The sequence below is a fragment of the Nipponia nippon genome, unplaced genomic scaffold (genome assembly GCF_047370975.1).
Source record: "Nipponia nippon isolate SJK-2023a ecotype South Korea unplaced genomic scaffold, ASM4737097v1 scaffold_6, whole genome shotgun sequence".
Lineage (NCBI taxonomy): Eukaryota > Metazoa > Chordata > Aves > Pelecaniformes > Threskiornithidae > Nipponia > Nipponia nippon.
The window spans coordinates 39742651-40020421 of NW_028262380.1; the positions used below are offsets into that span (position 1 = coordinate 39742651).

General features: G+C 37.2%; 3 protein-coding genes and 1 long non-coding RNA gene across 26 annotated transcripts; 1 reads left to right on the top strand and 3 right to left on the bottom strand.

Moving 5' to 3' along the window:
* Positions 1-81346: 81346 nt before the first annotated feature.
* On the bottom strand, positions 81347-88190 carry LOC148051417 (uncharacterized). Its single transcript, XR_015699708.1, has 3 exons — positions 88141-88190; positions 83960-84092; positions 81347-81674 (listed from the first exon to the last, which is right to left on the bottom strand). It is a non-coding gene; the product is annotated as an uncharacterized LOC148051417 (long non-coding RNA).
* A 5482-nt stretch (positions 88191-93672) lies between these two features.
* On the bottom strand, positions 93673-101781 carry SPCS3 (signal peptidase complex subunit 3). Its single transcript, XM_087735618.1, has 5 exons — positions 101494-101781; positions 98927-99002; positions 96171-96245; positions 94617-94732; positions 93673-94121 (listed from the first exon to the last, which is right to left on the bottom strand). Exons 1-5 carry the CDS (start codon positions 101634-101636, stop codon positions 93989-93991), a joined length of 543 nt encoding a protein of 180 aa, XP_087591744.1. The 5' UTR covers positions 101637-101781; the 3' UTR covers positions 93673-93988.
* On the top strand, positions 101113-143658 carry ASB5 (ankyrin repeat and SOCS box containing 5). 20 transcript variants are annotated; one of them, XM_087735606.1, is made up of 11 exons: positions 101902-102177; positions 102981-103024; positions 104406-104516; positions 104990-105095; positions 114676-114968; positions 136140-136219; positions 137346-137453; positions 139030-139180; positions 139314-139448; positions 141426-141617; positions 143049-143658. In XM_087735606.1, exons 5-11 carry the CDS (start codon positions 114773-114775, stop codon positions 143174-143176), a joined length of 990 nt encoding a protein of 329 aa, XP_087591732.1. In that variant the 5' UTR covers positions 101902-102177; positions 102981-103024; positions 104406-104516; positions 104990-105095; positions 114676-114772; the 3' UTR covers positions 143177-143658. The 20 variants fall into 20 exon arrangements, with proteins under 20 accessions (XP_087591742.1, XP_087591740.1, XP_087591737.1 ...); XM_087735600.1 differs by having other exon boundaries at positions 101902-102172; positions 102841-103024; positions 104386-104516; XM_087735607.1 differs by having other exon boundaries at positions 101902-102172; positions 102841-103024; positions 104990-105099.
* Positions 143659-146400: 2742 nt separating this feature from the next.
* On the bottom strand, positions 146401-213574 carry WDR17 (WD repeat domain 17). Of its 4 annotated transcripts, none has more exons than XM_087735598.1 (30): positions 213529-213574; positions 191668-191796; positions 190416-190599; positions 188422-188652; positions 183659-183910; positions 182839-182961; positions 182310-182497; positions 180870-181038; positions 178114-178205; positions 176855-176937; positions 175835-175921; positions 174910-175074; positions 171467-171669; positions 171178-171327; positions 170933-171063; positions 169101-169226; positions 167157-167312; positions 166808-166872; positions 166272-166404; positions 164675-164766; positions 163659-163758; positions 162365-162504; positions 159875-159895; positions 158826-158937; positions 157970-158111; positions 157782-157884; positions 156800-156901; positions 154280-154375; positions 153911-154094; positions 146401-152194 (listed from the first exon to the last, which is right to left on the bottom strand). In XM_087735598.1, the coding sequence occupies exons 2-30, from the start codon at positions 191788-191790 to the stop codon at positions 152075-152077; spliced, it is 3873 nt and encodes a 1290-aa protein (XP_087591724.1). In that variant the 5' UTR covers positions 191791-191796; positions 213529-213574; the 3' UTR covers positions 146401-152074. The 4 variants fall into 4 exon arrangements, with proteins under 4 accessions (XP_087591724.1, XP_087591722.1, XP_087591721.1 ...); XM_087735596.1 differs by lacking the exon at positions 213529-213574 and adding an exon at positions 208589-208636; XM_087735595.1 differs by lacking the exon at positions 213529-213574 and adding an exon at positions 200983-201176 and having other exon boundaries at positions 178114-178202.
* Positions 213575-277771: the final 64197 nt, after the last annotated feature.

Genomic DNA, 277771 nt, shown 5'->3' on the forward strand with positions numbered 1-277771 from the left:
ACTAGTTGCACATTAGTCACAACTGAAGACTAAAAGTTATGCCATTGGGCATAAAATTCTTATTAAAATGGCTGAATTATCTTGATTATATAGGACATAGATACACTGACAAATTAATAAGTAGTTTCAGTTCTTTTCAGCAAATGGCAGTCTGTACAAATATTTCTGAGCTCATTTACTTCCCAAGTACAAACTTGCATAGTAGTTGCTTATACAGGATATACAGGATATATAATTCCAGCCATCTTTCCACACAACATGGTAAAACTCTACAACTTGTAGATGAAAACAAGAAACATGATTACTTTGGATCAAAGCCCTCGATGTTTTTTTCTGTGGTAGGAACGTAGGAACATTACGTGATGTTATACTCCGTTCATTAGTATAACATTTGCACAGCAGTCAAGTAATCACCTATTCTCAAGTAAATGACTGTGCCAACAGCAATTTTTTTAACATTTGAGCAAAGGAAGTCTACATCATAATTTTTCAAATGCAACGCATTAATCCATGAGTCACATACCCAAATCTTCACATCACCAAGAGCATTAAGTTGCCAGGTTCCCAAAGGAGCTGAGAGAAGCCAGAGCCCTGAAAGTGGTGCAGAGGCTGGAAGGGACAACTGTTCCTCTGGGCAGCAGGTCCAGACCTGGCACCAAGGCCCCAGGGACAGAGGGTGACCTCAGCCTTGTGCAGCTTCTGCCACCAGCTTCTGCTAGTGACGTTCATATGCTCTGTTAAGGACAGGGGAGCTTACCTTAAAAACACAAGACTCCCAATGGTCACATATAGACCACTCCAACAATAATTTAGTCAAATATAAATTAGGAATTAATAAGCAGAGATTACAGGCTTATTTTGTTACTGTTTCTAACAGGAATTACAATGCTTGGCATGGAATGCCATGGCTTGGCAGTATGCATTCTATACCTGTAGAATGACCACTTAGCTTCTAATCCATGTAGAATATATAACGTAATGATAATAATCCTTCTATTTAAGACTAAAAACCAGTCTTTTAAATATTGTGTGTTTATTATAAAGAAAAAAAAGCTCTTGTAAGTATAAATTGAATGCATATTTGACACTTACTTCTGCATCACTTAAAATGCTTTCCAGAAATATTTTTAATAGTAAGTCTAGGAATGCTAATTATGCATCATTCACCATTACAAAACATATTTTCCAACAATTACTGTGTTTAAGTATTTAATCCAGTTTTACCCTGTATTTGGAATAGGAAATAACTGTGCAATCTCATTTTCTGCTTCATAGTGTTGGCGAACATTGACTTCTTAAAAAAATCTGCCAATAAGGTATGATAGGGCAATAACAGTCCAACCCAGATACGTGCCAGGTTGGCTCCAGAGAAGTCTTCTAATTGGTTAAAGCATTTAAAAAATTGATAGGAAATCCAGATCAGACATCCAAAAACTTAGTTACGTGATATTACAGAATTTATTCATTTTCATTGTTCCAGTGTAGAATACTCAATCTACTAACTCTACAGACAATTTTTGGTATTATCAGGTAAAATCAGCTTGTCTTTTTATGCTTTATGAATAATGATATTTTTCCCTGTCCTACATTGTCCTAACAGGACAACAGGAAGAAAGGCCAATCTATCAGACTCAAGCACAAAACTTCTTCCCATGTAGTCTGAAAATAAAAACTCGTTATGAACCACACACAAGTCCATGCTTCTCAGGTGACCTGAATGGCTTTACCAAAGGCAAAGTGCACCTGACTAACCAAATTTTGTTCTATCATCAGATGACTGGCTCTGGGGACAATGGGAGAGCAGTGGGTGTCATTTACCTTTATTTTAACAAGACTTTTAACACAGTGTCCCATAGCATCCTTGTAGCTGAACCAGGTGAAAAAACTAGGCTTGCCAGCTCAACTGCCAGGTTTGAAGGCTAGTTGTTAATAGTTTGAAGTCTGCGTGCATGACAATTACCAGTGGCATTCCTCAGGGGTCAACAGTTCTCAGGCAAATATTATTGAACACTTTCACCAACAGCTTGGATGATGGAACAGAACAGAACAGAACATTATCAATAAAATTCAGGAATGACACCAGACTGGGGGCAGCAGTCAATGTAGTGTAGGGTAGAGCTGTCATTCAGAGGCATCTTGACAAGCTGAAGGACAAGGTTTGACTGAAGCCTCATGAAGTACAAATACAAAACCCCATACCTTGGACGGAATAAGCCCATCCAACACTACAGCCTCAGGGCAGACAGTCTAAAAAGCAGCTTTGTACAAAAGGATCTGAAGGTCCAGGCAGGCAAGAAGTTGAACATGATCCAGAAAAGTGCCCTTGCAGCAACGAAGCAGGGCTGCGTGAAGAGATATAACCAGAAGAAAAAGGCAAGAAATTATTTCTCTCTGGCAAACACCTGCAGGAGCATATTTGACATGTTGTGCCCAGTTTTGGGCACAATTTTTTCTATGATTCTATGAAAAGTGAGCGCAGCGCTTGAGCACAGAGCTTTATAAGGACAACTTGTACCTCATTCTTTATTTGTACTATCTCTAACAAATACAATGATCTAGGGCAGGAAAGAAGTGAATGCTAGGCAGGTGAACTGTGTGAAGACAGACACCCAGGGAAAAATACACAAGGCTACTTTGTCACTTCCCTTCCTAGTAAATTTAATGAAATAACTCATTTTCATAACTGGTAGCATCCTACTTCCCTTGTGCTTGAATGTTTTGGGGAAATGAGCCTACCAGGGGTACATCTGCTAAAAGCACCCAGCACCTCAGTGTATTTTATGGTCATAGCTGATGTCTGTAACAAGCATGAATGGTAAGGCAAGGACTCAAAACAACACCCCTCACCTAAGAGACCTCCCTTGGTCCAAAAGCCGAAGGGAACAGTTTTTGAGCACCTAATCACTGGTATTTCACAAAAAATCAGCTGCTAGTGAGACAATTTAAAATTTAATGTTCAATACCAACTCAGTATCTAACTTAGGCTAAGTAGAAAATTGCTTCAGAGTTAGGAAAGTATTTGTCCCATTGTTATATCTATCTAGGGCTCCTCCAGGGTGGAAGGTTTTATTTTGTACATAAATAGCAGCAACACTCAAAGCAGTATTTTACTATTAAAAACTTCCTTTTTTCAGTTACCCCTACAATTCCCATCAGAAAAAATCCTGTACTTAATGTGTAAGCATTTTAAAGAGTCACATAAGAAATATTTATACATAAAACATCTTAATATTGCTGCATTTTATTAGTGTATAGTTTCCATTCTATTCTCCTATTTCTTACTCTTCTTTTTTTCCCCAGTAATGATCATCCTTTAATTGTCACATCTTTTCTCCAAATAAGATGTTTTAAAAATCACTTGATCCCCAATTCATTTACATTTTCAAAGAACAATGTACCCTGTATTTTTTATTTATACCTTGAAGAATATTCTCATTTAAAACTTAAACCTGTTTGTAGACAAAGCACCAGAATCATAGCTCAAATCTATATTTCTGAAGAAACTATCTCACCAGCAGAGACAGATGATGAGCTAATAGTTTAACAGAACGTGCAATTTGAACTTCTTTAAGTATTTTTTGCTAGAAAATCTATTAAGCTTAGCGATCGTCACTTTTTTCCCTTCAAAGTTTCTTCACTGGACACAGACACCTTCCCATATATTTTACAATTTGGCACAGAAGAGAAATTATACCCAGCTGTAGCCAAAAGTACTTAAGAAAGAAGGACATATTAAATCTCAGATCGTTAACAATTCTGTTGAACTATCAAGAAGAACTGATTTTATTCATCCTGTTTAATTGAATGAGACAATATTTTATTACTGACCAGGTAAATACATCTATGATATATGTATACACTAATACTATTGAATAGTTGGTAGAATATAAGAAGGTGATTTCTGAGACTAAACATAGGTATTTCTTACCATTTTAGACACCAAGCATATCTGACACATCAGGGCTGGCAGGTATAAATGCAAGGCCTACAGGAGACCAGGATTCACTTGAACATCTGAAATGCCACTGGACAGCCACCTGAATTGAACCCTGAACTTTTGATTTCTCAATTAACCATTTTTAATGCTTTAGTTTCTTTTCTTTTTTTTTCTGTTTAATTCTTCAGCTACATTATTTAGCTAATTTAGATTTATGACTAAAATTTTACTGTTCTTACCCTAAACTGGTTTCAGTAAGTAGTTTTAATATTGTTTTGTCTCCATAGTACTTGCTAAGCTTCCAAATTGTAGTCTAAGCAACCACATTAGTATTTTTATGCATATGTAAAGACAACCCTTGTGAGAAATCCCTATTCTAAGAGTATTATCTTATACAACTTTTCATATTAACAACCGTCCCTGCAACTGACTCTAATCCCATGACTAACAATATTTTGAGTCAATTCCATCATTGTTTGTATCTCCTGTTACACCTGAGAAGGCATTTGATCTCATACAATATGCAGCAGTTGCTATTGTTCTAAAAATTGCCTCTATTGGCTTTTCTGTGTGAACGGTTTCTGAAAATTATGATGGTTGAATTTGTGGTCAAGTCAGTCATTCTGAGAAAGCTCATAAAATCCCGAGAGACTTGCAAAGAACAATCAATCCCTACATCAGGAAGCAAAAAGGAAGTGCCAACCCAGTGGAAATTTATTTATTACACGTTTGAAGTCTGCTGAAATAACAAAACGTGGGACTTAACAGTCAAACGGGGCATATACAAAGGCAATGGAATAAAATCTTATTTCCAACGAGGGAATGGTATTCAAGTAACTATTAAAAATGGATATTTTTTTAAAGTCACTCCTATAAAAGTTAAAAGAAGAAGTAAATGTGATCATATAAATTACATTAGGCATTGGTGAGAAACTTTCCTTGAACTATATCCTTGCAGGAAATTGGCTAAAAGTAGCCCCTTGGCGCCAAGAAGGTCATGAGCTCTGCGTCAGTGCTAATTCATTTTTCGTGACCGCATTGTGTTGGGAAATCCCGATTCCCAGTGCTGAAGTGTAAAACAAGACTTTGAACTCTATGGGATTATGCGTATGACATGCCAAACATGAATGAATTTCATTTCCTTAAACCTGTAAGGAGTGTACGAACACAGAAAGCGTTCCATATATCAGTAATCATTTTGTTTTGCAAAAGTTTCAGACAATTTTCTCTTCTGAAATGAAAATTACATTTGGAATAAAAATACCTAGTACAATGCCATTTTCTCTTTTTTTCTTTCTGAAGATATCACCCAAACTAAAACTTTCTTAAAGCAAAAATAACCTATAACCACCTTTCAAGAATCTGTCAATGCCAAAGAGGTATTCACAGGAAAAAAAAAAAATTACAAGAAGACTACTAAAATAATCTAATCGAAGTGTGAGCGCAATAGAGACCAAAATCACCCAACGAATAGGCTTTGCCTCAAAGTCAAAACTTCCATCTAAGCCATAACTTCTCCTAAATAAAAGACAATCTTGAATGTAAGTCCTCAGATGTTGAAAAATATCTAGATGAAGATATCCCAGCAATTAAACATCACTGTTAAAAAAATCTGCAAATTGTGTTCTCCAGATAAATCGAAAGAAGAGTGACAAAGAAATGTGACAAAGACAGACTATGGTAAAATATTCTCAAAGGTAAAGGTCCATCATGCTTTCAGCACGCATCCCTGAAACTGCAGCACTCCCCACTAGCACTGACTTTTGAATGTGTCAAGCTTTAGGTTTTGTAGCATATGTTGCAGCTGTGTTTAATAAAATCAGGGATAATTTTGGAGAGTTTCATTTCAGAGAGAAAAGTTAGAACTCTTTTCACCCAATGCATAGACAGAAACTACCAGATGCATAGACAGAAACTAGACAGAAACTAGAAACATAGACAGAAACTAGAATTCAAGGCATTGTAAACCTGCTTTACAGATTTTCAAATCTTTACAGACTCTCCTTGAAAAGTCCTGGCAGCTCTTCCACTGCTTTACGTGCTCCATGCATCGGTGTTACTTGTTTGTCTAGCCAGAGCTGTGCTGAACTACTTCTAATCTAATCTTCCTCTATAAAAGGAACTAGGAAGGGCATACCACAAGAAGCCACTAAAAAGTCATGAGAGTCAGTTTCTCTGTGTGTAGGCACTGCAGGTGGAGACCTTTGGAGAGTCACAGCTGAAATGGCATACTAGGCATACTCCTTGTGCATCCACTGCCATCCACAAAACAGCCTCCTAAAGTGACACTTGCAGAATCTGGAAAAAAAGTTGGCTTAAGCAGCAGAGCACAGAGAGGGTTAGAGAAGGTATAAGATCTTTTCCTGGTACTGAAATGCTGTGGCAGGGAGCGCGTTAGGGGATACAGGAGTTCTTAGGGTTAGGACATATGAATCATCAGCAATGGGGAGGGTTAATCCCCCCCAAAAAACATATTTACCGTCCAAGTTACTTGAGGGGGACAAAGTACATCTCTCTGCTATGGCAAGAGATAAAATTTTGGGTGATGTTAGGGAAGAAGGTAACTACTAATCACATACAGGAAGTGATCTCCCTTTCTCTCCTTTATGTGGTGGTTCCATATTGACATGCAAGTAATATCTGGACTGCCACAATTTCAGGACAGACTGAACAGTAGCTCCTGCATCCCCAGGGCTTTCCCTGTATGAAATCACTGGAGTCAGCTCAAATTTTTGTTTGAATGCAAACAAACCAAACTCCTCTACTGAAAACTTGACAGCAATTACGTGTTTAACGCAAACCTCTTTCTACCCAAAAACGTCAAAAAGCGGTTAGATTTACAACAGGTTTTAAGAGAATATCTTTCAGAGAGAAGATTATGGTGTAGCCTGCGTGGCAGTGAAAACAACAATTCAGACAACGTCTGCAAAGAAGAATCTGACTACCAGCACATTTAGCATGATTACGGTGTCAATACAGATCCCTTTTAAAAATGGAAATAGGCCAAATTATCATCCATAGGTTGCTTTTACTTATCAAAATGATGCAAGATGTTTGCAGTAACAATGATATATCCATAAGGCTTTCAAGCCTTTCATCGATACTGAATGCACTTTAAAGATGTATGAGTAAGGAAAGCATCCGAGTTTACAGAATTATGCACTCTAGTGATTTTAAAATCCATCTATTTTCTATTTAATACTGCAAGGCAAGTAATTTTATAACTATCTGGTAGCATAGCCAACAGATTTTCTAGAAAAAGCATTGAGGCAAACAAGGGATTGTTTTGTTGCTGACTGGCCAGCTTCAGTCTACCTGAAAATAGCAAAAAGGTACTTTTGGAGAAGGCAGGTTTTTCAGAAGACTTACAATATGAATCGTCCTAAGCAAGGAAGAGGAAAAAGGAGAGAAAAAAAGAAAAAAAAAAAAAAAAGAGATGGGAGGCATCCCAGCCCTTAGTTAAAATGTTGTGAAAGCTTTTGTTGGCCAGTCCTCTATCCTCTCTTTTCTCTGAATACAGTTGGTCAACACTAGCTAACCTCTCTTGGGAAAAAAATTCTAATAAAATTTGTCTCCAGTTGCTTGTAAAAAAGAAACAGTGGTTCAGAGCTGTTGGGTTTTTTCCACAATGCCACTTGAAACAGGAGGTAAATTCTGCCTTTGGAAAGCAGATTTTCTCCAAGCTCTCTGGAGAACAAGAGTTTCTCACTGTAGTCAGTGCAGTAACTTCCATTAATAACCAGTGTTTATAATGCATTCATAACACAGCCTTTAATCCCTCTCCAGGCCTCATCGATTAGTTCCTGCTTTAAAAGCAGTAGCAGTGCAGCTCCTATATTTTGAGGGCCAGAGATCTGCTTTCAATTCTACAAATGAGAACACTGGAAGGCAGGTTGGTTCAGCAGGCAAGCAAGCAGCCATTTACTATTATTTTGCATCCCATTTGTGGTCCAAGAATCACATTCAGGAGGCATTGGATTAAAGTGGCAAAGGCAAGGCCAGCTGTTTATAAATCTTTACATAGAACATGTCTTTTGATGAGAAACAAACCAAGGAGTTTACGTAGCACCCTGTATAAGGGAAGGGAGCTTCCCTGGAGGGGAACTCTCTCTGGGCATCAGGTTTCATCCCCAAAATCAAAGTGACACAGCAAAAAGAAGTTTGGGAGTCCATGGAACAACAATTCTTGCTCTCCCAAAACAAGCCATAAAACACTCCAGTACTCCACAGTATGTAGTGTTTAATACAAAACACAAACCACAATGACCACAGTCACCACAGGAGACATATGCCTTATGCCTGAACAGCGTTAATTAGGGAGATTAGAAACCACCTAATCACATTACCAGAATTAGAACCTATCTTACCAAAGGTTACATTAGTTTAGGAAGATATATCTTTGATGAACTTAAATTGTACTTTATTCTGTTTCTCTTTTTTTTTTTCTTCTTGTCCTTTACTTCTCATCCCATTTTCTTAATACTTGCTACCAGACCTGAAATGTCAAAACTCTTGAAAGCACTTATCATCCAATTCCCACTCATAATCCATTTGGAGTACGTTACACTCTGAGCTTTGTTACCATCGTTAAGGAGGTGATTTCCATTGTCAGACGTTCATAACCATTAGCCACCTGGCTTTTTCAGATCTTTTGCATCACTATTTAAAAGTGAATCAAAATACTACTCTTATTTGGAGACAATACAGGTTACCTCATGCAAACAGATCTTGTTCTCTTCTTATTTATATATCTAAAGAATCTTTTTGTTTATTTGTTTTAATTTCCTTTCAAAGGTCGCTTCAGCTTGACTTCTGGCAATTCTAACGTCTTCCTACTTTCTCTGACTTACAAGATACGGCTCTCTTTCATGCTGTCTTTAGGGTGGGAGGGAAGAGATTCTTTCTCAGGTCACAATTCATGAGATAAGCCTGGAGATTGTATTGGGTTTGCATGGCAAGGTTTTGGTAGTGGGGAGGATACAGGGGTGGCTTCTGTGAGAAGCTGCTAGAAGATTCCCCTATGTCCAATAGAGCCAATGCCAGACGGCTCCAAGATGGACCCACCAATGGCCAAGGCCGAGCCCATCAGCAACGGTGGTAGTGCCTCTGGCATAACATACTTAAGAAGAGGAAAAAGTTGCTGCACAACTGCAACTGCAGCCAGGGAAGAGAAGAGTGAGAATACATGAGAGAAACAGCCCTACAGACACCAAGGTCAGTGAAGAAGGAGGAGGAGGAGGTGCTCCAGTCACCAGAGCAGAGATTCCCCTGCAGCCCCTGGTGAAGACCATGGTGAGGCAGGCTGTCCCCCTGCAGTCCATGGAGGTTAACAGTGGAGCAGATATCCACCTGCAGCCCTTGGAGGATCCCATGCCAGAGCAGGTGAATGCCTGAAGGAGGATATGACCCCTGTGCTGGGGAGGCCTGTGCTGGAGCAGGCTCCTGGCAGGACCTGTGGGCCCATGGACAGGGGAGCCCACACTGGAGCAGGTTTGCTGGAAGGACTTGTGACCCCGCAGGGGACCCAGGCTGGAGCAGTCTGTTCCTGAAGGACTGCACCCTGTGGAAGGGACCCACACTGGAGAAGTTCATGAAGAGCTGCAGCCTGTAGGCAGGACTCACATTGGAGAAGTTCATGGAGGACTGTCTCCCGTGGGAGGGACCCCCTGCTGGAGCAGGGGAAGAATGTGAGGAGTCCTCCCCTGAGGAGGAAGGAGCGGCAGAGGCAACGTGTGATGAACTGACTGCAACCCCCATTCCCCATCCCCCTTCACCATTGGGGGGCAAGGAGGTAGAGAAAATCAGGAGTAAAGTTAATCCTGGGAAGAAGGGAGGGGTGGGGAAAAGTTGTTTTAAGATTTAGTTTTTATTTCTCATTACCCTACTCTGATTTGATTGGTAATAAATTAAATTCATTTTCCCCAAGTTGAGTCTGTTTTGCACATGACAGTAATTGCCGAGTACTCTCTCCCTGTCCTTATATTGGCCCACGAGCCTTTCATTATATTTTCTCTCCCCTGTCCAGCTGAGGGGGAGGAGTGACAGAGCAGCTTTGGTGGGCACCTGGCATCCAGCCAGGGTCAACCCACCACAGATACCTTCCCTACAAGGGTGGGGTTTTTTTTCTTTTGCATTTTGACTTGCAATCCTTTTCTACATTCAAGTCCTTGACCTATTTAGTTCAAGGTAATTAAACCAGTACTTTAGAAACAAAATTCTCTTAAAACACCATTTTGTTTTTTTTCATGCTTATATTTTCTACCAATATTTTTATTGTTTGTTTTAGCATCTGGAAATATTTTCAAAGAACACATACTTCTAATTCTTACCATTTCTTGCTGTACATTGACTATATATGTATATATGTATTGGCTCTTGTCACTCATAGACCCAATAAATAGTTTATAAACATGAGCATTATTAGACATACACACATTCACACACTGAAGAAATAACAAACGCACAGACATTTTGTAAGGGGCATTTAAGCATGTGTCAGTACTGCAATGCAGCTCTCCACAAATTCAGATTATGTTTTGATCCCCCAGACGTACAGTAAAATGTTTATTCTCCTTTAAGTAGTATATACAATCTGAAACCTAAGCAGAACGTCCCTCTTCAAGTTAATTGCTATACTCAAGGGCTGCCACACACGCATATAGTAGGTCAGACAAAACGCACATTAGGTGCTGTCCCACATCCTTGGGATGTTATCTGATGTGTCAACATTACAGTTTTTCTTTTTATTAGTCCCTGGAGTTGCACTAATTTTGACAGCTGCTAAACTCGTCTTCCTGCATTTTAACTGCTCTAAGACAATCATCATAAAGGGACAAATCCTGCTTGGCTTCATAAGGGAGAAAGTCTTTCCAAAAGCCTTTTAAAATATGATGAAAGCAAAGTGATTGTTAAGACTTTATGGTTTGTTTGGGTTTTTCTTTCAATTCAAAGCAAGGCAAACTACCAAAGCACTGATCTTTGTCCCTCCTTTTTCCCCCCCTCAGTATTTAGAAGACAGCTACCTAAGTGATGACCTTTAAAATTACATATTATGACAGCTGCTAAACTGTGAGGATAATAAGCATTTGTAATAAGCATTTGTTTAATTAAATGTCTTCTGAAGACAACTACAGAATCAAATCACTAATGTAAGTATTTAAACAAATCTCTTCTGAGGTAATCTCTTACCCTTAAAATTTAGTTTATATTTAACGTGAAATTTATTTTAAAAGGGAAATAGGAGCTATGTTTTATGCTGCTGCTTCTCCAAAATGTGTGTCGTCTTGGCTTTTCCATACACCTCATATGTACTATGTGATAGATGTTGGAAAAGCCCCAAGAAGAACATAAAAATCCCAGCAGTAGACCTTTTGTTTTTGAAAGTAAATAAAATGAGAAGAGCAGGGAGGAAGAATTACCTCAAAGGATGCTGTCATTGCAAGAAAAGGAGCAGTACATTTAGCCAAGAAGACATGCCATATGCATTTCAAAGGAGGAACTGAGAAGGCATTCATCCTTCCGGAGGAACCACCATCCTTTCAGATAAAGCAGCAAGTAGGGAAAGTGGTCTAAAATGTGGTTAATGAAATCAAGCATCTGAACTACTATTGTAAGCAAAGCTGTACAATGTTTGACATTCATTTCTTTCAGGTAAAGGATTCTTTTGAATTATTATCTAGAAGCAAGTCTAGAAGAGCATTTCATAGGCCAGAATCTGAAGATGTTGCGTATGCCATCAGAGATCTTATTTCCCCTCCCATTTTCACCCCATGGAGCTATTAAGAATACTGATATTCACATGTGAACTCATCCAACAGGCTGGTTTCACAGAAATTACAATCCTACTTCTGACCAATCTCCTCATGAAATGCACCTTATAAAGCTTGCAGACTTTCTGAAAACAGTTTCTACTACTGAGCTGCCTTCTTCCAGCCTCTTAGTATCTAGGAATGCAATTATTATCCTTGCAGGATTGGCCAAAAAGGACACAATTCCATGTACCATATTTATTTGCAGTAAGTGAAATTTCATATGCTTCCTAAATTGTAACGAATACGTTAAATTCCCTTCCTTGGCTTGTAGTAATCTGCTCTTTGAGGAGCCAAGAAAGTATCTCAAAAAGCTAGTCAGAAGGGAGAAATTAAACAGGAAGACTCTCCCAGATCTTTGCTTGTACATATTCTACTGAGTAAAAACGGTGAGACCTTCATCAGCCCTGTATGTTAAAGACAGCAAGTGAGATTATTAGTTAAAGCTTCCCTCCCTCTCTCCTGCTTTTCTTGGAAGCCATATCAAACAAGGCTTCCATATATTTCAGTCTGCATCAGAAAAGGAAAAATCATGTATGCCCAATGTGGAGTTTAGGGATAAAGTGCTCTACCTGGTGAACAGTGGAGCATTTACTCATGTATTGTAGAAAGCTTTTTGTTGGGGAGAGGTTCTTTTGCAGATATTGTTTGTGGGATTCCTTATTTCCCAGTAGGGGGGAAGAAGGAATTACAAAAAATATGGTCAAAAGGTTGTACGTGGCAATACTGATTACAGGCAGACTGATGAGAAATGCTGTTCAATTCTGATAAAAGCTGGTTCATTTTGTATTTTTATTTAATCAAAGATACTTTTCAAAGCTTATGTAAATTATCATTTCACCTACAAATTAAATTATGTTGTCAGTTACATACTGAAACACTGTGAAGGCATCAAGATTGTGTCACTAAAGAGCAGTGTAGAGAAATTATCTGTAGGTGACATAGCCTCATGCCAACAGCATAATAGGGTTAGCAGGAGCAGATACTCACTACCTCTGTTGCTCTGTCCAAGCATATTTCTCACCCCATAGCTGACTTTCATTGACACTAAGCCTCAAGGCAAATATGTGATTTTATTTTACTCTCAATGAGATTCATAGGAAAATGGACTAGAATTGCCCTTTTCGCCCCTATGACTTCATGAAGAAGTAATTCTGCATGCTTCCTTGCAAAATACTGTTATTCTTAGTTCACACCTTTCATCTAATGTTACAGCACAGCTTTACTGAACATTCACGTACAAACCCCCTCAACAACACCATAACAGTCACGTCCTGAAATACTGTCATCTTGTGGCAGAATTGAAGGCAGAGTCAAAAGAGACTTAGTGGCTATTTTACAAGGCTTTTCTTTAACAGCTCCCTTAAAGGCATTTCCTTCTATTGTATTCTGAAAGCTCTGTCAACCCTCCATTGTTCTTTGGGGACTAGGCTGACAGCATAATTTTTAAACATGCCAAAATTCGAGTGTTACCTTCCATTTTCAATGACATTTAGGTTCCTAAGCATTCAAATACATAACTTTCAAAACTGGGATATAAGCTTTTGTATGACTTTGAAATTGTTTTCACAGAGTGTTACATGGCTACGAAGCATAAGCCAGTGTTGAAGACAAACGACCTGTTTTTCAAGGGTCAGCAACATAGTGCAGCATTTTACTAAGTTTGGGTCATTTTTCCCAGCTCCATAGTACAGCTCCATGCACATGTATTTGTCACAACAAATCCTTCACTTCCTTCAGTATTTATATTGAGCTAGACTAGCATCTTTGTAAATTTGGATTATTTCCCCATACTTTCTAATTAAGAAAATATATTTCAGCTCCAATGCATGTACTGGAGGATCATGTTTGCATTAAAAATTTTATAAAGGACATCAAGTTATTCAAAAGAATCAAAGAGTCACTTAAACAAGTCACTAACTGTATCTAGGTTGTTTGGGCTCCTGGGGACTGCAAGATTGGTTTTAATGAATCAAGGATGCTTTCTCTTTAATCAATAAGTGAGGTTAGTGAGGAATTAAATACACCACCAATTGTTCATATAATCAAAATTTCTCAAGCAACATGTCCACATTTTTCTGTGACTTGGACTGAAACTATCTTAATTATTATAAACCAAAGAAATGCATGAAACACACAACGCACACCAGTCAGGAAAATTTGAAAAGTCAGCCAAAGCTCCTATATTATTTCTTTTTCCCGGTCTTACAGAGTTGTTCTCCTCTTTCACTCTCCCCTCCTCTTTCTGCTTAGAGGAACATGTACCTGCTAGTTTATAACGACTGTTTTGTATCACTGGGGATGAAGTTGAATTTAGCTATTTTCAGCTAGGAACCTAAAAGTAGATGCATGTTGCTTCTTTAAATAACAAGTTTTCCTATTGTTTAGTTCTAAAACATACTAGTTTAATATCCAATTATAGAATTACTCTGCATACATCACCCACAATGCTATTCTGCATGAAACTGCTTGTACATCTGAAGTGGTGTATACCATCATATTCTAGACATGAAGGTTGATCCACAACATAAGGATATCTTTTTGCTTTGTCACAATTTGCCTTGCTCTTTTTTAAACAGACTACATGTTTTCTTATATACAGTGCCAGTATGCCAATATGAAGTTTTGCATTCCACCTACTTCATTGCACCAGTCTCATGATTTAGGTATACAACTTTTTATTCTATCATGTATTTCTGAAATATCTTCCTCCATTTTTAAAAACCATTCTAATCTCTCATCCTGTGAGCTTTATGGCTTCCTTCTAGGTTGTTGTTATCTGCAAATATGCTATATGTTCTTTTTATTCCATTATTCAAACCATTAATTAATATTAAGTAGTACCAGATTTGAGGCAGATTATTTATGAATTCTGTTCAATACATCCCCGTAGCAGCAGTGAACTATTTTGTCTCATAATGTTAGGAAATCCAGGTGCTGATTTTTTTATTATTTTTATGTGCTACTCACTGCATATTTTTGATTAAATAATACTTATGATTCTAAGTAATTACAAGTGGTAAATCTAAGACAACCTACACTGATTCGGAAAACAAATACTAAAATTGCATATGTCTGCCATTAAACGTGAATTTATTCCTTCTTTGTATTTTAAGATTTAATTTCTGTTATGTACCCTGTAAGAAGAAGAGGCTATGAAAATTTGAAGAATCACCACAGAAACATAGTCTGAAACAGAAAACACAATGAAAGAATAAGTATGATCCTTATGGGTCCCTTCCAACTCGAGATATTCTATGATAATGAGTTTGTATCTTGTAAAAACAATTTGCTTTTATTTCTCAGATCCATGGTATAAGGCTAATAAAGGCTAAGATTTTTAAACGAGATTACGAATTTGTCACATTTTGTCACGCATTTAAAGGTGTTTCAAAATAGCTATCCAAGAACAGAGATGTTCCAAAATCTCTTCACACATACAGAAGTAATTTTTAAATTTTTAAACAGAATATTAAAAGACCAGAATCATCTAAACCACTCTGCTCACAACAAAAAAAGTTGCATACATTTATTTTACAGTTTTGACCTAATATGACTGCTAGTTTTTTTTAAAATAAATTTTTTATGGATTCCAGCCTATTGTCTGCACCTCAAAGAGCCTAGTTTCCTTGGCAGGAAATCAAATAAGAGATGGAATAAGCCTACAAGTAATGCAGGTGTACTTTGATTTTCACTTTATTATTTCCTTAATTAATATAAAGAATAACTTTCAGTTCAGTGAAAACAAGGAAAAAAATTCATAGTATGGAGTACTTCCTACAATGCAATGTAGTCATTCAAAATATTTGTTTTGGAAAAAGAGTTCTTTTCCTCACAATTCAGGTTTCTTCTATTTGATCCTGCAGGAGAAGGTACAGACCTTTTGTTTATGATCAAATCTGTGAGTGGAAAGGACTATCATAAATTTATCATTGGGGTTGACCATTTCCCTGCAGCAATGTACAAAACAACATAAGAGGAGAAATCAGCTTTGGTATCAAGCAACAGAGTGGTGAACTGATAAATAAACTCAAGAGGAAAAAAAAAAAGTACAGTCAAGTGAAGAACTGTTTTTAAGAATCAAAATGTATCATTAAACATGTACAATTATACATCAAAACAATTTAAGAAAAAGACATAAACAACTCTGGTTGATTCTTATGGGTGATGGGGTGAAAGTAGTCAAGAATTGTGTGCTACTGTCATCCTCTGTTCACTGAGGACCTTCTAACAGTACTAAATCCCACTAAAAGCAAGTAGTAAAACATAAAAAGTAAATCTAAAACACTCCCATTCAAGTCTTCTTTGGGATCCAAAATTGAGGTAGGTACCAACAAATCTAAAACCTTTAGATCTGCCCAGAAGAGAATTCCTCTAGAAACAGTTCCCACTGAAGGGCACAATGCTTTCTACTGAATTAAGCTCTAAAGCCAGCTCAAAAGTGAAATGTAGGCCTAAATAAACTCAAACTGTTCCCCCTTTTCATGGAAGTCCAAAAAAAAAAAAAAAATCAGTCAGAAATAGTGTGTACAACTTTGTTGAAAGCAGACCACTGCTAAGTAAACCTTCAGAACTGCTTTGTAAACAGCCAGAAACATCCAGTCAGTTTTCTGTAAACAGCCAAGTCACGCACCAGCTGAAGACGGCAGCCTTCTGCAGAAGCCTTTGGTTGATATTTAACAGGGTTACATTTTAAACCAGCAAACAGTCACAGCTATTATCAGTGCAGTTTGATTGCACAAATGAGAAAACTCTTCAAAAAATGAGCCACAGCCTGTTCTGATTTGGTGATGCTGTTTGAGAGCTTGACAGGACAGAATAAATCAGAGAGAAAAATCAGTAGATCTCCTCCTAAAATACGACAGGCCATGCAAGGTCCATCTTTAATACTCATGAATAAGCAGAAAAATTTTAATTCACCTTGAGTTTGCAAGTTTCAACTCAGTGAGACAGACAAATACAAATATTTATGCCTTCCTTGTTTGCTTCTTTCTACTTTACACTTACCCCATTAACATACTTTGAGAAGGAATTAAATTGATCATGTGAGTAATTTCCTTGACCTTCAGAGCTTGAAAGATTTAAGACTTGTATTTACTCAAAGCAATGTTACATGTTTTATCCAAATAAATTGTCCTCTTACTTTTGATGAGCCTTCTTATTTTTCTTTATAAAGTGAATGCATCACCATCACCCCCACAGGAATGTAATTCAGTTTAACAACTTAGTCTTTTAATCCTGCCTCTCTGATTGCACCTTAAAAATAAACTAAATTACTGTAAAACACTCAAAGTGCCACAAAAATAAAGATTTGGCAAATTGACCACAATTCAGATCTAAGCTGCTCTTACAAATTGCTCCGTGAAACTTTTAAAACCTCCAAGCTCTTTTAGGTTGAAAGGCAATGTAAAAGTGAAAATTGTTAACAGAATGAGTACGTTTGCATGTTTCCTGTAGAAATAAATTCCTTAGAGCCCCTTCTCGGTTTCACTGATGTAAACCAAAAGTGACATTGTAGAACTTCTATACTAAGGGCTTTTGAATGTTCATTTTTAGTTTTTACAGATGTAAGATCAATAAATATCACATAGCCTGACTGTCATTTGTTATTTTGTAGTAACGATGACTATTTTTGACATTGTACAGAGCCTAGCCCAATGCTGAGTTTAAATAGTCCCCCACATTCTCCTCTTTTTTAAAGAATTCAAGATGGTTCTAGTTTTCCAAAACCTGCGAACTGCTAAAGAAAAATTAAGAGATTTAAACAGAAAAGCTAAAACTTAACACAGTCCTGCATTACTAATGCAAGTTTCTCAGTAACTTCAATAAAGTACAGACCTAAAGGGAGGAAGCTAGAACTTTCAAATACCTGCAAGCTAGAGGCTAAGGCTGGCTAGTGTATTTAGGGCACCTTGATATCTGTGATTAGCATGTAAAAAACGTTAGGAATTTTGTTATGGCATGGATTCTGAACACAGTTTCCCAAACCTAAATTCAACAGATTTCTATAAAACTACAGATTTGTTCTCAGAGTTAAAGCTATAATTCATTTTTTTTATCTTACCGTTGTCTTATATTAATTAATTAATATAAACTTCTACTTACCTAAGCATTTGCAAAACATTTTATATCTTAAGAGTCACAAAAGTCATCTTTGTTTTTATCTTATTAATCCTTGGGGGGAGGGGAGGAGGCAGGCTGGAGAGATGGAAAACAGGCTGCACCTAGTTTCTCTGGTTTTGCTTGCTTGCACCCTGGCAGGTTTTTTTCCATGTATGCCAAGGAAATAATCAAAAGCACATTTGGTAGTTTTTACTGAAGGCTGGAAATTGCTGAACATCATCATCTTTGGCTGGAAGAATTCTATAGTTTTGGTCAAAATCCTATAAAATTTAGGTCTTCCCAAACCTTACTGTATTAACTGACAGCTATTTTTTTTCCAGCAGAATGTTAGTATCATGAGAGATATCAAAGGGAGATGCACTGGAAGGGATGAAGTCTGAGGGACCCTACAGGTTTAGCCTTTGAACTGAAGTGATATCTGCTTATGACAATCTGTATTCAGCCTTTGTTTTGAAGAAAAAAAATGTAAGAGAAAAACCCTATAGTGGCCTAACTCTTGTCCTGTCTTTGGATATCAAAGGAACATAAGTATGGATGTGTTTTACTTCTTAAGCAAACATAAAGAACTCTCACCTTGTATCAACTGAGAGAAAAGTACATAGAGGATGTGAAACTAAAGCTAAAAAGGTTTTGGCAAAAATCACATTTTGAAGGGAACATTTATGGAACAAGGAAGGATGCGATATGAACTTTTCCAAATTGCTTATGGAGATTTTTTGAACATTGCTTCATTAAGCTGCTAGCAGTGTACCAGTAGAAAGTACTATCTACAAGACCCTTTTCCATCTTTAATTATATTTATTGTGTAATCATAAAATTATGAGATATGATGACCTTTTGTCTACATAAACTGATAGCATCTTTCTCATCTCAAAATAAGTGTTCATTGTTTTAATTTCCTATGGGGAAATGGCATTTCCTTACCCTGGCATGCTATATTACATGATGTAACAATCCAGCTCATTCAAATTATTACAAGTTATCTAATTTTCCTCATCTGCTGAAATTAGCTTGAAGATGTGATAAAAAAAATAACTTTTATAGTTACTGGATACTACTCAGAACTGTAAAGGAATTCTTTCAGAAGCCATAGAGTCAGAAGACAAGAGGTCTCTGTTCCTGCTATTGAAATAAGAGGCAATTTGAAATTTTGGACTTTTTTTTTCCTGGAATCCTATATAAATTCTACTTTACAGAAAGGGGGGGAGGGGAGGGGAAGAATGCACAAGGATTTTATACAGTCTTGTAACTAACAGTGCTCAAGAAGTTCACCTAACAGACTCCAGCTCTTGGTGCCACTGCAATTGTCCCTTAGCCTGAGTCACTATAATAAAGCATCTTCACCATGATCTTGGTGAGCCACAGAATACATAGTCTAGAGGGGGAGCCTGGCAAAGAGATATAATGAAAGAATGAGATACATGACCTCAACTCTCATGAAGCACCACAATATCTTAAGGAAGCAGATTTTAGACTGATTCAAAAGAAAGACATTAGGTTTTTGTGGTACACTGAAAATAAACGTTTTGTTTCAGAGATGCTGATGTAAAGATTTTACAGTTTCAAGCAGAAGCAGCTTTTCAGGTAGGAGAGCATGCTGGGAAAAATGTTTTCTTTCTATTTATTTATGAATACAGAATTTTATTTATTCCCCTCCCGCCCCCACAGTGTGGAATGGAAAAAAATAAGCCTTGACATATTGCTGGAACTCTCACAAAAATAGGGGAACTCAGGACACTTAGATTCTTATGGTTAGGGGTCTCCTGGTTAGATGCTCAGGTATCTAGTGAGTTGAGGCTTTTCCCACAGATGGTTCAACTCAAAAGCCCACAGGATGTCTCTGGCTAACCTCATACCACAGCACTTCGCTCAGGTATCATCACCCACACACGAGATTCAGATTCATTTTCATGAACCTGTATGAACTTAATAGTCTTGAGACTTCTATAACTCTTTCAAAATCAGTTGAAGTAGGCCAACTGATTCAAAATTTGTCAGAAAAAGAGAGCACGTTTGACTGGATTTTTTTTTTTTCTTAATATGGCATTTGAAGTAACAGAAAAGCTGATGGTACGTGATTAATTTCTGATTAGAATGGAAAAAAATGAATAAAATGGAATTCATGTCTCCATTTTGGTTCAATTTTGAGGGCACATACCTATTTTGAGTTAACTGCTTATAGTTTTGCAGTTAAAATATAAAACAAAATTAAGTTAAATTTTTTTAGAAATTAAAGAAATTATAAGGTGAAAATACCATAAGAAAGGTGAATAAAAATGTACCCTAATAAATAAGGGTAATAGATAAAACACTGGAAAAAACCCAAGTTTTCAGATAAAGAACTGAAAAGCAAAAGTAGGAGTAAAGATTTTCCTGATATGGAGGCTGGCAGGTTTTGCGTTAAAACCAACTTAGAGAATTCCGAAATAATCAGTGCTGACATCATGCTAAGTACTTTAAAAAGTGCTCTATTAATTCTTCAATATTTTTAGATTTAATTAAGCTGAGTTGATTTCTGCAATATTTGCCTACCCAAAGCAAAGTCCTTCTGACGTGATAGTAAACATCTGATGAAACCTTTCCTTCTCAATGGATGTCAACATCTAACTATAGTTTAATACAGGACACTTGACAAGACAACTCGATTTAAACAACCTAAACAAAATCTGATATAGTAAAGTAATATATGACTTGTGTAGAACTAATAAAAATATATAGTTCTTTTGATTTACTTCTAGGCTATGGATTCAAACTGTCTAAAAACATTAATCTAAACGTTGAACTGGAGTGCTCTTACATCTCCCCACACCATTCCCAATTCACATCATGACTAGAGAGTACTTCCAGCTGTTACTCATATGTTAATAAGACCACTGTGAATGCATACTATTTTTTTAAGCCATGCATATAAAAAGGAGTACAGGTAATATTTCCAAGATAATTTCATTCAGCCCTGCAATTCCTTTTTTTCTTTGAAAGTTGTACTCAATTTTCATTCTTACTAACAACGAACAGAGAAGTTGCCACATTAGGTATGCCGATGGTACCCTACTAATGTTTGCTTAAATACACACACTTGGATTACAGAAGAGTGAGAAAGTGCTATGGAAGAGTTATTAAACATTACATCATCTGAAAACATACATAGCATATATGAAGTCCCATTCTCTCATCCTGCCACTTCCAAATATTTTCTTTATCTTCTTTCCTCTGCTCATGCAATGATTCCCAAGAGGGGGGAGTAAAACACAGTGCTGCCAAAATGCTGGAGATGTTGCATCCAGATTACAATCTGAGATGCCCATCAGTTTGTTGAGCTACAATTTGTGCCGCTGACATAGGCTAAAGAACACCTTACAGGTTAAAAAATTACAACTAGTTTCTGTAAATCTCAGATCATAACAGTCTAATCAAGGAATTATTATTAGCCCATATCTGCTTATTACAGGGGAAAAAAAAGATAGAAAAATCAAAGAAAGAATATTATTATAGAAAAAGCTTCTAAAATACTAGTTAAAGTTGAGTCCACACATTTCCTAGCACCTACACCTTATTTTTGGTGTTATCTCACCCTTCTTTTGGGAGGTGACAAAGGCTTACAATGGAAGCTGATGACTGCTTTCTTCTCTTCTCTAGGAGGAGTGTGATGTTGAAAGTTTTCTTCCTCCCCTCTAAGGTCTGTTTAGCACTATTTTGATGTGCTTTCTAACATGCTCTACACATTGCTCCTATCACTGGTTTACAATTCCACACTACAATCAAATTTGCTATATATAGCATGTTTTAATATACTGGATACTTCTCCTCTGTTCTCTTTGCAATCCCTAGCACTGGTTTTGATGAGTCCCAAGGCTGCATTTCTGTGGTGACCAGTGACCAACCACATGGAGTGGTTTATAGTATAATTTAAAAGGCTTCCATTGTCAACCCCTGTCCCCTCTACTCTGCATTTTATTTCAGGGTCACACACAGTTCATTCTACATAGAATAACTTTATGATATTATTACCTATTATTAAAATATATACATAACAGTAAGCACCATACCACAAAATTGCACAAAGCTAAGCAAAAGATAGAACAAATAATTCGTGGTTATCTTGTCATTAGGTAATTGCCGTAACAGCTAAACAAGCTAAAACAAACTTCCAGGAAGACCGAGACAAGGTCCAGACAGAGCCTGATAAACCTGAGGCTCACACCATTAGCTTAACACAAAGACCCGTGGCATTTTTCTAGCAATGGCAACACCTTATATATGGGGCTACAAGGCTACATGATTATAACATGGATGGTAGTGGGAAGCTAAATCTGCCATGTTCTCCTGCACTTCTGATATGCCTATTCCAGACTGTGTGCAGTGTGATTCACTGTCACTGATGTTGGTGAAGTGGCGGTACAGATGCAGGCACAGATTATAATGTTCACGGTTAGAAGTTTTTTGGCATGACATCCAGAATTTTCCCGAAAACATATAACAGAATGAAAACCCATGTTCAAAAACTGGGTCCTAAGTACAGTGAGAATCAAAATCTATTGGACTTTATTTCACTAGACCAAAAATCTCAACACAAAAAATAAAAGCATGCAATGTTGTTCCTACCAAATAAAAGATCAGTGACAGCATCTTAAAATACACAGGAAATATTTAAGATTTCAAAAGTATTAGGAAATTATAAAAAGCTAACTGTAACAAGTTATACCTTGACAGTAAGAAAGCACAAGTAAAGCATATTCAGCAATTGCTGTTGGGATTACAGCACCACCTAGCGTGTTCTGGACCTGCTCCTAAGAGCAGCTGTTTTATTTTTTACCCATGTTTGCCTTTGGAATGGAAATCAAGTCACTATCTTTTTGTTTTCCATAATTCTTGTAATTTGTATTATAAATTGCAGTCTGAGTTCCATTAAATTCATGGATTTTGACTCCACAAGAACATCACCAGAGGAAGTGTTACATATTATCACACTAATTCCTGCTCCAGTGCCAAGACAGGACTTATTCCATAACCTAATGAAAGGATCTACAAGACCTTCTTTTCCTCTGATGCTCTTTTTAAGGAAATGAAAATAATTTTCTTCAGGCTTGGAAGGAGGAACCTGCCTGCAGGAACTAAGATAGCCCAGCGTTAGGACTAGCTACCCTCATAAGCACCCAAACATAGGCTCCAGGTTTTCAGACTTCTCAAGAAGTGAAAAGGACACCCTCTTCTTTCTGTTTATCCTGAGCATTCTGAGAGACTATGGAATAAACCCCATACTGACCAATTAGGTTTTTTTCCCCTGCAGCACAGGATAATCCTAGATAACCCTGGGTACAATTTGATAATGAGACTTGATAATGATAAATTACCTTTCATATCTTTTTCTCTGATTGCAATGCATATACAAGGGAGGACAGTGGAAGGTCTGGATAGGGAAGGTAGGTTATTTATTTACATACTTATCAAGAAGGAAAAACAGTGCTAGACTTAAAAAGGAAGAACAGACACAGTGATTGAGCAAGCCTCTGAATTTTCACATATTTGTGAGGTGACAGTTCAGTTGTACCACCCGACTACTTCCAGATTTGAAATGGATGTATTGGTGAGGTTTTTTTGTTTGCTTTCCATAAGAGAGAATGATCAGAAGGACTGGAAAAGTGCAACATTTTCAAGCATTCCACAGTATATTTGTATATGTACTATTTAAATATATTTAAAAATTTGGAAGTTGAACAGATCCATTGAAATCTGGAATGTAAATGCTAATTTGAAGTCATCTAGGCTAATCCATGCCATTGCAAAAGGGAACTATGCATATGATTGCACGAGACTTTCTCTTCATTGCACTCATCTCATACAGCGAGCTTATTTCTGAACACAAATGCTGCTCAAAACAATGACTCTCTCCTTACAGTCTTTATGTAGAGCTTTGCTCATTTACTGTACATTGTTCAAACGCAATGCTGAAGACAAAGGTAGCCAGGTTTCTAGATCAGGGGTTTTGCCTTGAAGAAGGGCAAAACCAGTTGCAAATGGTAGGAACTACCTATCTTTGTACAATCACCTTCTGATTAGAGCACCTTTCCAGGAAATAACATATCCTCCGAATCGATAACCTATGAGTGGGCTATAATGGGACTGGTCTCCTTCCCCTCTGTGGTAAATGGGTCTCTGTGCTGAAAAGATTCAAATATTTAATGCACAAAAGACAGCCTGATTGTGTGACCTAACAAGACAGACGTTTCCCATGGGAAGCTCTGAGGTCTTGTTTTTGTTCACTGTGTCCCTCGTGCACTTATTTTCAATGCCTCGAAGCAAATAGCTCCAAGGATGGCTTATGAAGCAATCAAGAGATGTGGTTTCCTCTGTCCAATGGAATTTACTTCATCACAAAGCTACAAAGTTGAAGTTCTTCAACTTTCTCAAGAATAAACATGTCATTTACTAAATCTTAAATAAATAAAGACCAAAGACAGCCCAAATATGTAAGGAAAAAATTGCAAACCTGACTGTAATTGCATTCATCACAATCAGCTTCACCTGCATTACTTATTTTTCATCACTGATCATAAATTTCTGGACCAACAGTATTCCACCAAGCTGTTAGGTGCTTTAATGTAAATTTTTTTTTATACATTTCCAAAGTTTATATTAGCAAGCTAAAACAAGCCTGAACTTCATAATCTAGCAGGAACACAGAATGAGAACTATGATACTAGTACTTGTAATTCAGATTTTAAGAAAGGATTTTAAGAAGTTCATGAAGAGTTGCCCTTGTTTGTTTTTTATTGGACAAGAAGCCTGGCAGGTCAAGAAAATATAATAAAATATATATATATATTAAAAAATTTAATTATATTTTACTCTTAGCAGCAAAATAGAACCCTGTATTATTTATGAAGAGTAGTATATACTCACATCTGGCTTCAATTATACACTGTGCATATGGGTAGCTGAATGGTGATCCCTCCCAACTCTGTAGACAGTAACACAACAGCTTTGTTATACCTGAGCTAGTTACCTCTGTGTCCCTTCGTAGACAATGGAGAGCACTGAAAGGGTGTATTTTATCTTACCAATTTTAGAATAAGATTAGTCATGCCATAGAAATGCCTGTTTCTTTCTGTGCCTATAAATGAACCCATATGACTAGCTCTGGTAACAGTATCTGTATTATGGACGTCAATATTTGGTCAGATAAATCCCAAACCAACTGTCTTTCCTCCTTGTGCCACTCTTACACCAGGCATAGCAATTTTTCTGGCTTGAAAACATACATGACTTAACATCTGTGATTTGGGAGCAAGATATCTTAACCATAACTTTTAGCTTACACATTATTAGTGTCCCTTAGAAACATCAGTTTGAATCTGGCAGTTGTCAATAAAAGTATTTTTTCTGTGGGCTTTTTTTTAAGTATGAATCTCTGGAAACTTTATATACACCATGTTTCACTGGCAATATTATTGACATGTTACTTTGTGCATTTAAATGATCACAGGATGAAATAAACAGCAGTATCTGGTTCTCAGTAAGAGATAACTAGATTCCCTAGTTTTGTTTCAATATATATATACAAAAGCTAAGAGATCAATTGACTTCAACAGTCCATCAGTATTGAATCGTTGAGTGTCCAAACATTTTTTAAACTAATATATTCAAACATGAGGAAACATTCTCCCAAGAAAAAAAAAAAAAAAAAAACACACACACAAAAAAACCCAACCCCCAACAACAAAAAGTGAACACATTTTGGGAAATGGGATGAAAATCATTCTTAAGTTTTAAAGCTGATAAATACAGGGGTTCAGAACAGCAATGTTGTTTCAAATATGGCAATGTTTAGAAAAAATAGCTCAGGGGATATAAATTATATTAAATATTTAAAGACATAGTTTTTCTTTCATCGACATTGCTATCCTAATTCTAATTAAATTAAGGATTTGGAGAAAAAGAATTGTCTGAAGTGAATACCAAGTAGGTTAAGAAGGCCAGATGCTCAGAAGTTGATAGGCAATAATTTATAAATCATAGGCAATAATTTATAAATCATCAGACAATATCGTTCATTGAATATGTGAGGTAGGAGTTGTTGAGGTGTAGGAGGGAGTGATAAGAAAAGATACAGTTATACCCACTTGGAAATTCTTATTTAAATTAACATGTCTGTAGACTAGGTGATGATATAAAAGGGTGGAACAAGACCATATCCTAATCATATATTAGCACTTTTTTTTATATGGGTTACAGAAATATCTGGCTGGTGGCAAGGCACCAAATAAAGAAAAGCAATGAATCAAAGGAAACTGAAATAAAGACTGAAAACAGCTGTACAACCAAAATTAAATCTAGCAGCAATTTTTATCACGCATAAATGAGATGCATTCGTACAACAAGCCCTGGAGAACATATTCATCAAGAAGGACAGACGACAAAAACAAAGAAACAGACATGAAGTGCAAGATAACATTTAGAGTTATTTGTGATGTTTTGATGATAAAATATTCTCTCAAGTTAAAAGAAAATTATATCCTCCAAGGAAACAGGCCTTCCTATTTATATGTCATCTTATGGCATGAAATCAATTTTTTTTCCATGGAGCCATGAGTACAAAGACCACTTGGCGGCTCAGAAACTTGGCAATATTCAGCAGTAGTGTATTACAGTGGCATATTTTAAGAACAGCTAAGGCCACAATTTTTCTTCAATTGTATTCATTAAAGATAAATTAACCATGAAATGTAATAAAAAAACCTTTCTGTGAGCCTTCTTCCATCAGAAGATGTGTCTAGTCTTGGAATTTCAACTAAACTTTTCAAGGGAAACAAATAAAGAGAGACTGTCTTTCCTTGTATACTGTTAAAAATATTGGAATAAAAGATGAACTTCGCTGCTTAAACTGTTCTTCAGTTCCTCACAGATATGAGATTCAGGGACAGTAACCTTCTGGAACAGAAAGAGGATAGACTGCATTGCACTGAAATACAATTATCACATTGCAGCAGCTTTCACTGTGAATATGCAAAACCTGCTTTATTTGTCCAGTAATCATTCAATGATTTTTCTAATCATTGCTATAATTATTAACAGGATTTTCTCCGTTCCAATGGGAAATTCATATACAAAATTCATAGAGTTGTTTAATAGAGAAGTTTAATAACATATTTCACTGATGGCACTCCTTTCTCCAGGAAAGTTGCATCAAGACAACCTCACGTAGTCTATAAATTTACCATCCTTCAATTTACCATCATCCAGCATCTTAGAAACTAGTAAAGTTTTTTGAAGATGACATGAATAAAATAAAAACTCCAAACACTAGCATAGGTAAAAACCTGAAGCCCTTCCCCCTAATTTTCTCTTAAAACAAAAAATGCTGGAGAAGTTGCCTGATGTAAATGCTTACTACAAGTGCCCTAAGCCTTACTTTCTTTTCATGTATGAGATAAAGCAAAGTCAGCAAAATAAAACTACGAGTAAAAAGTAAAGTAAAATTCTAAATAAAATCATATACATTTATTTACTTAAAATAAATTGACCATTCCTCCAAGAGGCCTTAAAACGACAATATGCTACTTGTTCATCTAAAGTCTTTTCCATTTTAGCACCAGGGTCTTGCTGATGCCTTTGAACTTTCAGATTTTTCCAATGTAACACCATTACATTTTTCCTAGGTAGTACTTGCTCTGTCTTGATTCAATCTCTTAGTGACCTCCATCAAATTCTGAGAGCTTTAAGTTCCCTGGCATAGAGTATTTGAAATGCCTACTCAATTTCACCTTCCATCCCTTGCATACCTTTCTATTAAATCATTTGATAAAGTCTTCACTGATATGACTAGTATATTCATCTGAGTCAGAGCTACAAGAATGGACTCTATGTAAAAGCAAGGAAAATCAGATAGTTGGATAGGAATGAAAAGTCTGTGGGTAGCATTTAAATTCCTTACAGATGTCTCTTTTTCTAGCTTATCCATATGTATGTCTTATGATTTTTCCCTCTTAGAAGTTAAAAAGCAAGCCTGGTTGCCTTAGACACAGGTTAGGTACAGTATCAACTAAAATATAACATGCTACAGGGAATTTACAGGAAAAATGCACTTAATAAAAGAGTTCAGGATTACTTGTGCCAATAGCCCACCCAGTATAAACATACGCTGGCAACTGAAGATGTTATTGTTTCTCTGCCTTTACTATATAACCTATTTTTGCCCTGAGGTAATTTTTTTTAAACTGTTTGGCTGCACTGCTAAAAGATGGATCATCAGTAAAAACTTGCTAAGTACTGGCTAAAACATGTTTTTGCATGCACATCATGATCATTATTGTGTAAAGAAGCGAAGTATTAATTTGGAAATAAAGCCTGAAAATATATCAGTGGGAAGCATATTTGACCTTCTGGGAATGCGAGCATTGCTGTGAAAAGTTTCTTTATGAGAGTTTCACAGAAAACAAGAAAATTAAAGAATTCAAAAACTAAAAACTACTATTGCAATCAAGTACTACATGAATAACACTTAAATCAAGCTTGCTAAAAACTAAATCGATCAAGAAACAGCAACAAACGATTAAAACAAAATAGCAATACAAACAGGAGTCAATACTGGGCTGATTCTTATGAAATGCTAACCTCATGAATATAAGGAGCACAGATTTCTTCCCAAGACCTTGAGTTAATTCCCTCAAGGATTCTATTTACTGAATGATTTATTCAGTTATTTCTTATTTTACCTATATGTCACACATATTTTGCAATGCCCAAGTTCTCTTTGAAGGCCCATTAGGCTTCTGCTGAAGTCACTTACAATCTTCTCAAGTTGTAAAAGTATTCGCAAAGTCTTAGATATAGAAACACCGCGTTGTTTTAACATATAGAAATAGGTTTATTTTTATAAATGCAAAACAATAATGGAAAATTGATTAGTCAACTAAGTCTTTAGGCCATCAAAGTGAGATTGTGCAGTGCAGAGATCAGATGAAGTCGTTGCTCGTCTTTGTCTTTATTCCAACTGCATAAGGATAGGTTTTCTTTGGTTAATTTTTTTATTCAGATGATGCAGCCTGTGGATTTTTCAGGGTTGTGTTAGTGAAGCCAGCTTGGAGACAGCTACCATCACTAAATATTAGGCTAGGGATTAACATCAGATCGGGTTGATATAACACCAGAATTCAACACTAGGACAGTTAGTAAAGGAGTAACTTGCCTACTGCCTTGCCACTACCCATATAGACTACCACGATCCTTCTTCTCACATGAGTAAAGATAAAAAGAACAGGGTACTTATCCTATTTTTTTCATATTTGGAAGCCAAGATTAGGTAAGAGTGTTACAACCATACCTAGGTGATCCACCACCTCCCACTCTTCTATGCAGGCATGTGCCAAGCCCTTTCAGGAAACCTACAATTCAAACACACCATTTTAGGTAAGCAGAACTTGGTCTCATGTATGTAGATGGAAAATAAAAGCTCGTATTTTGTCCTTTAAGGCATTGCACAATAATGCTGGATATCAAAGTCCAGGACAGTTATAGCTCTCTCTTCTCAAGAGAGGAGACTCCAGTTTTATTTCACACTTGTCATTTGGCTTTCTTTGTAACTCCCCCAGAAAATATCTCTTCTTTCCCCTATTCTGACCTTGTGATTTATTCCTTAAAGCCTTTGCACTCCTCTGTGCATAAAGATACTTTCATAAACGAGCATAACTCTGTTGTCATCATTTTTAAGCTGACAAATAAGAGATCTGCCTCTCTGCTCCAACTTCATCTTCTTCTGTCTAAAGTAAAATAAGTTCAGTCTTTTTCTAGTATTTGATTGCCCGCAAAGAGCTGTCAGAGAACTGACCTAAGGCTTAAATCTGTCTTTCAGTCACTTATTAATCAGGAGTTAAAAATCACTGTAAGACAAAAAAAAAAAAAAAAAAAAAAAAAGCTGTATCTCAAGTAAGGAGAAAAGAAGAAAATAATGAAAGGGTTTAAACTACTGTAAGCCAGTTTGACCAGCTTGCAGGCAGACACTCTCAACTGAGGGAGCAGCTACAGATTTTGACATTTGCTCAAAAGATTCTTCCTTGCCAACCTTATCTGGGTTGCAACTAAGCCAGATGGCCTTAGTCCAGGGCTTGTAATCAGCCAAATGTAAAGGAAGGCAACAGTTCTAGCTGAAGAGGAAATAAAACAAAACAAAACAAACTTTAGAAATACTAATGACAACCCATGGTAATGACAACCCATGGTAATGACAACCCATATCCACCCATAGATCTGCTGTAGTAATTGAAAAGAAAAGATTTTAAAAACCCCAACAAAACAAATTATATCTGTTGTTCTGAACATTTCTGAGGTTGTGGCTTTTGGAAGTAGAAAAGTAACTGCCTATAAACCATCCTCTGTGATGTCTCGAAGAATGAATGGAACTATATTATAGTCTTACCTTCTGTACCTAAACTCTCAAAATCAAAGCAACAGCAGTTCCTGGATGGTAGGGTTGACGTTAATGAAAAATATCTTTCAGCTCTAAAAAGGATATGTCTAAACAAGGGCAATGAGAAGTGTAGAAGTGTGTTTTAGTCTACCTGAAATATTTAGCTTAATACAAAATGTAATATTTCATTGCAATTTTTGTTTTGATTAATTTAAAATTTTTCCCCTTTTCTTCCTTTATTTTCCCCTTTTCTTCCTTTATTTTTTAACTTAAGTTGCCTTCTAAAGTGGAAATAGTCCTTTCAAAGTGAAAAAAGACTACTGATTTATCCCCAGAATAAATTAAATGAAACATTCGCATTTTGTATTTTTCTCCCCATCTTTGAAACAGTCACCAAATTTTCTTCAAATTCGCCCTACTAAATGTTAAAGAGCAACCCTCTTTAGATAATACTACATGCTACAGAGTCTAGTTACTCTGTCCGATGCCATAAGGAGACCGGAAACTGACCACTACAAAATCCAATTGCAGGTTTAAATAAATTTAATTCTGTTCTAAAGATTTAATTCTTTTTTACATTACATAAAGTCTACTTATTAAGTAATATCTGATATCTATCAGTAATTGACTGGATGTATTTAAGGAGGCTTGCTTTTTAATTTTCCCCTCAAGAAACCATACATAAACTTGATGGAAAGTAGGTCCAGAGTAGGTCCAGCTATTTTTCACCATTTGTCATCAGCCACATAAGGGATGGAACTGATCAGTATTTGGTAACATCTATTTTTACAAAGAGGATCTAGAACATTCAACAATCAAGGAAGTTTTCAGCTGTTTCCTTCTACCCTGATAAACTACCGCAGGTTTCATTTCAGATGATACCTACATACTTATCTGTCAAGTAGACTGAGACACACTGTCATTTTTAAAAGTTATCTTAAAAAAAAAAAAGCTGCAAAAGCAGAAATACATCTTTGGTTCATACTCATACTGCTGAAAATGTAGGAAGAATACTTCTGAAAGTCTTGCAGAGCACTTTTCATTAGTTCCAATCCCACAAAATCAATGGATCAAATGTTTTCCACAAACTTCAATTTCTTGCTGAATACTACTATTCTGCAAGCTCAGACTTGCATTTATATATGTTTCTGACATTTCAGCTACAATGAAAAAAATATGAGCAGCACAGCAGGCTGTTAATCTCAGACAAGTTTTCGTAAGTCAATACATGTTTTTTAAATGGTTTCTGTGACTCAGAAGGAAGTAACATGCCGAAAAAATTCCCTTGTCTTCGAATAGGTTTTTGTCTTTACAGCACAAAAATGAGAAAAGATTCACCCTGGCATTGACCACCAGAAAGACAATTTCAATATCTTCTGTTTCAACAGACTTATTAAGAAAAAAATCCTGTTACAAGATATATTCTGCTTCTATTTTAAACAATAGACTAAACCCTATATCCTTAACTAAGCTAAAATATTACTTGTCGAAGTCAAATAAACTATGAACAAGTAAGGAAGTCAATGCTTAAAATGTTCTACAATTTATATATAGGCAAAAATGTTTTATGTTCAATAAAAACTTTATTTTCCATGACAATTTTTCTCACTTTTAGGCTTAGAGCTTATTTCTGATCTGTGCCTAACCACCCAGCTTCTCCCTGACTGCCTTGCCTTTTTACCTCCTGGGCCATGATTTGCATCCTCTCTTCTCTTCAGAAGAGTTTCAGCAACAGACTCCCCAACAAGCCAAACAGAGTCTCTCCATTTCACATGAAGATACCAATAACATAGACATTCCAGGATAGAGCTGGGTAGAATGTCTTTGTTGCTGTAATAAGCATCAATAATGGAAAGCATCACTTTGCAGCAAGTAACCCTTTAGTTTCTTGATTTGTGTACTTTTCCAAGATGTAAATGTGTGGTCATCATGGGCGTGCCGTGAAAAAGTTAACAGAAGTTCACCTCTTTCTACTTCTGTTACACACAGATTTTTTTTATGACGGACTCTCCCAAATATTACCACCACTGATACGCATCTATTTAAGTAGAAGGCACATTACACCTTGGAAGATCAATATCTTTGGGGAAAATTTCCAGTCAAAAATTAAGTATTTAGCATTTCCCCATAACTATACTCAGCCAGTCAATCCATTACAAAAGTCCAAGGTATAAAAGTCTCAGCTTACCAACTTGGGCTTGGAATTGATCAAGGAACAACACACCCTTTCCCTTTCTTATTTATTTATTTTTGAAGCACTAAACACCCCACCCTCTAATTCCCAGAAAAAGAACTTGACAATAGACTTTCAAACACTGTAGAAGTTTTACAGATATATAGAGCCAACTGTGTGCATTTATAATTACCTATAATTTCTCGATTTATTTATGGATAAAGTTAGTTAACACCCTAGTGGGGATTGAGCTGCTCAATTCAAGCGTCACAATAGCCAGAGAGAGCTGCCAAGTTCCAGTACAATATTCCAGAGCCAAGATTATTTTAAAATTATTTTCTACTACAGTGCAAGCTAGTTAAACAGATATTGTACTAAATATATCTAATTTCAAAGTCAAAACTGATACAGCATTTTCTGAATCTGAAGCTTTTAAATTACTTGAGGATTTGAATCAAGTCAATATATACAAAAGTATCTTTTTTTCCCATTATTCAGTTGCCTCTATAATTAATGACAGGTTTTGTCTATTAAATCATTTCTGAATCTTCTGTGTTGACAAAATCTTCTGAAGCAACACACCAAATTTCAGCATTATATTATTATCAAGGAGAAAAACCTAGTAGAATTGACTAGGTAGTGCTCAGTTTACTTTTCTTACTCAGCCATGAGGATGTGCATAAGAATAGCAAGGAGAAATTTTTAAGTAACAAAATATTCTAAGGCAGTAGCTTTCTTGCTTTTGTCACTCAGAATTACTTTTATTGCCTCTGATTATATGCTTCATAAACAATAAGAGGACATTATTAGTACTTTCTGTTAAGACTCTAGAAAGGACAAGAAACTCTGACTGAAAATGCGTATGAAAACAAGCTTGTATTTCTGGCTTTTGGAGTTTTGCTTTCACACTGCTGATATTGAGATGTGCGTGTATGTGTGTTTAAGATATGACGAAGGAGAAAACCAGCCCTTCAGCCTTAGACTGACAGCCCCTCAAACCCTGAGAGACATCCAAGCAAAGACTTTTATCAGTACATCTGGAAGTGAGCAGGAAGTACCAGCCCACTGGACCTCCACCTATTACTTGTTTGACAGCTGTGAGTTAATGTATGAGCAAGCAGACAATGGGCAAACATGATGGGGTCATCCTTCACGCAGACAAATGAAATCTGATAAAACACAGGATTTTACAAGGCTGCTAATGAAGGCACTCAGGAAGTAATGGAAGGAAGACGCGCACTACACAGGGTTGGTTTTTTTTTCCCCCCACTTTCAGATGTCTTGCAACAGGACTTAAAATTTTAGACCAAACAATTTGCAGGTGAACTCCCTTCAGGCCTTGAGGACAAGAGAATACGACATCCCGTTTCCTTCTACTCTTACAAGTAAAACCCACAGCTCAGTTCCTGAGGGTAGAGGTCTACAGGAATACAAAGGAAATGAAATGAGATCTCGGCCAATTTAGTTACTAAGCCTTAGTTTTCCTAACAATTATGCTTAGTACAGTCAGTTAACCAGTGCAATATTCTTTGGGACTCTCTTGTTCAGAAACACAGCCTTGAAAAAAACAACCAAACCACCCCACAGAACTCTTACGATTTCACTCTTTCAGCTGCCATAAAGTGACCAGACTGGTTTATCCATCTTCAGTGACAATGACTGACCCTGAGAAGCTGCTCCAATATTGCCCAGTGGGAAAAAGACAACAAAAAATCTTCAGGAAAAATATTTATCCTTCAATAAATTGCTTCTAAAAACCCAGGAAAGCAAAAAAGGGCTCTTGGTTATCTGCACACATACTAATCAAAGAATATTTTCTAAGGCTGGCATGTGAATTAGACTGCACTTCAAGAAAAGGTCATAAGCCAGTGAAATGTAATCAGTGGTTTCCAATGATACAAAAATATTCTACAGCAACAGTGATTAGGCAATACTAACAGAAAAAGTAGAAATTTGTCAGTTATAACACTATATAAATATACATACCCACAGAAGTATACAATACTATTTGCATTGTACACATAATACATTGTATAAAGTGTATATATAACATAATAACAATTTCAGAAAGAGTGCACAAACAAGGTAGAGAGAAAGCATGGATAAAGGCACACTAAATAATAAAACCCCCTACTTTTTTAGAGTTTCTAATAAAATTAAATTAGGAAGACTTTAAAACACATCCAAATGCATCAATCTGAACTCACTTATTTGTTCAACAGAAATCAAGTGGTAAGTGAAGTCTAAACCAACACTACATCAACAATACATATTAGTATTTCTGTCATATGTAATTTCCAGCTTATTTTTTTTCCCAAATTCATCTCCTCCCTCGTAATCTGCCATTTCTAAAATGTTTTATTGATATGCTTTGCTTTTATTTTCATTTATATACAATTGACCTACTGTTCTTTGTTGACCTAGAAAAGCAACTAATTACATGCCACTTTGGAGCTGTAACTGATTAAATGCTATTTTTCTCTGGAAAAATCTTGAAGTCTGAGTTTTATTGTAATCTGACATTTACTTGCAAACAGGCGTGCACTCTAAAAGAGTATTTGATTTTTCTATACATTTGCATTTGATTATATTCAAGTTCTAGCTTTCATCTATTAGTCTCTGGCTGATCAGGCATTAGAAGACACAGCTGGTTTTGATTAAATAATTATTTAAAAAGTAAACCTGATTTATACTGAATCTCTATGGAAACTTATTGCTTTCATATTTTTATGTAATAAATTCAGCCTTGATAAATGCCAACTCACAGCTGGTTGTAAAACAGGATCATCCAGTCAGAAAATATTTATGTTTTATAAAAAATACAGGGGGTGGGAGGTGTTTTTCTTTTAAATGAATGTGTAATATTTCTGTGAAAGTGACTCATTTTTGTTAACAAATATTGTTCTGAAAAAAAAAAAATCTCAATTTCTATAAAAATAAACCTGAGTGAAAAAAGTCATAAAGTTAAAAATATTTTTATATTATTAATATATGAAAACATATTCAAGGATACATCTGACATTCAAACACAATTTATGTTTCGGCTGTTGAGCCAACCCTATATTTTTGCTGCTTCTTGACCAAAGGAAGTGACCAAACAAGAAAGTCTCTCTCCTGTAGAAATCTACAGGATCAACTCATAGTAACTGGCTCAGCCAACTGAGAAGTACCTATGTTCTTCTCAAATAAAATGAGGTTTCTATATTAAAAAGACAAGCCACAAAATTATTCAAACCATTGCTGTAACCTTTCTAGAACAGGCTTATGAATATCCCCTGTTCTCCCTTCCAGCCTCACCAACCAGTACTTTTCTACCAATGACATGACAGTTTCTAAAACTCAGTGCACTTTTAAGTAGTAATTCTTTAGTAATTTCCACTTTATACATAACCTCAGCAACAATGCTAGAGATAAGCTGGAGAAAGAAACAACATGGAAAAAAATAACCAAAATAAATGAAGAAAAAAAAAATTCCACAAAGAAAAAGACTGCAGTCTGCAAAGGAGAATGTGAAGGAACACCAATGGTAACACACCAAGGCAAAACATTTCCAGAAAATAAAACTCAGGCCAGGCCCTTTCACAAATTCAGTTATGTATCTTCTATCAGTTTCATACATTCTTCTTAAGCACTGGTAAGGATCTCAGTATTGAGGCCAAATAAAATAAAAGCTAGATACCTAAATAGATAGCTAAGCTACCAAATAAGTATACTTTGATTGCTGTTATAGATGACAAGTATTTGTCAGGTACATATGAAGAACTTGCATAAAAATTTTAAGTTTAAAATTGTCTTCACAATTTTAACTTAAAAGGTGTATCTGACAAATGTGTTTACTTCACTGCTGTTGAAAAGAAAAATTCTTTCTGCATTCTGAGAATGCAGTGTATTAACAATTATCTCCATGCACCTTTTCAGGGTTACTTAGTCTAAGCTAATTTAGCTAATTATCTCAGCTAATTTACCCTCTTACTTTGAAAGGCCACGAGGCCAAGTGAGTAAATTGTATTATTACTGTTCATTCATTCTACTAGCACCACAGATTTTATTTTTTCTTTTTTTCCCCCCAGTTTGGAAACAGTTCCACTTCTTCCCCCAAAAATTTATCAGTTCTGGGGCTCCTTCATTCAGCTTAGCTCCGTCTTTGTGTGTGAGCTATTCTCTACTCTGCTCTGGTCCACTCACAATTTAGGCTGCTCTCTTCAAATGCAGGCACTAGATTCAGCTGGGCAACAGAAGACAATACCAATCAATACAATACACCACCATCTCTCAGATATTACTAATGTCTGTATAAACAATAGCTAGAGCAACAAGTAAAGTATTCACTCAGGCAGGCATCAGTCTCTATTGGATCAAGTCTCTACTTTACGGATGAGGTGCTGCCCAACCACATGGTGTCCAGGAAACATGAGAGAGACCCCCAGAGTGACACTCCATGCTAATCTGGAGAGTGGTGAGATCTTAATAAACTCCATAGCTATTTCTGAGCATTTTGCCGTTCCATGCACTTCACAAATGAGAGGAAGCTCCAGTTAATGTCAGCCAGCTTTCTCTTCTGTGACCACAGAAACCCAGGAGGACTTCAGGACCCTGTATCCCATAAATAGGGGTTTAGTGTCATGGGCAGTCACCAAGTATGCTGGAAGTTTACTCGAGTCGAGGTCACAAAAGCAGTAGTATAGCTATAATGTATGTTTCAGAGCAGATAGCCAAGACATCCAGATTTCCGTACGCAGATAGAGCTAATTAGAACAGCACTTGGAGAAAAACAGAAAAAGCCCTTTTCATTTCATTCAAATGAATAAATTTAATAAAACTGTCTATGCACATGAATTCTGACACTCCTCTTCAAGCTAGCTAGGCCTTTGCAACACATACAAAGATAACAGTGTTAGCACTAACCACTATAGGATTTTAGACTGCATAAAGAGTACTATCTAGCTGGGTATTTGCACAAGGGAAAAGAAAAGTGCACACAAAATGCTGATTAGGGCTCATAATTATAGGGAAAAATTTATGATGACTAGGATATCCTGCCTCCACCCTATCACGTAACTCTGCCTGCCTGCCTGCCTACCTAAACAAATAAAGTGTTGTATGATTTACACTCCTTAATGTTAATTAACCTTTTCATGTTTCCTTTCAAACTCAAATAAGTGTTTTAAAACAATTAAATAGTAATTTTTTGTTTGCTTTTTTAGAAATACTAAGTGAAACAACTCTTTGTAAAATAAACTTTGGCATTAGGAACATGTATCAAGGACCTAAAATGCTATAGTAGCCAGAGTATTGTTGAATATTCAAATAGTGTTTTAAGGGTACGGAGTACTGCTTTTTATAAACTGTGCTGCAATATCCACAAGTGACATCTTATCCAATAAATATAATGAAAAGCATGTGTGTGGGTGTGTGTGAGAAAGAGATAGGGAGTTAGTTATAAAAAAATGCAGTTCTTAAATAAAATATATGTTAATTGATGTGAATTTGGTAATACTTAACATGATTATGTCAGTCTAAAAAATATTAATTGGCCCGAGTTAAGATCAGAGATTCCCATACCAGCTGAGTTGTGAAGAGTCCCCCTAGAGGAGAAAAACAATTACTTTCAGATGAAACTTTGGGGGTGAGTGTTGATAAAGAAGTTTCCTTGCATTATATTCATTGTGTTTCTGGCTTCATTACCGACTGCCTCAAAAGCCAGAAAATACGTGGTGATTTTAAGAAGCAGGCTGAAGAGCCAGATTCTTTGCAACATGATACGATGCTTCAAAAGTTTCTCAAAATTGTTTCCTTGGTAACTATTGATGACATGGGCCTGGGACATGTGTCCACTGAAATATCATACACCTTCTCATTGATAATGGTGAGTTGGTAGTAATTTTTTGTAAAATAGCAGTTAGTTGCTTCCCAGCATGAATAAGATACCACCTATTCCTACATAATAGAGAATGAAATTCCTCAGAAACCTCATGAATTTTCATTTAATAAACATATTTGTGTCTCTTATGGAAAGTAGTCATTTGAAAAGGTTATGGTCAGAAGCAAATAAATGAATTGAAACAACCTAACCCTGGCTAGAGATTTTACTGTTCTCTTCACAATTATTTTGGTGACTTGTTATACAGGCTGTAAGCAAGTAGAGAAGACTTATCAGGTTCAACTCTCCCCACCATCAAATTTAGACTTTACAGTATCATGGTCTCCCAATTACTGTTTGGATGCAAAAGAAAGGAAGGTATTTTCAACATCTATTCAAGTGCAAGATATTGACACATTTCACGAGGTAGAGGAATATCACATGATACTCAACAGGAGTATCCTGATGTCCTGACAAAAAGACCATCTTTCACCCAGCACTTTGTAGCCTGAACAACAGCTTATTTTGATAAACATTTTGAACATAAGTGATGGTAGTTCTTAGATACAGCAGATAAAGATTTATATCTTTACAAGCTCCAGTTCAATTTCAGGCTGTCAAAAACAACCCAGCTGTAACTGTTATAATGATTTCACATTATATTATTCTTGAATTCCAGTAAGAAACTCTAGCTAGCCTACAAATGATTGTTTCAGGACTAGAGAAAGGTCCTGCGAACCCAAACACTTTTAATCCAGTAATGTACTGGCTTCATTTTTATACTTGGAAACAGTTTAAGCTGCTGATCAGAGGCTCCTAAATTTAGATCCAGTTTATGAAGTTAAAATTTCAAATTAAAACCTTATATTTATCACCTAATGGAAACTTTACTTTGACTATTCCAGTCCTTTTTCTCATTTGAAAAAACGAATTGTCCTAGAAATCCATTCAGCTTCATCAGTGCAAAATGAGAGAAAATTAATCTTTCTATATCTCAGGAAGCAGTTGCCTTTATTGTATTTCAGAACAGGACAGCAGTGACTTTCTGGATACAATGTAAGAATCAATCTTCTTACACTTTCCATGCACTAACTTACACTTTCCATCTCTAACATTGTTATATATTTTTGTGAAATATCCAAAGAGCAATACGGCATCATGTGATATTTTTTACTATTACACTAATAAGTTTTTGGTTTGCCAACTAACCGAGAAAGAGATAACTAGCTGAATATCAAAACATAGCTACTACTTCATAACCTGCAAAGATGGCTGATTACAATCGTCTTGTGCACACACCAAAACTAATTACTGGATTGAACATTTAAGGAAAGAATTACTGTACCGTGTTCAAGTAGAAGTAAGACTTAGCAGTTCCTGTGTTTTGATCTTTATTGGTATCCAAGTTGTCATTTAATCAGAACACTGCCAAAGCATTTAATACTGCCAGTACAGACTAATCAAAGGCATAGTGTGAATAAAACATTAAAACAGATTAAAATTAATTAATCAGTGAAATTAAAGCTTCTTTCCCATAGAGGAATGTAGTTGTTTAAGGTCTGGTGGTGTGATTATCTTGATTGTCTTTCTGGCCTCATTTCAACAATTTATTATCTCAGTTTCAGATGAAATAAATCTGAAGGGAAATAGATATCCGCTTTAACTTAGTTTGTTTTGGCATAGCATTCAATAAAAGACTTTCATTTACGTACCACATGATTTGATAAAACAGGTTGCAATTACTGCACAAAATATGCCATCGCTTTCACTCATTAAATCCAGGCAATAATTTTTGCTTTTCATAAATCCACAGATTCTTTTCCTCCCCTGTGAATTTACTTCCTAGTCATTCATTCATTAATGAAAATACAATTACTATAGAAATCACAGTTTCTGAAAAGCTCTAATTTGGCACATATTAGGCATTTTATTTTACAAAAAATGGGAAGAAGATTTTAACTCAGATTGTTTTTAGAGGTTAAAAATAAAACTAGTTACAGAACAATTGCTTTTTACAGGACTGTAACATAGTCAGATAATCATTAGAAAAAAATACCTATTTCAAACAACAGCATGAAAACATTTAATTTAGATATAAGCTTGGAGATCTAGTCACGTAAATGTTGTTTTAAGATCAAGATGCTGAACATGACTATGACACTTAGATAATATTTGGAACAATCCACAAAAGCAAGTGTCTGAGTGGCATGGTTTTCTGAAACTTTACTAATAAAACAACTGCAAAATGAGGTTATGGAAAGTCTTACTATAAAGTACACAAGAAATACCTTCTCATCTACCTGTCTGTTGATGCAAAAGAAGAATCCAGGGAAAAGAATGCTTTATTTTTATTATTCTATCCAAACAATTAATTTTGACCACTTTCCCTCTTTGGAAAACAGATTCTTAGCTAAGAAAGCTAAGACCTTTAAAGGATCTCATCCTTAAGAAAAGTGACCTAATAGATAGTATGTTTCCTATTTTCATAACAATCCTTATTGCTTATATCCAGAGACATTATTCTGTCTCAAGCCATACTAGTCTTAGCAAGCGTTGCTATCATGGCTACATAAATAACATAATGCCAGTACACAGCAAACCACTTTTCTGTTTCCAACACTGCTGATATCAACAAGTGTTTGTTTGAAAAAGATAATTTTCTTCTAGACTCTCTGCATTAATAAGTGTTTTTCAAATATTTCACTTGAGTTGAACAACAAACAGCAACAACAAATCTTTGTAGATTTTCCAGAAAGGCATTATTTTAGCCTGTGTTCTGCTCGAATATATAAAAGCAACTGCCTTTGAGATGTCTTATAAAATTTGGATGATCCTAGGGTGATCAAATAAATTGTAATATCATTTTACAGAAGGGTGTAAAGAAGAGATTAGTCAACAAGACTTTTCACAAAGATGGTTTCTAGATGCAAGAACAGCAAAGCACTGGCACAAATTGTCTAGGGATGCTGAAGTTCTGTGCCCAGATAGATCTTAAATATTCATTAGGGAAGAAAAATATATACTATAATATATACTGTTTTGGGCTAAGAGCATAATCTAGACAAATGGTTGACATGCTTTGAAGGCCTACTTTCTATGTCTTTCTATGATTTCTGTTATAGAATAAATTCCTTAAAAAAAGAAAAAAAATTAAAAGTGCTTCTGACTTAGTTGCAAGAAGCAGAAAAAACATAAGGTGTACTGGTCACCAAAGCAATGAATCAACTTTATTTCTGTAGAGTTTACTTGGGTTCACCCCTGGATGTCTCTTTCTCAGATTCTTTTTCTAGTTTTGTGTATCATGCCCATTTGCACCCTTTCTAACACATAAACTCCAAAGAGCAATCCAGTTTCCTGAGAGGAGCTCTAAGTCTCTGGCAACATTTAGATATATCTTCTGTTACTTTCTAGAGAATATTATCAGGCATTGGAACAGGCTGCCCAGGGAAGTGGTTGAGTCTCCATCTCTGGAGGTATTTAAAAGATGGGTAGATGTGGTGCTTGAGGACATGGTTTAGTGGTGGACTTGGCAGTGCTAGGTTAATGGTTGGACTCGATGGTCTTAAGGGTCTTTTCCAACCTTAATGATTCTATGATTATTAAAAAAAAAGTATCAAAGTATCTGCTCTCTATATATAGACTCCTGTTGCTAATAGACGACCTCCCCTCCCCTCAGTGGTCGGCCAAGTTTGAGACATTACTCTTGTTCCACATCCATTTACTTCAATGAATTCAATCAAACAGATTTTCACTGACTAAAATTGCAAAATTCAAACCAAATGTTTTATTTTACTTCTATGAATTGCTGACTGCAAATTTAAACAGCATTAAAAGCTATACAACAAAACCCCCTATTATTTCTAAATTCTGACATAGATTCTTTTCTGGAAGAAACAGAGTGCATTGGCAACTGCAAGAGAAAAAACATTATATGGATGTGAAACTGCTGCAAAATCTGATATTACAAATCAAGAAAATTCAAAGTAAAATTTACACTGAAAAGAATTTAAATACATAAAGGAAAGAAATACAGTAAAGCACTAAAATAACTTCTGGATCATAATCACACAGCTATTCTATACTGCACTTCCATTACAGTGTTCTTTTAGTTCAGTTTCTATTTTCTATAGGTATTTTCTTCTTCTTGTTTTACTTTGATCAAGTGAAAGATCCTAATTGTCCCTACATTTAACAAAATACATTATAAACCAATTTAACAAAGTAAAATATAAATTGAAAACAGCATTTGAATTGTATACAAAACTATATCCAATAGTAGTGCCAATATATTAATCTTTATAAAACCATATGTTGTTGAAAGAATAAGTGCCTTCATATTCCGGAATGAGAACAAGAGGCATACACAAGCTAATTGACTTGTCAGTGGCAGAACACAGAAAACATCAAAACAGAACTAGGAATGGAGTTGCTTACATGTAGTTTACTTTCTTGTACAATTTACATGGATCAACCAATTTTGATAATGATTATCCCCTTTCATTTATAAGAAGTACATCAGTTAAGCATCTTTATTATCAGTAACTCATTAAAATTAATCTAACTGAAAAGATTATATGTATTATAAAAAACTATCCAAGTATTTCCACAGGTTTATATGGGATCAGAAATTCAGATTTAAAAAAAAATCGTTACCTGTCATCTACAAGAGTAGGGTTCCGTGTTGACTCCTGTTTGACATATCATTCAATATCATGTTTCATAAGAAAATATTAATATAAAAATATATTAAGTATTGAGATTAAGAAGTGTTACATCTCTGAATTTTCCTTAAACTACCATAGTTAACTAAGCATGTGTTTGGATGCACTGACTGGAGACTCAAGGTTTCATTCAAGGCTTATTAAACTCAGTGGCAAACTGGTTTTGGATCACCAATATAGATATCAGGACTAGTTCCAAGATCCTCTTCCAAAATTTAAAATGAAGGCTTTAATTTTCTGTCACTATCCTCAGCCTTTACAACATCACAGATGGCTTTAAAGTATCACATACAAGATGAAACATAGAACATCTGTTGAAACCACTTTGGGGGCATGAAAGAAAACGATTTCTTCAAGTTTTTTGTTTTTTAATATAGAACAGGTTCCTTAAAAAAACCAGGGATTTTCATAGGACTAAACTATACATTTTTCCCATGTTCAATACATGTTTTTTCCATTAAATCTGTGTTTGGTATTGTAATTTGTCTTTAAACAGTGCTTACAGAGATAACATTAAAAGTTGCCATGTAACAAATGAGATTTCCTCTTATTGTGAAGAAGAAAACACTCCCTCTTAGTCACAGTTGGTGGAGAAGAGGGGGGAACACAGTTACAAGACTGTTTCTTTATTTAGTTATGGTTGCCAAATTGGACCACATTCACATTCATCAAGTATTTCAAGCAAGTTCCTTTCTTAAACTGTTTCAAGTGTTTCATTTTTTGAGTATAGTTTAATTACAAGAGAGGCAGATAAATGCCGAGTTAATTGCAGCACTGAGTTGAAAGCTCTGCTTTAACAGAATACTGACTTCATAAAAATTAACACAACTTTTTTACTATGAAAATTAAAATATAGAACAATCTGACAATAAAACATATTTATTTAGAAATAAACTTTTAAGACTGTGTACAATCCTAAAATTTCACCTAGAAAAGGTACCATTTTAATAACTTGCACTGTATTTAGATATTCCAAACAGAAGCCCCCACCATAGTCTATGTTACAAACATCAGCACTGGAATGTTTCACTGGTTGAAGGCAATTTACAACATAATATTGATTGAACTCACAAAAAGCAACTTCAATTTCTTCTCTGTTCCTTTCACCATACAAGTCCAAATTTTCATAGGGATAAAAGAAGAACCTAAAGCTCATAGGACAAATGACATTTAGCTATAACCATCCACTTAAAAATACAGTATTTGACAGAACTATACAAGCTTTGGGGGGAAATAAAGTTCAGTATTGTCTTTATGCACTTGCTGAAACTCCTAATATCAAGTTCAATTCTAATTCAAGTAAGAAATAATGATCTCTCAGTTCCGAGTATTCTCATTACCATACACAATCGCCAGGGATTGTACAGGTAAAATACATAGTGTGAAATACAAATTTCCTCATATATCACCACTCATTATTTCCTCACCTACCTAAGCATTAAGCTACCTGCACCTGATTTCAGAGGTAAATGACCTGTGCCCCCTTCCTCTTAAGAAGACTCACATGTACTCAATACTATTTTCTCTCAGCTTCTTTGCCTGACTACCATAACTCACATCAGAGCAACTGCTTCCAGCCTGCTCTTAAACTGAAATCTGAAAACTCATCTTGGATTACGAATAAAGACTTTTGTGCCAAAAAGTTGGGAGACAAAAATGGTAATTTTTATCAGTTGGACTCATAAAACCAGCAGCTTCTCTAAGCTCCTGTAACTCACATGGCTATGAAGTTTTACAATTTCCTCATATCCCTTTCTAAAACAGTCTACCAATATTTTCTTGGCATGTTTCAGAAGGAAAGCAATTTTTTTAATCAAACCAACTGTCTTTACATTCCTGTGATCAATTCACTTTTTGGCTCTCATTTGGAAATTGTTTATGCTGCCTATTTTGGCCAGCAAGGGGCTGAAAGGCAGTACATAAATATATAATGGGCTACCAAAAGATAGAAAAAAAAAAATCACTTGTCTGATGGCCCAGCAAAGAAATAAAAAGGATCACATGCTACTTCTATTTGACTCTGAGATAAGACAATACTTTCAAAGCTTCTTGGTCCCTGACTCCTGCCAGGACTCCACTTTGAAGGGTCAGCTTTGACTTCTGGAGTACCATTAAGGAAAAGCCAAACCCTGGGTAAGGGCAAGGAGGGCTATAAACCTTATGGAGGGCAGACCACACTGGGAAGCAGCCACCTTTGGTCATGTTGTACCACCAGGACACCAGATACCAAGCAAGAAAATATCACTGTGAGTCATTTTTACATCTCCTCTTCACTGTCCTATAATTTCTGCTGGAGCAACAACGGCAGCACAGAGAAGTCCAGATATCAAATAGAATAAGGCAGGAATATGTTGTTATGCCCATATAACTCCTACCTAGCTATAAGCTTAACCTAAAGTCTCTTCAATTTGATTAAGAGAATTTTATTTACTCTTCTGTAAGCCCCATGACTGGAATTATGGAGATAACACCAATTCTTTGGGGTCATTTTTTAAAAGTTAATAAAATACACACACAGAAGAAACAAATAGTTCAGAGTGGAAGAGCCTCATAACATTAATAAAATTATTATAAGTACGCTCATTAATAAATGCCAACTTATTTGGAGATTTTTAAATAATATGTTACACAGGTATCTTATTTTGCACTGCTGGACCACTTTTGAGTTTTCCCAACATGCTTTCTCATTGGGATCTCTCCTACAGCCTATAGAATACTATGCACTCTTCTTGTGAGTAGTTAAACTTGAATGTGTTCCAAACTATAAATAATGTTTTTTCCTCTTATAGAAAAGCTAGAACGCTGTTAATACCTCCAACAGTCAGAGTCAAACCAGGCTGCTACAATCTGTTTAAATACTTTCATAGCAAATTATTATAGCTAATTAAAATGGAATCCTTTCTAAATGGCAGTGTCTACCACATTAGCCAAACAAATTATTACATGCTAACATGAATTACAAATTATTACATTACAACATGAAACCACAAAACTTTTTGGAATATGCTTGGATACCAGAATGTCATATTAGGTTATGAACTCAACAGCTAGTTTGCATTCAGCTTCTCATTTGGAGGTTGTTTATTGTCATTATATGACAAAATCAAAATGATGCCTCAAGCTTTCCCAACAATATCATGAATAGTCTGACACCTTTATCACAATATCGTTTTAACCAAATCAGAAAACTGTATGTCGATTGGCTTTGGTTTATGATAGATAACTAGTATTTGAAGGACCTAGTATTTATCAAGAATATGAAATGACTGAACAGGGAAGTAGACATGTCATGTGAAGACTGAAAATATCTGAAGCAAAGTTTCTAATTTATCTGTACTTCTTGTTACCATCTGTACCTGAACAATGAATTTGATCTAAGAAGTCCAGTTGTTAAATACAATGCACTGAATACAAAGATCCAAAATATAACCCATGAAAACTTTATCACTTTTGAAACACATACAGATAAACTGCATTTCTGCACGTGCAGCAGTACAAGTTTCAGTGATATTTTTGTGATACGTCTGCTTTAGTTCACTACAGAAGAACAAGATTACATCTGATCTAAATCTGTCATTTCTAAACCAGCTAAAGGAAATATTTTTCTTACAGAATGCTGGTAAAATTGTGTGAATGAGACTCAGTGACACTAAGGTAAAACTTGACAGAGTAAGAGACAGTGTATATTTTTATGGGTACAAGCATCCAGTTCATTAGACATCACAGTTTTCCAGCTTTTGTAGTGTTTTGCCCTTCTTACTTCACTTACTTGAGAGAATTCAACTATGTGTTGAGGTAATTGCCCTCAATATACACACCACAGCACTTTTCAGCATAGGGTAAAGAAACTGATTATCTTTAAATGAGTTTGCCTGGCTATCAGAAATAGTTAGAACAGCAGATATCAGAAATTGCATAGGGTTCATGTGAGTCTAAGCCTTTCTCTACTAATCTTTCCTTAACACCCCTTCAGTCCACCAATACTACCAACTTCTTTAGTTCTTTCTTTACTTTTTCGAGCTCTTGTGTTCATTCTTTTTTCCATGCACAGGAGTGAGTCCAGAATGACCAAAACTAAAGACTTCAGGATTAAAAGGTCAGCCTAACAGTTCTAATGTAATTCCCATTAGAGAGGCTGTAACTTCTAACCTACATATTGATGGCGCAAACAAGCTGTAAATGCAATGCGGCCCTACTTGTATGACAAACAAAAACCCACAAAAACAGCTTTCATAGCTGTTTCCTTCAAACAGGTCTGAAAAATACATTCCACCTCAAGTACCATATTGCAGAGATGTTTTTCAGAAGATTCATTTAATGTGGTTAGAGAAAATTTTTCTAAACAAATCAAGAGGTCATATTAAGCTATTGCATATGCTCCACCCAATATACAAACTACACCAAACACAGCAGTGAGTATATTTTTAGGTGCCTGAGTTTTTAAGTCATCTATTATTTCTAACAACCAGAAAGAACCCCTTCAAGCTTTCATCGATTGGAAAGCCTGTTGTTTTCTTTGGAATCAGATTCAAAAGACATCACTTGGCACATAACCCATGACAAGCACTGGCTAATCCGTCAATGTGACAACACAAATGAAATTGAAACCCCACTGTCCTCACCATTGCACTATGAAACCTGCAGGTTAGAGCCAGATGATGTTCTATTACACTTTCTGTGTATTCAGTGAGGCTGCATCCGACTTAAAAAAGATTAAAGGGGTGGGCAGAAATCAAAGCACATTTCTACACCTTGGGAAGTAACAATTTTCCTTTAATTAGATCACATGGTTGTATGGGTACACCATAATAAAGTTTTATATGGTCAAGCTTTTGATTACTTAGAGCAAACCTTATTATGCTGGAGTCTAGTAGAAAAAAATGCAAAGGGGATGTATGGCATTAAATCACACATGACTGCCAGGGAACCTTGTTCTGAAATTTGTGGAAGTGATTAGCATTATGTCACTTTCAAATATGCTTCATGGTATAGGTTTTTGCACACTTCTAAGTTCTGGTATAGGAAGATCTAGGAAAAAAAATGTAATTGGGAAAAATCCAGCTATTTTTTTTAGTCCGGCAACCAAGTCACTATACAGTTAAGAAAACAACCCTCACGGAAAGAAAGGAACAATACAATCAACAAAAAATACATCAGTGTACAAACAAAAACATAAGAACAAACAGATGAGAAATTTTTCAGATTTTAATTAATTTTATGTACTCCCTCAAGTATTACTTGAAGTAACGTAGGAGTGTCACTCCTACATTACTTATCTTTTCACCAGCTGAAAACTAAAAGGCAATTTTTTTCTGCATTACACAAATTCACCAACTGTGCCTAGTGTTCCAACTGCTAAACTGTAAAAATCCCTCTGTGTTCCAAAGTGTGTGCCCTAAACTGAAAAAAATTAACAAGATGACGGAGACCTTTTTTTATAACACATAAAAATCCATTTTACTATAATCCTGATCATCGTATTTTAATAACCATTTATATACCAACATTGAATACATTCAAATATTTTTGCCTGCATACAAATAACTGTGAACAATGCAGAAAGAACTTACAACTTTTTTTAACCTACCATTAGTCTGGGTCTTCTGGCACATTAGAGGTTCTATATCTACAATGCACATATATATATGCACTTATGTAACATAGGAAAGAATGCATTTGTTCTATTAGTACCTCAAACCTGCAAACTTCGCAAATCTAAAGATTATTCTAAAAGCTATTGTGAAATTTTCTAAGTCCTTGAGCTAAACGATAGCAAAGTGCATCTTTCCTTTCTTTAGAATATAGAAATCTACGACATAGAAACATAGGATGGTTTGGGTTGGAAGGGACCTCAAAGATCATTTAGTTCCAACCCCCCTGCTATGAGTAGGGACACCTTCCACTAGACCACATTGCTCAAAGCCCCATCCCACCTGGCCTTGAACACTTCCAGGGATGGGGGGGCATCCACAACTTCTCTGGGCAACCTGTTCCAGTGTCCCGCCACCCTCACAGTAAAGGATTTCTTCCTTATATCTAATCTAAATCTATCCTCTTTCACTTTAAAGCCATCACCCCTTGTCCTATCACTATGCTCCCTTGCAAAAAGTTCCTCTCCAGGTGGGGCCTCACAAGAGCAGAGCAGAGGGGCAGAATCCCCTCCCTCGACCTGCTGGTCACACTTCTTTCGATGCAGCCCAGGATGCAGTTGGCTTTCTGGGCTGCAAGCGCACATTGCTATGTCAAGTTGAGTTTCTCATCAGCCAACACCCCCAAGCCCTTCTCCTCAGAGCTACTCTCTATCCATTCTCCACCCAGCCTGTATTTGTGCTTGGGATTGCCCCAACCCATGTGCAGGACCTTGCACCTAGTCTTGTTGAACTTCATGAGGTTCACACAGGCTCACCTCTCAAGCCTGTCAAGGTCCCTCTGGATGCCACCCTGCCCTCCAACATGTCAACCACACCACACAGCTTGGAGTCATCGGCAAACTTGCTGAGGGTGCGCTCAATCCCACTGTCCATGATGCCAACAAAGATGTTAAACTGTGCCAGTCCCAATACCGACCCCTGAGCAATGCCACTCATCACTGATGTCAACTTGGACATTGAGCCATTGACCGCAACTCTTTGAGTGTGACCATCCAGCCAATTCCTTATCCACTGAGTACCACCATCCATCAAATCTGTCTCTCTCCAATTTAGAGAAAAGGATGTTGTGCAGGACAGTGACAAGTGCTTTGCACAAGTCCAGGTAGATGACATCAGTTGCTCTTCCCTTATCCACCAATGCTGTAACCCCATCATAGAAGGCCACCAAATTTGTCAGGCGGAATTTGCCCCTAGTGAAGCCATGTTGGCTGTCACCAATCACCTCCTTATTCTCCATATGCCTTAGCATAGTTTCCAGGAGGATCTGCTCCATGATCTTGCCGGGCAAAGAGGTGAGGCTGACTGGCCTGTAGTTCCCTGGGTCTTCCTTTTTTCCCTTTTTAAAAATGGGAGTTATGTTTCCCCTTTTCCAGTCAGTGGGAACTTCACCAGCCTGCCACAACTTCTCAAATATGATGGATAGTAGCTTTGCAAACCACGCCAACATTTTTCTGAGTATATCTCATTTCTATTTACAAATGGTTTGGATTTCCCTCACCAATTCCTTCGCCTTTGTTAAATAGATTTTCTTTACAATAATTTTCTCACATTGTATTTCTTTCTCGTGCTGATGATTAAACAAGTTATTTTAGTGGCAAGGTATCTGGCTAAGTTATCAGACTTGACAAGTTCTCACCCATTCACTTCTGTTCTGCCAATTCGCAGCTTTACCATCATAACTATTTGTGTGACTGCTCTAACACATAACCATTAAGTGATCTGGTTAAAAAGACCTACAATAAAGCAAGTAGGGGTTGAACACAGCCAAGAGCAAGCAGAGATGGGGAAAAAAGCTGAAACTGGAGACAACCTATGCAAATTCGTCCTTTGGTAGGAAAAGCAATTAAATCTCAGAATTACTAAGGATTATAAACATAATTCTAAATCAGATAATATCTATTAAACACTGAAACTGCAAACATTATTTATATTTTCACAATAACCAAAGCCATGCACAGGAAAATTGTCTTCTGGGGGAGGATATAAGCATTTGCAGTCAAATATTTTTCTTTCACATTTATTGTATTGAATAAGAAAAATCTTAAAGACAATAATTCATAACATTTTGCTTAAAGAAGTGACCAAAAGAATGCCATAAAGAAAGAGTGACCAAATCACAGTCTCAGAGAACAGCTAACATGCTCAGATTATCATCAAAATTATCAACATTAGAAGCAGACAAAACAGAAGCAAGAGAACAGAAGCAGCATATTGGTATACTTATTAAGCCAGTGAAATTCAAATACTTTGTATCCTGATGCTTAACATTTTCTAATTTTTGCCAAACTACAGAGCCCTCTTTTTATCATATCAGAGTTACAGCTGTTGATCACAACAGAGAGAAAATTAAAAAGTATATGGGTTTTAGTAGATGCCCTGTAGCTCTTTGGTCTTTAGGAGAATGCTACACATTTTAAAGTGAAAAAAAAACTACCTGGAAACTTCCTCCTCCCAGTCACTGAAAAGGAAAGGCATTTTATAGCTCATTCTTTATATAATTCAGGTGTCTGATCCTAGCTGAACAGAGTGTGTCTACAGACAAGTTTGCACAATGAATAACCTGAAGTGTACCAGCTAAATGCACTACCTGATGATCTGAAAAGCCTGAGTGAAGCTTTGTCTGATGCAAATTTGTCACAGGTGAAATTATTCCATTGATGAAATCAATTTTTTTGTAAACAGTAGAAGTTTGATAGAGAGAGAATAAGTATATCACCTCTGCCTCTGTTTTTGGTACACTGTCATTATAACAGATATTTTTCATCTTTCATTGTTACAAGTTTACTTTTTCTAAGAACCCCTGTAGTTTACAGAAATATAGCCCAAGCCCCACTAATTAGTTTTAAGTTTCTGGAATGTTGGTTTTTGTTTGTTTGTTTTTAATGCCTCTCATTCCCACAGATCTATATGCCATTTAATTTACCCAGCAGTCTTTATTGAATATATTTTGTAATCTTATTTTCCCATTCAGGAGTTGACAAAACTCTTCCAGTGGTAGCAGTAGCAGCTACATTTGCAACAATGACCAACATTAGTAGCTGACTCTCTTAGCTCTGTACATTGCCACATTTCACTTCAGAACATTCAGGGATACACATACCACAGTTTAGAAGGTCCTGCTCTAACCTGAATTCTTTGTAGTTTCCCCCAAAGTTACTATTTTTGCTTACCTCTACAATGGCCCATTTTTCTTATTAAATTACATTTTCCTCTGAGCCCTGCAGCAGAGAGATCAGGAACCAAGAATTAATTTGGATTAGTATTTCAAACACCTCTCATTTAAGATTACATTGTTTTAAAGTTTGAAAGTGTTTGACTGACTTAATATAATGTGAAAGCACAGGCACTATGACTAGTTTCTGTGCCTGTGTTTGTTTTACACTAAATCCAAACCAACTGACTAGTAGAATTAATCTTGTCTTACATGTATGTATATTCATTAATGAAGAAATAAAGTATACCCAATGTATATTTCAGTTGGCAAATAACAATTTTCACCTAAACATAAGCGAAGTTTCTGGGGAGGTCCCCAGTTTGTTCAAAAGCTTTCATTGTTTTTGCAGCTGACACTACTTCTGTCTACCCATATAAAGAAATTTCCCGTATCAAGGGATTTCAGATTTGGCACAAGAAAAGAGAGTTTGCACTAGTTTCTATACTTGGGCTCTGTACTCCCTCTGTACAAAGTTCATAAATCTATAAATTTTGAGCTACAATGTAATGTCAAAATTCTAACAACCTTACAAAAACGGAATGCACAGGCTTTTAATTGACATATAATACTATGGTGGGTTGACCCCAGGTGGCAGCTAAACCCACACCCAGTTTCTTGCTTACTCCCTCCCAGTGAGACGGGGGCAGAAGTGAGAAAAACTCATGGATCAAGGTAAAGACAGTATAAGTGGTGAAGAAAACCCAAAACAAACAAAAAACCAAGTGATGCAAAAGCAGTCACTCACCACCTCCCACCAGCAGACTGATGCCCAGCCAATCCCCAAGCAAAGGCTACCTTGGAAGAAACTCTCCACTGCCAGTTTTATTGCTGAGCATGACGTTATATGGCATGGAATATCTCTTTGGTCAGTTCAGATCAGCTGTCCCAGTGCTGTCCCCTCCCAGCCTCTTGCCCACCCACAACCTACTCCCTGGGGGAACAGAGTGAGAAACAGAGAAGGCCTTGACGCAGTGCAGGTGACAAGCAATAGCAAAAATACCGGTGTTATCAACACTGTTTTGGTCACAAACCTAAAACATAGCAGCATATGTGCTGCTATGAAGAAAATTAACTCTATCCCATGAGACCCAGTACAGATAGTAAAAATGAACAAAAGGTATGTTTAATCACAAGAAATAACAAAGTATGAATTTAGAAAATAGACTGACAGTATGTTTGTCTTAATGTTCAAAATTACATTACAAGTCTCTTTGAAAAGTATTTCATTATTGATACACCTAGAAGAATAAGGTTCTGTAGACAGCCACTTAAGAAATACAGCCCTGCTAAAGTTAACATATTTAGCAGACTCACCTCGGGCCTTTATACAGGCTAGCCTGGGAGCTATCATTCGGGTTTTGTTAATAAGAAAAAGCTGTTAAAATGGCAGTTACACCTGGGATGCAAATGAATCAAGTCCTAACATAAAGCAACTCCAGTGGAATGTTTAATCTAAATCAGTCATAGAATTAGTTCACCTTGTTTCAAAGGACATTTGTACACTTCATCAAAGGAAGTGCTTATAATGTACAATCATTTTTATTTTAACATTTAATGCCTATAAAAAGTAAATGACTGGCAGCAGGAAAAGACGACACAATACAAACCTCCTGTCCCACCAGTGACCTCTATCATGAGTTACAGCTACTGCTTTCTGCAGATGTCAGAGAGAGTTTATTATTCGTGCTCTTTCATCCCAAAGCAGTGCCCAAATGGAGAACGAAGGGGGAAAACATGAGTAGCAGTACTTCAGGCACTGAAGTCTGTAAACCCCTGAGCCAGCTGAAACCACCTACAATCCCATTCCATTAAGATCTAAACTATTCTTCACTTCAACTTAAAACAAAGCTGGGGCAAGAACCTTGCCTTTTGATAAACAAGCAAAGCATAGATGCAGCACAATCAATAAAATTTAACACAAGGTTTTCTTGAAGGAAAAAGAATTTGTCCATATAACTCACATTTTCTCGGGGGGGGGGGGGGGGCGGGGGGGGGGGGGAATCTTGAAAGTGAACTGCTTTTGGCTACTAATGTCCTTCACATTACAAGCAACCACTTCTGATCGGCAGTGGGTCAGGTTTTTTCCCATTTCCTAAATATAACAGAGGACATGTGCAAGCACAGCTAGCTCCTAACAGAAAAACTGAGCAGGTTCCTTGTCAAAGTGGGAAGGTAGACACCATCTGGAAGAACACAGTAACCTAGCCACAGCTAACGAAAAGGACCGATGTACATGCCACCATTGAATGTATCAGTGCTATCATCACAACCAGAAAATTATTATTCAGAAATCTCGAATCCATAACAGCTAGAGAAACACTGCAACACTATGCTTTTTTTTGTTTGTTTTTTCTTAGAAGTGAAAACTTTTAGAAAGCACATAACTTTATATCAGCCTTGAAAATTCTGAGTAATGAATACAGAACTGTGTAATATCTAGATGTTGATGCTCTTCCTTTAAGTAGACCTGTTGTTTTCCTTCATGAGAAGGTTTTGAATTAGATACATTTGATACATCTAAAGATGTCAAATAAAACTGTAAATTTGAAAGGTGGTACAACATAACCTAAATGATTTTATGATCCTATGAACATAACACAACCCTCAAAAAACTGAGAACTCCTTCAGTGGCCAGTTGGTTGACCTGAGAATAAAAATAATCTTGAAATTAAAATTGTAGGCAATCTGTTTTAACACTTTATCCTTGCTAGCAAAGTTAACTACTGAAGCACACACTAGAAGAAACTTATAAATATTTCTCTTCAGGCTTCTAACAATACTGAGCTGCAACAATTAAAATACTGAGCTAGAGGTGCAAACAGGCCTCCTTTCTCAGATCAACACAAAGGCTTTAATTGTTCTTAAGCTTTTTCTGTCCTTAAGCTACTGCAGCTAGCTCCAGGGCCTCTCACGTAATTCACAAATACCAAAAATATTAAGTTATAGAAACCTTTCTAGTAAACGGCTTCAGCTTGCCTCCTATCACAGAGTGCAAGCCACAGGAAACGGGAGTGAGCAAGACTCCACTGAGGTCAGTAGCAGGACCCCAGCAAGCTGAAACAAAACCAGAATTCCATCATTTCATCCACATTTTTTCCAGAAGTCAGGCATGAGAATGTAATTCATTGCTTTCCTGTAGTTTTTTCACGCAATTATCAAGAAACAAATAAAGCAGAGGTTTTTACGATATTCAAGCATTTCCTATAAATTTTTCAAGTACCTGTTCAGGAGATTAGACTGTACCATTCTTGTTTAGGACTGGAAGCCTCAGCCTGCTTAAAACATACAAATGGACACTTTTTCACAGGAGTGTGTTGAAGTACATAATAAATGAGAGAGTATTTGTAGTGTAAGAATATAGCTAATGTATAGTAACAATTTATCCATTTTATGTAAAATTACTGACCAAAACAGTAGTTTAACTACTGTTAATCATTTAACTACTTTATTTAATCATTCCTCTAGTTAGGGGCAAAAAAAGAAAGTCAACCTTGCCATATTTAGCTAAAGCTAAATCCACAATTAAAAAAAAAATTATTTTTTTTTCCTACGAGCAGGAATTGAGAAGCCAGAATTACATCCAAATAGACACCAATAATATTAGGGACAGAGATAGGTATACTGTATAACCAATGCAGTTTATTTTCAAAGTGGACTGTTTATTACATTTGGACAGGAAAATATAAATCTCAACAGTTCTTATGGCACACTTTTATATGGAGTCCTCTAAATAAACAAACCAACAAACTAAAAGATACTGTGGCAGCAGAACGCGTGTTTCATTAATCTTCAGCCAGAGGTGACTGAGCCTCTTCTCCCTCTCTATTCTCTTCTTGCTGGAAAGGAGGAAGCGAACATCTCAGCCTCCTATTCCTTTACATTAGTTTTATTCCATGATTCTTTCATCTAGATCTACTTAATTATCAGTTAACCTCATATCAGAAACAGCTCAGTCATTCCTATGCAAGGAACGATTATTTTGCATTTCTTTGCACAGGTATCTTCAGTGTTCATCATGTTAGTCCTGTCTAGTTTGTACTGTATTTTTTGCTTTTTAGAGAAAAATTTGACCTAACAGGTAAAAAAAGGAAGGAAAAAAGCAGACATACATACATATTCTGAACAAATATCTTTGGGAAAGGATTTTAGAATACCATTACTGTAACGTAACTGATATAGTAGGCTTTTATTTCATGCTTCCAGTAGGTCTAGTAGCGTTGGTCCTTGTCTTACCCAGCTTCCACAATTGCTTGCAAACTACCTTACCTTCCCACTTTCAGAAGGCAGACACTTGCACCTAAAGCCATGCCATTCAAACCCTTAATTATATAAATTATAACTTCCTGTAGTTATCAGGGTCAATATGGAGCAGCGAGTCACACAAATGAATGGTCTTAGGTCTTAGTAGTGCTATCTCTTTGAAATATAGCAGATACATGAATGAATCCTAAGTAGGCAGGCACTTTCAGAAAGAGGTTATTATCAGACAGGAATAACAGCTATGAAGAACAATAGCTGATAATTTTCACATAATAATAGTTCTTCTGCCCCCAGCATGTCTTGGCTGGCATCTATGGGAAAAGGAAAATATTCTTTAACACCAGGATATCCCAGTGCAACATGGTAATACAAAACGCAGTTGCTGCGAACACATCTGTTGCCAAAAAGTGAAAAAGCTTTCAAAGGGTTGCTGTGAAAAACCACAGTAGGACTATTTTTAAAATGGGGAAACAAACTGTTCTGGTTTTCTATAGGAATGATGTTGTAATTTTTTTTAGTTTTTCACTTTTTGTCTGTGTCACTGTGATCAAGTAACCCCACAACAGTGTTCCCATTCTCCTGGATAAAAAAATTTTTAAAACGGGTTTTGTGAGAAAAAGAGAAGGGAAAAAAAGACAGACATCTTTACTCCAAAAAAGGTGAAAACCAGTCTATGCTAGCTGACATCCAGCTGCTCTAATTTAGAATTATGCATCACTCCCAGCACTGATTTATTAAGGCTAGATTTGTTGCAAGCAACTATTCAAGACTGTGCTATGTTTTCCGCCTACTTCAAATATAGCCGCAAACATTTACAAGAACTCACAGACTATACCAATGTTTCTTCATCCACTTTTTACAACATGCCATAATAAAAGTGTTCTACTGCGGTTTCCAGAGTTGTAACATTTTCTGTTAGGCTTGCAAAAGCAGACAAATTCAGATTGTAGCCTAAAAAAACAGAACAACTACTTCTTGTTGATTTACGTGACTTTTCTATCCACGTTCTTGAGACAAAAGGACACAAGCTCAGGCCAAAAGATCATCTGGACAAGCACCCTCTTTTTCAGAATGAACAAAATGACTGGGAAGAGTAAATAAATAAAGCAAGCATATGATGATATTTCCCCTGAATACTCTCCCAATCCTCAGCTAAATTAGCAACTTGGTGACTTCCTGAACCAGGGGTGTCATCTTTGCCTTTGACAGATTTTTTTCTTGAGTGAACTTAGTCAGCCTACCCTTCAGCCTATACAGATTTTTATCATTTAAAAAAGTTTGCATATAGCTCAAAAGGTGGGGCATAACCAGTCACAATTTCCTACTGTTTATTTTTTGAGTTTTTTTTTTCCCTGAACCTTGATGCAGACACAATACAAGAATTACTATTTTTAGATCTCACATTATTTGTTATTACAAAAATGTAGCTTAATAAAAAACATAGTATAGCATTTGCAGATATATTATCATCTTTAAAAAAGTTACTGGAATTAAGATGTTGGGTTTATTTCAGTACCTTCAACTCTTACTCATCAAGCTACCTTTGGCAAGAGTTCTCATATGTCTTACTTTATCCCCTTGCAAAATTTTGGATGAAAACCCCTCTACTTTGAGACAAAGGTAGCAGTACTGGAGCATGTCCAAAGAAGGGCAACAAAGCTCATGAAGGGTCTAGAGTGCAAGTCTTATGAGGAGCAGCTGAGGGAGCTGGGGTTGTTTAGTTTGGAGAAGAGGAGGCTGAGGGGAGACCTTATTGCTCTCTACAACTACCTGAAATTCAGAGGTTGTAGCGAGGCGGGGGGTGTTCTCTTCTCCCTAGTAACAAGTGATAGGACGAGAGGAAATAGTGTCAGGTTGTGCCTTGTTAGATATTAGGAAAAATTTCTTCATGGAGAGAGTGGTTAGGCATTGGAACAGACTGCCCAGGGAAGTGGTGTAATCACGTTCCCTGGAAGTGTTCAAAAAACATGTGGATGTGGTGCTTAGGGACATGGTTTAGAGGTGGACCAGGCAGTTAGGTTAGCGGTTGGACTCGATCTCAGAGGTCTTTTCCAACCTCAATAATTCTATAATAAAGTAATAATCCAAATAATTCAGCAGTAAAATACATGTGTATGCACACGCACACACACATGAGAGTTTTGATACAGGACACAACACACTATAAATATTTTACTCTTTTTTTCTGTATTGCCTGTTTTCTAAAATTATTGACTGGCGTATACAACTTGCAAGTATATTCAATGCATGGAAAACATCATTAATAAATGCAAAGTATATTATTTTAAAGTGTGCCATATTGCACAAGTGAAAGAGACTGTGTGAGCTGAAATCTGTAGGCTTGCTTATAGGGCTTTTATCAGTAAGATGGCAAAGCACTTCTGTTGATGACAAAGCAATCCCTCTTGAATGCCTTCCCCTTTCTAGCCCCCCTCTCTCCCCAGCAGAGGAGAGCTACAACAAGACACCATTCCACACTTCCAGCAATGGAAGAGCTTTTGAAGACGGAACTATTGGCATCACTGAACCAGGCCTCACAGCTAGTCTCTGGGAAAAAAAAAAAAAAAAACTCTTATTCTGTAAACTGGACAACATTTATTTCTAAGAACAAAGCACACCCAGTGTGAGTAAGAGAAAGAAAGCGGTTGCTTTCACAGTCAAAACTTTTGAAAGGAAAACACAGCTGCACCTGCAAGCTTTCTTTACTGCAGCACAAGCATTGCCCTATCTTCTCTTAAGGACTGCCTAGAAGCCAAAGGTGCAAAAATAAGCTGAAACCTTGTGCATGAGGAAGTGCAATGTTGTCATGACTCTGAGTAAAATTTATTTTGCCTAGGGGTTTTTTTTTGTTTGTTTGTTTTTTTTAAGGACAAAACTGACGTAGAGAATTCTGGGTGCTGTTGCTATCCCAATTTGTTTTGCTTACAGTCAGGAAAAAAAACCACAGGCCACTTACATAACACACAGGCAATAGAAAAGGATCCGGATTAAAGTGAGCTGTTTAGAAATTATTATAATGAAGGTACTATTGCAGGAGCATAAGAGGCTGAGTACAATATAGGCATGACCCTCTGTGCTTATACTGTAGTCATGCCCCCTCCAGCCTGTGGCTAAATCCTGTACTTTGCCTAGAAGTTTCTTGGAAAACCATTTGAAGTTGGTTTAGATTACTGTGGTCTCTGCAGCCACAAAGGTGTTATGATTTAAAGGGCTCAAAACTCTGCGTAGAGAAGAACTTTAGAAAGTCAAGCTAGAACTAAGAAAAAAAAAAAAAAATCACACCAGAAGTTGCCAGCATCCGTGTAAAGTGTCTGGGGCTCCATGTTCAAGCAGCAGGCCAATTCAGAAAATACTTGGTATATTCATAGATGATTCCTGGGCAATCTCAGCTATAATGAAATTCCATTCTTTCCTGGCAGAATCCTTAAGGAAAGAAATAATGCAGCTACCACCTGCCCTCCTGAAATGCAACAGGATCATGCAAGTCTGAGCTCTCCTACATCAGCAAAGATTAACCAAGTCCAATAAATGTCATGTGTTCTAGATCAACATATATAAACACAGCTGACAGGATGCATTTGAAGTCTGGATAGCATTCAGTTTATACCTGCACTTCAGGCTGGTTAATACTTTTTCTGCAGCTGCTTTGTAGGATGCTGCATTTCAAAGGCAGCCGGAATTTTAAGAAAAGGTTAGGCTCACTTGTCCTCCCCATGGGTGGTCCTCTTCCTCTTCAGGCTGACACACAGAGCTAACATTCAGTAGGTTGTGTGATTTCATTCTCCCTCCTCTCCCCCTCCCTGGACTTTTTCCTTTTTTTCCTTCTCCTCCTCCTTTTCCCTCCATTCTCTCCTGCCCCAAAATCAGCTGTATCCGGCTATAAACATTAATTCTTACAAACAGTGTACATTTGGTTGTAAGCTCTCTGTGTTCTTACTGGCTGCTATTCCAAATGCTAGCCAAATAGCTTAATTTAAGAATTACAACATCTGCATTTGTATACTGAAGGACTTTCTAAAAAGATAAAGCAGGAGGCCAAATTCTGATCTCACTTATGTCACTGAATAATTTCACTGACGCTAAAAAGAGCTGCTACAGGCTTTCCTCCAGGATCGCCGAGAGCAGGATTTGACCATTTGCTTTAGTTATGTGTTGATATTTGCTTCAAACAGATCATGAGAAAAGGAAAATAATTGATGCTGGCATTCCAAATATTTGCTCCCTGTGAACGCTCAGAGTGTGAATTCCATCTATAGTGTGCCTTAATTTCTATGAAAAACTGCATTTTATTGTTTTACCATTCTCAAATCTACATCTTTAATAGATGGGAAATTGCATGAATATCTCCCTACACTGGTCTTTTCAATTTACAAGAATAGTATTTACAATTCAAAAGAATAGCAGGAAATGTCTAATAGACTTAGCACTTGGTCTCTAGGAAACGAGAAATACCATGCTAATCACTGAAGGCTGCACCTTAACTATATTAAAAGTGTTTAAGCAAGCATGAGAAAGTTTGTACTTTTCTGTGGGCTGTGGTACTCTGAACAGAAAAAATACAGATATTAAAAGAGATCTGAAATCATTAACCTTATCAGTTGTAAACATACGAGCAAATTGTATTCTTCTGTTGTGGACTTAAAAAGAAAGATCAGTAAGCTTAATTTGCACAAAAATTCTGAAAATCATCTTGGACATCTTGAAGATGTTTATGATCTTTAAAAAAAAAAAAAAGTTTTCCATATCAAATATGTAGTTTACAGGTAAAATACCAGAAAATGTTAAACTTCAGCCCTGCAAATCCTAGTAAAATGAATCTTATGCATTATAAGTATTCAGACAAATTGTACTCCACTGTTGTATTTTTTTTTAAAAAGCAGTCATCTTGATTTGCAGCACGCATATTCTGAAAATGATTTTACAAATCCTAAAACTAAGATCTTTTTAAAAAAGTTTTTCGTATCAAATATATAGTTTACAAGTAAAATAGCAAAAAACATTAAACTTCAGCCCCACAAATCCAAGTAAAAATTAAAAGCCAGATCAGATGCTGTCTTATCCATGCACTTTTACGAATACTAACATGTGTTTGACCAACTTAATCCCAGAAATGTATCTCTGAAGTCTTATTTTCTTCTGCTTGCCCTTAATGGCACATACATAACAGCATTAGATGTCCACAGACGTAATGGATTAGTATAAGCAGAAAATATAATCGTCAGTCTGAATGAGAAATAAAAACATTCTTCATTTACTTGCTTTGGCAAACAAGAACAAAAAAAAATATTTTATTACCAAGACAAAAAAAAATTCACTGTTGAACATGTGCATAGAGAAGACCCACTGAACAACACAGACATGCCATCTTTACAGGATCAGGCTACTTGATCAGCAACCTTCCAGCTAAAATTATGCACGGAATTGGAAAATAATGCAAAATTACACAGAAAACATGTTATAAAAGTAAAACATTTAACACTCAGGATAGCAAAAGGGACAACTACAATCATCATTATCTCTTTTGAAAGTTTTCCAGAAAAAAAAATTCCAAAGCATGGACAGTGCAATTGATATGAGTATCACAGACACTGATAATGCAGGTATCATCAGTACATTTGATGGTTCTACAGACCCAAACTACATCTTCCACCCTGCACAGACTCATGGCTGTATGAAGTAAAATATGTGGAAGAAGAGTACTTTAGATTACTTTCACAAGAATCTGCTGATGTTGATATGTTCTCATACTCTCTAAGTCTCTAAAAGTGAAACAGACCACATGGCTTCTTTCATCGGTCTCTGGCTGACACTGTAGGAAGTTTCAAGCTTCTTCATAGCTCTCCCTTAAAGTGTACTAGGTACGCAAGGGGAAAAAGTTGATGGAATTGGCAGTTTCAAGAAATAGCCCCTGCGTAAGGATTGCAGTTCTGCCCCTTTGTAGTCATCTCGCCTTGCTCTGATTGCAAATCACTGTTAAGAAACCCTTCAGGTTGTCTGACAACTTGACATATTCTCTTCATTTCCAACACATGCGCAAAAGATTTAAAAAATTTTTGTGGGTTAAATTTTTGTTTGATTTTGGCATTGCCACATCGGCCTCCTTCCTTCATGGTGAGTTACGACGACTCACCAGCATAATTAATCATAGCGACCCGCGGGAGCAGCAAAAGGGGAAAGGACTTCTAATAAGAACATATAGGACTGACGCGGGCTACAAAATAGCCAAATAAGTGGAAGAACGGTTCTCTTGCACACAGTTCACATCACAAGTCCTCCCCCATCTCTTCAGGTGTGACAAAGTGGCAGATGGCAGACATTTCTGAAGAACGGCCACTCAAAGTAAGCCAATGACATGTAGATGGATAAAGAATAAGTAAGACTGTGGGATAGACGTAGCCACTGATGAAATTGCTAAACCCAACTTCAAATTAAAATTCACAATATGTACTCCAACACAAGCAGGAAACAAAAATCTCTTGGAGTAACTATACAATTTTCACTTCAGCCACAAGAACCTGATGCACTACAAAGGAGTCTGTATCCATTATAATAAAATCTTAAAGAGTATTGCAGTCCAAACTAAAGACAGCTCAACCAGCCAGGGACAAAAGATATCGTGCATGTAACCACTATTACTGTAATTTTAGCTTAAACAGCTGGTTTCAGTTTTTATTTCAAGAAAATCACCCCAAATAGAAACAAGCTTGAAACATAAAATTTTGTAGCGGGAAGACTCCTGAATTTGAGATCGGGTACTATCAGCTGAGTCATAAGCCCTATTTAATGGTTCACAGCATCATGTTAAATAGCATCTTTGGTGTAGACAGCTAACATATTTACAACTTGGCAATATCTTGCAGCCTGACCGTCTTCTTTTAAAAGAAGACATTTCTGAAGAATGGCCACTTAAAATAAGCCAATGACATGTAGCTGCAGATAAGGAGTACCACCAAGGCTGTAGAGCCTCCTTGAGAGCACCAAAACATGGGTAAGCTGAGCAAGACCCTTGCTGGGGCCCTGAGCACTTCACTCTGGCCGCTGACACAGGGTGGACCAGCAAGCGTAGCCAAGGCAAAGCTGCAGCAGGGCCAGCCCCAGCCCTCATCAGCCACTTTGGGCCAGGACCTGCACAAATGACCAGTGCCACTGAACCGTGTGGGACTGTGGGCCTTGACCCAGTGGTCCAACGTCCTGTCCCCATGGCCCTGCCCCACCATCATGGGGCTGTGTCTGACACTGGTTCCCCTCATGGGGCCTGATCCTGACCCCACCCACGGGCTGACATCCTCCCTTGTTCCTGGGGAGGTGCCTGGGGCAGGGGCTGCCCCTGGTTGACCTGTTCATGGCTAGGGCAGTGGGATGTCTCTACCCTGCAGGAGGACACCCTGAACTACCTGACCTAACATCAGAGGTGGATCTAGTTTGAGAGGAGGCTTGGGCCTCCTGAGGTCTCCATCTCCTTGAATTATTCAGGGATTCCATGACTTAAAGGTGACATATTTTATTATTGCACCAACATCAAGTTCCTAAGGTACAGGAATGACAAAGTCATTTAGGTTGGAAGGGACCTCTTGAGATCATCTAGTCCAGCCCCCAAGAAACATTATTATCTGGAGCTATTATCTGCAGATATTTTAGCATTTATAGAAAGCTTTAAAAATCAAAGTACTTCAATAGGAATGCACTTTTGTCCACCTTTCTTATAAGTACATGGACTATTTTTAAAGCAAAGTCAGTGCATTTCTGGTCTTAATAGGTGTATTTAAGAAAAGATTCTTCACAGCTACAATACATGACTAAATTCTCCTAATTACACTGTAAGCTACATACTCTTCAAGGGCTTATTCTATTAGTAAACGAGATTCAAATTTGCACTCAGAAGATTAGTCCTGATTAATACATGTTACAGTAATTATGCAAACATATTTACATGTTAAAGTAATTATAAAAACAATTATTTCTTAAATAAATCTATAAATTCTGAGCTGGTTATCTGCTTTATTTCTAGCTGCCTCAAAAAAGAAGGAAATGGAATCAGGCAACAAACCTTCCCTTCAAAAAATAATGTATTACAGCATTACTAAATTTTGTAAAATTCTGCTAGCTATGAAATATCACATGCATTCTGGAAATAAATTCAACTCACACTAGACCACAACTGAAATAGCCTTTTAAATTATGGCATTTACCATTTTGGCTCTTGGTAGAAAATTATAGTTAACCCATGGCCTTGGGATTATTTCATTACAAAGAGAAAGGTCTGAACAATTACTTGTAACAAAAATCTGATATTTTGGGGGTTTTCCATCTTGTTTACCCTCTGCAATGAGAGTTTGAAGCTAATAAAACTTAAGCAAATTACATTATATTTCTTTATAAGAGAGCAGTAACAAGCAACACTACTATTTTGTTCTTATACATAATTTTTCACCAAGAGATCTCAAAATACTTTAAAAAAAGGAAGGAAGTGTCATTAACCCATTTTACAGGTAGATAAATTTCACAGATTTCAGTTTTTCTATGCCTATTTCACATCCTCCTATGCAAGGAGAAACAATGGATACTATATTTAGCAGCAGCTTCCAAACTGTGGTCTGTGAGAATTCAGTAATTCACAGCACCATATTCAAGAGTGCTTTTAGGGTGCCCTTTAAAAAGTACATATTGATCCGGAAGTTCTGAAATTTGATAGCTGTTAATTGGGCCCCAAAATTTTGCAAGCCACTGACCATTTATATGTATTGCCATATACTGTAAAATGCCGAGATACAGAAAATGAGATCCCTGGTTCTGATACGCTAATATTTTAGGCCTATCCATTAATAATTGTTACCCAATTTATACTGAAGTTAAACTGAAATTTTTCTGCCTAGGGAAATATTTCCTATCTCTAAAAGTGTTTTCCTTTCACGAATTAAAGAAAAAAATCAAAGTCATAAAAATTCATGGAAAGAAGCATTCCAATGTAATTGAATACTTTGGTTTTATTCTAACGAAAACTTTGATTAAAAAGTGGTCTTGAATTGAAAATCAGAGCTTTTAAATTGAAATTTTCAAGGAAGAACTCTGTCATTTTAATTTTTTTTCTTTCACTAAATGACAAATTTATCATCCTTTATCGGAGGGGAAAATAAATCTGAAAAATCTGCATTTTTGCATTGGATGGGGAGGAGATAAATTTTATTACCAAACATCTTTAGAACTGCCTAGTACAGTAATGCTGAGCATCTCCATTTTTTGATGATGGACTCTCAGTATTTATGATCAGAAAGAATGCGATGGGGTTTCATATTCACAAAACCCATTCCCAGAGTCTAGTATGCCTTATTAGCTGCCTCAGGTTATATGAAAGTCTGTAGATTTAGCAATAATTTCAGCAACAAACAAATATCTATGTATACAAAACCCAAACTTCATTCAAGTTTCCAAACTATCTTAAATGTAGGACTAGAAGACTAACTTTACAAATCTTAGAAAAGAAGAAGAAAAGAAAAAAAAAGTATCTTGAATCTGTGGTCATCTTTTTTCCTGATCTCCATCCATTCATTTGTCATGCTAAATAGAGTCAGCAGCAAATTATACCGACTTCAGATTCTGGCCGCTTCTGTTTTCTTTATTCATCAGAACATGTGACCGATAGTTACGTCATGTTTGTGTAACCAGTTTCATACCTAAAAGCTCAGTGCTGTGTCAAGGGAAATCTTTGTACACCCAACCATCTCCTAAACACTTCCTGGCAATAGTTGAGCAGGTTCCCACCAAAAGATTGAGGTCACCTCAGGAAACAAAGTGGAATTAAATGTTTCCACATTAAGATTTGCACAAGTTTAGATGGTCATACAGATAGTTTTCATGACTATTTCAAAAGCCTGTAATACACATCTTCCATAGAAATGTAACAGAACCAGTATCCTTCCTGCACTCAACAGTCAATCCCTCTGTGTACAACTTAATATACTGAAGCACTGAAATTATTCACCTGTATCATTCCACCAAAATCCTCAGATATGGAAGACTGTTCCCAGTCTGCTACAGGGCTTTGTTCCCTCAAGCTATATAGCAGAGAGGAAAACCATGCCTCACAGATGTAGGTGTGGAGAGCTGAATGTTGGCTGCTGTGCTGCAAATTCCTCTGGATGTCAGCTCACTTCTTATACCACAAACCAAAGAGGAAAAAGTTCTTAGATTCACAAACAGCTTACAGTTCTCAACTGTCTCTGCCTGCGAAGTTGCCATAATTCAGTTGTAAATTTTCTTGCTGGGAGACTGTGGATATTCCTAGTCACCATACCTGCATCCCTGCACAGCCAGCTGTGCCTAGGTCTGCCCTGCGGGGCTTGTTGGGTGAGGTAAGAGATAGCAGGAACGCAGTCAAGAGTTGGAAGTGGAAGAGCTTAGTACTGCTTCTGCAAGTCCTCAGACCAGCAATGTAACTAAAGGTTCCTGGCAGCAGTTTTAGACTGTCAGGTCTGATAAAATGAAACCTGTTGTCCCTCACCATTAGGGCAATTTAGTTTTCAGTTATACAGCTTTATTGTTGATACAAATGTTGGATAACAAATGTTGAAACTCTAGCTTATGAAGTTTTCTGCTTGTCATGGTTTATCCCCAGCTGGCGACTGAGTACCACACAACCACTCACTCACTCCACCTCCTGTGGGATGGGGGAGAGAATCAGAAGAGTAAAAGTGAGAAAACTCACGGGTTGAGATAAAGACAGTTTAATAATTGAAATAAAATAAAATAATAATAGAATATACAAAGCAAATGATGCCCGATGCAATTGCTCACCACCCACTGACCAATGCCCAGCCAGTCCCCATGCAGCAGCCCCGCAGCCAGCTTTCCCCTAGTTTATATGCTGAGCATGTTGTTATATGGTATGGCATAGCCCTTTGGCCAGTTTGGGTCAGCTGTCCTGGCTGCGCCCGCTCCCAGCTTCTTGTACATCTCCAGCCTTCTTAGTTGGCAGAGCATGAGAAGCTGAAAAGTCTTTGATTTAGTTTAAGCGCTACTTAGCAACAATTAAAACATCTGTGTGTTATCAACGTTATTCTCATACTAAATCCAAAATACAGCACAATACCAGCTACTAGGAAGAAAATTAACTTTATCCCAGCTGAAACCAGGACACTGCTCAATTGCAAACTTTTGAATATTTCAAGAATAAATATAACATAGAAAAATTGGATTTATTATGAAATACAGCCCTTTTAAATGATGAAGCTCAAGAGTTACAAAAGAGATAAGGGAATCCAGCCACACAATTTGTAACAAAAAAATATGTGCAAGGTTAAATCCCTAGCTAAAATATCCGCAAGGTTAAATCCCTAGCTACAGTTGAAAAAAAAAGATACCACAGGAAACATATAACAGGAAACAAGTAATCACGCAAGTACTAGCCAGTATTCTGTTCATCTACGTCAATCTTAAATATTAATACTTTTATTCAGAGGCTATTTACACAGACGGAACCAGGGCCAGCAGAAAGACAATTTTGTTTCGAGCAAATCTTTGATATAATCTTTTCAGGATGCAAAGGTCTTCAGGGGTCCCCTCAGCATTGAAACCCAACCTGCCTTAGAATTCAAAAGAGAAAAGGAAGAACAGAAAAAAAAATCCCTCTTCTACTGATCTGAGAAAAGCTTTGGGCTATGAAGAAGGTGCTATACAATTCCTAACATTATGGTTACTTCTGTAACCATGGTTTGCATTTTAAAATCTAAATCTAAACTTTGGCTGTTATATCAAAGACAGAACTATTTCTTCTATAATAAGCACGTAGAGGGTGACTGTACATATTTTTATCCCAGGATGTAATGCACAGACATAAAAATTAAACAGATTTTAACTGTTTCATCCACTATGATCTTCATTATTTCATACGGAAGTGAACCTCAACACATCTAATACAGAAAAAGGACATGGTCAATGTAAATAACAAAAAATAAGTCCTAACCACTTACTTCCTGAAAATCCTACCAGATACCAAACCCAATGCCAGCAAATATCTTACCCACAGAAGCCTTTAAAAGTACTTTCTAATGATTAAGAAAAGGAGGTATTTTACTAATATATTCTCCAATACTGAATGCTGCTACTTTGCATTGTTGAAGTGCTTTCCAGGGCTCAGCTTATAAATCATAACAGATAAGGAACTTGCAGGAAGTAAATCTGAAATAAATCTAAGTCCTACTGACCTAACTCACTTGATGACAAAAACAAATAAATAGAAAAAAAAAAAAAAAGGATGTTAAGATGTAAGTATGCTACATACCTAACACTTGACTTGAAATCCAGATGATTTTATATGTAGTTTCTCACTCAATTGAATAAATTTGAATTAAAAAAGAGAATTTCTGAGAAAATCCCAATAGCAACAACGTCCAAACTGCATTTCACACACAGTCGCTTCACATGCAATAGGAGAAGCGTGCTCATTTCTGATTATTATCATAAAACATAGTTGACTGCACATATTTTTAAAATAACACCTTCATGTGGAAGAACTGGAAGTTTTTTAAAGTAATAAAATCCTTTTTCAAATTTTAATGAAAAAGGTGGATCACAATTCAAATTTCATAATGCAATTGAGACTCTTGCAAAATATTTTCTAAGTATAAAAGCATGGGGTTTATCTCAATATTCAATATACTTACAGAACTGACCCATTAATAATGTTATATGTATAGCATGTGACAACATAAGTGCTTTAACTGAAAACTTCGCATGCTTTTTTGTGTACCTACATGTTGCATGTGTGCTAAATATACTGCAATACCTATTTTTAACAAAATACATCTTGTAAGGAAAGCAACAGTGAAGGAGTGTTATTAAAAAGCCATGCATCCCCACAGTTAGGATGGAAACACACTTAGTAAACTAGTTGGGGAAGGTTCAGCAACCAAGCCACAAAGCAGAGGAGACGTGTAGACTCAAGGGACACTTGCAGGGCACCCAGCACCCACTCACTGGGGAGGCGGTAGGAAGGATGAAGAGCAAATACCACACAAAGGGCTGAATCCCTCCTCCAACACTGCATGGCAAGAAAATGGACAGAGAGCACATGGGGCAGTGGGGAAGCAGGGGCCACCTTTTTGTTACCCTTGTCACTCCCTGTGGCAGCAGGGGGTGTGGCAGGTCAGGGGGCCTTGTACCCTGCCAAGGTGAGACGGAGGGCAAGACCCAGCATCCGGGGTGGCGATCGCTTGGAAGCATGCTGCTCAGCTGTGGCTGGCAGCAAAAGTGGCTTTCTGTGGGGCTGCACCCAGCGGCCACCACCAGCTGCCTTTCTAGGGCAGCCCCAAGGAAAGCAATCCCAGTGGCTGCTGCCCTGGCACCATAAGGAAAACGGATGCTCATATGCGGAGGAAGGAGAGGGGCAATACTGTTGCAAAAGAGAAACAAAGCCATGAGTGCAAGCAAGTAGTATTTTAGCAGATTTAATTTAGGAGATTAAGCAGATTAAGGATTTAATGCTACAGAGAGAAAGAGTGTGCCAGTCATCTCAGGTGTCAAACAGTAGACGCTGAATTTCAGAAGTAAAGCATTTTGTCTCCAGGATTATGTATTGCAAACTGATCGGTAGGCTAGAGCTTGAGAAAAGAAATACAAGAAAGCACAGACAGTAATCTTTCATTAGATCCTCTAGGAAAAAAAAAAAAAAAAAAAATCAATTTTTGCATGTTTCCCACCAATCAGAAGGTGATGCATATATACATACAGCTATGGGAGGATTGAATTTTAAATAGTAGAATATGCATTTATGTGAAAAATCTGTAGCCACAGATTTTGCCATAGCTTCCAGGATTTTTCTGGTTTTATCGACTTGTTAAATTCTTAATTAATCACACAAATAAACATAAATGAAAAGGTGGGTAAGAACATAGATGGCAAACCATAAGAGCAATATTAGCTGAGACCGAGAGTCCATATAGGCAAGCACCTTGATCACCAACAGTGGAAAAAGCAAGAACTGGGCAAGTATATACGAGCTCGTGCAAGTAAGAACCCCCTCAATTATTTTAATCTCAAAGGTTATCCCAAGGCTGATGTATTTTTTGTTTAGTAACCAGGCATATATCTCTCTAGTACTTAGCCCTCCCTGATCTCCAGCAAATATTTTTCATGTCATTCACGAACATAGTCCTTGTTCTACAAATAGTTCTGGAAGCAGCTTCCAGCTGAAACATCTCTAAAACATCATTGACTCTGAACTTACACACAGAGAATTCATCACTGCATAAGCAAAAAAAAAAGTGACAGAATTATTTCTAAAAGTCAGAATATTAGGGGAAAATAACTTTATAATATGTTTATAAGAAGGCTAAAAGAATAACACTTGCATACACAGAGGAAAAAAAGCTAAAATTTGGTTTTAGAGAGGAGAGGACTAATTATGAATGTCTTACAGTTAAAACACAGTTACCATTTGCCTCTTAACCTGAAGATTTTTCATTATTTCAAATATGCGTGTTGTCACTACAGACTCTTCTGTTATTTTCATACAGAGTAAATTGCAGATAATATCCTATAGTCTGTTCCATACAGAATTAGCAGCCAGAACCTTGTCATTTAAAAACTGTATAAAATTGGATGCCGTACAAAAACATTGTCAGTAGAAAGCCTAGGATCTTATTAGGATATTATTTTTCAAGTTGCTTTTCCTAAATCATGATTTGTGTATTTTTTACCTGTTTTTCTTGCTACTGCTATCATGAATATACAAATACATTCAAAATACTTCAGAGGTGAAAAAACACATGGAAGATTCAGGTCCAGAGTGACAGAGCTGACCTTGAGGCACGCTTCTGCTCTCCCATTTTGGAAGTAATGCTAAGACCTTAAAACCCACAGGGAAAGAAGGGTGGGGGAGGATGGGACCTTACATCACATTACCTAGGCAATTGGGTTAAAGATTACAGAAGAATAAGAGAACATTTGTTTTTAGCTTTTGTATGAAAAGCTGAAGCAGTCTCGATTGCAAAAATTTGCAACACTAATTCACATCTTTCTCATGTCTGGAAGAACTTAAGGGCTGTTTAAATCGAATAGGAGAATTAAATTAAAACATTACCCTTTGTATACAAACATTTCAGCAGCTTTTAGCTTGTTTGTAATCACAACTATTTCATTAAATAATCTCTATGGGACAGCCAAGTATCTGGTCCATTACATCAGCAATAAGTAGCAATTTCTCTTATTTATCTCAAATCAGCTTCACTTTGATACCACAATTTAATCAATACTGTATGTATCATAATTTATTGCTTACTATGAGAATTGATTTTTCCATATACAGGTGTATCTAATTCCTTGAGGCATCTTTTGTCAATTTACTGGCAAAACTAAATATGTTTAGTTAAAAAAATAGCTTTTGGCATTGCTAACTTGTGTGTAGCAGGACAAATATCCATCAGTGGTTATTTTCTTGTTTATAGCCTGAAGTCCTGTTTGTAAAAAGAAAAAAAAAACAACCCTTACCAAAAATGCACAAAGCCTTACTTTATTTCGGATCTTGTATAACTCTGTATATTTTGAGATACAATACATGTCCATTATTTGAAAAGCAAAGGCAATTTTAATTTAGTAGCCTCAAAGTTTTTTTGGTAATCTCCAACAAGCCAGAAGCACTCTTTTGTAAGGCATCAACATAACTTATACATCCTACCTGCAAAAACTTCATTTCCGAGTGTCCAGTTTGCTAACACAACACACCTTATATTTTCATTTACACAGGCAGAGATCTAGCCCTTTTTGTGATTTCTCTGTTCACTTTTGTCAGAAAGCAATGCATTATTTTTATTCTAACTTCATCACCCCACTGTCCACCTTCTTTCTACCATTGCTGGTAGTTGTCCCCTCCCAGCAAGCAGATCAAACTTCCGTGTTTTTCTTACAAAACCTGAATCATAGGTTTCCTGAAAACCCCAGTTCTTTAACAGTTTAAAAAGTCATTTGGACACAGGACTGCCTTCCTCTAATGATCACAAGTCTACGTACCTGTTTTGTTTAGCTAGTTAGGTTTTGGGGAACTCATAAAAGACACCATGAAACAGGTTCCAGGGGGAAAAAAATGTATATAAATATAAAAATATGGGGCAGGCATGGGGAAAAAAAGACAGGACATCTTGAAGCTAGCCTTAGATTCCCAGCCAGAGAAGTGGAGACAGCTGTTTAGGCAAAGATCAGCATAACTGAACTGCTAGGTCCTGGCCACTGGAAATTTGAGTGTGTGTATGCTGGTCTGCTTCAGCTGTCATGAAGCTCTTCGAAAATAAACTAATGAACCATTAAAACTTCCAGTGAGGCAAATAATTATCATCCTTCTTTCACAGATGAGTAAATAAAGATAGTAAATAAAAAGCTGGTCTGAAGCCACAGAGAGAATTCAGTAGTTCCAGAAACAGAATACCAGTTGCCATGTTTATATCGTAGAATCATAGAATCATTAAGGTTGGAAAAGACCCTTAAGATCATTGCGTCCAACCATTAACCTAGCACTGCCAAGTCCACCACTAAACCATGTCCTCAAGCACCACGTCTACCCATCTTTTAAATACCTCCAGGGATGGAGGCTCAACCACTTCCCTGGGCAGCCTGGTCCAATGCCTGACCACCCTTTCCGTGAAGAAATTTTTCCTAATAGCCAACCTAAACCTCCCCTGGTGCCGCTTGAGGCCGTTTTCTCTCATCCTATTGCTTGTTACTAGGGAGAAGAGACCGACCCTCACCTCACTACAACCTCCTTTCAGGGAGTTGTAGAGAGCAATAAGGTCTCCCCTCAGCCTCCTCTTCTCCAGACTAAACAACCCCAGCTCCCTCAGCCGCTCCTCATAAGACTTGTTCTCTAGACCCTTCACCAACTTCGTTGCCCTTCTTTGGACATGCTCCAGCACCTCGATGTCCTTCTTCTAGTGAGGCGCCCAAAAATGAACACAGGACTCGAGGTGCAGCCTCACCAGTGCTGAGTACAGGGGCACTGTCACCTCCCTGGCCCTGCTGGCCACACTATTCCTCATACAAGCCAGGATGCCATTGGCCCTCTTGGCCACCTGAGCACACTGCTGGCTCACGTGCAGCCAGCTGTCAACCAACACCCCCAGGTCCTTTTCCACCAGACAGCTCTCCAGCCACTCCTCCCCCAGCCTGTAGCATTGCATGGGGTTGTTGTGACCCAAGTGCAGGACCTGGCACTTAGCCTTGTTGAATCTCATGCAGTTGGCCCCGGCCCAACGATCCAGCCTGTCCAGGTCCCTCTGTGGGGCCTTCCTACCCTCCAGCAGATCGACACTTCCACCCAACTTGGTGTCATCTGCAAACTTACTGAGGGTGCACTCGATCCCCTCATCCAGATCATCAATGAAGATGTTGAACAGGACCGGCCCCAACACTGAGCCCTGGGGAGCACCACTCGTGACCAGCCACCAACTGGATTTGGCTCCATTCACCACCACTCTCTGGGCTTGGCCGTCCAGCCAATTTTTAACCCAGCATAGAGTGCACCCATCCAAGCCGTGTGCAGCCAGCTTCTCCAGAAGAATGCTGTGGGAGACAGTGTCAAAGGCCTTACTAAAGTCCAGGTAGACAACATCCACAGCCTTCCCCTCATCCACTAAGCGGGTCACCTTGTCATAGAAGGAGACCAGGTTAGTGAAGCAGGACCTCCCTTTCATAAACCCATGCTGGCTGGGCCTGATCCCCCAGTTGTCCCACACATGCCACATAATGACACTCAAGATGATCTGCTCCCTGACCTTTCCCGGCACCGAGGTCAGGCTGACAGGCCTGTACTTCCCCGGATCCTCCTTCTGACCCTTCTTGTAGATAGGTCTCACATTTGCTAACTTCCAGTCAGCTGGGACCTCCACGGTTGACCAGGACTGCTGATCAATGACGGAGAGTGGCTTGGCAAGCTCCTCTGCCAGCTCCCTCAGTATCCTCGGGTGGATCCCGTCTGGCCCCATGGACTTGTGAGCATTCAGGTGGAGGAGCAGGTCGGTGACTGCCACCTCTTTGACAAGTGGGGCTTCATTCTGCACCCTATCTCCATCTCCCAGCTCAGGGGCCTGAAAACCCCAAGGATGACCAGTCTGACTACTAAAGACTGAGGCAAAGAAGGCATTAAGTACCTCAGCCTTCTCCTCATCCTTTGTGGCAATGTTTCCCTCAGCATTCAACAAAGGATGGAGATTCTCCCTGACCCTCCTTTTGTCACCGATATATTTGTAAAAACATTTTTTGTTATCTTTAACGGTGGTGGCCAGTTTAAGTTCTAGCTGGGCCTTCGCCTTTCTAATCTTCTCCCTGCATAACCTCCCAACATCCTTGTAGTCCTCCTCAGTCACCTGCCCCTTCTTCCAAAGGTGGTAGGCTCTCCTTTTATTCCTGAGTTCCAGCCAAAGCTCTCTGTTCAGCCAGGCCGGTCTTCTCCCCCGCCTGCTCGACTCACGGCACATGGGGACGGCCTGCTCCTGCGCCTTTAAGACTTCCCTCTTGAATAACATCCAGCCTTCCTGGACTCCTTTGCCTTTCAGGACTGCGTGTTCCCTTTTAAGAGCTATCCCACTCTACTTTTTGGTACAGATTACAGATTAGTCTGTAACTGCTTCCAGCTAGCACACTTAGCTTGGATTCACAGAAAATCCTCGCAAGGGAACAGAATAATGTATATATTGTACAGTGTAATACAGCATAGAGATCCCTGAGCTGGATGCAGAACAAGCAGCAGGACAAGCACATCAGCACAAAGTAATTTATTAGTAGAGGGAAGACTCAAGAAATTGTTCCTGCAGAGGTCAGGTTTTAGGCCATGACAGCATCAACTATCTCATTTGCAGTACAAGCATCTCCCCACTATGCTCTGCTACCTGCTACAGACGATAAGTAACTTACGTCATTAGGAGCTTGACACCTATCTCTATAATGAAATTCCACCCCAAGTTATTTAAACTATAGCAGTACATTGCCTGACAGATCAGCTTTCATGCTACTTAATGACGCCCACATGAACCAGAAGCTCAGCAGAGGCACTGATTAATCTTTTTGAAAAGAGAAGCACGGTTAGGAGCATGGAAGAGTCACTAAATGAGCTGCTGTAACAGGGGGCTGGGTTTACACTCTGGACTACTATGTAGGAACTGAAACCTTACTGCTACTTCCATAGAGGTAAAATGGAAAGCTTTGTATTTCAGGTTATTAAAGAACAGCAGCACAAAAGAAGGTAGCATAGAAACGATACATTTGAGAAAGAGCGCAACTCTCAGTAGCAAATCACAGCCAAGCAGAAAGGAAAATAGTCTGATTTATTTAAACTATTTATCAGTAAAATATAACCAGTCAAAAAAGCTTAATGGGACCACAAGAAGCTGCTTTATAAGGATGCCTACACAATATCATGTGTTGTATATAGAAATGGAAATGAAGGTACATCATCTTTAAAAATAAAAACTGGGTAACACTTGAGGGCACTGTACTTAAGAATGCAGAGCAGTTCAATCTTTTATTTCACGGGGAGGCAGAAAGTTAGCTTATTTCTTACTTCATTTGTGTAATGCAGAATTAAGAAAAATCACACTTGTCCTCTCCTTCCACATTCCATGCGTCTCTCATAATGAAAATTTAAAATGAAAATTTGTAACATATAAAAGCAGGAAAGTATAATTTCTGTATTCAAAAATGTAATGTTTTAAAGCATTAGAATTTGAATTTTTTTTACAGTAGATGCATTTTAAGACTTCTACTTGCTAAAAGATTTCATTAAAATTGGCATTTTTACAGGAAGCGTTTTGTGTTTGCTACTTCATTTCTCTACTAGAAAAACGTTTAGGAATTTAAGAATGATGTAGCACCTCAATCCATTTATAGGTATCCATTTTAAAGTCTGTATACATTTCATTTGTACAAAACAAATTTTTTAAGACTGAACTGACAGTTCAAAGCAATGAGGTTTTGAATTTTTTTTTTTTTTTTTTAAATAAACTTGGTTCTGCAATGGACAAAATTTCCAAGAATCCAGATGTGGTCATAGGCATATCAAGGGAAGATGAGAAGACACTGATGTCCCTCTTTGGAGGTTGTTGTACCACCTTTGCCAAATTGCACTAGTCCACTGAACTGACTTTAGGTGTTTGATCAAAGAGCTTGGCATATAGGAATAGCTGTCAGGGGCAGGGTAAAGAAATTGTAAAGAAACAGACATAGCAGAGTGATTAAAGCAAAAGCTAAAAACCCCCAAAAGCGTACTGACATGCAGAAATGAAACGTTCACAGAAGTCAACCACATAGCCACTCTCTCAAACATTATCTCATTTTAGTGATCCACTGCACACCTAATAAATATCATGGTATAGCTATATTTTTAGGCAATATTGCTCTGTTAATTTGCATACATTGCCTTTCATATTTCACTACATCTATGCATGGTTTGAGGTTGCGTTTTTATTAAATTGCTCACTCTATAACATATTCCAAGACCTTGAAAAGATTTTTGGTAGACAACCACCTAAATATCTGGTAACATTAATATACCCATTAAAAAAAAAAAAAAAAAAAAAAAAAAAAAGGCTTAGTATGTTTTTCTACTATAAAAAGTCAGAACACATACACATTTAGGAGCAACTCTTCCAGATGACAGTTTAAAGAGTTTGCCAGACATAGTTAAGGAACACTGATAAATTAACATGAAAATGACTGTATATGACACAGTATGTTTTCTGTTTAGTGGATTAACAGACAACTTTAGCCTGTTAGTGTTCCCAGTGCTATATACACATCAAATCACTACTAAAAATACAACTTCTGTAATTTTAACTTCAACTCCCAGATAAACAAGACTCCTTTAACACGACAGCTAGAAGCACTCATGAGAAAATAAGTCTTTAAGTAGTCATGTAACAGAAGCCATATGCAGTGACACATACCAGCAGCAGATAAAAATCTTACCACACTGAACTCTATTTCCCCAAGATATGATTCTGTTCCATTTTCCAACACAGAAGAACCACTATTCATAGGAGCATGTTTCTCTTGTGGTAAAATCAGGTACGTAACTTACTTTGATTCCAAGTGTAGTCACAAAGAGGAGCATTTGGGAAACTCCAGTGGGGCTGTACACACTAGCTAGGAAAAAGACATTTACAGAAGAACTTGGAGGGAGAGGGAGTTGTGTTTGAAAACATGACTCCCTCATCACAAATGTGTAAAGTACATAAAAATTTAAACATAAAAAATCCATCACAGTCTCTAGCTTATCATGTTACAATGCACATTCTTCTTTTGGTCACTTTTGTGTTCCTGTTTTAGTGCTAGTTTTTAAAATTGTGAAGACCTAAACCTTTGAAGTATTAAACATATTCTGCTAAACACTTCAAAAGAGAGCTCCAAAGAGTGGAGAAACTTAACGCCAGAGAAAGCAGTCAGCTCTTTGCAGAATTCAGCTCCTGCAAGTCTTCAAAGAAAGGGCAGTCTCTGAAGACAATGGATTGGGCAAGCAATTTTTAGCATGCCATTAATCCAAAAAAAGTTCAAAACAAAAGTACAAGCAGATTGGGTTGTGTCTCTGAAAACAATACTTTGCATACCGTATTATTTCTTCAATATAATTTTGATATGGCTAGAAGATTACTTTGAGTTTTCTTTAGCAGACCTGCTTTGAAAGGTGGGAATTTCTAAAGCACAGGCTTCAGTTGTGAGTCATTACTATTGTTTCCTTTAAATTTTCTCACCAGCTCATCCTGCATCACTTCCCTTGTTCTCATGAATGAACAACGGTAATGGAAACATGTCCATTGGTAAGAAAGACTTGAGAAAACTATTGTGACAGGTTTTCAAATGCCCTGTCAACAAAAAGTTAACATTTAATTCTAGTTGCTAACTTTTAGGATTGTAGGTAGGAATTAAGAAATTTGTTTCCTTGTTCAATACGAACTCATTTAAACTTTGCAGCCATGTTACTTAACAGCAAATAAAATGCACCCAGCTTGTGCAACATTGTTTTATGATCCATTACAGTAAAAAGGAAAGGGAATATGATTTTAATCTTAAAATAATATGCCATTTGTACAAAGTCAATGCATCATCAAGGTTTCATTTCCCCATAGCATCGCTGTATTTCAGCACGAGGGGAAAAAAAAAACCAAACGTCCTTACATACCATGAAATCTTACCTCCATTCAAGATTAATGGGCACTAGTCTGTACATACATTAAGAGGTCACTCGACCCCATCTGTTGTGCAATAGCCAGGCACCCTGGGATAAGCGAAGGAGACTGAAAAGCTTAGTTTCCCATCTATAATTCATTGCATGCAATCTTTACGTTGTGGGCCCTTCGTGCATTATGCCTGCGGAACTCCCTTTGATACCAGTGGAATTTCTGAGCACGACACAAGTGCAGTACCACCACATCAGGCTCTGTCAAGTGCTGTTTTCCTGCAGCCAGTTCCCTCAGTTATTGGGTCCCTCTTAATATCGGGTCTGGAGGTTAAAAAACAAACAACCCCCCACCAAACAAACAGAAAAAAAAAACCATGAAAATAAGGGGAATGGTCTAGTTTTACTAAACATGTGCAAGCTTTAACAGATTCCAGTCTAGACACAGTGTTACTCAGCTACCAGAAAGGACAGCAGATCTTCCAAGTTGCCCTTTCATGAAGGAGCACTATGACACAAACTCTGACTAGATAGATAGGTAGTGCAATTTCTGTTTCGCTCTAACTACTGATGGTCCTCAAACACAACTGACCACAAACATTGCTAACAATTCTCTCCTTTCACGATTATAAATATACTGTTTTTAGGGAACAGCTTTGTGACAACATTATCTCGTCTCGTTTGCTGCGCTTTTATCCATGAAAACTTTCTCAAATTTGCTTTCTCTTGATCTTAAAAATCTTGCTTGTACAGTTAAGACAAAAGCCCCTAGTGCTATACGTAACATTGCCATCTAGTGACATCCTGCAAGGGTGTTTTCTGCTGATAAACTATTCTCAATCACTTTTTTCCCTAATGAAATCTAGTTCAGTGTATTAGTTTAGTGTTAATAAAAGGTTATTCGAACCATTAATGTAGTTTAATAAGAAAGGAAATTTTATTATTTGATTGATTTTTTAGAATATTTCTCACTGTGTGTTTGCATTTCAATGATTAACTCTTCAGAAGTCTGGTTGGTACCTTTTAATATTGCTAACGAAAAATACCTTTATATCAGTAGGAAGTGGAAGTTAGTATTTTCTCCTTCGGAAAGAGATCGTGCAGGACTATTTGCATGGTTGCAGACCTTGCTGCTAGTGCTCTGAACAGTCATATGCATTTTTACTTCTTTTACATTTAAAATTGAACCTTCCCCAATGCATGTCTTACATGCCACCACCTTAATCAATACCAGGTACTTTCTAAACTATAAACATAAGACCCAAGAGCCTAAGTGGAAAAGCCAGACTTAAGCCAAAAATGAACGGGTTTGTGCTGTGGGTCAGCGACATACACCCACTGCTGGCTTACAGCCTTCTCTTGGGCAGAAGTTAGTCCCAGCAGGTCAGGTGAGCCACAGTGCCACAGGCTCACCTCACTGAGACACTGCAAATCCTCTGGAACAGGGCTGAGCAGCAGAAGCTGCTCTAGCACCATCTTGTTAAAGCAATGAAAGCTCTAGGGAGTCACAGCCAAACCCCAACCCGACAGTAACCCTGGCATGCTCCCTCCCTTCAGCTTTACAAGCCCTGTGTTGTGCACCCCAGCCTTCCCAGCCCTGGGGGCTGCACTGCCTCTGGCCACTCTCATGACAGGTTTATAGCTAACAGTCCCACAAATAGATGAGAGACCCTTTGGAAATATCCTAGTTTACACAAATTAATTGGTTGACAGGGTTACCATTACTTGTCTCTTAATGTATTGTTTGTTCCAAGCAATGTTTGAAATACCGCTACTTGACAGAAGTTATTTTGTGCACGTGCTGGCAGGGTGGGATACCCTGTCCAAGTTAGTTTTAGGCTTTGGACCCAGCCACTGAAGGTGACCATTTGGTTGAACTTCTTGCAGTTCAGACATGAATGAATGAGACAGAAGTTATTTTGTGCACGTGCTGGCAGGGTGGGATACCCTGTCCAAGTTAGTTTTAGGCTTTGGACCCAGCCACTGAAGGTGACCATTTGGTTGAACTTCTTGCAGTTCAGACATGAATGAATGAGGTTCAAATGAGAGAAATGAGAACCTAACCATTCTAGCCTTGCAAGAAAGTAATACTGAGCGCCACAAAGTGCTAAGTGCAGTGTTAAGCAGATACTACTTGATTCTCTATGCATGACTAAAGGAGTAGTTATACTTTATTCATTCAGAGAAAAACTGTGTTTTATCAGTAAACTCTTTACTTCCCCACCACTTACTTGGTGCTACAGAGGCATCAGATCTGGAGCCAGCATGTAAGAGGTGGAAGAAGTATGTAAGATTTTCTTCCAAGTCTGTTACTTTTACAAAGTCATCTTCTGTCATTTCTTACCTAGCACTTTCAACATGCAGCACTTGCAAAGTGGTTTACGAACACTACGGATGCCTACTTGTAGCAGATCTAGTCTTTGTCTTTCCATTTTGTTTTTGATCAAAAAGACTTTCCTAGTGCTTGTGCATGAGGGGAAAAAACCACAACATTCTGGAACAGGTACAAAAAACGCCCAATAGATGTAGTCCACCCTCTTTCTTTCACATATATGCAGAATATAATATTTTATTACACCAATCATTTTGGTCTTTTTTATTTGTAGCAGCTAAAGTTGGGTAGGGAGAGGATAAAAATAGTGGTTTGCTTCTAATACAGTGGGAACTGCCAAGGCAGCAGTTCTCATTTCATGCTCAATCCTTTCTGTTGTTTTTAACCAAGACTGCTTTGAGACTCATGTTGCTGCAGCAATAGCAACTGACTTGTATCTTGTCTCCTTGGGAAGCAGCTGTTCCCACTTAGCAGGGGTAGATGCTCAGAAAACAGGCGTTTACCTTAAAGAACGGGGTCAATGCGGTTATCTGTATAGAAATACCACCCCACTTCAAAGGACAGCTATTTGTGCTCCACTGCCCAAATATTTAGGGAAAATATTTTTATTTTGTTTCCTACAGGAAACTTTGAACAGGCAGTTAATAAATGCACTGAAAATTGCCTTAAATATATTCACAACAGCAGAGCATCAGAAAGAAGGTGATGTTGTCCAGTCTTGTCATTCTCTACAGCAACCACTACCCATACAATTCAAAGTTGAAAAGTTCGACTTATATTCACAATTAATTAGGTTTCAAAGTCCTTGTGAGACAACCAACCATTGCTCCTATACATTTTAAAACTCTACCATAGTTCTGTCATCTGCAGCTTCTTCTTTGGTCCATGAAAGATCTGTAGAGGAGCCAAGAATAATATTCCAGAGTCCTGACTCCATCATGGACTTTCACTGTAAGGATTCTTTCATTTGCAACAGATGACTGGTCAAATCCCAGGGATAAACTAAACAGTACTATCTTAAATGTCACCAGACATTTAGTGTCTAGGGAAAACAAATGCAAGGATGTCACTTATGTACACATATACATCATTCTGACTCATTTTTTTACCATATTAGATATGGCATTCATAAATATGTCAAATATTCAAAAAGATGTCAACATTAAGATTAAGCCCACCACTGTCTAACACAAAACACCCTGAAGAGTCATTCATTAAATTAAAATCTCTCAAGTCTAATGGGTAACAAGCTGCACAATAGCATTATATGCACCAAAATTTAAAATCAAAGCTTCTTATGTCCTACTGTGAAAATGGACACTTTTCAAGCTTAGTTGTTTTGTAAAGTGAATGCCTGACATCTGCTGGTAATTATACAAACTGTATATTGTTGAACCAAACTGTCTTTAATTTAGTTTTTAGACTAAGGAAGATGCTTTAGAATATACGAATTATTCAAATAAAAAAGATTTAAATTATTACAATAATGATGTAATGAGATTTCAAAACCTAACTGCATCAATATTGCTTTTACTTGTCAGATGCAAGATACGGAGTGACTTAGAATTTCCTACAAAATTTTCCTGCAGGAGTGATCAAATCCAGTCCTCAGAAAAAGTTTTCCCCAACATTATTTTTGTGCACATTATTTTTAATAAATTAACAGAAACACTTCTAATGCTATTGTACTTCACATTCCCTTTTGTTTAGATTGAACATTTTTTAGAAAGCTATTTCTACACTACTCTGTAATATTTCAGTCATGCTACCAAAAAATGCAATTGCTAACTGAAACAACAGGGCTGCAGGAAGGCCCATTAAAATACTGACTTACAAAAGTCCCATCTGTGATGAAGGCTACAAAACAAGTCTTTAAGATGACTTCTTAGGAGCCAGCAAAGACATGGGAGAAAATAAAAGGTATTGCACTAGAAAAAGCAGTAAAAGGGGACTGCCCCCAAATTGATAAACTGAGGGCTTTCAGTTTTGCACCATTTCATGAGTTGCACAGTTCTTTTTTCAAAAATTTGGGGACTTACCAGTATAAATAAGTAGAACTCAGTTTTACAATGTATAAGCACCTGTGATTTTATGAAGCAACTGTGTAACATGACATCTTGGTAAAACATAATTCAGAAACTAATTTTGTACATGAAGGGGTCAGCACATCAGAATGAAAATAATCCTGCTGGATCACAACAGAAAATAGGAGAGAAAGAAAGAATGTACACAGGAAAGTGGGAAATTATAAAACATTTTATGAATTCTTTAATATGGAAGTAGCAAATAAAATGCTCTGTTTGACAAAGTTCAGGGGGGGAAGGTTGGAACAACAACCCAAAACTTCCAAAGTTAACAACAGACCTTTACTGAAAGCCTACATGGATATCAAATAGCAGAACTCCTTCAGCCACAGAAACTGATCCTTCATTCCAAACAAAAATAAAATTTTGTTTGACAACATTTTCCCTTGCTCTGTAGAAGCCTTACCATGAACCCAATGAAATGAAGAAGAAAAAAAAGTAAAAGCTATTGCCTCCATCCATTATTATTTTCTCATTTTTCCTCTGTTCCAACAAAAACGATAAAATAAAATTAAAATCTGGTAGAACATCTGTTGAATCCCTATATCATAATGTGCAGTTCTTCTGGTGTGCAACATAAAAGCTATAGTTTGCTACAGTACTGCCAAAAAGAGAGCATAAAAGAGTTACCTTGAATTTAATGACAAACACATATCGGTTTTCTGAATGCAAACTATCTGCAGTTCTCTTTGACAGAAGGAAAACCACCAAAACAGAAAAAAAAAAAGGGGGGGGGGGGGGGGAGACAAAAAGACTTTAAAATCAGAGCCAGCAAAAACCTTTACTTGGTGGCTCCAGGAAAACAAGTCATTTACACCTCCTGTAGCTCCTGAGGAGCAAAAGTGTTAAATTGGTGTTACACCAAGCAGAACTGGGCAGACAAGTCTCAGTGTTTGACACTGGTTCCCCAGACATATAAGCAGCACTGAAAACAAATTGCTAAAATGCCCTGGTATTGACCAGTTCTTGAAAGATTACACTGAACTATAGATACAGATATATATACACCATACATAGTTATCGGGTCTCCTTGAAAGGATAACAGTATGTTATGTAAAATACAATGGAAGTTCCACATTTTTTGTTTTCTTTGATATTAAAAAATCAGAAATTTTCTAGTACAATTAGAAATTTTATAGTACAATTCCTCCTCCCGATGGGATAGGGAGAGCATTAAAAGAGACATGACTTAACTCACAGCATTATTACTATGCCAAGTATCCAGGAAAAAAAACAGACATACCTTGTCTGAAGACACCCACTGACTTTGATGAATATTGATGGGTTCCTACATGGAATTATGTGCCTTTGAGGAGTGGCCTACTGTCCATTTTCAGGAAGTCAGCAGCTGCTTTTCAAATTTCTGATAAATAAAACTGGGGGACAGAGGAAAATAATAGTGCTGACTATTCACCACATCAAAGACAACACCTATACACTCTTATGTCACAAAATATTTCATTAGCTTTTTATATCAATATCCTTTTGGAAGACAAATCTTTGCAAGAACAAATCCCATCCATTTTAAGAAAATTAAAAATGTTAAATCTGCAAACCCTTTTACCTTAGGGACTTCAGACATAGTATAGCCTAACATTATTCTGGAATAGCGTGGTAGGGAGTTGGCTTGTCAGTGTTTCTACTTATTTGTTATGCTTTTTTAAACAGTAAAAAAGATAGGGTTGGTTGGTTGTTTATATAGCAAGGAAGTGCATTAAAAATAAGCTTTTTGAGATGCAAAAAACATTAAAACCCACAAACATATATCCTATATCTGGGTCAAAGATGTTATTTTGAATTCTAAAACTAAGTGGCAGCACATTCTTGAAGCAGCACAGACTTCTGCTTTCAGACTTTCCAATCAAGCTTAAGAGAGACACACTTCACTTTCTTGCAAAATTAACTTTATACCCTGTCTTAGAGCTGTTCTCCAAATACAGAATACGAATGATTATAAACTTTGTCACAGAGTCAAGGGTTTAAGTTACTTTCTAGATATGAGGATTTTTTCTTTTTTTTTTTTCCCCCTTCTCCTTCTGACAGAAGGATGGCAACTCTAGATGCCAGAGAATCAAAGAACCATTGACTACTTGTGCTTTTTCCAAAATACAGCACTACTTCACTTGGAGCCGTTCAGAAGTTTTATTTCTTCTGTCTTCTTGGATTTCTAGCAATTATAAGCAACACATTTCTTAGACTCAAACCCAAGGGGGAAAATCCGTGACTACAAGAAGTATAAAATATTTATTAACCTTATTTATGTGAATTGCTGCCTGTACTGAACCAATGTTTTCAGTGACATATGCTAAATTGCATGTAACAAATCCTCCAACCACTTTCAGCTTGAGAGCAGAAAGTTCCTTTTAAATATAATTATTGGCAAAAAGCACTTGAACATCATTAGGAAGCAGCATTTGTAACACTTCCTACTCAGTCCAGGACTATTACAGCATCAATTTGTTCAGTTGAAATCCAGTTTCAGAGCTGTACTTAAGATTATGCAGATACAATTGCTCATGTTCTTATATTGCGTGGTTTTACGCAATGGGATACCTACAGGGAACAAGACTAAATTAAATACAATACAGGAAACTTGCATTAACTGTGAAGAATATAAATATCACATAATCCTACTGATTGTTAAATCAACATCTTGCCATTAAGAATCACAAAGGCTATAAAAATAACCAGAGTCATCTTTAAGTCCTTCATTTAATCAGTTGTTTGAGACATTGGTACCCAGATTTCTAATAAAGATTAATTGGATGGGGTGGCAGGAAATTAGAAATAAGTGTTCAATTACAAGTACTTCATAAAACAACTTATTTTTGTTATCCAATAACAAAACATTCTAGTTTTACACGTGTACGCAGTTTAAAAAAATCTTGACAGCAATAAAACCAAGAACATTAAAAGCATCTTGGTGATCATCCCTTCATCTATTCTTCTCCCCTCATTACCCCAAAATAAAAAAATAAAAATACTTTGATTAGGGATTTATTTTAACTTTACTCAGTGTCTAGAGCTGTTGCTACCAGCTCTATGCTCCTAAGACTATATTTAGCAAATAACACTCTATCCCTAAAGCATATTACAAGGTCATATCCACTACATACATCTGAGGAGTTAATGGATCTGTTGCCTAAGTTCTGGTAACTAAGCCACTAAAATTTTGAGACCCTGCTTCAGTTTTGGGAACTGCTTTCTCACCCTTTGCTATGGCCTGTAATTTTAAAACAGAGTTATCTGGAACATGAATTTACCACTTAGTGGATCAACTCATACACTCAGGTCAACTGGGATAGTTCCACTTACATTAATATGTTTGCATAAATGCCAGCCTGCAACCACAAAATCTTTCCCACCTCAGCCCCTAGGCACTTAACCTAGCTGTTGTCCCATCATCATGATGAGGAGAACACTGCTTCAACCCACCTCCCATTGCTGCGCTCCCCATCCCAGGGTGGAAAGGGGCCACTGACAATTGCATCAACGGCTTACACAGCGCAGCACAGGTAGGGAATGCTGTCTTCATCAAAACCCACAGGAGAAATACAAGACTTGGGTACACTCTCTAACAGGCCAACCCAATCTATATCATCACCTTTCCCAGTGGTAAGATCTATCAGATAAAAATCAACCCAGACAGACATTGGTGTAAACTGTTATTTCCAGCAGGAGTTCTGTATCTTCCTAGAAAATCTGTGTTAATCTTAGAAAGTTTTTCTTGGTGGACAAGGGGGAAGATTCAGACTAAATATTCAAACACAAATACTTTATGAAAACAGATTCTACGCCCACCCCCAGTAGATGTAACACTTATTTTTCTTCCCATGTGCAGTAAAGTAATATGCATTTCAAGACCTAGAAGTCAAGTACTCTTAAAGGCACGCATATGTTGTAAAAAACCCACTGATTTCCTGTTCTGGACTTGAAGGTGTGGAGCGTATGTACAGCCCTCACTGTCAAAAAACACTTACAGAGTATGCCAGATCTGACTTGTCTAGAGCGAGATACATAGGAAGAATAATTTAATATGATTTACTGACTACCTTTGCTTGAATCTCCAAACAATTACAACTTTCTGCACTGAGCATAATCTCTAAATGTCATGAAGTGTACTTCCTATTCTATCACCTATGCTATTAATGAGAGTAGTGAATAGCATGAGGGTCAAGAAAAAGTAAAAGGGGGGGGGGGGACACACGACACGGGACACAACAACAACACAAAACCATGTCTAAAACATGAAGCCCAACACAGTCTTCCAGTCTGATATTGACAAACTTACAGCTACTAACCACATATAATCTTCCTAATAGTTTTACGCCTATGTTCAAGTATTTTCCCCGTTATGGATCTTTTCCCCGTAGCTCATTAATAGCACAGAAGGCAGTGTCAAAAGCTTTATTTCAATCAAGATATCTTGATACAGTCTTCACTGTTTCTAGGGATGCTCCTTTGACTAATTCTTCAAAGCAATTTCGCTTTTAAATGCCTTTGAAAAGGTGAGTCCTAATGAGGTACTCCATTTAGGACTGCAACTTGACAATACAGAGAGGTGACAATGAGGCAAAGTTCATTGCTTGTGTGGAAGTGGAGCAGAGCTTGTGAAATGAGATAGTCCTTACAGTAAGCTCAGATAATATATCTGATGAGATATATAAATTGAAATAATTTTATTACAGCTTGAAATTGTACAAATCACTTTTTAATCTTAACATTTGTAAAAGTAAAAAACCTCAATCCTTAAAAAGAATGCTAGTGTTGGCTGTTGCCACATATGCAGCTAGACTGCAGATGCCAGTGCCCCTCACTGTTTCTTACTATGCTGATTCCTAAAGCAAAAAATAAATGAACAAGTAGTATTTAATGAGAGACAGGGGCTGGAAGGGCAGGGAAGAAAAAGAAACTCTGACCCTCTCTTTCAGAATTGGGAGAGAGAGGAAGAAATAAAACAGGAAGAAAATTACCTTTTAGAAATAAAAGTAGAATAAAAAGAAAAAAAGACTTAAGCAGCCACAAGCAATCACTGTTACTTCCCAATCACAGTTAAATTGGTTTTATCTTAATCTTCAATTACTACCTTACACAAAAAAACAGCTCTTTTGTCTGCCTGTCTCGTCAGCCACTCACAACTACATCTAAAACAAGTCATTCTTAAAAGCAAATATTTTCTACATTTACCTCAAACACTCATTTCTGAACTGATCTTCCATAGCCACATCCAAACCCCTTCTTTGTCTCATAACGGCTCCTATCACCGCATTATGAAACCTCTCCTGTGTACCAAACCCAGCTCATTCATCTCAGCACGAGCACCAAGGACCGTAGCAATCACTTAACTTGGGAAAAAAAAAACAAATCCTGATAAAGCAAGAAGAAACACAAGCGAAGAGGCAGACTAAATTAATAGTACTGTACCTGTTGCCCTGTTGCACCACAGAAGCAAAACCCTGCGTGTGAAGTCCAAAGCCTGGTTCTGCAAAGGCAGTCCCTAATTAGGAGTCCCTAATTACCCCTTCTGCCTGCCAACCACCTGTGCAGCCAGGTGGTACAAAGCCCGCAGCAGGTCAGTCGCACACAGCCCCAAGCAATTCTAGCTACCGCCAGATAATATTTTTGAGATGGTCTCTTGCAAAAGCACTTCCAGTATAGCTTAAGAATACCAGCCTCTTTCTGGAAATAAATACAGATTTTTCTCGTAAAGCACTTGGAAGTCATTGGATTACAACTGCAAAATAAATGACAATTGCTGTTAACAAAGTTATGGATATAATATAAACGTCTCCAAATTACAAAAACGTTTACTCACTGTCATGGTCCTCTGGTACTGGAAATACGTATATTCTCTCTAATCCATTACTGCCAATTTTTTATTTTTTTTTTTAAATCAGAAGAGTGCCAGCTATTTCTTCAGAATTTATGGCCTGGAGCACTGCTAATGAGCACATGGGGATACAGCTGGAAAGCAGAGGATAGTTCCAGGTGACTTTGCTGTGTGTCATTAGCACTGAGCTGGGGGAGGGAAGGGGTCAGGAGGTCAGGTAGCACTTTTGACCATATCTGAGTTTTGCAATATTCTCTTAATGATATATTTGGCTCCATGATTTTTATTCTGAAGCAATAGCTTGTAAGTCTAGATAATGTATCCATATTGATTCAGAGGGGGTTTTTTGTTTGCTTTGTTTTCTCAATAGCTTATGCATAGAGGATTTAGAATTTCATTATTAGATCATTTATGTTTGGAAAAAGAAATCACAAATGCAACTCTCTTGGAGTTTGGAGTAAGCAGAAAAGAGAGACAGAGAAAAAATTCTGACTATCTTTCCACATAAAACAAAAGCAAATTAAGAATTGCTAATTAAAAATGATTATTACTGGATAAACTAAATAATAACTTGCACAAAAGGAATTATTACTGTGATACAATATTAAGGGAAAAAGAAACGTTAACAATGGAATGCTTACTTTGTCTTTACCTATGCCTCATCTCTTCAAGAACATGCAGATTCACAAAAATGGTCCCAGGTAAGTGGTGGAGGGTGCTAGAAAAACATCCAGCAGCAGTTTGGCTTGTTCAAGCCAAGTTTTAGATTTTTTTTGTTTAATAACAATATGCCTGATGTGAATACTGTAATATGAGCATTTACCTGTATGCTTAGAATGAGACTCTTCACGCTAAAGAGTATATGCCTGTTTGTAAACAGTTTAAAATGTTTTAAAAAGTTTCAAACTGTTTTAGTGGAGAAAATCTCAATTGTATTCCAAAATGAAGAAGCCAAATAAACCAGAACATTCTTTTATTGTGTTTGTGTGGCAAGGTTTTGGTAGCAGGGGGCTACAGGGATGGCTTCTGTGAGAAGCTGCTAGAAGATTCCCCTATGTCCAATACAGCCAATGCCAGACGGCTCCAAGATGGACCCAATGCTGGCCAATGGGTCAGCAATGGTGGTAGTGCCTCTGGGATAACATATTTTGGGGGGGGGGGGGAATGTGCAATTGCAGCCAGAGAGAGGAGTGGGAATATGTGGTGGAAACAACTCTGCAGACACCCAGGCCAGTGAAGAAGGAAGGGGAGGAGGTGCTCCAGGCACCAGAGCAGAGATTCCCCTGCAGCCCCTGGTGAAGACCATGGTGAGGCAGGCTGTCCTCCTGCAGCCCATGCAGGTTAACAGTGGAGCAGATATCCACCTGCAGCCCACAGAGGACCCCATGCTGGAACACGTGGATGCCTGAAGGAGGATATGACCCCATGGGAGGCCTGTGCTGGAGCAGGCTCCTGGCAGGACCTGTAGGCCCGTGGAGAGGGGGGCCCACACTGGAGCAGGTTTGCTGACAGGACTTGTTGACCCCGCAGGGCACCCAGGCTGGAGCAGTCTGCTCCTGAAGGACTGCACCCTGTGGAAGGGACCCACACTGGAGAAGTTCATGAAGAACTGCAGCCCATGGGAAGGACTCACATTGGAGAAGTTCATGGAGGACTGTCTCCCGTGGGACGGACTCCACGCCTGAGCAAGGGAAGAGCGTGAGGAGTCCTGCCCTAAGGAGGAAGGAGCGGCAGAGGCAACGTGTGATGAACTGACCGCAACCCCCATTCCCCATCCACCTGCACCGCTCAGGGGGAGGAGGTAGAGAAAACTGGAAGTAAAGTTAAGCCCGGGAAGAAGGGAGGGGTGGAGAAAAGGTGTTTTAAGATTTAGTTTTTATTTCTCATTAATCTGATTTGATTGGTAATAAATTAAATTAATTTTTTTCTTAAGTCGAGCCTGTTTTGCCGGTGATGGTAATTGCCGAGTACTCTCTCCCTGTCCTTATCTCAACCCACAAGCCTTTCATTATGATATTTTCTCTCCCCTGTCCAGCTGAGGGGGAGGAGTGACAGGGCAGCTTTGGTGGGCACCTGGTGTCCAGCCAGGATCAACTCACCACAATTCCTTAAATACCAAAGACTTGCAAATAGTTATTTTCTATGTATATTCTGACACAAATTTGGAGTAAGATTGCGCCTCCACTACCTGAATTTTCAGTCTAAATAGCTTTCATTTTACAGAACTGTTCCTGCAAAACCTCTCTCAAAATAATTCTCAGAAGAATAACATTTTCAAAATTTGTAATCCAAAAATAATGCAGGAACTCTACTTGAATCTGGCTGTTAAGCAATATAATAGCTAGCTTTAATTTTGTTTTTCGGAAGAAACTTATTAAAAGAATAAACAACCAACAGTTAGAAGTAATTTATTTTCTCACTGTCTTTCTATTTTCGTTATCTATAGTGCCAATCCATAAATAAGACTGTATGCGCAGGGGAGCAGAGCTGTAAATACCGATTTTTAAAAGTTATTTTCCTTTCCTGCATAGGGCTTTCCGTGTCATGCTGCAAGCTCTCAACAGTAAATGGAAACCCAGGCTACTTTAGAAGTTTGCATTTTTCAGTCCTTAGAAAAGAACTTCTGTCTCCAGAACTTCAATAAATTGCTATCTGAAATGCATCAGAAGTGCTTTCAGTTCAAATTTCCTACAAAAGGGTTTCAAGCCTTTTCCTAAGTAAACCAGTTGCTTGGGAATACATCTTTTGTACACATCACTACATAAAACATCATTATTTAGTTAGTAGCACATCTAAGAGAACAATCAGCTGTCGGCAATAATATTACCTTTTTCTATAAGATGTATCAGAAGAGACAAGAGGAAGTAAATGCCATTTGTTTCCATAAGAGCGTTCTTTTTATAAATGGTTTGAGAATTGTCACAACACGGTCATTTTACTTTTTGAAAGGCTTTAAAGAGACCAATTGAGGAATTTATCTCCTTGCTCCCTGAACCAAGAGAAGAGAGCATCCTGTTCCGCTGGGTGGCTGAGAAGGGAAGAGCAAGCTGTTACAGTATCATTTCAGTGCTCATCTATGCTGGCCTTTCCCTCGGGATAAAACCAAGTTCTTCTCCCTAAGGACTTGAGCATAAACTCAGTGATGGTTTCTTCTTCATGCTAAAATGCTTAATTCAAACATCATTTCTCTTCACTGGGAAAGCCTAGAAAAGCTTCAAGCATGGTGTTTGAAGCTACAATTTTAGCATCTTAAAATTCTGCTACTATCTGCTGGGAGGAATTTTGGAGGAAAGAAGGTAGATTTATCTCTGATTTTTTTGACAGCAGATCCTTGTCTTTGTAGTTAAAGCATCTCTTTCATAGACAGCCTTCATACTCATTGGAAGAGTACTGCCAAAGGAATACAGGGAAGTGGTTGAATGCCAAGCCACAAGAAGTAAGTTTCAGTAAACATTTCAGGAATATAATTTATGAATAAACCAAACCACTTACTTGGCAATTAACAAAACAACTCCACAACTTTTCTCAATTATCTCTCAAAAAATATTTTTTTGTTTTCCTTCTGTATGACAGTATTAAGTTCTCCAGAACAGTTAAGTTTTTAGAGCAATGTATGCATTTGATATCAAAGCACAGAAAAAATAGGATGTATTTCAGTGTGCTGATTATGCTAATCTGTAGAAAACAGCACAAATTCAGAGAACTGAAAATCATGTAAAGATGCTGCACACAAATGAAAAGATGTCCTAAAATATTCCTGTGAAAATAGTATTTTAGTTTTCACTCTTAATTTTGTTTGTAAAAAGACAAAGCACTTTTTGGAAATTTTTTCAACACCTCTTTGACTGATATACCAACATGGAGACTGTACTAAACAGTCACTTAGGGATAATTCACAAATATTAAAGATCCCTTTTTAAAAGCAAGTTGGCTTCCTCATAATCCAGCTGCCCCCGCAGCAAAGCGGGAGGCTCTGCTCCAATCTTTTGCATCTCTTCCTCTGAAAAGTTTGTCACACTGCAATTCTCATCATTTTTCCTATTATTTCTTCTGATTTGCAGCATTAAAAAAAATCATAGTTTTAGTTTCAGACTATGTTTGCTCTTTTTGAAAGTCCCCAGCACATTCAGAACATTCCATGCCTGGCAATAAATTAACTTCTACCGTACTTGATTTGAATATATATGTGCACATTAAGAACTACGTCAGGAAGGTGATAGTGGCAAGTGCTCCTCCTTCTGGATATATGATGAGCAAAAACCACTAGTCGATCAGTATAAACCGTCATTATTGCCAAGAGGCAATCGTGATACCCTGTTTCTTCCTTCTGTCCTCCCAAGTACAACAAGCATTTGCAGCTGCAGCTGAGTGGAGGAGGACACAAAGAGCAGGATGTGCAGCCATGGACAAGCCGCTTCTTCTGCAGAGATGCTGACTGAAACTGCTACACACTGCTTGCTACCTTTCCTGGCTGATGCAAATCAGGAAGACTTGCAGGTAGACTCCTATCCATATTCAAGCCAGTAAATATGTCTAAATTTCTGTGTTCCCATGGGAAATCCTCTTATTTCTTAAATGTTTTCCCAGACTGTTTTGGAGAACGTGTCCCATTCCTTGCTATGGAAGGGCCCCTCTAATATTAGTTGTCCCAGCCCCCCCCCAGAACAAGTGTGTTCATTCTTCCTGCTGAGCAGATCCCAATAAAAATCACGTGGTTGCTTTGTAGACAGTCTTTCTTTAGATAAAGCTTTTACTTTTCTTCCTGACTTATGCTTAACACACTGAAAAAATTTCTTTTTATTCTTCCAGTGAGCTGCATTATAAGCAGTTATTAAAATGTTTTATAATACAGAATTGCATGTGGGCTACATCAATGGCACTCAAAACAAGATCTGTAGGCTGACTGGCAGATAATGAACTATCGGTTTTCAGAGTAGCTGTTGGCAGTCCTAGAAAGGACCAAGCTTACCTACTGTAACACGCTAAGCATGCATTTAGCAAAACGCTGTAAAACAGAATAGCCATTTCCTTCAGGCACTCAGAAACTGACTCCAGAAGGTGTATTTGAGTTCTACACAGATTAAATAACTATCACAGTACCTCAAAAAAACCACAGTAAGACTATCTTCCGGTTTAAAAATGTTTATTTAAAAGAAAAGGAGATCTATAACCAGATGGTCAGGAGAAAGAAAAAAAAAAAATTCCTCAGTTCCCCCCCCAAACCATTACTCTGCAATTTACCTTTCACTTAAGTTTCAGCTTCAATGTTTTATTTTAAAGAAAAACCCTGAACTTTCATTTCCTTTTCCTATGCTGTTAGACCTGAGGAAATTTAAGTACCTTTCACAGAAGGGTTGCATGGGATCTGAGAAGAAACCGCGATAAAATTTATTCACAATATACAAGTATAAAAATATCTTGCTTAGGATTCGGTATCATAATTTAATAACTTTTTGTTGTTTCATAGGTATCTGGGAAAGGTACAGACACATGTCCTGATCCTGTTACAAGAGGTAGAATGCCAGCATTTGGTACAACATTCCAGGAGAGAGTCAAAGTGACGTTCCTGTTTCCCCTGCAAAAGCAACAAAGACTATCAGCACAAACACTCAAGTTAACTGATTTTATTAATAATTACTAATATTAAATAAATTAGGATAAAAACTGTTTTCCAAATCCAGATACAAGGGGCTTTTTAATTTTATCAAGTTACTTCATGAAGTATTACCTATTTTCCAGGTAAGACTTTTTTTTTTTTTACTGTTACCTAACTCCTTTGGAGTTGAGTGCATCACAGAACCAATTCTACACAGACAAGAATATTGAAAGCAGAAACCCAGAAGCCTAGTGCTCATATTAGCAGTGCATCTTCTAGTCTACAGAAGAAAGAGGATACCTTGTATCCCAAGGTCATCATCTAACAATCAAACTACAAAGATGCAACAGAATGACACAGTATCAGATAGAATATAGGTATCTTACCACAGCAATAAAACCACATATAAAATGCAGAGTATGCAGGTAAATCAAGACACCATGAATAATAATAATAAAAAAAGGATTTACTTACTTGAGACCATTTCCATCATCAAAGAAAAAGTACTTTGACTTCATGTCTTTTAAGAACAGCCTTGGGTTATCTCCTCTCAACATGATCTTGTCCCAAAGGACCACTTGGTTTAGAGCCTAAAAATACAATTATAATTAAGTCAGCAGGGTACCTTACAAGATCATATTCAGTCACTGGAATTTCATAGCATGATTAATCTAAAAACCCTTAAGTTGAAGTACATGTTTGCAATCCATAACTAATTTGACAAAACAAGGCTTGGTGTGTGTGGGCCACCGAAGTGTGGTACAGAATACATGGAAACAACAAAGAACGGCTCAATAAAACATGAGAAAGCCATTTAAATAAGTCACAAGCTTTCAAAGATTTACAAAGTATGATGGGTTTTCCTTTTGAATTGCAAAGGTAAGTCACTTTAAAAGCAGTATTTAGACTTCATTTCAAATAAAGGACTTAAATTGAGCTATCATGACACTGCCTAGGTATTTAACATTTTTCCAATTTTAACGGAAAAAATCTCTACTTGAATTGCAAGCATAACCCCAAGAATTTTATGAACAATTCAAAAGATGGATCCCAAATTCTTAAAAGAACAGTATAAAGTTTCAAACACTTAAGCAGTTAGGTGCTGAACAGTCTTTAGTACCTTATAGAAAAACTTAGGAAAAAATATTTCTCAATATTTGTGAGAACAAGTGATTTATGTGAAAAAAAATCCAAAAGATGAAATGAGACAATAAAGCCCCAGACCCTAATAAAGAACCCTAAAAAGTATTTTAGTACAAACACAATATCCACCAGCATGTATAAAATAACTAAGGTACTGTAAAAAACAAAAGAAAGAAAAGTAGGGAGATAGTTTTGTGCAGCAAGTTCATAAAGAAACCTGAGCCTTCACTATGTCCTTGCAATGTGACCACAGTAGTTTAAACTAGAATTCAGTGGTACCATGGCAGCATGGTGTTTTGTTAAAATAATTTTTCCATAGGCTGTTCCACACAGCTCCTATCAGATCACTGAAAAAAGCCTTCAGCTATCCAAAGTGAAATATCAATAGCAACCAATTTAAAGGATGCAGCAAAGCCAATTATTTTGAGAAGTATGACAAGATAACATAAATGTATTATGGGGCTACAGTAACTGGTACGGGCAAACACTTCTGTGAACTATGAACAAAAGACCCACCACACCTGGCCAGACCAAAGGCCACTATATCTTGTTTCTAACAGCAGTCAACTGCAGAACGTTAGGGAAAAGTAAAATGGGCAGAGCAAATAAGTGAAAAAACTCATTGACAGTCCACTCTCAGAAGTGAACAAGGCATGTGTTACTTTTCTCCTACTCCGCTGGGCACATATCAAGTTAGGTTTCATGAGGGAACTTCCCACCCTGAAGTTAAACTGTCAAGAAAATAACAATCACGAAGGCCAGTAAAAACAGTCCAAGCTAGTAGGAAATGCTCGTGCCTTAACTCTTCCCAGCAGAACTTCAGAATGTTAAAAATAGCTGCAGTACAAAATGGTTAATTGCTTCAACTTTCTTTTTGATACTTACATTGTTTTTTGTTGAATATTCTGCAGACAAATATAGAAACAATTGTTTAACATTCCAGTCAAATATACTCTGCAGATGTATGTGAGTTAAGAAAAATACCATATTGTACTTACATAACCTTGTTTTATTTTTACTAGATCTAAATAGACTATGAGAATTACAGTGGGTTCTTACCTTTCAACATACCTCATCTTATTTATATATCAGAGCACTTCCAGGAGTTCTAACACATATTTTAATCATATTAAAGCAACAGGGTTTTGGTTGGGCTTTTTTTACTATTTATGAAATCTAACAGCTATTTCCTCCAATGATTTAAGAGTTCTATATTTGACGCTGCAAGCTAGTAACCATAATCCACTGCTAGACAATCTATTACAAAACCTTAAACATAAAAGGCAAGATAGAATTCTTCAGTAAACATCTTCAAAGTGATTATTTATACTATCAAAGAACCCTGGTATCCAACTGTGGATTGAGATACAATAGCATTAAACAATATATAAACACAAAATTGGTGGAGTGTAGAGAGTTCAAAGAGCCTGTAATACCCACATTAGAGAAGTTAGTAGATGGGAAGTATTTCATATTGGAAGGGACACCAGGAATTAGCAAATTTAATTACCTACTTACCACAAAGAAAGTCAGCTTATTAGACTGGTACAAAGCTCAAATTTTTGATCAACAGTAAAGAACTGCCATTTGAGACTGTCAGTATAATAAAGCTGATACTCTAAATACTTGTCTGTTTATTCAGCAATAAAATGCACCATGTGTAACTGCTAAGAGAAAGACCTTTTAACACACAATAAAGATTAGCTTTCTATTTCCCAGTCCTCTTTTTTCATTTTATTTGCCACTATCTCAAAGAACAAATTAAACAGATTCCCCAACCAGCCTCAAAATCTGTTCTATTTTGTTCCACTCATCCCAACACTGAATCATGTTTTTAAGCTGCTAATTCAAAAGGCATGCAAGGAAGGAATTAAATAATTAACGCCTGTTGCTGCAAGAATAGCTGGAGCTATTTTACTTGAACATTTTTCATCATGTAACTCAAAACAAGAAACAAGATTCTGAAGATCTCCTTTGTAGGATTTCTGAACGCTTGCTGAAGTTAGCCACGAATTCAGTAAGCTAAAGAGTTTGTGAAAACTGTCTCCTCCCCTCTCCTTTCCCTAGTTTCTAGCTGTCGTTTTATTTAATTCTTCCTAACAACTCATTTCCATTAGTTAAGAGAGCCCATGTACCAGTATCTCTTTATAAATTTTGTCCAAAACAACTTACCAGAAAGTTGTATTTTATAGCTCTACACACCGCAAGGTTTATTTATACCAGGCATGAAAGATCAAGTCAGAGTTTTTATAAAAAAATTTAAAACTACTGCTACTATTAAAAGTCATTAAAACATGGAATCTTTATGCCTACATACTGCACGCTAATCCTTGCATAAGGATATTTGTTTTAGAGGTCCTGTCCTGCCTTGCTCTGCCTCCCCTTATATACACTGCATACAATTCAATTAATCAACTTTAGAATGTTAGTCTCTGGTTTAAATACGTATAAGCATTTCAGAGGTAAAACTCAGGCTTAAGAGTTCACTTCTCCTGCTTCCAGCTTATAAAAAAAAAAATCCCACTTACTCCTGTGCAACAGACACCTGCAAAAATCTGATTAACCTGTTTTCCAGTGTTCATATGCATTCAAGATCTGTATTTTGTTTGGTTTGCTTACACAATGTAGTAGTTGCTTATACAATGCAGTATTCTCCAAAACAGGGAAACTGAAACACAGAGGTAATCAATGTCTTGCCTAACACAGTGACAAAAAACAGCAGATGGAAAAATCCCAGGAATCTTAGCCCAGCTGCAAAGCAAGGCTTAGTGTAATCACCTGAGGTAAAGCATGCTCCCTCATATTTGGTACTGACTTCTGCAGAAAAACACAGAATTTTTTTTATATCAAGACCCTAAATCCTGATTGCCTTCTACTGTCGAAAAACCTACCCAAAACAAAACCAAACAAAACCACCCACACACAACCCTCTTTCCCCAATAAAAAACAGACTAACAGGGAAGCAGAGAAATACAAAAGAACAGTTGCAAAAAGGTAACAGCAAGGAGTAAGAGGCCAAAAAGTAATGTGATAAATTTTGTAGTACCTCATATGCTTCCCAGTGAATTTCATACTATTCAATGTTAAAGATTTGACAGTTTAACATCTAAGCAAGTAAAGGATTACACTGTCTTTCTATTTTTAAAGGAAGACAGGTACTTGTGTGCAACTATTACAGGGCCAGAACTTTGAAAGCCTCACAAGAAAATGAGTTTGAAAGGTGCATCGGAGTTTCTAGATTCAGTATGACAGTCAAAACAGTGTGTTATATAAATCCTAGAATTAATTCACACCTCAAACCACCAATACAAACTTCACTTAACAGTAATACTGTCCAGATGTTAAACTACACTTCCCATTATTAGATACAGTGCACTTCACTATAGAACCTGATTTTAAAAACAGGCCTTAAAAAAAAAAAAAAAAAAGAGATAAAACAACTTGCCCTGTGTCATCTACTGAAGACATTTCACTGCAATAGCTATATAAAATACTACTTTTCACTGCTTTAAATTTATATTTTAAGACAAATTGCTAGTTTTCCTCAAGTCCTGAGTATCTGAAGATTATAAAGGAACAAAAATAGATGTCAAGATGTTCTTATTTCAAAATGTTCGCAAACCATTTTTTCCATTAAGGATATCTGCAGTAATGTCAAATGTGACGAATCCCAGATCACTTCTTTCTCTAGGTCCAGTGAAATCTTCTACATTTTTTCTAAGACAAAACAAAACACAAGATTATCCTTTCTCATTATTTCTCTTTCATGCGTTACATAAATTATTATTCTTATTATGTATTTCCCTCATCCATTTTCTGTACTTTCTTTTGAATACTTTTGGCTAAACTATAATCAACATTACAAAGTAAAATCTGCCTTCCAGAAATTATGGAGCCCCAGTTTTGAATGCCAGGCCTTGTCAACACAGTATTTTAAGTTAGATAAATAGCCTATAGACTTCTTCCTGTTACCAGAATCTGTTTCTATCTACCTAAACTGCACTACATTTCATTTCAGTAAAATATGTGTTAGCCATCCCCAAATATATAAAGCTGATTGGAACGCCGGCAGCATAGCTGTCTGCTAGCAACCATTTTCAGTATTATTCCTCAGCTTTCCATAGAAAAAAGCCTCTAGTGCTCAATCTCATAGAAGACACTCGAATCATTCTGATAAAACAGAGTTTATGTTTGTAGCTCACACAACTTACAAGATTTCTCTCTGGAATGTATTTAAGTAGCAGTATAAAGAAAATGCTTATTTTCTTCTACATTATGGAAAATCATATCGTTTTGGAAGACTTTATTACAAATCCACATTTGAAGGAATATCTGACATTGTCACACTAAACCACATTAGTAAAAGAAACTGGAAAATAACAGACACAGCAGATATTTTCATATGAATTCACAAAGCTTATCAATTTACCAAACTTACCCTCTACAAAGAGGAATACCACAAACAGGTTGACAATCAGCTATAAACCTTAATTCCTGATGCAACAAAAATTTTATGAATTATGAACTTCTTAGTTACATTTATTCCAGTTTGAAATTTAGTCCATTAAAATATCATTTCATTAAAACTAAGCTTAGTAATCTCAAGCAAAAGAAAAGTTTACCAGCAGAAGAAACACTTTTGTGGACAGTAGTTAAGAAAAACACCAACAAAACTTCTCAGCTTAAGCCTTGCTATGAATTTCCATCCCTTTGCAAAAAGCAACATCTTTTTAAGTAGTAACCCTTATCAAGCACTTGACTTCATTTCTGAATCACTGTCAATCTGGTGGAGTAACGGGCCTCAAGCCTGGGGTATGCAGAACTTCTCAGAAGTTCAAGAAAAGCAACTAATGTATAATGCCTCTCATTAACATCAGAGCTGTGCATCATGGAAGGGACTGGCACGGCACTATAAATTTCATCCAAACTAGGCATTAATATGCTACCTCATATATGCCAAGCTCATCAGAACACTCAAAAATATGCTTTTATGCTGGTTTTCTGCTGTTCACAATCCTCAATCTGGCGTAAGTACAGGGTTTATTTTCCTGAGATATTAAACCAATCCAAAAGGCGATGGCAGTTCCCACTCGTCATTTGCATCCACCTCCCCTTTCAAACCCTGCTGCTAGCCGTCCACTCCTGCCACGTACCTTGAGTGGTCCAAAGCTCCACGAGCTGCTTTAGCTCACTAACTTGGCCAAAACCGAACTAAAACTCATTAGCTGAGTTAAAACAGCTCAGTATCCTGGGAGCCCCATTCGCCTGTGCAGCTCTGGTAAAGGACCATGTGGCCAGAAGCAGCAGCAAAGACCTCCACTTCTTGGTGGCAGTAGCAGCGGCTCAACTGCTCGTGAAACTACAGCCCTCCACATCATATGCACTTAACTTGATGTAAGTTACCTGTGACAAAGTTTCCTTTTCAAAAAAAGTAAAAAAGGTTCCCCTGGCACAAGTTTGCTTTGGCATATTGTGCCATGTGGGCAACATCCTTTTGATATGGCATTACGTATTCTACACCTGGCGCATTTCACAGGAAGATAAGCCATCCCAGTCAGTCCACTGTCACAGAGCTCGCAAAAAAGAAAATATGTTACCAGTGGAAAAATATAAGGGAACTACTAACTAAAAAAGAGGTGCTAGGGAGACGAACCGCACGTTCATTGCACCCTCAAAGCTGTCAAAAGCAGTTCGCTCGACTCCCCTGTAAGTCACCACCCCCTTACAGAGAACGCGACTGCGGCCCGCAGGCAAGCACGCCTCAAGGCAACGGCCCTCCTCGCACCTCCGCAGGTCAACGCGCTGACCAGCCGCGAAACGCCCAAGGCGGGCGGCGCCGCCCCAGCTCCCGCCCGGCCGGGGCGTGAGGCGGCGGAGCGCCGTCGTGGGGCTCCCTCATTGGCCCAGGCGGGGAGCGAGGGAGCGGGCAGGAAGCGGAGACCTCGGCCGTGCAGCTGGCGGCGGCCAGGAGCTCCCGCGGCGGCGGGCCTCCGCTCGCGTCTGCGCCCTCCCGCAGCCCGGCGTTAACGTCCCCTCCCGCGCCCCGGCCGTTACTCGCCCCGCAGCGGCTCCTCGGCTGGCAGCCGGGGAAGAGCCGCAGCTCTCGTGCAAACCCTTCCCCTCCCCAGCGGGCAGCCGCCGCCCGGCCCGGCCCGGCCCAGCCCAGCCCTCCTCCGCCACTCCCTTTCCCTCTCCCGCCCGCACTCACAGAGTGACCCGGGACACGGCGATGCTGACGGGCACGCTCCGCTCCTTGAAGGCGGTGGTGATGAAGCAGCCGAAGGTGAGCGCCGCCATCACGCTCAAAGAGAAGGCGAAGAGCGAGTTGGCCCGGGACAGCACCGTGTTCATCTCCCCGCTCGTCCCGGCCGCCGCGCCGCGCAGGCTCCCAGGCTCCAGCCGCTGCTCGGAGGAGGTGGCGGCTCCGGCGGGCCCGGCGGCGCTGGGACGCGGCAGGAAGCGGGCGGGCGGCGGCGTCTTTGCTGGGGCCGCGGAGAAGGGGGCGCGCGCGCGGCCGGCGGGGAGGGGCGTGGCCTCGCCGAAGAGCCCGCCCAGCCGGGGCGGGGCCACGCCCCTCCCGCAACGGCGCCTGCGCTCGGAGCGGCGGCAGTCCCGTGCCGCTTCCGCCAGCGGTTGGGCTGCGACATGGCGGCGCGGGCCGGAGCTGGCAGCCCGCCCGCTTCCCGGCAGTTCTTCTGTCGCCCCCCCGTGTCTGCTCTTACCGGCCAGCCGTTAGTTTTGCGCCGCGATGCCGTTTGAAACCCGGACCCTCTCGGACACCTCTGAAACTTGGGAGTTTGGAGAAAGAAACGCGTTGTGCCCTTTGGCTCTCGCGTACCCAAGGCGACTGACTTCTGTAAAAGAGCCTGCACAGCGTGTCTGCGTCGGTCAGGTTTATAGAAAAAAAAAAAAAAAGTACCTGAAGGCAGGACGTCCCCGCTGGGCTGTGCCCTGTTTAGCTGTGGGTGGTTTATTTCCCCTCTGCGAGCAGGCGCCGCGGCGGCCGCCCTGCCTCCCGCGGCGCTGGGGGAAGGTCCCCGGCTCTCACCCGCCGCCGGGGCCCCTCGGAGCAGCCCATGGTGGAGGCGCGTCTCTGTCCCCTGGGGTGGTCCCCGATGGAGGGCTGCTTGGGGCTGCTGTTTGGAGCTCTCACCGCTAACACTAGCAGTAGATATTCTTGTCCTGGTTCCTTCATAACTTTGGGGAAAAAAAGGCTTGTTAGGTCTTGGAGCGTTTTTTGTGAATTAATTGGTTGCCACCTGCTGTGTTTCTAAGGCATTCGTTTTTAGAGGGAAGTTGGTATTTGTAGCTCTGGTGGATTTTTACATTTATATAATAAAATGTAAATAACGTTTGAGGTGAAGGCTTGTTTTTTCATTTGATGTCTGTAGCTTGCTTTCACTGCTATTGTGCCTTGCCATTCACTACCTTGTTTCCTATAGGATGCTGCTATTCCTTTCCACTTTGTTACGCACATATTCAGTATATAAATCATCTTGTTTAGAAATCTCATTTGGTAGTTGGGCATGTCATTGGGATCCTTTTTCTTTACCAGATGGCTCTGTGATCCCACAGCATTTGCAGGATAAGGCAGTCTTTCACCTTAATCTTCCGAGTTGGTTGAAATTTCACTTCAAATTGGTGCTAGCAAGGCTTAGCTTATGTAGTGAGGTGGTTTCTAACTCCTCTTCCTAGGACCTTCCTTGGCACCCATTCCTGCTCCCTGGACCTGCAACATTGTAAGTCTGAGAAGTGGGGGGAGAGAAAGCCTGTACAATGTTTTTTTTTTTTTTTCCATATTTCACTGTATTAAGTACACCAGGCCTGATTAACACAGATTTCTCGGAGCAGACAACAGGTGTCAGCAGTGGTTCAGTTATAGTTAACTTCCTCTTCCCAGCCCTAAGATTCCAATGCTGTAAATACGAGGAGTAGGAACAGGAGCTCAGATACAGGGTTGTAAAAAGGTGGAAGGCCTCATGGTGACTGAAGGGATAGGGAGAAGAAGGTGTGGACTGTCAGGCCGTTCTGAAATACGTATGTTCTGTAATGATGGTGCTGTTCTTTTCCTCCCCTGTAACTGAGAATCAGGTCTGTGATTCAGGGAAGAAAAATCTTTGCAGGTAAAGGTAGGGAATGGAAGAGGAAAAAGATTGTACTAATGCTCTGTGTTTCCACCCAGCTTGACTACCTACAGCACATCTCTGTTTAGCACTATTATTAAATGTAGGATGTGAAGGTACCTATGGGGATATTCCTTGTAGTTGGGAACCTCTGTTTGAATTCTATGTGTCTGTGCATTTGTCATAATGAAATCGGTCGCAGGCCCAAAGAAGGTAGGCTCTTTAGCAGTATTCTGATGATAAACTTTTTGCTGGTTTGCATTTGGTAATTCTCAGCCTTCCTAATATTGCAGAAGAGTTCCAGAAACACAGAAAGTTTCTTGTGTAAAGGTTTTTGTCGGTTCGTTATTATTTTATGTTTTGGTTTGCTGTTCAAAACATTAATTGTTGTGAGGTAAAGGTTTTTGATTTATGATCTGGAACATAGTGTTACTGAAACCTTGGATAACTGTTACTGAAAAGTGGGTACTTTTCCCCAAAATATTTGAAGACTTAGAAGTAACAAGGAAACTTTTACTGCAAACTGGGGAACCTAAACATTTCAGAAGTTGTGAAATCTCTAATCAAAAAGATAGTTCAAAATGTAAACGCTATTCTTTTCTCGTATCTACAAACAAAAGGCTCAATTACCTTTGCTCTTGCTTTTAGTTCTTATAGTTTCTATTTAGAGTTTTTCATTAGATATTAAACAACTCTGCTGTTGGGGAAAAATAAAGTAACTAAGGCAGAATTTATAGGAGTAAAGTAGTAACATTTCCAAAGCAGCAGTCAAGTGCCTGAAGAAGACCAAAATCAAAAGGTTTACCCAAATTCATGTTAGCATGCGTTTTTAAGACAAATGAATAAATATGTCTGTTGCTTATGTAGTTTTGGATTTATTTTAGTAGAACCCTTAAATAAATGTCTCCTAAAAGCACAGTATGCAGGGAAAGACAGATGATGTACTTTATTCAAGGACTGATCCATTACTGTTTCAGAACAAAGAAACCTTTTGTAGGTTTTTAATGATGGAAATCTTGCAAAATCAAAAGAGGAAAAAAATTTTGAAATGAAGGTGGCAGTTGTGAAGGAAGAAGGGAAGAGGATTATTTACAATAGCTGTTTGCTGGTAAGCTCCAAATTGGTCTGTCAAAAATATAAAATCTGTTCTTTTTGTAAAGAACAGCGGCATAATATTAATATCAGAAGTCACTGTCAGCTAAATAAGTTGTGTTAGTCTGAATGGATCAAATACTATAATTATGAAAACAAATTTATAGACTCTTGGGGAGGCAGAAAAGTTTGGGAGATGATTTCCAAGATGCAGTGGTGTAAAGTATTCAGTATGCCTGAGCAGTGTACTCAGGTGCAGACCAGCAGAGCACCTAAGGCATGGCAGTGCTCAGGCTGGTTCTTACTTCAAGAAATTTCATAATTTTTCATTACAAACTAGTTGAACAAAATGCAGAGATGGGATTGGGAGCAGGTCTGAAACATAGAATTCTCCCTTCTTCTCCCATCCTTCCTCAGAATTATCCAACTTTGGAATTGTGTTCTTATGCACTCTTTGATCTATTAATCATGTGTTCTTCTTTTTTATAGTGTTGGCACTTCAACAGGATCAATCCCAGTCAATAGCTGATGATTGGTCTTCTGACAGAGAGTGGCTTGCTTTCTTCGGTTGAGATGTTTCTACTCTGATGTTCAAGTTAGTGAGTGCTTCCTTTAATCATCTATAAATAAAATGGAAAGTGTTGACATTGACATCAACAGAGATTGCTGCGAGTTCTTTGTTTTTCTGCTGAAGTAAGATTGGTTCTAACGTGGAACACATAGATAAGAGCTTTGAGGTGGCTGACAGTTTGGCGTGTATGGTTTGTGAATTCCAGGTGAAGGGGAGGTGTTAACTTCAGCCCAGGTAGTAACACCTTTGGCCTTCTTGGGGCTTAAGTTTCTAACTAATTTTACAGGTGAAAGTGGCGGTGCCTGTGGCATCTTTGGCACCTTGCTAGTTAGATGAGGATGGCATAGATAACTTTTTTTGGTCTAGGGCCACGTATATACTTCCTAAATTTTACCGTAAGTATCTAAATGCTTTATTAAATTTGTCTTTTATTAATTATTGAAATGTTAACTCTTTAAGAGACAGTAGCAACACACAGCCTCTTAGGCAGCTCTGGGTATGCAGATGAAGATTAAAATAAATGTGGCCATGAGCAACCTGGGGAATTTTTGTCTCTATTGCAACAGCCCCCTTTCAGTTAGTAACTCTTCTGGGTGTGCCATTTTTACCACTGCTGTGGAAAGGCTGTGGCCAAGAGAAGTAGTCTTTCTGGACTGCAATGAAGGGTTTTTGTTTCTAACCTTCTTCTCACTTCCATTTTTTTGCTTTGGATCTACAAAGTATGGCGAATAAGAAGATAAGCAAACAGAAATTTTCACTTGCCTCTGTATTCTTATTGCTAGTCTTCCAGCAAGAAAATCTCAGGGAATTTTAAATTTCTGATTTCAGAGTGACCTTGATATTTTATAACACTGTCTCATTTAGCGGCATAAGAATGCTTCATCAGAGACAGAACCAAATATTCTTCGCTCCAAAACCAACTCTTAAGTATGTTTTGGAGCCCAACACAGTTCATTTTTGGCTCCTGGAAGACTTGCTATTGCCTGTTCCATGGCATATGAAGCCCTGTTAGGTAAAGCCCTCTCATACATCACTGATTCAGCTGAAGCTTTCACGCTTGATTGTGCTTTGCATTCTGTGGCAAGAAGCCTGTGTGCTGCTGATCCACCTCACTCTAGTTTTACCTCATCCCTAAGTCAGTTACAAGTTCTTCATCACAAGGTATTTTTATGTCTCTTGTAAAAGCACCAAGCAGAGACTGTCATGCCTCGGCTTGAGGAAAAGAATGTTTTGCCAGCTCTGTCATGATGATATCACTTAACTGATACCAATTTTAGTAGATGGAAAAAACCTTTCTGATATGAACACCAGCCATGGGAGTCAGCGTATAGTGACATATGCTTGCAGAATAATCTTTTAACTCTCATCCCTGCCAAGTCATGAAATTGACTTTGTAATTTCCTTTTATTAATACCATTCATAGACACCAGAATATACGTTAAACAGAAAGGAGACAAATGAAACCACTTTTACTTAGTCTAGAAGACAACCTCGCAAAAGTTCGAAGAAAGTGGGTATAAAGTTAAAGTAAACAAATGATTTCACTGTTTTTAGAAACAGTTTGTAATGAAGAAAAAAAATCAGTTGAACAATTAAAGGAAAATTAAAAGACAGACTATAATATAGAATAAAATTAACAACTTTGAAAGGAATTCAAGTTGGTGACAGAAAACATTCACAACTCAGAGATATTATTTTGAGCAAACTTTTCACTTTAGAATAATTGATAATTGTCTCATCTTGATGACATAATTTAAAGGTCTTACAGATAAGTAACTAAAAAATTATTATAGATCCAAACCAGTTTTCTACGTCCAGATAGTATTAATTCAAACAGCTGAAGAGGCCTGTCTGGTTTTCAAAGTGGCAGAGAGGCATTAATTACAGGTGCAAATCTGGTCTTTTGAAAACTGTCAGTTGAAGCAGAAAATTTCTGTCAAGTTCATTTCTCACGTACTAACTGTATATGTGATGAAAACCAAATCCTCACATCATGGCTCTTCTGGGATTTTAATGTTACAGATTTATTTATTTATTTACTTATAGATAGCTGCTTAATAAGAATACGTGACATTTTGCCGTTCATGAAAGAAAAGATTAACTGTAAAGACTGCAAAAATACCAGGTTCGGTTACATGAATTTAGATTACTAGGGTGGTTGCACTGCCTACTAGAGGAATGAGAAATGTCAAAGTTAGTTCTGTCAAGCTAGTTCAAATAGCAAAAGCATAGTAGCTGTAGTACCACATACCTAAGGAAAAGGGTGAGTTAGTTGCTGAAGAAGGAATCTGTGAAGCTCTATAGACATGTGGTTGATGATGAAAACATCTGTTTGCACCCAAGAAAGGAACTACACAAAGGGAAAGAGATGCAAAATGAGGAGTCTCTTCAAAGTTTCACTGATACAGCCATATCAGTACGTTGAGCCACCAAGAATTACAGCTAAATATCCTTATTAAGAGGCAGCTTGTATGTGCATTTTGACATTACTCTCCCTTCATAGTTTGCTACTGCTTTTTAACAGGAGGTTACTATCTGTAGCAGAATGGGTGGTAGGGGGTGTGAGTGTTTTTTTTTTTTTTCCAGTGTGAAGTCCAAAAGGTTAGTTTAAACTAATCAACAGTTTAAATTGCCAGATTTTGAACTGAAGTGACTGAATGCCAATACACATTCCTTCCTGTTGATTTCCAGGAAGGGAGAAAGAGGGGCAGGAATCTTTAGCTGAGGAATGGAATGGGCAGCTGGAGGTGATAACTTTTTAAACTCCTGGGGAGCAAGACTGGCTAGAGTTTGTCTCTCCGCAGTCTGTGTGAGCCTGCTGTCTGACGTGTTTCTAGTTTTAGTAATGTCTCCAAGTACACACATGACTTATTTTAGAATCTTCTATAATACTCTTAATAATTGGGTTGTGTTAGGTATCCAAAGAGGACTGCAACAAATACTGTAGGACAAACTTACTATGTTTCTTAGCAGAACTCAGATTGAATTTACTTATAAGCAGGTCAGTTATACCTGCTTCCCTTCTGTATAGAACTTTACAGTCAGTGATTAGATGGACTGGGTAAGCAGATCAAGCATGCTTATATGATAATGTTGCTGATAGCAGGGATTGTTTGATATTAGACTTGTAGTTGAAGTGGAATCTATCACCATTGTGAGAAGCAGCTATCCAGGGGGTGTATAACAAAGTGATACAGCTTTAAAATTTCTGTGCGTTCTTTCGAAGAACTGAGAAAGTTAGAAAACTGGAATTTCGTAATTGCTTATGTATCTGAGTTACTTTTTGTGTTTTTTAAGTACATGTGATATAGAGAGTGTTTTGTTATGTCTAGAGATACTGATTGATATTTAAATCCTTGACCAGTAATTCTGTCCTCTAGAAATCCAGATATGCAAGTCTGTATGTTAGAACTATTTTCTAAGATAGGAGCAGTATTTTCCACAGACAGGAAAGATAAAACACCTGAATAAAACCAATTTAAATTCATTAAAAGTTAGCAGTTATTCTACTGCTAACTTTTCATGCTGTTACAAATGAAAGGTTGCATCATTCATGTACCAGAAGAACTTGATTTGTATAGAACCTAAACTGTATCAGAGCACTGATTTTAATACATAGTGGAAGAAAAAAAAAAAGTACTACCGTATCCATGCAAAGGCATGAATTTGGACTTTTTGGAGCAGCTTGCGAACTGACGGAAATAGTGTGCTACACCAAAATACAGGGAGAAACTGTTTATGTAACAAAACTTGTATAAGATAAATTTTTGTGCGTTAAAGCTTTTTAAATGAAGTGGTGTGTTTCGTAGTCTTATGAGAGAAGAGGAATAGCGTCTAACTACATAGATGTTAGTAGAACAAGTGCCAAAAGTCAGAGCATGACTGCTAAGAGGAGGAGGGTAACATGTTTTACGACACTTATTCTGATTTTCCCCTGTTATGACACTTAAGATGTCATTGTATTGCATTTTGAAAGAGATTTTTGGTTAAAGTCTTTAGTTGGGTGATCAGGAGAGTAGCATGAATTATGAGAACTGCAGAAATCTGAATGAAACGTAACTTTGGATGTCAGTTATAACTTCACGCTGCATTGTTTGTGTAGATTCTGGATAGACATGGCATTAAGGTACTTCAGGAAAAAAGGCTGTAAAAAGGAGAATATGGCTTTGCATGTGGTCGAGTAAGCCTGTAGAATTTTTAAGGTTACCAACAGGGTGCAGTGAAAAAGCAGTTCAGATCTGAACCAAGCCTGGCCTACTTTGGACCAAAGTTTGTGTTCTCTCACTTTTCTTCTTTTAATTCCCCCAAAACAGTAGCACAAAGTCCGTACCCCAGCCACCTCTTCTCTTCATATTTTACAAAGGAGGAGTAGTGTCTGGGTTGTGCTAATGGGCTTAAGTTCCTGTTTGGAAAAGGATTCAGCAGCTGTTTGATGTCTTCCAGTCACTCCAATTTCTGAATTTCGTGTAGCTGTCAGATAAATATGATTTGTTTGTTTTTCTGTGCCTAAGCATAGATGAATAATGTTCTTAACTTATGAAGGATATTACTGAAAAGAACGTTTAATATTTTTCAGAAGTTGTTTTATGGTATGTCTTTTTGTGCTTTACCTTCAATGTTAACTTAAGGTAACATTTTGCATAACAACATATATGAGCAAATGCATTTTAAAGTAGTTGCTCTATGTCTAGATTTATTCAGCTCAAATGCTTTGAATAGAAAAATAATATAAAAAATTGCTTAAAGGACATACATCAAGAAGGAAACAACACAAACAACATTCAATAACTTTAGATGATGAGTCAGATAAAATTATAAGTATTGAGGATTAGCATCCCATACACCTATTAAAATACAAGTCAGCAGCTCACTAAGCAGGTCATTTTTCATGCTGAATTAGACATTGCCTTTTTAGTAGCTCAGGCTTCTCAGCATTTTTGAGTCCTTCATTGAGCACTGTATGCTTACATCAGAAACTCAGTACTAGAGCTAGTGGATTCTTACTGATTTTATTTTAAACTCTTTCTGGTTTGAGGTCATTGTTTTAGAAGTTTCTCCTGGTGGGTTGTCTGTAACGTACAAAATAATGCATTGTTCTTCAAAGCACCTAAGAGTTCCCGTTCCTCTGCCTAGCATCCTATTTCATTAAATTATCTTCTGTTACATTTGTTATTAGCCAGAAGTTTCAAAACCAGGATGACTATCTTAACTTCTTGTGTATTTTTAGCCAAATCTCTTATACGTGGAGAAGGACATGCAGGTGAAGTGTCATACAAATAATTCCTTATACTGTATTGCATATCTCATCTTTAAAAAAACATTTTCACTTTCAGACATGTAGATGCATCTCCAAAATACTGACGAAAACTGTTAAGACTACCTGTAACAGAATTTGTGCCATAAGTATAATTGCTCTTCTACAGCCTATGTTAATCTAATTTAAGTATATTACTTTAAAAGATTTAATTAGAAGTAAATATATTTTCCAGAACTAAAGACACAGTATATGCTATAAAGAAAAAAGTGTTGAGGAAAAATTGCCAGAGTAAAATAAAAAGTTTATTAATGTGGTTATGTAATTAATCATAGAAGCTAGAGCATGCTTTTTTCTACCACTTACTCACTTAGGCTGTGGGTAAATTGCGCTAGATTTCACAAACAGTTTGAATTAGCATAAACAGGTGCCACTGCTGAATACTTTCTTTCTGCGCTTGGCCACTACACAGTAAGGCGCTAAAGGGCAGGCTACTTTGTCTGAGCACTGGAGTTTGAAATTAACCACTTTTGTAGTCATTATAAATGGCAATACTGCTATCTTGAATATACTGCTTATGCTCTTTGGAAATGATAACTGACCAAGCTACATTAAAAGGGAATTTAAGGCCATAAATTCCAGCACTTGAAGCTTTTTAAATGGTTTTAAAATTAACAGTTAATTGCCAGAAATGGGGAAAGCATACCAGAGAAATTATTACAGTGTTCTTGTTTTATTTGCTGGGAATATGCTAGTATGTCAAGCTAGGGGGATCCTTGTCTGTCACAATATTACTACGTTCTTAAAACAAAACAAAAATCCTAATATTGTTTATCTGCAGTGTACCTTGGTGCTGTTTTGCTGTGTGCTATGATAAAACCCTAAATGGTATAATTTTACATGCTATCCCTTTTGTAGCCATTAAGTGAATGAACAGTCAATATTTTATTTAGGTTTATTATCCAAATTTTGTATTAAAAGAAAAATTATTAGATACCTAATTAACTTCAGTATTGTTTTCACCAGAATATCTGAGTGTTTTGTTAACAGCAATGAAATCATCTTCAGAATACTCCTCTTGAGCAGTCCTTTTGAAACCCATCTTACAAGTGAGGAGATGAGGCAGAGAAATTTCATTCCCAGAAGTCAAAACTATACAGGAAATATGAATGTCCAGATTAAGCCACTGCTTTTTTCAAGTGCTTTGATATTTTTATAATGTTGTATGTTTGTCACATACTGCTGATGCATTTCTATTTGGAAGTTCTCAGTATTCTTCGCTGCTGCAAGACCAGACTCCAGTCACTTCATGTTGCTGTGCAATAGAAAATTTGGAACGCTTACGTGACAGTTTTTTACACTCTTTCATGGCATCACATTGACTGTCAGATCCTTTATTTATTTACTTATGCTTCTACTTTCTGATTTCCATTATAACATCCGTAGCTTTCTGTTCCTGGTTCTCCCAGTCTGTATGGCTTTGCTCTCAGCTATTTTGTGTTCAAGCCTCAGTATTCACATTGTTGATTCTTCCAAAATGCCGTGTGAGCGTTAACATCTGAACAGCTGTTCTGTTTTCATGACTGGGTGTCTGGTAGCATGGGTTTGCCAGCGAGCTGTAATGACAATTTCTGCAGAGCTTTAGTAGCCTTAGATTAGGATAAACCTGGTTGTTCTGTGCAGTTGGGAGAGTTTCCAGTTAAGCTGGCACATAGGAGTTATAGAGCTTTCAAAAAGAAGAAATATTCTTAGGAGAGTAATTTTGCCACCTTATTATGAGCATGTGTGAACTGAAATTCTCAAAACTCATAATTTCTTTCATTTTTATGTAGTTTATAGCTTAGGAGGGAAATTTTTGAAAGGACAGAAGACAAGCTTTGGTACAGGAATAATACTCCTCAATTTTCATGTTGTTTCTAAAAACCGAAGTTTTACAGATCAATGAGGATTTTTGAAAGATCACTTACAAAATATTACATGCATTCACAGCCTTATTTTCGAAAAGGTTTTTGTTATTTTTGTTGACCTTTTCCAGAAAAATTCAACCTGAAAAAGACAACCTAACAACTGAGAAATTTCTTTTCAGTGACTTATCTACTGCAGTTATAAGAAGCAGGAAACAGTATTGTAAGGGGAAGATTAACTCTGAGTGCTGCTGTTAACTCCAGCTGTTATTTATAGTAATTGCTATTTGGATTTTTGCCTCTACAGACTATTTTGTTAATTAACAAAACATGGGAGAAGTCCAGATGAGAAAGCATAGTTACTGGATGACACAATGTGAGGTCAGGGAAAAAAAGGGGTCAGGTAAAACACCGTAAAGAAGAAGAATGTTTTGCATAAGATAATTATGATTCTTCCTTATTCTGCATGGTACATTTGCAAAACAGGTATTTAAGATGGCTGGGAAACTCTGTGGACTGATTGAGTTAAGCTTAATAATACTACTAGAAATATGGAAGAAGTAAGAAATTCCAATACTGGATGTGTTACTACGGAAAATACCATTTCTATTAATGATTGAAACGGAAATTGGCAGTGGTGGCTCAGAACATAATGCCTATTTATCCTTATGGAAAACATGACACCTCAATTCAGTGTCAGATAACAATGTGCCAAATATAAAAAGGGATTTTCATTTGGCATTTTAAGTACTCACTCCTGCTTCTAACTATGGTATGAGGAGAGCAGTTCCTATTCTGGCTGGATGAGAAAATGTCTATAAATGAAATTTAGGAGAAGATGTGTATATTTTTTTACAGGCTAATATAGTTTACAGTGCAAACTGCTTTTTAATTGCCTTTTCTAGTTACTCTTTTGACTTTTATGTGGATTAAATTTTTTCCAAAGAAAAAGGCTGAATGTCTGTTTCTCTCAAGATAAGCACAATTCAGTTCCTGTCTGTTAAAAATCTTGATATTTACTTCCAAGCACATTTCCTTTTATCATTGTCTTTTCTTCATTTATATAGGTTTATTGGAATGTAGTTTCCAGAAAACATTATAGCTTCTTACTCTAATAAATTATTCCTGGAGCCAGATGACAAGAGGTTCTTTATTTTGCCACATTCCTTTCAGAAATATGGTTTTGTATCATATCCTTAATGTCTGCTATGCTGTTCATTGAAGTCAGGGGGATCTGTGGATGCAGTGACATTTGGATCATACCCTCTGTTCTTGATGGACAGTTGCCAACATTCTAAAATGTTTTTTTCTGACCATCAAACAAAACAATCCATAGTAGAATAGAAAGGGTGTTTCAGTTTAAGATTGCTATGGGTAGAGTATTTTAAACTATAATTAAAGACGCTATGTATTTTATTTAAAAGGAAATACAGAAGTTTAGAACAGGACCCTTTCCTATGCTGCCATGATTCTTTATTTTAGGGTTATAGCTTACTTAGGAACCTAGTTCTGTCCTGCAGCTCCTCAGTTTGTATCATATTGTGACACCATTATTTACTCAGCAATTACTCACACTAATGGAACAATTTGTGCGTAACTGCTGATAACTATGAGTAATAACTTTATGGTATATAAGCAAATTAATTCTCAAAAAATCTGAGGAATTTAGCTTCCCCTCTCTAAAACTGGACAAGAAATAAAGCCTGTCATGTCATAGGTTTAAAATAATATGATGCAGCACAATGAAGTGTGTATCATAAGCATTAGAAATTGTTCATGTTGTATATTTACTATTGCATTTAATTACATTGTAATTAATTTAATTTTAGAAGCTCTGAGAGCTTATTTATAAAAATATCTAGGAATTTGATTTTTATAGTCTGCTCTGAATACTGTTTTTTGTATAATGCTGTAAGCCATATATACTAGATATTTTCATTCAGCCTGAACAAAATAATAAGAGACTGTCAAAGCTGGTATATATTAAATCCCTGTTTCTTTATTAATGTGTATTTCAAGTATTTACTGATGTGATTCTAGTTTTGTAAGAAAAAAAAGTAGTAGTCTAACATAAAATGAAGTAAGACAAAAGAGCAATTGTACTTAAGAAGCAGGAGAACTTATTTTAACAAAAACTGATTACCTGAGTTACCTTTTTTAGTACATGAAATTGTAGTTCTTAATAATACTTTTGACAGTGTATTTTTAAACATGTATTAATAGGGTAAATAAATGAATTAGAAATGCAGAATTTGGAATGAAACAGACCTTTTAAGTGGAACAAGTACAATCCAGGGTCTTGGAACCTGTGTCTGTTATATTCCGTCCCACTTGAATATCACCAGGCTAGCAGGAGCGGTAGTGAACTCAATACTATGTACAGTATAAATAATCGTCATATTTTGAGCAGCAAGCATCATGACCAGCTGATATTTTCTTTCCTCAGGACCAGTTGTTCCCAAGAGTGCGTGGCTGGAGCCATATGATCTTATCAACACATTTGAGAGCCCTACCCAAACACTGAGAGAGATTTTGCTGCAGCAATGACTGTTATAGAAGAAAGTCGCCCTTTTGCCCAGCAGCTGTCCAATGTCTACTTTACTATACTGTCCCTTTTTTGTTTTAAACTTTTTGTGAAGATCAGCCTCGCTATACTTAGTCATTTCTACATTGTGAAAGGAAACCGTAAGGAAGCAGCAAGGATAGCTGCTGAATTTTATGGAGTTCCTCAAGGACAAGGTATGTTTGTGCTTACTATCTTATCACTACTCTTTGGGGCTTTTGTTGTTACTGTTGGTTTTTTTTCCAGGTAATTATTTATCTACTAGCCTTATTTATATTCAGTTTGTCAAATGATATGTGTGAGTGGTTTTTTTTCTGCAGTTCTTCCTGTGGTTTTTTGACAAAAATTATCTGAAGTAGTGTTGTTAGATTATTGAAGCTTGTATGTTTGGTTTTTGGTTTGGGTTTTTTTGTGGTTTTTTTTTTTTTAGGTTATTAAGTTCAGAATAAAACTGAAGTATTACAGCCACTGACCTGTTAGGAAAGAGACCTATATTTAAGATTGCCAAATACTTCCCAATCTAAGACAATTTTCCGAATTGCTTCTAAGGTTCCCCAGCTTATCCATTTGGGGTTGAAATTTTCCACACTTGGCATGTGATTATTTTGCAACACTTTAGTGAAACTAGTTCAAATATTTCTGAGAATTATTTTTTTATTAAGTTAAAATTTTCTTATAATAATTTATTTGAGAAGATATAGTCTTTCTGCACTTGAATTAGGTAGTGTCTTGGCACATATCAGGAAACTTACTGTTTGTCAGAAGGAGCTTTTGGGCATCTGTGCGGAAACCCATCAAATTTTGCTGGGTTGAAAGCTCTTGTGAAATTTCCTTTTTCTGTTTCCTCAGGCAGAACTTTGGCAGAGCTGGGCACTACTGTTCCCTCAAGCTCATCTGTGGTGAACCAGTACCATTTTCATTCAATTCTTTTTCTGGGTCACAGAACGCAGAAAACTCTCTCTTCTTGATTGTGGTATCCTAGTGCATGACTGAGCCATGTTTTTGCTCAACCTGGGATCCCTGCTGCCTCGCTTGTCTTTGTGGTTCCTTGTATTCTGGGATGACATCAAGTTTGAGTTAGGCGATGGAACAGGAAGACTTGTCTTGCCTCTTATCGCCTTCACCACTCATCCGTAGGTACCACGAACAAGAAGAAATAACCCAAGTTAAATGCAAAGGGGGAAACTGTAGAAACAAGCCAGAAACAGTTTCAAACATAAAGATCTTTTCAGTCTTCAATGTTGGGACAAAAGTTAGACATTTTGTGTATATGTATATAAATTCACAAACCAGAGAGAGAGGCTTACATCCTAAAGCAGGAATCAGCTTGCTTTGCAGAAGATACACTTGAGGTGGATTTATATTATGTGTTCTCTGCACAATTTAGAGAGAAAGTTCTGAAACCTGGGGTTTTACATCTGAGTATGTTAATCACATCATGTGAACTATTACACATGTGTGTTTGTGTGTGAGTATGTGTACAGATATATATGCATGTGGGGGGGTATATGTATGTGTATTCACTACAGTAGGATGTGAAGGCCTGACTGTCTATCCCACTGGCAGAAATACTCGCAGTGAATGTGGTAGCCCTCACTTGAAATCAAGAATTTTTTTGTCAAAAACTGCTGGCTAGCTCTAAGGCAGCTCTCATTCTGGGAAGACTGACACAGAATCTAAGGAAGGAAAAAGACTGGGAAAAACTAGAGGGAAAGGAATAACATGCATCAGGTTGGAAAGTAAAATAGTCTCTACAATATTACCTGTTGCTGAATCCAGGAGACTTTAGTTTGGTCGTTTGTCAAATGTCTGAACTATTATATCTAAATAAATGTATATTCAGTGTTCTAGTAGCTGGCCCATGCAAAAGATGAAAATCTATCGCTCTTGCAGGTTACTGTTTTGCTGAGGTAGCAGAGGTTTATATTGATTTAAAGGCTCAAACATATGGTAGAGTTTATGGTTTTCTGCTTGGTTTATTAAAAGAAAATAGTTAGTGTAACTATTTTGTGCTTAAACTGTACTTTTTACAACTCGACACCCGTGTGTCTTAATTTTTCACTGCCCAACTTGCAGTGTTTGGGTGTGGATTTGGAACAGTCCTAAGCACATGTTCAGCTAATGTTACATAATCTGCGATTTCAGTCATTTGTCTTGATTAACAGGACCAATCCCTGCTCTTTGGGATGCAAGTGAGGCTCCTCAAAATACTATTTTATCTCATCTTTTCTATACCTTTGTTCTGTGTTTGTAGAAGGGGGCATGATACTGCCTCAACTCACGCCACGTTGTGGGATTCGGTTTGTTTATGTTTGTGAAATACAGTACAGAGATACTTCAGTAGAGTTTATACAGTACCATGTAACAAAATATCCTGTTCAAAGTAATATCTAGAAATGTACAATAAATAATGTGGAAGCTGCAGCTTGTAACGTTAAATGATAAAATTAAATACCAAGTATCCTCCTAATTAGCAAGCCTGTTCTGTGTTTTTTATTAAGCCATAGAGAAGCCTCAGCGGAAAAGAAAAACCCAAAACAGAAAAATAGCCTATCATTGCCTAATTGAAGTTTATAGTTTTATAGTGTTTCAAGAAGTAATTAGATGAAATGTTAGTTTTCATTTTCTAGTTTTAACCTGATTATGTACTCTTAAAATTCTGTTAGTGCTGGTATTTTCAGTTTGCTTGTAATACTACAAAATTACTTTTTGCTATTTTAATGGCTTGGATAGGATAGAGTGCTATAATTTTGAAGAAAAGAGCCTCTGGAAATAACGTACTACTAGGCACAGGCATTATTTCATGTTTACTGAATTGAGCTCTTGAGTTAAAATAAGCCTTTCTTTTATGAAGCCTGTATAATTGGGGACATTTTAGATGCTGAGCAGTAGTACTTGGTGGAACTCCTTTTATCAAACTAAGGTATATAGGTCAGTACAGGATTTGAGGCCCAGGGATCGCACATTTCATGGCTGACTTTCTCTGTTTTGTGGCTTGTTCTTTGTTGAATACAAGCAGACAACTTTACCTGTGTCATCTGCCTACTGTGGTCTTGTTGCTAGATGTTAGTAGTGAAACAGGTCATATTTTGTTCCTTAATATTTCAGGAATTTTTTCTCTTCAGTGTGAATAGTCACCAATCTACTGTGTTAAGTCTATCCTTTGGATCTCATATATATGTGAACAGCTGGATAGCGATAGTGTCCCAATAATTAATTAGAAATTATTATACTGTGTATGTGGCATTGAAATGTAAGAACTGGATCAGTGTTCAGCATCAGCTAAGACCAGAAAAATGCATATAAAATCTCCACTAATTGTAAGTCACATTAATTTGTTTATGGAGATGAAGTCTGAGTAAAACTTCTTTTGTGTACAGCTGAAAGGCTCCTTGAGCGATAATTTGGATGCTCTAGGATCAAATATACATGGGTTGTCTGGCAAATGTTTGTCTAACCTGTTTTTAAAATGCTTAGTAATAGCGATTTCTGCAGTGTCCTTAGGCAACCAATTACAGTTTTTGCTATTCTCATCACTAGAATGCTCCCCACTCCCCCCAAGACCTACCTAAATCTTTATTTCTGCAAACTAAATACATAACATATGGTTAAGGTATTTATCAGTTTTTCTCCATGTATGAAAAGTAATCAATTTAAAGACTATTATCATGCATCTTCCTAGCTCTACTGTTTTTGTCTTTTCTAGAATAAAAAAAAAAAAAACGGATTTATCTAAGTCTGTCCTCATAGGTCTTGTTTTCTAGACCTGGAATTACTGTAGTTGCTCTCCTTTGGGCTTGTGCCAGTTCATATACAGTTCATAGACATCTTTATTGATGTCTAATTCCCCGTGTTAAACAGAGTGCTCCAGCTGAGACTTTATTAGTGTAACCAGTGGAACTATTAGTTGTATAAAAGTGGAACAGTTATGTCATGTGCCATATATATATGATACCCTATGTAATACCTCTTGGAATTATGCCTTTTTTTTTTTTTTCCCCCCGCCCCCCCCCCCGAAGTATTAAGGATACAGTCTGTAGCCTACTAAACCCCATGTTAAAACAGAGTCACTGTACTATGCATTTGCTTTTTCCTCTCTAAGTGTAATACTTTGTACTGGCCTTCAGCTAACTTCATGCTTTTGATATCAGACAATTTCTCCATTTTACTCAAGTCTGTTTTGAATTGTTTCCCTCTGAGCAGTTGCAGCACTTGCAGTTTAGTGTCATCTACCGATTTTATAAAAATAAATGTAATATTCTGTCATCCACAGTATTAAAAAAATGAACTGCACCAAATGCAGGACAGAACTCTGCAGTCTTTTACATTTGTTCAAAGTGGATTAAAGACCCATATCTTAATAAACTATCAGACTTGAATTCTTTTTTCAGTGAAGTCAGTGGTATTACTACCATACAAGAATTAATGAAAAAGGGATCCGTTCCATTATAAAGGTCCTATTTACTGGATTATTTTTAACTTTGGCACTGATTTTATAAACACTCATATACACACACTTGCCCCATTGAATTGAAAGGGACTGATTAGTTGTTTAGAGCTAAGTGCTTTGCAATCAGGGACTGTAGCTGTGTTGTAAATAGGTTATGGTGCCTAGGTTTTCTTTTTTTATTGTGTTGAAGTGAACACGTATTTATTCATTACGATAGAAAAGTCACAAAAGTCAGCATTTTATTAATTTCTTTCATTATGGAAAAAGTCATAGCACATATATGTTTATTCTTTTTTAAAATTCAGTGCCCTACAAACCGACCTACAAAAATTAACTTAATTGCAAATTAACTTTGGGTATAATTAGCTCCTTAGCAGGCTACCTGCAGTGACAGTGATCTGCACAGTAAGATATCTTCTCATTGTATTTCCAGACCTGTGAAGAGTTAATAACTCAGCCTTTTGTACAGCTGTTGCTGGACACAAACCGGAGGATCAAAAGCGACCTTCAGACTCTTCCTACTATACAAACTAGCTGGTCACATCACAAATGTGCTCTGTATATACAAGCGCTCAGTTGGAGCTTCAGCTGAGTTTTATAGTTCAATTGCTTTAGGATGAGGTAGTAGCGCTGTGGTATGAAGTGATTTCAAAGTGTAAGTGTGTATCAGATCTTAAGAGTTAATTCATTGTCAGGTGTTTTGAGTCTGTAAGATATAAACTCTACTGACAAATACTGGTAAGAGCTTGGTTTTTATGGAAGAGTCCATATTTTGATAATACAGTTAACTTTATAGAAGGAGGTATAGTTCCCATTCATAAACTTTTTATAAGGCAAAAAGAGTCTATTTTATCAAAATTAAATCTGATACTCAGTAACTGTCAAAATGCTTTTAGCTGCCAGCAGAAGGTGGTATAGAGGAACTTACTTATGAAAGAATCATTTTGCAGAAGTCAATATAGCATAAATGACAAACAACTAGTCACATACTTATACAGATACCTGGGGTCTGATGCACAAGCTAAGTAGTTCAGACAACATGAAATGCTTTTTCTTTAATATCCTATTTTTTAGCTATGTCATCTCTCTTTGCAAAAATTTTCATAGAATGTCGCTTTATGCGTAACTATACTATTTTAAAGTAATATTTGAAAGTTATTTGAAAGCAGAATTTGTATTTGTAGTATTTGAGTATAGCTTCTCAAAATATATTATACTGGTTTTGCAGAACTGGAGAGGTGAATATGCCCTGATTTCTTCTAAGTTTAAAAAAAAAAAAATCTACTCTTGAATGAACATAGCAAGTTCTAAGCTACCCGTCTTTGCTGTATCTGCCTTGGCCAGGCATGGTAGGAATGCTCAGTATACTAGTTATTCCTAGTTACCCTAAATTAAGCCATCCATGGGATTGTGGTAGTTCAAGACTGGAGTCCCCATCTCCTTTCAGGATTATGAGACTTGTAAATAGTACGAAGCCTTCTGTTTCCTTCTTTTTCTTGTACACTGCGTGCTGCTTGGGTGGACCCAAGAAACCAGTCCATTAAATACAACTCATAAATAGGAAATAATGCTGTGTTTCGCTGTTAGAGAGCTGCTGTTTGGAAAGCTTGATTACATTGTGAACTGTAGTGAATGATTAGAGCAAAGTTTTCCTATTATTTTATTCTAACAAGTTGCAATTGATAATGTCACTCAGCAACAGTTGTTAGGTAGGGAAGATAGGCACGAGGCATTTTCTGAACTTGCATTCCACAGAGATCACAGTTCTATTAATAAAAGCCATATAAGACCTCTACTAGCTTCCTGGATACAATAGAGATTAATTTAGTAATGATAGGAATATTGTGTGGCATACCTATTCACCATACCACTTGGTGTAAGGCACCACATTTAGCATTTGTTTTTCATATGCAGCACGTAAGCTAATGGTGTAAAAATGCTTAAGATAGTGTGAATGTTCTTTTTTTTGAAAGTTCAGATGGGAGGTTTTTTTGATGGAGCTCATCACCTTCTCTTATGTGCCAAATAACTGCCTAGTATGACAAACAACTGTCAAAGAAGAGTTATAATTCAAAATAAATCGCAAGAAGACACTTACTTAGAATGAAGCGAATGACACCATATATCAGCAAGATACCAGAATCATTCTCCTCTGAAGAATGTAATCTACCTTAAAGGGATTTTGGTGAGAGTTATGAGATACAACTAGACTGGCATGGTCAGAGCCCTGACCTATTTGCAACAACAAAAACTAAGCATGTCTGTTGGCAAGCATTGACTCTTCCCTCACCTTAAAGGAAATCTCTGCAGCTACAGAAACTTCTAGTGAATATATCTGCTGAGGCCTGTTTGCATACTTGCTTCCCTGAAAGGAACTGAGATATCCTATCGTGGATTCCTTTGTGGTTTTTTTTTTTTGACTCCTATCTGTATTTGTATGTCAGGACCTCCTTGAGAAGAGCGTCACCACAAGCTGTATTTTATGGTCAGTATCGTTTATGTGTGCCTCCTTGAAATGTCTCTTTCCTGAAGCTGGACCTTAACTTGTCACCAGCCTAGGTCCTATTGGCCTGCTTGATGTGCACAGTCTTAAGTTAACTCACGTGGAAATCTCCTTCAACTGATTTCTTTATTTTTCTGGATTAAATTAATAATAAGCTTTTGAACTACAAAAAAGTACAAAATAAAACATTGTGAACTCTGATGTAGCTTAAAAACTGGATTTTTAAAGGTGCATAGCAATAAGACTGAAAGATAATCCTGGAGCACTCTGCCTGCAAGGCCTTAAAGACAACTGTTGTTAAAGATAAGCAGTTAGGAAAGCCCAATACTAGATTGGGGCAAGCTCAAATATACCATGCTGCACTGGCAGCAGTGGGGCGTAAGGCAACAGGGGAAGACCAAAATAGCATAGCTCCCTGAAAGTGATGTTCCTTCCCTCAGCCATAGACTTGTTATGGCCAGGGTTCTGCTATTCACACTCCTCTCTTGTAGGGGATGTTCTCAAACATTTGCAATGCAGGCAAGCAGCGAGTGAACTTCTGCCAGGGTTAGATGATGATGGCTTTGGGGGAATGCATTACGTGCCTAAGTACTGAGCTCTATACATGATTGCAGCAATGCTGGCTGGTTGGTCATAAATCCATTATGGCATGCTGCATCTGTTGCACTAGTGGATGTTACTCTTTGCTTTGTCTAGAGTCTTCCTGGCAATAGATACGATCTCTCTCTTATGGCTGTTCTCTCACAGTAACTGGCTGAAGATTCACTCTGTGGTGCTCTGTATCACTCCCATGCTGACTACTGGTCTCATGCCTTGTGTCCGTCGTCTCTGTCAATATCTGAAGCCCAGGCCTGCTTGGTAACTGATTTAGCAGTCATGTTGATGCATCTAGCTGTGATTTCATTTTTCTTTAGCCTGCATATTAGCAAATATTCTGTGTTACCACTGCCTGTCTGCACGAAGAGGTCTGGCGGGGACACATCGGAAATCCACAAGCCAAGAAATGGAGTAAATGTATCATTGTTTCATGTTTGACTTCTGTGGTGGCTGAGACAGAGCCTTTATCATATCAGAATTTCAAATCTTTTCTAAACCTTCCATTCTGATTCCCAGCATCCGAGGATATAAGGTCTAATAACTGTAAAAATCTCAGGGGAAGAGGTAGGAAAACTACTAGCGATCCATGCTGTTGCTACTTTAATAATAATAATAATTTGGATTTCCAGCTAAGAGACAGTGATGATACCGTATAAAGAGCAGGAGTGTGTAATAAGCTTTTTAGTGCTTATAGTGGCACAGAGAAATGTCATTTTATGCTTAAATAACCAATGACATTTTAAGTATTATCTGTGTATCTGCTGACATTTGTCAAGATGTGGAGGACAGAGGAGTGGTGGGTGACCGCTGAGTAATGCCTAAGCTTCTGGTTGACTGCTAATGACTTATAATATCATTGTCTTGGCCATAAAGTATGGCTTGATGTGAGAATCTGTTTTTGTTTTTTGTTTTTTGTTTTTTTTAAAAAGAAGAAAAGTTTTTCCAGTCCTTTCCCTGTCCTGCTGTTAGACCTTTATCACTGTACTTTTATGGCGCATTTAACTTCTTTGGCGTTGAGCCGGCACTGCAGGATGTAACTGTGGCCACTGTGGCCTTTTAGAATACTGTTTTTGTTGGTAACCACATTTCTGTAATTATTTCTAAAACTTGCTTCATTCTGGCTTCTCCTACAGGGAGGAATGTTCAGGATCTCTGCTCATTTGTTTCTGGCAATATCAAATGACAGACAACTCTTGGGGTACTGGCACTGAGATCCAGGGAGCCTATCTGTCATTTCAACTTCATGGTTGTAGTCCATGGATTACATCAGCAAGAAAAGGCAACTTCTAGTCCTGTTCCAGAATTTAGTGTGGCAGGTTCCGTGCGGTCACTGTGACTCCATAATAATCCTGGTCCTAAAAGCAGAGTGAATCAGAGAGTACAGAACAGTTTGGGAAGCGAGGTGGCTCATCAGTTGGCTAACTTGAGGAGGGTTGCACACAAAATGCTGATCTGTGACATTTGACAATACTGCAATTTTGTCCAATTTTTCCGAAGATAAATTGTTGTTATTGGAGTTTGGGCTGTATTGCATCAGGCTGCATCATGTGTTGAAAGGTGTGGGCGTTTTTTTGTCGTCATTTTTATTAACACTTTTTTTGCGTATTATCACAATTGTGTCTTTATTGCCTTAAGAACAGTCTTCAAAATAGAATGGGTTCCCCAGTGAAAGGGAGGAACAAAAATTTCTTTCCATTTTCGTTCCCACCTGTTAAGAACTGCTGCCCCTGTGAACTCAGAGCTATTTGCTGACATGGAAATGTTGAAACTCTACTGACATTTCTTTTTATAAAAATCTGGATAAAAAAGATAGTGAAGAAAATCACTTGAAAGTTTCCTTTAACAGTTCTTCCCCTGGCTTATAAAAGTTGAATAGAACTAAATATTAGTGAAATGCAACATAGTGGTTTATTTAAAGCTTGTCTGCTAAATAAAGTCAGAATTCCAAACTCATTAGTAAAATCTTCCGGTTTCCTTACTCTGAGGCTGTAGTGTCTGCCCCTTCCTCTGGCTGCTTTTTTGCAGGTTGCTGTATTGCTTCCCTGAATAACTAGAATATGAATACCATCCTAACTGCTTGTGTACCAAGGCAGGGAAAGTAATGGCCTACTGTATTTTCTACATACCTGGGTATCTACTTAGATTTCTGATGCAGGTTTTCTGGTGGATTTTTGAAGTGTTTGAGTGTCTGCTATAGAGAAAAATCTGAGGAACAGAATCTGAGTACCAAGCCTAAGTAGTTTCAAATATTAGTTTTATAGTTTAATAGTTTTATTACCTGATGAGGTCAAGAGATACTGATTTTTAGTTTGTAGCTAATGTAACCCACTGCATGGATGGCTGACAGGAAGAAGATCACATAGCAATTCCATGTCAAGAGGTGGAAGTGAAATAGGTCGTTCTTCAGTCTTACTCCACAGTTTTGACTATGTGTTCATCCCCTCTTTATATTAACATCTCAATTATATTTTTAGTACATTTCCAGTTGATTTCTGATGTTCGTCTAGCTTCCACTTTTTTATATACTGTTTTAATAGGACTTTTTAATGGCTTTTGCCCGGAGGATGAGTAGTTGGGCCTAGCAGAATTTAGTGCAAAGTTGCTTCTAGAGTCCTGAATGGGACATGCTCTGCCTTCTTTAAAGAATGAGAAAAGATAGTGCTTATTTTTACGCATTGCATTCTGATGTCCTCCAAAGTATTCAAAGTAACTTAATAATAATGGGTGGCACGTGTCTATGGAATAGAGATACTTTTGCTAGTACCCTTGCCTTGAAGGTGGCAGATTTTGGGGGCAGTCTGACTCCATCGGTAGCTCATTGCTTCCTTTGCAGTTCTCTGGACAAGAGTGAGCAGGTGCTGCTGACTCCCGGGGGGTCTTCCTCTTCAAAGCCATGGCAGCTGTCTATGTATCTGCTCGTTTCCTTGCTCCTGTAAGTCACACCTCTGAGAGCAGTAAAAGAGAATAATAACCAGGGGGGCTGGAATATTTGTGGAAAGCAAGTTGTATGAACCGCTTCCAGGTTTGTACCACTCCTCTAGAAGGACCCAACTTCATTCTCAGCTGACAACCTCACCCACAAAACTCCTACAAAAACATGTAGGTCTTTTCTTCCGAGCCCACTGCCAATCCCTGCCCTGCAGTGCCAGATGCTTTGCTTGATCCTGATCCTCACCACCTTCTCCTGAAAGTCCTGGGATTCCATTCCAAATGGAAAGGAAGTGTAAAACTGAGATGAGCCTCAGAGCCATGGCAAGTACAGAAATTGTCATTGGCTATTTCTCTCCTGGAGAATAGTGCTGACGTCTTCCTGACACAGACACATGTATACACGTCCTTAGTAAGCTTTCCAGTTAATTCATCCTCCAGTATTTATTTACTTATAGAAAGCACTACAATTTAACAAGTAATTCTAGTATTAAAGTGATATATTTATAATGTGCCCTTTTATACTGAGCCTTTTTGCAAAAGCTCTGTTCAAGGCTTACTTGCAGAGTCTGATTGCTGATGTGTAGAAGTATTTATTTCTGTTTGTGAGATATTCTGGTTCATTCAGCTAGATAAAACCTGAGGAAAACAACTTTCTGAAAGCAGCATAACGTCTGGGAGAGTGCAGTTTTGTTCTCTCTTGTGAGAATAGCAGTAGCCCACCTGCTTCTGTTCTGTAACTAGTGTAGCGCCATTCCAGTAGGGCACTTCTCATGTGCTGTAATTTCAAGGTGAAATTTGCAGCTGCTCCTTCTTCTTCTTCCCCTTACCCTACGTAATTATAATCTTGCCTGTGATTTTCTTTTAATGAAAAACAAGAGGGATATAGAAAATTTCATTAGATACCTGTGTACTATTTCAATGTCTCAGGGATTAATTTTTGTCAGGTACCTGAAAGGAGTAGTATTAATGAAACCCAGTAATGTTAATTTCCTTTTAAAAAGTTTACAAATGGCTAGTTTTTATATCAGTGGAAGAGGACAGTGAAGAAATACCAGAAGGAAGTGGCAGGGAGGTAAAGGCAGCATCTTAACATGTTATTAGTACAGAGAAATCACTGTCCTCTTTATCTATGCTGGAATTTTATCGTGGATTGCCTCTCCTTGCAGATCTCTGTTGTATAGTATCAGTGTGATACATAGTAACAAACAAAAAAATTCTACTATTGGTTGCCCTTGGTTTTGTTATTATTTTTAAAAAATATTGACTTGTGCTTCTGACAAGACTACAGCCTTACTTTCATAATGGGATCAGACTTTCAAAATAACCAGTGAAATCTTTTTTTTTTTTTTTTTTGGTAATCAAACCGTGCTTTTATTTATTCAGGATGTAGTTTCTAGTTGACATCTGTAGGATACCTTGTCCCCTATTTAAAAAACAAACAAACAAAAATGACCATGAAAACCCAGAAGTGCTTCATAGTTTTATGGATTCTTCTGAATTCTAAAATCTCTCTTAACTGCAAGTTACATATGAGTAAAGCCTGATGCAGTAATAATTATTGTTTCTATAATTAAAAGAGCTGCCATTCTGATAAAACAGTTTTAGTTTTTCTGGTTTAGGTTGCTTGTTATTCAAGCAACAAAGCATTGAATACTTATGCTTTAAGAAGCTGTTTCTTTTTTGGTTAAATGATTAAAAAATTAACACCTTCTTTCCATTTAAATCATGTAAATAGTTAAGACTCATGCTGTAGCTAAGCTGATTCTTTCTCTGTTTTAAAAATAGAAAATGCTAGAGCAGTCCTTCCCTTCCCCCACTACATACTCACTAGTCCAAGCTAGTAAATGTTACTGAATGGATTTCAGTGTTGTAGCCATTCTACAGTAAGTACAGCAAGATCCTTTGTGAAAAAGCGAGAGGAAAAAAGGTAGTAGAAATCTATTTGTGGATGTTCGTCAGACCAGAGTACCTGCACCAATGATAGACAGGCTTTCCTCGAGAAACAAATAATGACAACAAACACTGCTGCTCAGAGGAGCCAGAATCTCCCCAAAAGACGCCTAGAAAGTATAGGGGAGTGTCCTGCGAAACGAAAAGCTAGCTGGGGTATTCTGACCAGCCAAGGTTAGTATAGCAGCCATTTCAGAAACCGTGTACTGAAATATGTTAAGCTGACCCAGTTTATGATGTTTGAGCTCTAAACTGTTTTTTGGGGGGTGGGGTTTTTTTGGTTTTTGGGTTTTTTTTCTAGCTGTAATATAAATGCATGCTTATGTTAGTGGCACTTTATTGTCTTGCATGGGTTAACACAAGGGTGTTGAAGCTATTTTTGTTCTTTCTGCACTCTTATCAGCTGATCTAAAATACCTTTTCTTGTTTATCTGCCCTATTTGTTTTATGCAAGTGTTTAAGGCTTGACTTACCCTGACTTTTGCTGTCCTGTCACAAGGTAACTGGATACTGAAGGCTAATTGTTTACAACAGGGAACAGGGGAATGAAAGGAGGGGGAGGAGTAAACTTTACCTATAACTTTATATGTGAAGAGAAGCTTTTAGGTAGCTGAAATAGGAAGCAATGGAGGAACTACAGGTGACAGTTACTGTACTGTACTAAGATACTAAAGACAAAGATGTAATTGTAAGGGTTTGCATAGAGAAGTACTTAGGAGGTATTTAAGTTCCTGGACACTGACGTTTTCAGCAATGAGGAATAAATTCTATTATAAAAGAATTGTTTAGGACTGCTATTGTCTGTGCCATATTTTCCTTTGAGTAATTGAGCTTTGAGTAATTGAGACGGTCTAATAGGAATTTTTTAAAAGTGATCATAATTCCAATTAAAATTGACCATATCATAAGGGTTAGAGTGAAACAAAAAAGAAAATAAAGAAATTAAACTTGAAATTCTTGATAATATGATATGAAATTAAAAACTGGAGGTGTTAAAAGAGTCAAGGAAAGGAGGAGACAGGAAAGAGAGATTTGATATATTGTGCATAAAAATAATTATGACTTTACCATGTAAAATGTAGCTACATGTTATAGGAATCAGAGTTATTCTTCAAATACCTTTGCTAATTTCTGGTACTGCCTAGTTTTAGAATTAAGCAATATTCAAGAATTTAAGCAACAGTTACCATAGCTTCCCAAGTACCTGTTTGGATGCAGTGGTACTGTAAGGTTATATTTATTCATCAGTTTTAATACGCATTGTATCTTTTACCCTCATTGTTCAGTGTTTGGGCTAAGATTTCCTGATCTATAGTAATTTATTTATGAACGTTTCAGCTAGTTAGGTCAGTAGTTCCCAAAAAACTAGGACATTCTCACTCAGACTGAAAAGAAATTTTACAAAAGTTTCTCGATGTTAGCAACTAGCCACTCCTTGATATGGTTCAGGGTTAGGCTCTTTTGCCATACTTATAAAGACATAGCCATAGTTAGTCAAGTGTTGAAACTTTCCAAATCCCAGTAAAATATGGAAAGTAAAATTTTCTGAAGAATCCATCTTAACGCGGTCTAGCTACTTACAGCCTCTTTGTGATTGTCAGACTGGGCATCTTGAAGTACTGAGAGACTTCTGTTGCAGAGACTTCTGCTTCTGGTTGGAGCAGTTCACTTGGATAACAGGTATATCTAATACCAAATCTGAAGAAGGCTCTTTTTTTCCCTCTCTATTCCCATCCATGGAGGTATCCAAACCTGACTTTGTTCTTCAGGCACCCTTGCAGAGCAAAGGAAGAGAAAGTTATACTGCAATGCAGTATGTAATTAAATATGCAGATTGGAAAATGCACTGAAAGTGATGCAGAGGGTGGAGTATGTCATGATAAGATTTGGTAGAAGGGCAAAAAGATAGAGTCAGGCTAGGAAAAGGTCTTCAGCCTACTGGCTTGAGGGTCCACAACCAGGCTGTTTTACCAAAATTGCCTGGATGTGGCAAAAATCAGCACACTAGGCCCAGCTTTGCTGCCCAGGGGGTGCTGCTTTTAAGGCTAGGGATCAGGCCACGTGCTGCATTCACTCTGGCAGGCTGGGAAAATACTGAGAATTCTGAGCACAGCTTGGGGAAAATTGCTTGCAGGCTGGATTAAGACTGAGACTGCTTTTGAGGAGCAAAATTACGCCAGGCAGGAGTCCTCCAGAGTCTGAACTCAGCTCAGAACGTCCATATGCCTTTTCTGTCACCTTCTAGTTGGGAAGGGCACTGAAAAACCCTTACTTTTGTTTTAGTGACTTGTCCAAGGAAATAATAACAGCCTAAGGGTACTATGAGCTGCTCCACTTACTTAAATCAAATCTGATGTGGGTCTAGCAGATTACTGAATTTAGAGGTTGATGTGATTTTACACCTTGGTGCTCTAGCTATGGCACACAGAGTTTGCAAGCTACTTTTGGCTAGAAAAATATCCAGCCAGTTGTTGATCCTTCAAGAAGATGGAAAAAACAAACTGTGCATGAGCAATGGAGAGGGGAGTTGTTGCTGTGCTTTCATGTGACGGGAGAAGGGGCCTGACACACTCCTTCCTGTGTGTGCAAGAGCCGGCACAGAGCCAGCAGCAACAACTGCTGCCGCCGCTGCCATCATCATTACCATTGCCTTCACGTAGCGTAATGTTGCTCCTGTTGGGAACAAAGTGAGTGATGTTTGGATACTGCTGTTGTGGGTTTTTTAGGATTTTTAATACAGTTTAGTGGCTCATGTTTCTATGTGAAAAGTATGTTAAATTGCAAGGCCAAAGCACTCAAAATTTAGGAACTGTTAAAAGTAATGTTGCCTGTGCCATGCTGATTTGACCCTCTAATGCATTATAACCCAGTATTTGACAACACGGTCACATGCTGTACTTTTCCACAAAGCCTCTGCTTTCTTTGATGTGCATGATGGATGCAAGATGTGCAAGGTGGATGATGTTCTGAGAATGCATCAGGTTTATACTCAGAAAAAATACACCCTATATTTTCCTGTATGTTGCAAAGGTTAGAAGGCATGTAGTGAATGGTAGGAAAAAAGGGTTAACGTTTTAATGTCCCTGAAAGCAAATTCTATTCTTGTCTTTGCTGTGGCATCTGTGTGTTTGAAGACCAATCATCTAACCTAAAAGTTTCTTGACTGATCATGGTTATTATTATCTAAGGCTGAAATTTCAGAAGCTCAAAGCTCTCATAACCATAATTAAACTATGCTTTCAGTGTACACTCTAATGCTTAAGTACTCTGGAAAAAATAAGCTATTAGATTGGATTTACAATGTAAGCATTAAAACTCTGTCTTTTGGTTCCTTAGTTATAAAATAGTATGAATGGATGATGTTATGAAGATAGATTCAGCAAGGGTTTTGAAGTATGGAGAATGCCATGAAAAAGGCAATATTAAATCAACAATGTTATAGTCAGTTTGGAGTTTGGATAGCATGTCTTAAAGAGCAAGAGATCCTACTAGATATGGAGATACAAAATGATTTGAATGCTAACTCATTTATTGAATACAACACTGGAATGGCAGAACTAATGTGTGGTCATGTGGTGTGGGTGCATCATAAGCAGACCTGTATGGGAAAATAGATTGGTTTTGTATGGTTTTCAAGAGTAGGAAATTGTTGGCATTTGCATTTGGAATGAAATCCGCAAATTTTGAAAGTCTACGTGATGATAAATGCTGGAGAGAGTATTGGTTTGAAGCAATCAAGGTTTCTTTTTTTGTAGGTGTATGTTTATCTATTTATGTGTATATATATTGTTATATAATTTTCAGTCACATGAAAACAAAGATTATTTGAAATATTGAAATGAAATATTTAAATGCCACTCGAACTACATATTCTCTCAGACATATTTTAATAATCTCTAGCCTAAATTCTGATTCTTTTGGAGTTCTTCAGTGTTGATTGTTGGAATTTCATTTGTTAAAAAGAAGTGGCTTCTGTTTTGCTGGTCATATCTAATCATAGTAGTTAAGCACCACAGATGCATTTCTTAACTTTTAAATGCTTGACTTAAGATTCTTTTCAATAGTTTTTAAGATCAAATATCAATTAAGTAGTTGACACACTTCTTTAACCTGCGAGGGCTTTAGACAAATGGGTAATTTTATAGCGCCACAGTAAAAATCTGTTAGAACTTAATTACATATACAAAATATCAGGCAGTTTTAACAACTGGAGTGAAGCGAGTCCATTGATCTTGGGACTATAATGTTACAGAGTTTTTCTGCTGCAGTTACTGATCCCGTCTGTTGCTTCAGTTGCCCCAAACTGAAACACTCAGGATACATCTTAAGGAATAAGAGGTAACAGCGATGAGCTTAATACATAGCATTTGTTAGTTTTGCAAAAATAAATATTAGCTACAACACTTTCCAAATAGTCCGTGTTTCTCATCTCTCAATAACGAACTGTGGCAGGCTTCTATTTTTCAGTTCTTCTCTTGATGATACTGCTTCTTCTGAGGACTGGGACTAGCCTTAGAGCAGTATTTTTCTAAAGTGCTGAGCCCTGACATAAATCTCCTGGTGAAGTCAGTGAGAAGACTTTTATTCATTTTGAGTCCTCCTTGTTTTGAAAATCCAACTGCTTAATGTACCTTTTATACTGTTGTGGGTTGTTTTTTTTTTTGGTGGTGGTTTTGGTTTGTTTTTTTTTTTTTTTTGAAGACTACACACATTTTTGGAAATAAAAACAAAAGGATGGGATGACTGGACTTAATGACTTTTATAAAAATATTTTTCCTTAGCATTTTACTACTATAATCTTAACTGCAGGAATGACTTACGCGTAATTGCAGGTAGATGTAAAGGCGTGAAGTCTGTAGGAAAACGTGAAGAAGTAACATTAATGACTTAGAAATAGATCAAAGTCAGAATTGCAAATCCCCATTTTGGGGGATTTTTGCTGCTGAGAGTAGTTATCAAAACCCCAATTTTAACAACCAAGGAATTGTTTAGAAGACAATTGACGCAATAGTGAACTGCTAAAAGAAAAACAGTTCAGCACAGGGATCAAATAGCATTTGAAACATATTCAGAATATCTTTGCTTATTTCTTTTCTAAGTATATTATGAGTAAGTAGTAAAATAACATATGAACATTTGGCAGTGCTTCCTTTACAAATCTAGATACTAATACCAATTTTTGAGGATACTAAGCTATGTGTCCCATTGCGTGATGTTAAAAAAGGAGGAGTTTGTCCTGCAGTTCTTAGTCAGCTCAAGGTTCTCTTGATTTCGCTGTGAGTTTCTCTTGTGTTAAAATTCCAGTTGATCTGTCTTGGAAGGCAAATGGACAGACACCGGTACTTTCAAAAGTTGTTATGTTAAAAAAGGAAATGAGAAAAATAAACAAAAAGGGCCACAGTCCCTTTGGCATAAGAAAAGAAACTGGCAACTTGTATATGCTCATATCTTCAAAGCTGTGTTTACTGAAGGGTGAAAGTTCATATTACAGTGAGCTGCCGATCTCCTTCCAAACATAGCTGGAGTGTATTAAGAACAGGCCCAACCAGCAAGAACAGATTTTTTTTATTTTTTATTTTCCAGATTGAAAGAAATGAGTAGGATTTATAATTGCAATTGGCTGGAAGTGCCATGGGGAGATGGAGATTTAGGTATTGTATGATACTTTGTAATTTTTTTTTTTTAACGTCGCCTGTTGATACAGTGACTATATTTATTCTTTCTTGTTAGTGTTTACAAAGCAATGGAGGCTGCCCTTCCTGGTAAACTATACACCAGAGAACTTGGAACTAATGTGGCTTCTAAATATAGTTAGAGATACTTTGTATTCAGCATCTGTCAGAGATGGCATCGGTAGGGAATTAATGCATTAACAGTTTTGGAATAGACTGTTTGCTAATGCTGCTGTTACAGACAACAATGAATGAAAAAATGTTCTCATTTATATTCTTGTTAATGCTTTCTAAGTGAGAGACATAGCAAGTTTGTAGATTAGCAGAAGGCAGCCATCTAGACAAATAATTTGTTTTAAGACACCTCTGGTGTTTATTTGTGATACATATTTATTTTGAACATATTCTTGTCCCTGTGGTATTTAATGATGAATTACTATGTTTATCAATAAATCAGTTGGAATGTGAAAGTTTTTTTTTCCAAACTTGGTTTGCACAAAATATTTTTCTTATAGATTTTATTTCTAATGAAGATGATACAAGCATTTTGTGTTTAATGGATTTAGCAGAAACAGCTAGCTTCTGGATGTCTCTACACGAAGACAAGGGTATAAGGTGGGTCTAGGTGCAAAACAGAGCTCATGATAGGATCTGGCATCACTTGATTCTCAAATGCCACTGGAGTAATGACATTAACAGACATTCTTCTGAGCAATCCAAAAGGGAAGGAGGTGAAGGAAAGCAAGGTGGAAAACATGTTGCTTTCAGATCCCACCTGCACCTTTGTTCTGTTTAGAGTTATACACGGTTACAAAAATGTCCAAAATATGTGTGTACGTATTAATGGGCATAAAAACTTCATGACACTTACAATTTTATTAGATATTTTTCTATATAATAGTTAAGTGTCTTTTTTTCCTGCTAATTTAGGAGTAGGATAAACTGTTGAGAGAGAAGTTCTCATCTGTAGAGATAGGGGGACAAAATTTCAAAAGCAGCTTCTAAATACAGCTTTTAATTATTTTTGAGGAATTCTTTGCAGCTGCTAGCAGGAGAACTTAATGGATCTAATTAATTTCAATTAGAACGACTCGAATGCTGGTTCAGATACCACTACAGAAGAAGGAAAACATTGGTCAAAATTTTCATAGTGATTGCACACATCTAACCTACAATAAGATAAATATATCTGGGCTTATTGGGATGACAGAGAAAATACTGATGTTTTGTCAAAATCAGGTCACTTTAAGATTTCTGAGCTCAGTTTTTGTAGTGTAATACCCCTTAAAATCCCAGTCACTTTCTGTATGGGGTTTTTTAGCCGTTATTCTGACTAGCAATAAGAATTGCAAAATATTGCATTTAATAAACCTAAAGTAAAAAGTCTAGGGAACGATATATGTACACGTACATACACGTGCAGACACAGATGATAAGAGCTTAGTGCAGATAATTCTGAAAGAGTGTTGGAAGCTGGATCTTGCCTATGGTCCATCTACTGCCACAGATGAGAGAGTACAAGGAGCTTTACAGATACTGGGTACTCTGACATAATAGAAATCTCCATGCATTTTTAAGACCAGGTTTACAAAGCTTTAATCTCCTATATTTTTTAACTTCTGTGATCAGCTGTGTATAGTCTTATGATAATTTAAATACTCCACTGTGCTTTTGTTTTGCTAAGTTTTTGATCTCAATAGCATCTAGTAGTGCCGAGTTCCACAGTGTAATTGTATGTTCTGTGAGAAGATACAGTCTTACATCTGAGTAAGTTCTAGTTTAATTCACTAACACCTCAAGGAAAATGGAGGTTTTATCTCAATTTCCATATTGCGCACTATTTCGTATGTTTCTAACTACGCCCTGATTTCTCTTCAGGTTGAGCAGTCTTAATCTTTTTGGTCATTCTTCATGTGATTTGAGGGGGTTATTTATTTTAACCAAAAGAGGACTTTCTGAAACAGGCTAGTGGACAGAAGAGGTCCAGTGGGAAACAGAAACAGGGTCTATTTCTAGTGAGTAGTTAACTTAGAGCTTAGACTGATGATTGCCAGTGATTGAGCAATAGCCTTCTCATTTAAAATTCACTGCCTTGTCACTGAAATGCAGTCACTGGCTTTGCAGGCAGTCCTAGTCTGTTGCAATGGACAAAGTCAAACACGTTTACACATTGGAGAGTCATCTGCCGTTGTTACCAATTCATCATACTTAAGCTAATTCTCTCTGCGTTTCTCAGGGATTTTTGGGGGCTTAATATAACTCGCCTGAGTGACTGCATTAGTGTTTTCAGTTCCAGTGATTTTCTTCTTACAGGAATAAATATCAGTAATTCATAATATATTTTGAAGATGGTTCTTCCTTGCACAATCTCTCAAAACTTGATTTGCAAAATTCATGCAATAAATTGGTATCAGGTGTGCTCGCAACCCTGTCTGGCTAGAACGGACCTGTCAGTGGCCAGTCTTCTAGAGGAAAGGGCAAGTTCTTCATCAGGAGCCACAGGATGACTCTGGGACCTGGGCTGGGAGTTAAGGGGGGGGTATGTGTGTGAAGGCGAGGTTGTTGTTGTGTTTCTTTTTTTTTTTTTACCCCTTTCTTTTTTGGAGGTGATAAATAAATGAAAATAAATGCCAAAGCTTTACATTAAGCATACCTAACTATTTTTAGCCCTAATAGCCTATTAGAATGAGAACTTAGACCTAATATCATATTTCTACTATAGCAATTTTTTTAGTGTGATTCTCACTGTATTTCTCTCCTTGCACTTGTGTAGTAGCTGCAGATTAATCTCATCGTACGTAAGGATTTTCATATACATCAGCTTTTTCAGGACTTTTTCAGGGAGGTTTATGCCTGATTTAAGTTCAAATATCAATTTATTGAAGTCTATACTATATGCCAGCTGCAAAAATAAGTTATATTTTTTTTTTTAAATGAACATTGAAAAAATATAAGTGGGAAATATGGCAATTGATGAATTTATTAAATCAGATTACTGAAATCAATATATCAATATTTTGTTCTCTGTACCACATAGTCATTTATTAGAGATGTTTACAGTTAATAATAGAGCAGTTTTTATTGTCTAGAAACTGATCATTTGAAATACAGTTTCTAAAGAGGAAAAATGAATTTCATAGGACAGTTGACTTCATTCTGTGCATTATATTTTCTGCTTTGCTCTATGCATTCCAAAATCCTTCTGATTCATATGGTTTACTCAATAAATGTTGTTATTATATAGGTTCTTGGGCAGATCGCTCACCTCTGCATGAGGCAGCCAGTCAAGGACGTCTTCTTTCTCTAAAGACTTTATTGTCACAGGTGAAGGCTGTGTTCTTAAAATTGCTTTCATTTTTAATGTTACTTAATTTCTCAGCACAGATTATTAACGCAGATTTAGTATGCATTGCTTTGCTTTTTTCACTTGAATTTTTCAGAGCAATACACATTTAGGAATTTTTTATATGATAAGATGTAAGTTAATATTTAAAATATTTCCTCTGTATGTTTTAAAACTTCTCCCCCCCCCCCCAAAAAAAAAATCACCAAAGCTGTATCTAAATATATATTAGTCTTCCCCTCCTGCATGGTAGAAGTCAATGTAGTTCCACTGCTTTAAGCCCTCGGGTGAATAGAGCTAGTCAGGAAGATACTTGTTGAGGGGAAGAATCACTGAAAGATCCTGGGTTTTGCATAGTTGTGATTTAAAAAAAAAAATACATTTTGTTAATAGCAAAGGGAGAGACTGTAAACTGCTAAATTTTAATATTACAGTATTGTCATATTAGCTACTACAATACTGAAAAAGTATACTATAGAATACATTTGATGAAAGCCAACAGATGCAATTATTAGTTCTTAAGAATCGAACAACATCCGCTGCAGAAAATTTCAAGGGTTTGATGATTTTGTCAGTCCAAGAAGTGTTTTCCTTACTAAAATTCATGGCTTTAGATATTTCAGACATTAAGTCAGAGAATCATAGAATCACAGGACAGTTTAGACTCGATGCCTTGTTGAGTTTTAAAGATCACCAAGAGTGGAGATGCACCAACCTCTCTGGAGCCCTGTTCCAGGGTTTCACTGTCCCCACAGCGAAATTTTTTCCCATGTAACTAATTGGAATTCACTGTGTTCCAATTTGTGTCTGTTGCCTTTTGTCCTATCCCTGTGCATCTCAGCGGTGTGTTTCCATCTTCTTTATACCCTCTATATCCTACTCCTATTTCTGATTTAAAAAAAAAAAAGAACTGACAACTTACTTTTATTCTGTTATATACATTGATTGATGAAAGATTCTTTTTACGCTTACTGAAGATTTATTTAGTGCAAGTAGAGTTTTAAGCCTATTTAGAGTATTGTAAACTATTTATTTGAACAGTAGTGTGAGGAAATGACTCTTAACAGCTTTTGTATGATCTTTATATGTCATTCATGTCTTGTTTAGGGGTACAATGTAGACACACTAACAATTGACCAAGTAACTCCACTTCATGAAGCCTGCCTGGGAGATCATGTAGGATGTGCAAGAATCCTTCTTGAAGCAGGAGCAAATGTAAGGGGTTGGTTTTTTGTATATGAAGTCCAGTGCTAACCTTGGTTTTTGAGAAGGATATATTTCTTGATTTTTTTTTTTTTAATTGGCATTTCTCTATACTTACCCCATTGATTGAGTTGATCTCATTTCATTACAGTAAGCTGCCATCTGAAAGCTAGCAAAGGAAAGTGATGGGTCAAAGAAACATCATTAGAGAGATGTTAGGTTAAAAGAAAAAAAGAACAACCAAACAAACCACATAATGATATGTGTAAGAGTAGATATCAAACAGAAGAACAGTAACAGGAAATAGATGGGAGTTGGGCAGACACTGAGACAGAGTAATGAATTGGAGAGGATCTGCTGGCAGTATGTCACCAGCCTTATTTCTTCTCTGAATTTCATCATATTATTTCTCTTTTAAAATATGGAATGCATCCCTCTCCTTTACTGGTTTCCTCTTGCTTTGAGTGGCTTGCAGGAGACTCTTCTTTTAATCTCCAGAATGTCTTTTGTCACACTGCACCTCTGTGCTCTTAAGATTCTTTGGTCTGAGTACAAAAAAGCACTGGCTCTTTTCTGTACTCCTGACACAGGCTGCCTATCTGTTATCCCAAAACAAAAATGGGACGTTACAGACCACTTTCACTATAATCTCTGCTGACATCAGAGTTTAAATGCATAGTTTTCCAAATCTCTGATCTTTGTAATGGAAATATTTATTATCCTTACAATTCAGTTTTGAGAACCATGTAGAATATGTCTATGTTATTACAGAAAAAGAAAAAAATACATAGAAGTTTCTAAAAACAATTCGTTTTCACTTCAGCTAGCACAAGGATTCTAAAGATACAAAACTATAGGTACTATAGACAAAACTATAAGAACAAATTTCACTTTCCTATCTGAATTTTTTTAGTACTTTTAATTGTTTTAGTGGGTTTAGGGGGTGCATGGAAGAGGATAGGCCAGAGTCCTGGAAGGAACCCTCTCCTAATACCCATGCTCCTTCCTTCAGTATTATTAGCCCTCACAAATTTGCCTCGTTTCTTTCCTCATTCTCTTGCACTGGGAATATTCAGTTAACCAGTGAGGTGGCAAGGTTGGTATTACAACAGCGAAGCTGTACTGTTAGCTTTGTCTCCATCCTGTGAAACATCACTCCAACCTGGAGATTAAAATCACAGAAGAAAATAGCAAATAATTCTCGCTTTTACTATGGAGTTTGCATTCTTGACAGAGCTGCAAAGAGAAGGTCCCCATTATCGCATTACTACACAAAGTGTAGATTTTTTTGTATCAATGAAACAAGCTAAGTGCAATGATTTTCAAAAATGCCCAGGTGTTAATGTGTGCTCTTTAGTGTTCCAGATGTATTTTGGTTTATTCAATAGAGTTTAACAAGAATAGTAGTAAACTCATTTCAACTGAGGGGTGTAGTGAGAGGAAGACAGTAGCACAGGGACTGATCAGTTAAGCTACGTTATTCTAACCAGTAAATTTTTTGGTATTTTAATGCAATTTCTAACTATATTCTGTTTAAAAATTTACCTTTCTTTCAATTCTGTTCTTAAATAGATTTTATATATTCTAGGTAAACGCTACAACTATTGATGGAGTGACACCTTTATTTAATGCATGTTCGAGAGGCAGTGCGGCATGTGCTGAGCTCCTGTTAGAGTATGGTGCCAAAGCTCAGTGGGAATCCTGTCTTCCGTCACCAACTCATGAAGCAGCCAGCAGAGGTAAGAAATTGCCTGCTGAACAAACATGGAGCAGCTGGCGAATGTCTCAATAATAGTGTTAAGTAATGTGTCCGGTTTTGCCTATGAGACAGCTTACTGAAGTTGAGCAAACTGTCGTGCTTTGTACTGACAGGTCACAGTGAATGTCTGGAGGTACTGATATCCTGGGGTATAGATGTTGACCAAGATCTTCCTCATTTAGGAACACCTCTGTATGTAGCGTGTGTTTCACAGCAGATCCATTGTATTCGAAAGCTTCTTTATGCAGGTATGTCATGATTTAAGTAAAAATATTACTAGTTTGTAAAATAAGCGTACTGTACTCACCTTTGAGGTGAGCTGTGCTCAATCAATGAAACTAGAACCCTTCCTTGCAGGGCTCTACTTCTAAGTTTATTCTGTGATGCGCGTTTTCTTATAACAACTTACTACATCAAAAACAAAGGTAAAAAATCAGCTTTGAGAAAGGCATTTTATATAGTAATCATTGAGCTTTCAACAGAACTTTTTTAGTGATGTAGTCCCACCCCTTTTCATTCTTCAGCATGTTCTGATTGATCTTTTTACAAGGCATAGAGGCTGAGTTGCAGAGAGAAGAGGTAAGGTAAAAAAAGGCACTTGATCCTAAATTTCACATTATTTATTTAATCAACGAGAAAGAGATGTTGGAGGCTCACTCTGTTTCAGCACAAGTCCAGGGCCACAATCGGCATAGCTAAAGGATCATTTGCTGTGTTTCAGGTAATGACATACAGGGCTTCTGTGTCCTGCAGCACAATGAATGAAAATGTGTATATGAATAATTACAGACTTGCCATCATTGTACTGAAATTGTTTTTCTAGTTAATTGCAGGTTATTTAGAACTTAAGCAAGCAGTTAAATTGTTTCTCGTTAAGTCAGTCTCCTTGTAAGATTTACTATCCTGTGTCATGATTTTTATGTTCAAGAACCACAGAAGTATAATTAGCATGTTTTGGGCTTCAAATACTACCATACATTAAAAACAATAACAGAAGGGCATATTCTACATTCGTTGGTGCCCTGAAGTAGAAAAGGGTATGTAAACTGAGAATATAAGTAACTGCTTATGTCAATCTGACTTTTTTCATATTTTATGAGTTTATGAGAATCTATTAGAAGTTGAAAAGCAAATAGACAATGAAATAGGCAAGAGCGATACTGTGGAAGTATTCTCAAATTGTTAATACTGAGAACAGTGAGTTATTCAGACTTCAAATCTAATTGCTAGCCCTGTGATATTATTAAATTATTTTACTCACATGGGAATTAAAAGGGCCAAAATGGTTGATTCAGGAAGAAAAGTTGGTACAAAAGCCAATTTTTGGTCTCAAAAGATCAGTAAAGCTCTCTTAAGAAGTCTGGGGATTTCTTCTGCTAGAATAGTCTGGAAAACTGTTGGGACAAACCCAGTTTCAGGGGAACTATCAGCTTGCCTATAAGGGAAATTCTTCCATACTAGCTACTTTTGTTTAACTCTTGTATGGATAGTTTTTTCTTGAACATGAATGCATTATTGCAAATCAATTTGGTCCATTTTAATTTAAAATAAATTAGAAAATCCTTATTAACACTAAAGTGTAATAATTAGAATTCTGTGGATTGGGAGAATTAATGGTTTGGGGTTTTTTTCCCCTATTAGCTTTCTTGACTGTGTACCCCACCTTAATTAAAATTAAGTCCTTTATAGAAAAATCCTTGATAAAGATTGGACGGGATGAGAATCTATTTCAAACCCTTTGCCAGCTTCAACGTGTGAAAAACCATAAAGCATCCAAGTTAGATTCTTTCTTGGGTTGGTGTACTTACAAAAATATAACTACTAAACTTCAGTTTAGTGATTCTTTGTAAAGACAGTAAGGACAGTATGTTTTTATGTAGTGCAAATTTTCTTAAACATGCACAAAATGTGCTTTTTTATAATTAGGGCAACTATGGTGCTCACATGACCTAATCTGATTTTTCTTTTCCTTCTTTTTATAAAGTATTTTCCTTTAAAATCTAGTTGTGCTTAGATAATAAAACATAGGATAAGTGTATGGGTTTAGAAAAAGACACTGATATGATTAGCTATAGCGCTATGCAATAAAATGAATAAAGTGGCTAAATTCACTGTGGCATGCTAGGACAGTGGAGTGTTTTTGTTTGTTTTGTAACACCATATTTACTCAGTGACAATTTTAATTAATCTCTTCTTACGTCTCTCTACGTGCATCTACCCACCAGGTGCCAATGTGCAGAAAGGAAAGCATTTGGAAACTCCACTCCATGCTGCTGCCCAGCATTCTAGTACAGAGATCGTGAACTTGCTCCTTGAATTTGGGGCAGACATAAATGCCAAAAATACAGATTTTGAGAGGCCTGTTGATTTAGCTGCTCCAAGCAGTTTAGTGGAGAGACTGCTGCTCCTCCATGAAGGTGAGTTTTACATGTGTGGTTTTGCAACTATAATTTGTATTCTTAAAAAAACACCTCCACACCACCCCCCCAAAAAACCCCAATAGCCCAAACAACCCATGTGAGGGAAGCTAACATTGTGCTTTATGAAATGAATATATTAACATTCAGGTAAATTCCTTTCTAACTATAAAAATACCAGTAATATTTAGTCTCAGGCCAGAGCCTGTTGACCAAGCAGCATCAGAATTTATACAAGCTGAAAAAGTACCATCTTATATTTATTGGGTGTTTACACAATTAGACATTAAAGCTACATTTTTATTAGCTGTTACAGACCTTGTTAAAAAGAAACAGAATATTTCAATTTCAGATTAAAAACATATTTCACTTTGGCCAGCTGTCCCAATATTTTTAAAAATATATTTTTCAGTGCATATAAAGCACTTTATTTTGATAGTAGGCAAAAAGTATAATAAGTTTCATTTTCTAAATTTTCTGTACTGAATTGTAAAATTGAGAAATAGGAGTCAACACTTAAGACTCTCTTAAAACTCTTGAAGGTCTGTTGCCTTAGAGAGAGAGAATATCCCAAAGGGAACTGGATTTGTTCAGACTGACCTATGTACACTGTAAAAATAAGCCACAAGACAAAGGTGGGAAATCAGCAGAGAAACTATTGCAATAAGCGTGGGCATCTCTTTAGAGGTGAACTGACACGTAGCATCGATTAATGGTTTCCTTCAGAAAACATCTCTGTAGTCTGAATGCTGTTAACCAACTGTTTTTAGAGGTTTTTTTTTTTATCACAAATTGCCAAGGCTAGCAGGATTTTTAAAAGCCACAGCAGAGAGGTCAAAAAAAAAAAAAGAATTGACATGAAATGCATATGGTTTTATTGCCCAGGGAAGCACAGCGATGTCCTCATTTTGAGGGAGCGGGGGGTGCAGAGGGACAAAGGCAGTATCATGAGCTCGTAAGACCACTGAACATGGTCCGGGATCTTGGGGTATGTTGCCTGCTTATTCTTGTGCAGTGATGCATTGGTAGTGGAGCTTGTAGTGCCGTAGAGTGTATTTTATGTGTTCTATGAATAAAAAAAAAAACCCAACCTGCCGTTTTTAAAGTTGTTGACACCAGATATTTTCTGGGAGCGCATTTTTAATTGAAAAGCACAAATTATTTGCTGATCTGACATTGCTTTTTTTTATTATTTCCCTGATTATTAATAAGGCTTCAGCAGCTCCAGTCTTTATCTTTGAGGGCAGAAAGGCAATGAAGGAAAAGGAAGGAAAGAAAAGGGCAAATTTGCAAAATGTGAAAATGTGAACTATTTTTTTTTTTTTTTTTTTTTTTTTTTTTTAGAAATCCCATTATTGTGCAAGACTCTTATAAAACAAAGTACTGGCTTTTATAGTTGTATAATTAAATTCCTTTCTTTTTTGTTTGCAGCCACACCATCTTCTCTTTGTCAGCTCTGCCGACTATGTATCCGAAATTACATAGGAAGAGCTAGACTGCATCTTGTCCCACAACTTCAGTTGCCAACAATACTGAAGAATTTCTTACAGTATAGATAACGTAGTAATTAACCTTTAGAAACTTGAGTAACAATTACTTTTTCTTCTTTCTGTTTATTGTACGTTTTATCTAAAGAACTGCTGGGCGGAAAAAAAGCCTTTTGCATATTACTTAAAAAAAAAAAAATATCTTTGACACCTGGTGTTGGTATATAATAATAATTGGGAGCCATTCAGCAACTGGTACCAAGGTGCTAATGAGGCTGAATTGAATAAGTGTGCTGATACTCTGTGAAATGATTGTATAGCTTTAGCTTAACACTTACTAAATAGCTTTAGTGCTGTTAATTTTAATTGTATTTATACTTTTAAAATCTGTTTGACACACCTGAACCACAAACAGTTTCTTCATTATTATTTGTTAAGTTGGTCCATTTGGAGTCATTATTTTATGTGTTTTTAAATTTCTATTGTTTGTGTACCTAAAATTACTTGCGATAGGTGCACTATATACATTGATAAAAATAAAACAAATAATGTCATTTTTTCTTCTTTTCCTTTGTAGAGACAATTCATTAATGACAGTGAGAAACTTCCTTTATTCTTCCTCACTGCCTGTGCTGTGAATTGGAATTATGCTGCTGTGAACATAATCACAATTTTTTCAGCCATGCACAGTTTATGGATTCTCTGTTTATTAGTACAGTTAGCAACTTTAAAAATTCCAAAGGCATATTCCTCAAAAGCCTTAATGTTGAGATACTTTTGATCTCTTCTTGTAAAACAGGATTATCTGGGCTCTTTCCTTATCTTTTATAACAATGGGCATATTAAATAATTACTTGCCTCAGAGAAAGGCATATATTATTCTATAATATCTGTGAGGTTTCTGAACGCGTATCGTGGAGGTGTGGATACTGAATCTTCAACCTCAAGTTCAGAAGGTGGATGCAAGGCTCCAGAAATACATCGGTTCCCTGTATCAGGATAGGTATCACTCTGAAAAGGACATTATTTCTCTTGCTGTCTAGTTTATAACAATTACCCAGCTCCAAAAATCATGTTGCAGAATCCCAGAATGCTCTAGCAGGCATTTCTGTGATCAGGTTGAAATTTTATTGTTCAACTCTCTAGCCAGAGACGGAATGCTGACACCCCCAAGAGACAGTAGAAAACCCAAAGGATTTCTGCCTCGCTCATGCCCTTGCATGGTGATGCTTGCCAGTCACGTCGAAAAAGGTGATCTGGCTGCTTCATCGAAATACAGCGCTCCTTCTCTCAGTCTTCTCATTTGGTCTTCCTTTGAGAACAGATTATGTCCTCAGTGACCGATACTCAATTCCTGCAAACCAAAGCATGAGACACCTGGAAATTTACCACTTGCCTGTAGTGATTCACCCTCTTCCATTCCTTCTCAGTGACTCCTTTCAGTATTTATGTTCCTACTGGAAAGATGCTAAGTGAGGAACTAACTATAGAGGAAGTTTTCACAAAGAAGAATGCTGACTCAGTTGCTAAATTATATCCGCCTCATAAAAATCCCGTGCTCTGACACTTGCCCTTGTTAAAAGTAACCTTAGTTTGCTTCTGTTCACTCTAGTGAGGGCCTCTTCTGGAGTCCCTGTAAAGGCAAGTCAGATGCAAGTAAGAGGAGCTGCTTAGGAGTCCGCAACGTACATACTCTGCAATGGAGCAAGTTGGGTGGGTTTTCATCCAGAAACTAGTAATTTGTGGGTTTATGTACAATAGTGTTACCGTGTTACTTCAAGAAAGAAGGCAGTGCCAAGCCAGCCGTGGCACTGTTGAGCTTTTCTATGCAGAATGAGATCACGTAGATCCTCACCTTCAGGTGTGCACAGCACTTTTCAAGTTTGACTCGGGAAAAGTGTGATTAAAAAAAAAAGCGCTCTCATGTTCTACACAATCAGATGAGTTTTCAGCCAGCACGGCTATTCTGCAAAACACCTGTTTGAAACAAAACTAGATGATGATAGAAGTTTTGCTGGGGATCACGTCAGAGTCCAAGCCATCTCATCGCAAATAGGTGTGTTCATGCTCTCGTGGCATTTGCAATGTCTCTTCCCACCATTCCCACTGATCCTTGCCGTCATCCGAAGAGCAAGCAAGACCGTCTTAGGAGTTTACAGGTATTCGGTACTACTTTCTCCTTAATTCTATAGAATGGGAGACTCGCCGGAAGAGTAACCCAGAACTAGCTTACGGGAATATTATGACTTCAATCTTGGGCAGCTCTCAACATAATCTTTAATCTTTTTGCTACCAGATAATTATATGAAAATAGAGTCACTTGGGCAAGCTGAGCCAAGTTGGATGGGCATTGCTTCTGTTACTATGTAACAGGAACAAACAAAATAGGGAATGGCTGTAGTTGCCCTGCCAGGACTGTGTACTGGAACAGGTCTCTGGCAGATCAGCCCACGCTAATGCCACATACCAAAAATACATAGCAATGAAATACCTGACATTAGTGTTTGGTAAAATTCTTTCTAAAAAATGATCCCTTGTTTAGCCAGAAATGAAAGGAAACGGGCTTGTTATTGTTCTCGTTATGTGGGAGCCCCGTTACTTCCAGTGAGAGTCTGGCGGGTTTTATTCTTAGTATGAAATACATATAAAATAAATATTAAGAACAAGGACCTGAAACAAACATTGAACCGTGTGACAACACTGTTAAAGACTGCTATGGCCCACCCAAGGTCAGAGGGAGCCTTCTTACTGGCTGAAGTGTCTCGTTATATGAATTATTATACCTGCATAAAAGTACTATGAGACGTTTTCAGAAAAAAAAAAAAAAAGTAGTGCAATATCTGAGTTCTGCAAAGAAATCCAGCTGTGAAACGCTGCACCGCACTCGAGACACAAACGGCACCGCAGGGGTGTCTCGGACGACGCAGGCAGTACGGGATTGCTGCCGGGGCTGGCCCCGTGCCGCCCGCACCGAGGGGCCGATCGGGCCGGGGCCGGGGCCGGGGCCGGGGGACGCAGCGGAGCCGCCGCCAGCCCCGCGCGTTGCCCGGCTACGGCCGCTGGCGGGAGGCGGCGGGGGCGGCTCCGCGCCGCCGCGGCTCCCCCGCAGCCGGGGCGGCCCCGCGCCCCGCCCCGCTGCCTGCAGAGCCGCCGCCGCTGCCCCGGGCGCCACCGCGGGTGCGCCGCGCCGCGCGGCGGCGGCGAGCGGCAGCGGGGCCCGGTGCCAGCGCCCGCGCCCCGTTGTGCTGCCTCGGCAGGGGCTGTAACCGGTACCGGCTGGCGGTTCGTCACTAGCACTGGCCTGTTACTCCAGGTCTTTCGTATCTTATCCTGATTTGGCAAGAAATAGCACCGTCATAAACCAGCAATGTGATTTAAAGTGAAATTTCGCTCTGGAAGAAGAGTTTGAGAAGCTGATTGAGCTCACAGGCCCAGGTATCGACTGCTGGCTGATTCCTTTCAGCTTGACCAAATAGCTTTGGTCAAGCTATTCAAGATAATTGTATATTAGTTTCCCTGTTTTCAAAATAAAAGTAATTATATGTTATAGAACTGTAAAAACTAACTAATATTGAGTGAATTTTTTTTTAATACGTAATCAATTCCTGAAGACTTTTTTTTTTTTTTCTTCAGAATTAAAAAATTTCAAGACAGAGAGGTTGATTTCACTGACTGCTTTTATAAGGCACAGTTACCCCCCGTCGCCAGATGGACAGCTTCAAAGGCTATCATCAAGAGTAATACCAGGCTAACAGAAATAATGATGGAGCCCAGTGTTAAAGGTTAATATGCACATGAGAATGAGAATACAAGTGAGTGGTTTTGGTTTTGTTTTTTATTCTCTTGAAAAGCAGAAGAGCAGGACCAGAGCTTGGGACAGTCATATTTTACCACAGCTACAGCGCTAAGTGTCAGAACGCCAGCCGAAGGCAGCGAGCAGCAGGCCTCCTTCGCTTGCCCTCGCCTTGCTTACCTAAACGTGGCTGGGGAGTACCACTGGAGCCATACGGGGGATAACGTGAATTGGGTCATGCGTACAGTCTCCTGAATTCTTCCAAGTGTTTCATTATGTTTGGTGACTGCTGTGTGGCCTACGTGCAGCATTTCTTGGGTAGCGTATCAGCGTTACGCTATGTGATGGATGCACTCGACCCCTTGACCCTAAATCAGGATTCGCGACATGCTATGGAGTAAAATTTAAATTTAATAAATAGCACTTCCACCATTAACATGTAATTGATAAATACTCCCCTCTGCTACTCCTTATTACTAAAGAAGCTGCTGAGTTCCTTAGCTCTTCTTGGCTGAATCATTACAGGTATTGTAGAGATAGAAATTCTAACTTGTCACGGGTATTCTTCGAAGAAATACATGGCTCTGGGTTCAAGGGGATAGCAGTGGATGTTGCATAGTGCCCTTGCAGTCAAATTACTGAGACACAGAGTGGATAAGTGGTCCATGAGGTGGATGGAAAATTGACTGGATTGCCATATTCAAAGGGCTGCGACCAAAGGGTTGTAGAGGCTGTCCAGCTGATGGCCGGTTACAAGGGATCTCCCTTAGGGATCGCTTCTTGGGCCCGTATTGCTTAATGTCTTTATTAATGACCTGGGACAATGGGATGGAGGACACGCATAGCAAATAGGGGAGCGACTGACGTGCTGGAGGTCCCTCCAGGTTCAGAGGGACTTCCACAGCCTGGAGAAATGGGCTGGCAGGACACGACACTCAGCAACGACAAAGTCCGGCACTGGCGATGGAGTAACCCACGCACCGCTACGGGCTGCGGCCAGTTGGTTAGAAAGGACCTTTGCAGAAAAGGGCGTAGGGGTTCCCGATGGACGACAAGTTGAACGGTGCCCTTGCAGCAGTGGGGCCAGCAGCATCTCGGGCTGTGTTAGTCAGCAAGGGTGAAATACGCCAGTGCTTTTGGAAGTGATTCCGAGCCTCTTTATGGCACTTGGGAGACTGCTCCCGGAGTACTGCACTCCGTGTCGCGCCACCCAGCACAGAACAGCTGTTAACATACTGGAGCGAGCCCAGGAAGGGCCACCACGGCGCTTAGCAGGCTGACGGGCAAGGAGTGGCAGGGAGGACTCGTTTGTTCAGCCTTAAGGAGAGCAGGTGGAGCGATAATGCAGTAGCCAATTATTTCCTTCTTCTGCTAATTAGGTTAATTTAACGTGGGTAAGGAGTGTTAGGAATTGGGTCAGTGATATTATCAAATGGTCTTCAAGAGTAAAAGGATATTTTTAAATCAATCACTTTGAGTTTATAATTCTGTTCATTTTAATGTTATTACTCTTCTGCTCCGTAAGACAAATTATATGACCTTTTAAAAAAAATCAATCCAATCTTGCAAATGTTTGTACATGCATCAGTCTTACTGCAACCAGTTCAGGCATTTTGAGGTCTAAAGAGATCATTAGCCTGCCTAGTTTGACCTTCTCTGTCTTGCACACCACTGCATTTCACTTGAATTTTCTTACATTCAACTTCCTAACTAGTGCGTTAACTAAAGCGCATCTTTTTTTTTTTGGAAGACGCTCTGTCTCAGTTAAAAGACATCATGGCTGTATCAATGTTGTTTCCCAAATGAGATTGAGTTCTCCCGTTCACTTCATTTTGGAGCCCTTTTCTTCACTCCTTTGAGTTCTCAGTGTCCTCTAAATGCTGGCACCAACATGGAACCTAGCATGCCCCTATCAGTCTCTGCTATGCCACAGGCCAAGGTGGGACTCTACAAGTTCTTCCAGGTTCCTGATAGCAATAGTAGTTGCAGGAGTAAATGAAGCTTATGCAAGCAGAGTTTAGACATTAAACTTCAGGTCAGTCGGTCTTTTAGCTGCATCTTTGATAGGCATCAAATGAAAAATTTGCTCTGGATCATCAGAAGGATGTGTATGATCACAGTTCGTCAGAGGTTGTTTTTTTTTTTTTTCTTTTCTTCAATATTGGACCTACTTTGTCGAGTAAGATGTTTAACTAGCATGACTTTAACTATCTGAAGAGCAAAATCATTAAGTTGTTCGAAGTCAGCATGTGTGGTTTCAAGACATACTGGGTAATCTCTCAACATTCTATTCCATGCTTATTTATGATGATCTCATGCATGTTATGCCTCCAAAATGCTGATCAGATGCTTAACATACTGCTGAAGTGGACAACTTGTGCTTTTTGCTTTAAAGGCTGGTTTAACATTAAACCAAGTTTGGGACAACGTAGTTCATCTTTGGTCAGTCAGATCAGTTTTCAGGTTCTTTGTATTTTTCCCTTTTCCCACCACCAATAGTCTAGAGTGGTTCCAATAGTCATACCCTCAGAAGATGGTAGTGCTCCGGCTTTATGTATATACAGGGCTAAAACGCTGCTTTCCTAAGGAAAGATGAGGCCTTCTTTCACTGTTTAACTGCAAAATTGTACACTAAATTTAAACTAAAAGGTGATTAAAACAGCATTGTCACTTCTAAATTATGGAGTTTTAATACTTAGAATCTTTAAAGCCACTGTTTCTTTTAATATAGTTTTCCAGAGTCATATCTCATTTTAAAGGCAGTCCTTGGAGTGGGAAGAGTTTATAGCATGATAGATTTTTTGGTATTGTTTTGGAACCCACCTAGGAAAGTCTCACATGTGACTGTGGTCTGTGAAGCTTGTCAGTAGAACAATGAATTTGAGTTCGTAGGGATAAAGTGATGTTAAACTTAACTGAGATTTAATAGTAATTGGAAAGCACTAGCTGTATAGCTTGATAAATTTCTTCATTCAGATAGAACTATGACTTTTACAGAAGAGTCAAACAATCATTTGAAGACAAAAGATTCTTTAATATTAAGGGAAAAATACCTGTGTTTGACTAGCTGTGCCAGACAATGAAGTCACACATTAGCAAACAATCTGAAATTATTTTTGAAAAGGATGAATCTATAGTTTGACAGTTGCAACCACAGTTGTAGCAGCAGACACAATTACAACCTTTTCTGCGTGTTCCCCTCACTCACCGCATGGGGTACAACCACCTTAAAGAAAGTGCAACCTTGTTTTACTCACAATGACTGTTACCTGATGCATTCCCGATATAAAAAGTGCCCTTTGACTTAATTTTTGTATTTCAGCAATGAAAGAGTTCCTAACCCTCACTCTCTAATTTAAAGAGGGAGTAGATTTGTCTAAGATTCCATGTTAAGGCACAATTTATGCACAACAAATTGATGCAGTTATACTACATATTGTAAGATATTTAAACCGTGAAATATCGGTTAAAAAATCCTTAGGACACAGCAAAAGATTTTAAATACAGTAGAGTGGCAGTTGAGTCAATCCTTCAGATCCCAATCATCAGTCACGGGGCTGCATGTTCAGTTCTTACCTTTGCTCTCCAACTCGGTATTAACAACTTTTACATACAAGGTTGTACAATTTATGTGCTAAAATATAGCTAGTCTTTCATTTGACAGAAGCAACACATCAGATACTGACTGCTGGAAAATTCTTTCAAAAAATATGAAATTTATTTCTGAAATCCAACATTGACAGAAAGAAATTTTAACTTTTTAAAGCAGGGGGAAACAAAATGGGAATTTCTTTCTTTCCAATTTCCATCCCACCGTTCCAGCACGGTGCCATGGTTATTTCTAGTTAAATGAGGGCATTGCTTACCTATATATTGAGGATTTTGTTCGATAGGGTCTAAGAGAGACCTTGTGTTATTTCCAGTTTTACAACAGTTTCTCTAGAAATAGTTCTGCCAATTTTTAATTGCAACTTCTTTAAATTTTATGGAACTATCAGGATTTTAAAATTTATTGGAAACCAGCAGCAAAAAAACGTAACAACAGGTAAAGTAGATTTCTGCTTGTATGCCATCAATTAAGCTAATAAAGAATATTATAACCAAGGCATCTTTTCTACAGGTAATTCTAAGAATTATTAATAATAATAATTATTAATAAGATTTGCCTTATGATTAAATTCCATACTATACACAGCTTTAAAATTTAAATATTCTTAGTATTCTATTGCCATAATTTTCTTTCCATTTGAGCACAGCTTTAATAAATAAAAATATATGCGCAAGTATTTACTTCTGATCTGTCATACTATATGTTTATTTGTAACTAATACAAAATGTAAAAAGAAAGCAAGTATTTTAAATGTACATAACATATTTAAATAATTTCAATACATTTGCTGTTTGGTCCTTACAAACGCTTGGTTTTTAAAAACAAAAAGTTTTATAAATATATTTTAGCTTCCAGTGAAACTCTAAGGGGGACAGCTGCCAAAGATGAACTTATTAGAAAATAGAATTTTATAATCTAGATATTCAAACCTATCTAAACAAAACATTAGTAAACATCTTTGAACGGCTATTAAAGCACAATAATTAATGGATAAAAAAAATCATCTAAGCACTTTTAAATTTTACTTTTGCTATAGAATCCTGTGTGTAAAAGTTAGTTAAAATTAAAAAGGGGTACACAATGTGTGAAACAGCCACAGGATTCCAGTCATTCTAAAAACAGGTTGCAGTGGCTATCAATAAAGTCATTCTATAATTATGTATTTGAAAGTGTGTTTATGGATTTCACAGTTTGTTATCTATATTTTGATAATGTGCAGATAGTTGCTTACTTCCTTTACAAGGCATCTGTTTACACAGAGTTGACTGAAATATGTCTGTATTGTCTGATAACGCTATTCTTATTTAAGAAAAAGACATGGCTGTCTATGAAGTTAGGACATTTTTTTTTTCTTTGGATTCTCAAATAACTTTTTCTTTGGATTATCAACAAACATTTGTATAGAAATCCATTTCTTGTTCTCATTTTACAATTTTCAAAGTCCAAGTAATTGCCCTTCAGAAGGAGTCAACTGCCATCTTTCTGTCCTTTGACAATCAAGGTTAAATCAGTATTAACCCCCAGAGTGTTATTTTAAGCACTACAAAGTACAGAAGAAAACACCTCATCAGAATGGGTTAAGTCGTATTCCTGTTCCTAGTGGTGAAAAAGGATTCACTTTGGCCCACATCAAAGCATCATTCAGTGAAATAGCAGATTTTCCATCTTCAAGGAAGAACACTGGACCCTGCACAGCAAAAATGTTTGGGGAGGGAAAGAAAAAGAAAGTACACATGTATTGTGTAAAGGCTACCACAACAGAAAGCACATTTTCTTTTAATTGGGGAGAACAGGAAAACCTGATTTACATCTATCATCTATGTTCATGCAAAAATTGTACCCCACCAACTTAAAGCTTTGGTCATAGTTACACATTATAAATCGAGTGAACTTGTTATGTTCCAAAACCTGGAGACCCAACATTTCATAATCTTTAACTTTTTAGTTTGATTTTTAATATTTGTGGTATTTTATATATGTTTGTCAATTATTCCAGAGTTAAAAATTTAGCCTGAATTAGAAACTGAGGTAACAAGTTTTTTTCCTTCAGAATACTGTACATATTTCATTGTGTCTGTCATTATCTGTGCTGATCTGTGTGTCTCTCCATCTACAAAAAAAACCAATATAATGCCTCTGTGAATTGTTCGAAAACATGGAGTCTACATGCAGTCTACAGAATAATTTCAAGTGTTCACTATGAAAAGGACGAAATACTAATTTATCTGATGGAATAAAAGCTATTTGCTAATTTCTTCATTTGACAAAATATGATCTCAAAGCTGCAATTCAGTTTAAGTGCCTTCTTAAAGACTTAGGCTCTCCAAACTTGCTACTTAAGACTGGCAAACCCATGCAGTTAGGCTACTATGCCTTAGCATTAACTAAGTGATTTGTGAGCTGATCTGCGTGCCTAAAGTAATGACTCCTCATGTTCGCTAATCCAGAAATAAAGATATTGCAGATGACAAGCTGGTGACACCATATTTGCTCTTCTTTTTGAATGGATTATAACAACTGCAGCTTTAAGTGGCTGTTAGCAAAAGTTGAGAGTATAGCCATAGCCAGAGACCACTGGTCTAATGTGGAAGGGTTGGCAGCAAGTTTTTTTTAGACTTGATGGTGTGCAGTTGTGAATTTTGTTTACCTCAAAAATCCTACTAGCATTTCGCAATCTCCAATTTCTGATGCAAAACTATCCCTCTTAATCCCTGAAAGACCCTGTTACTCTTTGGGCTGGCATCTTGCACTGGACAGAGGAAACAGACTCAACCTCATGTAAGAGAGTAAATTCATGCTGAGGCACTGTCTGGAGACAGGAACCCGAGAATAGTGTTTTCAGGCTCTGTCAATTTTCCCTTTATGGAAATAACAACATACCAAAGAGGTGTTAGAAGGACTAGTAAGTTTTGATCATAAAGCTCTATGTGAGTGATGAATAAATGTATCTGAATATTTAGTCTTCTAATATCTGGCTTTAATTAATCATGACTTACAAGTTTTATAGTATGCATTTCCATAACGATAAATACTAACAACAGATTAATGTTAGTATGTAGTTGAAGATAAACAATTTCCTGGGTTTTACTCAAGCTGTGGTGAGGTAGTAGGCAATAAGTCACATGCACTTTAGACACAACATCTGGCAAAGGAAATCTGTCTTTTCCATGGAAATAAAGAAGTTTTTGATTGGGAAACTGGGCAGTTACTTGATTGGACAATTCGTTATATAGCCTTTCTTATATGGCAGATGTCAGCACTTACCCTCTTTACCTTCTGCTACTGTGACAACAGGGAAAACGTTTTTCTCCTAAATGATGGGAGCGACCTTAGATTTATGGCAACCTCACAACTAGTCAATGCTATCACTGAGCAAGAACACCTCAGCTCTCTGAAACCATACCTGTATCCTTAGCCCTGTCAAACAAGAGATGTGAACATCTGAATGACTAGGAAGATTTGATCCAGTGACATAGTCTGGCCCAACCATTCCTTTCAGAGGCTCCTCTTGTATTCGTGATATGAGTATTGAATACACAGTTCTCTGTGATTCAGACGGCGGGGTGCATGGCAATTCATCAGTAGGCCTATGAACAAAAAGACACTTATTTTTCAACTATACATCTTAATTTTTGTTGGAAATTAAGAGCCATAAAGTACTCACGTTTTACATTATATTCAGATTTTACAAAGGAAATAAATACTGTATTTACAGCTAAACATTTAAATATTAATAGTCTTATTCATGGTAGTTTTATATTTGTCCACCTACTTGTTTAATTGAGTACAAGCTCTCCATGCATCTAGTTCCTCAGAAAGCCGTTCGATTTTCAAAGGTACAGATACTTCCCGTCTTTTTAAAAGCTGACTGAAAAGGAATGCAAATAATTAAAGTCCAAATTAATTCTAACAATGAATATTTTCTTAAAAGATAAACAAGATAGTAGTAATATAAAAATATTTTTGATTGGATATGGAAATAACTATGGAAATAAATTGATCCTTCATGATAATCACTATATTAAACCTTAGAAATATTAAATTACTAGATATAAAAGTATACCTTTTCATTTAAGTTTGATTTTAATTATCCCTATTTACACCTTCTTATTTAATCTTTCTTGTCTTTAATTAGCTCCCTTTTTTTTTTCTTTGAGGCTGTTCTATATTTTAAGGCTATATGCATTCTTATTTTTTAATAATGACAACTTTACTAAAATTAAGGGCCCATTTTGCCTATATGTAGTGGATATGATAAAAATACAGTTAGAGTAAGACGGTTCAATACATGCTCTGGGACAGCCTTGTGTTTCACCTGATTACTTGTGGAAGACAGTTTCAAAATTCTTGCAGTGGATGCATTTTTTTATTTATCAAAATATAATACAAGGGACAGTCATTACCTGACCTAATTCAGCAAACTTTCATTTGTGCTGGGATACTTTAAAAATGTCCAGCTTAAGCATTAAAGTGTCCAGTTTAAGATGGGCTGGAATCTAAAAATCTATGAATGCTGAAAATATTGGGCAATCTGAGAAAAAAAAAAATTTAGAACACTATTGTTCTGTGCTTCTTTAAATCCCAGGAAAACGTAAAGCTTGACAGTCAAAGTACCATAAACTGAGTTGGCTTGTTACTAGTCTATTAATTTCCATATCAGAATAGCCCTTCTGTAAGAGCTTATATTTCATCTTCTTGTTTTCCATACGTAAGTGTGGGGGCTCAGGAAAAAAAATAAAACAAAAGCCCAGTCCTTTTGCCTTTTCCCTATCCTCTCACCAAGTTTCAGAGAAGAGGATGGCTAAGAGGAAAGGAGCGCTGTCAAGACATCTAATGTAGAGGAGTCGAAGAAAAGGGGCAAACACAGAGATCTAAGACATGTTAAATTTATGTTGTTTCATTATCCTTGGTAGGCAACTCTGATAAAATATCAGGAGGTGTAGGAAAGCTCACAATTCTGGTAAGGTGTGAAAGGAGTGGACAACATATACGTAACATTTATTCTTGATGAAGTGGTAAATGAGCTGAAATTGTTAGCAAAGCCACAGTGGTCAGTCAGAGCAGCTAGTGGAGCAGTCACAGCTAGAACAACGCCAATGCAGCTTGCGCTATGAAATCAGTGACATCTTGGAGCTGGCCTCAGCAAGTCAGGTAGCAAAACCAAAGGGATTTGACAGTCTCAAATTGTGAGGGAGAAATGGAAATTAGTCAGCTGGATAGCAGTATCGTTACCAAACCAGACAGCAAGACTAAACAATCGTGGTTATACTCTGAGGAAGGAATACTAGAGTACTGTATATAAGCCTATTTTTATTTACCAGGTAAGATCTTTAAGATCAATAAGATCTTTATCTTATTGATCTTAATATTTCTCCTTTGAAGTCCAAGTTGGTCGGTTCAAGTCCAAGTGGGACAAGTGGGGTCAGGTCAGGTCAAATGTCCCAAGTGAAATCAAGTGGGTCAGGTTGAGTAGGGTCAAGTGGGTTGAGCCAAGCCCAGTCTGGTCAAGTCAAGTGGGCTGGATCAAGTCAAGTCAAGTCTGGTCAAGTCAAGCCAAGTCCAGTCACATCACATGGGCCAAGTTGGGTCACGTGAAGTGAGTGAGGTCAAGTCAATTGGGTCAGGCTGAGCTGGTTCCAGTCAGTCAAGTCTAGTCAGGTGGGCCTAGCCAGGTGACTGGTTGGGGTTGAGCTGGAACAAGTGGGCAGGAGCAGGCAAGGTCAGATCAAGCGGGCCAGGTCAAGTGTATTAAAGCCTGGGAATATTAGCTCACTGAGTAACAGAAGGTCAAGCCAGGTTTCTTGGTGGGAATCAAGCTAGTGCCCAGTTACGAACTGTAAATTCAAAGCTTGTCCTTGTTGCTACTGAGCAAGTCTTGACACATGGTCCACACATAGATACAAAATTAGAACTGTTACTATCAACATATAATCATGCATGGAGGTAATGCTAAATACTCATGTACTTCTAAAAATTGTTTTTCTTACAGAACTAAGAGTTTGACTGAAATCCTGGATTCACAGCTTGTTGCATTACCTCAAACTCCTACATGTATAATGCATAAAGAAAGTAAAGAAGGTTCTATATGCAGGCATGGATATACCCTTATAACTTTACAACAGAACTGGGAACTCAGGGTTTGGGTTTTTTGGTGTGGGTTTTTTTTTTGTGTGTGGGTTTTGTTTTGGTTTTTTTTTTTCTCCCCGGGAGGCAGGGGGGAAGTGGAGACAACGTATGGCATGCATGATAACAGTGACTGGGATTTCTGTGTTACTGAAAACCATAATATTACCTTGTATACTCATAAAGTGCAGGTACAATGCTATTGTACTGTCTTCTGATAGCAAGTAAAGCACCAATGTAACCACACAAAATCAGCAGCTCATTCCGAAATCTATAAATGGATAAGTATTAATCATGAACAATAACATGCATTTGCAAAAACATTAAACAAACTCATATTCAAATTATAATTTTAAAACCTAATTTATCCATCCATCTTTTGTGGAGAATATATGTTTGCTGATTATGCTTACTTTCTATGTGATGTAATTGTTGAAACAGATTCCATCTGCTTTACATTGATCTCAATTATTAAATATTAAATAGCATGTATAACACATAGTTATTAAGCACAATCATTTAAAGTTACAAAAACAATTTCACTCAGACCTCTCAATGTGATAAAACTCTAAATGTAAATAAAATTGCCCCACATATTAGCATGGACTTCAGTTTCACCAAGTTTTCCCACAGGCCACAGATAAGAGTTAAGCTTTTTGCTCCTTTTAGTTCTTCACACATACACCTGTGCAGGCACCCAGGCCTAGCTTCAACCACCTGTCATAAAGGTGAACCACAGCCATCCAACTATTTTAGAGTTAATTCTGAGAGCGACAGCTCAAATTTCCTTAACACTTTGACATAAACCCCGTATTATGTGTGGTACTACTGCTCTGTTTCTTCAAGAAACAGAAGCCAGAGCTGATCAAAGTGAGAGTCTTCAAATAAGACCAACATTGATTCACCCATTGTAAATGCCCCATAGAGAAAGAAGCAGTAAAATATTTTTCTTCTTGCTAAACCTTGAAAATTTAGGAAAATTCCACATTCTATTCTCCAGATTGGGAACTAGCCTGCTTGTTGCAATTTTTTTGTACCCCTCTTCTGGTAAACAAAAAATGATACTAAACAGGCTGCACCTATATTTTTTTAATTCCAAAAGTTTCCTTTAATGAAACTTCCCCTTTAATAAGTAAGGAAAATATACTCACTCACTACATTTATGCAACACTAATCGTTCAGTGCGTATGTAACTTAGAAGATCAAGATACGGACAGACTGAATCTAAAGTCCAATCTGAGCCACAAAGTTGTTCTGTTGAAAAATAGAAACAACATCTCAAGAGGCAAGCTACACAAATTACTTATGCTTTAAAAGGTTTCTTCATCCAAGTACCTACCTTTCACATACTGAATGCCAATAGGAAGAGCCTTTTCAGGTTCTGTGCTTAACAGATAGTACTTTATAGTTTCAAATATATCCCCATCTGCCTGAATTGTCTCTGCCAATCGCATACATTCTTCTACATCAGGAAGATTACACTGGAAAACAAAGATTTTGCCAAATAATTCTTGTAATGTTCAAACAATTCTCTAAGATGCAGAGAAATACTGAAGAAGCACATAACAATAAGATCAAACTCTCTGAAAGAAGAGTCATTGTTTGAAGGACATACCTGCATATAATGCACATTAAGAAAGCCATCTAGATCAGAGAACAACACAGGAGGAGAAGGTTCTGTAACTTTAGTTTAAGTAGTATCAATTTCCATTGCTAACGTTTTTGTGAACTTTTTACTACTGCTTAATAGATGTGCAGTGTGAGTTGAACATTAAGGGAGTTAGTGAAGCAGACCCTTCTGGTGCTGAAGAGGAAAGGGGGATTTCAGGAGATTACAGACATAAGATGCAAAACAATTCAGGATAGTACAGAAAGCTGATCTGCCAAGACATGATTAGGCTGCACTTCAGCAATGAGGAGGTTATAAATCACACTGACACGTAATTCTGAAGATCATAAGCTACTTCAGGAAGTAACCTGTGTCATGGAAAGGCTACACACAGAGTAGAATTAAAGTTGTTCTTGTGCAATACTGAAAATAAAGTCAAATGAAGACTAAAAGAGCAAAAAAGGATATGTAACATATAAGACTGTTAGTGACAAGTTCATCCTACAGATTTATTCGGCCTTAAATTTTCTGAAATTAGTAAACAAATCAATATATAACGTCTTGTTCGCATTCTTTTTCATTGTACCTTTTCATGCAGGTCATTTATTTCTGCTACGCATCCAGGATAAAAAGCACATAGTTTTACTAACTGCAGTTCATTATCAGGAATCATCATAAGAAGATCAGCTGCTAAATCCCTGCATAAACAAAAGATGACATGTCATTACTCTTGATGGTTCGTAATAGGAGGAAACTCTGTTTCTCTTTTACGTTCCTTTTATAAAGGAGAGTTTATTGGAAAAAAAAATACTATTTCCAGAGAAGAGCAGAAGCAACCTCAGTCTCTATTTTGGTGCAATAAATGAGGCTTAATCTATTCATCTTTTTTGGGAAGTGTTAAACAGCTGTACAATCCTCAAGCATCAGAACCACCTCAAAGTGAGATGGAAGAATATGTGAGCCGGGATGGGAAGGGAGAGTAGAACCTATCCAATTTGAAAGAAGGAAAGATGCTAATGTGGCTCTGTGTCATGAAACCATCCTCAAACTTCCAGGCTTCTAGAGCTCTATGACATCAGCGTAAAGCATCTCTCAGTCACCCAGAATGGCTAGTGCTTCTGTGACATTACAAAAGAGATTATACAAGGAAAGAATGTGATGCCTATTTTTATCCTTCTGAAAGGAAAATTGTGTTTTAGCTAACAGGTATTTCTGAAATATTCCTAACTTTTCACCATTTGTTACCCCCTCCTTAACACAACAAGCAGCTGGAGGGAATACATGTAAATATTAATAAATTATTTTGAAACAACTATTCTACTAAGCTTGTAATAACTGAATATTCTGGTTGTTCTGTGACTATTCATGCAGACATCATTTCTCTTGTGACCCACGAGACTGACTTGCCCCTGTGTAAGGCAAAAACTCCTACTGAGTTCCCCTGGAATTTTCAGAATGTGGTCCTTGGCTTGAAAATGTTCAAGTAAGCTACTGTCCAATATTTACAACTGCTTTCTGTCCCTCTTTCAAGTATTGATCAAATTAAAAAATTAGAACACTTAGTTTAAGCTTATTTTTAGCATTAGTAAAGTCACACGCTTTTCAAATCTCTCTTTCTATAAGTAAGCAAAATACCTGTATCCAAGTGATGGAAAGCTAAAAGGAAGACATTGAAACAGTAATGAACAAAACTTTGTTTTGTATTCTTATTTTACAGAGGAAAAAAATTAATAGAAAATAATTAAACTACAACAGCAAATCTAAGGGTCAGGTTAACTGACTTTGTTTAACAACAAAAAATATCTTTCCAATGCCTTTGGACAAACTACAGAAGCTAATGCCAAAAAGGTCTTTGGAAAAATTTGTATACTATTACCATGCAATAGCCACTTTTCCGAGATACCGAAAGGCTCTTTAAGAATATAGTATATTTCATAATTTTTTAAACTATTTTCAAGGTCAATTACTCACAGGTACTCATCTTCATAGGCAAGTTAAAGATTTTTTTTAAAGTTATTAGAAATTGCTCAGCCAAAAAATTGAAATCAAATGTTTATTTAAAAACAATCCTAAGAAGCCCTCATATAATGGCCTACAAATCATGTTACCTGAATATTTTTTTAATAATCAAGCTCCAAACACTGTCAGCATAAACAACAAAATCAGGTGGCTGAGTCTGCATATACAGAATTCAGTATCTCAAGTAAAATTCCACTAGCTTTCTGAATAGCAGAAGGTTGCTTTTAACAGTATTTAGGTGCTAAACACAAATAAAATGGAAATGGTGTTCACACATTTTCCCAAGGCTGTAGATTTGGAAGGATGGGGAAGGGCATGAACGTTCAGTTTTGATTTTTTTGTTTGGATTTTATATTTTAGAGCACTTTTAAGAAAAAAAAAAAAAACAAACCACAAAACAAAAAACAAAACCCACCAAAACCAACCAAAACCCAAAAAACATTCCACCAATAACTGATTTCATTACTAACCCATGAAGGTCCTTTTGGTATTCCTTGAGTTGTCTATAATTAAGTGTGTCTCTACAATGAAATGGATATTTCATTTCCAACTGATGGATATCCCTAAGCATAACAACCAGTAAAAACAAAAAAAGGAGCCCTTCAAATATCAGAGGCCCTTGAATTCCAGCTTCCCTATACATGATCTTATACATGCAGTGGACCAAGGGGTACTGTGCTGTGCCAGTATCTCTTTATTACAAAATATGAAGAGATTCAGGAATCTCTGATCTTTTCCTACAGAACAGACAAATATGCTGTAATGGCTGCAAACCAGAATCCAGGGTTGCAGGGTGTAGCTGTAATAGATGTTCAGTATAGCATATGAAACCCACTGACAAATCCAGGTGTATATTTGGGCAATATGCAGTACAGCAATTAAAAATTTTATCACATATACCCATGTAGACTTCAGTGTACACATACCATAAGTTTGCAGAAGTTTTATGTGTATACACGTAAATGCCGTACTATTATAAGTACTTGTTACAGCACTGAGATCACAACAAGCTTTTGTTATGGAACTGGAAAAAATATACACCATTTTTCTTAATTCCACATCCAGTGCTTCCTATCAGAGGCTACATAAAATTCACTCTTCACAATGAGGGCAGGGAGATCAGAGAAAGAGCTTCAGAGGCTTTAAAAGCTGCAAATGGAGTTGCCAAAACAACCCTGTTAGAACTGGTGCAATGCAGACATGCTAAATCCTTGAAAAACCAAAGCAGCAAGTCATCCATTTCTTATTTTCTCTCTTTCTACAATGCTTCATTGTCTCTGTAGAGAGGAGTTCAGCTATGTTTCTCTCAGGCTACCTCTAAATGCTTAAGCAAATACCAACTGTAGCAGAAAAACTGATGCTTAATTGAAATATCTGTTTAAGCACACATGGCCTATGAAATGCTAATTCTGAAACCTGTACGGCTGCCAAATATACCTTAGGAAGATTTTCTTCTTTTCATTGGTAGACAAAAAACAGACCAAAACTGTATCTTTCAAAGTAAAACCACCACAAGGAAGAACAGAAAATTTAGCAGAGATAAAGTTTCCCCTTGATGCAACAGAGAAATGACCTACTCCTGCAAAATTAAATAGTAATCCTGTTTCACCCTTAAATCTTGTCAGCTGTCTTGTATTCCCAATACCAATATACAAATAATTCCTCAGCCTCTTAGGTTTTTGTATTTTTCAAGCAAGTACTTAAAAATCACTTCACAGATCTTACTTAAGCCTCTGTTCCTTTTGACTTTATAATTCAATTGTAGCCTTACTTTGTCTGAAGCATTTTTACTCAGTACAGACTAGGACTTACTATGCTACCTATTGCCCAAGTATCTAGGTTTTTTTCAGCGGGTTTCATACTCTGACAATGACTCTTCTCTCATTTACAATGCATACATAATGTATTTTGAGATTAAAGCTGAACATTTGCATGCCCTGTGCTTCAAAGGTCTAATACAGCAATTCTTATTCAAGCAGCAATTCTTATTCTACCTACCCATGGTGGTTTGGTGTCTATAAAAAGTTTCAGAATGAAACACCTTTATCATTTTGTCAGGGGGGAAAAAAAAAAAAAAAAATCCTCTGTGGATTAAGAAATTCTTACCATGTTGTTACTGTCATACATTTTCTTGCTAGTAATTCTAGGGCATAATGTGTTGCTTGTGCTGCACTTTCTCCTAAGACAGTACCCACACTGATTGCCAACTCCAGTTCGTTTCCACGAATCAGGTTTGCCATCGCAAGCTTGCTCAATGAAAAAATTATATCATTAAGGGACACAAGCATTTTTGGGGATTCACCATGTTGAGCATATGACATTCATTTATGAGACTGCTTTTTACAGAAGGACAAAATATGCATTAATTAAAGAAACTTTATATATAATTTGGGTCTCTTGAATAAGTAAAGAATTGTGCACCACGTATTAATCAGTTTTTAAATAACCAAATAGATTTCCTTTAGCAGAATCTTCCTTTATTCAAGCAAAGGGATTGCACATCATACATAAAAAGCATGATAACAATTCCTTCTAGTCTTGAGTAAGGAAGTTAGTTTTCAGAGTACATCTTTCCCCTCTTTTTTGACAAAAGGGGACAAAAAAAAAACCCAAAACAGGAAGGACTCTCCTGTTCTTACCCTCTCTGGGCAACTGGAGATGCTGAAAGGCATAGCAGAATATTAAACAGTAAGAGACTACACAAGAACTCGTGACATGTCTGTTTTGAAATATAGGTATTAACTGATTATTGCTTTCTCTCTGAACAGCTTGTTAAGATGGACTTTTATTCATTTGGGGGGATAGAGGAGGAAGAACATGTTAGGTCAGCAACAACAAAATCCAGAGAGAATGAGGAAAAGAAACAATATTTTGTTTGTAAAACTACAAACAAAATGACAATCTAATAAAATGTTTCCTACATGTCAGCCCTGGTTTTGTACTGAGGGGGTAGAAGGTTTTTTCCTATTTACTTCACCATTTAGACTGCAAATTCTTCAAGGCAGAGATCGCATCTTTTGTAGCACAATGAAGTTCCAGTTCTGAATGGGTCTTTTGAGTCACAGTAAACAGGAATACTTATGTATTCATGTAAGGTATGTAGGTACCTTATATTTTCTAATATAACAAGATACTGTATATATGAAAATACAATTAAATAACATACTACGTTCTGTGCATGAGAGGAATCTTGAATTTAATAACCTCAGGGGAGTTTTGCTACTAACTTCAATATTGTATGGATCAAACTCTCTACATAAATATATACAAAGCAAATACCAAGTATAAGTAATACATTTTAGAATGTGGTACACACATTTTAAAAAACAGTTAACATCTGGAGATGTAAAAAGGAAGTCAATGCTGGCCTTTCCATAGTTAAAGAGAAAAAAATAATTACCTCTATATTTTCAACAGCCAGATGGCAACATGCTGCAAGCACTGCATGGCCATCCTGGAAATACCATTCTGCCAGTTCTTTACTGACCTTGTGCAGGAGCCTGCAAAAACAAAACATGAATTCTGCAAGGTCACTTAAAGGTTGGTGTTCTTTGGCTCTTTAATTTATGTACAAGTCATCACATTTGCTTCTGTACCCTAAAATTTCTATATTTGACTGACAGATAATGACACTACTAGCTTTCAAAATGCAATCAGTTTGAGCTTCATCCACTACTTATGTTGGTGCATATTTAGGTGGGTCAGTTTCCCAAAATCTACATCAGTATGGAAATGTCTCTTCAGATTGACAGAAGAAAAAAATCAAATATTTGGATATTAATTCTGTACCTGTGAACTCTGCATAAATCTCTAATTGTTCAAAAACTGCACATGTAAACGAAGTAACTACACAGCCTCCAAGCTGCTTTTGTTACTACACATATAACTTGATAATGTAATTTAGGTTTTTGAGCACTGTTCTAAACAAGGAGAGATGCATTGTTTCTTTTACGGGCACACACAATGAAAATACGACCATTAGTGTACATTGTCAGAAACTCCACTGATGATAAGCAGTGAAGCTTCAGGAGGAGGAGGTGCATAAAACAGAGGTTCTCACAGATACTTATTAATGCTAAATCTTACTCTACTTACCAAAAGTTCTAAGTTAATATACTACATATTTAAGTGCATAGGAACGCACCTTAAATATCAAGCAAATGAAATGTATGTTTATAATTATAATACATACATATGAAAAATCCATTTGGTTCCAGAAGGAGGCACAACGGGGGAATTATTCAGTGTAGCATCAGTTAGTTAGTAACTCTGTCAACTAAGTACCAGAAGATGTAATATTTTGTTGTTGAATTCTAACATTGCTGATGCCAAATTAAACCACTAAGGTTTATCTCCCCTGATGACTTCACATTCTGCACTAAAATGAGGCTTTAGATATAAACTAGAACAACTTACTCGTTATAATCATCTGTATTGTTTCCACCAGAATTTGAAGATCCACTTGTTGTGGAGAGCGGTGACATCTGTATATTTCCCTCACAAGCTGCCTAGAAGTGAATAAAAAAATGGATTAATTAATGCACCAATCAAACTGAACATGAAATCTGATTTTTCAACAACAACAAAAAAAATAATCTAAGATCTATAAAAATCCTTCTAAAGCCCAGTTATAACAAAGGAAATGTTTAAACCAATGAACTTATTCATAGCTAAATTTTAGCCTAGTTTTATCCAGCCATACAAGAAATTCTACAGAAGCAAGAGACCTCTTCCTTCCTATGCATTTGTACAGGATTTTTCCAGCATTTGAATACACCTGAAATGGACAGTGAGGGCTACAACCTTGATTTTTACACCCCAAGGAGCAAGTGGCTGTGAGTGAAGGATGAACTCCATAGATACTTCTCAGTAGGCATAACAGCAGATCTGGAAAGGTTTATATAGTGGCACAAGCTGGCAATAAATTATTTCTAACATTAAATGAGAAGAGATCAGTTAGGCTCAAAAGGAATTTCTTTCATGTGCTTTAAGGTGTAGCTGGGGTAACAACATTAATACTCAGGGCTCAGTTAAAAGGGAAAGAAAGTCCTGGTATTTTATTGCTTAATATTATCTGATTAAACCTTTAAGACAAAGACTGTTCGATGACTTGTAATAAAAGCAACCCCTGCAATGTCTTTCTTACAAGAAAAATGAAGATTTTTCTAAAGCTTTAAGGTGCTTTAAGGTCCAAACATTAGAACTTGTTAAATTTAAGCATACCTCAAAAGTTCAATTCTGTGCACTATTCAGCTAGTATGAGAAGAACAACAACATATAGATAGACAATTTCTAAAGGACAAATTCATATGCGTTATTAAAATTCTTATCTCTGAGGCAACAGAATGTTCAAGGACAGGTAGGCATGACAGAATGTACCAGGGACAAGTCCTGACAGTTTATTTAACAAATTATATTAAGCATGCAGAAATTACTCAAAAAGAATAAAGGAATAGTGAGAAAGAGTGAAACAAAGTATCAGTCTTGCATGTTTTGTGCACCCTTTAACTTGTGTCTACATTAGGAAGCAGAAGGGACATACACACTTTTGGTAATCTCTTGTACTGTTTTTTGCATTAATTTAAAAGTTTGATTTCCTATATTGATTACTACTGCAACTGAGCAGTTTCACCCAGAGATTCTACAGGAAGTAGTATAACCAAAACCTCAGTAGAAATGCAAGAGAAATCCTACATGTCTTAGATGTTAAGGGCAATACAGACTGCTGAAAATCAGGTTAATTTTCTACTTCAACCAAAAATGAATACATCAGTTTTCATGATGGGAATTTGATTGCAATTTAGAAGAATCAGGCTTAAAACTGGTAAGCATGAGATACCTTTTTATATGATTTCTGCATAAAAACTGGTCAATACAATACAAAAGTAAAGAGTAGGGTATCATTATGTAGCCATTTTGCAAAAGTGAACCGAGCTAGCCTTTTAAATATGCTAGTCATCTTCAGTTAGAAAGAAATAGCTAAATACATCTCCCACATTGCTGTACATAATACCTGTGCAACAAGCAGAGCCTCTTCAAGCTGGCCTCTTGAAGTAAAGAAAGAAACTAGTTTCTTCACATCTCCGATAGCTATACAGTATGGGATGACATCATCATTTTCTTCCTGAATTAACTGATCAGCTCTCCTAATTAAACAAATGAATAAACAAACAAGAAAGATCTACATATATAATTGATCACTAAACTTATCTCTATGGTATAGGTGTTAGATGAAGCCATATATGAAGTTCACTGAAACCCATCTGCCTTTCCAGACCTCCGAAGACTTGCAAACTGTGGATACTGCACTAAAGTGTTTCCATTTAAATTTGCAATTTATGCTCAACGCTTTAACTTGATTCCTGTACGCAAAATTGTTATTGAAATCCTCTACAGTTCCATCCCAAACCTTACTGAATAAAAAGTAACATCACTAGACTGCTGTAACAAAAGCCAAGTACAACTGATATTAGTATCCATCCCTCCTACTTGTCTGTGTCCTTTTACGGACAGAAGCTAAAATTCAGCATCATATTTTTATTACCTTACCTTTGCATTAACTTCCTCCAATATTTCATTGATACACCAGGTGCAACTGAGAGAGCTTTGTCCCACTAGAAGAAAGTAGTAATACATTTAACCTAATCATTTTATTTTGAGAAACAGCTGTATTTTTCACTAGTTTCATGTTTCTTCCATTAAAAATAAATTTGTCAAGAGGTTAAATAAGGAATGAGCTATGCATTAGACTGCATATGTTAAAAATAATATAACTGGAGCAAGATTACTCTTTTCTGGACTTGTGACTCATTTTGTTGCAACCCCATCTTTGCTAGAGTAGCTGGTTTTCAGAAACCTTCGTATTTTATTGTTCTTCAATAATGTTTTGATATTTTACCTCTCCAAGTTCTACCATTAGTTCACAGTATCGCTGAATTTGTCCTAGTCTTAAATGTATTTCTGCAGCTTCTTTAAGCCTCTCCTCTTTGCTTGGTGCACCAATACCACCTCCAAACTTGGACATTTTTACCGTTGTCAGTTCCTGTGCCTTGGACTGAGGGGGGAAAAAAAAAGTTAAAAAAGTTTTTAAAAGTACAGTTTTCTGTGATGAAAACAAGTTTTCTTAAGATGAACTAGTGTCAAACATTACAATGGAATATAAAGGCTATCATTTAAGAAAATCATTTTTCGAAAAGGCTGATTGGAAGAGTTTACAACGAGATTACAGTGAACTATTTATTGCTAAAGTAAGTATGTTAGTGTTTTGTTGCACACGTACATTTTCCTCAATTACCTTCCTTTAATCTCTTTTATATTTTTTTTGTATTCTCAGCTATTTTATCATAGGTAATAGTAATTCAACCAGATGTCCATCATAAAAATCTTGATATTTTTGAAATTTCAAAAAAATATTTGTGAACATAAACCATATAGAGCTGGAAATAGGACTTATTACCATTATAATGATGTCCAAATAAAGAAAGAATAAAGACAGTAGGCTCAACCTGTGTCCTGATTTGTCATACCCCATTAACCTTATGATGAAGAAACAATTTATATTTCCAGCTACTGCAATTTTTCTATTAGTTGAAGAGATAGGACTAAATTTCTCCATCTGGCAGAGTTTGAGAAACAAGCTGCAACAGGATCACATTTAACATGAAAAAAAAGCGAAAGGAGCTTCACTTCACATTTCAAGAATTCTCAGTTTAACTCTCTATCATCAATGCACGTGAGACGGCGTTTGGCTATTCACAGCTTTACAATACCATATATGGAGGAAGGAGAATGAACTTTGAACATTCTTCACCAAAGTGAACTGCAATGTAGACCAATGGCAGCTGCTGAGTCAAGAATTAATTTCTTCTTTTCAGGCTAACTGGCTGAGAAAACTGGTTTTTGGACACACAGAGCTTCATAGTATTAGCAAAGCAGCTGCTATTATTACAGTTAACATTACCAATAAAAAACTTCAATCGCTTAAGAGTCATAAGGTATATAGGACACACTACAGAGTCCGTGATTTTGCAAAAAAGACAGCCTGCAAGAGCAAACAACAGGTGATACCTGGCAGGTATTTAGCGCTGGGGGTGGCAAGTGGGGAGTTATGCATTTCCTGATCTGTACCAATAGATACTTTGCCTCTACTTCCAATCCAGTCATTAGAGTATGGGATTCTTTAGTATCCTTAAGAAGTCCCTGATAGAACCATGTATCCCCATATTCTGCACAAATTGTATGCCTGGTTGCATATTCATATATGCAGCTACTAATAAATTCATGGCTTAGCACTTGAGTTTCACATTCACATCTGAGTCACTCTTCAGCTGCATATCTCTATTAATGACAGGTTCTTGTTTTTCCATGCCTTCTTCCAGACAGCTACAGAGCATATTTCTGCTGACTATCCCTCATTTTCAGACATGAATTCCCCTGTCCCTGCATCTGAACACAACTACAAACTTCATGTTTATACAACCAAATAATTTGACTTTACTGAATATAAAAGTACAGTATATATAATAGGGAAGACAAACTCACTTCATAGCTCAAGCTGAAGTGAGGCTTGCTTTGCAATTTCTTTTCATTCTCTTGAAAACTGCTTTTCTAGTTAATAACTGTAACCTAGCATTTTAACACTGAGTATGCATGAAGTCACGCAGACTTAGCTAGATGCTATTGTTCTAACAGACTAGTATTGCACACAGAACTGATGGCACAAATATCTTTGGACATGAAATAAATTGTGACCCTTTTGTAAAGCATTAAATGTTATTTTTAAAGAGTGAAATACTATGATGGATTAACAACCATTTTCACATACCGTTTATGCTTCACTTACCATTCTAAATCTAATGAGATGTTTCATATGCATAATTCCTTTGCTGTAGTTTTGTGGAAGCAAACTGTCGTCCTGTCCTTTTATTACAGCAACTAAATCCCATAAATTTTTGCTGCCTCCTGGAGGCTAAAATTGTTAGGGAAGAAAAGAGTTGTATTACAGTAACATTCAAGAAATTAAACTTCTAAAGACATTGAAAAACATTTGTCAGAAAACAATTTCAGACTATTTCAATATTAGAAGCTTTACTGTGAAGACATGAATTAGTTCAAGATACTACAAGTCCTTCAGTCTTCTTGAAGGCTGTGAAGATACAGCAAGATCCATGAACATAAGTATTTGGTTACGTGTGGACATAGTTGAGGGCTCGCCATTAGTTTTCTGCTGGCTACTGCTGGCATAAAACAACATTCAGCTGCTGGGATGCAGGAGCTGCCCCAGCACTTGTTTACCATTTTCTGTAAAGCAAAGGTGTGGGCCAGGTGAAAAACAGCTTCAAGGCTCAGCTGCCACAATCTGGTTTACTACCTTAATATTAAATCTTAAAATAGACACATATGGTATAACTGTATATGCACAAAATCTTGCAGGCCATCAAGGCGATTTGTTTTTAAATAAATTTTAAGCATTTTTACTGGTCTAAGATTTGAATCAATCCTTCTGTAGAACTAGGACAATGTTTAACATTCAATGAGGTCTAGAAGAGAGTGAGTAATTAAAAGCTTAAAAAAAAAAAAAATCATTAAACCTTTGACCTGAAGGAGCTTTTCTAAGAATAACAGGATTACAAGTTTAGAAGTCCAATTACTTCTGAGCTGGTAAAAAGCAGAAGATCCTACTAGAGGAAAAAAAAAAAAAAAAAAAAAAAAAAAAAAGAGACTATTCCTCTTTTTTCAGTCTCTTAAAGCTCTTGACTCCACACAGTTTAAGCAAAACACTTTATTTTCTGGACTTAAAAAGCACTGAACATAGTTGATCAAAAAAAAGTTTTTATTCTTGGAAAATTCTAATATTCTTATAACAGTTTTACTCTCGAATCAACATGGGACATCAAAATGTATAATTTCTGTAAAACCAGGAATTCCATAAAAATATATTTTTAATAAAACAGAAAATGTCAAGATTTGTAATCGAAGAAGATTGTTTCAGCATTTCTAAATCATGCACTTCAATTTAGCTAGAAATCAAACCAAATATTTTCGATAAACTAGGTCTTTGCAGATCAGTGTATTGACTTAAATTACAACAGTGTACACAAGCTGTAGTTCCAGGTCATTTTTGTCCTTGTTCTACCTCAAGTTCAGCTCCTATGCACGTAAGCACTCAATTGCACAGAGAGACTGCAGTGATTTATAGGAAATATTACTGTGCAATGGAGCAAAGGCAAGAAATAGATACTGGCGCATGGCTCATCCAGATCCCCAGCTCCTAAAAGGTAATACAGCAGTTTTCGCACCAACACTTGGGCAGTTCAAACCTTATCTGTAATGAGGGTGTCCCTTTGATGGATTAAAATTAAAAACTCCAGTGTAGTTTGGTAAAACACATCTTTTCATTTTCTTTAATAGAAAACTCTTGTCAAACTTTTCCTATGGAAAATTAAATTATTGCACTTATTTCACTTTCAGTGTTCACAACTCACAACTAATTCATAGACATTTTTACATGCAAAACTGTTAAGAGACAGAATTGATTTCTGCATATTTTCTGAGGTCCCTTTAAGAAAGAGAGAAAAAAATAGTAGAGAAGAAAGAAATTTCAGTTTTGGAGATTGACTTTGGAAGAGAAAGTTGCGCACACTGACAACATCCTTAAGTTTGCAGAATACTTACTGAAAAACATTCTGAAAACCACCTTAGTTTTTTTCCTCGAGGATTTCCTGTCAATTTTTCCACTTCTTGTTTAATATCCCTGGAAACTTTACCACACAGCAAAGGAGGAGCACCAGATTCCACAGCACGATCTAACACACACAAACATTTATATATGAAGATTAAAAAAAAAAAAAACAAAACAGAAAAAAAAAGAAATATAATAACAAAGAAAATTAAAACAACGGTATATACAATTTACTTACCTGTATTACCGATAATCTCATCCCAGCATCTATCTGCTAAGATATTTATTTGTAGAGGGTTTATAAGAGGCGTCAGTGACCAGAGCCTCACAGTGGAGTCACGAGAGCAAGATGCCATAGTAAATGGACGACTAGGATGACATGTTAATCCTAGTAAAGATGACATTTAAAAATGTAGTCAAATAATTAAGTTCATGTAATAACCAGTTTAATTAAATTATTTTATAAATTTAAAAATATTTTAAAATGCATTTCAATACAGAAATAAAACAAAATTTTAAAATATTACCATATACATCTGCACCATGATCATAAACTGTGTCCAAACATGTTCCATCTCTTGTGTCCCAGACTCGAATTGTATAGTCCCAACTGCCAGATATTAGAAGGTACGGAATTTCAGGATTCCACATCAGTCCCCGTACTGGAGCTGTATGTCCACTAAGAACATTTATACAAGCATCCTGTGTATAATCCCATATTCGAACAGTACTGAAACAGGATAAAAAAAAAGACCTATGTCCATCAAATCACATACTGAAATATGATTCTCTCTCTACTTCAGCAATATTCTAAGCTTCAAATTTATCAGAATATTTATTAGCGATATGTTTATTGAAGTTGTAATAGGAGAGGTTGGAGCCAATGCCCTTCATGTTTAGGATGGGCTACAAAATACACCAAAGGCAGTTCACCAAAGTAAGAAACTATTCCATCCACTGCATAGTCTTTCAAAATCTCACATGCGCCATTATCTTACATGTCAGCGAGAGAACAGAATTTTCCCCATATTCCTGCACATGTAATAAATTTGTCTGTTAGGACTCTCAAGGGGAGAAAAATGAAAGAAAAACAAAGCAAAACTGTAAGATCTATCTTTCCCATGTCTTTAACAGGCCTCTAACAGACCCAGGAAACTACAGATCTGTTAGTCTAACTTCAGTTCCTGGAAAAATTATGGAGAAGATCATACTGGGTACTACTGAAAGGCATTTAAAGAGTAATGCAATCATCAGGCACAGTCAACATGGGTTCACAAAGGGAAAGTCCTTTTTAACTAATCTGATATCCTTCTATGATAAGGTCACCCACCCAGTGGCTGAAGGGAAGGTGGTAGATGTAGTTTTTCTGGATTTTAGTAAGGCTTGTGATACTGTCCCTCATAGCACCCTTCTGGACAAGTTCTCCAACTGTGAGATGAGCAGGTTCACGGTGTGCTGGGTGAAGAACTGGCTGAACAGCAGGGCTCGAAGAGCTGTAGTGAATGGGGCCAGATCTGGCTGGCAACTGGTCACCAGTGGTATTCCTCAGGGTTCAATTCTAGGGCCAGTTCTGTTCAGTATATTTATCAATGATGTAGATGCAGGAGTTGAATGTGTTACTAGCAATTTGGTGACGATACCAAACTGAGAGGTGCTGTTCACTCTCTTGAGGGACAAGATGCCTTGCAGAGGGATCTAGATAGATTAGAGCATTGGGCAATGATTAATGGGATTAAATTTAACAAGAACAAATGCCAGATTCTGCACCTGGGACAGAGTAATGCTGGGCACAAGTATAAATGGGGAGAGGAGTGGCTGGAGAGCAACCCTGCGGAAAGGGATCTGGGGGTGCTGGTCAACAACAGGCTCAATGTGAGTCAGCAGCGTGCCCTGGCAGCCAAGAGGGCAAACCACATCCTGGGGCGCATCAAACACAGTATAACCAGCCGGTCACGAGAGGCGATTATCCTGCTGTATTCAGCACTGGTGAGGCCTCACCTTGAGTTCTGTGTGCAGTTCTGGGCCCCACAATTCAAGAAGGATGTTCAGGTCCTGGAATGCACCCAGAGGAGGGCAACAAAGCTGGGGAAAGGGCTGGAAGGCATGTCCTGTGAGGAGCAGCTAAGGACTTTGGGCTTGTCTAGTTTGGAGAAAAGGAGGCTGAGGGCTGCCCTCATGGCTCTCTACAGCTTCCTAAGGAGGGGAAGAGGAGAGGGAGGTGCTGGTCTCTTCTCCTTGGTATCCAGTGATAGGACGCATGGGAATGGTTCAAAGCTGCATCAGGGGAGGTTTAGACAGGACATTAGGAAGCATTTCTTTACTGAGAGGGTGGTCAAACACTGGAACAGGCTTCCTAGAGAGCTAGTGGATGCCCCAAGCCTGTCAGTGCTTAAGAGGCATTTGGAGAATGCCCTTAATAACATGCTTTAACTTTTGGTCAGCTCTGAATTGGTCAGGCAGTTGGACTAGATGATCACTGTAGGTCCCTTCAACGAAAATATTCTATTCTATTCTATTATCTTCTCTCCTTTGAACGTGGCGTTTGTCACATGGCAGAAGTGGACACCACACTATCTTAAATTGTGAAACTTCCACCACAATTATGCAACTAGTAAGGAAGAATTCATACCAGCTTTCTCACTACTGTTTTCTTCCCTTTTAACCAAGTAAGTTTCCAACATTTCCTTTTATTTTCAGTAGTTGCTATTGCTGGATACAGCTAATTGAGCAGACTACAGAATGAGGAACTTAAAAGTTCAGTTTCTTGAAAAGATCATTGTAATTCTGGCTAAATTTTGTTACATTATCAAACATGTTACCAAAGCTCACCCATGGCAGCAAAGGCACCTATTACAGTTTCTCCAGTGCTCTAAAGGGGCCATTTGATGGGCCTTGCGTCACAAAGAAGAATCCACAAGTTAGAAGGCCATTTTATATATTTACATATATATTGTTCTACAGCAATATGTGCTCATGTGTGACCCTTGCATACTGTTCCTATGTACTGTATAAGCCTAGGTGCTAAACAGGTCATCCGAAATAGTTCTGAGTTTGACTACGAACAGGAGCGTTACCAAGTACAATAAACTCAAAAGACTGCTTACTTTCTGTGTTATCTGGGACTAAGTTATTCAACTATCTCCTGCCCTCAAAGTGCAAGTGTGACTGTATTCTGTTAATAACCTCTGTAATCAAGACTTATTACATAGCCATGATTGGTAATAAAATCAGAATATCTCATAATGACACTATGACAGACTTTTGGATTCACTACTTCTTGCTCATGTGAAATACAGAGGATTTGCACATAAAAAGTTTGTTGTCAAGTTGGTTTCTTTCATGAATCATTACACGATGAACTAGCAGATTTTGCTGCAAGCATAGACATCTAATGAATGATATTGGGGAAAGCAATAGAAACCAATACTCTAAACTTGTGATCCTTCACAGAAATGTTTTGTGTACTCTGCAGGGAAGTGGCGTAGAATCATAGAAAAATCCTTCCTGCTTCCATAGACTGATGCGCTCTCCCTCAAAAAATGTCATCAAAACCAACAAAAGAGAAGTACCTAGCACCCATTAAAAATCTCCACAGATTCTACTTAATTATACTTTTGAAAGACATCAAATAAGAGCAGGTCTTGCACCCATATCTTTAGACATAGTGTAAGCATGTGGTATCTTCCTTGTATCATTCCTGGGAGTAACAGGTATCAGTCACTGACTCTACCCTTGGGAAAGCATTTGGAAAGTTGCATTGCTACAGCAGTTGTGACAATTTTAGATAATTATTCTGCTGTCCAAATACTATATTCAGCTAACAGGAAAGCTACAGCCTGAATCTGAACAAGGCAGAGATCTAGATTATATTATTCACAGAGTTTTTGAAGGTGCCAGCACCAGTACAACTAAGTTTATCTAATAGTCCTGCTTGAGGCTTTAAGTTTCCTAATAGTTCAGAAATACACACCCATCATCAGAGCCACTGCAGAGGATTCCTTCTCTCAGAGGAGACCACCGTACATGAAACACCTTTGCAGTATGCCCTGTAAAAACTTTCAGTGGCTGATCAGAGCTAGTTGCCAAGTAGTAAACACGAACATTTTTATCCTCACAACCAGTAGCTATCATATCTCTGCAAAATAAGAATAGTAAAATCCTCAGTCACGGGGATCAAAGGTACTTTTTCAGCTTAAAATTAAATACAACGTGTATTTTGCAATTTACTTTAAAAAATAGTTGGTTTTCTTCTGCTTTGTCTCTTTATGATGTAATTACTGACAAGCCAATTAAATATACAACTCAGAAAAAACGTGATAAAGATCCATTAGTTGCAACAGGGAATAGTATTTGCATTACAGTCTGACCATGCACCCAACACACAACTATTACTAGATTGAATTACTGTATAATTGTTTTTTGACAAAAAGTTGTCATGTTAATTAATAGAATTATCTGCAAAATTAACATATATCACAGTGTATTTAGTTGCCTGCTATATCTTCAGCTTAGCAGCCATTAAAAGGAAGCCAGTGTAACCCCCCTTTTCCTGGTATTGAATATCTGCTTCCCCCCCCCCTTATATATTCAGCCAGAAAATTTTTTTTTCTTCCATCAGTATGAAAAGATACTCTTTTGAAAGTTACGTAGTCCTTGTCCTACTCAACACATTAACATGCTGGGCAATGAAATACAGTACTGGGAATACAGAGCTGCTATAGACATATCCTACTGCAGAACAGAAACAGTTTCACTGCTCTAATATAACAGTAAATACCACATTCTAGATAACTTTGTGGTATCAGTAATCAATTTAAATAGCAAAAAAAATTGTTTTTTTGGTAATCAATTTAAATAGTAAATATTATCAGTTCTTTGGGTTAATTTTGACTTACTTGTTGTTTTGACTCCAATCACAACCAAACACTGCAGCTGGATGTTTGTACTTGTGAAGAACCTTGCCATCGATGGTTCGAATAATACTGAAACCAATTACAATTCAATATGAGGAAAAAGGCATTCTGAATAGGCTATCCAAAAGTCAAGTTTGATTCAGTGCAAATAAGCCAGAGAGCAAAAAAAGTACACAGAAAGAATATGGGAAATCTTTATTCCTATAGCCCCTCAACCACAAGGCTAACTATGTATTTCCTAACAAAACATTTAATTGGACTTCAGAGTCCACGTTCCTTCAGTGGGGCTGCAAAGATGTCCACTGTGGTACCTCCCTGCCTGAAAGGATCCTCACAGCCCAAAATCTAACTTGTAGCTATGGCTTTAAGGTACAAATAGATCTTTAGGGATTTTAAAAAAAAAAAAAAAAAAAAAAAAAAAAAAAAAAAAAAGACTGTTTTCTAAAATTCATGCTCTTGTTATGTTTGAACTGAAATAACATGGGTAGCAAAGGACAAGAATGAACAAGGAATTAAAAATGTACTGAAACACAATACATGCAAAATTGTTGTCAACGGGCGTTTGCAAGTTTTTACAAATACACTATTATACTCCTGTAATAGTACAACTGCAATTACTTTGTTCTAAAATAGTGATTCCTAGTCCTGGAAATAGCAAACTTAAAAAGAAATTTAAAAATTAAGACAAGTAAAGTGGGATAGCTTTTGAAAAGTGTCCTCCATATCTATAGATAAGAAACCTAGAAGAATATTCTTGGTTAAATAAAAATCAATATTCAGTTTCACTATCAGAATGTCTTAGACACTATTTCTTTTGCAAAATTTCCTTTATTTTTTTCTTAAAATAATGAAAAATATATTCTAACAAGTACAGGACATTAATATAATCCAAGTTTTGGCCAGTAAGAACAGTTTTAAAATTAATCACTAATAGTGCTGTCAAAGTTTACTGACTTGAGAAGTGCATTTAGCAATTTTTTTTTTTCTTCCAGTAACACTCACCAAAATCCATCACCGCTGCAGGTTGCTATTCTTTTGGAATCTTTATGACTCCAGGCAATGCAGAAGATTCCATTCTTTCCATGCTTCAAAAAATGCAAAATACCTATCAATAAGAAATAATTCACCCCTTTTTCTCTCATCTATTGACTCATCTTTTTTATTTTATTCTCCTATGGGCTTCAGCCCTTTTCTCCCAGTAAAGTATACTGTACAAAAACACATTATAATGAGTCCCCAACATATCTGGGATATTTGAGAATCCAAGTCCAAAAAATTGGGACTGAGGAGAGAGACCATAAAACTGCCATACGCTCCAGTATCCAAGAGACAAAACTGGGTCAAGATGAAGAATGAGCAACCCATAACTATATGGACCTAAAGCTTGAATAAAGGTTAGCTACTTGTTGGAATAACGAAGTTAGTGGGCATGAATAATTGTGGTATGTGATAACTGAAGTGGGACGTGTTATCAGGACAAGCGTTTGAGAAAAGATGTTTAGTAGCACAAGTGCAAATCTTCTGAGTGTTGGAACTCAGGAACTCCTGAATGTATGTATGCACTTTTGTTTTCTGCCCGCCCCCCGTCCATCTCCATCTTCTTCAAGAGCATTCTTTGTTCTCTGATGCAGATGCCACAGTTAATTATGTCTGTATAATCTGAAGATTACAGCTATATACTAAGAACACACAAAAAAGTATAGAATACTACAACACAGTATTAAATAGCTCCTTCTGCCAATAACATTTATGCAACTGTTTCAGGACTCGCAAATGCCTGCATAGATTTTAGATAATACAAAGCAAGATTCTAAATAAGGCATATTTTTTAGTGTGCTGCAAAATGGAGCTCTACTGGTCTAGACTTCAGGGACTGAAAATTTTTTCTGGGCCTTATGTCTGAAAATACAGAACATCATTTTACATTTTGGTACTCAGTTTAAAGTCTACATGTCCACATACATTTACATATTTAAGAAAGAATAAGCTATGCTTTTGCTGTGTATCACTACAGGACCAATTTTAAGATAATGGAGACGATCTGGTGCTTCATCATTCTCATGTCACAAACCCAGCCTGAGGAAGTAAAAATACTTCTGCCTCAGAGCTAAACTGGCCCCCACATAATTCTTTCTATAGATTTTTATATTATAGCACCTTTTATAACCATACGAACTTTGACCCATCTTTATTTATTGACACTAGAGGGAATGACTAACTTACATTGCATACAGACAAAAAGAGATGTAATCTCATCTTACCTCACTGAATCTGGTTATCATTTTGCCTTTTGGGACATCCCAGATGAAGCCACCGTTTCTGGATGTTGCACCTGCTATGCAGTTCAGATCTCCTTTAGAGAAAGATATTTGTAAGACCTCACAATAAATATAAGATCACAATATTGTTTGACTAATATGTTTCTAGTTCAAATTCAAGAAATGTAATATAAAAACAGAAGACATTAATGGCACATAAACAAGAGTTTTTCATAGTGTAAGGCCAGCATTGGATACTTAGTCACAAATCCCAATTTCAACAAAAGCCTGACCTGCTTTTCTATATTCCTATTTTGAGGAAAGGGCAAAATAAAAGTTGTATTGTTGCAAAAAGTATTCCCTATGCCTTCTGAAAGTCTTGCAGTTAAGGTGACAAGAAAATAATGTCCATGATGCATAGGACTCAAACTGAAAGAGATACAATCTCAATGTTTGAAGCTTAAATTTGTAGCAACCAGAGCATTTTCTTTGAAAGTTCCCTAAGTACTAAGACTACTCAGGAAGAATGAGACAGAACATAACAGTACTTTGCTTTCTTAACCTTGTGCCACTGCAGCACCTAAGCCCATCAAGAATGTACTTGAATCTGTAACCACACTCTACAGGTTGGAAAATCTGAATATTTGACTCCATTTTGAGAACCTGAAAACTGAATTCAGGCCTAATCCAAAAGCCATCAAATTCTCCTCACCACAGTGACCCTCTATCCCAACATAGCTATACTTTTTCTAAATAGCTGTATGGCACATTTATATATAAGTTTTGACTGTTATTTTATACCAAACTTCAGAGGCAGGCAATCTATGCAGGAGAAGTCTAGAGAGGTACATATATAAGATGGAAAGAGATTCAGGTACGAGAATGATAGGGGAAAAAAAAAAAAAAAAGAAAAAAGAGTAATCACTATGTTCAAAGCTCTTTTGAAACCAAATACAAATGGTGGCATGCATTGGATTACTGTCCTGGTTTCAGCTGGGATAGAGTTAACTTTCGTCTTGGTAGCTGGTGTGGGGCTGTGTTTTGGGTTTAGGATGAGAACAATGTCGATGATAGCAAGAACCAAAGCATCAGTGTAAGTAGTGCTAAGCCTTTGCTAAATAGGTGCTAAGTGGCGCTCACACTGGTCAAGGACTTTTCAGCTTCCCCTGCTCTGCCGGGTGCACAAGAAGCTAAGAGGGGGCACAGCCGGGGGGGGGGGGGGGGGGTGCTGACCCAGACTGGCCCAAGGGCTATGCCATACCATGTGACGTCATGCTCAGTATAGAAGCTGGGGGAAGAAGGAAGGAAGGGGGGGACATTGGGCATGATGGCGTTTGTCTTCCCAAGTAACCGTTACGCGTGATGAGCCCTGCTTTCCTGGAGATGGCTGAACACCTGCCTGCCGATGGGAAGCAGTGAATGAATTCCTTGTTTTGCTTTGTTTGCGTGCACGGTTTTTGCTTTGCCTATTTAACTGTTCTAATTTATTTTACTTCAATTATTAAACTGTTCTTATCTCAACCCACGAGTTTTCTCCCTTTTACCCTTCTGATTCTCTTCCCCATCCCACTGGTGGGGAGTGAGCGAGCGGCTGCGTGGTGCTTAGTTGCTGGCTGGGGTTAAACCATGACAATTACATATTAGGAATGAAGATAAATGACAGTACAAGGTGGAGATGAACTCTCTAGGAGTAAGGGATGTGAAAGAAGCAGGAAAAGTTCTGTCTGGGATGGACAGGAACTTTTGGACAGGATGGTAAGGAACTGAAGTTGAAGCATATGCTTCCAATTCGCTAAAATTTACTTAAAAAAAAAAAATCAGAATACAAGACTTGAAAAGCACCCCTCCAGAGAACAAACAGTTCTCTCAATGTGAGACACAAACTGAATTTAAATTTCAAAACAAAATACCAAAAGAAAACACCATATTTCATATTGTCATAATTCCCATATAGCAAGACAAATTATCTGTGAAGAGGAACAAGGTGCAAGAGACTCTCTGAAATGAAAAAAGTGCAAATTCATTTCACATGCGCAAACTACATTAAGCTTCCCATCACAGTATTTCTTTTCCTGTCAGCTACTATTTCTTAGAGTTTAAAAGCACAGGAGAAAGGAAGTGAGCTGAATTATTCAGACTTTTTAAAAAGTGCATCTGCTGTCCAAAGAATTAAAACACAACAAGAAAGCCCATCTATCATCAACGACTGACAGTATCTCTCAGAAATGTACTCCCAGGTTCACTTAAGTGGGTTGCAGAACAATTTTAAGAAGAAAATTTCCCACTGACTTCAGTGACTTCTAGAAAAAAAGTAGATGCTTTGCAGAAAAGGTACTGCCTATTCTACTAAAGTAAAAGCAGAGCTCTTCAGTGATTAGAATCCTACACAAAGAAGGAAGAGAAAGAACTAAACACATTCCACTTTTTCAGCACAAAATAGAACCTGAGTTCCTTTCATCAGCTGCTTCCCATGCAAAGAAAGCCTTTTCATCATCTGCATAGTGTAATGCTAGAAAAGCTCTGGAAATTTTCCTCCCTGCATCCTGACTCAGTATGAAATACTGAGATCGTTCCTCATAAGGGTAAGCCTCAACAAGGTCTGAAGCATTGAATTCTATAGGTTTCACGGACAATAGTTCAGTTATGTTTAAACCTTATAAGATACCCTCCTAATCTAAAACTAATACTTTTACACCACAAATTGCTTCTAGTCAATGCTAATTCAAAGAACATTTAGACCTAAAGTAAATTATTCTTACCTGGAGCCCAAGAAAGGGAATAAATAACCCCCTCATTACCAGGAGATGTGTAAACTGCTGTTAAAGTATTTATGTCCCAAATTTTTATTGTGCCATCAAATGAAGCTGTAGCAAGAAGATCAGGGTTATCAGGTTTGAATTTGCAATCAAAGATGGTCTCAACATGTCCCTTAAATGAAACAAATATTTAATCCATTTTTATTACATTTGATTTTTTGCAGAAGTCCAACTCTAGATTAAACTCTAAAATACATTGTATTATAACCTGTCAGATCAATGAGTTCCAAAAAAACCTGGCTCATCAGTCAAAATTAAAAGGCATAAAATAGCTTGGATTACAACACTCCTCGCTTTCACAGATCATTATTAAAGACAGAAAAATTCTGCCCTGAAACACAATGATGCAATGCCAGGTACTTGTTAGCATTTGCCATTGGAACCAAGCTGCTAAAATCCAGAATTTTAAAAAATTAAGCTAAAAAAAAAAAAAAAAAAACCAAACACACACCACAAAAAACAACCAAGAAAGATTAATTTTTTAAAACAGAAATAATTTTGGTCTTTAGGTAAAAAGTATCTGACTGAAAAAATAAAGCTTTGTATGTTGATCATGTTCTACAAGTTTTCTAGTATTCCACTGAGTTTTCTATGTTCTAAATACAGTCTGTGCTCTATTGCAGTTTAAACTTCAATCCATTAGAAACTTCACATGTCAATTGCTTGTTTTCCAAGACATGCATTTGTAGAATTTAACTTGACACATACATGAGAAACAGACAATACATAAGAATTTTTTTAAGCTTCAGTTGCTTTACAGGACCAAAACCATTAAAAATGGAAAAAGAACACCAACCAGCAGCCTCTATTCAAACACATGTGGGAGTACAGCTGAGAATTATTGAAGTTTTTCCAATGAAAAGGGAATGGGGAAACAGAAGAGAAAAATCCTCAAGAATAACTGAAAGCCCAGTGAAGAAGAGGCTCATCTAATATGTGACAAACCCAGTTTTGAATTTCTGCTTCAAAGCAGATTTAATAATTTGGTCTTTGTAATTTTAAACTGATTGACCTCACCATCTGAGTTGCATATATTTTCTCTCTGATTTGACTAGAACTTTTATTCTAGATTATAGAAAACCCTCCAGATAATATTTCTGAGACGGCCATCAAATTAAAATTTCAGTTAAAAAAAACCCCAAGCCCTTAAATCTTTATTTCTACATGAAAATTGCCAGAATACTTCCAACAGGATTCAGTCTTTTGCAATAAAGAATTACTTTCAACTTCAGAACTGTAATTTTGTTTCCTAGAAATTTAGACTCTCTTAATGATAGAAACTATTTTACATTGCTGCGAAGACTTCATTCTCCGTTTTTTGCTGTTAGAAGAAAGTGTATAAGCCAAATAAACTCTCATTCCAAAGACAGAGATGACACATACCAAATCTCTAAGGAAATCCCATTTTTTGGCTCCCATGTCATAAAGCCCTACTCCACCATCCATGAAGCAACAGACAGCATGACCAGGAGGAAGAGAAAATGCTTGGTTCTGGGTTAAAGTTGGAGGAGGAACTGCCTCACTTGTTGAGGATGTATGGTAATTTTTAGTAGGATGCTGTGATGAACATGCTTAACAAAATAAAGCAAAAGATATAAACAGATAAGATTAATTTTTTTCATTTAATAATTAACAATTATAAAGAGTAAAATGCTTTGTATTCCACTGATATTAAAACAAAAGAAATGCAGAATTCCTGTATGAAGCCTAGCCTACTAAAGAAGGACCTTATAAAGTGCTTGATCCTTTACATATTTGTCTAGTCTACTGGCACCAGAGGGTACTTTCTTTAATTAACAACTACAGAGCCAACACAAACTTACAGAGATCAACTCGGATATAACGAGATTCACAAACAAGATTTTCTTAACTTACAGCCATTGCAATGAATAACAATGAAAATTACACTTACACTTTTTCTTTGGAGGAGAACTTAGCACATGCAAACCATGGAAACCAGTTTTCTTCAATTTAAAATTATCTATAGGTGTTGTACGTGAAACATTCCAAATACGCAACACACCAACCTGAGAATCTGAGGTTTAAAAAAAAAAAAACAAAACAAAAAACCACAAAACATACAAAACCATTTTTTTTTTAAATTTATTATTCTCTTTTTGCTGTACACAGAGGTATGCGGCTTAAGGACTGATTTAAGCAAAAATACAACAATGAATTAAACTTAAAATCTTAAGAAGAATTTTACAAGCAGGCACTGTCATCTCCGTGGTAATATCACTGTTAACAACAATAATTATTAGCATGAGTTATTTAAACTTCGGTAAACAAACTCTGTGGAACTTCTATCATTATAAAATATTCTCACAGTCTCACTTGCCCTATTCATTAGTTTTTCAACCTGAGCACTAACGTCTATGGTGTAGAAAAGAGGCAAGAAATAGATTCATTTTTTTAAAAATCTTTCTAAAAATAGAGAAAGAAAAGCAGGGGAGCAAGAAGTGACATCCACTAGTACAATACATTTTTACTCCTATTCCCAAAGTAATTCTCGTATTCGTTGCTGAAGTGTGCATGACGAATCATAGAATGCTTCGGGATGAAAGGGACCTTTAAATGTGATCTAGTCCATCCCCCATGGAAAATATTATTTAGTATAAAAAATAGTTTAAAGTCGCTTGTTTATGTATCCAACAAATACAAAATAAGTAAAAACTGCTCAGTGTAGTTTTCTTTTCTACAGTTTGTATAAATCAGAAAATAAAAAGGCTTACCTCCAGTTATAAACATTCCAGGTGCACTAGAAACCCAGGCTAAACACTGAACAGATGCCGCTGCACTGGGAAAATTAAAAGTTGTGATACAGGACAGAGATTCAGAATCAACTAGTCGAATACCATTATGTAAATTAGCAACAAGAAGGTAGTCAGTTGACAAAGGGTCCCACTCCAGTGCTGTAACGGGATCCTCTTCATCTGTTCCTTCAAGAGACTCTGGTCTTAAGACATGTTTCTGATTTTTAGAACCTTTTAGAGCACAAGAAAACAGATTATTTCGAAATGAAATCAAGTATATCCTTTTAACAGTTACAGCGTTTGCAAACATAATTTTTGTCTCTCCCTGAAATTTTTAGTAGCCTGCTCTACTGTCTGCACCAGTGAAATTAATGAAGCTGGCTCTGCAATATTTGACTTAAGATCCAACTTTCTTTTTAATACAGCAGAAAATAGAAACAGCTGTCAGGTTTATTAACATAATTTTATACTGAAGAAAAGTATGTTAAATCATATACATTGTCCTAACAATTTCCATGAGTAAAGGCCTGCAGCAATCTAAAATGCACATTATTTGAGTATAAGTAGATCTGCATACCACAGCAAATACAGGCTAAATAAAAGCAGTGTGAACTAGGAAAAAAAATTGTAGCAGTCAAAAAAAGTGTCCATGAAAAATTGCCTTTAGATTTTTTTTCTTCCTCAAAAATGTGTGCAATTATGAAGTGTTCATAGATTTTGAAGGCCGTTAAATATCTAATTTGACATCTGCGTAACAGCAGACATATTTCACTTGATGATCTATATTATCAAGAACCACAATTTTTAACATCATGTTTATTTCCCAGTTTTTGTTTTTACAGAGAGCTGGCTCTTAGTTTTATAAGACAGTATACAGTCCAAATGAATAACTAACAACATAGATCTGTAATTTTGAAGTTGTGATCTTGTATTAAAAAAAAAATGAACTAATTTTATACTCCTTTTCTAGAAATAATGAAACGACAACTTCCATTATTCAGCTTTTAATCTAATTTTCAATTTTGATAATGAAGAATCCAATTAATTTGTCATATTATGATAAATGCCAAGACCTATCTATATTCCTTAATGATTGAGGTAGAACAAAGCCTATTCTGATACACACTAAAAAAACAAATGCTGAGAAGTTTTTGTTCACTGGGGAACATTCTGAATATTAAAATAACTCTCATTATGATTTTCTAGGGAAAATGCTATTAGTGCACATTATAGCTAGGGTAACTTTATAAATCAGTTACCAGAAATGGGAGAAATAATTTAAGACTGCACAACAATTAATAGCATAAACTTATTTCTCCATGGCATTTATGTCTGTATACAAGACAACTGCAAAGGAGCAGTTGTCTCTTTTGAAGCATCAAGAATAACAACAGGAACAACATCAGAAATATCATCAGATAACTGCTTTCAATTTCCCAAAACTTTGGGATTCCCACCTTCTTTAACAATGTCCCCTGCTTACATTTCAGTTCCTATTTTTTGTTCAATGAAATCCTCATTTAAATGAAACCAAGAACTGACAACAACACAGAATTGTCATTTTTCAGTTAGCTTTACAAGAACTAAAGGCAAAAAGCCCTGGAGTGATCAAGGCTTGAATGTTCAAACACTTCAGTCCCAAGGAAGCAGAACCAGCTGGTGAGGGAGTATGGATATCTAGGAGCTATTCAGTTTCATCTGTGCTTCACAAGAGTCCAGAAGCAAAGCTCATGGAAACCCTAACTGTTAAATTTTATTTGCCGTTAAAAGAAGACATCAGCACTGTGAATCATGCGACTGAGTCACAGGTCATTTAAGTAAGCTGTGCTTATTCTGAGCACAAATGAAAGGTAAACTGGTACAGAACATTTGACTCTACATGACTGCACTGTACTTCTTTAAGAACAGGGTACTAATCTTAAATCCTTGCATATTTTTTCTTCACACTAATTGTTCTGCTACATTAACAGGTTGTCTGGAGTTAATTAAAAGAAAGTACAGCCAGAAGAAAAAAAACTAAGTAGGTAACAATCAGGAAAAAAAGTTTTGTGGTCTGCTAACTATGCAGCAATGACTCACACTTAAATAGAAAGACCAGAGCCTTCAACGAGTCAATCACACTGAACTTTCAAGCAATTAACAGGAACTTGTGGATGTTCAGGTTCTCTCAAGATAGCGTTTTGTAGGATATCCTACAAAAAGACTGAAGCCTTTAAAAGTGAGGAATAGTATTTTTTTTTTTTAAATTGATGTCACTTGATGACAAACTAAGTTCTTGTTCAGTAACAAGTCATTTTACCCTTTCTGACACGAGGTAGATGAGGGCTAAACTTCGATCTCAAAGCAAAAAATTAGCTTTCCATTCCTTATCGAAAAGTACAAATTCTTTGTGTCCCTTCCCCCTCTTTTTTTTTTTTTTTTTTTGAGGGCCTATATTCATCCTACTGATACCACTTTTTTCTATGTATTGTTATTTTTCAAAAGCTACAAATTACAAAAGTCAGATGAATTTCGACTATAAATTGCAAAATAGAAACCCGCAGTTGATAAAACAGATAACTTGGATAAGCTTATTTTTTCAATTATATCTGAAGGTTAAGACAAAGTAATTTATGAAAGGGTAACGACCTTAATGGTACTTATATTTTATTACAGTGATACAGTCTATTTTTCAACATTACCTGATTTTGAAACATATTTTAATGAACTTATCTGTTCACCAAAAGTTTTGTGATCTATTCTTAAAAACATCTAGGTTTTTATCTAAACAAATTCTTCACCTTTTTCTAATAGTGTAAAGAAAGCAAGTTAAAAGAAAACTGATACTGGTCTGCATTCTTTCAAAGTCATTATGATTGCTCCAATGTCATTGTCTTAATTACACGAATATAATCCTTTGAATTAAAATATTCAGATTTCTTATTGCATCCAAGTCTGAGCTTTGAATGGCAGCTCTATGCTATTTCAATTAGCAGTTGTTCTTCTTGAAAGCATCTGAATTTGTTGTACTAATTTATCCCACATAGTAAAATCTGCTACTCAGTTCTGACAATTAATTTGTAAGTAGACCTCCGCAGACCAGTTATTTTTTTGTTACATAAAATCAAATAAAAATCCTATTTGACTGAAAAGTTTTTTACATCCTTTTCATTAAAAGAAGTGTGTTCAGGTTTAAAAAACACTTAATATGATCCAACAGAAAGTGTACTACTTTTCTTGAATAATTTTGAGAAAAGTAAAATTCTAAATAGTTTAAAAACAAAACCCTGAAAAGTTCATTTTTAAAAGCCAAAATGCCACATTTTCTTTTCAATTCTGAAGAATTTATTAAGGAGAAGTAAACTGCACTAGTTAAATCCAGGATTTTCAGTGAAAGCATTCTGACAAAAATTTTTGCACAACTGCGTATAAGCTTTCAACTTCTTACTTCTCTGTTGGAAATCAAGAGTCTTATATATGTTAAGAACAAATTTTATGGTTAATTTATTCTTATTTTAAAATTATCTTAATGAATATGTATAATATGTACAATACTACAATAATAATGAAAACTATCCTAAGTACAGAGACAGGCAAAATTTCTGTGATAATCTAAACTGAATTTCAAGCTGATGCAAGTAGGTTTTTGCCCAGCAGTTATGCATAATTTTCAACAAATTTTTTTTTATAGCAACTTGAATTGTGGTACATACAAGACTGCCACTGCTGCTAGCTTTTTTAGCCAATATTATATTTGCATTTCTAGAACATAATTTTGATATTTTAAATCCTTTTCCTATTATTTCTATTTTCATATTCAAATCATTCTAGACAAACTTCATGAAAATCCTCAGTTCAATACATATTTAGAGATTATAATAAAATAGATTTTCTTTTTCCAATGCCAATACTAATTCAGTCAGCACTACTGAAGCAAGGTAATCTATTCTCTGTGACATCCTGAGTGACAATTTAGCAGAGTGAATTCTGCATGGCTGTTGGAGCATAATACTATGTAAAATTAATGCATTATCTAAAGAACAATTTTTCTCACAAAGTTGAAAATCAGTTTTTACTGGAGGAAAAAGAAGTAGCCAGAAAAAAAATTGAAATAGTCCACCTAATACAAATTTCTGTTTTTGTAGAAAACTATTTATGAAAGAGAGCTAAATTTTAACTTCAAAGGAGCTTATCAACAAGACACTTTCATTAGCAGAGTATTGGACTATTTATAAACTATGCACAAACGTGCTCGGTGGTTTTCAAAGAGATAAATATTTTCCCATATAGTCTTTCATATAACAGAATCATGAAGACAATATGAAGAGTGACATGAGACTCTAGCTACAAAAATGTAGATGACTCTAGAATACGAAGCAGAGGACTCCAGTACAAATGCAAGCAAAGTAAGAGACTAAGCAAAAGATTCAAGTCAGTCCATTCAGAAGAACAAACTTGCTGTGAAAGTTCAGTAGAAGATCATGGCTGTTATCATTCCCCAAAAAAACAGTTTACTGTATGTCAAAAATTGCAATGTTATGTTGGTCACAAAAGGGAGAAGATAAAGAAAATGCTCTGCACTCTTCACCTAAGAAAATTTTTGTGATATGGAAGGACTAGGAATACTATGAACTGAGAACAAGTTTTATGTACATACATTATAAAACCTAAATGAAAAAAGTGCAGAATTACACACACATACAGAGACAAAAATAAGAGATACATATATATAAAAATAAATATTTTACCGTATCAGTTTTTACCTGGCTGAAAAATGGATAGGCTTCCATCAGTATGTCCAAATACTACTTTTCCTTTTTTCTTTGGATGCCATCTAAACAGACTGATATCTGACAAGAAACTATGTGCTTCTCTGTGTACAGTTACCCCGCTGTCAGGTCCTGAGATAGTCCAAATGTACAACGGACCTCTGTGGGACACAAATGCAACTGCATCACCTGCATTCCAGCACCAGCTAAGTGACGCAGGAATTCCTGAAACATACAGGTAAACCTTATAAGAACCAGGATATAAAATTCAGTGTATTACTGCTTGACCCCGTACCAGCAATTGTCCTGAAAAGCTGTAGAAATAATTATTCTATATAAAAATGATTAGACTAAAATTTAGACAACTGTGTGAACATCTTATGGTGTAAAAGTAAACTACACATATCCATAGGCAGGAAGTAGAATTATTTCCCAAATTATTTTAATACTACTTTTGAGGGGCTGTATTTTATGAGACCTACACTTCATTAGTGCCAAAGACAATCATGGATATGAAAGAGGATAAGCCTGATCCTGTAAACAATACTTTCATTCATTCACAATTCCATTCACCAGTATGTTTTACTGTAAGCTATTTGCTACTAGGCTGGTAAAATATTGAAAACTTCAAAATGTCTGTTTTCGCAAAACACAGTGAAACTTAATTTAGAGATAAATATAAACAGAGGCAGATATTTGTGACAAAATTGGAAAGCTAGCTCTGTAATCAAAGGAAACTCTTGATAGCTTCCTTCTGGATATATAAGTTTTAATTCAGTTGCCTAACACTTAACTGCAGGCATTCCAGTTTAAGGATTCTGACCTTAACATCTCCAACCCTCATTATCCTCATAATTTAATAATGTGTGTCTGAAGGAATGAATGACGGTAAGACAAACTCCTCAAGGTGAAAATTCAAAACTGTTTGTATTTAGACACTTTAACATGGCAGTGTCACAGAGAGTAAAAGCAGCATTAATAGGAGGTTTAAACATATTATCCTAAAAGTAAATTAGCTTTTTAAAAGTTTAAAATAATAACAACACTTCTTTCATACACAGTCATTGGCTGAAGTAGTTTTTTTAAGCAAGGTATTGAAAAATAAGTATCAGTTTTTATATTAACGCACAATCTGATACAATATTCCTTTTAGCATAGATCAAATCATTGTGTTGTTTTCCTACTTATTCCTTTTGTGGGATATGCAAGATGTGCAAGATTTTCAGAGGTATCCTAAGTGCTCTGGAAAGAACAGAGTAGGAGGTCCCAAAACGTCTTAAAAGATCCTGAAATACGCACAGTTCTTGGGTTGCACCTATTTTCCAAGAATGCAAATGTAGGAGTCAAGGACACCTGACAGAGATTAACTGTAAGAACAGAAATACAGGTACTGGTTTTGACTGAAGGGAATAAATCAGAACTGGGTAGGGAAAGGCGACAGACACAGACTTTTAACCCCCTAGAATTCTATTACAATCTCCAAACCAGCAGTTTTAAGTCCTGAGAGAAGATGCAGGTAGACAAGCATTACGGTGTTTAAACAAAAACTGTTTTTCAAATTTATTGACAATTTATACTTCAATCTGTTGATGGCTACAATTTATTTGCTTTCGCTTCCATGAAATCATGAAAACACACAAGGTTTAAAACTTAATTATTTATCCTTTTATACAGTGATAGAAAAAACTGTTTTTTTCCCTGCTCAACAAGAAATCAATGACAAATTAAATTCCTGAACTGATCAAGTACTTTAGAAAAAAGAATAACCTCTTTCTTTACCAATTACTAGATGGTTCAGAGCAATTTTCTCAAATGCATTATCATTATTTTCTAAAATGGACAGCAACAAATCTGACAAGAATACTGTGTTACGAAATTGTTAAACCTCTGGCCTACCAGCTACTTAGAATGTACTATATATCAAGTATTTCTGATACCTGTGGATAAAAAAGCTGTATGGATCAAATAGATCTCCATGTCTGAAATACCTTTTGTATTGTCCAGCTTGGCCACAACTTTCTGTTCAGTCACATTCCAAATAATCACTAAGCTATCTGCACTGGCACTTGCAAACATGTCAGGATTGTGGGGACACCAAGATATGGCTGTGATTGTCTTCTTATGCTCAGACATAATTGCCCGGAGCTTGAATTCATTGTATCGGTGATCCAGCTAAATAAAAAGTAAAATTCATTTTAGAAATACATATTTCATAAACTCACTTTAAGTACTGTTGGGTTAGAGAATAGTTCATATAACCGTATTAGACTTATAGATGAATTTATAGTGGGTTTAACAACTGACATCTCAATAAATTAAATTCATACATTTGACTTGGACAGAAAAGTTGTCAAATATTCAATTAGTCCAACCAGTATTAACACAGTCTATCCTCTTTTCACTTATAAACTATTATATTCCATTAATAACTGCACTGAAACTCAAACACAATCCTAAAATGCTTTATTTATAGGCATGGTAACAACAATTTAGTAACCTGCAAGGGGTTAAACAGGATAGAATATGAAAATGAGTTTGAAATCATTCTGATTTCTTAAATCACTTAGGACAATTAAAAAACAAAAATCAAATTCCCAAACCCGACACAGTAAATTTTGTTTATTTTAATCCTACTAGCAGTACAACCCATGAAGTTAAAATAAGTGTATCCTTTATTTCTTGACATATTTCTCAGTCTGAAAATGCCATGTCACAGCATTTCTATTTCTGTTATGTGTTGATGTATAGTAACTGAACTTCAGAAGACCACGGTGCTGAGCAGTTCAGTAATGAAGAAAGTAATAACTTGTTCCAAAACAAAGAAAGGTGGACCACTGAATCCACAACTTTGCACAGTGGATTAAACTACTTCAAAAGACTACTGTTACACTACAGCTCCAAATGAAACCATGGAATTGCTTCATTTCTCTTTCAGAACCTGCTCTTCTATCACTGCACTTCATTCATCTCAGGTGCTTGAGAGCCTGTCTTAAGAACAATTCTTGACACATACAACTTCATATATAAAGTTTACATCAATCTTTTGTACTAGCTGTAACAAGGAGAAAAAAAATAATTTGGAAGAGGAATCTTCAATAGAAGACTGAACTTTACACAGACATCTTCTCAGCAGCAATCATACTTCCAAAAGCATTGTAGAAACGTTTATTGAAAGGGTTCAAAGTGAGATAGACAACAATGTAAAAATGTAACTAGTCTGTTAAATAAAAATAATCTTACCTGATAAATATAAATAGCAAGGGTAGCACAGTAGGCAAATCTGTCCCCACTAGCAGCACATACATCCTTGTTCCATGGCTGACATCCAGCAGCTAAAAGTCCCACTTGTTTAACCTGTGACATTTTTGCCTTTAAAAAGAGAAATTCATTAGACCACAACAAGACAACAGAATGTTTAAGAGCAGAATAATACATTTTTGTTCCCATAACACATACATATGTACCTTAAAAATATAGCTAGCCTTTATGTTTTAACAGCAACACCTTGTGTTTATGAGGTACAAATGAACGTATCTAAAATAAAGCCAAGCAGATGTTCACAGGCTTCAGTGCTACACAAGAAAGAGATTTTAACACCATTCACAGGAATCCATTTGGGAGAAAAAAGCAGGGCACAACACCTGAAAACTTGAATAATTCTTGATTTGTACTAGCTGAAGCTGTTCTTCATCACTTTCATTTTCTTCTGCAGTCTGGTTCAACACTTTATATATTACAGTGTAATGTCCTCTCTGCTCTCTTCTTCCCTTCATCCCCCACAAAGACAGCTGGACAAAATAAACCATATGCTAATAGTTTTGTTTTAAGTAAGTTAAGCAACGTGTTTAAAAAGGACTTCAAACCACTTGCATAGAACAGCTATGCATTACTTATTATCATCAACCTTTTTGGAGAAGCTTTCTAAGTTTTCTTAATAATTACTGTTTAACAAAAAAGTTGAAGTAAACTGTGGAAAATAAGAAGCAAAGCTTAGTGTAACATTACTGCATTATTGTATAGCAAACTATGCCTTCACTGTCCAAAAGAAGTCTCAAACTACCAGCTCTGCTCAAGAAGAGGCAACAACTGACTTTAACACAAAAACACAAGAAATGCTTTGCTGGGCCAGACCAGTTATGCACCTAGCCCATATTTGATTCACGATAATGTCAAAATGTTACTTAAGAGCACGAGCCTGGCCATTTTTCTATGATCCATTTACAGAGTCTACTATGACCAAGAATGCACACATTTGCAACTGTATTGTTAAAACTTCACTCCTGGGTGGGTTGTACAATATGACCTCCAGAGGTCCCTTCCAACCTCAACTGCTCTGTGATTCTGTGATTTAAGAAAACATTCAAAAAGAGTCGTTGCATTTATTTACAGCAGACAAGTAGGGAAGGCCATCAGTTTTCACAGAATCTCTGAACTCACTTAGAAACCAGTCTTCATGTGCTACAAATGTCCCACGTTCAAGCCAGTTTCCAACTCATGAAATGCCTGATCCATGAACCTGCAGAAATAATTGTGGCTTTACCACCACTATAGAAGGCTCCAGTGGCCAAACAACTGCCACTGAGGTTGACAACGATGACTAGGTGGATCACAGCCAGCAACAGTGTGGTGATCCAAATGGCAGAACAAGGTCCAATAGCTGCAAAAAGGATTCACCACTTCTGCACAGAAGTTAAATCAATCCAAACAAGGCTCCATGAGCATGGCTGAAAGTACTACCCATACACAGGATATTTGGATAACCCATAGCTGAAACCTCTGCATACATATGACTTCAGCTGGGCTAGCAGCAGAATCCTAATACAGGAAAACAATTGTACTTGTGTCAGTGAGAGCTCCTGCAGAAAAGCATCTTCTTGTGTAGATTGGTAAAAGACAATTCTGCTGAGTTCCACCATACCACTGAGTGTTTCAGCATGGGCTATGGTAAGGTCCAGACATAAAAATTTACTCCTCCAACTATGTTATAGAATGTCTCATTTAAGGACAAGTTTATACTGTGGATAGATTAAGGGGCTGAGGGACATTATGTGGAAAAACATTACATGGAGTATGGAGGATGGGATCTTTAGGTCAAAGAGCTGAGACTATAATCTTTAAAGACAAGGAGAGTTATGTTCAATTTACCAAGCGTTAGGTACATTTTCAAGACCCACAAAGGAAATGGAATTGAAAAAAGGAGACTTCAAACACGATCAAGTATTTTGAGGGAGCAACTGTTGATTAAGTGCAAGGGTTCGTTATGCAATGCATTGCTGTGTAACAGCTTTAGGAGAGATATGTTGTCGGCAGGTCACTTTCCACCTACTTGATATCAACTGTTTGGAGGGGGAAATATTTTTCTGAATGACTTTAATATGAAGGCTCATTTAGAAAAAACTTTGTACAAGTATGGTAATAGTGACCTTTGGTACGCAAGGGAACCTATTGGTCAATCTTGACAAAAAGCTTATTATATAAATATTAACAAAATTTCATTTTACTGCATATATATATATATACACACACACATACACAAAGGGATGAAAATGAAGTCGAATGATCAATTTTATCTTCCATTTTTCTTATCTGCTTGGGGTATCTACTTGGCAGATAAATATTAATGAATAAACGTAAGAAGCAACCTCCATGACATTGTAAATATCTCTCTTTCACTTTGGAAAGTGTGAATGAAAAAAAAAATAATTAAGACAGCCTTATTTTGGGTGCTTCTTTAGGAGAAGATCAGGAACAGATTGAATGTCTGGGGCCAACCATCTCAAAGATATCACCGACTGTAGTTATAGTGCTTAAAGGTTCTGACTGAGTTCTAAATGCCTAAAGAAAATGAAACACCCATGTTTAACCTCTGAAAATTTTGGTAAAGGAGATGGTACAGCAACAGAATAGAAATATACAGAAAAATGTTATAAGATACAGCTCTGCGGCAGACTAGTGCTTTGGCTATTAGACTTCTTTCCTGTCTCTGCCAACAATTCTTCTGACTTCTGCAGCAAATAAATTATAGATTCTAGGCAGAACAGTTCTATAAATTGCATCACCTTGCAGTTCATTTGCAATCCATCTCATGTTATAAATGACATGAGTCCCACAGAAAGAAATTATCTAAAGAATTATCATCACCACCACCACGAAGTGACAAAAAATAGACTCCAAATTTCTGATTTTGCCATTTAGTGTTCTTTTACTATTTAGTAAAATTACAAATTCCAGAGATGCCTTCTGTGCAATTAAAGTATCAATCACATATATTCAGAAATATTTGGATTTGGGGCATTCAGACCTGCAACACAGACTTTTTCCAGTCACAATGAAAAATTAACTGGGACCATTAACAAACACTTTTTCTGAAATTAAAGTCATCCAGTTGATTACATAACAATTTACTAAAACACAGAATAATACCTGGAATCAGAACACTTGGTTTCTGCTCTTGATTCCAGGGAAAATGATGGTTAAAACACTAGGTATGTCAGCAATCGGATAAGGACCATTAAGAAAAGGCATGGTGAAGCAGAAGTGAATTAGATGTACAATAATGGATTATCACAGGTTTAATTTGTAGGTTTACCGCATGTAAGACTGATTAAAAGTCAACAACTCTTTAGACACTAAGAGTGCACAAATATCTATTTCTCAGTAATAACAGATTTGTCTCATTTTGTACAGACCCTCTTTTTTACCTTCTCATATGGGAGCTAAGAGGTTCCTGATTTGATGAAGTTTAATCTGTAAGAAAATATTATCTTAAATCTTGTTCAATTTGCAGTTTGATTACATGTAAAATTGAATGTAAAGTTAAGATCTCTTACAGATGCTAAAACAGAATTCCACAAATGTTGCTGTCAGAGTAACAACAGATTTGCCTTTTAGGATTCTGCAGTAATCTGTATTAAAAAAAAAAAAAATCTTAATATATTCAGCAGATCTTACTTTTTGCCTTGATATGAAAGAGCGAAAGTATTCCTGACTACATGAAATCTAGTCTATAATACTATTCTAAGTGGCTGACAATAAGCAGGATTCCAAGCCTAAGTGTTGAAATCCAGAACAAAAAGAAAAAGGTTCTCTACACTGGATTCACAATTACCACGATCACACAAAACAGACTAGCACTTTGGGTTTGGAGATAGTTCCACTACTAATGCTACTATTTCCATGTTTTCCATGCAGCTGATTACAATGAAGAGGGTTTTATGTATTTTTTTCATGTCATCAGGACACCTGCATAGTTTAGGGTATTTTAATGGTTTCCAAATGCATACGTCACTTGATTAGAATTCAGGCTAGATTAATCATGACCAAAAATCATTGCCATCAAATGGTTATAAAATTATTTCAGCCTAGTTCTAAATGTCTGTCTGTAAGCATTACTGGATATGTCACATTAAGTACTGTATTTGAAACAGACAAACACATTTGTCTTCTCTTTGTTCTACATTTACATTAATGACAAAAGGTAACTTTTTTTTTTTTTTTAAAGAAATTCACCAATATAAGCCTCATTCACAAGTTTCATTTAAAACAACCATTTTTTGGATAATGTACTATTTTTCTTAAAGTCTGATATTCAGATGAAAATGTCTCCTAAATAAGATCAACATTTAGATGAAAAATCCTGCTTTGTGATATATCATTATTTCACTGAGTTAATAACTCATGCCTAAGAAGCATCAGTAAACTTTGATTCTTCATATAGATTTTCCTATTTAAGTGTATTAACCAAATTACATATGTAAAATATTCTGAAGTGTATTATAGAAAGGAATTTGCACTTTATTTACTAATATTTGCTGGTTTAAATTTGTTAATAGTTCCTGCTCCTCGTAATGAGTTATATACTGTTTTACAAAAAAAATATTATAATTAAGAAGATGCACTTGCTTTGAAATTCAGTACAATAGTATCTAGAAGAAGAAGTGACAATTGTGTGGCATACTGACTGTTATTCTCTTCTAAGTATCATGCATCAAAGCAGTTTCCTGCAGATCTTTTCAGACGTTATAGATTTCTGTTGAACATACTTATCGTTAAAGGGAGAAAGCAACATTCATCAGAACAGCCTGCATAAAATGACAGAAAACTAGAAATGCAGTAGAACTGAATAAGGGTATATAGGTATGATTTCACACATGTTGCATTTTTATACAATGGAGATTTTTCATACTTTGTTAAAAAAACATTTTATTTCAAAATAAAGGATGTACAAGTAATTATATTGGACTCAAGTATACACTGAAAAAATTGTGCATGTAAAAAATGTATACCACACTGGGAAAGCTATCAAAAGGATGCCCACAGTTTCCAAGGAGATGAAGGGAAGAAGGAGGACAACAAAAACCTTTCTTTTCAATTGGAATGAACAGCAACATTCTAAGTCGTTCCTTGCTGCTAAATATAGAAAAAAACCCATTAAACTGAAATTCTGTATACCATAGAGTTAATATTTAAAAATAACAACTAAATGGACTAGATACGTAGACATGGCTATATATCAATAACTTAAAGATAAATGCCTAATAATCCCTACCTTAGCAAAGGTATCATTTTTTGTAAACCACTTAAGAATTTCCATGTTCATTCCAATACCTCGCTGCTCCCAAAAATGCAAAATCTTGCTCTGGTTGTAGAATGAAATCACTTTACTTGACAGATGAATGAACTAAACCTTGATGTTCACAGAATAATGCAGTTACTAAAGGATGCGTGAGAAAGACTGAGCATTGTGTCGCACCACACACACAAAACAGCAGTGTCAGTAGCCTGGCAACTGCAGCTCTTTAACAGGCACCATTTTAATTTTAACCTAATTCCTTTTTCTCTGCTTCAGCTACTCAGTGTATTGCAGTGCTCGTTGTATTTCCCGATTGTACTACAACAATATTTACAGAATAATAATAGCTCTTTAAATCCATCACTTAGCACCCTTTAATTATCAAGGGATGTGCTTGTATGTTATAAGTATTCATAAATTTATAACCATCACGCACAACCAATAACATATGCTTATATTGTTAGCGATTGTGGTCCATATGGTGTGTGACCTGTCCAAATGAGTAAATATGCAATATGGCATGCACACAAAAATGAATATACAGTATCCTTATATTAATCAATATGCTTCTGTATATATAACCCCCTAGCTTCTGAACAGCTATGTGTAATAAAGTGCTAGTGTCCTCTGCTTCAGTTCATTCTATCGTCACTATCTTCCAATTAAGTTTGTATGTTTTCTTATGTGGAACGCTTGCTGTCACTCCTGTATGTTTGACATATAAAACTGTTATGTCTCATCCAGACTATTGTCCCCAGGTACCAGTATTTTTGGCAATATGTCAATGATAATGTAATAATTAAAGATCTTTAGTGACATAAAAGTGATGTCTCCTTAAAGACATTGGGCGTATTTACCCATCTTTGCGGGAAAATCCACTGGAGATGAAAATGCGACCTGTGAACCACAGAGTTTCAAATTCATTACCCTATCCCATGGGACTAGTTTGAAACACCAGATAATGGACAAAGAATTTAAATTGTTAAGAACACTAAGGTCTTCAAATCTACCAAGAAATCTCTGCATGTCTGCAAGACACAGTGGAAACCAACTTCTTCCTGAGTATGCCTGCCTCAATAGCACAGAGTCTCATGTAAGAACATAAGCATAATTAGTATTAGCCCTCTTCCAAGGGGGCTGGAAAACACCAAGCACATTATACACGTTAAGAAATTAAATTCTGATTATTATGTCCAGACCCATGAAATAAAGGATAATTGGAAATATTCTGGTACATATGCAACTTAAAAGACAACAGACAAATTAAATTTACTAAGAATAAAGAGAGCAATGAAATCTCCAAAAACTTTAATGTTTCTGGAAGGAGCATTTAAGAAGTTAGTACATTTTCTATTCTATGCTCTCTAGCCATTACATTAAAATGTATTTATATCTATTACTTTATGAATCTGAGGAATCTCAAAAATAAAAGTAAGCACATCAGAAGATGAGAAGAAATCTTATACTATGAAAACTTTGACAATATGTATATTGTAAAAGATCAGCTGTCATAGATTTTAATAGATCCATACGAAAAAAAGGTTAGAAACAAAGAAATAGATGGCAGCGTCATATTTCAGTTACAATTTCTTAAGAACCAGATATCTTAATATCATTTGAGTTACTCCCTTCAAACAAAAATTCTTCTTACTTAGCATGGAGTACCACAAAATGCTAAAGAATTTTCATTTCTTGATGTGGACAATCAAACTGCAGTTACTAATGTAGGTGTCTAAACAGTCTTACTGAGACTGTACACACACTACTTCAAGCAACTGCTTCTGGGCAAAAGATGAGCAAAGACTGACTACATTAATCATGACAGTCACAATGTAGAATAATATAGAATAATTATGTAGGTTTATGTATGTACTGCTCTAAACAAAAGCTAAGCCCTTCATACTTCCCAGCAGGATTTAACCTAGGTAGTCTACTGCTTGTTAAAGTGTCAGGTTGGTTGCTAGTTTACCACTGAGCAGTACAGAGTTTGCATGCCTCTCTGCAAAAATTAGAAAAGTTTTTTCTGCTTTTGTATACAATTCATGGCACACAGACCGTCTGTGGCTCCTAGAGAAAGAGAATATTAACCAGAGGCAAGAAGAGAGTGCCTTGGACAAGGCTTTGAATTTCAGCAAGATTCTTCAAAAACACCAGAACCCTTGGCCACACTCTTGCAACCAGCATTTGCAGATGACATTTCCTAACTTATGATAACCTAGCAAGTGTTCAAAATGAGTGTGTTCAGTTATCCAGACGCTGACTAGGAGAAGAACACTATTATTTAAAAGATCATTTTAAACAAACAAGTGTTCTACTAGTGTTCACAGACATTTTAAACCTCCACAATAAACCCAGAGCGAAATTACTACTAGAATTGATTTAACCACAGTATCTCTGGCTTCACAAGAGAAGAAGTCCTAACAATGTTGTGGACCTCTGGCTGAAGTTTGGAAAAAGTCTGGATTTGAAATCGCAGCCTGAGACCGTATTTTACAGAAACAAAGACTTATTTGAAATTAAAAACAAATATTAATCCAAGATAGGTACCCTGCTTAGAAGACCTAAGGCCAACAATTTAACATTAAAAAAATCGTAACTTGGGGTAAGCCTTACAAAAGAGTGTTTTTGACTCTCTTGACTATGCTACTTGTAGAGTTTAACTAGAATATCCTTTATTGTGTAAGTTTAACAAGATAATCTAAAGAGCAATACTAGGGTTTGAAACAGAGCATGGAAAAATGCTGGTATTTCTAATAATACATCACCAGGAATGTTGACCTACATACCCAATCAACAGCATACGTAACAGTGGTACAAAACCATATATAGAGTATTGATTAGTCATATGGTACCAGAAATCTAGTTTTCAGATACAGTATGTAACACAAAGAAATACATATAACCACGTCCGATCTCAGTATAAAGCATCTAAGACCCTCCATATTAATTTTGTTCTCATCTTCCAAGCCAGAGCTACCATAATCACCAGAAGATTGCTTTTCTGCTGGCAAATTGCAAAGACACTTCTGATTTCAGATAAAGTTACCTCTTGACACATCTCACACCTGAATCCCTGATGAGCAGCTATTAAAAGATAACGCCACATCTGAACCGTTCATACCATGAGTGACATGTAAAATGAGAACAGTGGAAAGGTATTAAAATCTGCTAGTTTTTAATGCTTATGAGCATATAACTGGCATTACCAAGTAATACACAATAATACAATGAAAGCAGCTGCTGGCCCTTATGTTTCAGTAGCATCTCCTGCATTCTGATTCAATAGCTGAGAATATACTATCAAAAGGAGAAATAGAAGTTACAGAAATATCTGGTTACATAAAGGAGCTTGATACAGTGAAGGAAATGTGACTTATATTCACTTTCCACCATAAATCTATGAAAGCAGCAGTAGATCAAGCTTGCCCAAGGCATTTTAATGTTAATAAATATAAAAAAAAAAAAAATCCAAGATATCCTGCAAATGTTGCTATAGTAACGACTCCTCCTCCTTTGAAAAATGTGAATAAAAATATACACGTATCCAAGGTAGAAACTGGAAATGACCCTAGGTGAATTTAATATTTTCCAAATATTTTTGTTTTACTCAATTACTGCTTATAGCTATTTTAGTTTACTCCATGCACAGTATATTAATTCCTCCTAATACAATAAAATTAAATGCTCGATTTCTATCTCATTACATATTAAAGAATTACTACTCATTAAATTATGCAACCTAAGAAATGTAAGTAGGTGGCCACCAAACTTCCAGTATCTTTTATCCAGCTAGGAAAATTAATTTTCAAAAAACTAATTTTAGATGTGCTTATCTATGATTCAAGATCTCATTAAAACTACTAAAAATCCCTTCTTAGTACCACTATGGGAATATTACTTTTGGTACTAGTAATATAATAAACAGCAGCTTAAAGAAAAAAAATATAAAGGAAGTAAAAGAGAAAATATTAAACAGGTCTTACTTGTTGTTGTCCTTCATACCAATCATCTTCATCAAACCAGTGGGAAATATAAGTCATCCAAGCCATGACAGAAGGCACAGTTGAAATAAAAAATACAGAACCTGAACACATGCGAGTACAATGAGTCCTGTGCTAAAATTTACTCAAAACTACAACAAGCTACCCAAAGATCAGATCTGAACTCTCTGATATGATTCTACATTAATAAGCTTTACATTTATAAATATATAGTCTGAAATACTTTTAGCAGCAATTTAAATGCCATATGTATTGGATTCTGAACTGGAAACCAGAAATCAACATTAAAACAATTACTAGATTATATATTTCAGTATTTTAAATTAAAGCAGGCTAGTGCTTCAAGCTCAATTTTACAGTGCTTCTGAGCTCTGAAAATGAGGTGCTGTTTGAGTCGTTCTCATTTATCTCCTAAAAAAAATATTTTCCCTCTTTTCAAATGTACTGTCTGTAAGAAATGTGGTTCAGTGCACAAAAGCTTGTATTGAAATGTAAAATACCTTCAGAATCATGGGAAGTTTTGGTTATGTAGGGAATGGTTTCAACTGGCACAGTAGGAGGGGCCACGATAATTGCAAGTGCTGAACATCTTATGTTTAACAACATTTTTTTTAAAAAGGGAAAAAAAAGAAAAAAGGATCTGCATCTCTGTTGCTCACAGCCAGCAGAGCCTGAAGGGCTCAGCTACAGCCACCAGCACTGGCTGGGAAATTTAAAAAGCCCAATTTTCACTAATTCATTGGAATGCATCTGCTGCTTTTCTCTCCCTCGGGAGAGTTTCACATATCTGTCTGTATTTATTCCTTCTGCAGCTAATTGTCCTTTTTTGGTATGCTCCCAAGTTTCACATCAGATTTTACAGTGCATTATACCAATGAAAACAAGAGGTAGAAAGAGGAATAAAAGCTGTATTGCTCACACTACAATTCAGTACCGCAGCAGCACACTTCATCAGCTCTGCTGTTTAGGAGACATTATCATACAAATCTTCCTGACTGCATGGTTGCAGCAACTATCAAATCCTCAACAGAGATTATGGAGAGCTAGAAAACCCCAGTTTCTTAAGAAATCTAGAACCCAGAGAACCTCCGCCTTTCTGTACTGGATTAATGAGCTGTTTCCCAAAATGCATAATAAATGCAAAAGCTAGACTGTGAAGTCAATTGTTCAATCAAGAAATAAACAAAGTAAAGTAGGAAAAGAGCAGCTGGAAGTACCAGATATTAACCTGGAGTTAGTGGGCAACACGACTCACCATTTCCAAAGAGCACTTCAGTGTCATTACCAGTTCTACTCTAGCACACATAGTTTCCATTAAGGCTACTGTATAAGTAAATTACATTCTCAGATACACAGCAGGAAAATAGAGAAAAGCAGCAATACTTTTGCTCTCCAGTCTCTTACTCAGCAATTATGACACCCAAGAGGGGAAAAACAAAACCAAAAAACCACACACACACAAAATAATAAAAATTTAAATCAAGACACCCATTTCATTTATGGGAAGTTGCATTCCCGGATTAGCAAATTCTTTTTGTGGTTATAGAGTCCTCCCGATAAATGTATACATACACAAGGATATACAGAGAAACTTCCCACCACACTGCTGAAATCTTTCAGATTACTTGCCACTTGAGACTTCAGCTCAAATGTAAACAATGCAAAGTGCACAGATTTGCATGGTCTCATAAACCATATGGGAAACATGGGATTAATTCACACAGCTGAAGGAACGCCTGACCATATCCAAGGTCTATGACTAAATGATAAAAATGTTACTGATATACCACTCCTATGAACAAAAATTTTATAATTTGCTAAACAAATCATATCCATATATTACTGCTTGTTACAGCCCAAAATCATGGTTTCAAATAAATTAATACTAGCACATTTGGGAAAGCCTTTGCTTTCAGGCTGCTCTGTGTCTTTACAAGGGCACATGGCATCATTCAGAAACTTGAGCAAAGTATTACATGTAGTTTGACGGTAACAAATTTGGTTCTGTTTTACACCTATAGCTGTTCCACAATGTATGTGAACTGAATTTTCTAGTCTCAATACCAACTTGTTAGAACGATGAGTCTCTCAAGAGAGACTAACACCATGGTTCACATTTAGTTTCAGGATCATCAGGGAAGCATGGGCTAAATGAATATGGATACTATATTAGCCTTTCAATAAACTGGTGATATCTTCAGCTCAGACACAATTAAAATCTTTACAGGATAGCGGATGCGAACGTAAACTGCTTAAAAGTGATCTGTTACAATTACCTGTAAATAAAGTAAAAAGTTTTGTGCTAAATTATACTTGAAAAATAGAGACAAGAAAGACTAGTAGCTGCAAATGCATCATGGGTCCATTTTATTTGTTTGCCTATTCCATCATTCATCTCCAACCGCTGGAAAAACTATTATACTATAGGTATAATAATACTCCAGTGGAGGATGAATGAAACTCCATGTACTAAATATTACAATAAAAATATGAAAAATCTCAAAGTACTCCATCCCTTAATTTTTTGTAATTAAGGTTAATCTTATTAAATGTTTTATAAATAACTTAGTATGCACTTAACCTAAAGTCCAGTTGGTACATCTAGTTAAGCATTCTCTGTTCTCACTTTTAAGGACAACAAAATGTACTATGACGCCAAAGTCAAAAAAATGAATTTTTGTTCAAGCATTGAATGTTAATAAATTTTAATAGATCAGACCAAAAGAGACATCTTGAAGGTGCATACAGCCTTACAATAGGTTGCCCAATAAATGTATTTGCAGTATTCCAGAGGGAATAAAAAGACAAAACAGATCCTATTCATTTCATGCAGAAACAACTGTCTAATTTTTGAGCTGACACAAGGAAATGGAATGAAGCTGCGGCAGGGGAAGTTCAGCTCGGACATCAGGAAAAGGTTCTTCACTGAGAGGGTGGTCAGTCACTGGAACAGGCTCCCCAGGGAAGTGGTCACAGCACCAAGCCTGTCTGAGTTCAAGGAGCGTCTGGACAACGCTCTTAGTCATATAGTTTACTTTTAGGTAGTCCTGCAAGGAGCAGGGAGTTGAACTTGATGATCCTTATGGCTCCCTTCCAACTTGAGATATTCTATGATTCTATGATCAAGCCTATGCTGCAGACATTTCACAATCCTCCCTTTGGAACTAGGTACTCTCATTTCAGCGAGTGATAGAATAATTTTACACTTTTCAGGGTCAGGACTTAACTCCTAGAGGGAACAATTCTGGCAAAGTAACTACATTTTAGAAACTGAAGTTGTTATGCATATGTAATAACTAATATGTAAATATATGATATGACAAGAATAATATTATCAGTGTATGTTACAAATCAAAAAGGTCTGTTACTATTTAGCACTCACAAACATTAACTTATCATTTGAGGTGGAAATTGCAATAGCTATCAATGCTGTAATATAAGACTTCTAAAGAAATATATACAATTATAAGAACATACTTTAGAGAAACACGAGATATCTTGCCGGGCTCAGCACTTCAGCTTTTTTACATTGCCATGTGCATTTTAAAAGGCAAGTGAGATACACAAAAGAAGCCAACCAAAAGCATACAAAAACGGCTGTTTAATGCTGTTCTGGGTCATTTCACAATGCTTAGCACCTCTTGCATCCACAGTCATATTAGCACATATTCAAGTGCATTGTCCAGACTGTCCACAGCCCTCACCAAGTCCCACTGAAGTTGTGTCTCAGGGCTATGAATGAGCCAGTGTGCTCAGGAGAAGGCCAAATTCTACAACTCCATAGAGGCAGCTGGACAATACAGGACCATGGACTCTGTTCTATCCCCTTCACATAACTGTGCAGGCTTTATTCCTTACCTCTCAGTCTGGACTCTGAGGGACACTTCCCATTAGGAGTAGGGCTCTTATCTGCCTGCATAAGACCAAGAGGGAGCAGCACAAGTAGCCTACTTTGCAAAGTATGGAAGCCAGGAGCCAAAGGTGACCGCAAAGCAGGCGTGGGGTGACCTCGCTGACGAGTGGCACCACCCCTCAGTACTCAAGAGCAAGAAAACAGGTCCAGTGATGGTAACCAGACTCAGTTGGTAGTCCAGTGATCACTGGACAAGTTCACAGTGCCAAAACAAATCCAAGATCAAGACAGGAATTCAGCAAGGCAAGGTCAGGAGCAGCAAGGCGTTAAGGCTAAGCACAGTGTGGCTATGGCATAGTTCAGGCAAAGACCAAGGCAAGGGCCTGAGCTCCAATGCTGCCCTAGAGCCGGGGGGCAGAAGGTGCATGGATGGAAGCCCCAGACAAAGTTTCTCATAGCTTTCTCCTGACTTCACTGTTTTCACACAGTCTGACCCAAGGTTACACAGCTGCACCATAGCAAAGCTTGCCTTGAACACAGACAGTTAAACTCCTGGCATTGAGAGGAAAGGGGGTAAAGATGGAGATTGCAGAGCAAGAGTTATGGGCTGGTCAGGCCAATTAGAGTCTGTGCATTGGTGGAAGATACAGAGGAGCAGCACTTTTGAGGCCATATCATCATCAGGTCAGAGTCTTGTAAGCTCTCAAGAGGTCACTACGCTGGCATTCTGATCTAGAAAGAGCCCCATCAGCAGAGGGCTGCATAAACAGCAGACACACTGGATCCCACAGCTGTGAGCTCTGAAACCATGAGCTACAGGGATTCAAAGCAGCTTGCCGAGTCAGGAGGAAGAGTACAAACTAGGCAGATGAAGGAGATGGATGGAGTACAGAAGGTGATGCTGTTCATATAAGGCATTTCCATTTACACATACAAGCAACTCCTATGAGGGTTGTAATGCGCGGAGACATCACAATTCTAGGATCTGCTATCACAAGCAGCTATGCGCCACTGTAGAATGTAGTGACTGAACAAATAACTTTTGGAACCCTTCGCATGAAGTGTTGATACTGGGAAAAAAAGATCTATACTTTATGCTAAACATTTAAAAATGTTTTTTTCCAGCTTTACCAGTTGGTAATGTATATAGTCTAAGAGATACGGAGACTGTAGATGAAACTTCTTCTTAAGTTTATGAGCATCATCTGTCAAGGATAACAGAAATGGTATATATTCACAGAACTACTGTCTGAAGTGACAATGGATCAATCCAGCCACGAATACAAGGTTGTTTAATCCTTATTTGAATTCCTAAATCAAATTATTCTCAGAAAAGTTGAATATTGAACAGTTCAGTGTGATTTCAGAATCAGAAATGTCTTCAAGCTTCAAGTAGAAGAGGATTTAATTTCAAGTGAAGACATACTTTATTGACGATGACAACCTTCAATTACCTTAAGTGTGGACATCAGGCAGGACACAAAGCCCATACACTATGAAATTTCCTCTAAGATACGATCCAGCAGGAGTAAGATATTAATTGGGCTTTGCCAACTGCTTTTAATGATTCTGCCTTATATGATAATAAGGAAGGATGTGCAATTTGAGAATAGTGAGAGTTAGTGGAGGTAACTACCTCCAGTACCGCAGACAGAACAGCTGAATACTTGGCCCCAAAGTTTGATTGGCTAGGCATAAATACAAAAAACCCAAAACAGTCAGAAGGATAAAATGGAAGTGATGTTGTAAATTGTGATGCTTTAGGATAAGAACATTACAATGTATGGTTAAAGATCAGTGCTACAAAGGTCAAGATTACAAACAAAGAAAAAAAAAAAAATCAATGTTTATCTTCTATTTGTATTTGATATGAAAGTTGATCTTACTTGTGGACACTTCAGTGCAGGTATTTTTTTGTTATGAGAGTAAGCTACTACCTTGCTCTCTACAAAGACATGACCTTAAAAGAGTCTGAAATGAGATGCTGAAGAGTATAGAGGCCTCAATCTCTACATGCTAAAATATATTCCTAAATATATCATACATATACAGTTTACCTAGAAAACAAATGATAAAAGATTACATCTGAAAATAATGATCTAAATGCCATTGGAATGAACAAGCTGATACTATTCTCCCATATTATCTGGCAGTACATGAAGTCAGCAATACATTTCAGTTATGAAGAACTATCTTCAGGAACGGAAGAGAGGTAAGAAACCTCTCTATCTTGATCTTCCACTTTTGCCACCAAATTTGCTATTATTTAATAACCTGCAGTTGATATACTGTGCTAAATTAACCATGCACTTATTTTTTCCAAATACATTTCTAACCACTGTTTATGTTTCTGCTTGAATCTTATATAAATATTTAGACATTTGCCTCTATAATTTCTTTAAAAAGTCAGATTTAATGTATTCTTGCCATAAATCAGTAGCATTAAGTATGTTTCAAAATTAAGAATGATTTTCAATTGATTATATTTACACCTCATAGAAATTAGTATATTTGTAAGCTTGTCTCCAGATCCACTGTACGCAATTCCATAACAAAATTAATTCTCTGTCAATCCATGTAGACATTATTTCTTAATATGTCCCATCATAGCACTAAAAATTATCTACTGAATGACTATATACACTAAAGATTAACATGCTACAACTTTGCATTTTCTCTTCTGACACATTTTGAAGCCACAACATTAATTACAGGAATTAATGTCTTCATAACAAAAAACACACAACAAAAAACGCAAGTACAAAATACTTCAAAAATTCTTTAAATTACAAGAGTATAAAAATTCATTATTTTCATAATTCATATAGCATTATGTAAATTCATTACATCAATATCTATAGTGAAGAAATCAGTTAAAAAGCTTCAGTATTATTTATTAATTAGTGCTTTAAGAACCTTTAAATTGAGAATATGAAGCATGTAACGATCCTAAATACCCTAAACTAAATCCTAAAATACAATGTTTACAGTAAGGCTGTGCAATAAGCAATGACACGATAATGACACAGCAAACCTACGTCTCAGTGACTCTATGTCATGTGAGGTTAGTTAAGAATTAGATTTCCCCTACTCCTCCCAAGCTACTAATTTTACAAACATAAGCAGGGCTGTAAATGGTCTTCCTTTTCCCCCTCATTTGCTCTTTCCCAACAAGCTGTGTGGATTTATCAGGACAAGATGACATACAGGATAGCCAGGCCACCTCACAGTGATTAAAATAAGCTGTTAGTAACAGACGTGCAACACCATCATCATCACCAGATCTGCACCAGGACGAGACTTTAGAATAACCTTCCCACAAGAGTACAAGGACAAAAACATAGCTACTTTTCAGACTGAGCTTTATCAGTTTATGGAGGAGATTAGGCTCTAGCTGCCAACAATAGCAGTGGATTGGACTTGATCACATATCTTCCTAAGGATGTTCCATAATTGGATCTTGAAAAATAAATTCAATGAAACTTTTATAGTCTTTTTGTTTCTTTTTAAGACAATAACTTTAACATCTCTTAAGAAAAAAAAAATACAAATGAGTACGTTTATATACACAGTACCACTGTTACTATGGCTTAGCAGATGCTTCCATTCAAATTCTGTGAAGAATATATATAACATTTAAGAAAAGGGAAAGTTAAATATCACTTTGATTTTCAAATTCCTTGGTCAGAAAAGACAAAGAGGGCACACTACATATGTATGGATAAAAATTTTAACCTTATTCATAAAGCTATGTCTGTACTGAAATGCTTGTCTCAGTTTCATAGTCACCACACGTATAAAATTTGGATGAACTCAAAGCTGAAGTGCCCCAGTTTCTGTAAAAAAAAAAAAAAAATTGTTCAGTCTGTCAGCAAACAGTTAATATGGTAAGAGAGATGTTGCATGTATTTTTTGTATCATGCTCATAGGATTTATCTATGTCTAGCTAGATTGTAAGTCATTGCATTCTAACATGTTCTTCAGAAACAGATTACAATAAATTTAGATTACAATTGTGCAAATCCCTGTCTGGAATGATAATGAACACATTTCAAAGTAAACATTTTTATAATCATCAGCATCATTTTTAAACTATATTTTGCTGATTTGGATGTTAAGATAATCGTACTTGTGATTTAATTTATATTTAAGTACATTTCTATGGCAGATATAAGAAATAACAAAAACACTTCCTCAGCATATTTAACTCAATGTACCAAGAACTTTCCTTAGCAGAAAACAATTCCAGCATCTAAAGCACAAACAAGCCCACAGAGAACATAACTTGAAAGTAGGCAAAAAAAAACTAATGAAAAAAGAAGAAATAATTCTCTCCACCTGTGAGGCTCAAGGTAATATTTAAAATCCCTCAGATCTTGGTCACATCCCTGTGCTATTCATCATCTGTATGTATTTGTTAATAGATTTGGTGAGCTAAGAGAGGTTGAATAGCCAAAGTACGGATGACAACCAGCTGTTTATCATCTTGTACAAACTGTACCCGCTCACACATCTGCTAATACTAATTTTCCAAATTTGGAAAACTAGCTAAAGCTGGACACAGGCAAGATTGAGTTGATTTTATTGGCAAAACAGATCAACTCTTGAAAAGTTTGTCCCCAAGATAGTGTTCTAAAACATGGAGATTTTCTGCCCTAAGAATTTTTACAGAGCAGTCAATTTAGCAGTTCTGTTCAGACACTTCAGGGGCCACTTTTTCTCTAATAACTACAAAAGCAAAAAGAACTCCAAAAAAACATAGACCACAACCACCTCCAAAAAAAGAAATCTTTGTAACTGCAGCAAGATTGCCCTCCATTCTCTGGAAATCTGAATGGGATACAACTACATGCATGTTCATAGCCCACATGTCAAGTATAAAAAATGTGCTGTAGGTTAGTAATAAATGATTAGAGAGCTCTTCTCAACACTAACGTCACACTTGAAAGTGAAAGTCTTAATTTTTCTTTCCTGGCATTTAAACTTACGTATGAAATTGATCTCTGGGATCTGACATATCCTCTTTCATTCCATCATTATCAGTCTCCCACTACAGGTATTTTCAGACAATAGGTAACTTCCTTTTCAAGTTGTTAAGACAATTAAAACAGTAGCATTAATTAGTGCTCTTAGACCATGATTTGCCTGGGGAGGTTAGGAATCAACTCTAGCATAAAAACTTCAAATGATTCTTTAACCAGATTGAAAAAGAGACTAGAGAATGTCAAAACCAAAGAGACTAGGATTCAGACTATCAATAAACTAGGCAATTTACATCTCGTTAAGAAAGAGGCTACCGAGTAAGAGGCAAAAGCAGGTAGTCTAATGGCACAAGTAAATGCAAACAATTGTATTTAAGACAAACAAAATAGGAGATCTCAAAACATATAAATCGAAGGGACGGGATAAACCCTATCCTCCCCAAAAAACTGCAAGTAGAGATGCTTGGTTTCAAGAGACCATGAAATTGAGTAAAAACTACACAACTATAGTACAACAAAAGGAGAGAGAAGAAAAAAAACTTACAAAATCAGTCAAACATCGGATGTGATAAACCATGGGAAAAGTATGAGCCATCAACGGGATGTGGCCATGAGAACAGATGTACAATGTGTTAGGAAAGCGATTTTCAACACAGAAGGAAGCTTAACCCCATTACACTAGGCACTCATGCACTATGTTTGGTTAGCAGATTCAAGAGAGATGGATTTAAACATTTTGGATACAGTGTTTTAAAAAACAATGGAAGGAGGTGGTAATTACCAGAGATACAGAAGTATTATTTAAATCAAGATACCATATAGGCTCAGCAGCTGGTTTCAGATTGGCCACATAGGCTGGAAAGTAGATGAAGGTTCCCGTACCAGAACCGAATTTCTAGTCAGTAGAAGCATTAAAAAAAAAAAAAAATCATTAAGTAGGGAAAAGGCAGTATTAACTTCACCAATATAAGGCCTATAATATACAGCCCAAGAAAAAAAGATGACATTAATACTCTTCCACTCCGACAACTGCTTCCGAGAGCTGGGGATCTCCCATCATTAAATAGTAAATTAGACACTGGACACTGAACAGAAAGATTCATCATTGATGAAGATTTTAGAAATTACTAATTATCAACTTGTCCGCTTACATGCAGCTTGCCACATAAAACTGAACAAAGTAGCCCAAGTGAAAAACCTAAGAAGTAGCCTTAGCAGAGATAACAATGCAGTCAAGGTCATCACCTTAAATGAAAACACCACCAAATGACAGAAAGAACTAGAAGAGACGAGTTCCCACACTTCATGACAAGACTACCTTGAGAGCTAGTATACGATATTGTTAACAACATTAAAAAAGTCATCAAAACTGTACAAGCTTTTACCGCTAATCTAGTGAAACCCACACAGAGCAGCAAAATCAAATTCTCCAACCCATGCTAGAACAGGATAAGGAATAAATGGCCCCAATGGATTCAGTCAAGGTGTACTTATTATAGGACTTAAGTGGGGAAAAGTATACCATAGAAAGCTTCCAGCCTTCTCCAGTGCCCAGAGTACAGCTCAGCTGCTACCATAGATAACTGCTAGCCTGAACGACGCTATGTCACTGAATTGCCTATACCCTACAGGAGAATTGTCATTTCTCATAGCCAGTTGCTATAATTCAAATGTTATATTGATAATTACTTCTCTTCTTGTGCTGCATATCTTTTGCCTTATATAACAAAATACATGACTTACACAGTATCTTCACCAGGATTTGCTTAAGTAACTCTTACTGTCCACATCAGCTCTGACTCACAGACTGCAGGAAGAGGAAATGTTGCTTTCCCTAAGTTATCATCTCCTGTTACCACTATTAGAAATAAAATACTGGCCCAATGAGTTAAATGGACCATCAGTGAGGACTTATGTTGTTCTTGCAATGTGGAAATTTTCCTCATAGCAGATGACCACATTACCAGTTTATCATTGTGTTATGGGTCCTTTAAATAGCCAGAGCTACTCAATGAGTCCAAGATTTGGTGTAACAGAATGCACAGAATGACACTTCTGCTGAAATAGAGAGATGGAAGAAGATAGTAGATATCTTGTCAGGAAGAATAATTAGTAAGTTACCAAAAAATCAGTAACTAAAACAATACTCCCAAAATATTTTAAATTTTTTGCGTTATCTGTATTACTCCATACATACTCCATATTACCTTTGCAAGTTCTTTAGATCACCATGTCTTCATATGGGTTACAACAATTAGCCAAAGATGACTACAGTCTTAACTGAAGTTTTTGAACAGTTCTGATATGCAAAACATAAATAACAATAACACAAAGTTAGCTTGACTGACTTGTGCAAGGCACTTGTTCTCCAACAGAAACCCTAAAATATATCAGTAACCTATACAGTTGTGCCCCATTAATCAAGAAACAATTTATTTGCAAATGGCACAGCCTAAGTGAATTTCCCCTATTTTAGGGCTACAAAAAATTAGGAAGTGCAAAGGTTAGCAACTTAAACTTCATTTAAAACAATGGGAAATATGCCTTACCATGAATAACTTTAGCAAAGTATTATTTTGCTTAAGTCTGAAGAACATCTGATTTTTCACTATATGGTTTATTATCTGAATTCTTCCCCCTAAATGCTCTTATGAATAGCAAGAAACTACAGTGTCATGACAAAATTTTTAAATGAGGCATAAAACCAGAAAGCTCTACACTAACACAGAAGAGCCTTAAACTCTCGTTAGAAAGAGACATAAGGGGCTCCCTAGCCCATGACATTTTTGAAAGACTGAGTGCATGGCCATCAGAAAGATATTCTTGAAACAACAAGTTTTGGGGCTTAACATGGAAGTTTCTAAGTTTTTATGTTATATATCACACAGTGGTTAAGACAATTATTATGAACACTATGGTCTTCACCGATTTTAAAATCCAGGATTATGATATTTACTACAACATTCCAAGTAATTAAAGGTCTCACTCAGACTTTGATTTCATACTTGCCATTTTTAAGCCTTCCAAAATAGTTTCTCAAATTGTTGCATAACCATTTCTATGTAAAGCAACACCTCTTAAGATATCACAGGAATTTACGTAACAGAAAAAGCTTTAAATACTTATTTCATCATTTGTGGAGCCTCCTGTCTTAAATGTGCTTAGCCTGTCGTTTGCTTTTGGACTCGAATAATTTTTTTAATTCTCTAAGCTTGTTTTCCCTCCCCCCTCCCGCACTTGTCCCAGCTGGGAAAAGCATCTTAAGTATAAACAAGCCCAAAGCTCTCCTTCCCTGCGGAGGGCAAGCGTTTTCCACACAGTTTCCTTCTTCTGGATTGCTGCCTCCGCGTTTACTCGATTTCAAGTTTATGTTTCCACACACACACATTTGTACAGAGATACGCAGACAGTAGAGAAGTCCCAAACCCAATATAAACACCCAACAATACCGCCAGCCCGCTCCCGGATACTTCAGACAACCGCCCAAAGCCCCGTCCCCAGGCCGTAGGTGGGCGAAGGGCGGCGCGGCCCGGCCAAGCTCCACAGAACCGCTGGCGGCGGGACAACCGGGCCCGCACCATGCTCAACCGCCCGATCCTGGCCTCCCCCCTTGCCACACGGCGGGGCGAGAAACGCCGTACCGCGCGCGCGCACACCCCCGGCCCGGCCCGGCTGCCGCCCGCCAGCCCTCACCTGTCCGCCCGCCGCGCCGACAGCGCCGCCGCCACCGCCGCGCAGGGGAAAACCAACCCCGTCTCCCGGGCAACCCGGCGGGCCCGCCCCCGCCGCGCGCTCATTGGAGGGAGACGCCGGCCGCCGGCGGGCGGAAGCGGGGACCGCGTTACTTAGCAACGGGGTGGGGGGCGTGGGCTCGGGCTATACATGAGACCCCCGGGGCGGGCGTTCGCGCGGGTGGGCGTTGCTCTGCGGCCACCTGACGAGCTGCGGCCCGGGGAGAGCCCGGCGGTGCCTCGTGTCTCAGGCGTTAACGGTCGCGTCAGCGTGACCTGGGAGCCACTGAGGGGGCGAACCCCGACCCCAGCTCCGCTCTTTCGTGCGGGTTCTGACCGGGTCAGTAGCTGGGAGAGGGGAGGTTTTCCAGAGCTAGCAAGCCGCCTTCCCCCTTACCGTGAGGGGATCAGAAACCAGTGTCAGTAGGGAAGGGACGATTTTACGCGCTCCGAGGATCTCTGGGGAGCGCTGGCCTCGTACCCCCGGACGACGCCATTGTTAAGCTAAGCATTTTAAGATGACATAAATTTTGAGCCATTTAGCTATAGCTGCGCCTCGTTTGTAGAGCCCATTGCTCCATGCTGAGGGACTGAAAAGAACTGCAGACTATCGTGTTACACGCTGACTAATCCCGTCAAATGTGAGTCACAAAACACATTCCACTGGATCCAACTCCACCAGCCTGGAGTCATCAGGTACATCATGTGGGCTTTTAATCCACAGACATTCATTGGACAACATCTGCTTCTTTTTCTCTTCTACTTTTTCCTCCTCCATTTGTTTGGGCAGGTGGCTGGTGACCTACAGCACAGAACTTAGTTGTTTACTGAACAACTATTTTTCCTTGAATTATTTTTCAGACGGAACAATTTCCTGATTCAGCTCACTACATCCCCATTACTGTGTTTGTGTCAATGCAATGCAAATAGCGGGGAGGCAGCCTGTGAATTGTGAAACTACAACTCCAAAGATCGTTCTTGATTTCTTTCATTAAAGCTAACGCAACCCTCTGTAGCTGGTATTTATGCATGTTCAAATAAGAAAAAATGTCTTCTTACTCTGTTCTCTGGACTAAAAGAAGCTATTGCTTGAGGAGACCTGTCCTACAATGTAATCCCTGACCTTGCCAATAGATTCTTCTTTAGCAGAAGGAGCTGAGAAGAGGTGGATAAGGTATCACTTTGTAGATGATTTACTGGGTGGAAAGTGTACAGCTCCAACACACACCACCTGCCAGCAAAAATTTTTGCTGAATTTGTTTCCTTCCTTAGAAACCTATGCCAAGTTTTAACCTGTATTATCTTCTTGAAGACCATAACAATCATACTTGGTCATACCAGAAGTCCCAAGCACTCTATTCTTCTCTACCAGGAAGTAGGTGCAGGGACAGTAAGGAATAAAGCCATGCAGGCTTTCCCTCTTTACATTATGCCTTTTGACAATCATGAATTAGGGACTTGGTCATACAAAAGGTCCCACAAGCACTATATTCCATCTCCAACAAAAGCTTCTAGCGGCGGTAGGTGCAAAGAATATAAGGAAGAAAAATGTGTTCTTTCCCTCTTGATATTATATCTTTTGGCAATTATGAACTATGAGATTTTTGTACTAAATCTTACGTTCAGATAATGGATATGTATCCCCAGCGTTTATCTATCCCCCTAAACTTTTGATCTCCAAAACATCCCACCACACTGAATTCTATTTTTAAAGCCCTGCAGAAAAGCATCCCCACTTGTTACTTTTAAAACATCCATCTGGTAATCTATGCGCTCCCTTTTTAATAGCAGGTAGCAAGTAATAATTTTCTGTTCAATTTCTGTGTGTCATTCATGCTTTCATAGCTCTTTCCAGCCATCCCTTTCACAGGTTGAAGAGATCTAGCCTGTTCTGTCTCTTAGATAAGACCTAATCTATAAATTTAAATGACCATCCTTGTTGCCTTTACCTTTTCTAGTTCTATTTCTTTTGAGATAGGGTGACTGGAATTGCCTAAGGATTATTCCTGGAAAAGAGATGGTCTGTGGGTCACAGGACAGGCTCGTAAGATCATAAGATAGTACAAGAGGATGACTCAGATTAGAAGGAGCCTTCTGAGACAATCTGGTCAAATCTCCTGTTCAAAGCAGGGTGAGCTATGAGATCAGACCAGGTTGCTCATGGCTTTATCTTGGTGGCCCTCTGCTGAACTTACTCCATTTTGTTGATGCCTTTCTTGTGTTGGGGGCCCAAAACTGAATGCAGTATTACAGATGTGGTCTAAGAAGTGCTGGGTAGAGGAAAAAAAAAACCATTAAATGTGTATAACAGAAAAATGTTTTAATACTTACTCTTTCACATGTTAAGGATAGAAGCCTTTTATTTAAATAGGACTACTCACATTTGAGTGCATATGGTTCTAATTTTCTCTAAATTCTGAGATTATAGTTAGCACTGCAATGTCTGTTATGTTATGTTGTGTTTTATTTTAGTTAGTCAGAAAAGTAATACAATTTTTACTAACTGCTAGGAGTCTTGATTAATTTAGGCATACATAGTAACTCCTTTTTGCAGCGTGTCTAGCTCTACCACACTAAGAACAAATCCTACTTCTTCTAACTTCTCTGTGACTTTCAGCTCAAGAAATGTGAGTGTCATGGTGAAATGTGCTAGCTTATTGCCATCCACATCCATCATACAGTCTCACCTAGAACATTAGTTATAGTTACCAGCGCCTTAGGTTTTTACAGAATTGTTTCTTGTTCTTTCTCAGTCACTGAAAGCTAAACTGAAGTTTATTCAGCAAGTTGTTTCTTTTTCATACCAGAGCTCGGTATTTTCTCCTGCAATCATGTTATTAAAGCAGGATACATTTATCCCAACTGTGAATAATACAATAAAACAAGTAGAAATAGAACTTTAAATTGGGTCAAAAATGGAGTTTCAATTTCCATCATATCTAGAATCAATGAGTACTTAGAATTGTGGTAACTTTCATTTTATTCCTATGATGTGACTGACCTCTGGTGGGAGTCAGCAAATATTATTTTATTTTAATTTCTCACTAAGAATGTTTTTTTCCACTGGTTATCCTATAATACTATTAGCCTGCTGCCTGGCAGGGATCATATGTTTTTCTACCTCATGTTAACTATCAAATTAAATCTAGCAAAGGATTTCATGTAGGACTCAGGCTGATGATTATTTTTCTCCATTCTTGCTGAGAAGTGCTTACTGAAAGGTAAGAAGAAAATACTTGAAAGAAGTTTCAAGTGCCCAGGTAACATTGAACCTGAGAAGGCGCAGGTCTCTGCTGTGCTGTGCTGTGCTGCACACCCCACCTGGCTGTCAGGCCTGTGGTGTGCTGCACTTGTCCCGTGGCCACAGGACAAAATCAGCCAGCTCGTTCTAACAGAGGAGGCTGGAAAGTGGCTCCCACTTGGTCCCTGTGATGAATAGACTTGTTTTACTGTAAGAAAATCCTGTAGTAGCTCAAATGACCAACATGGGGTAACCCTTTCTACAGGCAGGGTCTGCAGAGCGTGCTGCATGCTCATCAGAGGTCCACTTGATGCTACACAACTTAGGCCTCCCAGCATCTAAAGGGAAGTAAGGTTATCTGTACTATTCTCTCTTTCTTTAAAGTGTTAGCTCTAATAAATAGCATTTTAAATGACACTTTACAGAGTCCGAGTGCCTTTCTAACTGGGATCATAATGGACCAGCATCTCCTGGTGCAAAACACCTCCTTTTCTGATTTTTTCTTTTTTCATGGGATTTTTTGGGATTTCTAGCCTACTGTGAAAAACTAACTTTAGAGGCATATTGGTGCTAGTTAAAACAAATATTTTAGAATCAAAAGTGTTGAGACTGATTTTGTTCCCCTCTCCAGGTATTGTACAGCTGCAGCTGGCTTGGCAGAATTCCTTCAGGGCAGAAAACGCAAAGAGGTGGCAAATGTAATGATGTGTTACTCCTTTTATTATAAATCAGAATAGATAAAATTCATAGACTGCAATAGACGTTTGCTGAGAGCATTATGGTCTTACACATCTGTATAGGAACAAGCCCTTACAAACAGTACATACAGGTTGTTTTGTTAAAGGCAGCACATACTAATGTAATGATATGTGCTCAGGTCATACAGCAGTCACTCATGTCAATACGTATGGGTCTCTACAACCAAGGCCTATGATTAAACTATTGAGATTCTCCTTGAAATCACTATCTCCTTGTTACAATGCCTTCTGCAGTGGCCCACTGCAGCATCTTCCATAATTGAATATCAAATGCAAAATGAACAAAAACCCTATGATGATAAACCTGAGAACTAACATTTCTAACTCTCCTGGATGTTACAAAATATGTACTCAATGGACCTATTGATTTAAAAGTACATTGTATTCTCCCTCTTGCTTGCTTCTTTCCTCTCCTCCATAGCCTTCTTCAGAGACATAAGGAGAAAGAGAGATCAGTATTAACTGTCCTATCATTCGATCCCACTAACACCACCTCTGATTTCACAGGTAGCAATCATATTTTCTCTCAAATGGTTTATTTTGTACACTTAAAAACTTGAAGCAATTATTCTCATCTTACATTTAGCATTAAATTAAATCCTGTGAATTAGGTTTCTTTCCTTTTTTTCTGAATATCTTGGCACTAATTTGAACAAATAGATAAAGAATTCATAGAAACATTTGTGTTGAGTCAGAAGCTATGTGTTATGAGTTGTTTATGTTTTATAATGACTAGGCACTCAATTTTTTTAGTTTTAGGTAATTGCGGAAACCAGGAGTAATTTCAGGTCTTTAATGACAGACAACTTTTCTACTCATTTTCAGTAACTCTTTGCCAGTAGAAAGGAAGAAGATTATATTGCCAGCTCTACTACAACTATTTTGTGTTGATTTAAATTTATCCTTACTCATGCTGCAAACTCTTAACACTTTTACAATGAATTTTGGTAACCCCAACTTGGGATCACAAGAAAACAAGCCTCGAGATGCCATGGGAGAGGATGAGATGCCACAGGCCAGGATGAGGTGTAGTGATGCTTGGTGAGGTGAAGCGTGTCCCAGCAGTGGTGTAAACGCCTGGAGGGGAGAGAGAAATCATGGTGGGTGAACTACTGGGGGACCAACTCCTGTATGTGCCTCCAAGGGCAAAGCCTCTTTTGTGGCGGGCAGGAGCAGGGCCGGCTGTGCCCCTACAGACCATCACCATGGCTCCCCTCAGGGTGCTGTGCGAGGCCATAGCTGGCATAGGAGCAGAATGGTGTTTGCTCCAAACTAGTGTCAGGCTCAGGAGAAAAGGTCTGGCCATTACCAAAAATGCTGCAGAGGCACCTATGTATGTTTGAAATCTTACTTTTAATGTGCACTCACTTATGCAAGGCGGTTGCTGAGTGCTTCTTCATGTATGTTTGTAAAGGCTGAACCTGCACGTTTTAATATCAGGAAGTGAGAAACATGCTTGCACAGGGTGTCCAGCGGTCCCTGTCTCCAGCGGTCAGATGTCACAGCACTGCTAAGGCCCAGGTCTGCCAGCTTCAAGATGCAAAGACTGAAATAACCCCTTTGGCTAGGAAAGTCTTTCTGTCATGCTCAAACAGCCATGGCTGGGACCAGTGGGTTTGGGGGAGTTCAAATGCAGGGTCGCGTCTGGTGCTGATGGGTGTGTGCGCCATGGAACTCCCTGGGGCATGCAGTGGGATGGGGATGTGTGCGGTGGGGCTGCATGCAGTGGGCAGTGGCCATGCAATGCTGCTGCATGCTGCTGCTACAGAGCGTGTGGCATGTGTGGGGGCAGACCTTGCCACTTCGGGAGAAGGAGACTGGAAATTGCCTGGAGCTAGGGTTTTCCGTTCATGCTGGAACCTCATTTTTGAAGTAGCCCTGTTAACTATCGGTACATTAGACTGTAGAGCTACAGTCTGACCTCTTCCTTGTGGATCTGTGAAATCATCTCTTTACTGCTCTTACCATGTCCTCCATGAACTTCTGTCCTCCCCTCCTGTTCTGCCTGCTTCTTACTTCTTTCAGTCCCTTGTCTCCTTCTTTTATCTTTGAGTAGCCTTTCAGGGATCAGATGCATAGCTAATTATTTCCTTCTAGCCCTCTCCCTTTGCTGTGCTTTCCCCCGTGTTTAGATCTACCTTATTGTAGCCTCTCCTTGGCTGGAGTTCTCTTACTTGCTTTTCTTTCACCTTTCTTCTCCTATCGCTATCTCTTGATTACAAGTTAAAAGCTGACAGCTTTTAAGTAAGGGATGGTAATTTACCCAATACTTGTTAACATGATGTCAAGCTGTGACAACATGATGACAAGCAATTCTTCTGTTGAAGGATTAAAAAAAGTTGGAGTTCACACACTCTTCTTGTCTGTAGTAAGATGTTACGAGTATTAATCCTTCATATGCAGAGAATGGAAGATTAAAGAACAATTCCACTTAATTCATATTTCTTTCTATCTTCTTCCCTGCCCCCAGCCCCCCCTTGGTGCCACTCAAACCCTACAGTTTTTATTGAATAAAATAGGATGTCATATTTCTTGTCAGGTGCTTTCATGCAGGTATAATTTTTCATGTTTGCTTACTCATCTCTGGAGTTTTCAGAAATCAGTGGTTTTCAGGAAAGCAACATAGTAGATGTAACTGGAAGAGGACTAAGTTCCAGAACTGAGATCTTGTTTTCAAATTTGGAAAATTATGGCATAGACATAAAATAAAGAATACTGTAACTGTTTTTATAGAAGCAATGCATTTAAAAAAACTTGCTTTTTAGAGAACTTTGTAGTAGTAAGATCCAGGGGTAATGAATCCTGCCTTTCATTTTATCAAGCAAAAGTTTTGTCATTGATTGCAGTGGGGGCAAGATTTAGCTTGGACACACTTGAAACAGAGAGATAAGGTCATTTTTGAAGGCACTGTCACTATTGAGAATTTACTGAAACATCAAATGTACTGTTAGGAAAGTACAGCAGAACTACTATGGTAGATAAATGCATTGTATCATTTTGACTTAAAAAACTATTGGAAACAACTGTCCATTTTTGAGCTCTAATTAATGAACACGACTTTTGAGAACTGCTGCAGTGGCTCAGATTTATAATAATCTAGACAAATATGTCTGATGGTATCACTGTTTTTATCTGTCATGTAAGTTTTTATATCTTAACCAAAGCAGAGGAAGGAAAATGCAAAATTTGTTCAGAACTTCTTTGACACAAGCTAGTTACTGTATATATGTGTTTAATTTCTTATCTTTCGAATGGTTTCAGTTGTGCGTAAGCATATCCTAGGTTGGTGTATGGCAAACCTAGAGGAATTGCTAATAGGTTGATTTTGAGCATTATATAGCTATATTAATTTCCTTTATATAGTCATCGTAAATTCTTGGGTTTTTTAGGTGCAGTGCTAAACTGCTGAAGAGTGTGATTCCAAATTACTTAAGCAAAAAGCAAAAGAGAAATACACGATGACAGTTCAGACTGACACATTAATCATCAATGTTAAAGATCATCTTTTTACTTCCCGCTAGCTCTTATAAAAGAATCTGAAACCTTCAAGAGCATAGGAAGCCTAGCTTCCTTCTTTTATGTAAAACTTTTGCAAAAGAAGAAAGAACATGTCTGCTTCTAGACTTCTGTGGTTTTGCAGTGAAATGTTGCTTTCATCTGAAATATTTTATTTAAATGTGGAAACAAAAGATCATAGAACTTACGTATCCTGTCTCTCCCTAATCATATGTACAAACTCAGTCTTATTCTTTCACTGGTACAAGTGAAAGTGACAGTTCATGTATTGGGATGGACTGAGAGTTTTAAAAATATTAAAAAAACCCAAAATTTGTTGGCATTAGATCTTAATTAGTTCATGGATTTAATATTATGCCAAGAATGTGAATTTCTTTCAGTCTGCACATGATTCTTCAGTCATGAAGCATAAGTTTTCATTTTACTCCTTTTGAGCTGCTTATTTCTATTGCACTTTGTAGCTTCAGCATCTATATTTTTGCAGTTTTGAGTACTCATTTCTAATACTTTTAACTTCAGGTAAAATTACTTTGCCAGGAAGAAAGACCAAATTAGAAAATAAAACATAAACTGAATTTATCTTAATGACTTGGAAAAACAAACTTCAGACAGTTGCTCAGTGAAGGTAATGATAAGGTTGAGTGCTTATGGGTAAAGATCAGAGGGAAGGCTAATAAGGCAGATATCCTGGTGGGAGTCTGTTAGAGACCCTCCAACCAGGATGAGGAAACAGATGAAGTATTCTACAAGCGGTTGGCTGAAGTCTCACAATCTCTAGCCCTTGTTCTCGTGGGAGACTTGAACTTCCCAGATATCTGCTGGAAATACAACACAGCAGAGAGGAAGCAGTCTTGGAGGTTCCTGGAGTGTGTGGAAGATAACTTCCTGACGCAGCTGGTAAGCGAGCCAACCAGGGGAGGTGCCCTGCTGGACCTGCTGTTTATGAATAGAGAGAGCCTGGTGGGCAATGTGGTGGTTGGAGGCTGTCCTGGGCTCAGCGACCATGAAATGATAGAGTTTTCAATTCTTGGAGAAGTAAGGAGAGGGGTCAGCAAAACCACTACCCTGAACTTCAGAAGGGCAGACTTTGGATTGTTTAGGAGCCTGGTTGACAGAGTCCCTTGGGAGGCAGTCCTGAAGGGCAAAGGAGTCCAGGAAGGCTGGATGTTATTCAAAAGGAAGTCTCAAAGGCGCAGGAGCAGGCCGTCCCCATGTGCCGTAAGTCGAGCAGGTGGGGGAGAAGACTGGCCTGGCTGAACAGAGAGCTTTGGCTGGAACTCAGGAAAAAACCGAGAGCCTACCACCTTTGGAAGAAGGGGCAGGTGACTGAGGAGGACTACAAGGATGTTGGGAGGTTATGCAGGGAGAAGATTAGAAAGGCGAAGGCCCAGCTAGAACTTAAACTGGCCACCACCGTTAAAGATAACAAAAAATGTTTTTACAAATATATCGGTGACAAAAGGAGGGTCAGGGAGAATCTCCATCCTTTGTTGAATGCTGAGGGAAACATTGCCACAAAGGATGAGGAGAAGGCTGAGGTACTTAATGCCTTCTTTGCCTCAGTCTTTAGTAGTCAGACTGGTCATCCTTGGGGTTTTCAGGCCCCTGAGCTGGGAGATGGAGATAGGGTGCAGAATGAAGCCCCACTTGTCAAAGAGGTGGCAGTCACCGACCTGCTCCTCCACCTAAATGCTCACAAGTCCATGGGGCCAGACGGGATCCACCCGAGGATACTGAGGGAGCTGGCAGAGGAGCTTGCCAAGCCACTCTCCGTCATTGATCAGCAGTCCTGGTCAACCGTGGAGGTCCCAGCTGACTGGAAGTTAGCAAATGTGATGCCCCTCTACAAGAAGGGTCGGAAGGAGGATCCAGGGAACTACAGGCCTGTCAGCCTGACCTCGGTGCCGGGAAAGGTCATGGAGAAGGTCATCTTGAGTGCCGTTACGCGGCACGTGTGGGACAACCGGGGGATCAGGCTCAGCCAGCATGGGTTTATGAAAGGGAGGTCCTGCTTCACCAACCTAGTCTCCTTCTATGACAGGACCAGGGAGGTGATGGTGCCCCTGTACTCGGCACTGGTGAGGCCGCACCTCGAGTACTGTGTTCAGTTTTGGGCCCCTCACTACAAGAAGGACATCGAGGTGCTGGAGCATGTCCAAAGAAGAGCAACGAAGTTGGTGAAGGGTCTAGAGCACAAGTCTTATGAGGAGCAGCTGAGGGAGCTGGGGTTGTTTAGTCTGGAGAAGAGGAGGCTGAGGGGAGACCTTATTGCTCTCTACCACTCCCTGAAAGGAGGTTGTAGCGAGGTGGGGGTTGGTCTCTTCTCCCTAGTAACAAGTGATAGGACAAGAGGAAATGGCCTCAAGCTGCGCCAGGGGAGGTTTAGGTTGGATATTAGGAAAAACTTCTTCACCAAAAGGGTAGTCAGGCATTGGGACAGGCTGCCCAGGGAAGTGGTTGAGTCTCCATCTCTGGAGGTATTTAAAAGACGGGTAGATGTGGTGCTTGAGGACATGGTTTAGTGGTGGACTTGGCAGTGACAGGTTAACGGCTGGACTCGATAATCTTAAGGGTCTTTTCCAACCTTAACAATTCTATGATTCTATGTGAATGTTTCAAAATATACAGCTAGATTCAACACAGAATAGGGGGGTGGGTGGGAAAGAATTTCACTGGTTTGCTATTAACTTGGTCTCTTAATTGGAGCAGGGAGAAATAATCTTTGTCCCTTTTGCCCTGGGAAACCTGCAGATGTGATTTTCCTAACTATAGGCCTGTGGATATTCACCCTGGTCTAACCCCTTTCAGAAAATTAATGGAAGCAAAACAGTTGAATACATTGAGAATATATGCACAATTATTAAGTATCAGTCACTTAACAGTGAGTTTTAGAGTTAATACACGTTTATTATCTTTGAAAAGTACATTCTTTCATAATTTATTAAAATTTATCAATGTGGTAATTTATAATAATAACTACACTAGAAATTCTACTAGGATCAGGTGTTGCTATGTATCGATGTTTCAGAGCTGGCGGTTGGTAATGTATGACTATGGTAGTTAAAAACTCTTTGGTAGCATTAAGAATTTGTCTGGGGGCCAGACAGCTGTTCAGTTTGTTTTGCCCTTGGGCTTTCATGTTGTCTTCTGTCAGTGGGATTAATGGAAGAAGTGGTCTTGGGCAGTGTGAATTCATATCAGATGCCTTCCAACTAGATGCCCCATTGTTTAAAATATAAGTTTTTAATCATCTTCTGCACTGACAAAAGCAAGTGTCTGTTTTTGCTGAAATGCATGAAATTGAACATCTCCGACAGGAAAATGGCCCCTTAAAATAAACCAGTTTCCTATGGAAACAGTCATGTTTTTCCACTAGTGGAATTTGTATTGTAAAATCTTGATAGCTTACTTGGAATGTTTAAGGAATAACACCTACCTATTGCTGCCATTTAGTAAAAAAAAAATTAAAATATTAATTTTGCACTGGCTAGTGTCATACAGTTTAGGGGGAGCTGATCAGTTTTTGGACTAGTGACTCTAGTTAATAATTTAATCTGCTGGTGAATGCTAATTCTTTATATTATTTACCATCTTAAATATGTTAGTGCAACAGTGGAAATTTGCTTTTATGCGCAATTAGAAAACTACGTGTTTCAGATGAAGGATGGCAGTAGTTTTGTGTAGCCAATAGTACATACATTTGAATTTGCCTGGTATGCTGTAAACAGGTTGCTAATCCTTACAGTTGGAAGTTTAATAGCTCTGAAGAAGTGTTTACGTTCTGTGGCTGGGTCTTGCTCAGATTATTGAAGTGTTTAAAAAACCATGGTGATCTGCCTACATTCTAGAATTTATAAGCAAGAAAATGTATTTGTGTAAATACACAAAAAGAGTCTGAAAGGCAACAATAGGATTTCTTTTTTAATCAATTGCTGATGATTCAGAAAACATAATGCAACACTGAAAAAGGGTCAAAACCATTTTTTTGGTCTGCTACACTTGTTAAATAATGACATATATGTGCTTGACTTGCCTAAAGGAGTAATGTACTCTTCAACAAAATAACTAATTTTACCTTTCATAATGTTGAACATTTCATAATCCAGTGTCAGTGGATACTCCATTACTTTCAGCAGAAACCAAACCTAGTACGTATTCTGTACCAGATGATTTATCAACTCTGAGATCATTGTAATGACCTCTTTGCTGCCTAACTGAAGCTTAAGAGGCAAGTTAAGGGCAACATTCTAATTTTCCTATTCTTCTTGAAATAGTTAAGGATATTTTTCAATTCATTGCCCTTTTTTTTTTTTTTAATCTTCCTCTCTTTTACTCTTTTTTTTCCCCTTTGTCTTTCCTTTCTTATTCTGTGCTATTTTTACCTGTATCTCTGGAAAAAGATAAGCCAAGTGAGTTTTCCTCTCTGACTGCAAACCTGGCAGCTTTCAGAACACTCATCTCCAGTAATAGGCTCAAAGCTTTTGCCCTGTTGCTGAGAGACCCCATCTCCTGCCCTTACAAGCTTTGCTTGTTGAGGCTGATGGTTTCATTCAACACTACTGAGCGATGTAGCAAACAGCAGCGTTGGCTTTGTGGATGGAGATGTGCTTTTTCAGGAGTATTTGACTGGGCAATCTCGATTAGCGTAAAAGATACTGACCTTGACTCGGTCTTTGCAGAGGAATCAGCGCACCAATGAGAACTGTGGGCTGGTTTTGGAGTTTTGGTTTGATTGTTTTCTGCTTTTGGGGCTTTTTAATTTTTAATTTTTTTAATTATTTTTATTTTTTTTTAATAAGCTGCTCATGTTACCTTTCTGGCAGGATGCTGTGTTTTTTTTACCAATGGTACTTGGTCCACTAAAACACAGGAGAGTGATAGTATCACTGACTGCATGCTCAACTCTGTACCTCATTCAGGCCTGTTTATTTATTGCACAACATGGAGGTAATTTACATTTGGATTGCAGTGTACGCTAGCGACATCTCCCACTTGGCACTGCTGAGTAAGGTGGGTTGCCAGTTGTCCAACGGGGAGTGTTTCTTTAAGGCTTTCTTTACTATCTTGTAATGTTCTGTAGCATAAAAATGAATGATGATAACAAAATTTATAAGAGCAGCTGTTTCAAAGCCATACAAAAAAAGAGCAGGGTGAAAACTCGTTGAAATATTTGTTCTTTATGAAAGTTAGTAGATAGGAGATGCTTCTATGCTGTGACCACTGTGCAAAGCTGAGGTCAAAAGCCGACCCTGCAAAGACAGGAATGTGGCAAATGCTCTTATCTGCTGCCTGTCCCTCTAAGGTTTTGAGACTCCTCCATGTATGAAGGGAGCTCAGAGTGCTGCCTGGGGAGCCCTGCTGCGAGGCACCCCTTATTTTGGTATGCTGCAGAGCAGCAAGGAGGCGTGGATAGCAGGTTTGCGACAAGCTCCCCTTTTACAAGGAGAGCTGGCCAAAGCTCCGCAGAGCCACTCGTTACTAATACAAAACCCCTATGTTTTCTCTGCAACAGCTGACGTCATATTTAAAGCTGTCGTGAATACAGAGGCACGCCCTGCTCGCCCAGGCCGTCAGAACCCCCGTTTCCCGGAGCGGCGTTCCCGCTGCCCGGCGCCCAGGCGGCCCCGGCCCCGGCCCCGGCCCCGGCCCCGGCCCCAGCAGAGGGCGGTGCGCTGCCGCAGGCCGGCGGCAGCCGTCGGAAGGATGCTCTTGGGTTAGATTTGTAAACGCTTGCATAAACTGTTTCCCGTCACTTTCTATCTCCTTTTAGTTGTAACTTTTCTTCGCTGAGAATTCCTGAAGAGCAGAGCTCTTTTTAACTAGAGAGCATTTAAAAACAGTGGAACAGAATGGAAGTGAGAACATGATCTGGAATAATTTTGTCTCTTAGCATCCTGCTTTTTCTTTACTATATTTAATTCTGTCTATCCCTTTCCAGTAGCCTGTGGTAGTTACCTCTGTTCTATTAAAAAAAGCAATGACTACGTCATCTGTTTTTAAAGTGAGTGGAAATCCCTTTTCTTTGAGGCAAGTGAAGCCAGGCTGATCATGTTTTTCGCCCAGCAGGATGTGCTGAATGTGGGTGCATCTGCCTGCCTGCAGATGGAGAACTGGAGGATAAGATAAAGTCTGATAGAGAGCACGTCATGGGGGAGGACACAGAAGACAACGGGGTTCCTAATATTAGACAGGAATTTCTTGAAGTCAAAATTGTCAGTCTTGATTCAAGTCACTGACCTGTCATAAAGCTAGCCACTTTTTTCTGTTTGTTTAGAGTTGATTTGGTTCACAGAGGAGTGCAGTTTGTATTGAAGCCAATGCGTATCAAGCCAGTGCTAGGTAAGTAAGGGCAATGTAAAGCAAGGACCAGGAAGGCAGATGAGAGGTAGGAGCACTGTGTTGGCTGACCTTGTTTTATGGAACTGTAACCTGGATAGGACAAGAGGAAATGGCCTCCAGTTGTGCCAGGGCAAGTTTAGGTTGGCTATTAGGAAAAATTTCTTCACTGAAAGGGTAGTCAGGCACTGGAACAGGCTGCCCAGGGAAGTGGTTGAGTTTCCATCCCTAAAGACAGGCAGATGTGATGCTTAGGGACATGGTTTAGTGGTGGCCTTGGCAGTGCTAGATTAATGATTGGACTTGATGATCTTAAAGGTCTTTTCCAACCTAAACAGTTCTATGATTCCATCTCAGCATCTCTTAAAAGAAAAGAAATTGTCTTCAAGCCTTTTAAAATAGCCTTTCTAATGGGTCTTCATTAATTGCAACAGGTTGAGTTACAATTCAAGGGGCTTTTATTAAAACACTAGCAGAACTGGCTCATAGCCTTTCTCAAAAACTGGGGAAACTAAATCCAATTATCTGGGCACTACATGCATAATCTCTGCTTAGAGGTAGAGAACCAAATAATACTTTTCAGGGGTGGGGAGAGAGAACAGAAGGGAGAAGGTTGGGGAGAGGAGAGCAAAAAGAGCTTATCACATCACTTTGCTTATCACTTTCACTCTTCTTCCACTTTGGCTCCAATGCAAGTTTCTAAGGCTCTACCACTTCATAGAATCATAGAATCATAGAATCGTTAAGGTTGGAAAAGACCCTTAAGATCATCGAGTCCAACCGTTAACCTAGCACTGCCAAGTCCATCTATACCATGTCTTCAAGCACCGTATCTATCCATTCTTTAAATACCTCCAGGGATGGAGACTCAACCACTTCCCTGGGCAGCCTGTCCCAATGCCTGACCACCCTCTCGGTGAATAAGTTTTTCCTAATATCCAACCTAAACCTCCCCTGGTGCAGCTTGAGGCCGTTTCCTCTCATTCTATCACTTGTTACTAGGGAGAAGAGACCGACCCCCACCTCGCTACAACCTCCTTTCAGGGAGTGGTAGAGAGCAATAAGGTCTCCCCTCAGCCTCCTCTTCTCCAGACTAAACAACCCCAGCTCCCTCAGCTGCTCCTCATAAGACTTGTGCTCTAGACCCTTCACCAACTTCGTTGCTCTTCTTTGGACATGCTCCAGCACCTCAATGTCCTTCTTGTAGTGAGGGGCCCAAAACTGAACACAGGACTCGAGGTGCGGCCTCACCAGTGCTGAATACAGGGGCACTATCACCTCCCTGGTCCTGCTGGCCACACTATTCCTGATACAAGCCAGGATGCCATTGGCCCTCTTGGCCACCTGAGCACACTGCTGGCTCATGTTCAGGCAGCTGTCAACCAACACCCCCAGGTCCTCTTCCACCAGACAGCTCTCCAGCCACTCCTCCCCCAGCCTGTAGCGTTGCATGGGGTTGTTGTGACCCAAGTGCAGGACCCAGCACTTAGTCTTGTTGAATCTCATGCTGTTGGCCCCGGCCCATCGATCCAGCCTGTCCAGGTCCCTCTGTGGGGCCTTCCTACCCTCCAGCAGATTGACACTTCCACCCAACTTGGTGTCATCTGCAAACTTACTGAGGGTGCACTCGATCCCCTCATCCAGATCATCAGTGAAGATATTGAACAGGACCGGCCCCAACACTGAGCCCTGGGGAACACCACTCGTGATCGGCCGCCAACTGGATTTGGCTCCATTCACCACCACTCTCTGGGCTTGGCCGTCCAGCCAGTTTTTAACCCAGCGTAGAGTGCACCCATCCAAGCCCTGAGCAGCCAGCTTCTCCAGGAGAATGCTGTGGGAGACACAGCATGTGTCAAAGGCCTTAGTAAAGTCCAAGTAGACAGCATCCACAGCCTTCCCCTCATCCACTAAGCGGGTCTAAACTTAACCTTAGGTTTAAACTTATAGGCAGGGATCTTCAAAGGATTTGTGAATGATCTTGAAGGATGTGTTCTGTCCATTGGTTGTTTTTGCAAGTTGTTCTGTATTAACTTCTGCATTTCAAGAGAGGACAAATGTCTGGAGGGATCGATGCAGAATCTGTGCCGTGGAAGGGAGACTCCCTGTATAGTTTTCTGCCCTCTTCAAAAGCCTTTGCTGGTCTTTAGCCAGAACTTGTTTTACCAGGTCTGCAAACTGAAGCATTGTGCTAAGGTGTCTGCTGACCTGCAGTACAGCTTGGTTATCCAAATACTCCAGATACTGTGAAATGGGATATTATCTCTTGGTAGACCTTATCAAGGTCCTTATTATGTCCTTCTGTTCAGCTTCCCTTATTTCCCAGCAAGTCTTTTGAAGCACCTCAGATTCTCAGTCTCAGTCTCTCTGAAAACCTCAAGGAGGGACTGCTTTTTTTCCTTGATCTTCAGGTCAGCACACTTATACACAGATACAGGCTTAGGAAGCCTTTACGGTATCATGCTTGGCATAAAAAAGTAGGGAAATGTATGAGGAAAATGTAGGGAATTTTTATTCTAGGGACTTTAACTGTGGTACAGTATGAGGTTGTGATGCAGATTGTAATCTGGTAATCAACCTGGGTGTCGTGGTTTATCTCCAGCCAGCAACTAAGCACCACACAGCCGCTCACTCACCCCGTTCACAGTGGGATGGGGGAGAGAATCGGAAGAGTAAAAGTGAGAAAACTCGTGGGTTGAGATAAAGACAGTTTAATGGGTAAAGCAAAAGCCGCGCGTGCAAGCAAAGCAAAAGAAGGAATTCATTCACTGCTTCCAGTGGGCAGGCAGGTGTTCAGCCATCTTCAGGAAAGCAGGGCTCTATCACACGTAACGGTTACTTGGGAAGACAAACGCCATCACTCCAAATGTTCCCCCCTTCCTTCTTCTTCCCCCAGCTTTATATGCTGAGCCTGACGTCATAGGGTATGGAATATCCCTTTGGTCAGCTGGGGTCAGCTGTCCCGGCTGTGTCCCCTCCCAGCTTCTTGTGCACCCCCAGCCTACTCGCTGGTGGGGTGGGGTGAGAAGCAGAAAAGGCCTTGACTCTGTAAGCACTGCTCACCAATAATGAAAACATGCCTGTATTATCAACACTGTTTCTAGCACAAATCCAAAACATAGCCCCATACTAGCTATTATGAAGAAAATTAACTCTATCCCAGCCAAACCCAGCACACTGAGTAAAAATACAAAGTTTTGATATATGAGTGAGGATAGCTTATAATGTTACAACCTCATTTTCCAATCAAGGTATTGGCGATTTCAGTTTTGTCTATGTTGTAAGCTGGAGCTTGTAAACTGTAGTCTGGGATCTTATTGAGCAATACCTCATATACATGCACAAGGAAAAAGAGTGAAAAATTTCTGTCCCTGTCAGTCAGAGCCCTCAAACTCCATTTTTCCAAAGAAAATAATGTATTGTAGCCCAGGACTGGCTGCAGGTAAATAGTAATGACTGATGGTAGGTGCCGGTGGCATCACACCAACTCACCTGGATTATTCGCAAGAGAAATATTCATTTAGTCCTGGTAGGTGATTATTTCTGTCTTTCTAAGTATATGAAGCAGTCCAGCAGTTGCTTCAGATATTGATGAGGTGGGTAGGCAGTGGCTCAACAAAGTTGCAGTAATCAATTTTCTGTTAAAGAAAATAAAATATACTGCTAGTAGTGAGTGGGAGGGAGCATGTTGGAGAAGGCTGGCTCCAAAATGTTGCTTGTGAAATATGCAACATTTTGGTGATCTTTGAAAAGAGAAATGCTCTTGAGTGTGCTGAAAAAACCCTTTTTATGTTATCTTCTTGAGTAATTTTGACTTTTGGTGAGAATCCTGTTGCTAATAGTGAAACCAGTCAGGATATTGTCAGATATGCTTTGATACTGTATGAGAAAGCTAGTGCAATCATTGAAGTTAGTTATTAGAGTGGGGAAAGAAAGGATGATAATAGAATAAATGAATGAAGGGAGTGATACTAGTGTAGGAAAAAATAGTGAATATTTTGCTATTGACTTGTGTGTTTAGGACTTCTTACTTTTATTAACAGAACAGGTAAAATTTCATAGGTTTCCTAGCCAGACATGATTTCTTTATCCTGGATACTAATTCATTTTACTGAAGCTTTTTTGTTTCCTTTTCTCTCCAAAACCACTTACATTCATTGGCAACATCCCTGTACTATGAGAGGTAAAATTTCTCAAGTGACTTGTAAAACTATAATCATTCCAATAGCATAGTAAAGATATTAATTGGAGATTTTTCCTCATCTTTCAGTGCAAAAGTTGTATAGGTTGTGAGAAATGGACATGACTAATCAGCATGTTTTTATAGATATGGACTTTTACATTCTCTTCTCTTTCAGTTGTAAAAATACAGTTGCAAACCCAAACCCAGTTTTATGTTTGTAACCTTTTTTTTCCAAAGTTGGGAAGAAATTATTACCTGCCTCTACTGATGAAGGTGTGACTTCAAATGCCGAAAAAAATATTGAATGTAGTCACTGTGCAGGTCACAGATTTTGAATTTAAAGATGAATGTAATGACAGTTTCCCTTACTCAAGTGATGCTAGTATGATAAATGTTGATGAGGTCCTGTCGAAATCACTGATCTACTAGATTTGCTTCCTTTAGCACAGAGATACAGAGCTGTTAGCTTCTATGAAGGAGAAGAGGTACAATAGTAGGAAACACTTTTTGAAGCAAAAACCACAGGCAGAAGTAGCAGGGAAAAAAAAAAGATGTCTGTGTCCTTCAAAGTGTTACTCTGCATATTTTGTTTTATGAATATTTGCACTGATGATGGGAGGCATTAGAAGGAGTAGTCCAGGGAAGCGCTTACCTGGGAATGATGAAGTTGAACTTTTGGACTGAGTGCTTTCTTGAAGAGAGACTTGGAAGTGTAAGAATTTATCTGCTTTTGTATTGATTATTTTGGCAGTCAGGAAAAAAGATTTTAGTTTGTTCTATATGTTTCTTTCATTTTAAAACATGATCCCAATCCACAACGAAATCTTTTCTGACCATGTCAATGTCAGATCTTTCATACCGGAAAACTGTTTAAATCTGTCTGAAGGTACTGATAGTAAAGATCATATCATCTCAAACATCTATTCATCATTTGCCACAGCCCAGAGAATGGCATATATTTGGACCATGTCCCCTGCCACAGTTGTCTTCTGAGAAAAGTGTGTTTTCTGAACAGTCCTGTTACATTAATGGCCCAATAGTGTACCAAATATTGGCACAGAGTGGCATAAATTGTCCCTTTGTGAAGGCAGGTACAGTATATGAATCTGTAATATAGCTAATATACCTAATGTTTTTCCATTTTAAGGTTTGAAAATCTTACAGTGCCCTCTTTGGGCCTCTGGTCACTGACCTCCCAGACTCTGTGCCTAGTTTGGGGGAGAGAAATGCTACCTATGTTAGAGGAAGATTGAGTTAGAGTCCATGTAAGCAAACTGAGACTGCTGGAAGTACATCCAATGTTGCTGTTATTGTGAGGGGGCTATTCTCCATCTCTTTTGAAAGCTTGTGGTGATTATGAAAGGTCTCCAATGACTGGAGAAAGGTAAATAACATGCCCATTTTCAAAAGGGAAAAGAAGGATATCCAGGGAACTCTACACAGGACAGTGTCCTCTCAGTTCCTGGGAAGATTATGGAATAAATCTTCCTGGAAGCCATAGCCAGGCATGGGCAGGTAAATACGGTGGTTGAGAACAGCCAACATGGCTTTACCAAGGACAAATCATGTCTGAGTAACCCAATTATATTCTGTAATGAGACAGCTGGCTCTGCAGACAAGGGGAGAACAGGTAAGCAATGATGTTTACCTTGACTTAATCAAGTATTTTAACATGATTTCTTACAGCATTATAGACTGGTGGCCACAACATGGGTGAGAAAGCAGCTGCACTGTATGTCTCGAAGTGCAGAGGTGAACAGCTTGTAGCCTCATTAGTGGCTGCTTACAAGTAATGCTCTTTAGAGGCTGATACTCGTGCAAATATTGCTTAACATTTTCATCATTGACCTGGGTGATGGGATGGAAGGTGCCCTTATGTTTGTGAATGACAGTGAAATGGGTGGGGGAGGGAGGCAGTCTATACGCTGGGCTATACACGGGGCTAGCATTCAAAGGGACCTCAACTAGCTGTAGGAGTGGACAAAGGTACCTGGTGAAATGCGGTACGAACAGACATAAAGTCCTGCATCTGGGCTGGCATAATCCCGTGCAACAGCGTAAGCTGGTGAGTGACTGGCCACAAAACAGCTCTTTAGTAAAGGACCTGAGGGTGAATAAGAATTTAAATATGAGTCACCACTGTGTGATGAAAGCTATCTGCATGCTTAGTGGCCACAGTATGTGTAGCCAGCATAGCAAGGGAAGTGATTCTTCCCCTTTATTCAGCACTTGAGATTGCATCAGGTGAGTACTGCGTGGAGATACATCCATCCTTCCCCCTTACCCATAAGGAGATTGCTAAACTGGAATATGTTGAGCAGATGGCTATCAGAATGGTTAAGGGGATGGAGCACAGTGGAGGGTTTACACTCTTGAAACCACAGAGTTCTCATTTTGTAAAGGGATAAATACAATTATTTAATACAAAATGGGTCATTAAAAATTGTGTGCTTTTAACACCTAAGATTGTGTGGGCTGAGAAGTTCTGATGTGAAAAAAAATCTGATACCTTTGCTAGGAAGCAGTTTGGAAAGAATACTGTTCTTTCCAAACATACAAAGGTTAAGAAAAATAAAGTAATATCTGCCCTTAGTATTCCAATTTTCATTATGAAAAAGATTAAAAATAAACAGATTAAAGGAGTTTTATGATTGGTTTATTCAGTATTCTCCTTTTACACTTATTCTAGTCTGCTTTGGTTTCCATAGCTACTAGTTTAATCATGATGCACAGAGCTATTTCTAATTACAGTATATGCCAGCATAAAATTAATTCTTTGAGTATCTTAAGTAACAAACAGCTTGCAGCTTGTTCTTTGGCATTTTTTTACCTCAAATCCTGAAGTAGTACGTTAGCACATCATATTTAATCTGTTCAATTTTATTAAAAAGAGAATAAGTCTTTAAATATATACCTGCTTAGATCTGTGTCAAGGGAGACACATTAAAGAAGGAATGTATTGTATCCAAGGTTGATGCATTCATTTCAAATTATATAGCACTTGTAAATGATCAGTGGCTATTATAGAAAAGATCTGTCATACTGAACATCCAATACAATCTGGTTTTGTTCTCTAGTTTTTATCAATGCGAAGTCTCTGTGTCATCTTTAAATTCTCTTTAGGCAAATATATGTTTTTCCTTACAAAATAAAGGGAATGAATTAGATATATCTTCTGTCCTGAAGAACTTGCAATATGCAGGACTCAGGTTCTACAACTGAGTGCAGGTGAAGCAGACATACAGTTTAGTGAGAAGTTATTCAAGTGCAGTGATTGCAGGATAGGTCAGAAATGAAAAAAGGATGGATTTTCCAAGAAGTGCTAAACATGAACAGTAGAGAAGTCAGCAGCAGCTGATGATCAGTGCTGTCAAAAAACATACCAAGACTTGTAGATATTTGTTTTCTAAATGAAACAGACATTTGTCTTATTATTTTACCTTATTAGTGTACAATCTTCTCTTGCATTCAAAAATATTTATATGTTATTCCCTTATTCAACTGTCTTCCACCTCGGATGCCCCGGCTATACTCATACATTGTCTTCCCAAATATGTTCCTGCAATGTAAAGTAGAATGAATAGAATCAGAACTTTTTGCATTGTGATTGTTGTCTGTCAGTAATAGAATACTTAATTAAAATGTCTTCTCCATCTTTTTGATCGGTAATAATCTGTGTTGTCAGGAATCCAAAATAGTCTTTCCTTAAATGTTTAGGATAAAGGTAGAGATTTGCAGATCTGCAGAGATTTGAACTGGAGTTTAAGTTTTTTTGAAATACAGAATTTTGAATATATAGAAGCAAAACTGTTTTATGACTGTTGCTATACAGGTCATCCATTTATCAAACCTGGAGTTAAGTGTGAAATACAGACTTGTTTGCTATGTGGTGAGTGTTCTGGCAGTTTAATACTTTTTATATTGTTTCATTGACTCACCTAAACAGTGAAGTAGTATGCATTAAGAAATATGGTGCTTACAAAGAGCTAATTTAAATAATTCTAAAATTATTGAGATAATTATCATTCAACCTGGTGTAAAGGTGGCTTATCGAATACACTTAATTGATGCACTTTTTTTACTCTTGTTTCTTACTTGAGACTAATGTAGATCTCTTTTCTGGGTTTCTTCTAATCAGCAGAAAAGAATAGATCTCTGTTAGGGGTGAATTTCTTCTTCCTATGTAAAAAACTTACATCAGTAGAACTTGTTTAAAACCTGAACTGCTACACAACGAATGCTTTTGATTTTAACCTTCCCTTTGTCTTCAGTAAAAGTCTTTCTGTGAGCAAAGGATATGAATTGGGATCTGAATACGTTTGTAAATAAGATCTAGAATTTTAAACTTTTAAAAATGATACACTGACTTTACTTGATTTACAGGTATTAACTATGTTTACTGAGTATGGAAAGCTTATGATCATTTGAGTAGCTTTTAAAACATATTTCCCTTCAACACTGTATTTGGACCGTAGAATAGACAGAAGATCCAGTGTCTCTCCCGTTTGCTTCTTCCATAAACATCCTTGCTATATTGTATAGTGAACTTTGTCTTTTTCTATAATGTATATTGTATGCTTGCAGTTCTTAAAAAACTTTGCCAAACTTTATTAAACTTCTCTAGAACCTGTACTAGCAGAAGTTTATCATTCAATCACTTCTGGATTAGTTGTCACATGTACATGAAAAGATGCTATGCTCATTGTAAGATAATCATTATTCTCTCATTGGTCACTTGGAAAATTATTTGCAGACTGGGATTTTTTATTAGTTTTTTTTATGTTAAATCTGTCTTGCTTCATCTTTAGCCTTCATCTCAAAACTTTCTAAGATTTCTTATATAGAAATCTACCTGCATGAAATGACTGGTCTACTAGACTTTAAAGGTATTTTTTTTACATTTTGAAATATATGCTTTTTTCAGGGACCTTATTTCTGGTCACATGATTAATTTCTCCTGCATTACAACAAATTAGAATATGCTTTTAACTGAAAAATGTAAAAATATTTCACTTTCTCATCTGTAAAGTACTCTTTAAGAAGGTGAAATATAATGTGGTTAAAAACGTAGTTCTGTGAGCACTGTGTAAAAAATTCCGTTTCACCAGTACTGGTAGAGCTTCTAATTTAAATTGACCTGGCGATACAAGGACCAAAGTTAAAAGAAACAAAAACAAACAAACAAAAATAATCACACCCCACCAAACAAAAAAAGAAAGTTTGCTGTTTGATGCAGAATGCTTGGAATGTTTCTTTCTATGCTCTTTCAGCTGTAGGGCACTCCCATCGTGTTGCTATCAAAAAGCACAAATATGCACATATACACACACATTACAGGCACAGCCAGCCTTTGCGGGCACCTACATAAACACACACAGAGCTCATAAACATGAACAACATGAGACAGATAAGCATACTGACCAGTAGCTTGCTTACGTGTGTCACATCTCTTTTATTCCCCGACTACTCTCCATTTTGCTGGTCTTGCTCCTCATTGATCTGTCTTGATCCCTCCTTATCTCTACCCTTGTCTTCCCAAAATTAACAACTTGCATGTAATTACTTCTACCCCATGGGTCCCAGATGGACTTAGGTACTCTTGGCTTTGTTGTACTTAGTTGTACTTAAGACTTTGTTGTACTAAGTTGTACTTTGTTGTACTAAGTTGTACTTAGGACTCTTGGCTTTGCAAGAGTCCACTCTCAAAAAGGTCCCCATTGCCCCCCTTTAATTATCCATGAGGTTCAGCCATTTCTGTCCTGACTCTCTCTTAACCACCTGTGAAATCCGGCCATTTCTCTCAGTGCAATTTGCAACGTTTGTCAGATTCTCACTCTGTTATTCAATATGTCCGGCAATTTCTCGTATCATATTCAATAGTTATGTTGTGTTCTGACAGCTAAACCCAATGCCAGAACCTGGTCATCTGCCTGCATACCTTAACAACTCAAACAAACACAGAACAAACACTCAAACATCATCTGTTGATGAAATATTGCAACATATTTTTCACAGGCAATTCAATATGGTGTCCTATTTAGTGAGTGCAACTTCCAGGCTTTTTTCTCCTGAGGCAGTGGGTTGGTTTGTCTGGGTTTTTTTTGTGTTTGTTTGTTTGTTTTGTTTTGTTTTTTTAATCTTCCCAACACATGTGGTAGAACCTGGATTCTTCAAAATAGTTTTCAGTTTCACCTGTGCTATTTTTTTGCACAGGTGTTTTGTACATACAAAAAAACCCTGCATGTACCAAAGAACAGGTGTATGAGACTGTTTACTAAAGCTGTACGTAGGTGGCCATGTGCTTGTTGGATTTGTAGGAAATTTTAGGTGCTGAGCAGCTAAGGGTTATTATCTAGCCTTTTTGCAGGCTGTTCAAGACCACTTTTGAAAGAAAAAAATAAATTCTTAAGAAAAGTGTGGCCTGCTGAAGTGACATAAATGTTACAGCCTTGCTCATCTCTGTCTCTGAAAATATGATTCTGCTGGGGCAAAATAAGATCTTGAACAGAAGACAGAATCAGTTTGACTGTGACTTTCCTTGGTACGTGACCCGCCATTAAATTGGTGTGATTTTCAAATAAACTCTAAATGCTTTGAGTTTTGAAGATTTTTTTTTTTTATTTAGAATGCTCATGCTCAAATTCTCGTGGTTTAGATTAGAATTATCATCAACAACAACAATGAAAAGCAAACTCTGAGATGCAATGCTGGAATAATTTAGAAGACACTGCTTGTATTTCAATATATAAAATATATAAAAATGGTTACTAAAACCATATCAAAACTCTTATGAAGACTTCCTGGCTATCTATAGTTATTTATAGTTCTTTTCTAGGAGGCATTTTTGAGGCTTGTAGACATGTTTATATGTCTGGAAAAGAGGTAATGTACCGTTTATTATAATTAAGGTAATTTCTCCTGTCACAGAATACCTTAATTTCAGTGAAGTTAAAGATAATTTTTGAAATTTATGAGAATTTGTAGTGCATTATAAGGAGGTTTGTATTTCCACAGGATGTAGGTGACTTCAGTGTTAGGACATGCCAGGCTAGTGACATGCATAGAGATTGCAGTCATTGTTGAAAATATATAAACGTGGATTTGATTTGGAAATACACTTTATCTGAAAATGGCTGTAAAAGTAGCGTAGTTTCCATCTACGCTATGAGCTGCATTATAATAACACTTTACTCTCTCTGGTAAAATAAAGCCGTTTGGTTCATCTAACCTAGCCAACTATTCATATTGTTTTGTCTAAAATGGTGTGTGGGGAGTTGTTATTGTTGGAGGAAATAGGCATTCGCCTCAACAATGGAAGCAGATTTTGATAACAACAGGATTGTTCATAATATTTTATTTCATGTCGTATCAGAGCTTTAATGTGAAACATTGGTTAAAAATCTTACTTCATTCTAAAAGGCTTAAAAATATTCTGTGTGACTCATTTAGAGTTTGTGGTTTTGTTCTCAATGTAAACTACAGTAGTGTGATTTTTGTAATATCTATTGGCTTTGAAATACACTGTATACTTTATAAGCAAATAAATTTGTACTGTTTAAAAAGCATGAAATGCAGATGTTTAGCATTATGCGAAGTGCTTATTTTGACTGGATGAATGTTCTGATGGGCGATGATGCAGACATTTAGATTTTATAAATGGTTGCTTTTCAGAGTCGCCGGTAATGGAACTGAAAAAATAGCAGTATCTCTTGATTTTAGCCTTGAGCAGTACACAAGACCTAGTTTGAGATACAGTTATGAAAAGAGTAGTTCTATGAGGAGTTTTGTATATATGGTAACGGTAATACAGTTAAATTCAAAATCTTTGTAGGAATAATCTACCCATTCAGTTTAGTAGAGGCTATGTACAAATTAAAATTTTTAAGAGGGAATTAGAAGGGGCAAATAAATAGATAAAATGCTCATAGATAGCAGGGATTTTTTTTAGAGCATGAGGAAAAAAAAAGTCCAGCATTCCTAAGCAGGTTCCTGTTGGAAGCAAAAAGACAGTATTTTTAAAAGTGAAAATTATATTTAATCACAGAAAAGAGAAAAAACTCAGGCATAATATTGTGGTACGGTGTTTAAGTCAAAAGAAAAGAGGTTTGAGCAGTAACTTACTATGGGCATTATCCCCCCAACACTTGTTTAAGTCATAGAAATACAACCAGAGGGGAACTGATAGACCACTGAGGTGTAAAACTTGAACTCAAGAAAGATATAGCCATAGCACACAAAGCTAAATCATTCTGATCGTTACTCACTGGATTGTTACTTAATATACAGGAGCAAGATTCTACCTAATGAGGAGCAAACCTAAAGCATAGCCTCAAATGATGTGCAGTAGAAGAGGTAATTAATCAGGAAGATAGTAATCAATTGCCAGAATCAAATGGAACTCATCTGAGACTACTGAAAAAAACCTGAAATTGCTTAATTGGTAACTGTGTTGTTTAATCTACAACTTCAACCAGCCTTGGTGCTAGGTAAGTGGCAGATAGCAAAGGAATGTCCTTTTTTTTCTTTAAAAGGAGGCAAGAGGGCTCCTAGGAATTTCTTGGAGTGCTACAGACTAAATTTGTTTGAATAATGAGGCTGTATTATATAAAAAGTATATTCCTTGTTTTACTTCTAAAAGTGTCTATTGCATGTTTTTTTGAAAACTGAGTGTTGGGCTAGTGAGGTGTTTTGGTCTGATCCACTAGAGCTGTTTCAAGCGGTTTTGTGGTTTTTTATGCGGGTGGAGTTTTGACTAAGCTTTTCTGTTCATGGGTGGAAAGGTACTTTAAAGATTGAAAGAGCCTTTCAAAAGTTAGGCTAGCAAGGGATATGTCTAATTTTCCATAAAATGTGCCCACTAACTGCTAGTGAATTCATATTGTATCATTGTTCCCAGCATGTGTATCTTTATACCCCTTCAGGAGGTCCCTTATGGTCTGTATAATGAGCTTAGTAGCAGTTGTGAAAGTATATTAAAATCTGTGAAGAAGAAAACGAATTGCTAGTTTTGGTTCTTAAATATTTGAAGTAGCAAAAAGAGATTGATGTTCATAATTGTAATTTTACAATCCATTGGATGGGTGTAAGAGAAAAGGAACAGAAAATAACCCTGAATTGACTTGGCCAAGGAGAGCACGAGAGCGGATCATTGAGTACAGGGTGTCAAAAGCATAGCAATTGAGTCATTGATCTGCTTGGGAAAAAAGTCAGAAGACAGAGACCAGAATTAGCTTTGAGTGTTTGGTAAGTTTTGGAGTGTGGGTGGGGTGGGGTGTTTTATTTTTTTCTTAACATTAGGTGAGAGGAATGAGGAATGTCCTATCCAGAGAAAGCTACAATTTAATGATGAGGATGCATCATTAAAGCTGTCTTTGAATTGCCTCAGGCAGAAAAGACAAGTGAATTTGCGTCTTCCATTTCACAGGTAAGTGTTCTTGAATTGTACTTTGGTGTAAAATATCTTTTCTTTCTTCTCCGTCTATATTTTACAATAGAACCCTTATCTCCTAATTATTGAAAGAAAAGTAGTTGGCACTTACCCTCATTCTGACACCTGCTTTACTGAAGGTATGCCAGGAAAGGGATGGATTTTTATATATTTTGCTTTTCTTAGTCTTCCTGTTGGTTATGCCTAGGTAACTTCCTGATTGGTATGCAAGATGTTTTTTATAGCCTTTAAAATGTCTAGCTTTGTACCTGGAGTCCTGTCATAGGATCCTAACTTTCAGACTTGGGACTAAGCAGCTAAAAATTAAAATGAAAGGTAACTTATAGATGCCAAGTCTTTTATTACGTCTAATTCTTATCAAAGTATTGAAAAGATCTGAAAACATATATATGAAAATTTAACTGCGCACTGATCTCAAATCAGCGAGAAGTAGGAGACATGGGAGTTACTTGTGTAAATAGTTTTTTCTTATTCTAGTGCTGTTCTCTGGGAATCTATTCAAGCCTCAAAAAAGAACTATTTAATAAGAATGCTTTGGTTGCAACTGCCAGTGAGCACTCACACTTCCATGAATTAACTTGCTTACTAGGCCAATTTTTTCCTTTCCTTTGTTTTTTAATAGTAATTTTGCCATCAGATGTATTTAGATGTTATGATAACATGTTGAATAAGTCCTAGAAAATCAATACTCATCTATTACATCTGTTAGATCTAGATGCATGAGATCTATTTGATCCTCAACCAATTTTTAGAGGTTTTAATTGCTGTTGTATCCCTTGCTTGGACTGACAAAAGTGGAACTTGCTTCTGAGTCATTTCTGCACAGAGTATACAGAGACTATCATGCTGAACACACACCTGCCATCTGACTAAGAAGTCTGATATATGATTTATCTTGAATCATACCTTGCTTTTTTTTCTGGAACAAACAAGGTATATTTGCAACAGCTGGGAGCATAGCAAACCTCATTGGTTTTCTAAATATTTTTGAGACAGACATTGCACTAAGCTCTTTAAAAGAGTAGAAAACTTAAAGCTTATCCTAGCTTGTGCCAGGAGATTTAGACTATATTCCCAGTCCTATTTTCTGTCTTTTTAGTTTATATACAGGGACATCTTAGCCTCTTTGCTTGTTTCACACACGTTTTCTTTGCTGGATGTGTCTGTGCTTTTGACTGCATAATCCAGATATTGCTTATGTATTAGGTGATCTGTGAGTCTGAGCCACAAAAGATGCAAAATCATTACACTCTTATGGTACAAAGCCTGCCTTGAGTTACAGAGGCAGACTTCTTTTTTTCCTACCCTCTGGGAAAGAGTAGATCCTGATCTTCACTGTCTTTGTAGGCAATTTCTGGGGTGTTCCTTGGGTTAACGGGTACTGTCCAGAGTGTAGTTCTGCCATGCCTTAGGAAAGGAGCTTAGGTACTTTAAAGGGGAGAACAGTCTGTAGCTATTACTATAAAGACTTAACAGTTAAAACAAAGGCTGTAACAACAGCTTTCAGGTGATTTAAAAAATCTCTTTGTAGAGATGCTTTCTGTTTTTTCTTTTTATTTAAAGACTAACAAAGTTTTTAGAATCCTAGGTGCTTCATTCTTTAAATAGAGGTTTTGAAAATTAATATTCCTGTCACTAGAACAGTACTGTAAACAGAAAGTAGTCATACTGCCAAGTGACAGTGAATACAAGAGTTGCTTCTGGAACTGAATAGAGTTCTTTTTGGTGTGGTTTATACTGTGAAATGTTTTTAAGTGTAATGTACTTTTTCACACTATATAAATGGAAATAAGAGTATGTCAAAATATACAGTTTTAAAATAAGTAGTATGTTTTCTTGCTGATTTTACTTCATATGCCCCAGAGTGCAAAGATTGTTTTTTCCCTAGTGAAATTCAATAAGTGTTGAACTGGAACTGTATTTATAGTAGAAAATCTATTTCAGAAACTACTTTCCTCGAAAGAATAAGCATGTTAATTTTAACTAGTCACAGTCAGCTGAGTTTATTCCAAAAGTAAAATAGAAATTTTTGTTTATTAATGTACTATCTGCTGCCTTCCAGGCAAACTAAAATAATTTTGTTCCTTCCCAGTACATCTATTTTGGAATTGCCACTACCATTGCATTCTGAATCCTAAGGAAGTCTACAAAGAGATTTACTCTAAAACCAATTCATCCACTATTTGAAAATACTGATATATATTTATGCTATGTTAAGGAAGGAAGATGAAATGGTTTTAGCATGCAGTGGTTCATACTATGGTATCTGTATGTATGTATGTATGTTACAGCTTCATCTATATTGAATTAAAAGATTAATAGATGTATTTGGAAATATGTAACAGTTATGATTTACTTTTTAAATATATAGCTGGATAAAGTCTTTGGAGCAGGTAGGCTGATGTGGATACTAGCAAATGTTTATTCTCCTTTTCTTGTGTGTGTGTGAATAGCAAGATCATTATGTTTGATATGTATATCTGATCCACACTGGCAAAGCTATTTTGTTTAAATGTTAAATTTGTTAAGGTATTTCTTTCCATCTCTGCATTGCCTATAGAACTGTGGTGACACTAATTAACATAAAAATGTAAGTGATTATTCTTAAGGTTTTGCTAATCTGAAGTTTAACAAAAGCATGTTTCTTCATTCTCCCTTCAATAGCACATACCTTTCTTAGAAACACCTTAAATTGCATGTTGCAGTGCTGCTTGCAGTTATTTTTTTCTTTTAAACATTAAAAACCAGTCATGCTCTTTCCATTTAAATTGTAATCTCTTATATACCTAAATGAGAGTAGAATTAGTTTGTCAGATATGTGGACATCTGGAATTTTCTGTGCACTTCCTATTGAGTGAAGGTCTGTTCTATATCTGTTCTATATCTTTATAAAGCTGTAGTCTAAATTTCAGTTATTTGTTCTGGTAAGTTGTTTTTGCCCTTGATGGAGATCTTTTTCAGGTATAGCACCTATTTAGAACTATAAATCCAATTCTTATTTATTTAATCTTATTACTGTATCTATACTTTGAATGGTCACATGGATGGTCTAAGAACTGGAAATCTTTGTCAGGAGTCCAGCTGGACACATGGCCTGAGTGTCAAATGCCCAGATTTCAGAATTCGATGGAATATACAGACCTGACAGTCTGTTGTCAGAAGGTGCACCTTTCAGGCTATGTTCCATTTGCTGTCATTACTGGCTATACATGATAAGGATAGCTTAAAACAGGCACTAGATTAATTGAATCATATAAAACTTTGTTGCAAGAATGGTATGGAGAAGGTACGGGGTGCTGATGGGCATTCAGAAGAGGTGGTCGTGATAAAGGGGAACAGGTAAAGCACCATAATCTGCTGGGACTTCTCAATACAGATGCTCTCATGAGTTTTGACAATACTGTTAAACAAAACCTGTCCTTGCTTCAAGATGGGTGTCTAATGATGATTTTGGAAAAGGGTGGCAGCCATGTCACTGAGTTTGGTTTTTGTCCTAATTTTTTTTTCTTTGCATTAATAGTTTGCTTTTTTTTCCCCCATGTGGCAGGGTGCCACACTCTCTTCTATGAAATATCTTAATTCGTAGCTGTATGCTATAGTATCATAACATCCCTAAGGCTATTGCATGTCAATCTCATTAAGTTTCTCATAAATCTGAGATACAAACTACTACCAGAACAAGTGAGCAAAATTGTATTCTACTTTAGGTATCTTTTACATATAAATATTGATTAAAAATCATAAGCAAAACCTTGACCATCTCCAAACCCCCTCTGCTAAGAAAAGCTCCTTTTTAACATATGGAAGGCTAACTTTTTGTCTTCATTGCTTGACTAGGGTTCTAGCATCTGTATCATTGGCCTGAAGGCCTTATCCTTTCCAGGAACAGTCTTCAGACTATAGCTGCTTTATGTAGCTGGATTAGAATGAAACAGATGGCTGGTTGCAAAAGAGAATATAAAAATGCATAGAAATATTCTAAATGCTCTACTGCTTCTCGTCTTGTTTAACACAAGGTCATTTTGTGATTTTCTTATCCAAATCCTTGCTGAAGATGAAAATGTGCTGTGGGTTGTAAAACTCTTAATTCCCTACCCTTAATGGTCTGATGAAAGATGGAATAATCCTCATGCAAGTTAGAACATTAACATGAAGTCCACAGAGGCGGAAGGAAACAAGGAAAGCCTAAAAAAGAAAGATCAACAGCTTCTGATTAAAAGACATGCTATTTTAATTCTGTCTTGGCTTAGTGGATGAGTTCAAATCAGTGGATTTCAAATAAAGTCTCTTGCTACACAGTTCATGTAGCATGTGTCTGATGCAAGTTGATATTCAGTATCAAGGTTTATTGTCCCAGGAAGCTGTTTACTAGTTTGGGGTGACCCAGCTTTGCTGATCCTTAAGGGATAGAGTTCTTACTTTTAATGAGCTTGAAGATCTTTATGCTTAATTGATTAGGTAGACTGTAGTAGTGCATGAATTGCTTAGCTTGAAAAGTTATTTCTGCCTGTGGTCCAGGGCATTTTCCAGTATAACCATGAAGGATGCAGAACTTTGTAGTCTGATAGTGTTTCTTTTTTCACTTTTCCTCTGATTATCATCTCCTGTTTTGTCCCTTGATCTCATGATCTGTTTTTATTTTAAAATATTAGTCTGATGGATTATTTGCATGCTAGATTATCAATTCAAAAGGTGAGTCAGTGGAAGACTGATGAACCCAGTGCTGCACTGAATACAGTAAAAGACATTTTCTACATAGTAATACTTTTTTCTGATTATCAGGTAGTGTGCTTAGCATCTCAGCTTCTGAGATCTGTGCATCTCCTGATCTGTTCAGCCAAGATCACTCTGTTGTCTGCAGAGTTCCACAATACTGGTATTTTGTTTTGAATACTGTAGTACTAGCATCAACAGTTTATATTAGACAGACTTCTACTATTCCATGGGAAATGAAAAATGAGGAACTTTGTTGCTGATGTCTCTTGGTTTTGAGGGTCAGCTGGCTCTCAAATTTGAATTCTATATTTGAAATTGAAGATAGTGAATATTGATATTTTGCCCTGTGGTCCAGGGAATAAAGTGAAAAGTTTGGATCTTCTCTGATTTCTCCCAGGTCAATCATGACTAGCCCTACTGAAATCAGTGAGGTTGGAGTAGTATAAAATCAGTGTTGTGTGTGTGTCAGAGTAAAGTTCAACATTATTTAGAACTGAACACTATCAGTGTTATTTCTATAGCCTAGTATTTTATCTTTTACTGTCACCTGGAGCATCACTGCAGTCTCTGTGAAGCCCTCTGTGGGAGCTCTATGCCTGGCTAAATACTAACTAAATCATTTTGAGAGGTAGTTGACAGAAGGCCTTGTTTATAACCCCTATCCCAGTCTGCTATAACCAAAGCTATAAATAACCCGCCTCTTCTCTGTCTGCCTGCTGGAATGTTTGCAGATGTACTTTCCCTTTCTTTTTCTTAACTAGCATAATTTCTTGTATGTAGTGTGGATAATGAAGACAAGGCTATTAAGTTTTATTTTAAATAATTGTTGTAGGTTAACATTTTAACTGTTTCAGATTTCTGTAATGGTGTAAATTTGATAAAATTTCTCTTAAACAGCAGGTAAGTGGTGGTGCTGCTTCAAAATCATTTGTTTTGCTTAGAAATAAATATTTCTAAGAAAGGAGCCATCATCTAATAACTGTGTTGCCAGCAAGATCATCTCAAAAAGTACTAAAACATTCTAGAGACTTGTTCAAGATCATGTTTTAATACTTTATTTATTTATTTTCTTGTGATCCTAGAAATTATGAAGCAGTTTAGAGAGCTCTTTGAGGGCCTGAATTGGTAGATTAAATGCCAACCTAGGCAATGCTTTCCAAGGAGTCTGAACGAATGGATCAAAGAATGTCTTTTGCACTTGTGAGACTGCTGTTTGAATTTATAGCTTCGTTGATCTAATGCTGCTCTAGACCATTACTATCCTGTTTAACAGAGAAGGAGGTCACTTTTTGAGAGCCAGTGGCCGATTTCCCGGTTGCAAAATATTTATTCCGCTTGAAGATCTGCTAGATGCTTTGGAAAAGGTAGTTTGAAGATTTTGAATGTTAAAAGAACTGATTCTTTCTTGGGATTGAATTTTTGAAAATCTGTCAAGATATCTATGGCCTTTAGAGAAAACTCTAAAGGCTAACCCATCCTGACTCAATTTATGTATAAGAGCTGATGTTGTGGGTTAGCATGCGTACCTATTCTGAAAGAACTCAAGATTAACTTAAGCAACACGTGATTGATAGTTCCAGAGTCTCTTGTAACCTCTAGGCTTGGTATGCGTGCCGTTGCGTTTCACTTCCATAAATCCTTAGTTTCTTTACATATTATATCTAAATCCTTCCTAATATAAATGTCCTAACGCTTTGAGGAAGTATAATGAAGGAAGGGAGACTAGTTACTTCACTTTGTTGAGAAGATTATTCTTAAAGACAAGAAAAACATTAAATTTCTGACTTGTCAAACATCACATTTCCCATCACAATGTTTTAATGATAAAAATATCTTTTAGATGTTCCATGAAAAGAAAATTATTCTAAGGACCTTGGGAAATATAATCCAGTCTTTTATTTTTAATATTGTGGTCCAGTAGCTACTGTTGTTTCAAACTGAAATTGATAAGGTTGGGTTTTAAATAATGATGTTGCCCCTAGTGAAGCAGAGATAGAGATGCTCGTGCATATCAGTAAAGCTCCTGGGATGTGAGGAAAAGACAGGGACTGTAATTCCCCTGGATAAAAGGACAAGGGGATTTTCTGGCAGTCTCTAAATGGAAGTTCCTGCCCAAAGATGTGTTAAATTGCAGTGTATACTTTGGAGACAACAGTCCTTACTCATATATAAATCTTTCAGGCATATCTGTATGTTCAGAGTTGCTATAGGAACATGATTTTAGATAGAGTTAAGTAGAGAATAAACTGAGAATTTAATGTACAGTACTTTCTGATAAATGAAATGTCCTTTAATGCCTCACATCCTGATGCCATCTGGACTATAGTTCATTATTATTCCCCTATGTCATATAGGTTTCTTCTAAAATATAATTTTAATTATGCTTCAGCAATAAATGCTGAGTACAATAAACTATTTGAATGCTGAAGGAAGTGCTGCTCTGGAGGTGATGGGTCATTCACAGCAATAAGTAGAAGGCTTATTAACAGATCGCTCAATTTCCTTTTACATATGTTAAAAATATGCCTGTAAAAATCCCTAAGCATACATGCAATTTGCATAAAACTTCAAATAACAATTCTGGGAATTGACTGTACCAAATGCTATTTTAAGCATAATAGTCTTTTTAGCTTAGACTTCTGGTGGAAGATGGTGTCTGACCTCAGTGTGTTTTCAAAGTTAATGAACCTTTCCTTCAGTTATATTGACTGAGAAATAAATGGCAGCACTGACTCTAGTTCCTGATGTTCAAATGGTGTTCCTGGTGTTCAAATATAAGGGCTGATACTGAGAAATGCTGAACTAGTTAGTCATCAAGCGGATGATTTGGGATTACATATTTAGATGTTTAAAACAGAGGAAAAAATAAGACAAAATAGAAGTCTACATCAGTGAAAGATGTATGGTGAGGGTAATGATTTAATGAACTGAGAATTTAACAGGCTTTAGAAAAGCACAGCGAAAACTTAGAAGTGAAATGCACCAAAATATTTCTTTTGTTACAAAGAAGCATTCTCTAGGTGATAAAGGCTGCTACCAAAGCTTCATATTAGTTTCCTCCATTTACCGTTTTCCCTATTCTCAGTCTTACAGATGTCCAACTGTGACCTGAAACTCGGTAGCTTCAAGAGAGATTCTGTGCTCCCTGCTGAATCCCCACTGTGTTATTGCAGTCTCTTTTTTTTTTATTAGAGACAAGCAGTGTTACATATCAGACAAACTGTAATCTGTGTCTTATGTTTTGACTGACATCTAGGCCTTTAGATTTTGTGTTGCAGATTCATTCTGCATAAAATCTCCAGTCTCAATCTTTCCTCTTCTTTCATGCAACTCAAACTTCTACCCTGAAGTACCAGGGTATTATTTTGAGATATAATAGAGGTATAAGGCTTTTCAATTAAAGGAAGTTTATTTAAACTGTCTATAATTTCTCATTTTATGATATGTGTTTTTTTTACTTTGTTTCTTTTATTTTTAAAAAGTCTCTGGTAGCATCAGATCCCCTTCTCATTGTAAATAATGACAGGATGAAGTGGAACCAAGAAATTAAACCGAGTTAGTTTTCATTAACTAGAAGCAAGGATTTTTGATGTAAGTGAGGGTGTATGTATTACAGACATGACAGATGGGGAAAATCTTGCTGCATAAATCTATGGAAGTTCTGACTGAACAAGGATGTTCATCCTTATTAGATTGTGTTCTTGATTTACTGAGCCTGTGGACCCGCGTGGCCCCACTGAAGGCACTCCAGAGTGCCAACTTGTGTGAAAGGGGTGTATTAGTGGCAGCTGTTTAGTTGCATCAGGGAGAGGACTGGATATAAAAGACAAGGAAACACAAGAAAGTTGTCATTAGGAGGCTTCTAGGTAGTCTGGAAAGGCTTTAGTGCTGGAAGAGAAGAAAGGAGAACTAGTTCACAAGAAGGATGGCTTCTGGCACAGCAGAGAGCATGCTACCTCCTTCTCCCAGCCATGTTATATCTGGCAAGCATGGCAAGCATATGGCATATTACAAAAATCTGTGAGAAGATGGGAGTTTGGAGAAGAAAGGGCCACATATAATAAAAATTGGCAAGGATCTCCACCCACCGCCCTCCACCCTCAATAAAAAAAATTGATTTTAAGAGTCTTTGACCTGCTGTCCTGGGAGATGGACTGCTTGACTGGAACCAAAATCTCAGACCTAATGGCAAAGTAATTAGCAAATGCTATAGAGGTGGTGAGGGACAATAAATATCTCTTGGTGAAATTTTACTCAATGGGAGGATCCAGAGGATTGATTTGAAGTTTATAGGGGATGTAGCTAGCATATCTGTAGGAAATCTATTGTGCTTAAGTGAAAAATTAGTAATGGGAATAGCTTAGATTTTACTCTGGTAGAAAGGAGGACTTGAATCGAAAAACTGAGTGAGAATTTAGATTAAAACAAACACAAGTAAAATTCATGATTCTTAAAGGGATGAATGCATGTCAAAGTATAGTTAAGCAAACTTGAGAAACTTACAGGAAGGCCATCTGCAGGAAAACAATAATGTAAAAGTTCTTGCTGCTAATAAAAGAAGTGGTGAACTGCAACTATCCTGATGTAGACAAATGACAGGAAAATAATGATAGATCAGTAAGACTGCACCAGAAACCCCAAAAGATCTTGTGGAACAAAGAGTATTCAAAGAGTATGAAGCTACAGGAAAAGGATAGGGATGAAAAGGTCAAGGTACCAAATGAATTACAAGAATTGAGAAACAGAAAAGTTTTATTAAAAAAAAAAAGAAAGAATTCTTATAACAGTAAAGAGAAATATCTGACTGAGGTGGAGAAGTCATTTAAAGCTTCAGCCTTCTCAAAAAAGGTTATTTCTTGGTTGCTTATTTTTAAAAAGCAACTGGCAAAAAAGACTAGTACAGGAGAGCTAGAGATTGGAGACATTCAAGTCTGCAGGGCAATAGAATAATTGCTGTGCAAACGGATGCACTCTCTGAACAAATGGACAGTTTGAAAAGGATGGTTGAAGTCCCACAAGAGGAAAAACACAGTATGCATTTTTGAAATGTCAGGTCTGCCAGTCTAATTCTTTCTGTAGACATGACATTACATTAGGCTTCTAACAACAAAAGAGAAACTAGTGAAATATAGGAATTTATTCTACTTATTAATGGAATAGTATTTAATAAAACATTTTACACCTAAATTATAATAAAAATCCATATTCTTATTCATGATTTGAAAATATTTTTTAGACACTTCATTATGGACAGAAAGGATGCAACTTCTTTTATACAATCCTGTTTGCAGTTCTTTGAATAAATTTCTTTTGTATTCTGTGGGGAGAAAACTTGCATAAGAAGTGCAGCATGAAGTGTAAGAATAGAGAATTTTATTATCTGACTTGTTTTCAATGTGAATTATTAACAGAGAGTCACACTTACTTCTGTGTGGCATTGTCTATTCAGGAATGTTTGAATATCTGCTATTGATGGAGCACTCATAAGTTTTCGAATGGCCATCAGTTGCTTGTTTAAGAATTTATTTCAGATCTTACCTATAACACTTGTTTAATACTATGTAGATGTGGTGCCATGATACCTTATATTGAATATGCTATTGTGAGAGGAATCTGAGTTTTCCAGAATGATCAAGTGCATTTGTCTAAATATTATTCTATAGTGGGTCTCCAGAGAAGTAAAGTTGGGGTTTTTTTTGGTTTTGTTTTTTCCCCTAACCGACAAAAGCCAGGATTTATAAGAATAAAACTAGAATAATTACCTTCTTAAACATAGAAAACTCAAAGTCATTATGTCAGGGAGAGCAGAAATAAAAAAGGGGGGTTGTAAATATCTGCCCACATTACCCTGGCATGTGGGGTCCTACTTAAGTTAGTTCAGTGACTTTCTGACCTACAGGAAATTCTGTAGACTCCTCTCTGGTATGTGGGATGTTTTTTCTCTGAGACTTGGTTGTCTGCTTCACATGCTGCTCAGCAGTAATCTTATTCTCTTTGCTTAAACTGCATCTTGAAGCTCTTAGGTGCCACTTTCTTACTTCCTCCTTTGCCTGCTACCTCCTTCAAAGTACCCCTGCCATAAGCATGCCAGCTGCTCCCTGGGGAAAGAGCAGTCTTCCCCTGCCATCCATTCCCATTTTTTTCCCCAAGGGGTCTTACCTGAGCTAGATAGTCTGTTAAAGGCATATAGCATAAATGAAGAACAAACAATAAACCACTATCATAATACATAATTACATGTATGCATATTCTTTTAATTTCAGTATTTTTTAAGATCATTATATGAACCATATCAGTAAACAGAATAACAACCTTCTGCTGCAGTTCCTTAGGGACTTCGCTGTAGCATAATAAAACAAGTGACATGAAAACCCTTTTAGCGATAATGAAACCCAAATAATTGTTTAAACTTTTATGAAGTAAGCTGATCTCAAACTGAAATGATCTGAATGGGTACTCTAGCTACATCTGGTTACATAATAAAAGCATCAGACCAGACATACTTCCCCCTGATATTAGAAGGGTATAATGAGTAGGGAATTTTTGTTTATAAAAGCTGTCTTTCCTAAGTTTCCTTTCAAGTCTGTTGTTCTGCTATTTCTCCTCTCATTTGCTTCTCTGATTCATTATTCTTTTCACCCTTTTCTTTGAGTTCTTCTTTTACAGAAGAGAGCATTAGAGAAGAGATTGCCTGAAGCTGTTTCAGAGGAGAATGTTTGCCTTATTTTGGGGTGTTTCTCACTCCTCATTTTATTCACTTTCTCAACTAGTCTGGGTTGTGCAGCCACTGTTTCTTTCCTGGTGGCTTTTTATCACATACCTGTCCACTTAGTGTGGCAGCTGATTCTGTCCACTTCAGCTAGAAAGGCAGTTAAAGCGGCTGTTACTTAGCAAAACTGTGAAATAAGGATTAGACCTTAATCCTTGCATGACAGTCAGGGCTAAAGCCAGTCCAGTCTTTTGATGAGAGAGACAGATTTGCATTTTAAAGATTTAATTAAACTAGGAGTTTCAAAGGCACTCTACACTGACCTGGTTAATATTTCATGTTTTCTTTCTGTTTTTTATTATTTCCTATTGACTTCATTAAATTGTCTTAGTGTAAGTGTCGGTGATAACTTTCTAGGTATAGGGGATGATCCCCAAAAGACAGTGCTTTTCATGGCCCTTTCCTTGTGGTAATACAGAAGACAATAAGTAGTCCTCTTCTGCATTCCAGTGCTTTTCCATGGATCTTTTCTGAATCTAACTTCTGCAAATGTGAAATTCCCCTGTAGAGCTGCTTTCTTTTGATACATATCCAGTTTGGGCAGAAGACTGGTGATGGAGGAGAGTATTGCCAGTCTGGATTGCCATAGGTAAGTACTGGAGCTGAAGGAAACATGAGTTGCTGCTCCCTGGTACATGTGTGTTGCTGAGGAGATAAGGTACTTCGATAAACATCTAGGTATGTTCACCCAGCCATATTGCACAAGGGTGAACAAAGTGATCTATAAAGACCTGAGAATAGCTTCACTTTTATTACAAGTTCAAATCTGGCAAGCTAAGAATATGTACCTACACTCTGACCTAAAACCTAGACACGGCCTCTGGGAATGTCACAGAAGTTGCATCCAGAGCAAGAGAAACTGACTGCGCAGTATGTGCCATATATAAAAGCAAATGTTGTACATCTGAAGAAATGAAATACCCCTGTGTTTCTAATACTGTCCCTAGCCAAAGTGATCTGCAATACCTAAAAACTTAAGTGTCACTGGATGTGTGGTCTGGTAGTTTTATGTTATGGTGGCTTAGTTCAACACTAACACAAAAAAAATCACAGATCTCTTATGCAAATATAATGCCTTGTGTTATTATATGGATCATCCTGAAATGCACTATCATTCATTTTGCTTTCTGAAAATGGATAGACACTAGCTGCATTATCAATACTTAAGGCACACCCTATTGTGTAAGGTAGGATACTTTGCCATAGATTCATGCGTCTGAATAATTATTGCATGCAGTTTTGGCTTGTACTTTTTTTTTATGCTTAGTCAGGTGACAGGTTGAATGAAGATTAGTTGAACAGCATTAGTTAGATGAATAACATTCATCTAGTTATTAATAGATCTTGAAAATATTTCTGGCTTCTGGAACCATTCAGCTATTTTCTTTGGCAGAGAATGTCTTAATGAAAATTAAAATCATAAAGGGTACGCTTCTGTTCTTACTCAGTTGCTTTAGTGCTTTGAAAGCTGTGTTTGTGGTTCCAAGAACTGCTTTACTGTTTGCTCTTTATTATATTACTGGGCTTACTTATAAGTGATATTTCCATTAAAAGAACTGACATTAGCTGTGTGTGCACCTCTCTGGATGATATATGTACATGTGTGTATGTATGTGTATAATAGATATATATAAAACCAATTGCACACATTTGAATAAAATAATGATCTGTTTTTCAAGATTTTATTTTAAAACATGTTATCTACATCTAATCTTTACAATTCTGCTTCCCATTTTTAATGTGTTACCTCTATCCCTCACTTCCAGTTCCTGTGTCTTAGCTTCTAGGTAATTACAGTAACACGATTGTTTTGGGCCCTAGAGGTTGATGTCCTTGATGTGCTGATGTCTGCTGATAATCTTAGTATAATAGCATGGATAAAGACATAGCCGTTATAGCTTTTCACTATTATCCTTGATACAATAGCATGGTAGGTGGCTAGGTCGATTTTGGGTTGTACTTAGCAAAGCTAATAAATAAGATCTCGATACTAGTGAATCAGGGGTTTTGTTAACTGCTGATCACTTTCAGGACAAATCTAGAAACTGGAATGACTACCCAGTTGGAATCTGAAGGCTTGAAGATGCATCAAGATGTGTATATAAATGGTGTCATAGTTCAGTTCAGACTGACATAATTTAAGCTCTCTGTCCCATATAACTAATTATCTTACACATGTTAAGATCACTGAATATTGCAAAAATAAGTATGGCTTAAGATCCCAGAAGTTGCCATAAATTTGCCGGAAAGTTGCACCTGGTAACTTCTGGATTGTCATTAATGACTGCCATTTGCCATAGTCTTAAAGCACAGCGGGACTGTTACTGTGGATTAAAGGCAACTCCTTCCTTTGGCTTCCAGAATGTGGGGACATAATGAATATAATTGAGATTGGAATGTGAACCGACTGCTTTTCCCAGTACTGATAAACAGTAATGGAAGTGGATCAGTTGATAGACACTGAAGTTAAAGCATCAAACTTAAACTGGAGATTAACGGTCAAATGCTATTTTCAGGTATTCACCAAAACTAGCTTCACTAGACTAGTAGTCTAATAACCTGCCCAAATAAGAGGTGAATTAAAATAAATTAAAATAAATTAACATAAACACAACTAAAGCTGCAAAATGGATGAAAACAGTTCATAATATCCTTTGCTGCACCAACTAAAATATAGTCATTCAGTGATAACTTAATGATCTTTGGAGCTAACACGATAGCCCACACTGAATTTGTAGGGATAATTGTTCGCTGCAATAATAAGTAAACGAAGATGTGGCTACTTAGGGTTCAGATTGGTTGTTGGAACCGTAGTAACATCTTTTTTTGTATTACGGCTTGCTTTGACTCTTGCGAGAGGTTTTTTTTTTTTCTTTTAATACTTAAGCTTACCGAAGCCATGAAGTGAAAAAGGAATTAGCAAGCTGCAAAAAGCTACAATTCACATTGCAGACATAATTTGTCTTGATTCATTGCTTTATAGTCTCTTTAGGTCAGAATGTGCAGAAGCCTATAGAAAGAATAAGTCAGATAAAAATCCTCATTAGAAAGATGATGTGGATTAATCTGCCTCCTACACTGGGGCTCACTGACATCTACCTTGAACGTGAGGATTTATTTTTCAGTCTGAAGTTTGAGTTCACTAATTAAATCTCTAGATCTTGATTTGTTTGATTCTTTGGCTTTCGTAATGTTGTAGGTCAAGTAGATGATCTTCTCAGGTTTGAGAAATATGTGAAAACTTGCAGTTGCTGAAGGAGAGTGTTCAATACATGAGAATTCTTGTTGCATAATGGCTGTGATTTTTAGAAATGGTGAGGATGAAACCTAATCATATACATTTTGTAGAAAATTAGATATTTTTGCAAACTTGGCTTATGGTACAGCTTACAGAAATTTTAGGGGTAGAAGAGAGAGAAATGTCCAAATGTTTGAATCTCTGTAGATTTTCTGTGATAGCGCTAAGGGCTTGTGTTCGTCATAACAATAACATGAAAAAGTTATAACTAATATTTCTCCTTACTGCAGATGTGGTCCAACCATCTCCATCACTGGAGTGTGATTTTGATTCCAATTGAAATTTTTTGACTGCCACTTGTTCGTGCAAATTATCGTACATCAATGTAACCATTCAGTATTATGGACATACCGCTTATGAGAGGCAATAGAATGACAAATATCTATTCAGGTGACATATAATTCTTGCCATAATTTACAAGGAGAAAATTCCTCAGATAGTTCTACTTAGTATAGAGATATAAGGAGATATGGATTGTGAGCCTGTAATTTCAGTGTTACTTTTGCCCTAGCTAGCCACCAGGTCACAAATGAGTGTAGCTCAAGGTGTAACAACTCCACTTAACACCACAGCAGGTGTTTTAAGTCCAGATAATTTACTTCATGCTTACAGAAGGTGTGGAAGATAAGAATTACTGCCTCTCCAAATCCTCACTTCTCAAGTGATTAGGTGCAGTAATTTATCTTGAAAACAGAGATTCAAATAAAGTAAGAAAAATGACTGAGGTTTTGTGTTATAGTGCCAATGTGTTCTGAAGTCCAAGAGCTCACCAAATGGTTAAGTATCATATTAAAATTATGAATATCAAACCTCTGCTCCTGATCCTCAGATATTTTTCTAATCCTTCTGCCTTTCTTACCCCTCTCTTGCACTGAACCCCCTCCTGCTCCCTGCTTAGCCTTTTATTTTTAGGACTATTTCAGCGGATATGTAAATGGCTTGCTGTTTTGCTCCTTTTTGTGATAGAGGATTTGGTTTAAGAGTTGAAATAAAAGTTCTTGGGAGCATGGCCCATGTCTCTGATTTTTCTCTTTTCACAGTGCATGGCACTGCAGGTCTGTGTTACTTCACTGAATTTCTAGGCAGTACCACAGTATTACTAGAAAAACGTTGTGGTTCACTTCCACTTTCCATGTAATTAACATTCCTGGTTGAATAGGAATTTAACAATATCGTATAATTCTTCAAATACTGTATAAGGACTTTCAGGAAAAAGATCAAATAAATAGTATGGTATCTCTATCAATATTTATTATAGAAAGTTGTACATATGCTCAAGTACATATGTTACATATGTACATATGTTACATATACTGAAAGCGGGATCATCAAGTTCTGCTAATTAGTAGACAAGATGCTGCTCAAATTACAGTTTCATGAAAATCAAAATCAAGTCTTTTTTTCACAGGTTATGCCATCTGGCTTCACTTTTCTTCGGTGCATGATTAGCATTAACTTTTAATTCTTTTTGTGTACAAACTGCCTAAATTAACTCCTTTATTTCCTGTATCTTCTAAATTGTTAGTCTAATTAAGAGCTCAGTTAGCAGAACACTGCATATTAATCACATGGCCTCTTTTAATAACATGCTAATTAGGATAAAATAACACTGTAACACTTTAAGAAATGGAACTTCCATAGTGTTTCTATTCGTAATACCTGAATTTTCAGAATTATCAGCAAATATCATCACTCAACATTCTTACTGAGTTAAATATGTGACATCAGTGTTCAGTGATGGAAATTTAATTTTCTTCATGGTAATATTACTTTCAATCTCTCTTCTTTGAGGCAGTGTCAGCTGCATAATATTAAGTTGGACCTCCCTTCTTCAGAAAGAGAACTGTCACTCTGTGGTTCAGTATGTCATTTTTACTTGCAGAAATATGAGATAGTGTGTATGTGCTTTTGAGAGGCTTTTGGGGTTTGGAACTAAATTTCAGGTTTATAAGAGAAATCATCTATAAAATTTATTTCTAATGTCTGTATTGTTTAATTAGTTTACTATTGCAGATAATACTGGAAGTACATGATTTTTTTTTTTAAATTAGCATTATCAAGAACAACATTTATTGCATTATTAATTCAGTAGAATGGTCACAGAAAGTCTGTTTTTGTCTCCATTGTCTCTCTAACTCAGTAAGATAATGCGGTTGTGTGAATTGAATGGTTCCACCAGAAACAACTGGCCTGACCATACACTTGAACATACAGATATGCTTTAAATACCTTGATATTTCAAGACTATTTTGTACATTTGAACTTAAGTTGTCAGGAAAGCTGAGCAATTGCACTGAGTGAACTGGTCATGAAACATAATACACCTTCTGAGTGATGGAGTAGATTCTAAGAGTTTGTAAATTTTGCTTGGCAGCAGAGTTGGTGTCACCGATCATGCTATATTTTATGTCGTCAGATATCTCTGAAAGCCCAACATTTTGCCTTCAAACTATTTCATATACTAGCAAAAATGTCTCTCTTAGTTGATATTTGAGTAGTCTCAGCAAAAGATGGGCTTTTTTCAGGCCCTATTAATAAATTTCAGCTTTTTTTTGATTCATTCTATGATTCTAGTCTTATTCTCCATGCTTGGAAGAGGCAACGTTAGAGGCCCTCCTAACTGTTAAAACATGCATCCTATTTATGTGCCTTTTATCATTTCTGTCTTATCCTGAAGAGATAAAAGAGCAGCCCACAAAAGCCTTTTAGTTTTAAGAACAAGCTTTGTTAGGTTTCCTAAAAAACCACTTGTAAAACAGAAGTAGTAGCTCCTGAAAACTGGCATAATAGTTCCAATATTGGAAAAGGATGGGCTGGAAGAAATAAGTATTTCTATTCTTACCAGTATGATGCTGATCCCAGGCAAGAGATTAAATGTTTCTTATGAGACCTGCTTAATTAGAAACTGGAGGAATATAATATAATTAATGCAGTCAGGTGGGGTTAATGGAAAGTAGATCTTGCTTGACAAAATTAATAATGATGTATTTGAAAGCAGACAGGGGATGCTGGAAATCAAGGTCTTTTTTTTTTTTTAGTGCTTGACATTTTGATTAAAAATAGAATGATACAAGTTTAAAATGGTACACTTTAGAGTAGAAGTTGGCTGATGGCTCCCAAATTAATTCTAAAGGGAGAATAGGCACCTATGTGCTGTATTTTAAGTGGGACCCTGAAGGGATTGATTCTAAACTGTTTGTTTAACCTTTTTTTCAGGGATCTGGAGCAAAATATAAAATCAATGGTTATAATGAAACACTCAGGGAATGCAGTGCATCATTTAGCTAAAAAGAAGATATTCTGAGATGGCCACATTATGAAGTATGATATGATAAACAAAAATTTGACACTAGAAAGCTATTTTATCTAGTCAATAAAACATAGTAGACCGAAGTGCTGAAAGTTGAAAGTGTTTATCAGACCAGTATTTGACTAGGTAGAAATTTAATGGTGAAGATAGTCTTGTGTTGGAACACCTTCCTGGTGGCTATTGTTTTGGTTTTCTGACCTTGCAGTGATGCAACCTGCATGGATGGGTATGCATAAATGGGATTACACAACAGGAAAATCTGATGCTTTTCAAATCTTAAAGTTGAGCCTTGTCCACATTTTATTAGCTTGCTGTGCATAAATGCTGTAGAGCTGATATGAGTTGAAAATCTAGTTGACATGACTAGTATATTGGAATCCTATCTTTCAGGATTTTGTCAGAGCCATGACTTTTTTTGTCACCATGTCTATTCTGGCATAGAATACTTGCAAAGAAAAGAACTACTTTTCTTATACTCTCTTCCCCCCTCCCCGCCTTATAAGGCTCTTATTTTCTAAATGTAACACTCTTACACCTATATCCTAAAACTGAGAGCTCTGAGGAATGAAAAGGAAAGTTCTAGGAGTCTGGCATTTGAAGTATTATTCCGATTTTATTCACTTTTCAAGCTATTCATTGCAGCTAATAACTTTCTAAGACCAAATAATTAAAGTGCCTATGTGTAAATTGTCAAGTAACTCGCAGCAACAGTTAGTGTTTGAAATCTGAATACATTTTCCCCAAATAGTTTAACAACTTTGATATACCAAGGACCATGTGGTTAATCTAGTCTATTTTATAGGCTATCTAGGTTAAGTTCCTGGCACAATTTGTTAGTTTGGTTAGTCCTCTTTTTCTTTTTTTTTTTTCCTCTTTCCTTCTCTACTGCACTGAGCAGGAATCCCAGAGTTTATTGTAACTGCTGTAGGGAAAAATGTGTATGTTTTCAGAAATGCTTTTATGGGTATTTTTCCATTGTTTTGTTTGAGATTTTGGGCTTATGAAAAGAGTTCCTTTCAGAGAAAGAACTGAGTATTTGCCACAATAAGGATTAGCATTTTCAGACTATGGAATAAATTTCCAGTTTACTTTGCTAATTTCCCATGCAACATCATCTTGGTACATCAGAACAAATGGATGTCTAATTCCCAATTGACCTTATTGACTTAAGGCCCTCTACTGCTTATGGGGAAGAGAGAAAAGACAGAAAATTCATTGTTATTCTACAGCACGTGTACTTTATGGTTTCAGTTATATGATATGAATGACAGAAAAACCTCATTGCAAGGAATCAAAGACTTTGTTTTATGATAAAACACTATGACAAACAGATGGGTTATAAGAGTGAAGAAGGGTGTTTTAGACTCACTTTAAAGTATGCAGATTGGTTTGATTTAAGACACTAATTTTACTCCTAGACAATCCCCTTGTCTTCACTTAATGCTAATTTGCAGCAGCATTTTTGAGTCTGGACCCCTAACAGTTCTCATAGCAATTCAGCGTATTAAACTCTCTAAAGTTATTTCTGATTTATAAATAGATAGAGGTAGGGGGCAGAGAGATTAAGTCTTCTACTTCTCTAACCGCTTTTCCAATAGGTGTATTAATGCACTTACCTAAATTTGTCTTTTTGAGTGCCATGTAATGAAAAAGCTACATTCTCATTCTGTAAAATGCTGTTAAATAGATTACAGCTATATCATGTAGCTAGTCAGATTGTCCACACTTGATAGAACTCAGACTTGGGAAAATCAAAATCCTGCAAGATGGGGTTATTACTCCATCATTATCGTCGTATCACTGTACTGGTAGCTATCAGCATTTAATTAGTGATAGCAAGGGTATTATGAGTCCTGCTACTCAAGGAAGTGATTTTTATTCTTTTCAGTCTTTGGACAGGAACAATCCGTTCTCTGCTCTTGCCTTAAATCGGTTTCAGTCTCCACTAGAAAGACTAGGAATTAGTAGGAGAAAAATTTGAGAGGAAAGGTATGTGGCAGATAAACCTGCAGCTGAGACAAATGTATAATACAAACTGTAGAGAATAAATGGGATGTCTTCAGCCCAAACTATTCAAGGTTGGGTTTTGTTGCTGTTTCTTTTTTTACTTCACAGTTTGCCTGGTATTCGTTACCTGGAAGCAAACACTGAGTGAGATACAGTTAAAGAATACGTACTGTGTTGGGCATTAAGCAGCTTATTTTGAAGAAATTTGAATCCGAGATCTGATCTTCTCTGAGAGTTTTGGGGATGTTACCATGGCTAGGAAGATATCTAGACTAGGAATGCAAGCTATAAGTTATGTAGGTGAGTTTCATGAGATGGAGAGTGCTCTGAAAGTATAGCTGAAAATCTGAAAACTCAAGAGGTTTTACCTGTGGGGCTTTCAGGCATAAGTGTGTGAGCCTCTGCAGCACCATTGTCTCTGGGAAATCCAAGCCATCTGTGTTTTGTCTTTTAATAGCTTTCTCTGCAATAACAGCATAGAATCATAGAATAGAATCATAGAATGCTTTGGGATGGAAGGGACCTTTAAAGGTCATCTAGTCCATCCCCCCCTGCAATTGGCAGGGACATGTACAACTAGATCAGGTTGCTCAGAGCCCCATCCAGCCTGTCCTTGAATGTTTCCAAGGATGGGGCATCTACCAGCTCTCTGCGCAACCCGTTCCAGTGTTTCACCACCCTCACTGTAAAAGATCTCTTCCTTATATCCAGTCTGAATCTACCCTCTTTTAGTTTAAAACCATTACCCCTTGTCCTATCGCTACTGGCCCTGCTAAAAAGTCTCTCCCCATCTTTCTTATAAGCCCCCTTTAAGTACTGAAAGGCCGCAATAAGGTCACCCCGCAGTCTTCTCTTCTCCAGGCTGAATGACCTCATCTCTTTCAGCCTTTCCTCATAGCAGAGGTGTTCCATCCCTATGATCATTTTTGTGGCCCTCCTCTGGACCCTCTCCAACAGGTCCATGTCTTTTCTGTGCTGAGGGCCCCAGAGCTGGAGGCAGTGCTCCAGGTGGGGTCTCACCAGAGTGTAATAAAGGGGCAGAATCACCTCCCTCGACCTGCTGGCCATGCCACTTTTGATGTGGCCCAGGATACAGTTGGCCTTCTGGGCTGCGAGAGCACGTTGCTGGCTCATGTCCAGCTTTTCATCTATCGGTACCCCCAAGTCCTTCTCAGCAGGGCTGCACACAATCCCTGCATCCCCCAGCCTGTACTGATACCAGGGATTACCCTGACCCAAGCATAGTCTTAGCAAGAACAGTACTGTCTTTGGATACATTGCTCTGCAAATATTCAGTAGCCGTTGAAAAGAGACTCCATGGAATTCAAAATGTTTCAAAGATATTCCTCAAATGTGAATTGTCCCTTGTTTCATCTGTTACCCATTCTCTCTCTCTCCCCATTGCACAAGAATTATACCACCATAGAATACCACCAAAAGTAAGTTTGGAGGTCCCTAGAAATGTTGCTTTTGTAATGATGCCTCCCTTGTTCCTCCAAAAAGACCATTTTTGTCACCAGTTTCCCCAGCTATAGTGAGGAAGGGTCTTGAGACCTATCTTGTTCTAAGACCCAAGATGCCACAATGTTTTTCTATTCTTCATAAGGGCTCTGCAGCATTGTGTGAGAGTTACCTAGATGGTGTTTTAAAAACTTGACCTCTTACTGTCTGGATTGGTGGCAAGGTTCTTCTCCAAGAGCTAATACAGAAAAATTATACCAGATAAATGAGGTGTAAATTTCTGTTGGAGGAATTAACTTTGAGATCTGACATGTATGCTAAACTGGGGAAGTGTATAGATAAATAGAATTAATGTCTGTGCAATTTTACAACTGAAAAGGCAGTGGAAAAATCAGATTTAGAAACAAATAAACACACATCTTACTGATACTGTAAATTGGTGATTATATCAACTACAGTTAAATTAAATATCCAAGCCAATGAAACATCTATAGACAGCAATTTTTCCACTTGGTGGAAAGTTGCCTTCCTTTCCTTTGTGATCCACATACTACAATGTCTCAACAACCTGAATTTATACATGAAAGTTAATATTCATAATTTCCTTAAGGTCATACAGATAATAGATGTGCTAATTCTCTTAGAACTGCATAAATAATGCAATGTACTATGGGCACTTTTTGCTTTTTTTTTTTGAAGCATATTGTCTTCGACTACTACATGCTCAAGTAAATAGTTGATTCATGTGTAGTTTGGTTCAGGAGGCTGGAATGAGGCCTAGTAATTCTGTCTTTAAAAGAGTTAGACAGAGGGTTTTTCTGACTTTGAAGCAAGAGTTAAGTGTCCATTATACATAACACTGGGGAAGAATAGGATAGCTGTCAGTCCGGATTAGAATCCAGAGACGTTTCTACAGTGCTCTTCACATTAGTGTGTGACCTCTGTCGACTTCCCTTTCTCATTTCTGCTTGATGTCAGTGGAAAGGAGTGAAAGGATGTTTATTCATTTCTCACAGCAATGCTCCCAAACACAGGTCTTCAGGGTCGCATTTCTTTTTAAAGTAACAATTGACAAAGCTTCAGCAGTTATCTCTCAGAATATTTTCAAGCTGTTACACTGCATTTAGTGACATTTTTCCCTTCATGGTGGAAGTATAACAGAAAATGTGACTATCATACTGTAGGATATTACTGAAAGGTAATAGTTGGCAGGGCAATGACAGGACTGTGGGAGATGGTCCCACACCCTGGCAGTCCTTTCAGAAGGTGACCAAATAGGGGAAAAAGTGTTGATGGAACCAAAACTTCATTTGTATTTTTTTTTATCACAGGTTAAACCTCTGGGTTTTCATGTATGATCTGCTATTCCTTTTCATGTCAACTTTACGAAAAACAATTGTGGAAGGACATCAAGTTTCCCTTCTGTCTTAGTTAGCCAAATGTCTTGGTTTTGACCCCACTGTAATTCATAGAACTGCTGGGTTTGCTCTTGCTTTTTTCTGTAACAGGTAGAAAAGAAGAGGTAGTATTAAGCTATTAGTAGTAAAATTCCTCCCAAATATGGCAAATCGTTATAATTTAAGAACTGAAATAATTCTTATACAACATATTTGAAATGTTTATTTTTTGTTTGATACTTAGTGAGAAAACCAAACAGAAATATTTGTATTGAAAATATTTTGTCTACAGTTGTGTGGTTTTTTTCTCTCCTCCCCCTCCCCCCCCTTCTTGTGCTTGGACATGTGTGTGAATTCAGGCATTACTTGGATGTGGGAAACTGGGAGATCTTTGGATTGCTTGTTCCAGTTTTGTTTGTTTAACAGGATTCTGTCACAACATCACTTCCTTAAAGTGTGTACACCAAACAGCTTTATAAATTTAAAAATACAATTTATTGGGACAAAAGCTAAAATATGGTTGCTTTTGAAATAGAAATTCATATCTCTTGAGTGTTAAACGTTAAAGGGATGGATCCTTTTCTACACTTTCTGGTCCAACATCTTTCACTGGCATTCCTGGTTGCAGTAAGCAATGTAGTCCTTTTCTGGGCAAAGTTTGTGTGGTTTTGGTGTGTTCCTTTTTTTTTTTTTTCTTTTGTTTCTCCCTAGTCACCTCTAAGGTAGGTCTGCAAGCATGCTCCTTTTTCCTTTTCAGGGTCTCCCATTGTACACCCCTGCATGTTCCCTGCTTGCCTTCTGTAAGCTTTTGTCAAATGAAGGTGAGGAGTTGCTCTCCAAAACAATCTTTTTGCCCTCCAAAAGCCTGCATTTGTCCCCGTTAGCAGCAGCAATGCAAGGCAAATAGACAGCCCTTCCTCTGCAGCTCAGCCATACTTGCAAAATACAGCTTACAGATAGTAAATAGTGAACAAATAAATTAAGCAGGTGCTATCCATCATGATTCATGATAGTGTCTTAAACAGGACAGAAGCCTCAGGAATAGGATGTTGTTTGGCCCAATAGATTACTGGGAATAAACAGGTGCTTAGAAACAGCAGAACTCTGGATGTTGAGCACGTAGTGAGAGGCCTGCTTTGCTGGATACCAATGCTCAAGAACCAAGCCAGGCTGGGCAGCTAGCCAAGAAGTTTCCCACTAAAATTATACTGCTATGAACATTTCACAAAATACTGCATTAGAAAGAGGCTTTTCAGAGTCACCAGGTTATAGCTTGTTTTGACAATCGTTCAGTAACGATAGCTGCAGGCACTGTGCTAGTCAGTCAAAGAAATTGGGACTGTGTTTTGGGGGGGGGGGGGGGGAAGGAAGCAGATATTGGACTGTCTATACAAATGCGAAGCAGAAAAAATACCCTGAAGATACTCTCATAACTCACTCACACAAACACTTTAAATAAGGGAGAATAAAGGAGGAGGTTTGTAGTTTCTTTGGGCTTGGTTTATAACTAGTCTGGTTGCATATGTGTAAAAAATAAAAGATGTAAAATAAAAGAATGGTAAAAAGTAGAATTAGTGAAATAGCTAATTAAAAAAAGAAATCTAAATAGATCTTTGCAAAGTTTATCAAAACATTTAAACAATTCTAAAAGCCTTGCATATATCTGTATGTTGGATTAGCTCCAGAAGTAATTTTCATACAGTAAATTCTAGCTGACGTGCTAGGAGATGCTCAGTTTTTCTGCTTGAGGATCTAATTCCTCAGCAACCTACATCTTCAGGTTGTCTTTACGAAATGGTATGTGGACTGGGACATGTCGTTCTTTTATGTCCCAAAAGCATTTTAGCTTAATAATCAGTTTCAAACATTCTCTTCTTTCCATTCCCCTCCCTTCTCTTCAACTCTCTCTGTCTGAAGCTCTGAAGTTATAATTTAGTTAGGAAGCTATTTCAGTCTTTCTTTTACTGTAGCAGTGCTTATCCTCCCCTGCTCAGAGTCCATTTGGAAAGATGAGGTATGACTTTTGTCTAATTAGATAGAAAAAAGTAGTCAGCTAAAAAGTATTTAGCTGACGACTCTGCTTTGATAGGACCGGACCAGAGTTTGTCCTTTTTCAGAGAAAAATGACCTTCTCCCAAACAACACAGTGTTCAAATCTCTGAATGAAATATTTTTCTATATTATCTGTTCAATTTTTAGTGCAGACCTATAACTTGTTAGTGATAACACAATATGCACATTTAACATCCTACAATGGGTAGCTTACTATGTTACTTTTCTTTTTAAATCTTTGATGGTCTTTTTGCTTCTTAATTATCTATGTATAAGAATAATACTTTTGTATGGTACTCAGAGATAAGATTTAAATTCATTAACATGTAAACAAGGATATTACAGAAGAAACGCAGCAGTGGTAGGGTCCCAATACTTTGCATGTCAACAATTTTTCCTCTGTAAATTTATACCTAAATATAAGAGAGTGCAGTTCTTTGAGGTCTCTGTGTAAGGCTGTTCTCTTGTGATTTCAGGTTCTAGGATGATTTCATGTATATGTTTGGGGTAAAGTTTAATATGTTTACTCTTTCAAAAAGAAGAGTGTTCTGAAGTTGTGTAGCAGAGGTCAGAATTACAGGTCACTCAAGATATATTTTGTACTCCAGAAGTCTGTCTGTTGTTACTGGTCTGTATCCATGCTATTGAATAGACTTAATAACAAAATAGAAAAGACAGAAGCGGGATTTATATTTACTGTCTTGCCTGTTTTATGATTTTTACACATTTTAAGGATGTATGACAAAATTCAAGACACATACAAGCTGTTCCATGAGAACAAATGATGTTTAAGGAGGTATTTTGCTGAGGTTATAGCCCTGTGAGAAAGGTGCCTCAATTTGCTGTTCAAGAGCCTCTGTTCATTGGAAAACAAAACAAAAAAAGTCTATTATTTTAAGTTATTCTTGTACAAATATCAAAGTGGAACTTTAAGTGAGAGAAGATGGTGAAGAGGTAAAACCTTGAAGATTACTCTTTAGTGTTTGCTAATACAATGAAGTACATTGCTTTTATGCTCAACTCTAGTAGACAAAGAAAGCTTGGATCCTGTTCTATTGCACATTAGGTTGCTGTCATTGCTGGTCCTGTTTAGTGGTTCATTCTCCCTTTCCAATCTGCAGAAAAAATCTTATTCTTTCTGTGCGACTTAAGTATTTTTGTACTACTAGTATATATGATATAACACAAAATGACAGCAAGGAGTACCTTGGACTTTGACTATATTTGCTGAGTGCTTCACTCACGTGTTCTCACTCTCATCTCTGAAGTAGATTATTCTGTATACTATAGGACCGCAAAGTGAGTGGTAGTACAGTGAGTTTCAATTCCATCTTTAGCATTTAAGCTGGTAGGTTGGTAGCTTACTTAAAGTCAGATTTCATACAATTATTGTTTTATTAAATGTACCAATCCTGAATATTCATATCATTCCCACAGAGAGTATAATCAAAATATATCAGAAGTTCTCTTTGACTTAATAGGATGTAGCTCATTGGATTCCAGTCAAGGGTGTGATGTTTTATACAGTCTGGCAAGGGATTTTGAAGGAACTCCATCCATGTCAGGTAGTACTTAGGTGATCTGAGTGACCAATTTCCCATGTGGAATTGTTTAAAAAGTGTGCTAGTTTCAACAAGTTCGTATGATCTACTTTGTGCAGTCTCAGAAGGGCGTGTTCACCCTCAAAAGGGTGAAAATCCCACCATTGAATGGACAGAATGTACCAACTGCTAGTCATCCAAACTTACATACCTCTAATTATTTCATTTAAATACGGTTTGAATAACTCTTCAATCCTGGTGTTTTTCCAGCTATGTCTGACCTCAGCATTTCTTCTTATTGCTGAAACAGTTTCGGTGGTCCAGAGGTGCATTTCATGCCCTTCCCATATCCCAGAAAAGCTTAAACAGACTTCTTAGTAGATGGTAATTATTCTCCATCATTATAGTTAACACAATCAATGAAATATATGTATCATCATATATTGCAAGGATACCATTCAAGGTTGAGAAGTTTCTGTTGTTTTGCAGTGGATAGTTTCTTTAAGTTACGTGTATGTGTGTTGGTCAGTTTATCTTTATCTGTTTAAATGTTGACATTGGCCATTGCACTGAACGTAGCAAAGGCACTATTACTACTTCATGAAGTTTGTACTGTAAGTAGTGAAAAACAGTAGCGTTAAACAATCTAGCTGCTGATGGTCACAGAAATCTCAGAATGCAGAATTTTTAATATAATAATGATATATTATAAGGATGTAGCAATAAGATGATTTGTTTCTGAAACTCGTCATGTATCAAGTAGTGGTTGATCATTTATTCAAGCGGAGCGTGATAGCAACTCTGACCTAGAGTACGCTGTTTTTTCAAGTTCAGCAGCACACTTTCCCAGCATTTTTTTAAAATGCCTACATTTTATGATCATGTATCAGTATTTTAGAGTAGTTGAAGTAGTAAATTTTTTTTCTTTGAAAATAGGACAAAATCAAAGAAGGGGGAAAAGATTTAAAGTGGTCACCTCGCACAGCAGAGATAAAAATGAATTCCAGAAATACTAGTTGATATGAAAAGTGGAAGAGCAAGAAATGAAAAAGCTATGAAGTGAGATGAAAGTTTGTGGGGATGATATTGATAAGATGAAAAGAGGTACTGGCAATGGTAAAGGTGGATGGGGTCCTGAAATTGTGGTACTAGCAAGATACAGCAGAAAGCCTCGGTCCAGTAAATGATGTTGTCCAGCTAATGAACCTGATACATAGATGAAATTGTGGAATTTTGTTAGGCTCGAAGAAACTGGGGAGAATAACAAGATGGAAATAGCATTAGGAAGAAGGTGACCTTTTTTTTTATGCAGTGTAAAGAAAAGCACACTGCGTTTCAATAACTAAAGCTAAAATGATAATTTTTGTTCAGAACAAGGATCTCCATAAAGGGACGGTATAGATACAGCTATAATGATATAAGAGGGCTGGTATACTTCCCTTGTTAAGAAAGACTGATTCTGTTTCTCTGTCTTTACATCTTAAATGTGTACTTAAATAAATGTGTAAAACATTGGCGCTGCTGTGAAAAGATGGTGGCTGCTTATGTATAATGAACAAAAAGGAAGGAAATTTATATATTTATAAATAATAATGTATAACAATCTCTTAATAGCAAAACTGTATGGACTTGTTTTTTTAAGCGAACTTTATAAAACCACCTAGAATGGGTGTGTGAGAATTTTGTAGCATTTCTATAGTTTTATAACTAATCCATGGGCTTAATTCTGAGAGATAAATGTGTTCAGCATTGTTCACAATAACTATGTTTCTTTCCTTTAAGTACTGTGCAGTGAGGTTTTCTTGCTTACATATCAAAAGAAACCATTTGTCTTGTGTTCTCTTATCAGTTTTTTTATGGGAAGACTCCAGAGGACAAGCTTTTTCTGTTTTAAAAAAATAATATAATAAAAATGCAGTTAGTGTACTGTCTGTTAGAGAAAACAAGTTCTTCTGAAGTATATTGGCCCTTAATGATGTGTTTCTGTTGTCATGGAAATGGAGATTTTTTTTCAAGTAGGTTTATTTGTTCTAGTTTTGCTTTTTATAGTCCTTCCTCCATAAGTTTAGTTTTATACTGGCAGTGTTGTGCTTCACGAAAGAACAGCCATGCTTCCTTTATCATCCTTTTACTTGTCTTATGTCCATTGGAATTTGATTGCTAAAAGGCTGAGGAAGAAACAAATATTGGCAGATATGAAGATACCAGGCATGTACTTCACCACATAGAAACAGTTAGCCTCAGTCTGGCAGGAAAAAGACGGCATTGCTGTAATGAAGCATGTATTAAAAAAGTTAAAAATTGAATTGGATCAAATAATAGATATTGTTAGCACTTCTCTTTTCATACACATGTAAATGGCAGAGTTAGGTTACTAATGGAGGCCATGAAAACAGTCCAGTTCTTACTGTGTCTGTTCTCTTATTGACTGAACAGGAGATTTGCTGCTAGAAAAGGTTTTGTGCTTAAAGACAGTTTCAAGTCATTTACAATTCTTTCATACTTAGCTTTTCTGGATCTTGTTAAGAAAAACAACTCAAACATATATGTGGTTAAGTGCTATTTACTGAATAATTAGAAAGTGAGAGTAATGAGTTAATCCATGTCACTTCTGATGCTGGGAACCCCTGAGGTGTGTCAGTGTCAGACAGACCTCTTCAAGGTATCCATGACATGCTGCACAGAGTTCCCATCCATGGTGAGGTTCAACATACCTCACCATCTGCCATGCTTTTATAGTTTTCTTCCTCACCATTAAATTTATCAGTTAAAGATGGTCTATTTCCTCACAATAAAACCGTTAATTTGTCATCTAAAAAGTGTGAAATGTCTGTGAAGGACAGGTCATACATGTTAGAACATCAGACAGGACCATCTGTACATCCTTCTGTAACACTTGCAAGTTAGCATGACCGGACATAGCGTGGGGTCATTCAGAGGCCACTTAGGCTAACATAAGGTACTAGCTAGGGAGGCTTAGTTGGGTCAACATGTACCTCAGGATCACTGGTTCCTCATTATGTCTTCAGACATGGTTCCCACTGTCACAGTTTTTCCGTACGTATATGTTAAAATGACTTTAAGCATTGTAAGCGTGTGATATCTGTAAAAATAAGCAAATAAACATTTTTGTGCTGATTCGGAGAGAAAGAAAGCATGATTCAGACTGTGCATAATTTGAGCCTCTGCTCTGAAGGTGCTGCTTCTGAGAAAAGGAGGGAAAGGTTAAAAGAGTTCATACTTTAGAAGCAAACTATAGAATGTCTCTTCTTTCATGGGAGACCCTTCCTATTGCATCTACCATTGTTTTTGCTCTGCTATGATATTTCATCCTTCCTTCCAAAGTTCATATTATAATGAAATATGTGTGTAGTGAATGACAACTGCAGCTGAGTTCCTAAGAGGTAGATCTTGCAGACTTGAAATCATAAGTTACGATAGCCTGTTTAGAGAATGAAAAACATGGGGAAAAATCTGCCAGTCGTAGTTTATCCCATGTTTATCCATGCCAGCTTCCACCCTTTCCCAGATCTTTATATTAGGTGCATGCTGTGCTTCCAGTATTGTGAATTTCAGGAGTCTTTATGCCTTCTGTGAGGATTTAATTTTTTTAGCTGTCCTGTTCATTTCTTTTTAACAAGTTTCTTTATTTTTACACAATTGCCCATTTGAACTTTAGTAAAACAATGGTTGATATTCTTTGTTCTTTTTCTCTGTCTTGTCATAGCTTTTTTTCTGTGTGAAGCTGTGTGTTTTGAAATCTAGCATTACAGCCTCTCATTGATTGTTTTCCTTCCATACTGATGTGCTTAGTTTATCAGTGTCTTCACTCAGGGCAAAACTGTATATATGTACATTTGGATATGTGTAAATTGCTCTTTCTCTTTAAAAATAAACAAAACACTCAAAGTTACAATATTTTGATCCCTATTATTATTACAAGTATCATAAATAATTGTTCAAGAAACAAATAAAATATCTTGTTAGTGCAGGGTAATTAAAAAAGGCACGCTGGTAAGTTAGTATGTTATTAAAGTTGTCCTTGAAAAAATTTATGCAGGTGATTATTTTACACCTGAACATTTGAGATTCCTTCTTTTAGGTACTGTATGATAAGTATACAAAATATTTTTGAAATGGCTAGAAAATAGTTTTTGAAGGAGATATGCATTCTTATGATCTACAATGTTAGCAGATAGATTCAGAAAGACATAAAGAATCATCATGTTTATAATGCATTACACAATTAAGGAAAGAGTGTTCAAGTTGCTGTAACCCACACCTGAATTCTTAATGGTGAAACAAAAAATCCAATTTTTTTGTGCTAGTAGGATGTGTCATGAACACAATAACATAAAAATCCTGATTTTGTTCAGCCAGAATTTTCCATTATAATTATGCTTTGGACCATAGTTTGAGACAGACCAGTAAACTTCTTTAGAATCTCTCATCAGAGTAAGTATTGGCTTTAAAATCTATTATATTTATCCAAGGATTAGTGGAAAAAATATTTTGTGATGCTTTTATTTGGTGAAATTTCTACAATGTAGAGTGCAATTTCTCCCTTGTTAAAACACTAGATTTTAATAGGTGCAAAGGCAGCTTAGAGGTGTCTGGTATCTAAAACACAAATCAGTTTACCCATGCTAGAGTAAAGGTGATAATTCAGGAAATGTGGTTTGGTTTGCTGTGTTTTAATCAACAGCTTTTACTCTTTGTGGGAGCTTTTTTTTTATCTGAAAACAGATCTGCAATCCATTTATGTGATTTAGTTTTCCAGATTAGGAAGATCCTCTAACCATGTTGTATTAAGAGATTGCAATTAGAGTTTGTAAAGGAATCTTAGCTTGAATACCACCCAAAATGTGCCACTTAAAAGAGAGAGAAAAAAAGTTGTGTAAATCTTTTATTTCCCCCAACCTGTCCTGTTATAATGTTGCTGTGTAATAAGGATATTGTATGCTACTTTGATCCTTTTAAAGGCACTAAGTATATAACAGAGATTAAAAAAGGGATTACAGGATCCAGGGAGTTTGCTGAACCAGCATCATTAAACCAGTGCTCAGGGAAGGTATTTATAACTGTTCTTTTGTAGCCTGTAATTGAACAGTCAATTTCAGTTATGGTTTTAAAACCTTTTTCTCTGATTTTCTAGGAATGATAAGGGGATGGGGTGAGGGATGCAGAGCAGCACTTAGTGTATGTTCTGTTAGGACATGATTTACATGCCTTTTGTTGCTGGGCATGCATATTGCAGGAAGGTCTCATTTGTTGAATATTTTGCAACTGAACAGAACTGCATAGGAGTGTATGTGTGTACCTGTGTGCGTTTTATATGTATGCATCTACATATGTATATACATACACACACATACTTACATAAAGCACACATGCATATATATAGGTGCACTTCATCTCTAGAATTTCTCTCTCACTCCTAACAGAGTTAGAAGTATGCAATCTATTTTTTTCTATTTTTTTTCCCCAAAAAATTTGTTTTGTTTATGTTTTTTTTATCATGACAGTTGCTCGAGGAGAATGGCAATGATGCCTGTTTTAGATTCTTTACATTTGTCACATGTAGGCCATCAGAGACAGTGATGCATTGCTCATTAGGGGATACACTAAAGAGTAAAAAGCTTGCTGGTAAATTGTTATAAGCACAGTTTAACTTTCATTATTTTACAAATTGAATATTCGTGATCTCTCCAGTTTTAACTAATAAACACAGGCAATTAAACTTGACCTTAAAATAAGCATTAAACATCTATGATTTTGTCAGCTTCACAATTCTCCATAAGCCTTGAGCTATCTATGCCAGTGGGAGGACCCACCGTGCAGCCTTTTATTTATTTCTCTTTTTTACTCTACTGCTAATCTCCCTTTTTTGGCTTGTTTTTCCTTCCTTATTCCCTTCAGAGCTTGGATGAAATGGATGCAGTTGGAGAAAAGGCCAGTGGTAGCAAAACTGTAGCTGGCATTGACACAAAGAATCTACTGTAGCTGCTCCCTAACCAGGCCTTGAAGAAAAGAGTCCGCAGTGGGGCATCTGAACTCGTTAGCAACCAAATATTTACTGCCATTGCAAGGGCATCTTCTTTGTTCTATTCTTTTTTTTCTTTCTCTAACTTCTTATATTCCATAAAACTCAGCTGAATCTTCCATAATATTCTACCTTAGCTGGCATGAGAATTCTCTGAAGCAAAATGACCTCCTCAGCACCCTGCCTGTGTCTCCCATGCACTTTATGATGAGTGAATGGTCTTAGATGCATAATTTTCATTAATGTTTCCATGCGGTTAAAGAGAAGCCATAATGTGCTGCTCTTCTCATGAGAAAGTCATTACTATAAATTAGACAGTCTCAAAATTGATTGTTCTTTCTTTTGAAATGCATATAGTAATACATTAATTTTACAGTTCTAAAAAGCAAGTTTAAAAAGTCAGAATGCTTTTCATGTCTGTGTTTTCTGAATTTCTATCGAAAGTAACAGCTTCAGCTCTATGTGAGATCATTAGAATTTTTCCCATGGACTTTTATTTTAAAATCTGGCATGTATCATTCATAGTTATATTTTGCATTCATTTTATTTCACATGACTTTTCACTCCATAGCATGGAAAGCCAAGCATTAGTAATTCCTGATTACTATTCTTATGGTTTGTGATTTCCAAAAGTCTTAACTGCAAAGACTATTCTGTGTCAAATAATATGTGAAGAAAGACAATGTCTAAACTACAACTTGTAGAATAATGGAGAGAGAACATTAAATTAACCAACGTGGGTATTGCAGGTAGTCTATTGGGTAGCTTACTGTTCTGTGGTTTGTTTGCTGCACACGTGCAGTAACTTGGCTATTTCTTCTGTGTTGTGATTCATGTGGAGAAACGGTAGAACCTGACGTGAAAAGCAGAACTGGATCAGTTTATAGAGATGCCCCATCACTAAGTGTAAATCAGCTTCTCCATCTGAATCTTGTAGACAAGGTGTGGGTAACAAATAGTGAACCTTGAGGTAAGATTTAAAGGATAATTGTGTTTTAATGCTGCATTGAATTTTGTCGCTTACACTTGCACACGCTGAACTGTGATGGAAGTGAGGGAGCATGAGTTCAGTTGTAAAAATGTGATGCTTTCTTTCCCTGTGAAGCAGCATTGCATATGGAAAGCTGCTGTTTGTCAATGGGAATGGTCAAACTCTTCCTTCTCTCTCATAAATAGAAGCAAGATATGACTGATAGTGAGAACCATTTTGAAAAAAGGTGCATTCTTGTCTGTGCATTTTTATCTTCCCCCCACCCCCCCTCTTTCTTTCTGTACTGTTATGTTTATTTGTTCTTGTTAGTTTAATTTTATGTTGTGTGTTGTTGCATATTCTTCTGTGCCTAGCTGCCTTTTCAGCTCCTAACTTAGAGGTAAATGTAGTCCTTGTCAAGACAAAGGGTTAGACCAAGTACAACCTTTTGAAATCATCAGAAGGTGCTTTCAGAGATTTCTCAAACTTTGAACACAAGAGAGAGACTTTACAGAGCCAAAGAGAAACTTGAATGCTTTAATAGACTGATACTACTAATGGAACAGAAGCACACAGGGAGATACACATACTGTTGTTGCGTGTGGGGCAAATGATGTCTTTAATCACAGTGTGGCAGCAACTTACTCCAAAAGACTGGTGGGAAGGGAAGAAAAAGCAAAGGTGTTGGCTGTAACTAAATTTTACATATATCAGAACTCTAAATTTTGAAGCTATTTGAATGAACGCTTTGGTGTACAAAGACCACAGAAGTCAAGGGAATCTCAGAGCACATTAAGATGTGAAATCTCTCAGCAAACACTATTACAGCTTTAATTAAGTGATTAAAAAAACAGAAGGGACTAGTGTGGTCATCTAGTCCAAATTCCTGCATAATGCAGGAATTAATCAGAGAATTCCTATGATCTAATTAAACTAAAGTATAGCTAGGAAAATATCAGATCTTGATTTAATATTTTTGTGTTCAAGAATCCAATGTTGCCAAATTTCTCTAGTGTTTTGAAGAAAAATTTGAATGTCATTTCTGTTCTGAATTTGTCTAATTTCAAATTTCAACAATAATGACTTAACTTGAACAGCTTTCAAACAGATCTGTTGTAGATACTTTGATGTAATGTAGATGCTCCTTAACCTTTTTTGTTAAATTTACCTGACTAATCACTTTGAGTGTTTAAATTGAAAGGATGTTTTCCTTAACCATGTCTGTGGCCATTTTTTGGAGTACCTCTAGTTTTCAGCAGCATCTTTGCATAGATGGCACTAAAAACTACATGAAATATTTCAATAATAGTTACACCAGTAGGAAATTTTAGAATACAATCACAGTGTGGTTGGGGTTGGAGAAGACCCCTGGAGACAGTGTAGCACAAGTCCCCTGATAAAAGCAGGCTCAACTAGAACTCTGTATATGTGTATATGCTACCCTGTGAAATGTTCTTTTTTTATCAGTATGACCAATACCCATCAGTATGGGTATTTATCAGTATATCCACTACCCACAACACCTGGGGGGAAAAGAGCTCTGCTGGATGATCGCAATGCTGTGCTTATGGCGTGGCCTCCAATTTTGAAAAGGGATCTGAACAGCCAGCTGCCATTGGGCTTCAAATATACTCATAGGCCTAGAGTTGAGACTTAGAGTGTCCATGTGGAGAATCTAGCCATACAATTTAGAATCTCTTATGTATAAATGTAGTATTGGGGATTTCCCTGAGTTTTACTGCCTGGCATTCGTGTTCAGTTGACTGTCCTCCATTATTCCCTCCACTGTCAGCATTTTTCAGAGTTAAAGCTTACTGGATGAGTAACAGTATCCTTTGGGAATGTGGCCAACTACTTTTGTTCCAAAGGTATTAATTCACACTTGTCCTGTTAAAAGAGGCCAATTTTCTTAAAATAACTTTCTTATTTTTAGTTATCAAAATGAATCAAGTTCTTCAGAATTTTAGGGGGATAGTAATGGTAGTGTTAACTTTTTAATCTGGAAAATTTTACTTATTTTCAAAAGTAGAACTTTACTGAGAATAGTAACAAAACATACCCAGTCAGACCGAAGGTTTTAAGTTAATACTTACAATAGCTACAGATAATAGTCTGGAAGTATATTAAGACTGGTATTCTGAATCAGAGGTCCTATTAATCAGTTTTTTATTATCTTTCTCCTCTTGATTGACACAGTGTATATGAAATATATGTATTTGAGTAGAGAGGAACACATTCTTATCTGTTGTGTTTTGAGGCTGGATATCATACACCCTGGTGAAAGATTTTCTCAGTGAAGAAATTTTTTTAGCCAGATGAGAATTTTGCAAAAGGGTTAATTTTCTGAACATGATAATGGTGTTAGTGATTATTAGTATAGAACATAATGAGGCTATATGCAAGAAGGTCCTCTTCACACTCTCCTCTTCAATAAAATCCCTGTTGCTAGAAGTGTTAGATTATAGAAGGATGTAGAAAGAAATGAGAATAAATTAAGGTTGTTAAAGACAGGATGTCCATTACACTTCTGTCAAATGTAACATCCAGACTTGAGCACAAATGGAATTGTAATAACCTCTCAAACCTCTTTTTAGTATTCTGTGTTTGTATATCACTTCCTTTTTTTTTTTCCTCTGTTTAGTGAACAATGAGTCAGAATGCAAATATTTCTTTTAAGGAGTAATGGACTCAGTTGTATCAGGTGAAGGTTTGTTCTGAAATGTCTAGGTTATATGACCATGCTGCTATTTCTTTGATAGCTGCCTGCTTTAAACTGGTACTTTGTTCCTCTAGACAAACGTAATTTCCTCAGAAAAAATAATTTTTGGGAATTAGTAGAACTATATACAATCCCATCATTGGGATGAGCAACAATACTCTACTAATGTTACATTTTACCTTCTGCTTCCTTCCTTCCTTTCTTAACATTCCATTTCCCCACTAATTCTGATAATTTTTCATGTCATTAAGCATTTCTCCTTTCCCTGGACACTTGTGTGAATGTCTGGCATGAGTTAAACTCTGGTATAGACCATGTGCTGTTTGTTTATTTTAGTAAGTATCTTGTGAAGCTGTAAATAAGTACACATCCCAGAACAGTCAATTAGACACATTTTGGAAGTCTTAAAATTTCTCAATGCTTCCTCTAACCTTATTCTG

Excerpts from the sequence above, each read along its gene's own strand:
- SPCS3 (XM_087735618.1), bottom strand. The coding sequence starts at position 101,636 with ATGAACACGGTGCTGTCCCGGGCCAACTCGCTCTTCGCCTTCTCTTTG. Across the intron at positions 94,733-96,170 it reads AATATTCAACAAAAAACAAT|GCTCTAAACCAAGTGGTCCT; the intron begins GTAAGTATCAAA and ends TTGTATTTTTAG. Across the intron at positions 94,122-94,616 it reads GATGATGGAAATGGTCTCAA|GGGAAACAGGAACGTCACTT; the intron begins GTAAGTAAATCC and ends TTGCTTTTGCAG.
- ASB5 (XM_087735616.1), top strand. The coding sequence starts at position 114,773 with ATGACTGTTATAGAAGAAAGTCGCCCTTTTGCCCAGCAGCTGTCCAAT. Across the intron at positions 114,969-136,139 it reads TGGAGTTCCTCAAGGACAAG|GTTCTTGGGCAGATCGCTCA; the intron begins GTATGTTTGTGC and ends GTTATTATATAG. Across the intron at positions 141,618-143,048 it reads ACTGCTGCTCCTCCATGAAG|CCACACCATCTTCTCTTTGT; the intron begins GTGAGTTTTACA and ends TTTTGTTTGCAG.
- WDR17 (XM_087735594.1), bottom strand. The coding sequence starts at position 201,093 with ATGTGTTCAGGTTCTGTATTTTTTATTTCAACTGTGCCTTCTGTCATG. Across the intron at positions 163,759-164,674 it reads AATACAGATGATTATAACGA|GCTCCTGCACAAGGTCAGTA; the intron begins GTAAGTTGTTCT and ends TTGTTTTTGCAG. Across the intron at positions 158,938-159,874 it reads TTTCCATCACTTGGATACAG|GGATTTAGCAGCTGATCTTC; the intron begins GTATTTTGCTTA and ends TTGTTTATGCAG.